At 45.6% G+C, this 288358-nt stretch overlaps 4 protein-coding genes across 10 annotated transcripts; 2 read left to right on the forward strand and 2 right to left on the reverse strand.

Annotated features, from left to right (window-relative positions):
* Nucleotides 1-3061: 3061 nt before the first annotated feature.
* On the forward strand, nt 3062-88828 carry MAP2K1 (mitogen-activated protein kinase kinase 1). Of its 2 annotated transcripts, XM_083371589.1 has the most exons (11): nt 3062-3374; nt 48521-48731; nt 49657-49803; nt 68372-68449; nt 69878-69929; nt 76795-76919; nt 79265-79472; nt 80324-80388; nt 81402-81463; nt 85997-86042; nt 87893-88828. In XM_083371589.1, exons 1-11 carry the CDS (start codon nt 3295-3297, stop codon nt 88004-88006), a joined length of 1188 nt encoding a protein of 395 aa, XP_083227715.1. In that variant the 5' UTR covers nt 3062-3294; the 3' UTR covers nt 88007-88828. The 2 variants fall into 2 exon arrangements, with proteins under 2 accessions (XP_083227715.1, XP_083227716.1); XM_083371590.1 differs by lacking the exon at nt 49657-49803.
* Nucleotides 88829-93032: 4204 nt separating this feature from the next.
* Nucleotides 93033-123697, reverse strand: SNAPC5 (small nuclear RNA activating complex polypeptide 5). Of its 5 annotated transcripts, XM_083371595.1 has the most exons (4): nt 113049-113179; nt 111814-111981; nt 95580-95669; nt 93033-93614 (listed from the first exon to the last, which is right to left on the reverse strand). In XM_083371595.1, the coding sequence occupies exons 2-4, from the start codon at nt 111931-111933 to the stop codon at nt 93522-93524; spliced, it is 303 nt and encodes a 100-aa protein (XP_083227721.1). In that variant the 5' UTR covers nt 111934-111981; nt 113049-113179; the 3' UTR covers nt 93033-93521. The 5 variants fall into 5 exon arrangements, with proteins under 5 accessions (XP_083227721.1, XP_083227722.1, XP_083227720.1 ...); XM_083371596.1 differs by lacking the exons at nt 111814-111981; nt 113049-113179 and adding an exon at nt 123597-123697; XM_083371594.1 differs by lacking the exon at nt 111814-111981 and having other exon boundaries at nt 113049-113441.
* Nucleotides 123698-124913: 1216 nt separating this feature from the next.
* RPL4 (ribosomal protein L4) lies at nt 124914-131989 on the reverse strand. The gene is made up of 10 exons (XM_083371096.1): nt 131735-131989; nt 130548-130719; nt 129871-129977; nt 128355-128493; nt 127223-127347; nt 126761-126890; nt 126353-126509; nt 125447-125530; nt 125163-125283; nt 124914-125073 (listed from the first exon to the last, which is right to left on the reverse strand). Exons 1-10 carry the CDS (start codon nt 131735-131737, stop codon nt 124990-124992), a joined length of 1122 nt encoding a protein of 373 aa, XP_083227222.1. The 5' UTR covers nt 131738-131989; the 3' UTR covers nt 124914-124989.
* Nucleotides 131990-132175: 186 nt separating this feature from the next.
* Nucleotides 132176-216425, forward strand: ZWILCH (zwilch kinetochore protein). 2 transcript variants are annotated; one of them, XM_083371574.1, is made up of 18 exons: nt 132176-132248; nt 148781-148832; nt 149662-149757; nt 149843-149958; nt 176815-177011; nt 185125-185201; nt 185359-185529; nt 186627-186698; nt 187104-187197; nt 187496-187548; nt 187814-187910; nt 188394-188473; nt 198093-198249; nt 198725-198753; nt 199308-199444; nt 200430-200525; nt 215050-215168; nt 216078-216425. In XM_083371574.1, the coding sequence occupies exons 1-18, from the start codon at nt 132193-132195 to the stop codon at nt 216161-216163; spliced, it is 1785 nt and encodes a 594-aa protein (XP_083227700.1). In that variant the 5' UTR covers nt 132176-132192; the 3' UTR covers nt 216164-216425. The 2 variants fall into 2 exon arrangements, with proteins under 2 accessions (XP_083227700.1, XP_083227701.1); XM_083371575.1 differs by lacking the exons at nt 148781-148832; nt 149662-149757 and having other exon boundaries at nt 132182-132248.
* The last annotated feature ends 71933 nt before the right edge of the window (nt 216426-288358 follow it).

Here is a 288358-nt window from a genome sequence, read left to right on the forward strand (position 1 = left end):
GCTTCTCGAACCGGTACCGCCAGGCGATCTCGGACGTCTTGGGCTTGAAGTGTTCGGTCAGCTTCGCCAGCAACTCGTTGAATCCGACAGAGTGGATGTCATCGGGAGTGCAGAGACTGACCACCAGCTGGTATGTTTCCGTGCCGCAGCTGCAGAGTAGGACCGCCGCTTTCTGCCGGTCTTCCTTCACCCCGTTTGCTCGTAGGTAGCACTCAAGCTGCCCCACGAACGCTTCCCACTCCTCTGGGCAGCCGCTATTGAAAAGGGGATACTGACCCAGTTGTGCCATTCCGTCTCGGTCGTCCTGCGTCTTGATCCGGGGCTGCCGATTGGATTCTGTCCGCGGCTAGCGTTGTCCGGTGCAGGATCCCATCCTCGTCGCCTGTGCAAAGTCGCGTGGTCGCACAGAGAGACGGACACTTGAGCTGGGTAGTAGTTCTTTATTTGGATCCGGAATGAAGCTGGACAAAAGGGGTTTACCTGGCGTTTCTTATACCTGCCTAGAAAGGAATGTATGGCAATTAAAGCCATATAATATTTTAAAAGAAGAAAAGATTGTACAAACTTGGTTTCAGTATGGGCAATTACAGGCAAGATGGAAAGAGGACCAGAAAGCTGGCTTTTCGGTGACTGATGAAAATTTGGTAAAACAAATTAGAGATCAAGGTCAAGCACATATTAAAAGGATATATAATGTAGTGATAGAAATTGACTCAGAAACGGAACTTGTTAAAGATTGTATGATAAAGTGGGCCCAGAACTTTCAAGAAGTTATAACAATGGACACTTGGGAAAAGATCTGGGTTAGAAACGTAAAATTTACACAGGCCCAAAACTTAAGAGAGAATTTTTATAAAATGCTTTATAGGTGGCACTTAGACCCTAAAAAATTAGCAAGTATGTATCCAAACTGCCAGCCGAAATGTTGGAGGTGTGGTTGTGAAGATGCAACATATTTTCATATATGGTGGACTTGTAAAAAGGTTAAAGCTTTTTGGATTAAAATTTGGTGGAATATCCAAAAGATATTTAAGAAAAGGATAAAGTTTTCCCCGCAATTGTTTTTATTGGGTATTATTACAGATACTACTGTAATAGACACTAAGTTGATGTTGAATCTAATTACGGCGGCAAGACTTTTAGTTGTGCAATACTGGAAGAAGGAGGAATTGCCGACTATAGAACAGTGGACTTTGAAAGTTTCCAATTTTGGCAAAGATTTCGGCCTACTTGAAAGATCACTCGCAAGAACGTTATATTATGGAATGGAGAAAATGGATTGAGTATACCCAGAACAAATATAGGGTTAAGAAGTTTCATGTAGCATTTGAATAAGTCTTCCTTCTTTTTTTCTTTTTTTATTTCTTTTTTTTCTTTCTTCTCTCTATATATTTAATATTACTAAGGTTTGTATTATCCTATACAAGCTAGAGAGTGATGGATTTTAGAGTTTATGGTTGTTAGTATATGGTTGTTTATGATTGTTTTTTTTCTATACCTTGTATTTAGCTCTGGGAAGTGGGGGGGGAGGGGTAGGGGGGGGAGGGGTAGGGGGGGAGGGAGAGGGGAGGGGGAGGGGGACTGTTAAAGATAAACTGTTTGTTAAAACTTTTCAATAAAAAAAAAAAGAAAGTTTCCAATTTGGCGGAAATGGCAAAGATTTCGGCATATTTGAAAGATCAATCGCAACAGAGATATATTGTGGAATGGAGAAGATGGATTGAATATATTCAGAATAAATATGGGACTAAAAAGTTTCATTTAGCATTTGAATAAGTAGTGGATTTTTATGATGTATGATTAGTCATTTGTTACTTTATTAATATTATGACTATGGAGAGTTAAAGTCCGATAGAACTTAATGTTATTTTTGTTATTAGCATATTTTAGGTTATGTTTGTATTATTATACCCTGTATTCAGCTCTGGGAAGTCGGGGAGGAGGGAGGGGAGGGGAGGGGAGGGTTGGGGGAGGAGGGATTTTTTTGTATTTAAAAATGTATTGTAAAACTTTTCAATTTAAAAAAAAGAAATGAGATATAGATGGATTCTGACAGGCCCTAACCCCTAGCCCTAACATGTCCCCATTCGCATATACAGGTGGTCCTCGACTTATGACCACAACTGAGCCCAAAATTTTTGATGCTAAGTGAGACATTTGTTAAGTGAGCTTTTTCTCCTTTTTAGGATATTTTCTGTCACAGTTGTTAAGTGAATCACTGTAGTAAATAAGTTAGTCACACAGTTGTTAAGGGAATCTGGCTTCTCCATTGACTTTGTCAGGCCGGAAAAGGGGATCCCAGGACACTGCAACTGTCCCTGTACACTGCCCTGAGTCCTTCGGGAGAAGGGCGGTATAAAAATATAATAAATAAATAAATAAATAAATAAATAAATAAATAAATAAATAAATACATACATACATACATACATACATACATACATACATACAAGCCAGTTGCCAAGTGTATGAATTTTGATCATGTTACTCTGGGGTTGTCATAAAGGTTGTAAGTGTGAAAAATGTTCTTCAGTTACTTTTTTCAGTGCAGTTGTAATTTTGAATGGTCACTAAAAGAACTGTTACCTGTACTGGATATGCCTTCCTATCCGATGTGGGGCTTACAAAGACTTGGTCTGGTTCCCCTCACCAAGCAATCCGGCAAGTTCCAATCTGGGAAGCCCCCCCCCAACGAAAAAGGGAGAGTCCAGCAAGAGCCCAAAGCCCCGGAGCAGTGCGGGACCCCCTAGCTGGGAGGGGGGAGCAGAGAGAAGGGGAGCAACACACGCAGCCGCGTGCGCTCGCCAGCCCAATCGGGGTCTGGAGGGCGCCAGGTTGGAGAGCGGCGTCACTGGGCTTTTCGGCCCGGCGGCGGTTCCGCTCGCCTCCCACCGACAAGGGAACCGCCCGGAAAGAGGCGGCGCAGCGGAAACAGCGCCCGAACCCCCCCTCGCCCCCTCTCTCCTCCTCCTCGGCAGCGGCGCTGCTCGCCCGCATTCCGTACAGGAGGGCCGGAAGCGCCGCCGCCGCGTCTTGGCGCTGCCAGCCGAGCCAGAAGCACATGCGCCTTGCGCGCCGCCCGGCCCGAGGGTGGGGGAGCGCCCCTTCCCCTCGCCCGCCTCCCGCGCTTTAAGGCGCCCCCCCCCAGCGCAGCCGCCCCGCCGGGCTCGCCGTGGCGCACCGACAGCCAGCGCAGCCAGCCCCGCGCCCGCCCGCCCGCCAACCGCCCGGTCCGGGCTCGCCCGGCGGAGGAAGCCTCGCCCTGCCCACTTCCCGTCGCCCGCCGCCGTCGCCATGCCCAAGAAGAAGCCGGGGCCCATCCAGCTGAGCCCTGCGCCCGACGGCTCGGCCATCAACGGCACCAGCGCGGCCGAGTGAGTGGGACGCCTCTCTGGGCAGGGAGGAGGGAGGGAGGAAGAAGTGAATGAAGGAGAGAAGAGAAGGAAGAAGGAAACGGAGGTTCTCCGGCCAGCGGCACGTGCACTTCTCGGGGCTGCCTGGTCCTGGAGGGCCGCGGGCGGAGCCTTCCTTGCAGGCGATCCTTGCCGGCCAGGCGCGGAGGTATCGCTCGGGTTGAAGTTCTCGCGTGCAAAAGGAGTCGCCTGGCCGCCCGATGCCTACCCGCCGGCTGCGCGCCCCGGGGCCGCCGCGTCCCACCCCGCCGCGGCGACCAGCGGGGCTCGTGGCCGCCCTGGATGGAGTGCGCTTCAGCCAGCCTAGTTGGAGCTTCGCGCGGGCAGCTCAGGTCGTTTCTGCTTGTGCAGGGCTTTGGGCGGCTGCCTGGGAGTGAGGGTCTGCCCCTTCCAAAGCAGGATTCTTGGGAAACCTCCCCCCCTTTTTTTTTGGTTGCAGTCCGGACCCCCCTGCTCTCCCCTCTTTGGCTTGATTGTCTGGAGGAAGCTGAATCCTTGTTTGATCCTGGCTTTCGTTATTTTGTGTATGCATCACTTGGGTCAAAACAGGATGTGTTATGTCCGGCGCAGCGAGAGATCACGCAGAGGCAGGTTAGGGTTAATCCGTTTATTTCTGGTACACGTGGCCGAACTGCCCTTACCTGCCCGGTTGCCAATATATGTATGTCCGGAACGCCTGACGCTAGTCAACCCGCTGGCTCTAATCTCCCACGCTTGCCCTGGTCACCCAACCCGGTGTCCAGGAATTCCCGCCGGACGGGTTAGCCAATCAGGTGGCCGGACAGGTGTATACCTAACACCCCTTTCCCCCCAATTGAGTCTGCTCTCTACCTTGTGGTCCATGCTCTACTGCTTCACCCCCTTATATAATCCTTTAGGTATGCCGGGGGCCTGTGTGCCCTGGCAGGATATCTCCCTGGTGGACTATCAGGTCCCGGCCCCCTCCCCTGAATTGGCCTTGTTGGCACTGGCTGTTCACTCATCTGCCGGTGCTCCGCTGGCTGTGAGGATCCGGTGGGTTCGCTTTGCACTGTGTCTGTGGTTGGCTCTGGTGACCCAGGTTCGGTTAAGGCGTCCCTGGGTCCCCCAGTCTCTGTTGGTCTGGCCAAAGTCCTGGTGTTGGGTTGCGGTGGGGTGTCTGGGAGGGTGAGTGGTTCAATGTGTGTGTTATTTGGTGGCTGCTGGGTCTGTTTTTGTATGGTATTCTCTGGGGCCCTTTTCCTGAGTTGGTCAATGTGTCTCCTGACCTGGCGTTCCCCTTCCCCCTCTATAATGTACGATAGCGGGCCCAGCTTGTCCACCACCACTCCCTGTATCCACTTGTCCCCCTGGCCGTAGTTCCTGGCCCACACTAAGTCCCCAATGTTCAATGTCCTGGCCGTGCAGTCCTGTTCCGTTTCCACCGTTGCCCTAACTGGGTGGAGCCTATCTAATTTGGTCGTGAGTCTCCTGCCCCACCTCATTTCTGCTGGGCTTTTCCCGGTTGCTGTGCACGGTGTAGTGTATTGTGCCAGCAAGAACTGCGCCAGTCTTTGGGGCCAATCACCAACAATAATCCGGCGTAGTGCATCTTTGGTGGTCCTCACATTCCTCTCTGCCAATCCGTTGCTGGAGGGATGGAAGGGAGCCGATGTTGCTTGCCTAATCCAATTGGCCTTGAGGAAGTCCTGAAATTCATTAGATGTGAATTGAGGGCCATTGTCAGACACAATCACGTCAGGTAACCCGTGAGTGGCAAAGAAGAACCTGTATCATCTTATTTTTATTTTTATTTTATTTTAATTCCATTTATATCCCGCCCTTCTCCGAAGACTCAGGGCGGCTTTACAAACTTAGCAGTAGCCTTCATTCTATGTATATGCCTGCTTATTAGGGCTTTTGCCCCCCCCCAAGTGGCATTATTACAAAGTCAGCTTATTGCCCCCAACAATCTGGGTCCTCATTTTACCTACCTCGGAAGGATGGAAGGCTGAGTCAACCTTGAGCCTGGTGGGATGCGAACCTGCACTAATTGCAGGCAGCTGGTGTTACTTAAGGTGTTACTTAAGGAGGCATTAGCCCACTGCTCCACCAAGGCTCTTAGTTGATCTTAGTTGACGTCGTGTTCTTGACAGGCACCACCTCTAACCACCGGGAATAGCTATCGACCACAATTAAGAACGTTTGACCCTGGAATGGCCCTGCATAGTCAATGTGTATGCAGGACCAGGGGTTGTGTGTTGCCTCCCACCTGTGGACTGGTGCGTGGGCCTGTTCGGGTCTGGACCTCTGGCATTGGTAGCACCCCGGTACTCTCTCCTCGATGGCCTTGTCCAACCCTGGCCACCATAGGTGACTTCTGGCCAGGGCTTTCATGCGCACTATCCCCTGGTGTCCTTCATGTAGTTCACTGATGACCCTCTCCCTTAATTTTTCTGGCACTATCACCCTGTTTCCCTGTAATAGGCAGCCTAAGTGTGATGATATCTCGTCCCTTCTCCTTAGATAAGCCTGGAATTGTGGTTCCAGGTTCCCGCGTTTCCACCCCCCTAGGATCCAGGTCGCCACTCTGCTTAGCACTGGGTCTTTGCAGTTGGCGTTGGCGATGTCCTTAGCTGTCAAGGGGCATTCTGGGAGTTCTTCTATTGTTAGGATTTGTCCCGCAGGGGCTGGGTCTGTGTCAGTGTCTGGGAGGGGTAATCTGCTTAATGCATCCGCATGACCCATTTCTTTTCCCGGTCTGTATTGGATGGAGAATGTGTAGGCTGATAGGAATATTGACCATCTCAACATCCTTGGCGACATTATTTGTGGGGTCTGTCTGTCCGTGGTGAACAGGCCTAGCAGGGGTTTGTGGTCAGTAAATATTGTGAAATTCCTCCCGTATAAATAATCATGGAATTTCTTTACTCCTGCCACGATTGCTAATGCCTCTTTGTCTATTTGTGCGTAGTTGCGCTCTGCCTTGGTCAGGGTTCTGGAATAATATGCTATGGGTCTTTGTTCCCCGTTACTGTCCCAGTGGCTGATCACTGCTCCCACCCCATATGACGATGCATCGCATGCTAAACAAATTGGCTTTCCCTCGATGAAGTGGGTGACCGTGGGCCTCCTGGATAGTATGTCCTTTAAAGTTTGAAAACTTTTTTTGTGTTGTTCCAGCCACTGCCACGTGGTTTTTTTGTCTGATAGCCTGTGCAGTGGTTCTGCTATGGCAGCTTTGTGTGGTAGGAATGCATGGTAGAAATTTATGAGACCCAAGAATGCTTGTAACTCTGCCTTATTTTTGGGTTCTGGGGCTGCTTTGATTGCCTTTATTTTTTCCTCTGTTGGATGTATGCCCTGGGCATCAATCCTGTATCCCAAAAATTCAGTGGATGCTACTCCAATGGAGCACTTCCCCTTTTTTAATTTGAGTTCTGCAGCTCTAAATCTCTCCAGTACCCTTTCCAATCTTTCAGCTAAAACTCCCTCATTTTCCCCTGCTATTAATACGTCGTCAAAATAGGGACACACCTTAGGTATACCTTTCAAGGACCTCTCCATCATTTCTTGGAAAATACCTGGGGCTGTTGCTATGCCAAATTGCAGTCTGTTGACTCGGAACGCCCCCTTGTGGGTAACTATCGTTTGAGCATCTGCTGCCTCCCTGGTGACTGTTAGTTGCAAATACGCCTGCGCTAAATCGAGTTTAGCAAAGATGGCGCCGTTCTGGATGGTCACGAGGACCTGCTTCACTGTCGGGACCGGGTAAGCATGCTGATTTAAAGCTTGGTTTAATGTGGCTTTATAATCGGCGCAAATCCTCACGTCCCCGTTGGGTTTTAGAGGGGTGACGATAGGCGTTTCCCAGGGTTCCCCTTCTACCGGTTCCAGCACTCCCTGGCCCACTAATTGTCTAGTTCGGTTTCTATTTTTTGTTTGAGTGCGAAGGGCACCCTCCTAGCCTTAATTCTTATGGGAGGTACTGTGGGGTCTAGTTTTAAACTGATAGGTGGCCCCTTGTATTTGCTCAGTGTGCCATCGAAGACATCTGCGTAGTTATCGCAGATGGACTGTAAGGATCGGTGCTGTATTGTGTTAATTCCCCCGACCCAAATACCTAGTGGCCCGAACCAGTTGAGGCCGATTAAGCTGGTTCTCCGCCCCTTGGTGACTAATAGTTCGAGTGGCCCCTTAAAACTCTTAAAGCTGACTTCAAGGGTGACTATTCCCCGCACTTTTATGGGTGTCTTTTGGAAGTCTGCCAGCTGGATGTGTGTATGTTTGATGGGGACCCGGCGGCCACTTCTAGCCTCAATGCGCGCCAGTGTTTCTCTTGAGATTATGGACACCGCAGCCCCCGAATCCACCTCCATTCTGCAGGGGATGCCCTGCAAACGGACCTCAATTTGTAGTTTGGGGCTAAGCACTTGATTGACGGCCTCAACCGTCCCCTAGTTAGGGGTTCGTGCCTGTGGCCTGTGGGTCTCTTTGCCACTATCACCGGGGGTTACCTTACCTGTGGCCCAGGCGTGGAGGTTTTCCCGCGGTTTGCTTCTGCAGATGCTCTGGATGTGGCCGGTTTTGCCGCAATTCCTGCATTTTGCGTTTCAGAATCGGCAGCCCGCGCGGGGGTGATTTCCCCCACAGCTTCCGCATTTGGATTCTGAGTCCCTGTGCCTGTTCAGGCCTTCCCTTGGTGGTCTTGTTTGTTGGGATGATGGTGATCTTCTGGTTCGGTCGGTGTCGTCCGCATGGGATGTTCTCACGGTGGCCTTTCCGAATCGCCGGGTGACCTCGTTGATGTCCGTCTCCCATTGGTAGTCCTCCACCCCACCATCCACAAGGCACTCTTGGTGGATGGATCCAGCCACGCCGTTGCTGTTGTGGGGGGGGTCGCGTTGTCCGGTGGCTTCGTAAGTCAGCAGTTCATCAAGGACTTCTTGTAAGTTCCCTGTGGGTTTGGCTGTTATTCTGTTTTGTAGTTGTTCATCGCGTAGGCCTAGGACCACTCTGTCTGATGCGCACCTCTAGGTTATCGTACTTACAATGGAGTGCGGCTTCCCTCACTGCGGCCACGAACTCTGTTATCAATTCCCCTGGTTTCTGGTTTCGCCTTTCGAAAATTCTCCTCCAGAAGAGTTCGGATCGTTTGGGGGTGAAATGTTCTCGCAGCTTCCCCAAGAGGTCGGCATACGAGACGCTGGCGACTGTTGCTGGCTGGCATAATCCCATGGCGACCCGGTAAACCGGCATTCCGCTGATCGTCAGCAACGCAGTGGCCTTCTTCCAATCGTCCATAATGCCATTCACCAGCATGTATCCCTCGACTTGGCCTACGTACTCTTCCCAATCTTCTGGGTGTCTAGGGTTGAATTCTCTTATTGAGCTGACTTGTACCATTCTCGCTTGTCCGTTCGTGGGGTTGGTGCTGCTGTCGGCTCTTTGAATTTCCCGCTCCGTGCACTGCCTGTTCTCGCGTCTTTTTTCTCCGCTGTTCTGCCGATCCCACCTTCGTCGCCACTGTTATGTCCAGCGCAGCGAGAGATCACGTGGAGGCAGGTTAGGGTTAATCCGTTTATTTCTGGTACACGTGGCCGAACTGGCCTTACCTGCCTGGTTGCCAATATATGTATGCCCGGAACGCCTGACGCTAGCCAACCCGCTGGCTCTAATCAACCCGCTTGCCCTGGTCACCCAACCCGGTGTCCAGGAATTCCCGCCGGACGGGTTAGCCAATCAGGTGGCCGGACAGGTGTATACCTAACAGGATGTATTCTTGGAATGAAATAATTTAGGTGGAAATTAATAGGATTTCAGCGCTGATATCAGACAGGATGAGAAAACAAAACCAAGCAGACTTCACGTTAATGCTAACACTTGGTTTTTGATTCCACTTGGTGCCCAGGAATGAGGGATCCAAACTATGAACCAGGTGCTTTTATGGTTTTCTTTATGCATTTGCTTGATTTGCTCTGAAAATGTTGACTGGTAATTGCCAGTATTTGTAGACTGTGGCCAATAAAATAAAATAATAGTCTTTAGAATTTGCAGGGCAGCTGGTTAGGACAGATTGTTTTAGTAGAACTGCTGGGTTGGAGAGAATGTAGATTCTGGGCAGAAATTTTGGTAGTAATAAACTTTGTTTTTAAAAAAACCCATAAGCACCAGGTTTTATTTCTCCTTTGTTTAGCTTTTGTGGAGGCTAAATTCTTTCAGTATTTTTTATTTATTTCACTGTATTTTTTTTGTTTGCTTTGTACTCAGAGTTCATGAGAGTTGGGCAGCCTGCATGTTTAATAAATTATTATTATTTGCAGGAAAGTTGAAGAAGCAACAGAACTGTCTTTTGGAAATGCCACTGAGATCTGAATATTGGTTCTTGATCTCTCTCCCTCCCACCCTCCCTCCCTCCTCTCTCTCCATATATATCTGCTTAGGTAATGGCAAACTAGGAGCAAAGGGGTCGTGTCTGCAATGGAAGAAGTCAGCACTTGACTTTTTCAAGAACTGCAGTTGGAATTGGTGGTAATAAATAATCTGGAATTTAAAGTGAAGATAGTGTTCATTCTAGTTTGATGCGTGGTCCAGGTATGGCACCAAGTTGCTGACAGGTTTTGTATCCCATCTGATTTTAAAAAGTTGGTTTATTTTAGAAATGGAAGCTCACACCCTGCAAAGCAAACTTGAGCCCAGCGGGTGACTTAACTGTGAAAAAAGCAAATGCCATTTTATGCTGCTGCAGGGTGAGCACAGCAAGCACATCTGAGAAGCAGTGATTCTTTGCTAATTGATGGTTGCCCCTGGATTATTGTGTCCCCTTCCAGGCTCTGAGTGTTAATTATATTGGACGAACTGGAGCAGCCAAACTGGAGAGGGATCCAGAAAGACAGTCCGGAGCAAATGACGCAGATCTTCCAGGAACCAGGAAATATTCCCACCTGCCACACAGTTTAGGGTGTTCAGTTTAATTGTTTTGGCACTCTGGCTATTGCGGAGGCTGTGATGGTGGTGTCAAGCTACAAAAAGTTGTGATTGTCTGCAGTTCTGGCTCCTGCCTTCCTGAGATGGCATCCAGCAGGAGGTTGAACTGGAGGATGGATCCCTTCCAAAATGGAATTCCAGAACCTGGTGCCCTAATCAGACCACACTTCAGAATGAACACAATCCTCACTTTAATCTCCAGATTATTTATCACCACCAATACCAATGGCAATTTTTGAAAAAGTCAATGCTGACTTCCTCCATTGCAGAAATGACCAGTTTACACTCCTAGTATCTTCCTTCCTTCCTTCCTTCCTTCCTTCCTTCCTTCCTTCCTTCCTTCCTTCCTTCCTTCTCTCCCTCCCTCCCTCCCTCTAGGAGGGAGAGCAATAGATAAACTATCAAATATCTCTCTCCCCCCCTATAAATATGGAATAATGGGAGAGTCATCCTTCCTTTCTTTTGGGTTAGAATTGGATCCCTGATGCAGTTTAAAAAGGAAATGCAAATGTTCATCCAGCTTATTTGCCCGATCTGCTCCTCCCTCCCCCTCAAAAAAGTCTTCAAGAATGAGAGAGCAGAGAAGAACTAACTCATGGCATGAATTTTTAAAAAAGAGATTGCTTTTTTACCTCTATAATTTGTCACCATTTGTTAAGACCTGGAAATGCAGAAATATAGACAGCTTGCAGAGCAAAGTGCCACCATAATCCATAGGTATTCCTAGAAAATAAATTTGAACTACATTCCAAGATTTTGTCTAAAAGCACCCTGGTTGGTCCCAAAGAAAAGACCAAGGGAATGATCATTATAATTCAAGCTTTGCCTTTATGCACAGTAAAATGGAGATGAGGTGAGCAGAATCTAGGGCCATATTTCTTGCTCTTGACAACTTAAAGATGTGTGGACTTCAGCTCCATGCTGGCTGGGGAATTCTAGGAGTTGAAGTCCACATGTTTTCAAGTTGCCAAGATTGAAAAACTCTACTAGATTCAATTCCACTAAAAGGCTGAAGACATTTGAACATTTACTGCTTTTTCCAAACCAAACTTGCGAGACCACCTGCTGCCATTATCAACCTCCCATCGCCCGGTTCGCTCCCACAGAGTCAGCCTCCTCAGGGTGCCGTCAGCTAAGCAATGCCGGCTGGCGACCCCCAGGGGGAGAGCCTTCTCTGTGGGCGCACCGACCCTCTGGAATGAACTGCCCCCGGAGCTGAGGATGGCCCCTGACCTTCGGTCCTTCTGCCGTGACCTGAAGACATGGATGTTCCAACAGTCGGGCCTGGACTGACTGTAGTTTTAAATTTGGTTTTACTGGGTCTATTGTTATGTATTTACTTCATTGTTTAATTCTTTTTTAAATTTTGTATTTTATGTTTTTAACTTTTTATTGTTGTGAGCCGCCCTGAGTCCTTAGGGAGAAGGGTGGCATATAAATTTAATAAATTCAATTCAATTCAAATTCAATGTTATCCAGCTATGCTGGTTAAGTAGATGACAGAAATTGTTATTTTGTGCATTTCAGAGATGCAAGTCCGGTGTGAGTCCCTCCCCCCAAGCAAACTTTCTTTGCAACTTTTCAGATTATCCAGGGGTACTGAATTTTGTAATACTGTGTCAATTATAGTCTAACCTATTGCAGAATAAAACATGCAAGTTAAAATGTTCTTTTAAAGAAATTGCTAAGAGTTGAAGAGGGATGTGGGTGTTTTATGTGTAATTTGACAAATGTGGCTGCTTTCATAAGTGACAGATGGGACAGAATTAATGCTCCCACTGTTCCAAAGCACATCTGTAAACAGCTGCAGGAAATGAGTCACTGACAGATGCTGAGTTTGTGGTGTCTTGCTTTTCAAAATATCTGTCACAAATTGATTCTAAAGAATTGCACAATCCTAGAATGACATTCAAGTAACACACCTAGCCGAGATTAGAGTAGAAGAAATTGAATTAAAAACCTGAGAAAATACAAAGCTTTTAGTGTCAAAATAATATCAGAATATGTGCTGCCTTAGAGATGAGATGCCCCCTAAGAAAACATCCTGGTGGTGGCCTCAGATATAGGAATAAGGAAAAGATCTTTGAACTGGTGAACACACACAACACTTTAAGTGGTGTTCATGCCGGCCACATGACCACGGAGCACTGGCTCTTCGGCTTTGAAACGGAGATGAGCACCGGCCCCTAGAGTCAGAAATGACTAGCACGCACCTTTACCTTTACCTATGAAAAGCTGTAAAGATCAAAACGAGGTCTGTGAACTAAAATAGGATGCACAGGGCAGCTGAAGTATTTTTTATTAGATTTGATTTATAGCCTGCCATTCCTGATATAATAGGATCAGAGTCTGGTCTCATATGAGCCATCTGGCAGCTGTATTGATGAATTGTTAGGAAACCATCTTAAGGCCAAACCCATGTGTTGTTGTTGTTTAGCTACGAAGTCGTGTCCAACCCATCGCAACCCCATGGGCAATGTTCCTCCAGGCCTTCCTGTCCTCTACCATCTTCTGGAGTCCATTTAAGCTGACGCCTACTGCTTCAGTGACTCCATCCAGCCACCTCATTCTCTGTCGTCCCCTTCTTTTGCCCTCAACCTTTCCCAGCATTAGGCTCTTCTCCAGTGAGTTCTTCCTTCTCATTAGGTGCCCAAAGTATTTGAGTTTCAACTTCAGGATCTGGCCTTCTAAAGAGGGTTGATCTCCTCTAGGACTGACCGGTTTGATCACCTTGCAGTCCAAGGGACTCGCAGGAGTCTTCTCCAGCACCATAGTTCAAAGGCCTCAATTCTTTGGCACTCAGCCTTTCTTATGGTCCAACTTTCGCTGCCATACATTGCAACTGGGAAGACCATAGCCTTGACTATACGCAGTTTTGTTGATAGGGTGATGTCTCTGCTTTTTAGTCTGCTGTCTAGATTTGCCATGGCTTTCCTCCCCAGGAGCAAGCGTCTTTTAATTTCTTGGCTACAGTCCCCATCTGCAGTGATCTTGGAGCCCAGGAAAATAAAATCTGTCACTACCTCCATTTCTTCCCCATCTATTTGCCAGGAATTGAGAGGGCCGGATGCCATGATCTTGGTTTTCTTAATGTTAAGTTTCAACCCAACTTTTGCATTCTTCTTCTTCACCCGCAACTAGAGGCTCTTTAGTTCTTCACTTTCTGCCATTAGAGTGGTATCATCTGCATATCTTAGGTTGTTGATACTTCTCCTGGCAATCTTAATTCCCACTTTTAATTCATCTAGCCCTGCCTTTCTCATGATGTGCTCTGCATATAAGTTAAATAGGCAGGGCGACAGTATACAACAGGGCTTTTCAACCAGTGGTACGGGTACCACCTGTGGTACATTGGCACCTGGCAAGTGGTACACGACCATCCTAGAAAAGGTGGTGGGGCAGGGGAATGAGCTGATCTGGTGGCAGCACCGCACAAGCCTGAGTGAGAGATGGCTGGAGCTGCAGGGCTGTCAAGGCTCAGTGGAAGTGCCAGGATCAGCGCCAGGCTCCAGCTGGAGCTCGGTGCTGATCCTGGCACTTCTGCTGAGCCCAGAAGAAATGCCGATCAGCTGGAGTGTTGCAGTATCTCCAGGGTCTTGTGATTTACATTCAGATGCTTGGCAACTGATTCATATTTATGATGGTCACAGTGTCCCAGGGTCACGTGAAGTGACCAAAACCTGCTGCAACCACCCAGCAGATGGGGGGGAGAATAAAAATTAAACACCCCCCCCCGCTGCCAATCCTCAATAGAAATGCTCACAACAATGAAAACCTTAGACAGGAGGAACAGTACCACCAGGCAGGCAGGCAGGTGTCTTGCTCGGCTGTGGCTCGGGGGGCACTTTTTTCAATGCCATTGTAACTTCGAACAGTCACTAAGCAAACTGTTGTAAGTTGAGGACTACCTGTACTTGATCATTTTTTTCCTTTTTTTGTCATCAAGTTTTTGACACCTTGCTAGGCAACTGGTGGTACTCGGATGTTGCCATATCCTAAAAGTGGTACAATGGGTGAAAAGGTTGAAAAGTTCTGGTATACAGCCTTGCTGGACTCCTTTCCCAATTTTGAACCAATCAGTGGTTCCGTGTCCAGTTCTCACTGTTGCTTCTTGACCCACATATAGGTTTCTCAAGAGACAAATAAGATGGTCTGGTACTCACATTTCTTTACCAGAACATGGTGGATCGTGGAAAATACCCTGTTTCTTTTATTTGCTAAATGCTAAAAATGTTGGCTCTGCTGGGATGGGGAGCTAAGGTCCCCGTCCTGCAAAGTAGATAGTTTTAAAGATTTTTTTATTGTGCATGCCATTGGTTGTCAAGATAGTTAGTTAGTTAGTTTAGTTTATTAAATTTTTATACCGCCCTTCTCCCGAGGGACTCAGGGCGGTGAACAGGGCATATAATAAAAATACAGAATACAAAAGTTAAGAACAAATTAAATTATAGCCCAAATAAAACAGTAAAAAATACAAATATTAAAACCCAAGTTAACTCCCCATCAGGCCAGGCCAGCTTGTTCAAATAAATGGGTCTTTGGGCCGCGCCGGAAGGAGCGGAGATCCGGTGCCATCCGGAGCTCAACCGGCAGTTGATTCCACAAAGCCGGGGCGCCCACAGAGAAGGCCCTCCCCCTGGGGGCCACCAGCCGGCATTCCCTGACTGGAGGCACCCTGAGGAGGCCCTCTCTGTGGGAACGCACAGGGCGGAGGGGAGTCGACGCCGGCAGCAGGTGGTCCCCAAGGTATTCCGGACCCATGCCATGTAAGGACTTAAAAACCATCACCAAGACCTTGAACCTCACCCGGAAGACAACTGGTAACCAATGCAGCTCGCGGAGCAAAGGTGTAACATGGGAGTACCGGGAAACTCCCAAGACAACTCTCGCGGCCGCATTCTGTACCAGTTGGAGCCTCTGAGTGGTCTTCAAGGGAAGCCCCATGTAGAGAGCATTGCAATAGTCAAGACGAGAGGTCACGAGCGCATGAGTGACCGTACACAGGGCATCCCGGTCCAGATAGGGCCGCAACTGACGCACCAAGCGAACCTGAGCGAAAGCCCCCCTAATCACGGCTACTATATGGTCTTCTAAGGTAAGCCGTGAATCTAGGAGGACTCCCAAGTTGCGAGCCCTATCCACGGGGGGTAAAAACTCACCCCCCACAGAAAGCGATGGAACATTTTGAATGTCCCGGGATGCCGGAATGTACAGCCACTCAGTCTTGTCAGGGTTGAGTTGAAGTCTGTTCCTCCCCATCCAGACCCGAACCGCCTCCAGGCAATGGGACATCACAGCGAGGGCATCACTGGGGTGGTTTGGGGTCGAAATGAAAAGTTGGGTATCATCGGCATATTGATGATACCCAACTCCAAAACCACGAATGATCTCACCCAGCGGTTTCATATAGATGTTGAACAGGAGAGGCGAGAGAACCGACCCCTGAGGAACTCCACAAACGAGAGACCTAGGGGTCGATCTCTGCCCCCCTGCCAACACCGACTGCGAATGTCCCAGGAGATAGGAGGAGAACCACCGAAGAACCGTGCCTCCCACTCCCAATCCCCTGAGACGACGCAGCAGGATACCATGGTCGATGGTATCGAAAGCCGCCGAGAGGTCTAATAGGACTAGGACAGAGGAATATCCCCTATCCCGAGCCCTCCAGAGATCATTCACCAGAGCGACCAATGCCGTCTCCGTGCTGTACCCGGGCCTGAAACCCGATTGGCACGGGTCCAAATAATCCGCTTCATCCAGGACCAGAGGGAGCTGATGCGCCACCACACTCTCAACAACCTTCGCAAGAAAGCGGAGGTTGGAGACTGGACGAAAGTTGTTCAACACAGCTGGGTCCAAGGCAGGCTTCTTGAGGAGAGGTCTCACCACCGCCTCCTTCAAGACGGTGGGGAAATTACCCTCACTCAAAGAAGCAGATATAACCGCCTGGAACCAGCCTCGTGTCCTCTCCCTAGCTGCATAAACCAGCCAAGAAGGGCACGGGTCCAATAAACATGTGGTGGAGCTCAATCTCCCCATAATCCTGTCCACTTCATCAGGGGTCACAGAGTCAAACTCCTCCCAGATAACATTGACAAGACCGCCCGTGTCCTGCTCGTCAGACTCTGCCCAGCTGGAGTCCAAACCGGTCCGAATCTGAGCGATTTTATCCGACAGATGTTGACCAAACTCCTCGGCACGACCCTGCAAGGGATCCTCTCTCACCTCCTGATTAAGGAGGGAGCGAGTCACCCTAACCAGGGCGGCCGGGCGATTATCTGCGGACGCGATGAGGGAAGAGAAGTAATTACACCTCGCCGCCCTCATCGCGAGATAAGACCTAATATAGGTTCTTAACCGCAACCGGTCAGATTCGGATCGGCTGGACCTCCAACAGCTCTTTAGGCCCCGTTTCTGACGCTTCATCTCCCGGAGCTCCGCGGAGAACCATGGAGCTCGTTGGGATCTGCACCGGGTCAGGGGCCGCAAGGGTACAACTCGGTCCAGTGCCTCAGTGGCTGCCCTTTCCCAGGCTTCCACTAAGGCATCCGCCGAGCTGTGAGCGACGGAGGCAGGTGGGGATCCCAGCGCTGCCTGGAACCCATCAGGGTCCATTAAGCGCCTGGGGCGGTACCATCTAGTTGGTTCCGCATCCCCACGGCGGGGGGTGGTAAAATGGAAGACCAGCCGCAGGAGATGATGATCGGTCCATGACAGGGGCATAATAAATGGAGAGCCCCCACCTAGATCATCGAACCACCGTCCAGATAAGAAAACCAAGTCAAGGGTGTGGCCTCTCTCATGAGTTGGTTCAGAAATTACCTGCGTCAGGTCCATGGCCGTCATGGAAGCCATGAACTCCCGAGCTAACTCAGATAGCCTCACCTATGACCTTATGGCAAGCAAGGTGTCCAGTTGAGACATGTTCTCCACACCCTTTCCTCCAGATGGACAGTCATGATGCTCTCTAGCCATCTGGCAGAGTTTCGGTGGATTGAAAGAAATCTCCCATCCCAAAAGGGCTGTCTTCAATGTGAGAAGGGTCTGCATAGTCTACTGAGATCAGGCTCCAAAAATTAAGAAAGATATACTGGTAGTCCTCAATTTACAACAGCTCATTTAGTGACTGTTTAAAGTTACAATGGCACTGAAAAAAGTGACTTGTGACTGTTTTTCCCACTTAGGATCATTGCAGCATCCCCACAGCCATGTGATCAAAGTTCAGAGCTTGGCAACTAACTCATCTTTATGACGGTTGCAATGTCCCGGAGACATGTATTCCCTTTTTGTGACCTTCTTACGAGCAAAAACAATGGGGAAGCCAGATTTCCTTAACAACTGTGTTAATTAACTTAACAGCTGCAGTGATTTACTTAACAGCTATGGCACTAAAGGTTATAAAATGGGGCAAAATTCACTTAACCAATGTTTCACTTAGCAACAAAATTTTGGGCTCAATGATGGTTGTAAGTCAAGGACTACCTATATTGTAAATTTTCAAGCAGATTCCTTTATTCACCTGTGGCCAGAATCGTGCCAAACTAAAGCAAACTACCAGCCCCATTACCCAAAGAAAGTTCTTTTAAAAGGCAGATGGACTTTCCTCCTTTGCTTAAAGACATTTCGCTTCTCATCCAAGAAGCATTTTCAGTTCCACAGCATTCAGTCAGAATTGAAGAAGCTTCTTGGATGAGAAGCAAAACATCTTCAAGCAAAACAAGAAAGTCCAGCTGCCTTCTAAAGGAAAGCCCCTTTGGGACAACCATGACCTGAATGACTGAGAATCTCCATAGACATACCAGCCCCGTTAAGCATCTACTCTGGGAACTGTTAGGGAGGAGTCATCTGCACCCTCTTTCTCTCACACAAGTTATCTGCTCTGAGTTGCCTCTTGCTTCTCTGGGAATGCAACCAATCCCTCCTGGAAATCCGGGTTGCATTCCATTATATCTGGGCATGAAGTCATAGGATTGGAAAAGGCCTTTCCAGGTGATCCTGTCCTTTCTTGGAGTGAATAGATCTAATCCAATACAGCCCCGTCCTGGGAGTGGGACTCCAGTCTAGTGTCTCCAAAGGTCTTGTCCCCCAACCTCTTGCAGCTTGTACAAGCCAAAGGAACTAAGGTGTTCTAGAAGCACAGGAAATGGATTTCTCCACTCCTCCAGGCCACCACTTCCCCCAGCAGCAAACAGCTGAACAGCCTTGGGTGCAATATATTAGCCGTTTATTTCTTGCTTTCATTCTAGTCATTATTATAGGTAGCCCTTAACGTACAGAAACTCATTGTGAAGCTGTGCAATTGTTCAGTGAGGCATCACGTGACCACACCCAATTTTATGACTTTCTTGCCATGGTCATTGAGTGAGACATCACATGACACTATAATCTTTCCTGCAGGTTTCCCCACTGACTTTTTGGAAGCTGGCTGGGAAAGCTGCAAATTGGGATCATGTGAACACAGGATGCTTTTGTAACCGCGAGCCAGTTTGCGGGTGCCTGAATCACAATTACGCAACTGTGGGGGTGGTGCAAGTGTAACTTCGAGGGTGGGTCATAAGTCACTTTGTCTGGCCCATTCAAAATACCATTAAACAAAGGGTCATAAATTGATATGCTCCTCTGATATTATTAGGGTTGTTTGCCTTATACCGTGTTTCCCTGAAAATAACACCCCACCAGAAAATAAACCCTAGCCTGATTTTTTAGCTTGCTACTAATATAACCCCTACCCCAAAAATAAGCCCCAGTTAAGATCGCCATCAGCCCTGTGGAGTGGGGTGGGCATGGCCAGCATAGGAAGCAGTGAGTGCACAGGGGCTGATGGTGTCCAGCAGCAGCAGCCTGCCGGCCCCTTGGCCGACATATTTTGGGGCTGCATTGCCCGTGCAATGCGGGTGAGTTGTTGCTGCAGGCAAGCTGAGAGATGGGACACAGGAGATTTGTCCTTGTGGCAGCAGGCAAACGCAGAGGTACAGGGGGGAGGCAGGCAATCCCAACATGCCACACAGCCGCCAGCCCACTTCGTCCCACCATCTCTCAGCTTGCCCATAGCCGCAACGGACACTGTTGGCCCCCACGCAGTCATTGACTGTTGTGTGCACGCCGGAGGTGGTGTGCCTGCCTGGGCTGAGCACCCTGATACTGTGTTTCCCTGAAAATAAGCCCTAATGGATCTTTTGGAGCAAATATATATATAAAAGTAGGCCTTATTTTGGGGGATACACAGTAAGACAGGGAAGGGAGCAGTTTTGCCTGTGTTTCTTTTTTTTGTAGAAGAGGAAAACGAGCCCTTCACTTTGGGCCAAAGATGGTTCTCATCCGACATTCTTTTAGCTTCTTAGCCAGATGCTTCTGGTAGCTTCATAAGTAAGCATGAAAGCAGCAGCTGACCTCTTCAGTTGGTCTCCAACACTGCATCTGCTCCTCTGTGGTTTGTACTGTGGCGGGTTGCCTTGCATGCAAAACGTTCCTTGGCCCAAATCCAGTTTCTTTTGGGGGATTCCTCCCACCCAGCCAGTTAGTTTCTTCTGCATTCTCCAGTTATTCCAGGAAGGTCTTCTCCATAAGCAGGGGCAGCCTTCCCTAGGCTAATGTGATGAGTATTGCAGGTTGGCACATCTGGAAGGCAGGTTGGGGAAGAGTCCAGGAAACTTTTATCACTGTGAATGTCAGTTTGATAAAGTCTTGAGATACAGAAGCCTTTGACTATGGAGAACATCTTGATGAGCTTCATTAGGAGCTTGGGCAAAGTGTCTTTAATCTCAGTTGAGTCTCCTTCACCTCCTCTTCTCCCATTGGACAAAGAGGGCATCTTGGTGGGTGAAATGATGCAATTGGTTGCTGTGGTCTTCATAGAGTCGGGCTGCTTGGAGAGGAAGAAGCCATTCTTGACCAACATGTCTGCTCTCTGATTGAGGCCTTCTCCACCATGAATTCCTATGGAACATTGCTGGCTGGCTTTCCTTCCCGGCTAGGACAGGGAGGCAGCCTCTACTCATGAATTCAGTACTACTGGAATATTCTCTCAGGAGCATATAAGGGCTAAGCAAATTGGTGGTAGCTCTGTCTAGGAAGTAAAACTTAATGAGTTCTTCCAGGGTCTACCAGGAATGGTTGCCACCCAGTCAGTGTCAAGATGGCAGTCTCAACTGACCCCTTTTTAGATGAATCACATCAGATCAAATATTAGTTTCAAACCCATCTCTCTACTACCATATCTCAGTCCTCCAAAATGGCTCTTCTTGTTAGGCAGACTTACAGCCTTTGGGGAAAATTGTCTTCTAAGTAAATCTGAGAAAACATTTTCTATTCCTGGAAGTCATCTAATAATCTAATTACTTCTTAGCAATCCCAAGTAACAGCCTGAATTTCTCCAAAATTCTTTATTGCCGAAGGACATGGAGCATTTGAAGTTCCTTGAACTTGACCAAATATAATAATGCTTATTTTAAAACGTGAAACTTGCCCTGTTATGGGTTTAAACTGTTGTGTCCAGTTTAAATAATGTGGATTTTAAACAACCTCTCCTAGCTCTTCAAACAGAAATAAATAGTTGGTTACTTTGCCAACTGCTGTGGAGGTTATGAGATTTATTTATTATAGGAAGTGACAAGATGGCAGATTATAGGACAGATGGCACAGATTGGGGAGGCTTGTTCTGAAAGCAACAATAACCTTCAGTTTAACATGAAATTGACATGGGTTTAATTTCAGTGGAGTGGAATAAAGGTAGTCCTCGAGTAACGAATGTAATGGAGCCTGCCCATTCCATTTGTAACTCAAAAATTCGTGGGAATGAATCTCATACCTCAAATGAGATCACTCCTTGCTCATTAAGATTCATGTGGCTCCTTAAGTGCACATGAGGTATCTTGGTGGGGAAGGCCATGGTGGGCCTAGTGATGGAACAGGCCTGCAAGGCCTCCCCGACCCAGTAAGATACCTCATGCTTTCCCCTCCCTTCCTGCTGCACCGGACTCACCTTGAAAAGATCCTCTCTGCTGCGGTTTGACAATGGAAGCTCCTGGGTGCTGTAATATTGCACGACTTCCAAAGAGATCATGGTCCTCCGAAGCTTCCATTCTGCCGGGTGGGGGGGAGTGTTTGCTTCAATTGCTTGCCTATGGGGCAAAACGTGGAATTGGAGTCAGCCGGGCACAATACCCAATGCCGTCTGTGGCCAGGGTGCGCTGCTCACTCGCATGCGGTGGCCTTAGTTTGAGGGAAGGAACAAAGCCTTCAGCTGAGCAGGGAGGCATCGTGGGGTGAATCCCCTTGCGCCTGCGTCCAAGCTGCTGCTGGTGACAGCAGCCACCTGAGTGGCCACAATCTCCCCTCCCCAGCCACCCAGCCCACCTGACCTACTCCTTGCCTGACTGGCTGGTAGCCCAAATCCTGACCGCTCTTTTCTTTGTCATCTTGCCAACTCAAGTGACGGCAGCGGCTTGAGTTTCTCCACTCCACCCGAAAGGAAGAAACCGGAGGTGCAGAGCAGGATTACTCTCAAGAAGACATGCTTGGGTGCATGCTTGGGTGCATGCTCACTCATGTGCACCGGCCTTATTGAGAGCAATCTGTTGTGATTCAGGGTCAGCCTGTGGGTTCGGCAGTTGGGTCGGACGACGACTCAGAGGAGGAGGGGGGTGTTGAAGATCTTGCTGATGATAGCCCTCAGGCAGGCCCCTCCCACTTGGTCACCATGGAGACTCAGCTGTGTGAGCCTGACAGTGTGGATGAAGATGATCCACAGCTGGCCCTGTTCAAGGACGCCCGACGCAGGAGGCAGTCAAGTAGGAGCAAACAGAGGAAGGCTGTGGGGCTTCTCGGAAGGAGGCAAAGAGAGGCCACGCCCTGAACTCTTTATAAAGGGAATGTTTGGGGAGGGCTGGTTTGCTGAAAGCAACCGCTCAGATAGTGTTACAAAGCTCCTGTATCTTGGTACGTGTCTTGTTTGTTTTTTGTAGTAATAAATTTGGCAGACGTCATTCCAGCCTCTTGCCGTTTATAAAGGGGTTGCCTTTCTGCAGGGCCGGTAGCAGGCTGGTACAGAACACAATCCTGCTCTGCACCTCCATTTCCTTCCACTGGGATGGAGCACAGAAATCAAGTTGCTGCCGCTCAAACACTTTTTATCCAAATTGAGACCTTGGGGAGATGGGGAGCTCCTGCTGTGAGGAAATGGGATGGTTGAAAATGCAGCAGTTTCTGACACAAGGTCTCTGTTCGAATAAAAAGTATTCCGATGGTGGTGGAAAGGAGTTGGGGGAGACAGGCACAGAGTTTGCACTGAAAATGAAAGTTTCTGGGGTCCGTGATCTCGCAGGAGTTCAGGCACCCATTCTCTGCGAAAGATGATGGGTGCCTGAACTCGCACGATATTACGGCATCCAAGAGCTTCCATTAACTCTCCTCTCCCTCAAAGGCAGAAACCATGGCAGAGAGGAGACAGATCTTCTCAAGGTGAGTCTGGGGCGGCAGAAAGGGAGGGGGAAGCAGTTGTGGGGAACAGGGTGGGTGGGATAGAGTTAATGTTGCAGAGCCTCTGCAGTCGTTTGTAAGGGCGAACAACTGTTGTGCTGCTGCAACATTTGTAATTTTGGGATTTTCTTGTAAACACTAGGGCAGGGGTAGGCAACCTTGGCTCTTTTATGACTCGTGGACTTCAACTCCCAGAATCAACTCCCTGCACTAGGGGATACTTATCGCGTAACTTCAAACCACCGTTAAGTGAAAGCTCATAACTCAGGGATCACTTGTAGAACAGAATAGAATAGAACAGAACGGAGAGGAGAGGAGAATATTCTTTATTGGCCAAGAATTTGTTTCTGGTGCATAAGCTGAGTACATGCAAACAATAAAATAATATAATCATAATAGTGATACCGGAGGGACGCGGTGGCTCAGTGGGTTAGGACGCTGAGCTTGTTGATCAGAAGGTCGGCAGTTTGGCGGGTCAAATCCCGAGTGCCGTGTAGCAGAGTGAGCGCCTGTTACTCGTCCCAGCTTCTGCCAACCTAGCAGTTCAAAAGCACGTAAAAATGCAAGTAGAAAAATAGGGACCACTACAGTGGGAAGGTAACAGCGTTCCGTGTGCCTGTGGCGTCTAGTCATGCCGGCCACATGACCACGGAGACTTCCTTGGACAAGCACTGGCTCTTCGGCTTTGAAACGGAGATGAGCAACGGCCCCTAGAGTTGGAAATTACTAGCACGCATGTGCGGGGGAACCTTTACCTTTACTTTAATGGTGATACCAGTAAGAGAAGATAGTAGAAAAGATGAGAAGGATGTTATGACTCAGGGCCAGCCTGTGGGTCCGACAGCCGGCTCCGATGTATCGGATGACTCAGATGAGGGGGAGGAGGGAGACGAACCGGCTGATGATGGTTTGGAGGCTTTGCAGAGCCCTCAGCCGGGGACCTCTTCTCAGCTGCGTGAGCCCGATAGTGCGGAGGATGATGACCCACAGCTGGCCCTGTTCAAGGACGCCCGACGCAGGAGGCAGTCGAGCAGGAACAAACAAAGAAAGGCTGTGGGACTCCTCGGGAGGAGGCTCAGGGAGACCACGCCCTGAGCTCTCAATAAAAGGAGTGTTTGGGGAGGGGCTGGTTGCTGAAAGCAACTCTTCCGCTTGAGGAGTCAAGCTCTAGTGTTTTTGTTTCTTGTTATGTTAATTGTGTAATAAATCTTGGCAGACGCCTTTTAGCCTTGGACGCTCTCCAGTCTCTTCTATCTGAATAGGGGTTTGCCTTACTACAAGGCCAGAAGAGGGCTGGTTCAGAACAAAGGATAATAGTAATACAGCCCTACTACATGGGTAAGTATCCTTAGACATTAGACAGCTCTTGGGTGTTCAACAGAGTGATGCCATGAGGGAAAAAACTCTTTGTATCTGGTTATTTTGGTTGTGGTTTGCCGCTGATCAGCTGGTGCCGGAATCAGCTGTTGGGCGCCGTTACCAGCCTGAATTGATCCCCGCCGACTTACATATGGGACTAGAACAACTTCAGCAGCCTGAAATTAACTAAAAGCTACCTGTGGACCCTTAAATTTACCATCTGACCTGATGACTTGTGGTCTTCCGCTGATCAGCAAGCGCCCGAAGTCAGCTGTTGGGCGCCATTACCGGCCTGAATCGATCCCCGCTGACCTACGTATGAACTGGAACAGCTTCGTCAGCCCTGAAATTAGCTAAAGTTACCTGTGGACCCTTAGATTTACCATCTGGCCAGGTGACTTATGATCTATCGCTGATCAGCTGGCACCCTGAATCAGCTGTTGGGCGCCGTTACTGGCCTGAATCGATCCCCGCTGACTTGCTTATGAAACTGGAACAGCTTCAGCAGCCTTGAAATAAGTTAAAGTTAGCTGTGGACCCTTAGATTTATCATCTGAACACTTAACATCTATGATTGAGTCCCTGCTGCCCTAGAGATGGGTTCAACATATATGATTTGATTATCTCTGCTGCGTTACTGCCCAGGATGAGTTTACACTTGATGCTGGTTGATGCTGGTTAGAGACTAGAACAGGATTTAGGATATTTTGACTTTTTCCCATTCCTGTGACCCCCTGTAATATTATCCTGAAATGAGCCTAACTACTAACTGGCTACTAACCCTCTGCTGGTGTGAGAGACTAGCAGAGGAGATTTACCCAGCAATGCTGCCCTGATCCATCCCAGGCTGGATCTCATGACTAAGTGAGAGGACAGTCATTGACTCTTGTCTGGACCGGCTCAGGTGAGAGCTGAGCCGGATCGGCAGATTACTGGACGAAGACATGTTCTGAATCAAATATTTTACCATCTTAAATAATACTTTAACATCCTACTAACATCTATCCCCATTGGTAAATAACGGCTTACACGGACATGATTATTGTTTAGCAAACGGGACACCTCTGGCGAACTTACTTCTTTAATATCAATGACTCATCTCAACTACTCCAGCATAGCCTTATACGCCCTCAGGGGTACCCCCCCCCTTCCTGGGTCCAACCCGCCTCACTTTCCAGTCTGCCTCTTGATGAAGGGCCCAATTGTTGGGACCCTGAGAGATGGCTGGTCAGGGATAGGGGCCTCGATTACAAACCTAATAAGAGGCCCCTGGTTAATTTTTTAGCTAAATTTTTTATAAGGTTAGGGAGGGGGGAGGGTTTTCATGATTGGAGGGAAACAGGGGAAATTCCATCAACTATTATTCAGACCAGATCTGTGATTGATCACACGGAGGGGGAGCTAGGGCTGGTTGCCTCCGGAGCTCCAGAACAGATCGTAGGATTACCTATTCCTAAGACATTAGGGAATGGCAGCAGGTGTAAAGACAGAGGACCCTATCGACATCTGGGATTATGTCCCTGCTATCTACAAGCGGTGAGGCGCTCCAACCCTCTGGTTTCTTCCCAAGGCTCCGGGAGCAAGGATAATCAGCCACCTGAGCTCCGGTTGGTATACTTGAATGCCAGGTCCATAATCAACAAGGCCCCTCTCATTCGCGATCTGATTGAAAGTGAGCATACGGACCTGGCTTGCATTACGGAGACATGGTTGGGCCCAGAGGGTGGCGTGCCTCTGGTTGATCTCTGCCCACCAGACTTCCGAATGCTTCACCGACCTCAGGCTCAGGGTAGGGGCGGGGGAGTGGCAGTAGTTATAAGAAAGACTCTTTGTCCTCAGGAGACCACCATCGTCCAAATAGCTGGATGTGAATACCTCCTCCTAAAATGTGGCCCTAGGTCACAGCTAGGCTTACTGCTGATATACATTCCGCCTAGTCGCACAGCAACGGCCCTGCCTGAGCTTCTCGATATCCTCTCGGGGCTGGTGGTTGAATTCCCCAAGTTTATAGTTTTGGGTGATTTCAATCTACCATCCCTAGGAGGATCATCTGAGTTAGCCCGAGAGTTCATGGCTTCCATGACGGCCATGGACCTGATACAAGTAATTCGGGGCCCGACTCATGTAGGAGGCCACACGCTTGATTTGGTTTTTCTATCTAGACGGTGGTTAGATGATCTTGGTGGGGGTTCCCCAATTATTACACCCCTGTCATGGACCGATCATCATCTCCTGAGACTGGTCTTCTACTATGCCACCCCTCATTGTGGAATTGTGGAACCATCAAGATGGTTCTGTCCCAGGCGCTTACTGGACCCTGAGAAGTTCCAGGCAGCACTGGGGTCTCCACCTGCCTCCTTTGCTCACAGCTCGGTTGATGCCTTAGTGGAAGCCTGGGAAAAGACTGCCACGGATGCACTTAACCGAGTTGTTCCCTTGCGGCCTCTGACCCGATGCAGATCCCAGTTCGCTCCATGGTTTTCCATGGAGCTCCGGAAGATGAAGTGTCGGAGACGGGGCCTAGAGAGCCGTTGGAGATCCACCCGATCTGAATCCGACCGATCACGACTAAGATCCTTTACTAGATCTTATCTCGCAGCAATGAGGATGACGAGGTCCAAATACTTCGCTACACTCATTGCATCGGCAGATAACCGCCCGGCCACCTTGTTTAGGATAACTCGCTCCCTCCTTAATCTCTTGATGAGGGAGGATCCCTTACAGGGTCGTGCCGAGGAGTTTTGCCAACATCTGTCGGACAAAATCACTCGGATTCGGACTGGCTTGGACTCCGACTGGGCAGAGTCTGACGATCAGGACATGGGTGGTCTTGTCGATGTTATATGGGACGAGTTCGACCCTGTGACCCCAAAGGAAGCGGATAGAATTATGAGGAAGCTGAGCTCCACCACTTGTTTATTAGATCCTGTTGTGACTCAGGGCCAGCCTGTGGGTCCGACAGCCGGCTCCGATGTATCGGATGACTCAGATGAGGGGGAGGAGGGAGACGAACCGGCTGATGATGGTTTGGAGGCTTTGCAGAGCCCTCAGCCGGGGACCTCTTCTCAGCTGCGTGAGCCCGATAGTGCGGAGGATGATGACCCACAGCTGGCCCTGTTCAAGGACGCCCGACGCAGGAGGCAGTCGAGCAGGAACAAACAAAGAAAGGCTGTGGGACTCCTCGGGAGGAGGCTCAGGGAGACCACGCCCTGAGCTCTCAATAAAAGGAGTGTTTGGGGAGGGGCTGGTTGCTGAAAGCAACTCTTCCGCTTGAGGAGTCAAGCTCTAGTGTTTTTGTTTCTTGTTAATTGAGTAATAAATCTTGGCAGACGCCTTTTAGCCTTGGACGCTCTCCAGTCTCTTCTATCTGAATAGGGGTTTGCCTTACTACAAGGCCAGAAGAGGGCTGGTTCAGAACAGTTTGCTTTCAGCCTCCCACCCCTTACTACTGCGATGGAGCAGCTTCTTGCCGAGAATGCCCAGCTCACCCAGCAACTCACTTTGCTGGCAGCTCAGGTGGCTCAACTGCAAGCTCAGGTACATGCTGCACCCCCACCCAGGAGGAAATGTCAGATAGCTATGCCGGATAAATTTGCTGGCAATCCAGAACTGTTTCCTGCCTTCCTGGGACAATGCCAGCTTTTTATCAGCGTGAGAGCAGCTGATTTCCCCACTGACCGGGATAAGGTGGGGTTCGTGTTGAGTCTTCTGTCGGGGGATGCAGCTTGTTGGGGCACGCCTTTGCTGGCACAGCCTAGCCCTTTGTTGGATAACTTTGGGGGGTTTTGTGACCATATGCGCCTCATGTACGAGGACCCAATTAAGGCGCAGACCGCCACCCGATGCCTGAAAGCTTTGAGGCAGGGTCAGCGCCCCCTACAGGCCTATATCAGTGATTTCCGGCTGCTTAGCCAGGATTCCGCCTGGAATGAGGCTGCGCTCGTGGATGCCTTCCAGGATGGCTTGTCGGAGGATGTGTTGGATGAGCTGGCCCGTGTGGACATTCCCTCAGACCTGAATGGGCTGATCCATCTTTGTCTGCGGATCGATGCCCGGCTGCAGCAGCGAAAGAGTCGCCGTGCCACCCCACAGACCCCTGCCACTCCTGTTGTGCGTGAGCCCCCAGTCCAGAGGGAGGAGCCAATGGAGCTGGGTGCCGCCAGGTCCCGTCTCTCGGTGACGGAAATGGACAGACGACGATCGGGGGGGGTTGTGTTTTTACTGTGGGGACCCTGGACATTTGGCTGCTTCTTGCCCGAAGAAGCGTCAGCGGGCACCAGTGACCAAGCCTGCCCCGAGAAAGTCTTCTACTTTGCTGTCGGGAAACGGCCCGAGCCCGATCTAGACGGTGTGATAGATCGGGCGACCCACAACGACCACGCCGAGCGACGCCGTTCTGACGGTGCCTGTGAACCTCCACGGCATTTGATTTTGGAGGCACGTCTGATCCTTCCTGGCAAGCCAGAGGGGATTCCGGTCCATGCCTTAATTGACTCTGGGGCTACCACTAACTTGGACTCGGCCTTCGTGGCCAAATGGGCTGTTCCCCAGTGTCCGGTGGATCCGCCCATGCTTGTGGAGACCATCGATGGTCGAGTGCTCCTGTCCGGGCCTATTACGGCCGCCACGCAACCCGTGTGTATGGCCATCAGTTCTCATGTGGAGGCCATCCAGTTCTACATCACTTCAGAACTGCACTTCCCCGTGGTCTTGGGACTGGCGTGGCTCCGGGCGCATGATCCACAGATCTATTGGTCTCAGAACTTGGTCACCTTCCCAAGTTTGCAGTGCGTGGATCACACCCGCCATATCTGTGCCGGCCAGGTGGAGGGTACCCCAGGGGTTTCCTTGCCTCCCGAACTGTCCGACTTTGCTGATGTGTTCAGCGAGTCAGAGGCGGACCAATTACCCCCGCACAGGCCCTATGACTGTTCCATTGATCTAGTCCCTGATGCGCCTCTCCCAGTGGGGCGTTTGTACTCCATGTCGGAGCCCGAGTTGGCTGCATTGCGGGACTTCCTGACAAAGAATTTGGCTCGTGGTTTCATCCGGCCCTCGTCCTCGCCAGTGTCTGCGCCCGTGCTCTTCGTCAAAAAGAAGTCGGGCGAGTTACGGCTTTGCTGTGACTACCGGAAACTCAACGCCATCACGGTGCGTAACCGCTACCCGCTGCCCCTCATCCCCGAGCTCTTGGACCGACTCCGGGAGGCTAAGATCTTCACGAAACTGGACCTGCGTGGAGCTTACAACCTCGTCAGGGTTCGGCCGGGTGATGAGTGGAAGACGGCGTTTGGTACTCGCTATGGACATTTCGAGTACACGGTGATGCCGTTTGGCCTGACCAACGCCCCCGCTGTGTTTCAGCATTTTATGAACGACATCTTTCGGGATCTGTTGGACCAGTTTGTCGTGATTTACCTGGACGACATCCTGATTTACTCCCCGTCGCGTGAAGCGCATCATCAGCATCTCCGTCAGGTCCTGCAGCGCCTCCGGAAACATCGGCTGTTTGCCAAGTTGGAGAAGTGCCAGTTCTACCAGGTGACCATCGATTTCCTGGGTCATCGCATTTCTCCTGAGGGCATCGCCATGGAACCGAGTAAAGTTGAGTCGTTGCAGAGTTGGCAACCCCCGCGTCGCGTGAAGGACGTTCAGCGACTTCTTGGATTTGCCAACTACTATCGGACATTCATCCCTGGCTTTGCCGCCTTGACAGCCCCCCTCACCCGGCTCCTGCAGAAGAAGACTCGGTTCCAGTGGAACGCCCCCGAACAACAGGCGTTCCAAGCTTTGAAGGACGCCTTCATGAAGGAGCCCATCTTGAAGCATCCTGACCCACAACGGCCGTTTGTCGTGGAGGCGGACGCCTCCGACATTGCCATTGGGGCCGTGTTACTCCAGGCAGCGACGCCCAACGGTACCCTTTTCCCTTGCGCGTATCACTCTCGGAAATTGAATCCCTCGGAGCGCAACTATACCATCTGGGAGAAGGAGCTGCTGGCCATCAAGGCGGCGTTCGAGGCTTGGAGGCATCATCTGGAGGGGGCGCGGCATCAAATCGAGGTCCGGACGGACCACAAGAATCTGGAAAGCCTGCAGACCGCTCGGAATTTGAACCAACGCCAGATCCGGTGGTCCCTCTTCTTTGCGAGGTTTGACTTCCGGGTGCGGTACATACCAAGCGGGCACAACCAGAGAGCGGATGCTCTGTCCAGGAAGCCCGAGTACACCCGAGTGGAAGACAAGCTTCCGCCCAGGACAGTGATCCCCGTCGAGTCTTTTGCTGCGGTGCGGGAGCCGGTGGATATACGGGCTCGGATCCGGGAGGCGCAGCAGCAGGAGGCGTGGGTGGCTCAGCGGAAGGAAGAGGTGGGGCCAGATTCGCCTTGGTCGGTCACGGATGGACTCCTGTATTATCGTGACCGGCTCTATGTTCCAGGAGGGCCACTCAGGGGACTCGTCCTCAGCCAGTGTCATGATAACCCGGCTGCGGGGCATTTTGGCCTGTTCAAGACTCTGAACCTGGTCTCCCGTACCTTCTGGTGGCCCCGAGTCCGACACGATGTCCAGTCTTATGTCACCTCCTGCGTCCCATGCAGGCAGGCCAAGTCAGCGACAGGGGCCCCGCCTGGTTTACTGCAGCCTTTGCCAACACCCAAGAGACCCTGGGGGGCTGTGTCCATGGACTTTCTGACGGATCTACCCCCATCCTCCGGCTTCACGACAGTGTTTGTGGTGGTGGACATGTTGACCAAGATGGCGCACTTCATCCCCTGTCGCGGCTTACCGTCAGCTCGCGCCACTAGTCGCATGTTCATCCAACAGGTGTTCCGGCTGCACGGCCTTCCCGATAGAGTCGTCTCCGATAGGGGGGCCCAGTTTACAGCCCGCTTCTGGCAGGAGTTGATGCGGGCGTTGGACATTAAGGTTTGCCTCTCGTCCGCGCATCATCCTCAGACCGACGGGGGTACCGAGAAGGTCATCGGCATCTTAGAGCAGTATCTGCGCTGCTACGTTAACCTGCAGCAGGACAATTGGGTGGACTATTTGGCCATAGCCGAGTTTGCCTTTAACAACTCGCAGCACACCTCCACGCAGATGACACCGTTCTTGGCCAACGTGGGTTATCACCCCCGGTTTTTCCCCCTTTCTCCCGTGGACTCACCGGAGCCGGCAGCGAACAAATTCATGGCGGAGTTACAGGCGATCCATCGGTTGGTGCGACGGCAGCTGGAGAAGGCCAAGGCCGACTACAAGAGGTTCGCCGATCGGTCGAGAAGGGATACGCCTCCATTATCGGTGGGGGATCGGGTCTGGCTGTCCACCAGGAACCTACCATCCACTCGGCCGGCGAGGAAGCTGGACCACCGTTACCTTGGACCGTTCCCAGTCGAGGCCGTCATCAACCCGGTCGCCTATCGTTTAACTCTGCCACGTTCCCTGCGCGTGCACCCCGTCTTCCATCGGTCCTTGTTGGTCCCCGAACAACCGGCTTGTCCACTTCGCCAAGCGGAACCTCCCCCATCAGGACCTCGTGATGGCGACAGCACCCCCGAGTACGAGGTCGCCAGCATCAGGGATTCCCGCTGGCTGAAAGGTCGCTTCCAGTACCTGATCGAGTGGAAAGGGTACGGGCCGGAGGACTTCACATGGGAAGACGCGACCGCCGTTCATGCCCCTGCGTTGGTGACTGCTTTTCACGAACAGTTCCCATCCCGACCGCATCCGGATCGGCAGACCCGGGGGAAGGGCCCTGCGGTGCGGGATAGTGTTGTGACTCAGGGCCAGCCTGTGGGTCCGACAGCCGGCTCCGATGTATCGGATGACTCAGATGAGGGGGAGGAGGGAGACGAACCGGCTGATGATGGTTTGGAGGCTTTGCAGAGCCCTCAGCCGGGGACCTCTTCTCAGCTGCGTGAGCCCGATAGTGCGGAGGATGATGACCCACAGCTGGCCCTGTTCAAGGACGCCCGACGCAGGAGGCAGTCGAGCAGGAACAAACAAAGAAAGGCTGTGGGACTCCTCGGGAGGAGGCACAGGGAGACCACGCCCAGAGCTCTCAATAAAAGGAGTGTTTGGGGAGGGGCTGGTTGCTGAAAGCAACTCTTTCGCTTGAGGAGTCAAGCTCTAGTGTTTTTGTTTCTTGTTAATTGAGTAATAAATCTTGGCAGACGCCTTTTAGCCTTGGACGCTCTCCAGTCTCTTCTATCTGAATAGGGGTTTGCCTTACTACAAGGCCAGAAGAGGGCTGGTTCAGAACAGATCCATGCCCTTCTTGGCTGGTTTATTCAGCATGAGAGGGAACACGAATCTGGCTCCAGGCGGTGATATCCGCCTCCCTGAGTGAGGGTTGTTTCCCCTCTGTCTTGAAAGAAGCGGTGGTGAGACCCCTCCTCAAGAAACCTACCTTGGACCCAACTATATTAAACAACTTTCGTCTGGTTTCCAACCTTCGCTTTCTTGCTATGGTTGTTGAGAGTGTGGTGGCGCGTCAGCTCCCTTCGGTTCTGGAGGAAACTGACTATTTGGACCCGTACCAATCGGGTTTCAGGCCCGGACACAGCACAGAGACGGCATTGGTCGCACTAATAAATGATCTCTGGAGAGCTCGGGACAGAGGCTGTTCCTCTGTCCTAGTTCTTCTAGATCTCTCAGCAGCTTTTGATACCATCGACCATGGTATCTTGCTGCAGCGTCTCAGGGGATTGGGAGTGGGAGGCACGGTTCTCCAGTGGTTCTCCTCCTATCTCATGGGACGTTCGCAGTCGGTATTAACAGGAGGGCAGAGATCGAGCTCGAGGCCTCTCACTTGTGGAGTCCCTCAAGGATCGGTCCTCTCGCCTCTCCTATTCAACATCTACATGAAACCGCTAGGTGAGATCATTCGTGGTTTTGGAGTCGGGTATCACCAGTATGCTGATGATACCCAGCTTTTTATTTCGACCCCAAACCACCTCAGTGATGCCCGTGATGTGATGTCCCATTGCCTGGAAGCAGTTCGGGTCTGGATGGGGAAGAACAGGCTTCAACTCAACCCTGACAAGACTGAGTGGCTGTTCGTACCGGCATCTCGGGATTTTCAGAACATAGGGGGTGAGTTATTACCCCCCCACAGATAGGGCTCGCAACTTGGGAGTCCTCCTAGATTCACAGCTTTCCTTGGAAGATCACATAACAGCTGTGACTAGGGGAGCCTTTGGCCAGGTTCGCCTGGTGCGCCAATTACGGCCCTATCTAGACCGAGATGCCCTACGTACGGTCACTCATGCACTCGTGACCTCTCGTTTAGACTACTGCAATGCTCTTTACATAGGGCTGCCCTTGAGGACCACTCGGAGGCTCCAACTGGTACAGAATGCAGCCGCGAGAGTTGTGTTGGGAGTCTCCCGATACTCCCATGTTACACCTCTACTCCGTGAGCTGCATTGGCTCCCAGTTGCCCTCCGGGTAAGATTCAAGGTGCTGGTAATGGTTTTCAAAGCCCTACATGGCATGGGTCCGGAGTACCTTAGGAATCACCTGCTGCCAGCGTCAACGTCCCTCCGTCCAGTGCACTCCCACAGAGAGGGCCTCCTAAGGGTTCCGCCGTTCGGAGAATGTTGTCCGGTGGCTCCCAGAGGGAGGGTGTTCTCTGTGGGCGCGCCTGACCTATGGAACCGTTTACCGGTTGAGCTCCGGATGGCTCCTGAACTTCGCTCCTTCCGACGCGACCTAAAAACATATCTGTTTGAGCAATCCGGTCTGGTCTGACGGGTTCTGTTGTAATTATTGTTTTAAGGTAAACTATCTTCTGCATTTGGGCAAAATTAGGGTTTAATTTGTTTTCAATATCTGTATTGTCCATTCTGTTATTTATGTCACTGTTCACCGCCCTGAGTCCTTAGGGAGAAGGGTGGTATACAAATCAAATAAATAAAATAAATAAATAAATAAATATTTTGCAGTGTTTCTCAAGCTTGGCAACTTTAAGAAGTTTTTAGCCTCAGTTCTAGTCTGGAGGAATGACTAATCCCACCTCTCCCCCTGAACCTATGTTGCATTGTTTAAAAAAATATATTGTGAAGTCAGTTTGCAAAAGGGTGCTTGTTTCTACTTATTATTTTCATTAATTTCTAAGGACACTTTTTTAAAAAGCTGTTTTTAAAATCATCCTCCTGGTCAATTTTTACATAAGTTTGTTGTAGAGAACTCTCATTGTAGACTGATGCCCAGCTATTTTTGTGGCCATGGAACATATAAAACAAGGGCTTCTGTCAAGTTCTTGTTCCATATGGTGGAATATTGAGACAAAATGCCCTGTCCTGTCCCAAGAGCAGGTTAAACTTTAGGACATGGAGTGTATTTTCCCAAATTTTGAATATTTGAAACAACTGTACCAAATTTGGAATCTTTTAAGATATGGAAATTTATACACCCTATTGTCTTATTTTAAACATTAACCAAATAGTTGTGAGGACTAACACATACAATCAGACATGAGATTATATGCGGGTGGTCCTCATCTTACAACCTTTCTTTTAGTGACTGATGTTACAATGCCACTGAAAAAAGTGACTTATGACTGTTTTTCATACTTACGATCCTTGCAGCATCCCCATGGTCACATGATCAAAATTTGGAGGCTTGGCAACTGGCATGTATTTATGACAGTTGCAGCATCCTGGGGTCATGGAATCACCTGTTGCAACCTTCTGACAAGCAAAGTCAATGGGGAAGCCTGATTCACTTAAGAACCCTGTTACTAACTTATTGAATGCAGTGATTTACTTAACAGTTCTGGCAAGAAAGGTCCTAAAATGGGGCAAACCAGGGGTCTCCAAACTTGACAATTTTAAGACTTGTGGACTTCAACTCCTAGAATTCCTCAACTCCCAGAATTCTGGGAGTAGAAGACCACAAGTCTTAAAGCTGCCAAGTTTGGAGATCCCTGTTCTAACACATCTGGCTGGGGAACAGTTTAAGGAAACAGAAACAAGAGAGATTATAATTGGGTTTGCATACTGTGCTAAATCAGAGTTCATTGACTTAATGGGCTGGATTTCCATAACATGGTAAGCCTCAAAGCTATAGTTTCCAACTAGAATTGTAGTAGCACCATCATCACCCCTTCCATCAGGGCCAAATTATGATATGGCTTAAGGCAAGATGTGAGTTCAGCCTGTCAAGGTAATGATTTAGAAGTTAACCAGCTTGTATAATGTGAGATGAATGATGCAATGTTAGGAATGACTCAGCAGGAGTCTGTGTCCCTTTAAGACACACATGTCAAACTTGTGACATCATGTGACATTGCGCAACGTATCGAGAAAGTTTTGCCATTGCCGGCAATGGGGTGGGCGTGGCTTCCGGATGATGTGCTCGGCCCGTGGGCTGGGAGTTTGACAGCCCTGCTGTAAGAGCTTGAGTGTAAAAGGGAAGGCCTTGTTGGAGTCTCTCTCTTGTGTGTTTGGCTGCTGTAATTGCTGTGTATTGGAGTTCGCTGTTTCACCACGTGTATGTATCTTGTGTCAGGACCCACCCCAATCCACGTCTTAGGAAAACAAAAACTCTTGGAGTCAGTTCTAGTCCAAAAGGAATTTTTACTAGGACATGCTTGGTTGTGGAAATACAAGATAGGACTTGGTATTGTTTTACAGATTGAAACTTTATAAAGAGTTCCCGGTTCAACCCCCCTTCCCTCAACCCCATTTGGTCAGCCCCCCATCATTTTACTTCGTGTCATCCCTTTTGTGGGAAAAAGGGAACTTAGAATCCTTATGGTTATTGCCTTCTTCCTTTACAGATTCAAATGGAGACACAGGCCAGATGCCTTCTTCCTTAACCCTCCCCTTTGTTCCCCCAGTTCAAAAGGTTTCCCTTGGTCTTTGAAATAACCTAAGGCAGGCTTAATCCACATGCGCTCCTCCTTCCTCGGGAGATGGCAAAATCCATGGGGGGATAATGTTTTAAACATACATTTATGAATGTGATATAAATGGATTCTGACAGTCCGCTTTCCTTAAAAGAAAGATATGTCTATCTGTAGGGAAAGAAAAGAAAAAGAAACATATAAATGTTAACCCAGTTTGTTCAGATATTCTGTATGAAATCTCTTATGCAGCTTTGGTGCTTTAACATGGCGTTTGTTGACCCATTCATTTTCTGAGGAGGGGAGGTGTTTCCAAGCCACTAAATATTGGGTCGTTCCATGATGTTTTCTGGAATCCAAAATTTCTTTCACCTCAAAATGTTGTTCTCCTTCCACCATGATGGGAGGTGGTGGTGGTGGGATTTTTGTTCGTAGGGGAGATTGTTGTTCTCTCTTTATTAGGCTGCAGTGAAAGATTGGGTGTATTTGTCTAAGATTTTTAGGTACTCCTAATTCAACTGTTATTGGGTTTATGATTCTTTTAATTGGAAAAGGTCCAATATATTTTGGTCCTAGTTTTTTACAGGGTTGGAGTGATTTAAGGTATTTTGTGGACAGATATACCATCTCTCCCACTTTGACCGGTGTGGGATCGGCTCTTTTCCTGTCTGCCTATGTTTTGTATGCTAGTCTAGCATCTGTTAACACTCTTCTGACAATAGGCCAGGTGTATTGTAATTGAGCAATCCATTCCTTTAGTTCTGGACTTACCGGTTCTTTTGGGGTTAGTTCAGGTATGGGGTTGAAGCTTTGGCCTGTAGCTACTTGAAAAGGAATGTAACCTGTGCTGGAGTGGACTGCATTATTATATGCCACTTCTGCGAAAGGCAGTAGGTCCGTCCAATTTGCCTGCTGAAAATTTACACAACATCTTAAATATTGCTCAAGTACTGCGTTAGATCTTTCACATTGCCCGTTAGCTTGAGGATGATGACTAGATGTCAATCCTTGGATAGTTCCTAGCAGGGATAAAAATTCCTTCTAAAATGTCGAGGTAAATTGCACCCCTCTGTCAGATATGATGCGTTGTGGTGCCCCATGCAATCTGTAAATATGCTATACAAAAAGTTTTGCTAATGCTTTTGCAGTTGGAATTTTTTGGCAAGGTATGAAATGTACTTGCTTAGAGAACATATCTGTGACACTCCAGACAACAGTGTTTCCGTTGTTTTCTGGTAGTTCTACGATAAAGTCCATGGCTATTTCTTTCCATGGGGTTGAGGGATTCGCCACCAGTTGTAACAGTCCTGGCGATTTCCCTTGCAGCCTCTTAGCCATCGCGCAAATTTGACAACTGCTCACATAGCTTTCTATGTCTTTTTTCATAGATGGCCACCAAAATTGCCTTTTAGTTAAGTGTAATGTTTTTACAAGGGACGCGGTGGCTCAGTGGGTTAGGACGCTGAGCTTGTCGATCAGAAGGTCGGCAGTTTGCCGGGTCGAATCCCGTGTGCCTATTACTCATTACAGAGTGAGTGCCTATTACTCCTCCCAGCTTCTGTCAATCTAGCAGTTCGAAAGCACGTAAAAATGCAAGTAGAAAAATAGGGACCACTACGGTGGGAAGGTAACAGTGTTCCGTGCGCCTTTGGCGTCTAGTCATGCCGGCCACATGACCACGGAGACGTCCTTGGACAAGCGCTGGCTCTTCAGCTTTGAAACGGAGATGAGCACCGGCCGCTAGAGTCGGAAACTACTAGCACGCATGTGTGGGGGAACCTTTACCCTTTACCTTTAATGTTTTTACAAACCCGAAATGTCCTGCTGATTTTGTATCATGGCACAGTTGCATGAAATTGATCCTCTGGGTGGTAGGTATGTATAACTTCTCACCCACCCAAGGTAGCCCATCTTTAATTGTGCACACATGCCTATTTTTCTGGAACCATTCATTGCTTTCCAAGGACTTTCAGAATTCTATTCCGGTTTGGCTATCCACTTCCGGCTTCATTTTTGCTTGTGCCCTGGTGGTGACTGGTGCTGCCAGTTGTTGTTCTGGTACAAGTGGTTTAAAGTCAGTTACTCGTGTGCTGTTATATTGGGGCATGCAAGATAATGTGTCTGACAGGAAGTTCTTCCCCCCCCGGCAAGTGTTTGAGAGTGAAATTGAATCGGTGAAAGTGTTGGGACCAGCGGGCTTGCTTAGGAGTGAGTTTCCTGGGCGTTTTTAGTGCTTCTAAATTTTTGTGGTCTGTCCAGACCTGGAAAGGTATTTTATTCCCTTCCAAAAATTGGCGCCATGTTAATAACAACCACCTTAATGAGAATGCTTCCTTCTCCCATATTGGCCACCGTTGTTCTGTTTCCGTGAGTTTTCTGGATGTATATGCGCAAGGTTGCAATGTCCCCTCATCATTTTCCTGTAATAATATGGTTCCGACTGCTACATCACTCGCATTTGCCTGTATTACAAAAGGTTTGTCGGGATCTGGGTGTTTTAGTACAGGTTCAGCAGAAAAGAGTCTCTTTAGCCTCTCAAATGCTGCTTGACATTCCATTGTCCATTTTAGAGGCTGGCTGGATTTCACGGGGGGGTGGCCCTTCATTTTCAACAAGTTTGTCAGGGGCATGGCTATTTGGCCAAATCCGGGGATGAATTGGCGGTAGAAATTTGCAAACCCCAGGAAACTTTGCAATTGCTTTCGTGTGCGGGGGGGTGCCCACTCTAATACTGCCCTGACCTTCTCAGGGTCCATTTCGATGCCCTCTGGAGATATGCGATATCCCAGGTAGTCGATTTTTTCCTGATGAAATTCACACTTCGATAATTTAGCATATAAGTGGGCAGCTCGCAACTTTTTCAGGACTGCTCTGACTAGTTTGATATGTTCCTCTTTGGTCTCCGTGAAGATAAGAATGTCATCCAGGTAAAACAGGACCCCCTTATATAGGTGCTCTCTTAGCACATTATTAATTAATTGCATAAAGACTGCAGGGGCCCCTTGCAGTCCGAATGGCAATACTTTGAATTGGTAGCACCCCATTGGACAGTTGAATGCAGTCTTCCATTCATCTGCTTCCTTAATCCTAATACGGTAATATGTTTGGTAGACTCTTTCTAAGTTTTTCTTAATGAATCTTTTCATTTCTGCCATTTCCCTTGGGTCATGGCATACATCCTGGGTTTTGGGAGTTTTGCCCCGGGTTTGAATTCTATGGTGCAGTCTGTGGGGCGGTGGGGGGGAAGCTCATCTGCCCGCTCCTCACTGAAGACCTCAGCAAGGTCCCTGTATTCCGCCGGTATCTCTGGTAACCCCTTCTCTTTCCCCACTGCTGCTGTCTCCCTTCGGGTTGGGGGGTGCTTTGGGGGGTTACGTTTTCCTGCTCCCCCTTTGGGAAGTTGAGTTCTGCTGTCCTCCAGTTTATCCCGGGGTTCCATTTCTTCAGCCATTCCAGTCCTAAAATCATTGGGCATTCCATGCCTGGGGCCACTATAAACGTTATGTCTTCCTCATGAGACCCCAGGGACAGGTGAATTGGTAAAGTGGCTAGGGTAGCTGGTCCCCCCCCTGCTATTGATCCATCTAATTGACTAAAGGAGATTGGTTGTTTTAGTCTCCTCACTGGGATGCTCAATCTCTCCACCAGCGTTGGGCTGATGAGGCAGCGGATGCAGCCAGAGTCTATCAGAGCATTTATTTCGAAGGCTTTAGGCATAGAGGAAGCTAATATAGTCACTGTCTTAAGTATGGGTGGAAGGGATCCACTTACCAATGGTTCTCCCTCTAAGCTGTCTTCTGAGGTGTCCACCGCCCCTGCGGTGTAGGCCGGAGTCCAATCCCAGTTCCTGGCAGGAATTGTGGACTCTATAGCCCCTGTCCCCTTAATGGAAGATTCTTTTGGGTTGCCTTCGGGTTTCCCTAGTTTCTTGGAGGGTGATGACTCTGTTTTATGCTGGGGGGGGTTGAGCGGCATTCTGCGGCGCTGTGACCCTCTATCCCGCATTTGAAACAGCCTGTTGATTTTTTAGCTGTGGGCGGTGGGTTCTCCCTCTCGCGTGTTTGCTCAGTTGGCGGGCAGCCCCATGGTTTCCCCCGATGGTGTCTCTTCAGTAGGTCTATCTCCCCCTCCTCTGCCAGGACATACCAGTCGTCGAGATGGTGTGGGTCTCCTCGAGGCAGGCAAGCATCATACAGGTCATAGTTTAGCCTGTCTTTGAAATGGCTAAGGAGGATGTCTTCTGGCCAGTTCAGCTTGCTGGCAATGGCTCAGAATTCTTGGGTGTATTCAGCCACCGGCCGTCTGCCCTGCCTGACTGTTTTGATTCTGGTCCAGGCTTTATGATCAGCTAAGGGATCTTCGAAACGCCGCCTCAAGGATGCCATGAACCAGTTGAAATCATTGAGTTCTGGGGCGTTGGAATCATGTAGGTTCACCACCCAGTTTGCAGCCGGTCCGTCCAGGGCGGATTGCACAATTTGGATACGGGTTTTGTCACTGGGGATGTCCCCTCTGTATTCTTCCATATAGCTAAGGACTTGGGTTAAGAAAAACCCCAATTGTGATGGCTCCCCCTTGAATTTTGTTTCCAGGGGCAGGAGTCTTTGAAGCATTGTCTGCGTCGTGGACGCAGTATCGCTGCTCATCCTGCTCCCCGTCTGTGGTTCTGGGGGGGGGATACTGCTGAGGCAGCGACTCTCCTGTTCTGTTGGATGGCCCCGGGGTTTCAGGTGCTGGATCCCCTCCGTTACCTCTCCAGTTGCAGCCCCAGGTGCTGCCTCAGTTGCGGTTTTCAGCTCTCTCCTCCCTTATTGAGCTCAGGGTTGCTTTCATCAGGTCAATAGCTTTTTCCAGGATCCGCTCCTCCTCACAGGCGTGCAGGGAGCTCTCCATCTCTTGCCTCCATTCCGGTTGGTGGTCGCTCAGTCTCAGGGTCACTTCTCCCGATGCCTTTTCCCACTCACTTTTCCTTCCAATGCCCATCAACCACCGGGGTTTTCAGTTGTGCTGCTCCACTGCTTCTTCCCTGGGGAAATATGCTGCTTCAGCTTCCCATCGTCTCTGGGATTCCATTCGGGGGGAAGACTCCCTGTCTGTGGGGCTTCCCTCCTCTCTTGCTTCGTCGCCAGACATAGTATTTATTGCAAAGTCCCCCGGTAAGGTTTCTCCCTTCCAGGTTGACTTTCAGTGCAAGTCCTGTCTACTGTCAGGACCCACCCCAATCCACGTCTTAGGAAAACAAAAACTCTTGGAGTCAGTTCTAGTCCAAAAGGAATTTTTACTAGGACATGCTTGGTTGTGGAAATACAAGACAGGACTTGGTATTGTTTTACAGATTGAAACTTTATAAAGAGTTCCCGGTTCAACCCCCCTTCCCTCAACCCCATTTGGTCAGCCCCCCATCATTTTACTTCGTGTCATCCCTTTCATGGGAAAAAGGGAACTTAGAATCTTTATAGTTATTGCCTTCTTCCTTTACAGATTCAAATGGAGACACAGGCCAGATGCCTTCTTCCCTAACCCTCCCCTTTGTTCCCCCAGTTCAAAAGGTTTCCCTTAGTCTTTGAAATAACCTAAGGCAGGCTGAATCCACATGCGCTCCTCCTTCCTCAGGAGATGGCAGAATCCATGGGGGGATAATGTTTTAAACATACATTTATGAATGTGATATAAATGGATTCTGACATCCTTTTTTTAGTGTATGTTGTAGATAGTGTAATACAGGGGTGTCAAACTCAATTTCATTGAGGGCCGAATCAGCATTGCGGTTGCCCTCAGGGGGCCGGGTGGGTATGGCCAGGGTGGGCGTGGCCTACTGGGTGGGTGTGGCTAGAGTGCGTATGGCCTACTGGGTGGGCGTGGCCAGCTCTACATCGTTCGCATCAAGGGTGCCTCTGGGGGCCTGGGCAGGGGTGGGACAGATCTGAGGGTCTCTGGTAAAAGGAGGGTCTCTGGGCCAGGGCCAAGGCAGTGGGGGCCGTTCCCTCACTGTTTCCAGGATGGCTTCGCGGGCCACATGAAACCACTTCGCGGGCCGGATCCGGCCCCCGGGCCTTGTGTTTGACATGTCTGGTGTAATATAAACCAACATTGATTACAAACCACTATTTACTGTATTTACTCCTGGGTTACCTTAGCGCAATAAGACTGCATGCTCTGGCACAGCCTGTTCCTCCATCTAACCCAGCCTGTTGAATTGTCTCCTTGGGCAGAGAACCAACTCTGCCATTATCTGCTACCTGATCCCTTTGAGAGAAGAAATTGATGGTGCTCTTGATTCAGAAATGCCAATGTAGATGACAACTGAGTTGAACGGAGGCAAGAGGCTTTGTTTTTCCTGCTGTCTCCCTGCTTCTGAGTCTGTCCAATTGTTGAATTAAAGAATTATCTGTTTGGCAAGAATGAGAGCCAAAACAGCAGTCTGTTTAATTACTCTGAAATTCTCTTCTTGCACTTCTTGATTGTTGGAGAAGAAGCAAGTTAGTTTAGGTGGCCAAAAATCAGAAGCCTGGAGCACTTTTTCAGACTCAAAAAAAGACAGAAGCTCATGAAAGCTTATTCATTTCCATTGTTAGTTACTAAAGTGCTATCAGAGAACCTAGAAATAAGAAGAAATATCTGAACAGTGAGAACAATTAACCAGTGGAACTGTTTGCCTTCAGAAGTCATGGGCAGCCCATTATTGGAGGTGTTCAAGAAGAGATTGGACAGTCACTTGTCTGGAATGGTACCGGGTCTCCTACTTGAGCAGGAAATTGCACTAGAACAAGGGTCCCCAACCCCTGGTCTGTGGATTGGTACCGGGCTGCAGCATGCCAGCAACCGGTCTGCACAAACAACCAAAGCCCCATCCGCGAGATGCAGGCAGCACACAAAACCACACATCCTCTGGTCCACGGAAAGACCTCTCTCTCCATGGAACTGGTCCCTGGTGCCCAAAAGGTTGGGGACCTCTGCACTAGAAGACCTCCAAGGTCCCTTCCAACTCTGTTACTCTGTTGTTCCTCCTGATGTCTGGCTCCTGTTAAGTTGTGTGTTTTACCCTATTTCTGATCAAAGGTGCAACCGATTTTAAGCAATGTGCTGCAGCTGCCAAAAAAGCCAATGCAATCCTGTGTTGCATCAACAGAGGTATAGCTTCAAGATCACAGGAAGTAATAGTAGTGAGACCACATTTGGAATACTGCATTCGGTTCTGGACACCAGAATACAAAAAAGATGCTGACATCCTAGACCAGACATGTCAAACACAAGGCCCGGGGGCCGGATCCGGCCCGTGAAGTGGTTTCATGTGGCCTGCGAAGCCATCCTGGAAACAGTGAGGGAACGGCCCCCACTGCCTTGGCCCTGGCCCAGAGACCCTCCTTCTGCCAGAGACCCTCAGATCTGTCCCACTCCTGCCCAGGCCCCCATAGGCACCCTTGATGCGAACGATGTAGAGATGGCCACGCCCACCCAGCAGGCCATACGCACTCTAGACACGCCCACACAGTAGGCCACGCCCACCCTGGTCACAGCCACCTGGCCCCCTGAGGGCAACCACAATGCTGATGCGGCCCTCAATGAAATTGAGTTTGACACCCCTGTCCTAGACAGTGCAGAGAACAGCAACTAAGACGATAAGGGATCTGGAGGCTAAATTGTATGACAAATGGTTGAGAGAGAGCTAGGTATGTCTTGCCTATCAAAGAGAAAGATTAAGGGGGATTTGATAACCATTTTCCAGTTCTTGAAGAGCTATCACAGAGAAGAGGGGGTGGATCTATTCTCCAAAGGGCAGGACAAGAAGTGATGGGTGGAAACTTATCAAAGAGAAAAGCAACCTAGAAGTAAGGAGAAATTTTCTGACTGAAGAATTAATTGGTGAAACAACTTGCGTACTGGGGTTGTGGATGCTCCATCATTGGAGGTTTCCAAAAATAGACTGGACAACCATTTGATCGGGATGGTATAAGATCTCCTGCCTTGAATAGGGGATTGGACTAGAAGACCTCTGAGGTCTCTTCAAGCCCTATGATTCTATGTACTAAGCTTGACGTATGTGTAGACTTTGCCATTATATGTAATTTTGTGTATCTCAGATTGTGGTGAAGTCCAGCATACAAGCAAACCTGGACTTCCATTAATTGGGTTTCTTTCACTGGATAAATTTCCAGGTTTTGGGGTGTTCAGCACAAGCAGTTGGCTGGAAAGGGGGCAAATTGCCAGCAGATGTCCTTTTGAAACACGAGCTGCGTTCTGCTCCTCTGTTAAGGGAAAAGCATCTTTCCCAGAGCAGGAAGTACACAATCCAGTTGCAGTGGCAGTTGAAAATTTACTGTGGCATACTAATGCAAGATCTCTGTGGCTTCTAATGATAGCTTATTCACATTTTGGTTTGGGATTGTCAACCTAAAGACAAAAGAGAATAAAAACTGTTTTGTTTTTGTTTTTATTTTTAACAGCTTTTACTTTCAGCTGATGGAAAGGAAAATTTAAACCATTCATTTTGTGACAATTGCAATGTTCCATAGCTGTGTTCTAACCAAAACCCATATTGTTGTGAGCATGAAAAGTGATTGCTTGCTGTTTTAAAAATTACCTGTTCACAAATCTGTTGCTCATGGTGTGCAACTTTGAGTTGCAAACCATTTTCCTGCTGGATTTCTCGTAAGCAATTTGCCATCTCCAGGAGCCTTGCTTAATGCTGAGAATTGGTCAAGCCTAATCTTATACCATCTCTGCAAAATTCAAGGTGGAAAGTGTTAGGCTAACATTTATGTCAACTCATTTTTCTGTTTCTTGATTAGCAAGGTTTAAAAGTGGTAGTTGGTTTTCCTGAATTCATTATACAAAATACACTAGCAGCTGCAGGATCTGCTGTAAGGGAAGTTTTAAAAGAACAGAATGGATTTTACACCTCTCAGCTTAAAAACAGAGTCAGTTCACATTGAGAAACCATTTGCATCAACCTGAAAGAAGCCTAAGACAGTGCTTGTTAGCCTTAGCAACTTTAAGATGTTCCTCTGTATGGAATTCTGGGAAATGAATGAAAAATCACCATTTTTTACCTTGAAAAAATGGTCTAAGAGATGATGGATCTTTAGAACGAGGGGCAGCATCTCATGTCCTCTTCTTTTGTACCTGTTTATTGTATTTTTGTTGAGAGAAGAGAAATGAAGAAGTGGGGAGCATCCATGCAAAGTGTCAGTGGTTGTGTAACAGTGTGCAAATTAGTTCCATTGAGTGCCTAAAACATTTCCACAGGATGAAAAGTACTATCTGTCTGCTGCAAATGGAATCTGAGAATATTTTTATAGGGTAAATGATTGCCCACTGGGAACAAGACAGCTGTGTTGAATCAATAAACGCCAGAGGATGGAAAATGTTATCTTCACTTTGAAAGTTAATTAACTATGCTTATGTGGTTGATATTATTTCTGCTGGATGGGTGTCCCATTAAGGTGTTCCATCTGTGCAGCGAGGAAGAACAGACACAGAAAAAATACACATGTGTGGATAGGGACATATCTGGAACATTGAGAACAGAAGTGGAGCACTCTCACAAAATGGTTGTCACTCATTAAACATCCATTTAATAGAAAGTCAAATTGGTCCTTCCCTTCCCAACAAAATCTCAGGAGATGTGTTATGGGATCTGAAGAACGTGCAGCTTCCACCTCTTCTTTATAGGCTGTAGAGCTCCCTAGGGTGCATAGGGGCACTGCTGTCTTGTGGCCCAATTTACTCACAGGGTGTTTGGACGATAAAATTAGGAGAGATCTCTTTGTAGGGGGATGTCAAGACAAAAAGATCAGGTCTACCTGTGAAGCTCCAATTAAACTGATTTATTGCTCAACAGCCCATGCACAAGAATCTTCTTATCTCATGGGTAGCACCTGGTTGGAATTGGCTACGTTGGGATTCTAGGCTTATTCCTTTTTTGACTCAACCCCCAGGTTGTGCCGTTCCTTCTCTTACAGGGGAGCCTTCAGACAAAAGGCAAGACACAAACCATAAAAATTAGTAAGGTTAGTGGGTGACAGCAGAAACAACAAGGCAGCTTTAATAATAATAATAATAGTAGTAGTAGTAGTAGTAGTAGTAGTAATAATAATAATAATAATAATAATAATAATAGTAATAATAATAATAATAATAAAGTTGGAAGGGACCTTGGAGGTCATCTAGTCCAACCCCCTGCTCAGGCAGGAAACCTTATACCATTTCAGGCAAATGGCTGTCCAGTCTCTTCTTAAAAACCTCCAGTGTTGGAGCATTCACCACCTCTGGAGGCAGGTTGTTCCACTGGTTAATTGTTCTAACTGTCAGGAAGTTTCTCCTTAGTTCTAGGTTGCTTCTCTCCTTGACTAGTTTCCATACGTTGTTTCTTGTCCTGCTTTCAGGTGCTTTGGAGAATAGCTTGACTCCCTCTTCTTTGTGGTAGCCCCTGAGATATTGGAACACTGCTATCATGTCACCCCTCACCCTTCTCTTCATTAAACTACACATACTCAATTCCAGCAACCGTTCCCTATATGTTTTAGCCTCCAGCCCCCTAATCATCTTTGTTGCTCTTCTCTGTACCCTTTCTAGAGTCTCGACATCTTTTTTACATCGTGGTGAACAAAACTGGATGCAGTATTCCAGGTGTGGCCTTACCAAAGCATTGTAAAGTGATATTAGTACTTCACTTGATCTTGATTCTATCCCTCTGTTAATGCAGCCTAGCACTGTGTTGGCTTTTTTGGCAGCTGCAGCACACTGCTGGCTCATATTTAAGTGATTGTCTACTAAGACTCCGAGATCCCTCTCACAGTTACTACTATTGAGCAAGGTACCACCTATAATATACCTATGCATTTGATTTTTCCTGCCTAAATGTAGAACCTTACTTTTTTCACCATTGAATTTCATTTTGTTAGATAGTGCCCAGTGTTCGAGTCTGTCCAGATCCTTCTGTATCTTAAGCCTATCTTCTGGAGTACTGTATTGGCTATTCCTGCCAGCTTGGTGTCGTCTGCAAATTTGATGAGTTCCCCATCTATCCCCTCATCCAAATCATTAATGAAGATATTGAAGAGCACTGGGCCCAGAACAGAGCCCTGGGGCACCCCACTACACACTTCCTTCCATGTAGATGCGGTTCCATTGAGGACCACACGCTGAGTACGGCCTGTCAGCCAGCTACGAATCCATCTGGTGGTAATGCTATCTTACCCTCATTTTTCTATCTTATCAAGTAGTAGGTTGTGATCTACTTTATCAAATGCCTTACTGAAGTCCAAGTAAATTATATCTACAGCATTCCTCTGGTCCACTAGTTTTGTCACTTGGTCAAAGAATGTAATAAGATTTGTCTGGCATGATCTGTTTTTGACAAACCCATGTTGACTTTTAGTGATGACTTTGTTGGCATCAAGGTGTTCGCTGATTTGTTGTTTGATTATCTTTTCCAGAATCTTCCCAGGTATTGAGGTCAGGCTGATAGGTCTGTAGTTTCCTGGATCTATTTTTTTCCCTTTTTTGAAGATGGGAACTACTATCAGCTCTCTTCCAGTCCTCTGGTAGTTCCCTAGTGCTCCAGGATCTTTGAAAAATATAGTTCAGTGGTTCTGAGATCACGTCTGCCAGTTCCTTGAGAACCTTGGGGTGTAATCCATCTGGTCCTGGTGACTTGAACTCGTCTAGGCTGGACAGGTGCTCACTTACCATTTTCTTGCCTATCTTAACTTGCGTTTCTATTCTGTTTTTTATGGCACTGGTTTTGGTAAGTTGGACTGTTTTTTCCCTTTGTGTAAAGACAGATGCAAAAAACGAATTAAATAGTTCTGCTTTCTCCCTATTGCTTGTCACCTTCTTGCCACTTTCCCCCACTAATGGACCAATCATTTCCTTAACTTTTTTCTTGTTTTTTATATGTTGAAAGAAGCATTTTTTGTTATTTTTGACTTTGGTCGCAAGCCTTAGTTCATTTTGAGCCTTAGCTTCCCTCACTTCATCTTTGCAGGCATGGGCTATTTGCTGATATTCTGACTTAGTTATGTGCCCCTCTTTCCAATTCTTATACTTGTCCTTTTTATCTTTCAATTTATCAGAGAGTTCTTTATGCAGCCATGCTGGTTTCTTTTGAGAGCTGTTATTTTTCTTCTTTGTTGGTATTGTACTAGACTGGGCCTTTATTATCTCACTTTTCAAAATTTCCCAAGCTTCTTGAGTTGTTTTCCCCTTTAGGATTCTCATCCATGGAATTCTTCCCGTGGTCTCTCTAAGTTTATTGAAATTAGCTCTTTTAAAGTCCAAGACTCTAGTTTGGCTGTGTTCTATTGCTTGTGCCTCCAGAATGTTGAATTCCAATATTTACTCTAATGTGCATCAAAACTCTTCATTTTTTTCTTATGTGCCAGTTTCCTGTATCTTGAGGGAGAAAAGCGTGCGTGGGGTCTCAGCTCCTCTATCATTAATAGGAGTTTCTCCCTTCTCTCACCTGGGCCCACAGGACCAATCTGGAAGCCCTGCAGAAAAAATTGGAGGAGTTGGAACTGGATGAGCAGCAGCGGAAACGGCTGGAGGCCTTTTTAACCCAGAAGCAAAAAGTGGGGGAACTAAAGGATGATGATTTCGAAAAGATCAGTGAACTGGGCGCGGGCAACGGGGGTGTGGTCTTCAAAGTCTCACACAAGCCTTCAGGACTCATTATGGCTAGGAAGGTGAGTTTTGTAATTGGTTAAGTTCACATGTCTCGCTAAGCCATGGTTTATTCAATCAGCTGCCATTTGCAGAAGCCATTCATCAGAGGTGGACAATGTGATGTCCTCAGCACCGATATACCTCCAGATACCAGCCGGCTTCTCTGCTCACCTATTTTTCTTTTTAAAATGCTTAATCAAAAGGTGAAGCTGCAGAAAAAACTGCTGGGCTGGAGTCTGCCCTCAGCCTTGGAAAGTCATGTGCCCAGTCACTTTCATAAAGCTTGTGTCCCTGGCATAAGAAACTCTTAATGGCATAATTGGCAATTGTGTTACCTGCTAGCTTGTTGTTGCTGTATCAAAATCTTACTTTTTCCTGTTCTTCCATAGAGCTCAGATAGCTAGAGATTCAAATGGGATAGAGGTAGTCCTTGACTTACAACTCTTCATTTAACGCTGGCTCAAAGTTATACCAGCCTTCAAAGTGACTTACAACCTGTCCTTGAAGTTAATGACTGTGGCACCCCCCCACAGTCACCTGATTGCAAATTCAAGTACTTGCAACCCAGATCTACAGTTACGAGAGTTGCAGTGTCTTTGGTCATATGAGTGTGATTTGGGAACCTTCCCAGATGACTTCTGAAATTCCGGTCCCAATTATGATCGTAAGTCAATGACTGCCAGTATTCAGCCTTAGAATTTTGCTTGCCTCACTTAGGCAGGCCAGGAAGGATGAAAGGCTTTCTTCCTCGGTAAATGAAGGCTGCCACAGGCACATCTGGGCTTCGTGGGTACAGCTGAGTAAAGATCGGAAGGGTGTTCCGGTCAGAGGCCTTGCCCTCTGCTCCGGCCCCCTTGGGCCCTCTATGGGCAGCACGGTGGGCTGGGCGTGGAAGTGGTGGGAAGAACTGAGGAGCAACCCACACTGTGACTGATTCTTTGGCAGTTGATTCATCTCGAAATCAAGCCGGCAATTCGCAACCAGATCATTCGGGAGCTCCAGGTCCTGCACGAATGCAACTCCCCCTACATAGTGGGGTTTTATGGAGCTTTTTACAGTGACGGCGAGATCAGCATCTGCATGGAGCACATGGTAAACCATCCTTCTGCTTGTGGGGCTGCGTGGGGACTGGAGGTGTTGGAGCCATTAAGGGCTAGGGGAGGTTGGAGAGTCAGAAGTTCCTATTTTCCCTCCCCACCATCCTTCTATTTTCTTTTTCCCCCTCCTTCCGTCCATCCATTCATCCACCCATCCATCCTTCTATTTTCCTTCCTCCATCCATCCTTCTATTTTCCTTCCTTTTTTCCTCCCTCCCTCCCTCCCTGTATCTGTTTTACTTCCTTTCTCCATCCATCCTTCTATTTTCCTTCCTTCCTTCCTTCCTTCCTTCCTTCCTTCCTTCCTTCCTTCCTTCCTTCCTTCCTTCCTTCCTTCCTTCCTTCCATTTAAAACCTGCAACTCTGCAGCATTTTGTTCATTGCATGATTATACATTGCCCAAACAAAAAAATCAACTATGGATACCAACTAAACACAAAAATAATATAATTGTGATCGGAGACTCAAACTTATGATGGTCCTCCAGACAGAATCGTCCTAGCCTAGTTGCCCAAGGAAATTGTACAGCTCTAATTTTTAGAGTGTTCATCTCAATGTGTTGGGAAAGCCAACAAAAGGCTGTCAAGACTAAACTCTAAAAAAGAAAAAAGAAAATCTAAAATCTAAAAAAAAGGTTTCTGACCTCGAGAATTAGGATTCAAGTTCATTTTGTTTGATTAACACATGATTCTGAATGTAGTTTTAGGCTTTGCTGGCTCAGTTGCTCTTTTCAAGTCACTGGAGACCATCTGTTGGGGGCTTTGCCAGCCAGAAATTTTGCTTTTGCTCATAATGGCATATTAACAACAAAAAAAGCAGGTGTTGGCTGGGCTTGTTTGCCTCTGATATCCTGCACTGAGTCAGGGCTCAAACATGGCCATCTATCCGGACCCCAAAATGCACCCTTTCTGTAGCAGCATCTTCCCTCTGGACTGGTGTTGCCATAAGATTTAAAGAGTTCCCACCTTAATAGTAATTACAAACACTTTTGAACTTTTTTTTATTCCTACCTGGGTTTCCTCTCTTTGCCATTTTATTTCTTTTGTTTTTATATTTGCTGTGTTGTCTCTTTGTTTTTAAAAGTTTTTAACAATTTGTAAACCATCCAAAACCCTTCATGGATTACTGCCTTGTCGTGGCGAAGGGGCTTGCATAATTCAATGAAGCTATGAGCTATGCCAAGACGGACAAGTCATAGCAGAGTTCTGACAAAACGTGATCCACTGGAGAAGGAAATGGCAACCCACTCCAGTATCTTTGCCATGAAAACCCTATGGACAGTACCAAAAGGCAAAACAATATGACGCTGGAAGATGAGCCCCTCAGGTCGGAAGGCGTCCAATATGCTACTGGGGAAGAGCAGAGGGCTAGTACTAGTAGCGCCAGAAAGAATGAAGCAACTGGGCCAAAGCCGAAAGGACGCTCAGCTGTGGATGTGTCTGGTGGTGAAAGGAAAGTCCGATGCTGTAAAGATTTTTTCTCCATAGGAACCTGGAATGTAAGATCCATGAATAAAGGAAAGCTGGACGTGGTCAAACAAGGGGTGACAAGACTGAACATTGACATCTTAGGTATCAGCGAACTAAAATGGACAGGAATGGGTGAATTTAATTCAGATGACCATCAGGTATACTACTGCGGGCAAGAATCCCGCAGAAGAAATGGAGTAGCCTTCATAGTCAACAAAAGAGTAGGAAAAGCAATACTGGGATACAATCCTCAAAATGACAGAATGATCTCAGTTCGAATCCAAGGCAAACCATTCAATATCACAGTAGTCCAAGTCTATGCCCCAACCACCGGTGCTGAAGAGGATGAAATTGACCGGTTCTATGAATCCCTACAGCACCTTATAGAACTAACACCAAAAAATGATGTCCTTATCATCATGGGGGATTGGAATGCTAAAGTAGGAAGCCAAAAGATAACCGGAATAACAGGCAAGTTTGACCTTGGAGTACAAAATGAAGCAGGGCACAGGCTGATAGAATTTTGTCAAGAGAATACGATGGTCATAGCAAACTTTTCCAACAACCCAAGAGACGGCTCTACACATGGACATCACCAGACGATCAACACAGAAATCAGATTGACTATATGCTCTGCAGCCAAAGATGGAGAAGCTCTATACAGTCAGTAAAAACAAGACCAGGAGCTGACTGTGGCTCAGACCATGAGCTTCTCGTTGCAAAGTTTAGGCTTAAACTGAAGAAAGTAGGGAAAAGCGCTAGGCCAGTCAGGTATGAATTAAATCATATCCCTGTTGAATATACAGTAGAGGTGACAAATAGATTTAAGGAATTATATCTGATAGACAGTGCCTGAAGAACTATGGACAGAGGTTCGCAACATTTTTTTTAATTTTTTTTTATTGAAAAGTTTTATCATACATTTTATCTTTAACAAACCCCCCTACCCCTCCCCTATCCCTCCCTCCTTACCCCTCCCCCCCTCCCCCCCCCGACTTCCCAGAGCTAAGTACAAGGTATAAAAAACAAAAAGAATCATAAACAACCATATGTTAACAACCGTAAACTCTAAAATCTATCACTCTCTAGCTCATATAGGATAACTACAAACACTATTAATATAAAATATATAAAAATATATATAAAAAAGAAAGGGGGAAAAAAGGAAGACTTATTCAAATGCTACATGAAACTTCTTAGTCCCGTATTTGTTCTGGATATACTCAATCCATTTTCTCCACTCCATAATATAGCGTTCTTGCGAATGATCTTTCAAATAGGCCGATATCTTTGCCATCTCTGCCAGGTCAGAAACCTTTAAAGTCCATTCTTCTATAGTCGGCAGTTCCTCCTTCTTCCAATACTGACCTATTAAGAGTCTTGCTGCCGTAATTAAATTCAACATCAACTTAGTGTCCACAACTGTAGCATCTGTAATTATTCCCAACAAAAAAAGTTGCGGACAAAACTTTATCCTCTGTTTAAAAATCTTCTGCATGTTCCACCAGACTTTTATCCAAAAAGCCTTAACCTTTTTACAAGTCCACCATATGTGAAAATATGTTGCGTCTTCGTCACCGCACCTCCAACATTTAGGCTGATAATTCGGATACATACTTGCAAGCTTTTTAGGATCTAAATGCCATCTATAAAACATTTTGTAAAAATTCTCTCTTAGATTTTGAGCTTGTGTAAATTTTACGTTCCTCACCCAAATCCTTTCCCACGTATCCATTGTAATAACTTCTTGGATATTTTGGGCCCATTTAATCATACAATCTTTAACAAGCTCTGTTTCTGAGTCAATTTCTATCAATGCAAGATATATCCGTTTGATATGTGCTGGACCCTGATTTCTAATTTGCTTTATCAAATTTTCATCAGTCATTGTAAAACCAATTTTCTGATCTTCTTTCCACCTGGCCCGTAGCTGAGTATATTGAAACCAAGTTTGAACAACCTTCTCTTCTCGCAAGAGGCTATATGATTTCAAACACCAGACATTTCTTTCCAAGCTCAAAATCTCCTTGTACGTAGTCACATCATGTTTGAAACCAGCATGTATATTTTCTATTGCGTGTTTTGGAATTGCCCACAGTGGTATCTTGCAATCTAGCTTATGTCTATACTTCTTCCAAACTCTCAACAATGCCTGTCTTAGAATATGCACTCTAAACACATTGTCTACCTTCTTGTCATACAACAAATATGCATGCCAGCCAAACAACAAATCGTGGCCCTCAAGATTTAATAATCTCTCTTGTGTCAAATTAATCCAATCACTTATTCCTACTAATGCAGCAGCTTCATAATATAGTTTAAGATTGGGCATTTTAAGACCACCTCTCTCACGAGTATCCTGCATAATCTTAAGTTTAACTCGTGGCCTTTTCCCTGCCCAAACAAATTTATTGATACCTCGCTGCCATTCCTCCAAATTAGAATCTTTCTTAAGAATCGGTATCATTTGAAATAAAAATAAAAATTTAGGCAGGACATTCATTTTCACTGCTGCGATCCGTCCCAACAAAGACAATTGCAATTTTTCCCAACTCTCCAATTCTTTTTGAATTTTCCCCCATAGTTTTTCATAATTATTTTTATATAACTTTGTATTAGAGGGCGACAAAAGCACCCCCAAATATTTAACCCTTTTAACAATCTCAAATCCAGTTAATCCTTCTAAGAGAGCCTTTTGCGAAACTGTCATATTTTTGGCCAGAATTTTGGTTTTCTGTATATTAACTTTAAATCCAGAAACCTTCCCGTATTGTATTATTATCTCCATCAGGTCCACAACAGAGTTCTCTGGCTGGGTCACTGTAACAACCAGATCATCTGCGAATGCTCTCAATCTATAATCCTGATCTCTAATTTGTATACCCTTAATTTTTTCCGAATTCCGTATTTTAACCAATAATATCTCTAATGTTAACACAAATAACAAGGGCGATAACGGACAACCTTGCCTTGTGCCCTTCTCAATATTACATGCTTCTGTCAGACTATTATTAACTATAATTCGGGCAGTTTGTTTTTGATATAATGCCCTAATCGGTTGTAAAAATTTCCCCCCAAAATCCATTTTATCTAAAACTTTCATCAAAAATTGCCAATTCAATTGATCAAAAGCTTTTTCAGCATCTAGAAAAATTAGCGCCGCAGGGATCTGGTTGTTCCTTTCCAAAAACTCTAACACATCAACTATATGCCTCACATTATTTTTCATTTGCCTACCACTAATAAACCCCGTTTGGTCCCCATGAATCACCTGTTGCAGAACCCTCATCAGTCTATTAGCCAACACCTTAGCAAATATCTTGTAATCTGTATTTAAAAGCGATATCGGTCTATAATTTTTAACTTGAGTAGCATCTTGGTCTTCCTTCGGAATCAAGGAAATAAAAGCTGTTCTCCAAGACGGTGGCACCTTTCCCCCCCTCTGGATTGTCTGGAACAGTTCCTTTAACGGTTTCATCATCTCTAATTGTAAATTTTTGTAATAAGCCGCAGACAAACCATCCGTACCTGGTGCTTTATCCACCTTCAATTCCTTAATTGCTGTAAAAATTTCTTCTTCTGTAATTAATTGATTAATCCCCTCTTTTTGTACTTGCGTAAGAACCGGGATGCTAGCATTCTCCAAATATATATCAATGTCTTTTTCATTAATCTTCTCCTTAGCATATAATTTAGAATAAAAATCCACAAAAGCATCCTTGATAAGGTCCTGTTGAAACACAACCCTTCCTTTATGCTCAATTTTGTCTATATTAAAAGCCCTTTGCTTTTTCCTCAATCTATAAGCTAACCATCTACCTGGTTTGTTAGCGTTGCAAAAGGTATTATGCCTGGCAAACCGCAAATTGGTTGCCACTTGGTCAGCCATTAATTTATCAAATTGTCCTCTTAACAGTTTAATAGCCTCCTTAGTCTTCACATCCTCTGAATTCAAAATCAAAGCCTTTTCTTTTTCCTTTATTTCATTCTCCAGTTCTTTCCTCCTAGCTTCCACAGCACGTCTATGTTTATTATTCATATATATCAACACCCCTCTCATATAGGCCTTACTAGCATCCCAAACCATGTCCATAGAGGTGCCCTTATTCATATTAATTTCAAAAAAATCCTTCATCCGCTGTTTGCATTCTTCCACATTTCTCTGATTTCTAAACAAATTCTCATTTACGCGCCATGAGCGCCTATCTCTATTCTCCTTATCAATCTCTAGCCAAACTGGGCTATGATCAGAAATAGTTCTTGCACAAATCTTCACCTTCTTAGTCCTTAAAAAAATCATTAGTCAACAAAATAAAATCGATCCTGGAAAAAGATTGATGTCTGTCAGAAAAAAAAGTATAATCCTTTTCCTGCAAATGTCTCTCGCGCCAAATATCTCACAGTTCCAAGTCATCCTTCATTTCAAAAAAGGATTTAGGCAGTCTAGCATGACTTGGGACGCGCTTAAAAGCTCCAGCCTTGTCCATCTGTACATCCAAAACACCATTCCAATCCCCCATAAAAATAAAAGATTTATAATCCAACTGGGTAAGCTTTGTATGAAGTAAACTAAAAAAGTCAGCTTGTTGTTGATTAGGAGCATATAATCCAACTAAAAGCGTCATTGTACAAGAGGTAGCAACCAAAACCATCCCAAAGAAAAAGAAATGCAAGAAAGCAAAATGGCTTTCTGAGGAAGCTTTGCAAATAGCTGAGGAAAGGAGGGAAGCGAAAGGCAAGGGAGAAAAAGAAAGATACGCCCAATTGAATGCAGAATTCCAGAGAATAGCTAGAAGAGATAAGAATGCCTTCTTAAATGAACAGTGCAAAGAAATAGAAGAAAACAATAGAATAGGGAGGACCAGAGATCTTTTCAAGAAAATTGGAGAGATGAAGGGAACGTTCAATGCAAAAATGGGCATGATAAAGGACCAAAATGGCAGGGACCTAACAGAGGCAGAAGAGATTAAGAAGAGATGGCAAAATTACACAGAAGAACTATACAAGAATGAGCTTAACGTCCCTGATAATCACAATGAGGTGGTCACTGACCTCGAGCCAGACATCCTAGAATGTGAAGTGAAGTGGGCCTTAGAAAAGCTGAGCAACAACAAAGCTAGTGGAGGTGACAGTATTCCAGCTGAGCTATTGAAAATCTTAAAAGACGATGCAGTAAAAGTGCTACACTCAATTTGCCAGCAAATTTGGAAAACTCCAGTGGCCACAGGATTGGAAAAGATCAGTTTACATTCCAATTCCAAAGAAAGGCAGTGCCAAAGAATGTTCAAACTATTGCACCATTGCACTCATTTCTCATGCTAGTAAAGTTATGCTTAAAATCCTACAAGCTAGACTTCAGCAGTATGTGGATTGAGAACTACCAGAAGTACAGGCAGGATTTCAAAGAGGCAGAGGAACTAGAGATCAAATTGCCAACATACGCTGGATCATGGAGAAAGCTAGAGAGTTCCAGAAAAACATCTACTTCTGCTTCATTGACTATGCTAAAGCCTTTGATGGTGTGGATCATAACAAACTGTGGCAAGTCCTTAAAGAGATGGGTGTACCAGACCATCTTATTTGTCTCTTGAGAAACCTATATGCGGGCCAAGAAGCAACAGTGAGAACTGGACACGGAACCACTGATTGGTTCAAAATTGGGAAAGGAGTCCGGCAAGGCAGTATACTGTCTCCTTGCCTATTTAACTTACAGTGGGGCAAAAAAGTATTTAGTCAGCCACCAATTGTGCAAGTTCTCCCACTTAAAAAGATGAGAGAGGCCTGTAATTTTCATCATAGGTATACCTCAACTATGAGAGACAAAATGGGGGGAAAGAATCCAGGAAATCACATTGTAGGATTTCTAACGAATTTATTTGCAAAATATGGTGGAAAATAAATATTTGGTCAATAACAAAAGTTCATCTCAATACTTTGTTATATACCCTTTGTTGGCAATGACAGAGGTCAAACGTTTTCTGTAAGTCTTCACAAGGTTTGCACACACTGTTGCTGGTATTTTGGCCCATTCCTCCATGCAGATCTCCTCTAGAGCAGTGATGTTTTGGGGCTGTCGCTGGGCAACACGGACTTTCAACACCCTCCAAAGGTTTTCTATGGGGTTGAGATCTGGAGACTGACTAGGCCACTCCAGGACCTTGAAATGCTTCTTACGAAGCCACTCCTTCATTGCCCAGGCAGTGTGTTTGGGATCATTGTCATGCTGAAAGACCCAGCCACGTTTCATCTTCAATGCCCTTGCTGATGGAAGGAGGTTTTCACTCAAAACCTCACAATACATGGCCCCATTCATTCTTTCCTTTACACGGATCAGTCGTCCTGGTCCCTTTGCAGAAAAACAGCCCCAAAGCATGATGTTTCCACCCCTATGCTTCACAGTAGGTATGGTGTTCTTTGGATGCAACTCAGCATTCTTTCTCCTCCAAACACGATGAGTTGAGTTTTTACCAAAAAGTTCTACTTTGGTTTCATCTGACCATATGACATTCTCCCAGCTCTTTGATCTTGGCCATAGTGGAGTTTGGAGTGTGACTGAGGTTGTGGACTGGTTTCTTTTATACTGATAAGAAGTTCAATCAGGTGCCATTCATACAGGTAATGAGTGGAGGACAGAGGAGCCTCTTAACGAAGAAGTTACAGGTCTGTGAGAGCCAGAAATCTTGCTTGTTTGTAGGTGACCAAATACTTATTTTACCGAGGAATGTACGAATTAATTCATTAGAAATCCTACAATGTGATTTCCTGGATTCTTTCCCCGCATTTTGTCTCTCATAGTTGAGGTATACCTATGATGAAAATTACAGGCCTCTCTCATCTTTTTATGTGGGAGAACTTGCACAATTGGTGGCTGACTAAATACTTTTTTGCCCCACTGTATATGCAGAGCACATCATGAGAAAGGCAGGGCTAGATGAATCAAAAGTTGGAATTAAGATTGCCGGAAGAAACATCAACAACCTAAGATATGCAGATGATACCACTCTAATGGCAGAAAGTGAAGAGGAACTGAAGAGTCTCTTGTTGCGAGTGAAGAAGGAGAGTGCAAAAGTTGGGTTGAAACTAAACATTAAGAAAACCAAGATCATGGCATCCGGCCCTCTCAATTCCTGGCAAATAGATGGGGAAAAAATGGAGGTAGTGACAGATTTTATTTTCCTGTGCTCCAAGATCACTGCAGATGGGGACTGTAGCCAAGAAATTAAAAGATGCTTGCTCCTGGGGAGGAAAGCCATGGCAAATCTAGACAGCAGACTAAAAAGCAGTGACATCACCCTGCCAACAAAAGTGTGTATAGTCAAGGCTATGGTCTTCCCAGTTGCAATGTATGGCAGTGAAAGTTGGACCATAAGAAAGGCTGAGTGCCAAAGAATTGAGGCCTTTGAACTGTGGTGCTGGAGAAGACTCCTGTGAGTCCCTTGGACTGCAAGGCGATCAAACCGGTCAGTCCTAGAGGAGATCAACCCTGACTGCTCTTTAGAAGGCCAGATCCTGAATCTAAAACTCAAATACTTTGGCCACCTAATGAGAAGGAAGGACTCACTGGAGAAGAGCCTAATGCTGGGAAAGATTGAGGGCAATAGAAGAAGGGGACGACAGAGAATGAGGTGGCTGGATGGAGTTACTGAAGCAGTAGGCGTGAGCTTAAATGGACTCCAGAAGATGGTAGAGGACAGGAAAGCCTGGAGGAATGTTGTCCATAGGGTCGCGATGGGTCGGACACGACTTCGCAACTTAACAACAACAACAACAACAACAACAACAAAACCATCCAAAATTGCAGGGAACCAGGCAGCATACAAATTTAATAAATTATTACTGTTATTACATCAAAAGTGGCTTTTATTTCCGAAAAGGCAACTGGACTGATTTTTTGAGGAAAAGAAGATGTTTCAGTTCCTATCCTGGAAGCTTCATCAGTTGTATTGGATGCTGGCTGGGGAATTCTGGGAGTTGACGTCCACATATTTTAAAGTTGCTAAGGTTGAGAAACAGTGAATTGGGGAGCTGACTGAGTTTGGCCCTATTTTATTGCAGGCAATATTTCTTGTTCCCATCTACTTACACCTTCCTGTTTATTTTTCAAAAATCGTTGCATTCCTGCTCATAGAAACAAAAATCTCACTTTATTTTGGACATCTGTGAGCCTTGGTCTGGCCAGATGGAGCCCCCACACTCTTTTTCTGTGCTTGGGGGTCAGTTGTGTCCCCCCTCTTGAAGAGAGACTGAACAATTCCATGTATGGGGAAGAAATTGCTTTGGGGCTCTGCAAAAACAAAACAAAAAATCAACAAAAAATATCTTTGGGTTTCTGCTTTTTTATTTGAGCCAGGTTTGCTGTGGAGGTTCTTTCATGCCCAAACACAGCTTTAATTGATCTCCCCCATTGGGCTGCTAATATTTATTTTATTTTATTTATTTTTATTCCATTTATATCCCGCCCTTCTCCGAAGACTCAGGGCGGCTTACAAACTTAGCAGTAATATTCCTTATGAGGTGGAAATTTAGTTTTGAATTCACAGAAAATTGAAACTTTGAGGAAAGAACCATCAAGAGATGAAGAGAGGGTGTGATAGTCCAGATGGGGTGTAGTTTGTGTGATGAGAGGAGAAAGACAACACGTCTACAACTGTTCTCTTGAAAACCTTTTAAGTGGACTAGCACTGATGATGTTACCAAGTTGGGTAATGAAATGTCTGCAAGAAAACAGCCAAGCTCAGAGAGCACCAAGGAGCCCTCCTCTTCCCTCTTCTCCACCACTTCCTCCACTCTGCAAACCCTGCCAGCACTGATAAGGTTACCTAGTAATGAAATGTCTGCAAGAAAACTGCCAAGCTCAGAGAGCACCAAGGAGCCCTTGTATTGGAAGAGTGATAGCATATGTCCTCTTAACATTCTGGCCGCACATACCCAGTTCCCTCATGCGATCTAGTCTCCAAATTCTTTACCATCTTTATTGCTGTTCTCTTAACTCTTTCCAGTTGCTCAGCTTGTATGGTGGCAACCAAAACTGGACTCAGTATCTCTGTAGGAAATGACCAGGCTGAGCCCCGGGAGAAATCAAATACATTATCAGTCATGAGTTCCTTCTCACCCACAAGAGATCAAAGTCCAGCCCACTTTGAATTCCTTCTACTCTTATTTCCTGCTAATTTACCTTGTCTCTTATTAGTTCAGATTCTGGTAGAGAGCTCAAGTTTACAATAAGCCTTTATACACATTTGAACTGTCTGGATCACCTGATCCACTTGACACTTTCACACTTGTGTAGCACGGAAGAGTTCTAGCCCTTCCTATCATCTAAAACTATATCTGTCATTGGAACCCAAAACTGCATTGGTGCTTTGGGCAGCTGCAGCACATTGCTAGCTCATGATTAATCTGACACTCAGACCTTTCTCATGAATACAATTTCTGAACCAAATACCACTTATCTTGTAATTGGGCATCTCATTTTCCTTATTGAAGAACCTTACTTTTTTTTGCCACTGAACAGAACTTTGTTAGAATGAGCTCCATGATCAAAGTCTATTAAGATTCTTTTGAATCTTGACCTTGCTTTCTGAGATGTTGGCACAGACATATCAAACACAAGGCCTGGGGGTGGGCCAACCTGTGAAGTGGTTTCATGTGGCCCTGAACCCATCCTGGAAACAGTGAGGGAACGGCCCCTGCTGCCTTGGCCTGGCCCAGGCCGGCCAGGAGCTAACGTACAATTTTGTGGTGGCCATCTATGCTGAAACGCATTCAGTCTTACCTTCACAAGGCTGTCTAGAAACAGCAAGGGACCAGCCCCTGCCGCGTCGGCCCTGTCCACTGGCCGCCAGCTGGGGAGGTATCACCCTTTGTGAGAACTGAAGAAATGCACCATTGCCTGGAAGTGGCCAGCACATGGCCCTGCCTATTTCGGGCAGGCTAGGGACTGGGCAGCGTTGCGCTTCTCTTCAGATTCATGCCACCCGGCTCAGCCTCTCGGCACTGTGAGGAGAGGACCCCGCTGCCTGCCAAAACCGGGCAGGCTGGGGGCTGGGCAGCATTGCACAGGTAACATCGACTCTCATGCTGCTCATGGCATCCCCTCCCCCAGTGCCGACCAAGCCAGATATTTGAAGTAGGTGAGGGCCATGTGCTGGCCACTTCCAGGTGATGGTGCATTTGTTCATTCCTCACAAAGGATGACACTACCCCAGCTGCGTTTCTTGCCTGTTTTTCTCCCTCCCTCATCTTAAATATTTTCCCACCATTCTAAGGAAGGAAGGAAGGAAGGAAGGAAGGAAGGAAGGAGAGGGATGGTCTGTGGGAAGTACTGCCTTAGTCCTGCTCTGCTGCTCTTTCACCATCCCCTTGCCCCCTGCTCTTGGCCTATCCTGGGGGGTCTCCCATCCTATTGCTAAGGAAACTTGGGATACAAAGCCAGGTCTCCTCACATGGAGATGGAGTGGGCCTCCCTCTTGACTTTGCCCTCGTACCCATCATGAGCAACCTGGCTAAGGAGAGCAAACACAGCAGCAGCAGCCTTGAGGAGGTAAGTGCAGCTGGGCACCCCCTTGGGGAAATGGGGCTGAGCTTAGTGCCACGGGTGCTTGAGGGCTGGGCTGGGCATTTGACCTCCACGCCACCGTCCAGCCCCCCCCCTGCATGGCCTGAGAGGAACAGTGAGGTTCCTCCAGTGGACCATGCCTTAGCACTTGCCCTGGTCCCATCTCCTGCCAGAGACCCTCAGATCTGTCCCACTCCTGCCCAGGCCCCCATAGGTACCCTTGACGCGAATGATGTAGAGCTGGCCATCCCCAACCAGTAGGCCACACACACTCCAGCCATGCCCACCCAGTAGGCCACATCCACCCTGGTCACACACACCCCGAGGGCAACCGCAATGCTGATGCAGCCCTCAATGAAATTGAGTTTGACACCCCTGTGTTAGCAAGTTCTCCCAATTGTGTGTTGTCTGCAGATTTGCAAAGCATCCCTTTACACAAAAGCTGAATATGAGTCAAGCTGAAGCTCCCCCTGTAGACAAATTTCCAGGACCCTGCACCGAGTACAATTGTTCGATCCACTGCAAATCCATCCCAGTTTTTTCCGTTTTATCAAAAATGAGGCTGGAGTCAACTTTATGAAATGCCTTTCTGAGTTCATCCAAAAAATGCAGAGAAAAGTGACAAAGATTATAGGGGTCCAAACTGTATGCTGAATAATTGAGAGAACTAGGTATGTTTAGTCTAATGAAGAGAAGGACAAGGGGTGATTTGATAACTGTCTTCCAGTACTTGACGGGCTGTCACAGAGAGGAGGGATTGAGTCTTCAAAGAGGCAGGACAAGAAGTAACAGGTTGAAGATAATAAAAGGAAATCCAACCTAAGGAGAAATTTCCTATTAGTGCAATTAATCAGTGGAACAGTTTGTCTCTGGAAATTGTGGATGCTCCATCCCTGGAGGTTTTCAAGAAAACAGGGTTTTTTTTTGACAAAGTAGACCACAACCTACTAATTGACAAGCTAGAAAAAAGTGGAATAGACATTACCACCAGATGGATCTGTAGCTGGCTGACAAACTGTACTCAACGAGTAATCCCCAATGGCACTACATCCATGTGGAGAGACGTAAGTAGTGGGGTACCACAAGGTTTCGTCTTAGGCCCAGTACTCTTCAATATCTTCATAAATGTCTTAGATGAGGGAATTGAAAGGGAACTCATCAAATTTGCAGAGATGACACCAAATTGTCAAATAAATAAATAAATAGCCAACACCCCAGAAGACAAACTCAGGATCCAAAAAGATCTTGACAAACTGGAACAATGGGCCCTATCCAACAAAATGAGTTTCAATGTGGAGAAAAGCAAAGTCCTACACTTGGCAGGAAAAACCAAAGGCACAAATACAGATTGGGCGAGACCCAGCTTAAAAACAGTAACTGTGAGAGGGACCTTGGAGTCCTAGTGGATGATCACTTGATTATGAGCCAGCAGTGTGCAGCAGCAACCAAAAAAGCTAATACAATCCTGGGTTGCATAAACAGAGGCATAGAATCAAGATCACGTGAAATACTAGTACCACTTTACAAAGCCCTAGTAAGACTGGAATACTGCAGCCAGTTTTGGTCACCCTAACACAAAAAAGATGTTGAGAGTTTAGAAAAAAATCAGAGAAGAGCAACTAAGATGATCAAAAGCCTGGAGGCTAAAACTTGAAGAACAGCTATGGGACTTGGGTTTGACTAGTCTAAAGAAAAGAAGAAATAGGGGAGACATGATAGCTGTGTTTCAGTATCTGAGGGGCTGCCACAAGGCGGAGGAGGGCAGGTTGTTCACCAAATCACCAGAGGGAAGGACGAGAAACAATGGTTGGAAGCTGATCAAAGAGAGAAGCAACCTGGAATTAAGGAGAAACTTCCTGACAGTGTGGACAATCAACCAGTGGAACAGCTTACCCCCAGAAATCGTGGACGCTCCATCAGTGGAGATTTTAAGAAGAGACTAGACAATCATCTGTATGACATGGTGTAGGTTCTTCTGCTTAAGCAGGGGTCTCTCCAAGGTCCCTTCCAGTTCTATTCTAATACTGGATAGCCATTTATGTTGGGACTGCCCCAGCTTGCTCTTCTAGGAAAGAAAGAATCCCAACTCCATTTTAGTGAAAGGAATTCTTTCATTAAAAGCCAAGTGATTACAATAAGGGAAAGCTGGAATTGGCATTTTCCATGTAAAAGCTCCTAGATAACTTTCCTTTCTCCTCTTTCCCCCAAGTTACCTCCCCCTGTCCAATTATTTTAAAATAAATTGTTTAGATAATAGTCCCTGTCTTGGCAGATTGGATGATGTTGCATTCCATGCCTTGACCTTGAAGCAGTGACAGCTCTCAGGATGGCACTATGAGTAGTTTTGATTCTCCCTTCTTAGCCCCCTTTCTATCCTGCAGCTCCCTCCCCTCGTTACCTATGGCAGACTGGCATCTGGCAACACATGGCTTGTGTGGCAGAATGATAGTCTTGACAATTTGTCTGTGGGTTGGACTAGAAGACTTCCAAGGTGCCTTCCAGTTGTCATGGTTCCGATAGATGAAACTAATTAAAAGAACTTCAAGGCAAGGATTTCTTACTTAAAGAACATTTTATTCAGGGTACTTACATAGTGAAACCCAAGACTGAAATCCCCCTCCCAGATACAAAGTAACAAGTTACAGATCCCACCCCATAAAAGCTGTCATAAATCACATTCCCCAATTAGCACAAAGTGCAGGCTTCCTCTCCGACTCCTCAGCCTGCCAAACCCTTGCCAAACCCTTATCAGACAACGTCCTTGAGTTCCCAGGATCAGCACTGTTATGACTAACTAAACCCTCAAGCATTCACCCCGTCCCCCTTTCTACATCTAATTCTAACCAGTAGAGAAAGGCATGTTAAAAGTAAAGTCCTGTTGACTTTCACTTGTCAGAGAGGCCAGAGTGGTCGTGGATGCAGCTGGAGTCTTGGCTCCCCCCTGTGTAGGCAACGCAACCTGGGCGACTGGCTCTTGTGCAATCCAACTTGACTTTTCTTTTGCCAGCTACCGAGCGGGTTTCTGCCCTTCTGGCAGTCCTGATCTATCTCTCTGCTGGGGATATGAGATCAGACAATTCACCACTTGATGCCTCTGTTGGCCACACCTGAAGCACTTAATTGGCGGACCTGTAGGTGGTTTAGGAGATTCCGCTGCCATGATTGATGGGCTTCTCTGCGGTGGCGGCCAACTGGTTTGGCTTGTCTTCAGTCCGGTTCCTGGGGAAGTTAGCTTCTTGTAGTGAGTGAGTTCAATGTCTGACTTTACTGCCACTCGGTACCACTCTTGTAGCTGATCAGGGAACACCCCCCCCCCCCCGAATATATGCAGGCTTGGGATAGGTGGTCATCTAGCCCTTCTTTGAAATGATGAACCAGGGAGTGTTCTGGCTGCCTCTCAATCCTGCCTGCCACCTTCCGAAATTCTCGCAATATTCCAATGCGGGTCTGCCGGCTTGTTTCATCTTGTGAATATATTTCTCGGCCTGTAGGGTTATGGACTCATCCTCAAACCTGGTTCTCAATCCTAGGATGAAGAGATGGAAGTCTCCCAGTTCAGGTGCTTGTTCATTGTACAAATTCAGATGCTTCTCCTAGATCGACCATGGCAGCTGGATCTGGGTAAAAATTGGCATTTTGGTTCATGGTTGAGGAAGAAAATCAACTTCTTCGGATCGGACCCAGATTGTTGGGGGCAATAAGCTGACTTTGTAATAATGCCGCTTGGGGGGTGTATGAAAGCCCTAATAAGCAGGCATATACATAGAATGAATGCTACTGCTAAGCTTGTAAGCCGCCCTGAGTCTTCGGAGAAGGGCGGGATATAAATGGAATTTAAAAAAAAAATTGCTGCTGTCCTCCCAGCTGTGGCCCCAATGCTGCTGCTGTGCACCTGGTGGTTGTTCTCTGTCCCAACAGATCACGCAGTCTCCCCAGCTGTTGAATCAGGTTGCATTGAACATCCATGTTTCGGTCAGCTCTTCGCGCAGGACCTGGGCTCGGGATGGCGGTGCTGATAATCAAGGCTGTGTGACCGATAGTAGTAATGGTCAGGGCTCTCTTGGTACCCGTAGTGATCAGGGCTTCAATGGTATCGGCGACGGTCTGGGCTTCGGCGTTGGTGTCTCTGGGCTGTCATAATGATCCCACTGTCCAGGGCTTTCATAACAATGATGCCTCTCAGGCAATCGCGATGAAGGATGCTGATCAGGGCTTCTCCGACGGCCAGGACTGTCATGAGGGCTATCGTAACGATCCCGTCATCCGGGGCTTTCACGTTGATGTTTGTCAGGAGATCGTGAAGAGTGACGTCGATAGAGCTTCTCTTATGGTCAGAGCTGCCATGTTGCGAGCGGCGTTCTCAACTCCTTGACAATTGATGGTGACCTGAACTGTCGCGACATGGGTGACGGTAAGGACTCTTCTTCCTCGCTGGACTTGAGGTCACTACTGTCGGCTCCAAGCGTGGAGTAGCTGCCCACGCCCCATCGGGGGCGCTAGGGTTTCTGGGCACAGATTAGCGCTGGCTCTCTGATCATCATGCTCACTAGTAAGTAAGGAGCGGGTTGGCTGTCCCTTGCTTCCTACCTCTAGCTCCTTGAACTTCTCCACCAGCTTCTCTACTGGTTGGCTGTGGACTGCTGTCAGGTATTTCCACTCACCCGAATATTCTGCTGTTGCCAGTCTTTTTGTCCCTCTATGGTCTGGGCTGTGCGATTCTCGTGAGGCACCTGCTTGCGACTCCGACTCGGCAGCCTTTGAAGATTTTTTTTTTTAGCTGGGTAGTCTCGGGAAGCTCAGAGTTTCTACTGGGCAGGGTCCACTCCGAAGACCACGGTACCTTCCGTGTTTTCAGCCTCGCCTCTGCTGCCAGAACTTCCAAACTCACTTTTTCCAGTGATGCAAGGGCTTGCGCTCCCTCCACCAAGGCAGCTGCTGTGGTCGGGGTGCTGGTCATGGGTGCATCTTTTTTCTCCATGCTGAGAACTTCCCTGAATCTTTGTCAGTCTTCCCTCTGGTGTGGGAAGGTGACTGGAACTCAGGACCCCAAGGATGTCAGAATAGAAGTGGGTCTTGGGTTAATGTCATGGTTCTGATAGATGAAACCAATTAAATAAACTTCAAGGCAAGGATTTCTTCCTTAAAGAACATTTTATTCTGGAAACAAAGGTATCGGCACTTACATACAGTAGTTGAACCCAAGACTGAAATCCCCCGTCCCAGATACAAAGTAACGTTACAGATCCCACCTCATAAAAGCTGTCATAAATCACATTCCCCAATTAAAAGCCCGGGCCAAACCCTTATCAGACAAGTCCTTGAGTTCCCAGGATCAGCATTGTTATGACTAACTTAACCCTCAAGCATTCACCCCATCCCCCTTTCTACATCTAACTCTAAACAGCAGAGAAAGGCCGTTAAAAGTAAAGGGAAAAATGCCTGTTGACTTGCACTTGTCAGACCCTCCACATTCAGTGTCATAGCATTGACACCAGTATTCTGTCATACTGCTTGTCTTGCCCTCAGAAATTGCCAGTAGAGTTCACCTCAACACCAATCTCTCATCTGTGTGAACTCTGGGAAATTAAATATTCAGAAATACTCACACTTGGAAAAGAAACATCAGACACCTCTTGTTAGACAATGCCAGCAGTCTCCCACTAGGTGTGCTTCTGGATGTTGGGATTACAGTATGTGTAATTCTCGGCCAGGATCACCACAGTTGATGAACGCATTATGAGAAGGCCAGAGAAACCCAAGTAAATTTTGCTGAATGTTACAGTTGATCTGAGGATTTGAAACCAGATTTCTTATTGCACCGTATTGCTTCTTTTTGGAGAAACCTAATATCAGTGGGATAAGATTAGAGTCTATTAGCAGCTTTTGGCTTGCTCTTCAAATTATCTACACAGTGTGGGAATGTGTTTGTATCCTTTGTTTTAGTTGGAAAACTTGAAGACTAGAAGAGTCTTGTCATTATGAAAGGAGTGTCATGGTTCCGACAGATGAGACCAGTAGAAATAAGAACTCTGAACAATTGCTTTCCTCAAAGAGCAATTTTAATGGCTACATAATATCAACACAAACATAGGTGAAACCAAGACTGGAAGTCCCGCCCCCAAAGGTTACAAAGTAAAAGTTAAACTTCCCACCCACTAAATATGTAAGAAATCACATTCTCCAATTAACAGCTTTGGCAGGATCTCTAACAGTAGTTCTAGCCTGCCAAACATTTGAGCAATTTGAACTTGGTTCCCAGAAGAAAGTTATATTATGGCTGGACTAGAAGAATGCATCTTCCCTCCCCCCTTAGCTGTGGCAAGTCAAAAAAACGAAGAAAGATAGCTGTAACCAAAGTAGTTTTGTATGTATGACAGTTTGGGAAAAGTTTATTTTTCCAGCCACGTGGCATTATTTCATGCTAATATTTATCTTTTTTTTCAGTTGAGTTTTATCAAGTGCTTACTTTTGTCGTATCCTCACCTCTGACGATAAACTCAATTAAAGGCTCTGTTTGTTTGAACATTTCTTAATAGGATGGTGGATCCTTGGATCAAGTGTTGAAGAAGGCTGGCAGAATTCCGGAGCAGATTCTTGGCAAAGTCAGCATTGCTGTAAGTAGGTAGTTTGGGCATGCAAAAAGCCAGATTCCAGTGCGGTTGGTGTCACTGGGTAAAGGTCCAGAAGGGAGAGAGTGCTGAGAACAACTTTAAGGCAAAGAGAAGTGGGATTCCTCCTCCTCCCTTCTTCCTTCCTCTTTTTTTCTTCTTCCTTTTCCTCCACCTCTTTTTCCTTCTTCTTTCCTTCCTCCTCCTCCTCCTCCTCCGTCCTCTTCCTTTGTTCCCTCTTCCTTCCACCTCCTGTCTTCTACCTTCCTCTTCCTCCTCCCTTCTTTCTTCCTTCCTTCTCCACCTCTTATTCTTTCTCCTCCCCCTCTTCCTCCCTCTTCCTTTCTTCTCTTCCCTTCTTCCTCCTCCTCCTCTCTTCTTCCTTTCTTCTTCCCTCTTCCTCTTCCTCCTTCCTTCTTCCTCCCTCCCTCCCTCTTTTTCTTTTTCTTTCTTTTCCTTTCAAAATGAAAGTCTCCAATAAGGCTGCTATACAATAGGCAAAGCCAGGGATGCCCCCCCCTTGGGAACACATTTGCTGGGCCCTGCATCTCTCACAAAGAAGTGACTCACATGTCTTTGGAAGAGCTCTGAATTATTACAAAAGACCTATCCAGATGGGTGAACATTTGTGGGTGCTGTTGCCAGAAGTTGAACCCAATGGCTCTCCATTCCTTGGCACACAATATGGACTGGGGTCACATAGAGAAAAAAGCAGAAAAAATAAGTGGAAAAGACATTCCTTGTCTGTGTGCCTCTTTCTCTGCTTTCCATCTCTCATCATCAGCTGAAACAAAAAAAAATAGCTTCCCAATTTTCTTAAATGTTCAATGTAGACAACCTGCCTCAGTGTTCCTCAACCTTGTCAAGCTTTAAAATGTGTGAACTTCAACTCCCAGAATTCTGGGAGTGGAAATCTATGCATCTTAAAGTTGACAAGATTGAGAAACGTTGACCTGCCTCATGGAAATTGCTTGAGCTGCAAACAATTTTTCTTTTTTTCATAAAAATAGTGGGCTTGCAGAAAATGATAAGCGATACCTGGGTGTGCGGGTGTCAAACTGGAAGATTCTACCAAGAAAAAGTTAATTTTGATAGGTTTGTCCTGGGATTCCAGAGTCCATAATCCAACATTAGAATCCACAGCTGTGCGGTGCTTTAGCTTTAGTTGCAATAAGCCACTTCCAGGTTTGTGGAGGGCAACTGTGTCGTCTGCAGGAAAAAGGTGGCTGCTTTAAAGAAACCCATATCTGAAATTGTTTTTGAAGCACAAAAAAATAATAATTCTGAGGAGCGGTAAAGTGGAGCAGGATACCTGTTAGGTTGGGGTATTCCCCTCTCCTTTCTGCTAAGGAGAAATATTGTTACGTTCCTTTGAAGGTTATCCAGTTGCATTGTTGTTTGCTTGTTGTAATGAGCGCATTGTTTGATCCACAGGTCATAAAGGGTCTAACGTATTTGCGAGAAAAGCATAAGATCATGCACAGAGGTAGGGGATTTATATTTCCTTTGAGCTGGTCCTCAATGCAGCCAGTTTTTCTTCACTAGACATGTTTTGCTAGAATTGCAAGCAGGGGCATAGGTGGGGGATAGAAATGTCAAGAAAATGAAGATTGCAGCTGTGACTACAAACTCAAACTCTACCCCAAAGGGCTTGACCCCACCTATGCTCCCTTGGCAAACCACCTGGGGATTGGTCCATCAAGGCTACTGCATTCCCCTGGCTTGAAACCTGGGGAAATAAAGCAGTCCTTGACTTATGACCACAATGAATCCAGTTATTGGCATAATCTGAGTTTTCATGTGACCAGACTCAGTATTATGATTGTCTATACCAGGGGTGTCAAACTCAATTTCATTGAGGGTCGCATCAGCATTGCGGTTGCCCTCAAGGAGCCGGGTGGGTATGGCCAGGGTGGGCGTGGCCTACTGGTTGGGCGTGGCTGGAGTGGGTGTGGCCTACTGGGTGGGCATGGCCAGCTCTACATCGTTGGCATCAAGGGTGCCCATGGGGGGACCTGGGCAGGAGTGCGGCAGATCTGAGGGTCTCTGGCAGAAGGAGGGTCTCTGGGCCAGGGCCAAGGCAGTGGGGGCCATTCCCTCACTGTTTCCAGGATGGCTTCGCGGGCCGCATGAAACCACTTCGCGGGCCGGATCCGGCCCCCGGGCCTTGTGTTTGACACGTCTGGTCTATACAGTTGTTGCAAAGCAAGTCACTGGGGTTGTTAAGGAAATTGCATGGTCATTGAGTGAAGCATTTGGTCATTAAATGAATTCAGCATACTTTTTTTGCTGGAAAAATGGCAATAAACATTGCAAATCGTGGTCAGATCACCGCAGGACACTGCAACTAGTTGTAAATGTGAACCACTTGTCATGTGCCCAAAAGGCAATCACGTGACTTTGGGAGCTGTGCAGCAGTCGTAATGGGTTGTAAGTACAAGGGTAATTTGGAAGTAAATCTCCATTTGGTTATCAGTGACAGACATTTGCAGATACAGAAATTTTATTATACACATTAAAAAACTACATTACTTTTTGACATAATCGCCATTCAAACTGAGGCACTTGTCATAACGTCTTACAAGGTTTGAAATTCCTTAGTAGTAGTCACTTGGTGCCAAATCTGGGCTATGGGGGAAGTGATCAAAACCAAAATGGAACTGCTTCAAAACTTCTTGGGTGTGTCTAGTGGTGTGCAGGCGAGCATTATCATGAATCAACACCACACCGGAAATGGTCATAGAAAATCCCGCCAAATGTGAAGATGCCAAAGGAGTACAGCTAGTGAAATTCATGGAGCGTGGTTCGACCATCAATTCAGAAATCTACTGTGAAATGTTACAAAAACTCAGATGAGACATCCATAGCAAGTGTCGGGGCATGCTGACTTCCCGTGTGGTGTTAGTTCACAATAATGCTTGCCCTCACACAGCTAGATGCACCCAAGAACTTTTGAAGCAGTTCTTTTGGGATGTTTTTGATCTCACACACACACACACACAAACAGAGACACACACACAGACAGCCCAGATTTGGCGCCAAGTAACTACTACTAAGGAATTTGTTTTTTAATTCCATTTATATCCCGCCCTTCTCCGAAGACTCAGGGCGGCTTACAAGCTTAGCAGTAGCCTTCATTCTATGTATATGCCTGCTTATTAGGGCTTTCACACACACTCCAAACGGCATTATTACAAAGTCAGCTTAATTGCCCCCAACAATCTTGTAAGACATTATGACAAGTGCCTCAATTTGAATGGCGATTATGTCGAAAAGTGATGTAATGTTGTAGTTTTCTAATGTGTATAATAAAAAGTTCTGTATCTGTGAATGTGTGTCATTGATAACCAAATGGAGGTTTATTTCCGAATTGCCCTCGTAGTTTTAAAAAAAATTGGCATAACTTCGAATGGTTGTTAAGCAGCCAGTCGTAAGTCAAGAACTATCTGTATTTTGAGAGGATTGAAAGCTTCATCTTAGGCACAGATTTTCAGACCACTTTCTACCTAGGATGTGTGTCGGGTGTGAAGTTGGCCATTTATGTTGGCTCCCCTCCAATGCTTTCTACAGAGCGGGGGTGGGGGGGGTGGGAGCTGTACCCCAACACGAATAAGTCATGGCTCCCCAGGGGCAAATAATGCCATTTACACAAGTCAATATTCTCACATCCAGCAGCTTGTTCCTGCTGGTCATTATTGGATGCTCAGGTGGTAGAAATCAATATGAGTTCAGAAAAATACAAGATGGAAATGGCTGTGAAAAATGAGACTTACGAAGCTGTGAGAAGCAGTTTGCCAGAGCCGGATGTCACTTTGTGCCAAGAGTATGAAAATATCAAAGCTCTTTCCACTTGGTGACATGTCCATCTCCTGGTTTGAGGCATCTCCTGAAATTACAACAGCTAAATGTGTCCTCCAAAAAGACCAGATGAGTCTGGAATTGCTGTCCAACAGTCCTCTTCAAAAGCCCTCTGGGCTCCTGATAGGCCCCCTACCTGGAGCTCCTGGTAAAGGGCCTCCTTGGGAAGGTGTGGTCCAAAATAGCGCACCACACCCACCTTCACAATGCTCTGCTAGGGGTGCTTGTGAAGGGTGAGAAAGCGAAGCAGAATTGGACTCTCCAGCCCGCCTGAATAGGCACTAAGCAACCAGTCATAAGTTGAGTAACATGTATTCCTATGCTTCACTAAGCAACCAGTCATAAGTTGAGTAACATGTATTCCTATGCTTTCGTGTGTTTCGTTTCATTGAAATGACCTCCATTCTTGTGGTTTTTTAAGGCGCTTTGCTTATTCAAGTAGAAGCAGCAAGCAGCTCTTTTTCCAAACTGCTTGAGACCTGATTTCCTCAAACTCGGCCCCCTCCTCCTTTTTCTCTGCTTGGGTGGGAGGAATTGCAGATGCGCCTGCTTTCTCCAGGAGCCTTAATGCATGGCTATTTGCTATTTGCTCTGCTCTGCTGAGTGGTGTCCTACGCCCAGAGGAGGAAGGAGGAGGGGGCAAGAAATTGCTTCCAAGGCTTCTGTCTCCGTGGTGAAGCAGTTGCCAGGTTACCAGCAGCCTTCCCACAGGGAAGAGGTGCATTCCAGCATGTCCTAATCCGCCAGATAATCCTGCGTTCAGAAAGAAGACACTTGCTCTTGATTTACTTCTGGTGGAAGAAGCCCATTCAGATGAGCAGGAGATGTAGCAAAAGGTGTATCCTGGCTTGTTCCAAAAGATTGGCTTGTTAGAGACTCTTGAAATATTCCTGCAAGTTGGTACTGGGGGTTGCTTTCTGGATACCAACAACAATTGGGTTTTAGCATACAGCAAATCCTTGACTTATGATCACAATTGAGCCCAAAATTGATATTGCTAAACGAGACAGTTGTTAAGTGAAATTTGCTCCATTTTATGGCCTGCCTTGCCACGTTAAGTGAATCGCTGCAATTGTTAAGGTAGTAACAGGGTTGTTAAGTGAATCTAGGTTCCCCCTTGACTTTGCTGGTCAGAAGGTTGTAAAAGGGGATCACATGACCCTGGGACACTGCAACAGTCATAAATATGAGCCAGTGGCCAAGCGTCTGAATTTTGATCACATGATTATGGGGACGTGAAAAACTGCCATAAGTCACCTTTTTCAGTGCTGTTGTTAACTCTGAATGGTCTCTACACAAATGGTTGTAAACTGAGAACTGTCTGTACTGCACCTTACATCTGTGCAGCAAACAAAAATTTGGGCTTGTCTGGTGCTACTCCCACATTCTCCAAATCTGCTGAGTGTTTCCTTTTTCCCACCTTCCGTATGCTAGAGTGGAGGGGTCCAACCTTGGCAACTTTAAGACTTGTGTACTTCAATTCCCAGAATTTTCCAGCCGCCTTCAACTTGCCAAGGTTGAACTACATCGGCCTAGAGGGCTGTTGCATGACTGCTTCATCTTAATTAAACTGAAATGTAAGAGAAATGAAACTGAATGATTTTCTGACCTGGCCTCAGCGAGTCTATCAGCCATCTCTAGAACCCAGCTTAGGACACCCTTTAAATTTCTTTGCAAAGTTATAGTAGGCTAGAGTTGTTTTCGGTTTGTAGTGGAAACACAAGCCCAGCCCTGAGGCTTCCTTATCAAAGGCCTTTCTTCAAGCCAATCAAGTTTTTCAAGATATTTATTTATTTATTATTCACCGCCTGACTGTCATGGGCAGCTTACAGTCTGATAAAATGGTGTTATAAAAGTTTTAAAACAGTATGATGATAAATACACTATAATTAACAAAGAAAATAGCTAAGAAAAGTAATGGGTGGAAGAGATCCGACCTAGAACTAAGGAGAAACTTCCTGATAGTGGGAACAATCAGCCAGTGGAACAGCTTTTGCCTCCAGAAGGTGCCATCAGTCGAGGCTTTTAAGAAGAGACTGGACAACCACTTGGCTGAAATGGTATAGGGCAGTGATGGCGAACCTTTTAGAGACTGAGTGCCCAAACTGCAACCCAAACCCCACTTATTTATCATTGGGTGGGCGTGGCCCACTGGGTAGGCATGACCACTGGGTGTGCATGGCTGCAGTGGTCATGGCAGACTGGGTGGACGTGGCCACCTCTATGTTGCTCGTGTGGGCTGGGCAGGGTTGGGGGAGATCCAGGGGGGGGTCTCTGGTGGGTGGGAAGGTGGGCAGGGGTGCCCAGGCAGGGGGTAGGGCAGGGGTGCCATTGCCGCAAGGCAAGGCAGGGACGGGGGTGGCTGTTGCCTGACACCATCGGCCCCTGCACACAGCAAGCACATGGGGGCCAACTGTGTCTGTCAGCAGCCACAGCCTGCTGGTCCCTCAACCAGCGCACTCTGAGGCTCCGCAGCCCACTGCAAATACCAGGCCAGCCCTCTAACAGCAGGTGGAGTAAGGGAGGGGGGATCCGGTATACCAGTTCCTTACCTCCACCCGGCTTGTTCTGCGGCCTTATATGGCAGCAGCATTGGGCGGGATGCACAAGGTGGCAAATGGCTGGTTTTGGCGCGACGTGGCTGTTTGCTGCCGGCCACAGCCATTTTCCACCTCGTGCGTCGCACCCATGCCACTGCCATGAGGCCGTGGAACAAGCCGGGTGGAGGTAAGGAACCCGTATACCGGTTTCTTACCACCGCTCAGCTTGTTCCGCGGCCTTATTGCAGCGGCAATAAGGAAGGAGGTGGCAAACAGCTGGTTTCGGCATGGCGTGGCTGTTCGGCACCTCGCGTATTGCTACCAGTGCTGCTGTAATGCAGCTTGGCTGAAAGCGGCCGTGGAACAAGTGGGCAGGTTCCCCCCTCACGTGCCCATTCAGCTACAGCTTTGCTAGCTCTGTACAGAGCCACCAAAACAGCAGGTGGATCAGGGAGAGAGGTTGCTGAAGTTGGGCCATTGGCAAGAGCAGCGCGGTTGAGCGGAAAGCGGCCTCAGAACAAGTGGGGCAGGTAAGGAAAGAAATCCTCGCTTCCCCCAGAAATTGCCTTTCTTTCCTTACCTGACTCCCAGCCCCGTGCGGTTTCTCCTTTGCAATTACACCACCATTGCTGGCAAGGACAAAGGATGTTTTTTTGGGAGGGGGGAAAGGTCAGTCAATCAATTCCACCTCTCTATCCAACTGGCTATCTTGCGAAACTAGGCCAGCGGGCTTGTTTTATCTTATGGATTTGTTCTTCTGATTTGAGGTCAATGGATGGGTCCTCAAATCTTTTTTTTAGTCCTAGGAGGAAGAGCCAGAAGACCTGACAGATGCAGTTCTTCAAAGAACCTCGAGGCATTTTTTACCTTAAGGAGTCTTTAATCAAAAGAACATAGCTTCCACAGTACATGGTCAAGCTGAAATCTGGATTCCCCTCCCCTAAGCACACAGTATCAAAGTGCAGTTCCTCCCTCTAATTAACTGTCATAAATCACATTCTCCAGTTAGTTTGAATTGTAAGCTTTCCCTCCTGTTAAACAACCCACCAAATTCTTATCTTATTTCAAAACAGTCTTGAGACATTCTTCCTACTCCGCCCCCAGCATCAACTAATTCTAACTTTAAAAGTAACACACAAGTTTTAAAGAGGCAAAGTTGCCTCTCCACATATTGTCAAAGCAAGAACATCTGATTTTAGCAGTGTTGAAACTTCCTTTGTTTCCTTGCACGCTTCAGCACCCTCCCTCCCTCACCTGCTGCTTCAGTTGGCCTGCCAGCCCCCACCTCAACGCCCTGCCCACCGCCACCTAGCGCGACCGCCCTGGGGTTGCGCCCCACCCTCCTGCCACTATGCAGGGTAAGGTTGCCGGGCCCGTCCCCATCCAGATGCCCTCGCCTCCCCCAGGTAGTTTTTTTTTTTTTTTACTAACCTGCTTTCAGGTGCATTCCGTTTCTCCCGTTGGTTTCTCAGCCTTCGCAGCATGTTTGTGGGTTAAAAAAAAAAGTTCCATCAGACTTCATTTAGTGGCTGTTTGAAGTTACAATGGTACTGAAAAAGTGATTTATCACCATTTTTCACACTTAGGACTGTTGCAGCATCTCTATGGTCACGCGATCAAAATTCAGACGCTTGGTAATTGACTCATATTTATGAGGGTTGCAGTATCCCGGGGTCATGTGATCCCCTTTTATGATCTTCTGTCAAGCAAAGTCAATGGAGAAGCCAAATTCACTTACCAATTCTGTTACCTGTATATTGATTTTATTTTTTATTAAATCATTATTATTTTTATTTAATGATTTGAATATTGATCTGTGACTACAATAAACAACACTTGGGTGGATTTTATATCTTGTCATGTTGCCCAAAGGAATAGCTGCCCCATAAGTAAAATAGTTGAAGGTATTCTCCATTTTCTGCCCCTCTCCCACTTCCTCCTCTCTCCCTCCAGATGTGAAGCCCTCCAATATCTTGGTAAACTCAAGAGGAGAAATCAAACTCTGTGATTTTGGGGTCAGCGGACAACTGATTGACTCCATGGCCAACTCCTTTGTCGGGACACGATCTTACATGTCGGTGAGTGAAGGCCATAATGTAGCTGCTGTCCAATTCAGACATGATAAGAGCTGATCAATGTAGCGATCAATCTTTGGTGATGCTCTTTTTGCCTGGGAAGTGCACAAGTGTTTTGCACAGGAATGTACAACAGAAGGGGGCCCTGCCTAGGGCTGCCCCTTTGAGGCAGAGGATTAGAGAGGTAGCCAAGAATGGCCTTTAGCCTAACAAAGAGAAGATTTAGGGGTGACATGATAGTCATCTTTCATTACTTGAGGGGCTGTCACAGGGAACCTGTTCTCCAAAGCAACTGAGGGCAGGACTGAAAGCAACAGGTGAAAATTGTCAGATCCAAAGAGAGAAATCTCCTGACAGTGAGAACAATTAACTAGTCGAACAGCTTCCCCCCAGAAGTTGTAGGTGCTGCGTCCCTGGAGGTTTTCAAGAAGAGCCTGGGCATCCATTTCCCCTGGGTTGGTATAAGATATACTGCCTTGGGCAGGTGGTTGGACTAGAAGACCTCCAGCGTCCCTTCCAGTGCTAGTATTCTATGATATTGTCTTTTGGAGAATTTCATCATGTTGAAGGACAATTGGGGCTGAAGTCCAGAGCGTCTTGGGCTGGTAGCACATCTGGCGCTCAGAGACCTTGTGGCTCTCACAAGGTGATTTTTATGGCCAGAGATTATGGCCTTCTCACAAATCAGCTGCCACGGTGGGCATGGCTAGCCAAAAGAAACACTGAGTATGTGTTCTGTTCCCCTACAAATACCTTTTGGGCAGGCAGGAATCTGAGCATATTTCTAATCAAAGAAATAGGCAGCCACCATTTTCCTCCATTGAATGATCCTGGGAGAGTCTCCAAAGGGGCCAAAGATTCTCAAGAGTGCTGAAAGATCCCCCCTGGTTTTGCAATGGATGGGCTTCCCATTGAGGAATTTAAAAAAGCTTAATAGGAAATTTCAGTCTGGTGGATTAAGAAGTCCTGGATAGCTAAGAAAAGCAACCAGTGGATTATAGCAGGGCTTTTCAACCTTTTCACCCATTGTACCACTTTTAGGATATGGAAACATCCAAGTACCACCAGTCGCCTAGCAAGGTGTCAAAAACTTGACCCCCCCCAAAAGGAAACAAGTGAAGTACAGTTAGTCCTCAACTTACAACAATTTGCTTAGTGACTGTTCGAAGTTACAATGTCATTGAAAAAAGTGCCCCCCAAGCCACAGCCGAGCAAGACACCTGCCTGCCCGCCCAGTGGTGCTCTTCCTCCTGTCTGAGGTTTTCATTGTTGTGAGCATTTCTGTTGAAGATGGCAGCGGGGGTGGTGGGTGGTGGAAGGTGTTTGGTTTTTATTTCCCCCGTCTGCTGGGTGGTTGTAGCAGGTTTTGGTAACTTCACATAGCCCTGGGACACTGACCATCATAAATATGAATCAGTTGCCAAGCATCGGAATGTAAATCACAAGACCCTGGAGATGCTGCAACATTCCAGATGATCGGCGCTTCTTCTGCACTCAGCAAAAGCGCCAGGATCAGCGCCGAGCTCCAGTTGGAGTCTGACACTGATCCTGGCGCTTCCGCTGAGCCCTGACAGCCCTGCAGCTCCAGCCATCTCTCGCTCAGGCTTGTGCAGGGCTGCCACCGGTTCAGCTCATTCCCCTCCCCTGCTACCACTTTTCTAGGATGGTCGCGTACCACCTGCCAGGTGCCAATGTACCACAGGTGGTACCCGTACCACTGGTTGAAAAGCCCTGGATTATAGAACAAAATCAACCCAGAGTTCTCATTCAAGGTGCAAGTGACCAGGGTCAAATGATCTTAGTTTGGACACCTTATGGAGAGGGCTATAATTCTGGGAAAGGTGGAAGGAAAGAGAAAAAGAGAACAACCAGCAACAAGGTGGATGGACTTAATTACAGTGATGATGGCCTGAGGAACCAAGATGGAGACAGATCAGTTTTGAGCAGGTCTACCTCTGTGGTGGCCCAGAGTTGACACCTACGTGATTGGCACTGTATCCAACAAAGGTCCATCTGAGCAGTTTCTTAAAGGCTGCAGGTGTTACAACCAAATATCCCCAGATGTTTTGTGCCACAAAGGAACTAATCAAAACTAAAATGTTATGTGGGCCATTCTGCTTGGTATTTATAGAAACCCCAGCCCCACTGTTGAGTTTGATAAGTTTTCAAACTCTCAAATCCACATCCTGGCCAAAAAATGTAAAGCTTGAAGAAGTGGAATCCACTTTCCCATGGTCAATTTTTCTTCCTCCATCACCCTTCCCAGGCTGTGACTGGACAGGCTTTCACTGTGGCACCCTGTGTGTTTCTCCACCTTTGTGATTTGTTCTGTCTTTATGTTCCTCCAGCCAGAGAGACTGCAAGGGACTCACTACTCAGTGCAGTCAGACATCTGGAGCATGGGGCTCTCCCTGGTCGAGATGGCCATTGGCAGGTACCCCATCCCTCCGCCCGATGCCAAGGAGCTGGAGCTGATGTTTGGCTGTCCCGTTGGGGCCGATTATCCTGTCTCGGAGACGTCTCCTCGGCAGAGAACACCAGGCCGGCCCACGAGCAGTAAGAGGGCACGAACTGGCAGTGCCACCTTGGGGGCTGAAAACGGATCAGTCCTTTGAGAAGGGAATCCAATTGGGTGTGAATGTGTTATGGCAGTTGTGTTGGGATGGGTGGGCCAGGCCAGAGCGTTGGCTGGGGCTGCTAGGAGCTTAGCTTGCAGATGCAGAGAAATGTTTTTAGAAGAAGGGGCCACTTCTTCTTGCTGCCCACACCTGCTCCTACAAAGACTTTGCTTTCATTCAGGCAGTCCTTGCTTGGTTACGGTGCCAAGATTTGCTGACAGTGTAAGCCAGGGATTTTTAAATTTGATTGGTTGAAGATGTGTGGATTTCAGTTCCCAAAATTCTCCAGTCATCATTCATTCACTGACTGACTGACTCACTCTATTATTTTTATAAATAGTTCAAAGTGGCAAACATATCCAACACACCTTCCCCCTCTTTATTTTGCCCACAACAACAGTCCTGTGAGGTGGGTTGGGCTAAGAGAGGGACTGGCCCAAAGTCACCCAACTGGCTTTTATGCCTAAGGGTGGACTAGAATTCAGAGTCTCCTGGTTTCTAGGCCAGCACCTTAATCATTACACCAAAGGTGGTTTATGTATGCTGGCTGGGGAATTCTGGGGATTGAAGTCCACATATCTTAAAGTTGTTGAGTTTAAAAAATATTTTGTTTTTAGCAAACATTCATTGACAAAACCTATGCTATCAACATCAGCATTTCTTAAACAAATTTCAAGACATGCCGCTAAATGAATTTTGGAGACAAATAAGTCTCATCAGAAAAGAATGAAAAAATAAGCTAAACACCAAAGAGTGAAATTAATTTTGCTGACTGTTATCATTTTTCAGCCTATGGTTCTGATAGCCGACCACCTATGGCCATCTTTGAGCTTCTTGACTACATCGTCAATGAGGTGAGTGGAATAGTTAGTTGTCTTCTGCTTTTTTGTCTTCTGCAAGCAGAGAAGTTTGTGCTTTCATAAGAAGCATCTCTGAATCATGCTGTTATGATGGATTCCTGCCCTAGATAGATGACATCCAGGGCTCTTTCCGTTCTGCAGTGCTCAGCATCCCCCACCCACCCCGAGGAGCTTCACGAATGGCTGGGATGCTCTCCCAAAAGGCTTTGTAGATAGGTGAAATCTCATATGTGATAGCCAGTCTCACCCAAGATCTTAGCAAGGCTAGATTTGCAAAAAAGGCATTTTAGGGGTGTATCTGAGAGCGAAGCAGCCTTTCCCAGTCTGGCTGAAAGTCTTACTCTTCTGACAAGCGCCTGATCTGCAAAGCCGGTTTCTGTGGCAACGTTAGGAGCAGGTAATTGCAGGCAGCTGATGCTGGGATGTAAAAGGAGTTTTAAACCAAGTTAATTTGTTGGCCCCTCTGTGCTGAATAGAGGCAGATTTAACTGTTTCCCTCTTGTTGGTTGCACTTGCAAATCTCTTGAATCTTTCCTCAAGGAAATGCTTCAAGTTGACTTAATTTAATTCTCACTTTCCTGCTAATTTTAACCCTGTGGCGTTTGGGAAACTGCTGAGTCTTTGAAAATGCAGCAGCAGATCAACATTCATGAAAGATGGACATAATTGTGAATCCTGCAACTACAGGTATAGAATATAGATAGAAAGACAGACAGTTTGACCTAGTGGTTAAGGTGCTGGCCTAGAAACTAGGCGATTGTAAGTTCCAGTCCCGCTTTAGGCATGAAAGTTGTCTGGGTGACTTTGGGCAAGTCCCTCTTACTCAGCCCAGCCTACCTCACAGGGTTGTTGTTGGGAAAATTGGAGAAAGAAGGAATGTTAGGTACATTGGCTGTCTTGAGTTACTTATAGAGTAATAAAGGTGGGATAAAAATGCAACGGATGAATGAATGCCTCGAATTGCAAGATTGTTTCCCTTTTCATCTTTGATCCCTGGTTGCTTTCAGCCGCCTCCCAAGCTGCCAAGCAGAGTGTTCACTCCAGAATTCCAAGACTTTGTGAACAAATGGTGAGTTTGGCCTCCAGTCTGTTTCCTTTGCGTGTGTGTGTGTGTGTGTGTGTGTGTGTGTGTGTGTGTCTTTGAAAAGGCATGTTAAATGTTAAATTTAATTGACCACTTTTTCTTTTTTGAACACTTATCTTTTTTTGTTGTTAGGGTTGAATGTATGCTTTTGTTTTGCTTCATTTTTTTCATTTGTTTTATTGTTTTGTATTTTATTCTCTGATAAAACAATAAATATTAAAAAAAGAAAAGGCACTTTGGTAACTAATAAAATGAGACTCATTTCTGCCCTTTTGGACTACACTTGCTCACAATTTAACATGATGGTATGATTTTCAGTTTATTATTTTTTGTCCAATGGCCACACATAGTTTTTGAGCAATGCACTGGGATGCCCACTCCAGCAACGTGGATAAAGCCAGGGCAGAATCTAAAACTGATGCTATGTCATTCAAATAAAATGTGGGAATTATTGACTATGCCTTGAACTGAGATTGTACCCCTGTGAACAGGGGTCCATTGCAACCACAGCTCATGTCCTGTTATATTGCACAGGATATAATATCCTATGTATGTATGCATATATATATGTGTCTGTGTACACACAGACACACAGACACATATACATACATACATACATACATACATACATACATACATACAGTGAGGGAAAAAATATTTGATCCCCTGCTGATTTTGTACATTTGCCCACTGACAAAGAAATGATTAGTCTATAATTTGAATGGTAGGTTTATTTTAACAGTGAGAGACAGAATAAAAACAAAAAAAATCCAGAAAAACACATTTCAAAAAAGTTATAGATTGATTTGCATTTTAATAAGATAAATAATTGATCCCCTATCATTCAGCAAGATTTCTGGCTCCCAGATGTTTTTTATACAGGTAACGATCTGAGATTAGGAGCGCTCTTTTAAAGGGAGTGCTCCTAATCTCAGCTTGTTACCTGTATAAAAGACACCTGTCCACAGAAGCAGTCAATCAATCAGATCCCAAATTCTCCACCATGGTGAAGACCAAATAGCTGTCCAAGGATGTCAGGGACAAGATTATAGAGCTACACAAAGCTGGAATGGGCTACAAGACTATTGTCAAACAACTTGGTGAGAAGGTGACAACAGTTGGTGCGATTATTCACAAATGGAAGAAACACAAAATAACTGTCAATCTCCTTCGGTCTGGGGCTCCATGCAAGATCTCACCTCGTGGAGTTGCAATGATCATGGGAACGGTGAGGAATCAGCCCAGAACTACACGGGAGGATCTTGTCAATGATGTCAAGGCAGCTGGGACCATAGTCACCAAGATAACAATTGGTAACACACTACGCCGTGAAGGACTGAAATCCTGCAGCGCCCACAAGGTCCCCCTGCTCAAGAAAGCACATGTACAGGCCCGTCTGAAGTTTGCCAGTGAACATTTGAATGATTTAGAGGAGAACTGGGTGAAAGTGTTGAAGTCAGATGAGACCAAAATCAAGCTCTTTGGCATCAACTTGCCAAAGTTGGCAAGGAGGAATGCTGCCTATGACCTCAAGAACACCCCCACCATCAAACATTATGCTTTGGGGGGGGGGGTTTCTGCTAAGGGGACAGGACAATTTCCTCGCATCAAAGGGATGATGAACGGGGCCATGTACTGTCAAATCTTGGGTGAGGATCTCCTTCCCTCAGCCAGGGCATTGAAAATGGGGTTTGGATGAGTATTCCAGCATGGCAATGACCCAAAACACACAGCCAAGGCAACAAAGGAGAGGCTGAAGAAGAAGCACATTAAGGTCCTGGAGTGGCCTAGCCAGTCTCCAGACCTTAATCCCATAGAAAATCTGTGGAGGGAGCTGAAGGTTCGAGCTGCCAAACGTCAGCCTCGAAACCTTAATGACTTGGAGAGGATCTGCAAAGAGGAGTGGGACAAAATCCCTCCTGAGACCTGTGCAAACCTGGTGGCCAACTCTAAGAAACGTCTGACCTCTGATTGGCAACAAGGGTTTTGCCCCCAAGTACTAAGCCATGTTTTGCAAAGGGGTCAAATACTTATTTCACTCATTAAAATGCAAATTTATAACTTTTTTGAAATGCATTTTTCTGGATTTTTATTTGTTATTCTGTCTCTCACTGTTAAACCTACCATTAAAATTATAGACTGATCATTTCTTTGTCACTGGGCAAACGTACAAAATCAGCAGGGAGTCAAATATGTACAGTTGCAAGAAAAAGTATGTGAACCCTTTGGGATTACGTGGAGTTTTGCATGAATTGGCCATAAAATGCGCTCTAAACGTCATGTAAGTCACAACAATAGAAAAACACAGTCTGCTTAAAATAATACTACACAAACATTAGCTGTTGTCATGTTTTAATTGAACATAAGATGGAAACATTCACAGTGCAGGGTGGAAAAAGTATGTGAACCTTTGGACTTAATAACTGGTTGACCCTCCTTTGGCAGCAATAACCTCAACCAAACGTTTCCTGTAGTTGCAGATCAGACCTGCACAACAATCTGGAGTAATTTTGGACCACTCCTCTTCACAAAACTGTTTCAGTGTAGCAATATTCTTGGGATGTCTGGTGTGAATCGCTCTCTTAAGGTCATGCCACAGCATTTCAATCGGGTTGAGGTCAGGACTCTGACTGGGCCACTCCAGAAGGCGTATTCTGTTCTGTTGAAGCCATTGTTTTGTCGAATTACTTGTATGCTTTGGGTCATTGTCCTGTTGCATCACCCATCCTCTGCGGAGCTTCAGTTGGCAGACAGATGGTCGTACGTTTTCCTGCAAAATGTCCTGATAAACACTGGAATTCATTTTCCCATCAATGACAACAATCCGTCCAGGCCCTAAGGCAGCAAAGCAGCCCCAAACCATGATGCTCCCTCCGCCATGTTTTACAGTGGGGATGAGGTTTTGATGTTGGTGTGCTGTGCCTTTTTTTCTCCACACATAGTGTTGTGTGTTTTTCCCAAACAACTCAATTTTGGTTTCATCTGTCCACAGTATATTTTGCCAGTAGTGCTGTGGAACATCCAGGTGCTCTTTCGCAAACTTCAAACGTGCTGCAGTATTTTTTTAGACAGCAATGGCTTCCTCCGTGGTGTCCTCCCATGTACTCCATTCTTGTTTAATGTTTTCCTTATTGTAGATGTGTCAACAAAAATGTTAGCATGTGCCAGAGATTTCTGTAGGTCTTTAGCTGACACTCTAGGATTCTTCTTTACCTCATTAAGCATTATGCACTATGCTCTTGCAGTCATTTTTACAGGACGACCACGCCTAGGGAGAGTAGCAACAGTGCTAAACTTTCTCCATTTGTAGACAGTCTGTCTTACCGTGGATACATGAACATCAAGGCTTTTGGAGATACTGTTGTAACCCTTTCCAGCTTCATGCAAGTCAACAATTCTTGATCGTAGGTCTTCTGAGAGTTCTTTTCTGCGAGGCATGGTTCACATCAGACCAGGTCTTGAGACCAGTAAACCCAAAACAGGTGTGTGTTTTTAAAGGGCAGCTGTCAGCAACACATCCAATATCATCACACTGATTGGAGTCAAGGTTGGCTCACTCCTGGCTCCAATTAGCTCTTGGAGAAGTCATTAGGCTAGGGGTTCACATACTTTTTCCACCCTGCACTGTGAATGTTTCCATCTTATGTTCAATTAAAACATGACAACAGCTAATGTTTGTGTAGTATTATTTTAAGCAGACTGTGTTTTTCTATTGTTGTGACTTACATGACATTTAGAGCGCATTTTATGGCCAATTCATGCAAAACTCCACGTAATCCCAAAGGGTTCACATACTTTTTCTTGCAACTGTATGTATGCATGTATATATATAATTCTAGCTATTGTCTGTCCATTACAATGTGTGTCTGGTGTGTGTGTGTGTGTGTGTGTGTAAAATCAAGAATCTTGTGTTTTTTGTTTTATTTTAATGTTTTAATTTTTATTTTGGTCGGTGACTGTAATGAAAGATGGACCATGCATTTAAGCTTAGTATTAGTATAGTATAGCTTAGTAGTATAGTATAGTATAGTATAGTATAGTATAGTATAGTATAGTATAGTATAGTATAGTATAGCTTAGTATAGCTTAGAGCCTTGGTGGAGCAGTGGGCTAATGCCTCCTTAAGTAACACCAGCTGCCTGCAATTAGTGCAGGTTCGCATCCCACCAGGCTCAAGGTTGACTCAGCCTTCCATCCTTCCGAGGTAGGTAAAATGAGGACCCAGATTGTTGGGGGCAATTAAGCTGACTTTGTAATAATGCCGCTTGGGGTGTGTGTGAAAGCCCTAATAAGCAGGCATATACATAGAATGAAGGCTACTGCTAAGCTTGTAAGCCGCCCTGAGTCTTCGGAGAAGGGCGGGATATAAATGGGATTAAAATAAAATAAAAATAAATTTAGGCTTGTCACTCAGCCTTTGCATGAATCCAGAACTACAGACCTCCAATTTACGATTGGTGTGTTTCTGTGTTGGCCTCTCATACATCAGCTGCAATATATAACTTTTCTTTTTGACAGCTTGATCAAGAATCCGGCTGAGAGAGCAGATCTAAAACAGCTTATGGTGAGTGAATTCTTCCTGGTTTTTTGAAAGATGCATATTGCAAGATTCTTTCCTGTAAGGACCCACCTCAATCAGTCCTGCCAAGAAAGTAGAACTCTTGAAACGGCATCATTTCAAAAGAACTCTTATTGGGAGATGTTGACAGCAGGAATAGAAAGCAGGATCTGAGGGTTTCCCACACGAATCAAGTAATCAAAAGTGTCCATAGTAACCCCACCCTAACTGTCCATCCAGACGGTTCAAACAGGCCAATCCGCAGGTGTGAAAGTGCCACTTCTAAGGCTGTTAGGTGTCTGTTGTTTCTTCCGTGGCCGGAGATAATGCAGATGCCCAGAGGCACATTCCATTCTCACCCCGTTAGAGAAACATCAGAGAGAAAATAAAGTAAAGGAAATACACATCAGCACCCCAAGCTTCCCCCTCCCTCCCCGGGATATGGCAGAACCCGAAAAGGATAAGAGAACCATGCCCATAGAAAGATAGGGTTCTGACACTACCCTTAGAATCTACTGGTTTTATCAACATGCTAAAATGGGTTCATTAAAGACTTAGATCTTAGAAAGTCAACATGCATGACTTCCAAATTGGGTTGCTTTTAATCCTGATTTAATTGGGGTGGACTTAGCATGTTCTATAAATGGTGTCCATTTATCTAGGCCCGAGTTAATTGTGAAGCTGCTGATAATGGCTTAACTGCTAACCAGGTTAAACAAATTGTGTGGAACTCATCCTTGGAAGAAGTTCCAGATTGCTTTCTTGGTGGCTGCAATAGACAAAGGCCCTGGGGCGGCTCCTTGTGAATGGTGACGACCTTTTACTATTGGCTAAGTGCAGTGTTTCTCAACCCTGGCAAATCTAAAGTTTGAGGACTTCCAACTCTCAGAATTTCCCAGACAGCAAAGGAGTTGAAGTCTAAAGAGTTCCTAAGATTGAGAAACACTGCTGAAGAATATAATCTAGCTAAATTAAGCAGCAACCATTTAGGGAAAATAAGACAACTCACAGATGAGAAGGAAGGAGAAAGAAAAAAATCCACTCCCTGTTTTGTTCAATATAAGAGGAATCAAATTTATGTTATTATATCCTTAGACAATAAAGTAGCATTTCTTGAATCCTTGCTTTATCTCCTTGGCAGAGCCAATAGCCCCAATACTTCCTTGACCATGATTACAGATAGTCCTTGACTTGTGACCACAATTGAGCACAAAATTTCTGTTGCTAAGCGACAGTTAACTGAGATTTGCCCCTTTTACGACCTTTCTTGCCACAGTTGTCAAGTGAATCACTGCAGTTGTTAAATTAGTAACCCAGTTAAGTGAATCTGGCTTCCCCATTGACTTGGCTTGTGGGAAGGTCGCAGAAGGGCATCATCCGGAATACGGCAACCATCATAAATATGAGCGCAGGACACTACAGCCGTCATAAATATGTGCCAGTTACTAAGCATCCAAATTTTCATTATGTGATCGTGATCACAGGGATGCTGCAAAGGTTGTAAGTGTGGAAAATGGTCATAAGTCACTCTTTTCAGTGCCTTTGTAACTTCTAGTGGTCACTAAATGAACTTTTGTAAGTTAAGGACTACCTGTATAACCGTCTTGCGTTTTTGCAATTTGGCGCTGCGGTGGACCAGTGGTTGGAATGCAGTATTGCAGGCTGGCTAGGCCAGTTCGATCCTGACCGGCTCAAGGTTGACTCAGTCTTCCATCCTTCTGAGGTTGGTAAAATGAGGACCCAGATTGTTGGGGGGGAATATGCTGATTCTGTAAATTGCTTAGAGAAGGCTGTAAAGCACTATGAAGCGGTATATAAGTCTAAGTGCTATTGCTATTGTCTTTTCTCTCTGCCAGGTCCACATTTTCATTAAAAGATCGGAAATGGAAGAGGTGGACTTTGCGGGCTGGCTGTGCTCCACCATTGGCCTTAACCAGCCCAGCACCCCAACCCATGTTGGCGGACTCTGAGCCGCTCACTTGTCATGGTGAAAAGACTCCGCCGGCTGCTGCTGCTATGCAACTTCCATTCCACGGGGGAGGCTGACTTGGAAACCGCTCACTCCAGACCCATCGACGTGCATCGGGGTTGGGGAGCACAGCATGTGGCACATTGGTGTTCCCAGCCACCTCCCACTGTTTAAAGCCATGCTGTTCTGGTTGCCCCCCTCCCTTTTTTCCCGTCTACTCAAAAGTATTTTGCTGTTCCACCATCATCACCATGTTTCCGTGCTGCGCCTTCTCAGCTTGTCGTACCAAATTCTTTTCCAGGTTGAGTCCCTTTCGTGGCTTTGTGAAAACAGCTGTTGTGTTTGATTCTTAATGACCAAATGTGACACTTTGAGTCGACAACCTGCAAAGTTGACATGAATGGTGGATGCCCTTCCCTTTGGGGGAAAGCCTTGCCGGACCTGTTGCTGTCCTGGCCTTTGCAGAGTTGTCCCGTGAGCCTTGTGTAGCTCGGTGGTCCTTTTTCGGCTTTGCTTAGCCAGTCCTGGTCAGAACAGTTAGCGGGTGCCTTGAATGAGATGGTCCCCATCATGGATTTGATGCCACTAAGTTGAGGTGGAAGTCATGAAGAACCCCTGAGTCCTGAAGTGGTGGGAAACCATTGGTGGGCTTCAGCCTGAGTAGAGGGTATTTTTTTCCTTCCTCCTTCTGGGTCAATATGGACACACCTGGTTGATGCTTTTATTTATTTGCCTTGTTGGATACTTTGGGATTGCTTAGTGCAGTGTTTCTCAACCTTGGCCACTTGAAGATGGGTGGACTTCAACTCCCAGAATTCCCCACCCATCTTTAAGTGGCCAAGGTTGAGAAACACTGGCTTAGTGGCATCCATCTCCTCCATCTGTTTATTTGGTGATTTGGTTGAGCATGGGTGATAGAAAACTGTCTGCCAGAATCAGTGCATTTCTTTCTATCTTTTCCTCTTTTAAAGGGATTATTTCCCTTCTAGGACAGCTGAGGTTAGATATCATGAAATTTGTAAATCCTTTGTGTTGGAAACTTATTTTAATCATTTTACTCTTTCAGATGTTGAGCAACTGCATCTTACATTAATAAATGTCACAAAATCCTTTGGAGAGTTGTGGGTTTTTAAACACGGTTGTTAGCTTGGTTGGCTTTAAAGTGGACTTTAAAGTGGCATTTGGAGGTATGCGGGAGGAGGTAACTTCTGGACTTAGCTCTGCCTCTGTCCCAGGTGTGATCTTGGGAAAAGGAACTGCAAACACTCCATTACCCATCGGCAAACTCTCCATAACTCATCTTCCAGAGATTTTTCTTCTCCAGATGGGAAGACAATTGTGAACTGTATTGCGTGGGACATAAAGATACTATAATGTCCTGGTAGATGATGACCATAAAGGATAGCTCCTCTCTTCCCCCTCCCCCGCCCCCTGCAATCCAGTCCCCAATTAGATACAACAGCAAGTATGGCAACTTTACAACCTGTGGATTTCAACTCTGGCTCAGGAATTCTGGGGTTGAAGTCCACAAGTTGTAAAGTTGCCATAGTTGCCCACACTTGCTCTTGTGTGCCTCCCTTTAAGTTAGCAACTTTCCCCATTCCATTCCATTTGTGCTGCAGCTGGTTTGCTTCTCCCTGAAAATCAGTACTAATATATGGGATGCAACCTCCTGAAGAGCTGCTAATTCACTACAGTACCTTACAGCAGGGCTTTTCAACTTTTTCACCGATTGTACCACTTTTAGAATATGGCAATATTGGAGTACCACCAGTCGCCTAGCAAGGTGTCAGAAACTTTTTTTTTAAGAGGGAATGTTTCTGTTTATTATTTTAAAAAAAGACAATAAAAGACCAAAGCTTTTTTTTAGTATCAAAACACTTGATATAATTTCCCAATTTCTCCCTCCTCCCTCCCCCCCCCTCAAATACACACACTGGCTCTGAAAAGCCACGGCAGCATAGTGTTCCTTCTATGATACCCCAAAGGTCTGTACAAAGATGCATTTAAAAAATTAACACAACCTTTAGGGGATCAAATTTCAAGAGTACCGAGGTGTCCCATACATCCAGTTTCTCTTTTAAGACAGAACAATCTCCTGGTTTAGAAACAGGAGAGGAGGGGGGGAAACCCCCCACACATTCAGGAGCACCCAAAAAAATTAAAGCCCCCCCACCTCACAAAAACCCCTATGCACAGAACACCAAGCACCAAGAAACTTAAACCTAAGTGGGAAGAAAACGTGGATTATTCAGATATAGTGTTTTCCCCAAAGTGTCAGAAATTAAGTGCAAAGGAGCTTAAGAACGATTTACATGGGTTTAAAGAAAAAGAAACTTTTTTTAAAAAAAAAGCCATACATGCATCCCGATTACGCTTTTTTAAAAAAAAAAAAACGTTCCTTTTCCCCCAGCTGGAAAAAGTTATAAAACCACGGGTTAAAACAGCACCTCAGCCCAACTTATTCCTAAAAAAAGCCAAGCCTAAATATTCAAAAACTGGAAGGGAGAGAAGAGGAAAGGATTGACTGTTCCTTGTGGAGGCTAACCCCTCTCTGCTAGTGGACACCACAAAGCTTGGCTGGTTGTTCGGATAAATGATGGGATTTGCAGTTATTCTATCAATCAATTTTGGGGGAGTTTGCGATTACTCGACCGACCGACCAAATTGGCCCTGTCCGATTCAGAGGCAAACAAATGAGCACATCACCTAAAAGTGATAAAGTTCCGGTAGTCCTTGACTTACAACAGTTCGCTTAATGACTGTTCAAAGTTACAACGGCACTGAAAAAAGTGACTTATGACCATTTTTCACACTTAATGATGATTGCAGCATCCCCAGGGTCATGTGATTTACATTTGGGTGCTTGGCAACTGATTCATATTTATGATGGTTACAGTGTCCCAACCTTCTGACAAGCAAAGGCAGTGGGGAAACCAGATTCACTTAATGACGTTATTAATTTAACAACTGCAGTGATTCACTTAACGTAGCAAGAAAAGTCATAAAATGGGGCGAAGTTCATTTAACAAATTTCTCTCCCTTTTATATCCTCTCTTCTCTCCCCTCTTTATATCTTTTCCCTTTTGTATCTTCTCCCCTTTATATCTTCCTCTCCCCCCTTTATATCCTCTCCTCTCCCCTTTATATCTCCTCTCCCCTTTATATACTCCTGCCCTTTATATCCTCTCCTCTCCCCTTATATCCTCTTCTCTCCCCTTTTCCCCTTTATATCCTTCCTTCTCTCCCCTTTATATCCTTTCCCTTTATAGCCTCTCCCTTTTATATCCTCTACCCTTCTCATATCTTCTTCTTTCCCTTCTTTTATATCCTCTCTTCTCTCCCCTTTTTATATCCTCTCTTCCCTTCTTTTATAGCCTCTCCTCTTCCCCCCCCTTTTCTCTTCCATGTGCACCAGAAGCGCCGATCCTGGGGCTTCTGTCTCAACCCTGCAGAAGTGCACGGCAATCCTGGGCTTCTGCCCAGCCCCCATAGCCCTGCAGAAGCAATGATCAGCTGTAACTGCTGGCGGTGATCCTGGGCCTTGCTCAACCCTAACAGCCCTCCTTCGAACTGGGGCATTTCCAACCAAGTTCCCTGACTCCTTCCTTCTTTCCTTCCTTCACACGTGCGTGGGTCTGGGAGAGGTGAGCTGAGAGCCACGCAGAGGCCCTTCAGGCTGAGGCAACGATGGGGGGGGGGGAAGGGGTCAAAATGGGAAGCCTCCTGCACAGAGCCTCTGGCATCTTAAAAATACAAACCTGGGAAGTGCTCAGAAGGCAGTCTCTTTCCCAGCTCGCTCCTTCCTTTCTCCCCTGCTTCTCTTTCCTTCCTCCATGCTCAAGAAGGGGTGATGGGAGGGGGAGAGATTGCCAGCGTTGCCGAAGGCCATGCTGCCGCCGGCCATAGCCATTACACGCAGGCCATCCCATCGGCAGTCCTGATGAAAGGGAAGCCTGGTGGCTTTGAGGCAAGGTCAGTGAACAGACGTGCTGATCTACCAGTGGGGGCCATCAAAGCTGGAACGCACTCAGATCTGCGGGGAGCCCTGGAGCCAGCAAGCCCCCCTCTCGTGTCTGCCCCGCCCCTGGGGGTGCACGGAGAAGGTGGCAAACGTGAGCGCTGGCGTCCAGGGAAAAAGGAAGCATTTCTACCTTTTTCCTTTCTCAGCAGTCAGCAGGGATGGTCAGCAGCGATGCTGGGCACTTGCCACCTCCCCTTCGCGCATCCAGGGGTGGGGCAGGGCAGCCCCTCACTGGCCCTTTCCCGCCAAAGCCAACTCCTTTTATATCCTCTCCTCTCCTGGAAGCGCCGATCAGCTGAAGCCCAGTGGTGATCCTGGCACCTCTGCAGAGCCCCACAGCCCTGCAGCTCCAGCTGTCTCTCTCTTAGGCTTGTGTGGCGCTGCCGCCGCTTCAACTCATTCCTCTCTGCCCCACTACCACTTTGCTTACCACTTGCCAGGTGGCAAAATACCATAGGTGGTATGCGTACCACCGTTTGAAAAGCCCTGCCTTACAGAGTCAAACTTGACGGAATAATATGTATTCTTCCTGCCAAAAAAAAAAAATCTGCTTTGGAGTGATTTGCAATTCCTGAAGATAGAAATTTAGCCCCAACAATGCAAGGCAAGCAGAGTCATTTTGGCATCTATTAGAAGGACTGAATGCCACTCAGAAAGTATTTTTAAAGGGACACGGTGGCTCAGTGGGTTAGGACGCTAAGCTTGTTGATCAGAAGGTCGGCAGTTTGGCGGGTCGAATCCCAAGTGCCGCATAACAGAGTGAGTACCTAGCAGTTCAAAAGCACGTAAAAATGCAAGTAGAAAAATAGGGACCACTACGGTGGGAAGGTAACAGCGTTCCGTGCGCCTTTGGCGTCTAGTCATGCTGGCCACATGACCACAGAGACGTCCTCGGACAAGCGCTGGCTCTTCGGCTTTGAAACGGAGATGAGCACCGGCCCCTAGAGTCGGAAACGACTAGCACGCACGTGCGGGGGAACCTTTACCTTACCTTACCTTTACCTATTGTAAACAAAACATATTTTTATTCCATAAAAGTTTCATAAAATGGGCCCAAACCAACAATAACGGAGTCATGTACAGCCATACAGAACCCCCCCACACACACATTTTTCACTACTTTTGTGCAATTTATCCATAGGAGGTTCAGGAAAACCAACTGGCACAGAATAAGGGCAACTTTCCAGCTTTTTATAACCGGGCAGAAGATGTTTCATGGACAGATTATTGCTTCAAAAGTTGCATTTCCTGAATTGCTACTTATTTTGAAACATGTCTGCTCTATAAAATGACTCATGCTACATAGTTAGGCTTTAATACTATCTTTTTCCAACCCACCCCATAATTTATTACCACCTTTGGAAGTTTGTGAGATGCTCAGCAGCACTTCTGATTATATTTTAGTCTCTGTAGAACCACACAAAGTTTCATTAAAGCTAGGGAGGCTTGGGAGTCTGTTGCAGAACACTGGCCTGACAGCAACATTTGCGCATTAGGAATCCGACTCTTCCTCCTCCTCTTCCTCCTCATCAGCATGCACTTGTAGCTGCAGTTTAGTCTGGTTAATGGCCACTTCATTGTCCATCTGTTCAAAGAAAGAAGAAATTGGTCACTTCCTGCTGAGAAATATAAGTCAGGAGAGCTCCTCCTTGAGGGGGGGTGTCCGGAAACATCCCGAATGCCGTTTGCAGCAGGTAAGCAAATGTTGAGCTTTGTGGATGTGTAGAGATAGTCCTTGCAGTGGCGTAGCGTGGGGGGTGCAGGGGGGGCCGGCTGCACCGGGCGCAACATCTGGGGGGGCGCGCTTGCACGGAGCTGCTCAGGGAGCCCCAAGGGCTGCACAGAGTTGGCTTGGCTCCGCTCTCGAGCTGCTCTTTCTTGCAAAGCGAAATGAGTCCGGCAGGTGAGATGGGCGGCCACATAAACTGAATAAAATAAATAGAAGCGGCCAACTCTCCACCCAGGCTCAGGCCAACCGCAAGCGCCCCGCAGGCGCCCTGGCAGGTTTGGCCGAGCGAAGACGGACCCGCTGGCCGGCCGGCCTAGCTTCGTGGGCATGCGTGGCTTTATTTAGTGGGGCTCACGTGCGAGCTTGAATGCAGCGGCTCTTGCAGGTCGGAGCCCCGCCCAGCCGCCCTCGAGAGGGACCTGGAAGCATCCCGCATGCGCGCGACTCTTCTTGGAAAGTCTACGCCGCTGCGGGGCGCGTCTTTTCAGCAGTGCCGTGACGTCACCGCCTGCCCGCCCCTCTATTTCCGCTTCCGGTTGCCTTGCCCCGGGTGCTGACAACCCACGCTACGCCACTGAGTCCTTGACCTATGACCATAATGGAGCCTACCCATTATAGTTGTATGTCGCCATGGTTGTAAAATAGGTTGGCCAGGTGACCTGATTTTATGATCTTTTGTTATGGCTATCATTAAATGTTGTAAAATGAGTGCTATAATCTTCAAATGAATCCAGTGTTCGTTAAAGCACAGTTTTACCCAAAAGGGGAAGAAACTGCTGGTTTTCAGCAAAACCATCGTAAAGCCATCCACCCTCCTGTATATAAGTTATAAATTCAACACACCAAGATGTTACCTATATTATAAAACATGTTCATCCCCAAACAAAATGTAAAAAGAAATACTCTAATATTGTCATCCTGAATCCCAATGAATCACATTATCCACACCAATTTAAAGATTCCTGGGCCAAAACATGTAAGGAAAACGTTTCTAAAGCCCTCCTTCTCTTGTCTATGCAATTGATGCGTTTTCCTCCCCATTCAACAATGACAGTGTTTGTAAATCATTGCTGTCATGCCTCTGTCCAGCATATCTTCCATGAGTGTTTATGGAGACTCTCTGTCATCCAGGTCATGGTTTTCCCAAAGATGTTTTTTTCTAAAAGCAACTGTACTTTCTTTGTTTTTCCTTGAGGAAGTTTGGCTTCTTATCCAAGAAGCTTCTTTAGTTCTGACTGAATGGTGGAGAATGGAGGGATTCATATTCCTTGCAGTCATCTGGTCACTAGCCATCTTTCAAAGTTTGAAAGAGGGATCAAAGAGGCTGAATTAGACTGAAAAGCCCTCAACAGAGGGGGAGATACAGGACACCACCCATGTTTACAGCACCGTCCTGTGAGCAGTTCCAAGAGGGTGTCCAGTTGCACTACTCAGGTGACCCTGGGGCACAGATAAACTTCCAAGTGGCCTCAATGACTGTCAGAAAGAAAGCCCAGTTGGATAAGAGATGAAATGTCCTTAAGGAAAAACAAAGAAAGTCCAGCTGCCTTTAGAAAAAAAGCATCTTTGGGACATCTTCCATGAGTGTTTTTAAAACAAAGGGAGTTGCAGAAACCTGACTGCTTGGAAATGTTCCCCTGCTTGGACAGAAACTGGAGAGAATCTCCCTCAGTCTGCATTCTGGTAAATGAGGGACCAGTTACAACCAGGGTGGTTTTAGATCATTAGCCCAGAGCTGCAAAGCTTTCTTCTTGTGAAGAGGACCTGGTTTTTGAGGACTCTAAACAGGAGAGCTACTTCAGCGGAAGAAAAGGGCCTTACGTTTACGTGCTCCTCCATCACAACAGCTGAGGGAGTGAACATAGCCCCTTCCCGGGTATTGATCATGGACCGAAGAGCCAACTCTTCTACCTGGAAATAGAAAGTAATGGTCAGTCTTAAAAGAAGTGTTAAACAACGTCCCTGGAATCACCAATCCTTCTTTAGCAAAATCTTGTGGCTTAAGAGTGTGAACATGTAATTTGCCACGCCAAGGGATGTGGATCCTAGTGCTAAACCCAAATAATCTCCAAGGAGGGAAAATGGCAGTTCCTCTCTTGCAATACAGGCAGTCCTCAATTTATGATGATAACTGAGACCAGAATTTCCACTGCTGAGCAAGGTGGTTGTTAAGCACCTGCTTTGACAACCTTTTGCTACAGTTATTTAGGAAATTGCTGCAGTTGTTAAGTGAATCACACAATTGTTAAGTGAATCCAGCTTCCTCCATTGACCATATTTGTCAGAAGCCAGCTGGGACGGTCACAAATGGCAATCACATGACTGTGGGACACTGCAACCATCAATAAATAAATGCCAGTGAGGACTTCCCGAAGGCTCTTCAGCGGCGAGGACGGCCGGGATCGACCACCAGCCTTTCGATTTCGTTAAAGCTGCAGAGCAGCGACAATCAGCTGTTCTGCAGCTTGAAAACCCTTCCCCTTGGGTGAAGAGGGGAGGGGGAGTGTTCTGGGTAGGGGTAGAGCTCCCCTAGAGCCCCAGAATATTTATTCTGGGGCTTGAAGGGTGAGAGCTCCCCTGAAGCCCGGAGATACTCCGGATCGGAGGACTTCTCTGCTGAATCCACTTCTGCTGGATTTGATTGTTATCTTGAGCAACTGAAGCAGGCAGAGCGGATGCGGGAGCTGTATAATTAGCAAGTATAAGACTTTAACTCTGGAATCTCAATCTTTTTTCTTGTTTCAACGATTGTTTTAAAAAGAAGGGGAAGATGGCGCCAGAGTGATTCTTTGTAACAAGATTCAGAAAAAAGTGGGAAGAACAAAGGATTAAGGAAAATAAAATTAAGAGGAAGGAGGAAGATTGGATGTGGATTTTCAAAGTTGCAAAAGACTTTGTTAACATTGGAAGGTGCCTAAGTGATTTAAAAGACTTGGATACTTAATAGTTAAGCAACAAAGTTGCAATTGGGGTGGAAAAGTGAAAGTGTGAAACGAAAGTTAACTGTTAAAAATGGCTTCTAAGAGATTTCCCGTTCCTAAAAGTGCGGGGGCATCGCCAGTTCAACAATCTGGACTTCAGTCTTTGATGCCGCCCCCACCCCCGCAGCCGCTGCTGAGAATAAAATGGATAAAATTGATGATGAGGTGGTTGTGATACAATATAGAGACATGGAGTTTGCCTTGCGGATAAGAGGTTTGAAAGAAAATCCATGTTGTGATTCAGGGTCAGCCTGTGGGTTCGGCAGTTGGGTCAGACGATTCAGAGGAGGAGGAGGGGGGTGTTGGAGAGCTTGCTGATGAGAGCCCTCAGCCAGGCCCCTCCCACCTGGTTACGACGGAGACCCAGCTGTGTGAGCCTGACAGCGTGGATGAAGATGACCCACAGCTGGCCCTGTTCAAGGACACCCGACGCAGGAGGCAGTCAATCAGGAGTAAACAGAGGAAGGCAATGGGGCACCTCGGAAGGAGGCAGAGAGAAGCCATGCCCTGAACTGTTTAAAAGGGGAATGCGTGGGAGGGCTAGTTTGCTGAAGGCAACCGTTTGAATAGCTCCTGTTTCATGGTTCGTGTCTTGTTTTTGCTCTGTTTGCTTTTGTGTCCATAAATTTGGCAGGCTTAGTTCCAGCCTCTTGCCTTCTTGTAAAGGGGTTGTCCCTGCCTTATCTGCAGGGCCGGTAGTAGGCTGGTACAGAACAATCCACAAGAAAATTTGGAAGAGATAGTGGTGGATACTCTGGCGCCTATTTTGGGAGTTCAACCAGAAGATTTTATAATGGAGATAGACAAAATATTTCGTGTTAATTCTTGGATTGCTAGGCAAAGGAAACTGCCAAGAGATGTGGTTGTGTATTTCACAAAGAGAAAGATCAGAAATGCGATCATTCAAGCTTTTTACAGTAATAGATTTAAAGTGGCTGATCAAGAGGTTTTGATTCTAAAGAAATTCCCCCAAGAATTTTAAGAAAAAGAAAAGATTTTGTTTTTTTGGCAGATGAATTAAAAAGACAACAGCTTCAGTTCAGATGGGAGATACCAACTGGGATATTGGTGAATTATGCTGGTACCATCTTAATACAGTTCTGAAGGGACGAGATTTTTATTCTAATGTATTGAAAGCAGGTTCACCGCCATCTCCAGAAGTTAAAGGAGGAAAGGAAGAAGGAATGCGACAGTCACAGGCAGAAGGCATACGATGAGGTGAAGAAATCACCTCGCTGGTTCCAAAGAAAACACAGCAAAATTTGGAAACTGCGCACGCCTTGGTTTTATTAGAAGAATCAAAGACCCAACGAGTGACACGGGCTGCATCTAGACGGAAGGAACAACAACAACAACAGCAACAGAAACAACATCTTACAACTATAACTCAAGAATCTACTCTTAGTGAAGCAGTGGGAGGAGCGAGACCCAAGAGGCAAATGCTTGTGGATCTGCAAGATAAGCTCCGAAAGCTTCAAGTTGCAAAAGATGGCGACAAAGTTTCTAACCTGGAATGTTAATGGCTTAAATTAGAGAAAGAGAAAGGAAAGGAGAGAAAAAAGAGAAAGGAAATATTTCAGTATCTGAAACAATTTTAAAATGATGTTATATGTTTGCAAGAAACACATATTCGTGTATCTGATCAAAAATATTTGACAAATTCTAGACTGGGCATACAATTTATTGCATCTGCTCCAGAGAAGAAAAATGGTGTAGTTATTTATGTGAAGAAGAATTTAACAGCCAACTTAATTGAAGCAGGTAAACAAGGAAGATATATTATAATTGAACTTTTAATAGAAGGGAAGAAAATACTTTTAATTGGAATATATGCAACTAATCAACAGCAAGGAGAATTTTACAAATTTTTACATAATAAAATAACTCAATGGGATTATAAATCGTGTATTTTAATGGGAGATTGGAACGGAGTGATCGATACACAGAGAGATAAAAAAGGACTTTTTAAAAGTAGTCCAAATCATGCTAGATTGCCTAAATCCTTTTTTGACTTGAAAGATGATTTGGAGTTGAGAGATGTTTGGAGATATTGCAATCTGGATGAAAAGGATTTTACTTTTTTCTCTGATAGACATCAATCTTTTTCTAGGATTGATTTTATATTAACCACTAATGATTTTTTTTCTAGGGTTAAGAAGATTAAGATATGCCCAAGAATTTTATCAGACCACAGTCCAGTATGGATGAAATTGGAGAAGGGGAAGGGGGATAGAAGGTCATGGAGGTTAAATGAAAATTTATTTAGATATGAAGAGAATGTGGAAGAATGTAAAAAGCAGATGAATTTTTTATTATGAATATGTATAAGGGTACTCCCATTGAAATGGTTTGGGTAATGGTAAATGGTAAATCTTATGAGAAGAGTGTTAATATATTTGAATAATAAACATAGACATAGAATGGAACATAAGTGTAAAGAAATAGAAGAGGAAATAAAGATGAAAGAGAAAGCTTTTATTTTGAACCCATCTGATAAGAGGCTGAGAGAAGCAATTAATTTGTTAAGAGGACAGTTTGATATGTTGATGGCAGATCAAGTGGCAACTAATTTACGATATGTTAAACACAATACTTTTAACAATGCTAATAAACCAGGTAGGTGGTTAGCTTATTTATTAAGGAAAAAACAAAGATCTCGTAATATAGATAAGATAGAATATAAGGGTAAAGAAGTATTTCAGCAAAATTTTATTAAAAAAGCTTTTGTAGAATTTTACTCTAAATTGTATGCTAGGGATATAATTCAAGGCTTAGATATAGATAGTTATTTACAAGGAGTGAATATCCTGGTACTTACACAAGAGCAACGGGAAGGGTTGAATCAGTTGATAACTGCTGAAGAAATTATTTTAGCAATTAAACAACTAAAAGTGGGTAAGGCACCTCGTACGGATGGTTTAACAGCTATTTATTATAAAAATATACAGTTAGAAATGGTGGAAACTTTAAAAGAACTTTTTAGAACAATTCAATCTGGTGGAGAAGTGCATTGTGGAAAACAGCATTTATAACGTTGATTCCAAAGGAAGATCAAGACCTTAATCAAAAAATTATAGACCTATATCGCTTTTAAATAATAATTATAAGATATTTGCAAAGATTTTAGCAAATAGATTAATGAAGGTTATGCAACAAATGATTTATACTGATCAAACAGGATTTATAAGTGGTAGGCAAATGAAAAATAATGTGAGACATATTGTAAACTTATTGGAATATTTGGAAAGAAATAATCAAGTCCCGGCAGCTTTGATCTTTTTGGACGCTGAAAAAGCGTTCGATCAATTGAATTGGCAATTTTTATTTAAAGTTTTAGAGAAGATGGAGTTTGGTGATAAGTTTCTACAATCTATTAGATCAATTTATCAAAAACAAACAGCTCAAATAATAATTAATGGTAGCTTAACAGAAGCTTGTAAAATTGAAAAGGGTACGAGACAGGGATGTCCGTTGTTGCCATTGCTGTTTGTTTTAACACTGGAAATATTATTGAGATACGTGATTCAAAGAAAATAAAGGGAATTAAAATAAAAGATCAAGATTATAGATTGAGAGCATTTGCGGATGACTTGGTTATTACATTAAGTCAACCGACTCAATCGGTTGTAGATTTAATGGAAATAATTTTGCACCTCCTGCGGCTAGACTTCCCCTTTGCCACCCCCCGCCGTGGGTGCGCGGTGCCAACCAGATGGTACCGCCCTAGGCGCCTAATGGACCCTGATAGGTTCCAGGCAGCGCTTGGGGACGCACATGCACTCCCTGCTCACAGCTCGGCGGATGCCTTAGTGGAAGCCTGGGAAAAGGCAGCCACGGAGGCTCTGGACCGAGTTGTACCCTTGCGGCCTCTGACCCGGCGCAGATCCCAGCGAGCCCCATGGTTCACCGCGGAGCTCCGGGAGATGAAGCGTCGGAGACGGGGCCAAAAGAGCCGTTGGAGATCCAGTCGATCCGAATCCGACCGATTGCGATTAAGAACCCTCACCAGGTCTTATCTCGCTGCGATAAGGGTGGCAAAATCCAACTACTTTTCCACCCTCATCGCGTCCGCAGATAATCGCCCGGCTGCCTTGTTCAGGGTGACTCGCTCCCTACTGAACCAAGAGGTGAGGGAGGAACCCTTGCAGGGTCAAGCCGAGGAATTCGGTCAATATCTGCTGGATAAAATTGCTCGGATTCGAACCGGCCTGGACTCCAACTGGGCTGAGTTGGAAGAACAAGACATGGACAGTCTTGTCGACGGCATCTGGGAGGAATTTGATCCTGTGACTCCTAAGGAAGTGGACAGGATTATGAGGAGGTTGAGCTCCTCCACATGCTTACTGGACCCGTGCCCTTCCTGGCTGGCTTATGCAGCTCGAGAGGGGACACGAGGCTGGTTCCTGGCGGTCATCTCTGCTTCTCTGAGTGAGGGTCACTTCCACACCGCCTTGAATGAGGCGGCGGTGAGACCTCTCCTCAAGAAGCCCACCTTGGACCCATCCTCATTGAATAACTTTCGTCCAGTCTCCAATCTTCGCTTCCTTGCGAAGGTTGTTGAGAGCGTGGTGGCGCACCAACTTCCTCAGATCCTGGATGAAGCGGTTTATCTAGACCCGTACCAATCGAGCCTCAGGCCGGGCTACAGCACGGAGACGGCATTGGTCGCTCTGATGAATGATCTCTGGAGAGCCCGGGACAGGGGCCATTCTTCTGTCCTAGTCTTATTAGACCTCTCGGCGGCTTTCGATACCATCGACCATGGTATCTTGCTGCGACGCCTCAGGGGACTGGGAGTGGGAGGCACGGTTCTGCGTTGGTTCTCCTCCTTTCTCCAGGGTCGCTCGCAGTCGGTGCTGGCAGGGGGACAGAGGTCGACCCCGAGGCCTCTCGTTTGCGGAGTCCCTCAGGGGTCGGTCCTCTCGCCTCTCCTGTTCAACATCTACATGAAACCGCTGGGTGAGATCATTCGCAGCATTGGAGTAGGGTACCATCAGTATGCTGATGACACCCAGCTTTTCATCTCAACTCCAAACAACATCAGTGATGCCCTCGACGTGATGTCCCGCTGCCTGAAAGCGGTCCGGGAATGGATGGGGAGGAACAGGCTTCAACTGAACCCGGACAAGACTGAATGGCTGTATGTACCGGTAAGCCAGGATACTCAGAACATCCCATCCCTCAACATCGGGGACAAGTTACTACCCCCTGTTGATAGGGCCCGCAACCTGGGTGTCCTCCTAGACTCGCAGCTCTCCCTGGAAGATCACATAGGAGCTGTGACCAAGGGGGCCTTCTCCCGGGTTCGACTAGTTCGCCAACTACGGCCTTATCTGGACCTGGATGCCTTACGTACAGTCACCCATGCCCTTGTGACCTCTCGCCTAGACTACTGTAACGCTCTCTACATGGGGCTGCCCTTGAGATCCACTCGGAAGCTTCAACTGGTGCAAAGCGCAGTGGCACGGACACTCTTGGGAGCCTCCCGATACTCCCATATCACACCTCTCCTCCGTGCGCTGCACTGGCTTCCAGTTGCCTTCCGTGTGAAGTTCAAGGTGCTAACAATGACATACAAAGCCCTACATGGCATGGATCCGGACTACCTACGGGAGCACCTTCTGCCAATGTCAACACCCCACCGCCCTGTGCGCTCCCACAGAGAGGGCCTCCTCAGGGTTCCACCGCTCAAGGAATGTCGACTGGTGGCGCCCAGGGGGAGGGCATTCTCAGTGGGTGCGCCAGCCCTCTGGAACTGCTTACCAACTGAAATCCGGATGGCCCCCGACCTCCGCACCTTCCGGCGCGACTTAAAGACTTACCTATTCCAGCAGTCCGGCCTGGCCTGATAGCTCTGACAGCTCTAATTGGGGTCCCAGTTTGTTTTGCTTTGACTATTGTTTTTCAATACTGTTTCATTTTGTTGCCTGTCCTACTCTGTACACCGCCCCAAGTCCCTCGGAAGAAGGGCGGTTTATAAAAACAAACAAACAAACAAACAAACAAATAAATAAATAAATAAATATGGTCAAGTTTCTGGATTTAAGGTGAATAGGCAAAAAACTAAAATATTGTCTAAAAATATGACTACAGAACAAAAGGAGGTTTTAGGAGAATTAACTGGATTTGAAATAGTTAAAAAGATTAAATATTTGGGGGTATATCTTTCAGCTTCAAATGTGAAATTGTATAAAAATAATTATGAATTGTTATAGTTAAAAATACAAAAAGAATTAGATAGCTGGAGAAAATTACAATTGAATTTATTGGGAAGAATTGCAGCAGTAAAAATGAATGTTTTGCCAAAAATTTTATTTTTGTTTCAAATGATTCCTATACTTAAAAAAGACTCAAATCTGGAGGAATGGCAGACAGGTGTTAATAAATTTATTTGGGCAGGGAAAAGACAGAGTTAAATTTAAGATAATGCAAGATATACGTGAAAGAGGTGGTCTTAAAGTGCCCAATCTTAAATTATATTATGAGGCTGCGGCTTTATCATCAATTAGTAATTGGTTTAATTTAACAGAAGGGAGATTATTGAATATTGAGGGGTGTGATTTGTTATATGGCTGGCATGCTTATTTATTGTATGATAAAAAGGTGGATAATGTTTTTAAGACACATATATTAAGGTATGCCCTGTTGCGAGTTTGGAAAAAATATCGATATAAGTTAAGTTATAAAATACCAATTTGGGCAATACCCAAACATGTGATAGAAAATATAAATGTGGGATTTAAACATGACGTGATAAAGAAATCCTTAGACTGGAAAGGAATGTATGGCAATTAAAGCCATTTAATATTTTAAAAGAGGAAAAAATAGTACAAACTTGGTTTCAGTATGGCCAGATACAAGAAGATCAGAAAATTGGCATCTCGATATCAGATGTAAATTTGGTAAAACAAATTAGAGATCATAAAAAGGATATATAATGCATTGATAGAAATAGATTCTGAAACTGAACTTGTTAAAGATTGTATGATAAAATGGGCCCAGAATATTCAAGAGCCAATTACGATGGATACTTGAGAAAAAATCTGGGTCAGAAATGTAAAATTTACACAGGCACAAAACTTAAGAGAGAACTTTTATAAAATGTTTTATAGATGGCATTTAGATCCTAAAAAATAGCATGTACAGTCATGGCCAAAATTGTTGGCACCCCAGAAATTTTTCCAGAAAATCAAGTATTTCTCACAGAAAAGTATTGCAGGAACACATGTTTTGCTATACACAGGTTTATTCCCTTTGTGTGTATTGGAACACAACAAAAAAAGGGAGGGAAAAAAAGCAAATTGGACATAATGTCAAACAGAACTCCAAAAATGGGCCGGACAAAATTATTGGCACCCTTAACTTAATATTTGATTGCACACCCTTTGGAAAAAATAACTGAAATCAGTTGCTTCCTATAACCATCAATAAGCTTCTTACACCTCTCACCCAGAATTTTGGACCACTCTTCCTTTGCAAACTGCTCAGGTCTCTCTTATTGGAAGGGCGCCTTTTCCCAACAGCAATTTTAAGATCTCTCCACAGGTGTTCAATGGGATTCAGATCTGGACTCATTGCTGGCCACTTCAGAACTCTCCAGTGCTTTCTTGCCATCCATTTCTGGGTGCTTTTTGATGTATGTTTGGGGTCATTGTCCTGCTGGAAGACCCAGGATCTCGGACGCAAACCCAGCTTTCTGACACTGGGCTCTACAGTGCGACCCAAAATCCTTTGGTAATCCTCAGATTTCATGATGCCTTGCACACATTCAAGGCACCCAGTGCCAGAGGCAGCAAAACAACCCCAAAACATCATTGAACCTCCACCATATTTCACTGTAGGTACTGTGTTCTTTTCTTTGTACACCTCATTTCATTTTCGGTAAACAGTAGAATGATGTTCTTTACCAAAAAGCTCTATCTTGGTCTCATCTGTCCACAAGACATTTTCCCAGAAGGATTTTGGCTTACTCGAGTACATTTTGGCAAACTGTAATCTTGCTTTTTTATGTCTCTGTGTCAGCAGTGGGGTCCTCCTGGGTCTCCTGCCATAGCGTTTCATTTCATTTAAATGTCGACGGATAGTTCACGCTGACACTGATGCTCCCTGAGCCTGAAGGACAGCTTGCATTCCTTTGGAACTTGTTTAGGGCCGCTTATCCACCATCCGGACTATCCTGCGTTGCAAACTTTCATCAATTTTTCTCTTCCGTCCATGACCAGGGAGATTCGCTACAGTGCAATGGGTTGCAAACTTCTTGATAATGTTGCGCACTGTGGACAAAGGCAAATCTAGATCTCTGGAGATGGACTTGTAACCTTGAGATTGGTGATATTTGTCCACAGTTTTGGTTCTCAAGTCCTCAGACAGTTCTCTTCTCGGTCTGTTGTCCATGCTTAGTGTGGCACACACAGACACACAATGCAAAGACTAAGTGAACTTCTCTCCTTTTTATCTGCTTTCAGGTGTGATTTTTATATTGCCCACACCTGTTACTTGCCCCAGGTGAGTTTCAAGGAGCATCACATGCTTGAAACAATCTTGTTTATCCATAATTTTGAAAGGGTGCCAATAATTTTGTCCGGCCCAGTTTTGGAGTTTTGTTTGACATTATGTCCAATTTGCTTTTTTTCCTCCCTTTTTTGTTGTGTTCCAATACACACAAAGGGAATAAACCTTTTGTATAGCAAAACATGTGTTCCTGCAATAATTTTCTGTGAGAAATACTTGATTTTCTGGAAAAATTTCTGGGGTGCCAACAATTTCGGCCATGACTGTATGTATCCAAATTATCAGCCTAAATGTTGGAGGTGTGGTTGTGATGATGCAACGTATTATCATATATGGTGGACTTGTAAAAAGGTTAAAGGTTTTTGGATTAAAATTTGGTGGAATATGCAGAAGATACTTAAGAAAAAGATAAGGTTTTCTCCACAGTTATTTTTGTTGGGTATTATTACAGATTGTACTGTGATAGAGACTAAATTGATGTTGCATTTAATAACGGCAGCAAGACTTTTGGTATCGCAATATTGGAAGAAGGAGGAACTGCCTACTATAGAAGTATGGACTTTGAAAGTTTCAAACTTGGCAGAAATGGCAAAAATCTCAACATATTTGAAAGAACAATCGCAACAGAGGTATACTGGAGTGGAGAAGATGGATTTATACAGAATAAATATGGGACTAAAAAGTTTCATTTAGCATATGAATGAGTATTAGTATAATTATTATACTGTTGGAGGTCGAGCCGATCCGAACCCGACCGGTTGCGGTTAAGAGGTCTTATTAGGTCTTATCTCGCTGCGATGAGGGTGGCGAGGTGTAATTACTTCTCTACCCTCATTGCGTCCGCAGATAATCGCCCGGCCGCCCTGTTTAGGGTGACTCGCTCACTTCTTAATCAGGAGGTGAGGGAGGATCCCTTGCAGGGTCGTGCCGAGGAATTTAGTCAACATCTGTCGGATAAAATCGCTCGGATTCGGACCGGTTTGGACTCCAGCTGGGCAGAGTCAGGCGATCAGGACACGGACGGTCTTGTCAATGTTATCTGGGAAGAGTTTGATTCTGTGACCCCTGATGAAGTGGACAGGATTATGGGGAGGCTGAGCTCCTCCACATGTTTGTTGGACCCGTGCCCTTCCTGGCTGGTTTATGCAGCCAGGGAGAGGACACGAGGCTGGCTCCAGGCGGTTATATCTGCTTCTTTGAGTGAGGGTTATTTCCCCACCGTCTTGAAGGAGGCGGTGGTGAGACCTCTCCTCAAGAAGCCTGCCTTGGACCCAGCTGTATTGAACAACTTTCGTCCAGTCTCCAACCTTCGCTTTCTTGCGAAGGTTGTTGAGAGTGTGGTGGCGCATCAGCTCCCTCTGGTCCTGGATGAAGCGGATTATCTGGACCCCTACCAATCGGGTTTCAGGCCCGGGTACAGCACGGAGACGGCATTGGTCGCTCTGGTGAATGATCTCTGGAGGGCTCGGGACAGGGGATATTCCTCTGTCCTAGTCCTATTAGACCTCTCGGCGGCTTTCGATACCATCGACCATGGTATCTTGCTGCGGCGTCTCAGGGGATTGGGAGTGGGAGGCACGGTTCTTCGGTGGTTCTCCTCCTATCTCCTGGGACGTTCGCAGTCGGTGTTGGCAGGGGGGCAGAGATCGACCCAGAGGTCTCTCGTTTGTGGAGTTCCTCAGGGGTCGGTTCTCTCGCCTCTCCTGTTCAACATCTACATGAAACCGCTGGGTGAGATCATTCGTGGTTTTGGAGTTGGGTATCATCAATATGCCGATGATACCCAACTTTTCTTTTCGACCCCAAACCACCCCAGTGATGCCCTCGCTGTGATGTCCCGTTGCCTGGAGGCGGTTCGGGTCTGGATGGGGAGGAACAGACTTCAGCTCAACTGAGTGGCTGTGCATTCCGGCATCCCGGGACATTCAAAATGTTCCATCTCTTTCTATGGGGGGTGAGCTCTTACCCCCCGTGGATAGGGCTCGCAACTTGGGAGTCCTCCTAGATTCACGGCTTACCCTAGAAGATCATGTAGTGGCCGTGACTAGGGGGGCTTTTGCCCAGGTTCGCCTGGTGCGCCAGTTGCGGCCCTATCTGGACCGGGATGCCCTGTGCACGGTCACTCATGCGCTCGTGACCTCTCGCCTTGACTACTGTAATGCTCTCTACATGGGGCTTCCCTTGAAGACCACTCGGAGGCTCCAACTGGTACAGAATGCGGCCGCGAGAGTTGTCTTGGGAGTTTCCCGGTACTCCCATGTTACACCTTTGCTCCGCGAGCTGCATTGGTTACCAGTTGTCTTCCGGGTGAGGTTCAAGGTTTTAGTTATGATCTTTAAGTCCCTACATGGCATGGGTCCGGGGTACCTCGGGGACCACCTGCTGCCGGCTTCAACTCCCCTCCGCCCTGTGCGTTCCCACAGAGAGGGCCTCCTCAGGGTGCCTCCGGTCAGGGAATGCCGACTGGCGGCCCCCAGGGGGAGAGCCTTCTCTGTGGGTGGCCCGGCTTTGTGGAACCAACTGCCGGTGGAGCTCCGGACGGCATCGGACCTCCGAACTTTCCGTCGGGGTCTGAAGACCCATTTGTTTGAATTGGCCGGTCTGGCCTGATGGGGAGCTGGGTTTTAAATTGTCATTTTAGATTGTATTATTGTTTTTTAATTGGGCACTGATTTAATCTTTGTTTTAACTTTTGTATAGTATTGTATTTTATTTATATGCCCTGTGAACCGCCCTGAGTCCCCAGGGAGAAGGGTGGTATATAAATTAAATAAAACATAAAATATAAGACGTGTTATTATTTAGTTATGTTTAAGGGAGTTAAAGTGCGATAGGATTTGAAGTTTAATTATAGTTATTTAGCATATTTTAGTTTAAGTTTGTTAAAGGCTGTATTCAGCTCTGGGAAGTCGGGGGGAGGGGGAGGGAGGGGAATTGGGGTTATGTTTTAAAGGTATTGGATAATGTATGTTATGTTTGTTTAAAAATGTATTGTAAAACTTTAAAACTCCTTAATAAATAAATAAATACATGCCAGTGTCAACGCTGCTAACATCGGATGTTCTTGCTTTGACAACAGATGAAAATGCAGCCATTTTCCTTATGCTTTTAGAATTAGTTGGTGCTGGGAGGGTGGATTGGGATGAGAGTCAGTTAGTCAAAATAATAATAACTCTGCCGTGGGAACCCAAAGACAAACTGGGTCCAGAGCTGATGATGTTTTGGGCTGGAGAGCTGTGGAGAAAGCCCATGCTTCAAGCTAATTGTGGTATATGTTTTATGACTGTTCATTGGGGGGTGGGAATTGTACTTTGTTACTTTGTATCCAGGGGAGGGGAATTTAGGTTTTGGGTTCAATTATGTAGTGCTGATACTTTGTTTTCCGAATAAAAGATTCTTTAAGGAAAACAATGCCTCAAAGTTCTTTTGAAGGGTTTCATCTGGCGGAACCATGACATTAACCCCAAAACTACAATTGTTACATCCTGGGGTCCCGAGCTTCAGTTGCTGTCCCTAAAGTTAAGGGATAGACCAACAAAGATTCGGGGAAGATCTCAGCATGGAAAAGGAAGGGGTGTCTGAGACCAGCACCCAAGCTGTGGCTGCCGTCTCAGAGGAGGGAATGCAAGCCAGTGAGCCGGCAAAGGAATCTTTTCAGGTCTCCCAGATGGGGGCAAGACCCAAGCCGTGAGGACAACTGATCTGGTCGTTGGACTGGACCCTGCCTCTGCCCCTGTCTGGACTCCAGACACCTCGAGACGTCTCAAGTGCAAGTGCTTCAAAGGCAGACGAGGTCGAGCTGCAAGGTGCCTTTTAAAGTATGGACTAATCACAAAAATCTAGAAGCAGTGAAAACTCCCTGCAAATTGTCCCCGAAACAAGTGCGATGGACATAGTACTTTAACCGTTTCAACTTCACTCTAAAGTACATACCGGGAAGGAAAAACCTCCTAGCTGATGCTCTAACCAGATGTTCTGTACCAGCCTGCTACCGGCCCTGCAGAAAAGGCAGGGACAACCCCTTTACAAACAGCAAGAGGCTGGAATTACGCCTGCCAAATTTATAGCTACAAAAACAAACAAGACACGAACCAAGAAACAGGAGCTTTAAGAAACACGAACTATCCAAGCGGTTGCCTTCAGCAAACCAGCCCTCCCCACACATTCTCCTTATATAGAGTTCAGGGCGTGGCTTCTCTGTGCCTCCTTCCGAGAAGCCCCATTGTCTTCCTCTGTTTACTCCTAATTGACTGCCTCCTGTGTCGGGCGTCCTTGAACAGGGCCAGCTGTGGGTCATCTTCATCCACGCTGTCAGGCTCACACAGCTGGGTCTCCGTGGTGACCAAGTGGGAGGGGCCTGGCTGAGGGCTCTCATCAGCAAGATCTTCAACCCCCTCAGCAAGGTCTTCAACACCCCCCTCCTCCTCCTCTGAGTCGTCCGACCCAACTGCCGAACCCACAGGCTGACCCTGAATCACAACACCAGACTGCCCCAGTACAAAAGCCAGCGTGAAGAGGTTAACAAGGCAATTATCTGCAATCCACAAACTGTTGCTCAACTCACACCTCGCAGAGCCCCTAAACCTGATGACCCTGGGCAAAGAAGATAAAAGAAAAGCTCCTTACTGATCAATGGTTCAAGGACAATCAAACCTCCCTCACATGCAGGGATGGTTTGGCTTACAAGGGGGGGAAATTATACTTGCCAGAAACCTTCCATCTTAATGCTCTCTGACACGGCCATGATGTAAAACAGGCTGGACACTTTGGGTATTTAAAAACTTCACATCTCATCCACCAGCAATTTTGGTGGCCAGGATTAAAACGGGATGTGGAAAATTATGTCTGGAGTTGTACTGTATGTGCAACCATGAAAAGAATTCCAGGAAAAACTCCTGGGTTATTGCAGCCAGTGGCAGACCCTTCTCAACCATGGGAAGAAATTGCTATGGATTTTATGGCAGACCTACCTAAAAGTAGAGGAAATACTGTCATCTGGACTGTGATAGACCTGTTTTCAAAGCAGGCTCACTTCATTGCCTGCAAAGGGCTCCCGTCTGCCCAACAACTGACTAAAATGTTCTTGAAGCACAATTTAAATGAATAATTTCAGACGGGGGTACAATTCATAGGTAAGTTTTGGAGAAGCTTTCTTAAACTAATTGGATCATCTCAAGGTCTATCATCTGCTTTTCACCCTTCCACCAATGGAGCCGCAGAATCTGCTAACTCAATGGTGGAGCAATATCTCAGATACTGTCAGAATCCATTTACATTTCATTTCTAACTATCTCCTCTGAGCTAAAACCAAATCTCACCTTCCCCTGGATTCTGCCATATTCCCAAGGGGGAGAGGGGATAGGCATGCGGGCTTTATTGTTTTCACTTCCTCCATTAAATGTAACCTTTTGTTTATTCGCCTGTCTGCTATCCATTACAATGTAACAAATTGCTTTCTATACTATGCATCTCTCTGAACATTTTCTCCCTTATCGGGCAACTAGGAAAAGCGGTGGCGGAAGAGAAACAAACCTCCAGGATCTGGTTTATTTCTACAAAGGGTGTGTGAAGAGCTGTGGAATGATCATGCTGCAAACGGAACCAGAGTAATGTTATCTTTCCTTTACCACAATGGACTTACCACCTGGAGATTGGCTGGTCTGAAACTGCCCAGATGAAATGTGGGATGGGGTTTGCTTGGGGGCACTTTAAAAATATCGAGCTGTAAAGGAATCCCTCAGATCCTGTCTATTATGCCTGCTATCTCCTATTTCTTAGTAAAAGTTTCTGCTTAGAAGAAACTGTCTTCAAGAGTTCTATTTTCTTAAGATGTGGGTTTGAGGTGGGTCCTGACATTAGACAGGATCTGCATTAATAGTCAACCTGAAAGGAAGAACCTTACTGGGGGATTTTGCAAAAAATACAATGTCGAACAATGAAGCAGGGAAGGTAGAATGCCCTATGAAAAGGGAGCCTTCCCCCCAACTGAGATTCCACCAGCTATCGGGATCTGAAGTGTCATACTCCTCAGGGGAAGAGGTGGTGGAGACGCGCAACCACAAACCTTGGTGGTTGATGGGCGTTGGGGAAAAAAGTGAGTGGGAAAAGGTATTGAGAAAAGTGGCCCTGAGACGGGGCAGCCACCAACCCAAATGGAAGCAAGAGATGGAGAAATCCCTGCACATTAGCAAAGAGGAAGGGAGTTATGCATCACACTCAGACTGGATCCTAGAGAAAGCTACTGACCTGATGAAAAAAACCCTTGGCTCCCTAAGGGAGGAGAAACCTGAGCCCCGCGGCCTCACCAGCGCCTGCAGCTGCAGCTGGAGAGACACTGGGGGGGATTCGGAACCTGTAGTCCTGGGACGTCCGCTGAACCACCTCAACAGCCCCCACTCCCCGCCAACCCACAGATGGCAATCAGGATGGGAGGCAATACCGCCAGCGGTGAAGGCACCGATCCATTCAAAGACTCCCACCGCTGGAAGCGAAAATCAGGGGGGAGCCGCCACGCTTGGGGTTTTTCCTAACCCAAGTCCTCAGTTACATGGAACAAAACTGACATCCCCAGCGACAAAGCCCACATCCGTATCATGGAATCTGCCCTGGATGGACCGGCCACAGACTGGGTGGTGAACCTGCATGACTCCAACACCCGAGCAAAACGACTTCAACCGTTTCATGTCTTCTTTGAGAAGGAGATTCAAAGACTACCTGGCTGATCGCAAGGCCTGTGAGAGAATCAAAATGGTGAGGCAGGGCAGATGCTGGTGGCTGAATATACAGAAGAATTCCGGGCCATTGCCAACAAGCTGAACTGGCTGGAAGACATCCTACTTAGCCATTTCAAAGATGGTCTAAACCACAACATGTATGATGCTTGCCTGCCTCGAGGGGACACCACCACACCACCTCGATGACTGGTACATCCTGGCAGAGGAGGCGGAGATAAGACTTACTGAAGAAGCACCGCCGAGGAAAACCATGGGCCCGCCCGCCTCCTGAGCCAGCGAAACCACCGGGTACAGCTAAGAAGTCAAAGGGCTGTTTCAAATGCAGGAGAGAGGGCCACTGCACTGTACAATGCCGCTCCAAAGCCCCTGTGAACAACACAGGGGCTCCCACAGTAGACGTGGCCCATTCGATGAATCCCCTTGCTAGGTTTGTATCCACATAACGCTGCATCTCCTCCATTTCAAGGGGGGACATAGCGTACATTCTTGGTAGGGGAAGTTTGGCCTCTGGTAACAGTTCAATGGAACAATCATTGGGACGGTGAGGAGGCAAGGTATCGCATTCTTTCTTACTAAACGCAGCTCACCAGGTGGCCGTAAGGCAGCCATGTGCGCTTGCTCCTTGGGTGGGCTAAAATCTCTTGTAACATCTGTTGAATCAATAGGCAGATCGGGCCCTATGGGTAATCTCACAGTTCTCATTCCTTTTTCCCACCAGATAAATGGCTTCCATTTGTCTAGCCAGGCTAGTCCTAGGATCACAGTCTCAGACATCTTTGGAGCTACCAGGAAGCGAATAAACTCCCAGTGCTCGCCTATTTCCAGGCGTAAGGGCTCTGTAATTGCGTGACTAAAGTCCCTCCCATTAGGGAGCCATCGGCTTGCTCGAACCTCACAGGTTTGGAGAGCGGCTTGGCCCGTATGCCCAGTCTCAAGGCACATGACAGGCTAATGATGCATTGGGAGCAGTCAGTATCGACTAGCACTTTCAGGTCTACTTGTGCACCTGATTTAGGGATTATGAGTTTGGCAGGCAATAAAAAGGTTAGGATGCATCAACTCACCATCAGGTCGTTTTCCCCTTCGTTGTCGCTGTCGAAAGAAGGTAGAACTGGGGTGGATCCAGTCTGAGTTCCGGTGTCCTCCCATGTGCGGGATGTGACACAGGTTCCTGTGTCATCTGGTTGGATTTCTCTCCCTTTAGCTGCTGTGCAGGTTTCTTTCTCACTGCTGGCCCTGGTCTGTTCTGCTGTTGGGGAAAGGGGACTGGGCATTTTGCTGCTCGATGTCCCTGCTGTCCACATCGAGAACACTTAATTGCCGGGTCTACAGGTGGCTTGGGTCTTTCAGCCCTCACAGTAGTTGGAGATCTTCGTGGGGGTGAGTGCCATTCAGGTTGTTCTGACCTTGGCTCGGGTTCAGGTAGGAGAGGCTTCTTATAGCGGGTGAGCTGAACATCTAATTTCACTGCTGCCTGGTACCATTCATGCAGCTGGTCAGGCACAGCTCAGTAGAGCTGAGAAAGGTAGTCATCTAATCCTTCTCTAAAAAGGTAGTCATCTAATCCTTCTCTAAAAAGATGAATTATGGATTGCTCAGGCCATCTCTCTATCTGACCGGCCAGCTTTCAAAACTCCCACACGTACTCCAGGGCAGGCCGGCCAGCTTGCTTTATCTTATGGATTTGCTCTTCCGCTCTGAGGGCCATAGATGGGTCCTCAAATCTTTCCCTCAGCCCTAGGAGGAAAAGGAGGGGTCCTCCAAGTCAGGGGCTTGCTTGTTATATAAATTGTTGAGCCATTCGGATGCTTCTCCCTCTAGGCTGGATGCAATCACATCGACCATAGCACCTGGGTCTGGGTACAGATGGGCCCAGCTATTCAAATGAGAGCATATGTTGTTGAGGAAGAAAATCAGTTTCTCTGGGTCCCCATTGAAGGTTGCTCTGAAGGGTGGGCTCATCATTGCTTGCCGGGGTCCCCATTGCTGCTGGCCCCACCCTGGTTGTTGGTTAAATGGTTGCTGGGGCCCCCATTGGTGCTGGCCCCACCTTTGTTGTTGGTTAAATGGTTACTGGGACCCCCACTGCTGTTGTGTCTCCAGTTGCTGCTGGCCCCACTCTGGCTGCTGATTTAATGGCTGCCAGGGCCCCCACTGCTGCTGGCCCCACTGGTCCTGCTGTACGTTCAGGGGTTGCACATTGGGGTCCTGCTGCTGCCATCCTTGCTGTTGTCCTCTCATCAGCTCCTGATCTCCAGGCTTCTGCACCACCCCCAGCCGTTGCAAGGCTTCTATTAGCTGGGGCAAGCTCAGAGGTTGTTGGCCTTTCACTTGTGGGGGCTTCCCAATCTCCCATTGCTGCAGAGGCCCCAGGCTGGGGTCTTCTGTCTTTATGGGTCTGGAGGCTTGGCAGACGACTCCTGGGTCTGGCAGGCAGTCTGATCTGCAGACAGGATTTTCCACTCACCCAGATTCTCAGAGGCTGAAGGGCTGACACCTCCTCCCCATTCTGCTCCTGGGGCCTCTTGCCGCACGTATTCTCTACTGGAGTGGTTCCAGCTTGACGAGATAAGCCCAGTTCTCTGCTGAAGTTTGGAGATCGGCTCAAATTCATCTTCCCACAGAAAACTATACTGCTCAAAAAAATAAAGGGAACAGAAAATAGGACATCCTACTATTAAATACAGTACATTGTGTTGTTTAAGTGTTCCCTTTATTTTTTTGAGCAGTATATTTATTATTTCCTCTTCAGAAGTTTCGCCAGCAATCAGGCCTTCTCTTTCCATCTTGAGGATTCTTCCCTGAATCTTTGCCAGCTTATCTCTCCTACCAGAGACAGCGGCGGGGGTTCAGGACCCCCCTTTGAAAGAAAGGAGATTCTGGCATGACGTCATGGTTCTGATGAATAAGACAAATCAAACAAACTGCAGGCATACTATTTATCTAAAAAGTCTTAGTAATGAAATGAAACATCGGCACTCATGGAGGGATGCCAGAATCTGAAATCTCCTCCCCCCCAAACCCATCGTCACACACACACAATCCATGCCCTTATTTACACGTCATAAATCACATTATCCAATTAGTTTCACATATGAGGTCTCTCCTCCCATTCTGTATGCAGGCATCTTATCTTCTCAAAATAGACGTTAGAAAAAGTTCCCTCCCTTCAAGATTCAAAGTGAAGCAGTTTAAACAAAAGGCTGTCTCTTACATTGTCAGTGCAAAAACATGTCAATGTTTGCAGCATTGATAGCCGTTTTCATAGTTCTCCAAACTTCTTCCCATCCCCTCACCCATTGATCAAGTGTTTGGGAAGTGGACGGCGCCTGAGGGTATTCAGGTATTGGGCTGAACTCTTTTCCTGTGGCTACTCTGAAAGGTGTGTAACCAGTGCTGCTGTGAACAGAATTATTATAGGCCACCTCGGCAAAAGGGAGGAGGTCAGTCCAGTTTATCTGTTGGTAGGAAACATAGCATCTGAAATATTGCTCCACCATTTTGTTAGCGGATTCTGCAGCCCCATTGGTAGCTGGATGAAAAGCAGATGATAAGCCTTGAGATGATCCAATTAATTTAAGGAAACTCCTCCAAAATTTCGCTGTGAACTGCACTCCTTTATCCAAAATTATTCGCTTAGGGGCGCCATGCAGTCGGTAGATATGTTTCAGGAACAATTTAGTCAGTCGTTGGGCAGATGGGAGTCCTTTGCAGGCAATAAAATGAGCCTGCTTCGAAAACAGGTCTATCACAGTCCAGATGACAGTATTTCCTCTACTTTCGGGTAGGTCTACAATAAAGTCCATAGCTGTTTCTTCCCATGGTTGAGAAGGGTCGGCTACCGGCTGCAGTAACCCAGGGGTTTTTCCTGGAATTTTTTTCATGGTGGCACATACGGCACAACTCCTGGCACAGTTTTCCACATCTCGTTTTCCACATCTCGTTTTCCACATCTAACCCAACCACAAAATTGCTGGCGGATGAGGTGTAGAGTTTTTAAATATCCGAAGTGTCCAGCCTGTTTTACATCATGGCTGTGTTTGAGAACATTGAGACAGAGGGCTTCAGGCAGATACAGTTTCCCCCCCTTGTATGCCAAACCACCCCTGCATGTTAAGGATGTTTGATTATCTTTGAACTATTGATTGGTGAGGAGCTCTCGTTTTATCTTCTTCACTCCTGGATCATCAGGATTAGGGGTTCTGTGAGGTATGAGTTGTGCAACAGGTTATGAACTGGAGATAATTGCCTCATTGACCTCTTCGCATTCATTTTGTACTGGGCAATCAGGATAGCACATCAGCTAAGAAGTTTTTTCCTCCCGGTATGTACTTTAGAGTGAAGTTGAAACGATTAAAGTATTGTGCTCACCGCACTTGTTTTGGGGAAGTTTGAGGGGGACCTTCAGTGCCTCTAGGTTTTTGTGATCTGTCCATACTTCAAATGGCAACTTGCTCCCCTCTAAATAGTGTCGCCAGTTTAACAGGTTCCGCCTAATGGCGAAGGCCTCCTTCTCCCAGATTGCCCATCTCCTCTCGCTTTCAGTGAATTTTTTGGAGGTGTAGGTGCAGGGTTGTAGGACTCCACTTTTGTTCTTTTGCAGTAATACAGCTCCGACTGCAACGTTGCTGGCATCAGCTTGAACTACGAAGGGCTCCCCTGGGCATGGATGCTTTAGGATTGGTTCAGCAGCAAATAGTCTTTTTAAATTCTCAAAAGCTGTTTGACAGCTCATTGTCCAAGCAAGTGGTTGGCCCGGTCATGGCTTTCCTCCTGCTTTGCTTGTTTTCAGTAGTTCTGTAAGGGGTAGGGCAATCTTGGCAAAGGAGGGGATGAATTGGCAATAAAAGTTAGCAAAACCTAAAAAGCTCTGAAGCTGTTTGCGAGTCTTTGGGGGCTGCCATTCAATTACAGTTCTCACTTTGGCTGGGTCCATTTCTACGCCCTCGTTGGAAATTCTGAAGCCAAGATAATCTAATCGGGTCTGGTGAAATTCACATTTTGACAATTTGGCATATAGCTTGGCCTTCAATAGTTTCTTTAACACTTCTCACTAACTTTATATGGTCATATTTGTGCTGTATATCAAGATGTCATCAAGATACACCAGAACACCTTTGTATAAGTGATCATGTAGGACCTCATTAATCAGCTGGATGAATACATGGAATTGGTAGCTTCCCAAGGGACAATTAAAGGCATTTTTTCAGTCGTCTCCCTCTTTCATTCTCACCTGGTAGTATGCCTCTCTCAGGTCCAATTTTGTGAAAATACTCCCCTTAGCTAGGTGGGTTAACAAGTCTTTCAGGAGGGGGAGGGGGTATTTGTTCTCCACACTCATTGCGTTAAGCCCTTTATAGTTCATGCAGAGACAAAGAGATACATCTTTTTTTTTCTTTGAACAACACAGGGGCTTCCACAGTGGACTTGGCTCGTTCAATGAACCCCCTTGCTAGGTTTTTATCCAAGTATCATTGCATCTCCTCCATTTTGAGGGGGGACATGGCGTACATTCTCGGTTGGGGGAGTTTGGCTCCCAGCAACAGTTCGATAGAACAATCATTGGGGTCTGTAAGGGGGCAGGATCTTGCATTCTTTCTCACTAAATGCCCCCGCCAGGTCCCGGTACTCACGGGATGGTTAGTTTGTCTGGTGGCAGTGAGGCAGCCATGTGCGCTTGTTCAGTTGGTGGCCTAAATTGTCCTGCCACATCTGTTGAATCAGTGGGAGGTTTGGGCCCTATAGATCAAGACTTTTCAACCAGTGGTAAGGGTACCACCTGTGGTACATTGGCACCTGGCAGGTGGTACGCGACCATCCTAGAAAAGTGGTAGTGGGGGAGGGGAATGGCAGCACTGCACAAGCCTGAGCGAGAGACGGCTGGAGCTGCAGGGCTGTTAGGGCTCAGCGGAAGCGCCAGGATCAGCACCAGGCTCCAGCTGGAGCTCGGCGCTAATCCTGGTGCTTCTGCTGAGCCCAGAAGAAGTGCCGATCAGCTGGAATGTTGCAGCATCTCCAGGGTCTCGTAATTTATATTCAGATGCCTGGCACCGGATTCATATTTATGACGGTCACAGTATCCCAGGGTCATGTGAAGTTACCAAAACCTGCTGCAACCACCCAGCAGATGGGGGGGAATAAAAACCAAACACCCACCACCCCACCCCACTGCCAATCCCCAACAGAAATGTTCACAACAATGAAAACCTCGGACAGCAGGAAGAGCACTGCCAGGCAGGCAGGCAGGTGTCTTGCTCGGCTGTGGTTTGGGGGGCACTTTTTTCAGTGCCATTGTAACTGTTGTAAGTCGAGGACTACCTGTACTTCATCACTTTTTTCCTTTCTTTTTTGGGGGGGGTCATCACCTTGCTAGGCGACTGGTGGTACTCAGATGTTGCCATATCCTAAAAGTGGTACAATGGGTGAAAAGGTTGAAAAGCCCTGCTATAGGTAGTCTCACAGTTCTCATTTCTTTCTCCCACTAGATAAACTGCTTCCATTTGTCAAACCAGGCTAATCCTAGGATCACAGCCTCAGTCATTTTGGGGGCCACCAGGAAGCAAATAAACTCCCAGTGATCACCTATTTCTAGTCATAGGGGCTCTGTTAATTGCATGACTAAAGTCCCTCCCATCAAGGAGCCATTGGCTTCCTCGAACTTCACAGGTTTGGAGAGCATTTTTGCTCATATGCCCAATTTTATGGTAAATGGCAAGCTAATGATGGATCAGAAGCATCCAGAATCAACTAGCACTTTTAAATCTACCTGCGTACCCGACTTAGGGATTATGAGCTTGGCAGGTAGTGAGAAAAGGTGGGATGTGTCAGCTCACCATCAGGTGGTTCTCTCCTTCATCGTCGCTGTCAAAAGAGGGTAGAGCGGGGGCAGATCCAGACTGAGTCCCTGCATCTTGGGCAACAGGTTCCTGTGTGATCCGGTTGGATTTCTCTCTCATTGGCTGCTGTGCAGGTTTCTTTATTGCTGCTGGTTCCAGTCTGCTTTGCCGTTTGGGTTAGGGGACTAGGCAGTTCGCTGCTCGATGGCCCTGCTGTCTCCATCGGAAGCACTTGATTGGCGGGCCTCCACGTGGCCTGGGTCTTTCAGCAGCTGCAGCAGTTGGAGACCCTCGAAGTGGTGGTTGCTGTTTGGTTGCTCTGGCCTTGGCTCGGCTTAAGGTGAGGGAAGTTTTTTATAGTGGACAAGCTGAACGTCTAGTTTTAGCACCGCCTGGTATCATGCTTGCAGCTGATAAGGTACCGCTCAATAGATGCAGGCCTGAGAGAGGTGGTCATCCAACTTTTTCCTGAAGTGATGGACTATGGACTGCTTAGGCCACCTCTCTATACGACTGGCTATCTTGTGAAACTCTCGTACATATTCCAGGGCAGGCCAGCCGGCTTGCTTTATCTTATGGATTTGTTCTGCTTTGAGGTCAATGGATGGGTCCTCAAATCTTTCTCAGTCCTAGGCGTTGCTACTCCTGTCGTCAAAGACGCTCCAGCATCTCGGCGATCACACTAGGCCGCCTCAACAGCAGCCGCTGCCGGTGGAATGATTGCCCGCTCCTTGGGGCTCGCTGCTGCCATGGGGGCCGGCACAGGGATTTGTTTCTGCGGGGGAGGCGGAGACGGACGGAGATGCGGCAGACCTCCAGTGACTCTCTCGCCGCCGCCTCCACCGCTACTGTTGTTGGCTTCCGCTACGACCAAACCTGGGCAGCCTCCTCCACCCCCAGAAGTGGCATCCGGGGATCCTCAGATTAAATCCGAACCAAGCAGCAAGTGAAAAAGTTAGCAGTAGCAGCAGTAGCGGGAGTGGTTTTAATTGTCAAGCGTCCTCATGGAAGTCAATGGAGGCGCCGCGGCTGGCCTTTTGAGTTGGTGAGTGAATGAGAGTGAGAGAAACGTTTTTTGAGCAGTGTGAGTGAATGAAAGAGTGAAAGAGGCTTTTTAGAGCAAAAGTGAGGGAATAAGAGAGCAAGAGAGAAGCTTTTGCAAACAAAATATGAGTGAATAAGAGTGAGAGAGCTTTTCCATGCAAAGGCGAGTGAATGAGAGTGGAGGGGGCAGGGTGGCTGCATGTCTCCCCTTAGGCTCCACTGTTCTGTCAAGCCTCTTGTTTTGCATATGCGCGCGCTTGCGTGTCCTTCTTTGCGGCTCCCAGTTTTTTCTTTTGTGAGGGAACTGGTTCCGAGTGGCTCTTTCACTGTTTCAGGTTGCCGACCCCTGCCTTATGCTTTTAGAATTAGTTGGTGCTGAGAGGGGGGATTGGGATGAAAGTTAGTTAGTCAAAATAATAACTCTTGCCGTAGGAACCCAAGGACAAACTGGGTCCAGAGCTGATAACGTTTTGGCAGGCTGGAGAGCTGCGGAGAAAGCCCACGCTTCAAGCTAATTGGGGAATGTGCTTTATGACTGTTTATTGGGGTTGGGAATTGTACTTTGTTACTTTGTATCCAGGGGAGGGGAATTTAGGTTTTGGGTTCAACTATGTAGTGCCAATACTTTGTTTCCCGAATAAAAGATTATTTAAGGAAAACAATGCTTTGAAGTTCTTTCATCTGTCGGAACCATGACAGCCAGTTGCTAAGCCTTGAATTTTGGTCGCAATGGTTCTAAATGTGAGGACTGGTTGTAATTCACTTTTTTCAGTGCTGTTGTCAAATGGCTGCTAAACAAATGGTTATATGGACTACCTGTATTTCTTTAATAAAGCTGTGTAGCCTTCTGATTTCAGAAGGAGAAACCAAGCAAATACATTTGTCTTTTATATCTCACCAGTTCTTAGAATTGAAGGGGACGTGTGTAGGCCTGCCTCTAATTTTATCCCAGCAACAACCCTGGGAAATGAATTGAGCTGAATGTGATCAATTTAAAATCAAATCAGGTCAAGTGAAGCCTGCAATTTAGACTGTAGTTATGGGAACCGTTTTTAGAAATTACAAAAAAACCCTGATATTCTGTGGTAGAAATACCGTTTTGATGGAATATCAAGTCTCAGAGTGACCCCACAGAATGAATGAGAAACATGCACTGCCCCCCATACAAAGACTGCCACATCAGGAGGACTAGAAACCCTTTTAACCTGTTTCTAGGTATCCAAACAATTGTAAGCAGAAGATCTGCAGAAGAGGAAGTGAAGCTGAACACCAGACTTAAACGCTAATCCCCTCCGGAAAACACATTCTTGGATGTCTATTTATACCAGCCTTTGTGCATACAGCTGGGTCTTGCTTTCTCATTCATACCGCACCTTGCCAACAGCTGGCCAAGCACTCTCAAACTCATGTGGTATTCAAATAAACATGGAAAACACAAGGCCGGGAGGAAGACTGGTTAAGCCCTTTTATGGCTCTGAGTGCCCTGGGGAGAGAGCAAGTGTAAGTCTCAAGCTACTATATGAGGAGAGCTATATTAATCTATGGTAACCAACATTCAGGTGTACCTTTTCAGATTAATATAATTTATGAAAAGGCATATGCTTTTTCTTTGCCTCCTCCTATTTTCTGTATTAGTTTAGCCACACCGTGCATCTGACAAAAGTAACAGCATCTAAAAAGTTTATAAGGTTGGACTAGATAGAAAAACTCTGAGGTCCTTTAAGGCTGTCTTACAAGAGGTCCTTTATGAAGTCAACCGTATCCTCTTTCCAACAGAGGTCATCCAACAGAGGAGAAAACTTCCCCAAAGGATTGGCAATGTTGGTTCTTTTCCACGGCTCGGTTCCCAGGCACCTGACACAGAGAGGTGTATCGATAGTCCTTGACTTGTGACCGCAACGGAGCCCACAATTTTTGTACTCAAATGAGACCGATCTTAAGTGAGTTTTACCCTATTTCATGACCTTTCTTGCCACATTTAAGTGAATTGCTGCAGTTAGTTGTTAGGTTTGTAACATGGTTGTTAAGTGAATCTAGCTTCCCCTTTGATCAAATGATCCCAGGACACTGCAATCATCATAAACGCGGCCCAATTGTCAAGCAACTTGAATTTTGATCATATGACTAGGGGGATGCTGCAATAATAAGTCACTTTTCTCAGTGCCGTTGTAACTTCAAATAGTCACTATATGAATAATTGTAAGTTGAGGACTACCTATATTGCTCCTGACAAGGAGGGCTATGAGGGTAAGCAGGTATCTGAAGTTGGGCTCGGCTGGGTTAGGCTTCCGAGGTCAGATTTGCTCCTGTTGCTCCTGGATTTCAGCCTGCATTTTCATCCACCCACTGCTAGATTTATCCAAATAGGCAGTAGCATCCAGGAGAATCTTCTCTGGTGCAGCTGCCAGCCTCTGGAAGAGCATCTCCCCAGAGGTAAGGTCAGGACCCCCTCTTGTAAGACTTAGCCTTAAAACCTGGCTTTGGTCCCAGGTCTGGGGTTGATGTATTGCTGTATTAGAGAGGGAACCTGTTTTTCGGTGTTTGGGTCATTATTAGATCATTTTACTCCAGGCAGTACAAGTGCTTTATGTGTTATTTGTTTTTATAGATTTTTTCCTTTTGCCTGGAGATTGAAATAGGCAGAATAGCCTATCTATCGTTATGGCTCCCCTTTTTGAAACGGTCTTCCTTGGGACAATCTGCCTGAAGCCCCGATCATGTCTCCCTGCAAGCTAGACCAAGCCTTTCCTCCTTTTCAAAGCATTTTAAATCTTTATCATTATGGTTTGGTGCATTTTCGGTTTTTATTCCTCCAGAATGAATTCCTCTTCAACCTTAAATGGGTTAAAAATAACAATTCCCTGCTGCCCAGAATTGTATATTTGAGATGGGTAGCCACTTCAATTGAAATGATAGCACAACAATAGCACAACACAAAGCCAAACACGCACTGAACAAGGATCCATCCTGTAAACACAAACACAGGTGAGAAGTTGAGGGGGCAGCTTGGATAGACCAATCTGTCTTAAGCTTTTGTCTCCCAGGACCCCTCCTGACTTTTAAAAATTATGGAGAACCACAAAAGAACTTTTCTTTGCATGTTATATTTATCAATATTTACCACAATAAAATTTTAAATTGATGTATTCACTGCCCCTTGTCAAGAGTGTTTCATATTGCATTATTTTTCAACATAGGCTAGCAAATAATTTCGATTTCAAGGATCCCCATGAGACCATAACTTGAGAAACACTGGTCTACACAAAGCATTGGTGCAAGGAACAGGGGCTTTGTTACCCCTGAATCCATTTCCTAGTTTTGGATTACAATACCCATCATCCCAAGAAAACAACGATGGGAGGGGAGGCAAGCCATACAGAAGAATCTTTGGGGGGAAGCTTGAGTTGCAATCCTGCCTGTAATCCCCCTTTTTAAGGTTGCAAAAGCCCCGCTGGCCTCTGAGCTTCCAGTCTCCCAAATCTGTTGGACTATCATACCCATGATCCCGTGTCTTGTTGGGTCTTACAGGCTTAGAGATGGGGGGGGGGTCGTTGGGGGCTCCCCTGACCGCTAGGAGAAGACAGACCCCCTTCCTCCCCTCGCTCAGAGGCTGTGCCTTTGGGCTGACAGCGCTACATGCCGCCCCGGCGGGATGCGACACACGTGTGGGCGTCCACACGTACGCGGCGGCCGGGCTACCCACCCACGCGGCTGGCCCCACCCGCTCCGCACCTTGAGGCGGGTGAGCTGGTCGTGCAGCGCCTCCTTGACCCGCAGCAGCGTCTCCTCCTCTTTGCGGAGCTCCTGCAGCCGGCTCAGCATCCTGCTCCCCCTCCCCGCCTGGGGGTGCGCGCGCAGTGATGACGTGCCGGCGACAGTTCTTTTGCCGTCGAGTGAGAAGAGGCAAGCGAAGTGGGGGCCGCCATCTTGCTCCAGGGCGGAAGAGGAGAAAGGAAGCAACACGTGTTTGATCTCGAGAGGCCTCATTGGTCTTTAGATCTCAGTCCCCCCCCCATGGGAAGGGAGCAAAAGGCAACAATGGCAGGAGCGGACAGGCAACTGCTTGGGCAAGAGGCCAACAATGGAGGGGAGCGAAGCCCCCATCATTTCTGCCCACTATTCTTCAGCCCATTGTCCTCTTACTTGAGGGGGCGTGGAAGAAACAATGGGTGGTTTTCTTTGAAGGCTTGTGGTTATCTACCTATTCATGTAGATAAGTAGCTTTAAAATGTAATACAAAATCCTTGCCTATACTGCCAATATTTGTGTAGCACCATCTCTTTCATTATTTCTGTGCTCCCTCATCTAATTCAGGATTACAACCTAAAACTCTAGCCCAGTAGAGTGCAAAGATAGATAATTTTGCTTTGGCTAAGGATACACTAAGGATAACCTCCTTAGAGGTTACCCCACAATTAGGGACTGCAGTATCTGCTATATTGAGATCTAAACTGTATTCAGTTTAGCAAGCTTTTGCTATAAGGAACATAAATGCAAGGGTTGTATTAAATCTGATACAAAGAAAAGTTCCTTCATTACAGACCTTCAAATTACCAATCAAAATATTTCAAGTTCAGGGTTGAAAATGATGAGTCCTTGACGCTCTCTGAGCTTGTTTTGTTATTCTTTCATATTTATTTACATCAGTTATAGCTGGAAGGTCCCTGAGCAAGGGGAAACATTTCCCAAAACCACATTAATAGCATTTAATATATACGCGAATAGCGTATCTGCTTTTGCTATCTCTCAAGAGATTTTCTCTTTGCATAGAAATAAAAAGCCAAGAAGCAAAAGGTCCTTCCCATTTTTTTCCTCTCAGATCTTGACATTTCATTCCTGTTCTGTGGCTGTGATGGAAAGATTCCAGCTCTTTGACAAAATCCCATTTTCTCCTTCTGCCATTTCTGCAACATTTGATATATTTTTATGCTGTCGGTCAATCAGGTGATATGTTCATGCAAAGAACATCCTTTAGTCATGCTGCTCTATTTCTAATTATCTTGCAGAGTTATAAATACCACTCTTTGCAAATAAAGAATGAAATGAGGCCACTTTGGATATATTTTTTATTAAGGGTAAATTGAGACCTTTTGAGCATTGTATCATAAAAGTGCAGAAGCTCTTTTTATGCTGTACTTTCACTCTTTGCAGCACCTGCTACTTGGATCTTTGCTTTCCCTTTTGCTGCTTTCTCCTCTCTGAGTTTATGCTATCAAAGAACAGAAAATAGTTTAGTCATTTCTATTCCTTTAAAAAAGATGCTGTGAAATAATATTTCAGAAATGTCAAGCCACTCACATTTTTAGCATGGCGCAGAATAGTGTTACGTCTCATAGTTTTGGCATATGGGTTCAATTTAATCATGATTCTCAAATTCTTCAGTGGATTCTTCTTAAGGACTCTACGATGAATCTTCTTCCTGCAAAACAGATGGGGACACAGAACTATGAACACAACTCAGTGTGCATGAAGACTAATGCTGGAGAGAAGTAGCATGCAGAAAAGTACAAGTCCATGTTCATAGGAACACATACACACTTTTACCCACCAGAGGACAATGAAAGCGTACGCTTGATACATACTTGGGTGGACGTAGGGCTTTCTGGATCTCCTGGCTTTTTAGGATCCTTCCAAGATCAGTATTGGTCATCTTGTGCATTGGCAGACTGCATTGAAAGATAGATTACAACAAAGATATGATTAAGGCATTGTTCTTTTCAAGGCGGAGTGTGTTAATGGGTATGTGTAACATGATTACCATTTCATATTAAAAACGGGTGGAACAAGCATTTGGAAAAAAAAGACAGAATTACAGTGTAAACCCCTCCAGATGGGATTATTCAGAGAATGGCTCTGGCAGTTCAGATATGAAAGCCTGCAGATGTATCTATACAACTACTATGAACTGCTTTATGGCATTGCCAATTACACTAAAGGAAGCACCACTTCAAAGCTCAAGTATTGCACAGCTCGTACTATATTTCTATACACTATATATTACTAAAAGAGCCATGGTGGTGTAGTGGTTAGAATGCAGTACTGCAGATTGACTCTGCCTACTGCCAGAAATTCCATCCGAACCAAATCCAAGATTGATTTTTCAGGGGTCAATAAAATGAGGACCCAGATTGTGGGGGCAATATGCTGACAATGTGAACTATTCAGAGAGTGCTGTAAAGCGGTGTGGTATATATAAGACTAAGTGCTATTGCTATATAGCTCTTCTAGCAAGAATCTGTTCACGCGCTGGTATGTAGATCTACAAGCTAAAATGTCATTTCTGATCCCCAGATGCAAAAAAAGTCCTTCCAACTAAGAAACAGGATATTGTTCAGTTCCTTTCAAGATGCTGATTTCAGCACTGTGAAGGGAACAGCAAAAGTGAACAATGACTGGAGTCATACCCATTCAAAAGCCCCTTGAGTGATCTGTTAGGACTTTCAATACTCCATTTTGCAAAGCTAGAAATAAGGCTAAAGCAGACTTACTTGTAGCTACTTTTCAGGGTGGCAGGCTTGCGCCAAGTGCCATATAAGTCATCCAACTTGCGGAAGGCACTTTCAGTCCAAATGCAGAAACGTCCAACATGGCCACCAGGAGCAAGTCTCAAGAGATTCAGCTTGTTCACATTGAGAAGAGTAATTCCTATTAGCGGAGAGAATGCCACATTCCCTTTCACGTAAAACATACTCACAAGGGAAGAGTTATTTTCTTAAATTCATGAAATTTAGAAACTAAATACAACACAAAGGAAATCTACCATCTGATACTTGTCAGAACTTCCACCAAATCATGTGTTTTCAGAAACACGGACCAATGAAGTGGAATATCATCATTCAGGGCCCTCCTCCAGCCTACAACTTGTTGTGAATCCTGGAAGGTAACTGAAGGAGTACCTGGGATATTCCTGAATGCTTTTATGACGCCGTTGTCTTCATTATAGATGATGCAAGGTCCTTTGCGCTGGATGCGACGGCGATTCCTCATTTTACCTTTGCCTGCCCGCATGCGCTGAGAGGCATAGACCTGGACAGAAAAAGGTGTGTAAAAATCCAAACTCACTACTTCACTATTACAGGACAAACAGATCTGGTACCCAGAAATTCAGAATTTCACCATCGTCAACGTTTATCTGAAACACGGACCAGTGAAAAATTCATCATATGCAAAGGCAACGATGATTTTTATGTATGCTTAGTTTTTTGTATCTCTCTTCAAGTTAATCACACACACGCTAAGCTCTTTGAAGTTAGTGAATTCTAGTAATGAACTGGCCAGCAGATATTCAAACCAAATAAAACAATCACTCTGTCCATCACTCAGCAATGTTTCTGCTTTGTAATTAATGACCAACCCACCTTTTTGATATCATTCCAAGCTTTCAGCTTCTTAAGTAGGAGAACAGCTTCCTTGGTTTTTTTGTAGCCTTCAACTTTGTCTTCAACTACCAGAGGAAGTTCTGGAATCTCTTCAATGCGGTGACCTGACATAAGATAGCAAGAGTTGCAAGAAAGCCTAAAACCTGCTACCCCGACTTTTCTCCACACATAATATTCACTGTGACACAAAACAGAGGTCCTGGATGATGGTGGGCACACTTCCACGGAAGGCATTCCTTTGTTTCTGGGTACATCTAAAGACTTAATGGAGTGATCTAGTTGTCTCCAGGATAATGACCTCACTGTTGAAGTAACTTGTGCAATGACCTCATCCAGGGTGAGCATGCTTTCTATCACTCCCTCTATTCTAGTTGAAAGGGATAAAGACATGGAAGCAAGCCACATTTTTATGGTGCTCACTGCCTTGTCGAATAACTTCTCCCCAAAGATTTATTTGGCATCTACCACGGAAACTACCATGGAAACTACTACCACGGAAACTAGTCAAGGAGAGAAGCAACCTAGAACTAAGGAGAAACTTCCTGACAGTTAGAACAACTAACTGTTGTTCTAGAACAACCTGCCTCCAGAAGTGGTGAATGCTCCAACAATGGAAGTTTTTAAGAAGAGACTGGCCAGCCATTTGTCTGAAATGGTATAGGGTTTCCTGCCTTAGCAGGGGGTTGGACTAGATGACCTCCAAGGTCCCTTCCAACTTCTTCTTCTTCTTCTATTATTATTGTTATTATTACCATACAACTCAAGTAATGCTCCTGAAGCATTTTTGTAGTGTTATTATACTGGAGTTTGTATCTGTTTTTGTTATGTTTACTTTTAAATTATTTTTGATTTTATAATTTCAGCATATTTTTTAATCCCATTTATATCCCGCCCTTCTCCGAAGACTCAGGGCGGCTTACAATTCATTACTGTGTTGCAGTATTATTTTACGTTTTATGGTTTTATCTGTTGAGAATTTGTTCTGGTTAGAAGAACATTTATACAAATACAATATGTGAAATATTTGATACCCTTTCCGAGATATTATTTTATAGGCTCAGTTCAGTTATATTTACTGTTTATACCAATGCCACTGCAGGAAGATACTTGCCTTTAGACATGACTAGAGCTGGAAGGGCAGAAGCTGCCAGAGCAGAGCAGATGGCATAGCGCTTCTGAGTGATGTTCACTCTGCGGTGCCAGCGTCGCCAAGTTTTGGTTGGGGCAAACATGCGACCACCACGACACATCTATGTATGAGGCGTTAAGGATGGAACTTTTTATTGTAGGAAATCCGTGGTTTCGGGGTGAGGTATCATCAATATGCTGATGATACCCAGCTTTTTATCTCCACCCCGAACAAACCCAGCGATGCCCTCGATGTGATGTCCCGTTGCCTGGAAGCGGTACGGATTTGGATGTGGAAGAACAGGCTCCAGCTCAACCCGGCCAAGACTGAGTGGCTTTACGTACCGGCATCTCGACTTGTCCAAGAGGTTCCATCTTTGGTTATGGGAGGAGAGGTGTTACCTCCCGTTGATAGGGCACGCAATTTAGGCGTCCTCCTGGACTCACGACTCAGTTTTGGAGTTCATATTGGAGTCGTGGCCAGGGGGGCATTTGCCCAAGTTCGCCTGGTGCGCCAGTTGCGCCCCTATCTGGACCGAGATGCCCTACGTACGGTCACTCATGCACTCGTTATCTCCCGGATAGACTACTGCAATGCTCTCTACATGGGGCTGCCTTTGAAGACCACCCGGAGGCTCCAGCTGGTGCAGAATGCGGCCGCGCGGGTAGTGATGGGAGCATCCCGATACTCCCATATTACACCCCTCCTGCGTGAGCTGCATTGGTTACCGGTTGTCTTCCAGGTGAGATTTAAGGTGCTGGTACTTACCTTTAAAGCCCTACATGGCTTAGGCCCGGGATATTTGCAGGACCGTCTGCTGCCGGGGACGACTTCCCATCGCCCAGAGCGCTCACAGAGAGGGCCTCCTCAGGGTGCCGTCGGCTAGCGACCCCCAGGGGGAGGGCCTTCTCTGTGGGAGCGCCAGCCCTGTGGAACCAACTCCCCCTTGAGCTCCGGATGGCCCCGGATTTCCGGTCCTTTCGCCGTGACCTCAAAACTTTCCTTTTTCATCAGGCTGACCTGGACTGACGAGAGTTTTTAAAATGTTTTAATTTTTAATTGTTTAATTAATTTATTTTGGGGCTGTTTATTTAATTTCTCTTAACCTTTGTATTGTTGTTTTTATTGTTGTTAGCCGCCCTGAGTCCTTCGGGAGATAGGGCGGCATATAAGTCCCAAAAATAAATAAATAAATAAATAAAATCCCTCTTCCACCTTGCTCAGAGTTAAAGGATCATCAATCACCTGTACCAGCATGACAGCAGGCAACTGTCACTGAATACAGAGTAAGGCGCAAATTACAACATCATTGCAAGGACCTCTCTTCCTGTAACCAAAACAAGGTAAAGCAATTGCTGTTAGGTTTTCTATGCTACAAGTGCTTTAAGTGAATCGCCCATCAAACAAAACACATTTTAAATCATAATATTGCAGTTCAAAAGTCATCTACATTACATAGTTGCTACACATATCAAGTAATTTGTTTAATGAAGGATACATTGCCAAAAGCACCCTGACCAGATCGATGAGTTCCACCCCCACGAACCCTTGGAATACGAGCAACTGCCCTTCCAGTACCCCAGGATTCAGCACTGGTCTGGTGCCCTGAGGAAAAGAAATATATATATTCAACCACAGATTACAGATTTTAGGTAATTTTCCTGAAGATTTAAACACCAACATCAGAACATCTAGTAAAGGCAAACTTTTTTCAACAGACCTCTGGAAGCAAACATTTTCTTGTTTCCTAATGAATATATAAATAATGAGCTATTCTAAAGGTTATTGATTTTCTGAAAGTGGTTATAACTGATTTTTATTTTTTGCAATTTTGTGTATAATCTAAAGACGTATTATTGCAGTGGTATTGAAATATGGGAAATTCAGTCCAAGAGTAAAATTTCACTGTTCTTTGAATACTAAAATAGTTTCTGTTGCAGAATCTCATTTTCAAACAGTATCTTCAATCCCTAACTAAATCAACACCACCAGATGTTTGGGGTTTTTTAAGGTAATATCTGAAGAAAGTATTGTTTCTTAGTGGATTGCTGCATATTTCAAATCAAGTACTATCATCATTGCTTGGGATGTGATAAGTATCATCAATTTTAATATTGAAAAGCACTGAATGTCCATCTTTCAAACTTTACAAAACATAACTCTTCTGCAACTTACCTGCAAGTTCACTGACGGCATAGGGCTGCCTGCTGTTCTTCCTCAAATTAGTGTGAACAAAATTCACAATATCTGGGCGAATCGGTGCCTTGAAAACAGCAGGCATAGTGACATTTTTACCCGATACCTCTCCCTTTTCGGAGTACACCGATACTAATGGTCGAGTACAAGCCTGGAGAGTGAAATGGAGCATTAGACATGCAATTCAACTTATTCTGCTGATGCTCAATAATATGGAACTATCGCTGAGTTTTGAAAAGTCCTCAGTTCAATGGCAACAGTTTATGGACAGCAGGCAACTGTCCCTTAATACCAAATAGGACGCAAATTATAACATCATAGCAATACATGTGTATTGAGCAGTTGAAAAATGAAGATAATAATGGAAGAACTGTTGTGTTGAACCTCATTTCTATCACAAGTAATCATTCCTCCTCAGTTTTTGGGCAAGTCACGCAGCTTGTACTTTGCTGATTTACTTCACAAAACCCATACTTGAATTTCAGCCATTTACAATCATTTCCTGGAATAATGTTCCCATTATTTATTACTATTCAGATTTTAATGGGGTCTGTGCACTCCATTAATAAACCTCAGTAATAGTTTAGATCATAGCAATACTTATGCAGTCACATAAGGTACCACAAAGCCACACTCATCTTGCAACTACGAAGAACTTAAATGAAGGCATGTGGCTAATTTTTGGCTTTAATGCTAGATTTGAGACATAACATGGGAGATTCCGTTGAGTTTAACAATTCGATGTAAGGGGGAGTCATCTAACACTAAGTGAATGCTCCTTGAGCAGCTGAAGAGTTATCACTCCGATTTGCTGGCTTCCTTCATGAGACCCCCATAGACTCCAGTTGCATTGTTGCTTAGTACAGCAGTCGCTAACTACTCTCCATGAGAGACCAACCGTCTTTCCTCTTCGACCTAAAAGCGGGTGAGGAGGGTTCCTGCGAGGAGAGAGTCGGGCCTCTGCCTTGGCTCGCTGGGTCTCCACGCGGCAGCGACTCCTCCATTACTCCAAGATGGCGCCTGCCCGGCCGGTCCCCTGTCTGGCCGCCTCTCTCCCCGCGATGCCCAGTAGACGCCCCTTCACTCCCCGCTTGTCAGCCGAGGCGTTCCCACCCGCCCGCGCCGCCTCCCGCGGCTTCCGCCACCGGGACCGCTTCTGTCCTCACCATGGTGGGCGCCTTCAAGACCGCTGAGGAGCCCCCTCGCGCGGCGCCCGTCTCCGCCTCAGCCCCGACCGGAAAAGGAAGGGTGCCTCGCAGCTCTAGACTTTTGACGCTTTCGCGCACGATCCCGCCCCCTTGAGCCGGGTAAGCTCCCCTCAGCCGGCAGCTCGCCCACGTCTTCTTCCTTTCCCGTTCTGATGTCCTCGTCCGGCGAAGGTGAAGAAATAAAATCTTTTCCAGCCGTATTCTCCGTTTAAAGTTGCCTCAGGAGATGTCGGGATTTTCTTCTTGGAAGAGAGGAAGTTCCGACAGGCGTCTCTTTTCGGCGGAGGGATTCCTCGGGGGGGGTGTCCATGGGCGATGGAAAGTAATTCTGGCGCGCAAGTTTGAGCTACAAGAAGCGGCTGCGCATGCGTGCGGCTCCCGAATTGCTGACCGTATCTGGGGCGGCGAGGCTCGGAATGGCTTCCCGGCTGCAGCAGGAGGAGATTCTCCGCTTCCACAGCTTCCTCCTGCAGTAAGTGGGCCCGTCATACTCTAATCTTGGAACTGTTAAAAAAAAGGGTTTTAGCTCCCTTCTTTATCTTCACAACAACCCAGCGGGGTAGGCTGAACGGTAGAGCTGAAGTTCACGGAGCTCCAGCTTAACGGATGATTATAAAAATAGGGGAAAAAGTGAAACACCAGGAGTGAGCCTTGCTAACCTTGTAAAAATAGGGCTATTATTATGATTTAATTTTATTTTTATTCTCTTCCTAACAAAGTCTCCCATTCAAATAATTGCATTCAGGTTTCTGCTGGGGCTCCTTTGCTTCATAAAAAAACACCTAGTAAACTTAAATTACCCAGATTTTGATGTACTTACGTTATTTTATAATTTTTACAACCCATTCGATTCCTGGACAGGGACATTCATGGCTTAATTCTGAGTGGAGATTTGAACCCAGGTTCTGTCCGGTGGCTCAAAAGGGACGCGGTGGCTCAGTGGGTTAGGACGCTGAGCTTGTTGATCAGATGGTTGGCAGTTTGGTGGGTCGAATCCCGAGTGCCGCGTAACAGAGTGAGCACCTGTTACTCGTCCCAGCTCCTGCCAACCTAGCACTTCGAAAGCACGTAAAAATGCAAGTAGAAAAATAGGGGCCACTACGGTGGGAAGGTAACAGCGTTCCATGCGCCTTTGACATCTAGTCATGCCGGCCACATGACCGGAGACGTCCTCGGACAAACATAAATAATACTGATGATACCCAACTCCAAAACCACGAATGATCTCACCCAGCGGTTTCATATAGATGTTGAACAGGAGAGGCGAGAGGACTGACCCCTGAGGGACTCCACAAATGAGAGACCTCGCGGTCGGCCTCTGCCCTCCTGCCAACACCGACTGCGAGCGTCCCTGGAGATAGGAGGAGAACCACTGTAAAACCGTGCATCCCACTCCCAATCCCCTGAGACGCCGCAGCAGGATACCATGGTCGATGGTATCGAAAGCCGCTGAGAGGTCTAATAGGACCAGAACAGAGGAATGCCCCCTGTCCCGAGCCCTCCAGAGATCATTCACCAGCGCGACCAATGCCGTCTCCGTGCTGTACCCGGGCCTGAAACCCGATTGGTACGGGTCTAGATAATCCTCTTCATCCAGGACCAGAGGGAGCTGATGTGCCACCACACTCTCAACAACCTTCGCAAGAAAGCGAAGGTTGGAGACAGGACGAAAGTTGTTCAATACAGCTGGGTCCAAGGCAGGCTTCTTGAGGAGAGGCCTCACCACCGCCTCTTTCAAGACGGCGGGGAAGCTGCCCTCACTCAAAGAAGCCGATATAACTGCCTGGAACCAGCTGCGTGTCCTCTCCCGGGCTGCATAGACCAGCCAGGAAGGGCACGGGTCCAATAAACATGTGGTGGTACTCAGCCTCCCCATGATCCTGTCCACTTCCTCCGGAGTCACAGAATCAAACTCCTCCCAGGTGATATCGACAAGACCACCCGTGTCCTGCTCGACAGACTCTGCCCAGTCAGAGTCCAGACCGGTCCGAATCCGAGCGATTTTGTCTGACAGATGCTGGTTAAACTCCTCGGCACGACCCTGCAAGGGATCCTCCCTCACCTCCTGATTCAGGAGGGAGCGAGTCACCCTAAACAGGGCGGCCGGGCGATTATCTGTGGACGCGATAAGGGTGGCGAAGTGGTTAGACCTCACCTCCCTTATCGCAGCGAGATAAGACCTAGTATAGGTTCTTAGTCGCAATCGATCGGATTCGGATCGGCTGGATCTCCAACCGCTCTCTAGGCCCCGTCTCCGACGCTTCATCTCCCGGAGCTCCACGGAGAACCATGGAGCTCGACGGGATCTGCACCGGGTCAGGGGCCGCAGGGGTACAACTCGGTCAAGAGCCTCAGTGGCTGCCCTTTCCCAGGCTTCCACTAAGGCGTCTGCCGAGCTGTGAGCAAGGGAGGCAGGTGGGGACCCCAGCGCCGCCTGGAACCTCTAGGGATCCATTAAGCGTCTGGGGCGGTACCATTTGATAGGTTCCACACACCCACGGCGGGGGGTGGCAAAACGGAAGACCAGCCGCAGGAGATGATGATCGGTCCATGACAGGGGCATAACAATTGGGGAGCCCCCACCAAGATCATCTAACCACCATCCAGATAAGAAAACTAGGTCAAGGGTGTGGCCTCCCTCATGAGTCGGTCCCGAAATTACTTGCGTCAGGTCCATGGCCGTCATGGAAGCCATGAACTCCCGAGCCAACTTAGATGATCCTCCCAGAGATGGTAGATTGAAGTCCCCCAAAACTATAAGTTTCGGGAACTCAATCACCAACCCAGAGAGGACATCGAGAAGCTCAGGCAGGGCTGCTGCTGCGTGACTAGGCGAAAGGTACACCAGCAGCAAGCCCAACTGCGCACCAGGGCCGCATGTCAAAAAGGGAGACTCACACCCGACTCTGGGGAACGGTGGCCTCCCGTGGGCACAAGGTCTCCCTCATAACAACAGCCACTCCCCCACCCCTACCCTGAGCCCGAGGCCGGTGTAGCACCCGGAAACCTGGTGGGCAAAGATCAACCAGAGGAATACCGCCCTCTGGGCCCAACCAAGTTTCCGTGATGCAAGCCAGGTCCGCCTGCTCACCCTCGACCAAGTCACGGACGAGAAGAGCTTTGTTAACGACAGACCTGGCATTCAAGTACACCAGCCGGAGCTCAGGAGGCTGCACATCCTCACTCCCGGGACCTCGGGGCGGAGCCAGAGGGTCGGAGTGCCTCACCGCTTGTAAGCAGCGGAGAGACCTTCCCTGAGATCGATACGGCCCTCTGTTCCTACACCTGCTGCCATTCCCTAACGTGGGAATAGGTAATCCCACGACTGGCCCTGGAGCCCCAGAAGCAACCGACCCCCGCTCATCCCCCCCGCGATCCGCCTCAGCACTGGCCTGAACAGAGGTTGTTGGACTGCCCCCCTCGTCCAAACAACCAAAAGAAGTACCCTCCCTCCTCCCTAACCCCTGAAAAAATTTCGACAAAAAACAAACCAGGGGCCTCTTGTTAGGTTTACGTCGGAGGCCCCTACCCGTGCCCAGCCATCTCTCAGGGTCCCAATAAGTGGGCCCTTCCTCGAGATTGTACTCGGCTGGAAAGGCGGGTCGCCCCCAGGAAGGGGGAGCACCCCTGAGGGCGAGCAAGTCCGTAGAGGAATACCTAAGACAAGGCATAAGAGCAGTCCAGATACAGGCAGTCCATAGTCAATAAGGAGGGTCTAAGCAGAAGACAAATAGGTGTCCCGACCCTCCACCCAGCCACTGCCACTCAGCTGGGTGCACCCCCAGGACAGGCCAACCACGGTCCTCTCACGACAGTCGCAAGGCCTATTCCTGGGGGGGTGGTCCGAAACACCCATCCTGGGTATAGCATGTCCCCTAGAGCTCTCACCTCTAGGGACAGCAGATGTAAGTTCAAGCCACCCTCTCACGGTGGCTAATACCCAGGGAACTCTGAATCCTTTGGGGATGATATGTGGGTGACAATAAGCAACAGTCCGAAGGCAGAAGTATAATAGTATAATAATCCATCGTAGTACGCCATCAAAGTCTGCACTGTATCTGTAAGTAAGCCCACCATTCCAATTTTATCCCTTGTTGCTCTAGTTCCTGTCTTGATTTCAATTCTCTCACATCATTCATCTTTATACCTAGTGCTATTCTCCAAATTGAACAAATTTGGGTAAACTATAGCCTCCAGGGTGGACAACCAGACTGGTACTTTAATATAATTTTGTTTTCTAATTTTATTCCAAATTTTGAGTAGCGCTTGTCTAATTCGATGGCTTTGGAAATGTTGATATAGCTTTTGTTTATCATTCCATAGGAATGTGTGCCAGCCTAATTGCAAATCATGGCCTTCTAAAATTAATAGTCTTTTATTCCTTAAAATTATCCACTCTCTAATCCAGGTTAGCGCCGCTGCATGATAATATATTTCCCAGTCTGGTAGTCCAAACCCTCCATTTTCTTTAGCATCCTGCAAGAGTTTCATTTTAATCCTCTGTTTTTTCCCTTGCCATATAAAATTTAGTGTCAGTTTGTTCAGGTTCCCGAAAAACCTTTGATCTAGTTGTATAGGAATATTTTGGAACAGGAATAGAATTTTAGGTAGTACATTCATTTTTATGACAGCAATTCTCCCTAACAATGAAAGGCTAAAGTTTTCCCATCTTTCCAGGTCTTCTTTTATTTGTTTCACTATTTTGTTGTAATTGTCTTCTTTGATTGAGGTGCTTCTGGCCGTAATAGTAATTCCTAGGTATTTTATCTTCTTAACTATTTGTATGTTCATAATCCTAGCCAGACGCTGTGGCTCAGTGGGTTAGGACGCTGAGCTTGTCAATCAGAAGGTCGGCAGTTTGGCGGGTTGAATCCCGAGTGCCGCCTAACAGAGTGAGCGCCTGTTACTCGTCCCAGCTTCTGCCAACCTAGCAGTTCGAAAGCATGTAAAAATGCAAGTAGAAAAATAGGGACCACTACGGTGGGAAGGTAACAGCGTTCTGTGCGCCTTTGACGTCTAGTCATGCCAGCCACATGACCACGGAGACGTCCTCGGACAAGCGCTGGCTCTTCAGCTTTGAAACGAAGATGAGCACCGGCCCCTAGAGTTGGAAACGAATAGCATGCATGTGCGGGGGAACCTTTACCTTTAATCCTAGCCAAGTTTTCTTTCTGTTTATTCATCATATTTTTAACAATCATTTTAGTTTTATTCTCATTTATTTTCAGCCCAGCGGCTTCTCCATATTTATCTAGTTCTTCCAACAGTTTTGGTCCCAATTGTTGTGGTTTCTCCATAATAAAGACCAAATCATCCGCGAATGCTTGGAGTTTAAATATTTCTTTTTAAGTTTCCAATCCTTTTATATGCGGTTTGTTTCTAATTATCCTCGTTAGGACCTCTAGCATCAGTATAAATAGTAATGGGGATAAAGGGCATCCTTGTCATGTTCCTTTTTGTTTTTGAAATTTCCTGGTTGCTTCCCCATTTATTATTATTTTAGCTTCCTGATTAGTATATATTGCCCTTATTATATTTATAAATTTTTCACCCATAGTACAATGTATGTATTTCGTAGTATTCTAAAGTATCCAATATTATCCTAATGTTATGTTTAGTTTGTCTTTTGGCCAGAAATCCATTCTGATCCATGTGTATAAAGTCATTTAAAAACCTTTTTAATTGCTCAGCTATAATTGTTCTAAATATCTTACAATCAGACTTAAGTAAAGATATTGGTCTATAGTTTTGGATTGATGTATGATCCGTATTGTCTTTTGGGATCAGAACAATATTCGCCTCTGACCATGACTTTGGGATTTTTGCTTCATCCAGGACCGCGTTAAACACATCCAATAAAGGTTGTTCTAAAATGTTTTGTTGTTCCTTATAGATTTCTATCAGAAGGCCATCAGGACCCGATGGTTTATTATATTTTTGTTTGTTAATGGCTGTAATCACCTCTGTCATCCTAATTTCTTCGTTCAACATATTTTTAATTTCACCTGTAACTTTTGGTAGTGTAGCTTTTTTGAAACATTCCTCTGCTTTCTCCTCAATTTCCTGGTTATCTTCCGTGTATAATTTCTCATAGAATTCCTGGGCTATAATTTTTTTCTCCTCTTCTTGATAATGTATTCTCCCTTTGTCATCTCGTAATCTACTAATCCAACTTTTCTCCTTTTGTTTTTTCAATTTATGTGCAAGCCATCGACCAGGTTTATTTGCATTTAATTCTGTTTTATACGTCTTATCTGTTGTGCTAAATTTTGTTTTTCTAAGATGTTAAGTTTGTGTTTAAGTCCATTTGTTGTTTTACATTCTTTTTTATGGTTGTAAGGTTTTACACTTAACCTCACAATTGCCCCAGCATTACTCAGGAATTTAAGAGAGCCAAAAGAAACTCCTGAGCCGAGGTTTCAGCAAGCAAACATCTTTTATTTTGATCAAAATAGAGTTGGATGGCCACATCTCTCTTCGTGGCTGGTAGAAAGATGAAGGCAACAACCAGGAAAGATGTCTTCCACCTTTTATACCCCTTCAGAACAAAGAGATCTGGTCTTGGTACTAGGAACCAAAAGGTACAGAAAAATAATTCCTAGATGATGACTCATACACAAACAACCCAGGCTCCACCACAGCTGCTTTCCCCCCTCCCCTTACCATGCTCTTTTCATGTAAGCAATCACCTGTACCTAAAGCATGAAACGTTTGCTTTTATATAACTAATTTCCCAATATAAAGCACCTACAAAACTGCTTGCATATAAAGACGATTACAAAGTATTTATTTATTTATTTATTTTTATATACCGCCCTTCTCCCGAAGGACTCAGGGCGGTGAACAGGGCAGATATATAAAAAATACAAAAATACAAAAGTTAAAAGAAAATTAAACATATGCCCAGCTAAAAACAGTAAGTACAGATATTAAAAATGACCATAAAAACCCAACCCATCCCCCTTCAGGCCAGGCTGGCTTGTTCAAATAAGAATGTCTTCAGATTGCGACGGAAGGAGCGAAGGTCGGGCGCCATCCGGAGCTCAACCGGCAACCGATTCCATAGCTCCGGGGCGCCCACAGAGAAGGACCTCCCCCTGGGGGCCACCAATCGACATTCTCTGATCGGTGGCACCCTGAGGAGGCCCTCTCTGTGGGAGCGCACAGGGCGGAGGGAAGTTGATGCTGGCAGCAGGTGCTCCCTAAGGTACTCCGGACCCATGCCATGTAGGGCCTTAACCACCATTACCAGTACCTTGAATCTCACCCGGAAGACAACTGGTAACCAATGCAGCTCACGGAGCAGAGGTGTAACATGGGAGTATCGGGAGACTCCCAACACAACTCTCGCGGCTGTATTCTGTACCAGTTGGAGCCTCCGAGTGGTCCTCAAGGGCAGCCCCATGTAGAGAGCGTTGCAGTAGTCCAGACGAGAGGTCACGAGCGCGTGAGTGACCGTACATAAAGCATCCCGGTCTAGATAGGGCCGCAACTGGCGCACCAGGCGAACCTGGGCAAAGGCCCCCCTAGTCACAGCTACTATATGGTCTTCCAGAGTGAGCCGTGAATCTAGAAGGACTCCCAAGTTGCGAGCCCTATCTACGGGGGGTAATAGTTCACCCCCCATGGAAAGAGATGGGATGTTCTGAATATCCCGGGATGCCGGTATGCACAGCCACTCAGTCTTGTCGGGGTTGAGTTGAAGTATCACTACTAATATCAATATTACTAACATCATCCTTAAGCATAATAAAATCCCTTCAGAGTATTGTTTCTAATCTTTTGTATTCCCCTTCTAACATTTTCTGTTGTTTTTTCTCCTTATTCTTTTTCGCCATATATGCTATAGCTACTCTCATAACTGCCTTAGCTGTGTCCCAAAGGTTTTGGACAGTGGTGTCTTCATTTTTATTTTCTTTGAAGAAGTCCAGTTCACTCTCCATCTTTAGTCTGAAGTCATCTTCTTTTAATATTGACCTTTGCATAGTCCATCTAGATGGTTTTTTGGACCCTTTCCAGCTAAATTTCACAGGATTGTGGTCTGCCCAGGTGCTTGTCTCTATACACACTTCAACTTCAGAGTTAATTTCCCTTGACATCCACACCATGTTGATCCTAGACCATGAGCTGTGCCGATTTGAGTAATATATGTATTGTCTTGCCTCACGGTTCCTTTCGCTCCATATGTCCTGAATGTTTAGGTCTTTGGCCATATTAAAGAAGGATCTTGGTAGTATTCTTCTTTTCCTTTTCCTGGTCTTGTTACCCTTGTAATCCAAATTATTATCGATAATAGCATTGAAGTCTCCTAACACAGAGATCTCGTCATAATCTATATCATGTATCTTGTTATATAAAGTTTTAAAAAACTTCTTAGTTTCCATTCGGGGCATATATTTTTACTATCACAACTTTCCTATGATTTATTTCTACCTCTACCATCAATATTCTACCTTCTCTATCTTTATAACTTTGTTCAGCTACCAGTTTCTTATTCACGTATAATACCACCCCCCTCTTTTTTTGTTGGTCTAATGATACAAATATATTTCCTAATTTTGGCTGGTCTAACAGGTATTTTTGTTCTTTTATATGAACTTCCTGAATTGCTATTATATCTAATTTTTGACGAAAAAGTTTATTGAAGATTTTCTGTCTTTTCATTGGCGAGTTTAAACCATTAATATTCAATGACAAAATCCTACATTCTTCTTCCTTTATTTTACTTATATCTGGGTCTTGTGCTTCTCATTGTGCGGATCTCTTTTGTTTCTTTATCTCTGCCTTCATACTTCTCTGTAGTCTCTCCAGAATTATTTCTTCTATCCTCTGTTCCTAGTACCTTCCCTTCTATAGCCATCTGTCTTACATCCCTTTCTCTTATGACCCCTCCATCTTGGTCTTCTACTTCATCTTCATTGTTAAAATGGAGCTTATAAAAATCTTCTGCCTTGTCTATCGAGTCTAAGCTATACCTTCTGTCTTGTCATGTGACTTCTGGAGTCAGCCATCTGGAGTCAGCCTTCTGGAGTCAGCCATCTAAAGTTCACATTGTATCTACTCAGTTTCGATGTCAAAAATTGGTAGCCTCGTCTGAAGTCTCTCATTCTTTTAGGTATTTGTTTGAGGATTGTTATTTGTTGTCCTCCATAATCTAGCAGCTCCTCTCTTGATCTATGTAATAATTCATCCCGGGTCAATTTTTTAACCAATCTCACATGTACTACTTTCGGGAGGTTATGCTTCCTCGCATAATTAGTTTGGACCCTATATATCTCATCTATTTCTGCCAACATTTCATCTTTTCCTATGCCTAGTGTTTTCACCATTAAGTCTGCCAACATATCCGGCAGGTCCTCACCTTTTTTTCCCTTAACATTTTGAAAGAGCAGGTAGTGGGCGGCTTTCTCCGCTTCCAGGAAAATCACTGTTGTTTTGAGCTCTCTGTTCACCCGGATTAGTGTTTCACTTAATTCCTCTACTTTCTTCTCCATTCTTACTTCCATTTCCTGTAGTCTTTGCTCATTTTTTATTAATTGTTGAATCACCTCAAATTTACCATCAATTGCTTGTATTTTTTCCTTGAGCTCACCAGTATGATTTCTCACTTGGCCTATCTCTTTCTTCATCTCTTTTTTCATCTTTTCATGGTTCAAAAATTATATTGCTTCTTGCATATTTTTCAGAAGGGCTTGTAGATCTTTAAAAGAATTTGACCTTTCTCTTTGTAGCATATCATCAATGGACTTCTGACTAGAAGGGCTTGAAGACATCCCTAACCCCTGTGGCGCTGCCCTCTTTCCTGCACTGATCTTTGTTAAGTTCGGTATGCTTGTCATATTTAACCAGATTTTTATAAAGATACTCTTTATGGGATATTTCCACCTTCTTTCCCCCCCCCTCTATCTCCCTCCACCACTACCTCCTTTTCAGTTTCCTAATTCGGGGGAGATATATCGAGGTCAACAGCCACTCTACCCTCTATCTTTAATCTCTTGTAACTCTTATGATAGTAATAAATTCAAACAAACCCCCAAGATGTTACTCAGTTGATACCACACTTTACAAATACTTAATTCCTTTAACCTTAAGTAATCCTTTATCAATATGTCAATTAAATTATATATCTATCAATCAACTAGTTAATTAATTAGCTATTTAATTATTTCAATTCTATTAATTTATCCAATTATAGCAATCAACAATCGCAGCAATATAATTATTTCACGAATACAGCAGTCAGTCAGTTTATATATCTATATTTATATGTGTCTTTATATCTATATTTATATATCACCTTTATCTTCCTGTCCCATCAAAGTCACTTTCCTTTTTAATTTAATTTTAAATATCAACTCCGGATTTGTAGCTCCTTTTCTATCTTTCTATCATACCAATGGCCAGTAGGTATCTCACTATCCAAACTGCAGTCCTAAAGTTGCTGTGTCACTTTCTCCATCTTGGATCCACTATACTCCTGTGACTTTTAGATCAAAAGTTCAATGTCTGGCTTCCGGTTCGCCCGCACGGCGCTTCCAGACGCACAAGAACAGTCCGCTTCCTGCCGTCCGTTTCTTTGTTTTTTGGAGAACCCTGAAAAGGGTCAAAAATCGCCCTGGAGGGGTGATTACCGAGGGGCGATTGCGGAAGAGCAGCAGCTTGAATCCGGAACAGTCTCCTTTGGCCTGAAGAAGAGACCAGCCATAAAGATGGCCGATCACTAAACCACTCCCTGCTGAAAGCCAAAAGCACTAAGAAGCAATCTGGAGGACCGGGGTGAGCCTTTACCTTTCCTATTCCCTTAACCATCTTCCTGTGGGACTTTCCTGAAAATCTCCTTCTCCATTTTTTGAGAAAACGGCGAATATCTACTCTGGGAACAAATCTTAAAGCCTTAGAGCTTTAAAAGAAATTTAATTAATTCAGCAAAGAAATTAAGCAATTTCATCTGTATTTACTAAAAAGCTATTTTTTGCTGGGGGTCCACTATCCTATTTTCTCTCTAAGCTGTGAATTAAGGAAAAAAAATTGGACTAATGTTACAAAAGTTCTATATTAATTTGGGGGGAAAAACAAAGAAAAGAAAGTTTTTACATTGCATTTTATATGTTATTGATGACATCTTGTGGCGAAACTTGGTACAGTAAGTAAATTTATTTTTTCTGTTGTGAGAGCTGACTGAATAACAGAGCTGTCCTTGACATTATTCTTAAAGATAAGTGTGGGAACACCTGGCACTGAAAACAACACTTTTGGAGGTGGATAATCCTTGATTCTTATTAAAATAGCCTCCATGGAAGACTTAGCTACAAACAATAATGAAATGGATGAATATATCCCACCACTTGACTATAAATTGATACTGGACACGATTTTGGCAATGACAGAGCAAATTAAAGCCAAACTGCAAGAAAAATCTGACAACTCAAAGCCACCAAATCAAATTCTGACTTTAAATGAGGAAAAGATAACCCAAAAGAAGAAGTGGAAACACACTAAAATAGGAGATTTCAAAGAACAACAAAAGCAACCTATAGAAAACCTTAAAGTCCAAACTTTAATGGCAACTACAAAACTTACAACTCAAAAAGCAACAGCACCTGAAGAAAGCAATACTAAGAGTGAAGACACTAAAGGCCTTCATATACATTATATTGAGAATTCAACTAATCAAATGACAACCATAATACCAGCTACTACTCTTCCTAACCTAGATAGAATTGGAAGAACAAAAAGACTTGACTGATTTAATGACAACTTGTATTACATCAATCATCAAAAAGTGAACTATCAAAGCAAAAATACAATGGCTACAAAGGGGACATTTTTCTTGCAAAATTGACATTTGGATACGTTCCCTGGATTCAAATAAGGGCTATAGGAAGAAAGGAAGATAAGATGCCAAGTGGGAAGCCTGGTTGGCACAAAAGGAAGGCAAGAGTTAGATTTAAAAAACTGAACTTGTTTCTTTTTTGGAATTCCTAAACATAGAGTATAAAAATACCTTTCAATGGATTAAGGGGAATCTCTAAAAATATAACTGATTCTATATTTAGTTTTTGATCTGTAAGGGAAAATAAAAGTAAGATCTTAGAATATAATTTTGAACTATATAATAGAAATTGGAATGATATATCAAAGGAGTATTTTAACAATTGATGTACGGTTAAGATGACATAGGAGATATTAGTTGTTATTTTTGAACTATATTATAGAAACTAGAATTTTATATATAAAAGACAGTATTTTAATAATTGTTGAATGGTTGAGATAAAAAATATACTTCTAATGCAGACATGTCAAACACAAGGCCCGGGGGCCAGATCCGGCCCGCGAAGTGGTTTCATGCGGCCCGCGAAGCCATCCTGGAAACAGTGAGGGAACAGCCCCCACTGCCTTGGCCCTGGCCCAGAGACCCTCCTCCTGCCAGAGACCCTCAGATCTGTCCCACTCCTGCCCAGGCCCCCATAGGCACCCTTGATGCGAACGATGTAGAGCTGGCCATGCCCATCCAGTAGGCCATACACACTCTAGCCACACCCACCCAGTAGGCCATGCCCACCCAGGCCATGCCCACCCGGCCCCCTGAGGGCAACCGCAATGCTGATGCGGCCCTCAATGAAATTGAGTTTGACACCCCTGTTCTAATTGCTGATTTGTTAAGATGAAAACTAGACTTTAATGGTAAAGCATAAGAATGTTTTGTAACGAACAATGTAAGTTTTGTAGACAAGAGAATTATTCTTTATTGAAATAGGGAATTGTGGGTTACCCAAAAATTAAGCTTTCTTTTGTATACTATAGGCTATTCTAGAATATTTTATTGCAATTAGATAAAATTTAAAAACAGGATATTGATATGTATTAGTGAAAATATATTGAAAATATAGGTACAACTAGAAGTGTATTAACTTGATTATTTTGACCATGTGATAACTAAGGGAATCAGAGAGGGAATCCCTGTTGATGTAACCTGAACTATTTACAACTTGTTATTTGTTATTTTGACTACCGAACAACCATATTGCTTCACAAATACATGTATATGTAAATATTTAAAAAATTAATAAAACTTGTATAAAAGAAAAGTTCAAAGTCTGCCCAAACTATTCACTTTCCTTCTACTTATAATCCACACTCATTTTCTCTAAAGTTCAGTCTCCAAGGCTCAAAATCTTTTCTTTTCCCGTTACCTTTCTGTCCGTTCGCCTGATCCCACAACTAGTTTACGATCTAACTTCCTGGCTTCCTCATCTTGTCGCTCTCGTCTGTCGCCTTATCTCTTGTCGTTTCTCTTACCACTCACTCCCTCTCGGTAAGGCACCCTCTTCTAGCCAGAGTCTCTTTTGCTTCCTCTCACTTTTGAAATGTAATATTTTGGGTTTACTTTCCGTCAGATCCGATTCACCGTTGTTCCACTAGGTCGATGCTAGTTCTGTCCCTCTGTCAGATCTTCGTGTCGGCCATTACCGGCTTCCTTCTCCCCAGTCTGCTTGCATCGGGTTTTTCTCCGGATCCCCAATACGGGACGCCGCTCATGCAGGTTTTCCGGGATGCCCGCAACTTTGGCTGTCCTTCCAGGACCTCCTATGGCTCCGGAGAGCCCCCACAGACTGGGTGAGAGGCTGTGCGATGCAGAGAAGCCCATTCACACAGCCGCTTGCTTTGACAGCTGGCCCTACCCCCCCAAAATTTTTGTAATTTTTTTTTTATTGTACCACTGAACCGTCACTAAAGTGTAATCTTTGTTTTAGTCATTAAGAACAAAATCAACTTCCAAATGAACACATGCACGGAAACTATATCATGCTGCATATGATCAAAAATTATGCAACAGTTGACAATTTGCAGCGCACCATTTTTATCAACATAATAAGTGATGAACGGATACCCTGTGGCTTGTGAATTTTCCCAACAGCATCTTGGACAACAAACAAGTAATTCTCCGCAAAATCCATCAGTACAATCAGTTTGGTTTCTTTTAGGCCGGCTTTCAACGACTTCAAATATTCGCTTTGATGTTTTGAAACAAAGTGATAGCCAGTCAGTTTCCATGTTTTGCTAGCGAGTTTTTCGATGAAACCATCAACAGTGAGAACATTTGTTTCCAGTGTTTCACAGTCAGTATGAACCCATTGTTTGAATTTTGTTGATTCTTCCGAATCCCATCCTCGAATATTTCGTCCAAATGTGCTATCAGTGCCTCTTCATCAGGGCAGTTTTGGCATTGCTGCAAGATACAATCTTTGGTGTTCAAATTGCAAACTGCCTTTCTCAAGAGCAGCTGGTAGTCCTCTTCAGTGTTGGCATCTTGTAGAATAAGCTTAACATTTTGATGAATGGTGCAAAAGCAGATGGAATATGTGCCTGAGGCACAGATGGTGACACACGACTTTGGTGTGAGTTCACAAAATTTGGAGAAACCAATTTCAGCACTATATTTGTTTCGATATGCCACATACAGTTCTTTCAGATTGCACAGTAGCAACCACTTCTGTTTGTGAACCTTGATGCCATCAAGCCGAATGGAAATGCAATCTTTTTTGCCGGGCACATCCTGCTAAATTTGTCATCCTTGTAGAAATCTCGACCTCTGTCGGTGATTTCCTTTGGCAACAGTTTGCCAACTTTTGCATCTGGTAGTGCACAAATGCCTCTTCGCTTTTTAACCATACGTTCTGAAACGCCAAACATTTTTGCTGTCACTGGTATCAACCAACTCTTTGGAGCCAAAGTCAATAATTGAACTTTCGTCGATCTATCAGATATTTTAATTTCTGTTTTCAAATTCTTTGATTAAGTCAGCATAATCCTGGCATTTCTGGCATTCTTTAGCAGCAGACTTGCTAGTTTGCCCAATATCTTCAGCTGCTACTACAGTGGCTAAAGTTATTTTGTCTACTACCACTTTCTGCACGCATTCAATTTTTCGTTTCACATAGTTTATCCCTACTGCTCAACTTCCGAATTTTTAACAAAGTCCCTAAATCGGTCAAACTTTGATTAACAGTGTCCGAAATGTCCATATCGTAATTATCTGATGATGAAGAGTGCCGTGCTTTGGACCATGGAAACGTATTTGGCTTTACACTTGGAACAAATTTTTTGACCCGGCTTCACATTTGTTTTTGCCACTTGTTAAATCATTAGACATGGTTAGATCAACTTTCAACAGCCCACGTTTAGCTATGGGATTTTGTTTGTCAAATGGGTTGCAGCACGACTTTGCTTCATATCGTACTTTTTCAGATACATCGCTTTGTGATGCAAGCAGATTTGGTCATCGTCTGTGAGCTCAACCTCCGATCACCGAGTAATGAATATTTTTTCTTCAGCGGACAACTGTGCACATAATGCAGCCCAATTTCGTTAGAATGAAATGAACCATGGTGGCAAATTGACGACAGTTTTTCTCCAACAGCACATTTGGGCAAAGTAGGATTGCCAGTTGAATTTTGCATATTACGGAAATTCACAATAATATAAAGTGTATTACTGCAAAATCAGAAACACAGAAGTTATATAAGGTTCTAATGTTATGACAGAAATATGACTACAGAATCCTATAGCCGCAACATGCTAATGTGTGGCGTCACTAAAGTACTTACAGCAGATTTAATGCTGTCATTAGTGTAGATTCATATAGCATGCAAGAAAGGAATTACACACTTTAAATTCCAGCATAAATAAAATGACAACGGCACAATATAAAAGAATGCATGTTGACGTACATGACGTTGCCATAGCAATGTCCTCAACTTGTCCCTATTTTTAGGGCTTTATACGTCAGCAATGAAAAACCATTTAGGGGGTTTGAAACATGCTCTTTCTAATGAGAATGATTTAACAGAGTTTCCAGAAGGTTTTTTTTTTTTTTGTAAAAGCGGGCTGAAAATACTCTATTTTTGGCATTTTTACAAAACATCAGCTTTACACTCAATTTGTAAACTATTGGAAAGCAGTAGGAGAATGAAATGTTATGTTCTAAAACCTTGTGTTGCTAAGTTATTACACGCAGTTTCACGTTTATCATATCTTTCCTTCCAGAGATATAAAAAGGCAAACTTTAACCTTTTTTCCGAGCTGCAATATTTTCGGCCAAATTTGCTCCAGATTATCTAGATGGAGATCACTCATGAGAATGTTTTTATTATTTTGTTTAATAGAGCACAAAAAGTTGTGCAAGATGGCCAAGTTTTGTTTCTCTCAACAAAATATTGCCGGAGATATTATGTCTCAAAGTTGCTGGAACCTCATACTGTAAAAGGCTGCGGTATGGGGTCAAACAAATGACTATATCTCCGCAAGTATTGCATTGGCAAACAACACTTTACCAATGTTCATTGGGAACATGTGTGCATGTTCACACAAAATTTCATTGAAATCCATGATGGTTGAGTGGGGCACTTTTCTGAAATCAGACCACTTGACATGGAATGACTCAAAACTAACCCCCTCCAGTCTGTGGAAAAATCTCTCTCCATGGAACGGGCAGCAGGAAGGAGATGGATAACATTTTTAAATTTTGTTCTAGGTTGCTTCATGGTAGATTGATGTAACATTAGTATATGTATATAGGCACATCTAATGGCAAACAGCACTTCAGCAATGTTTTGTTGTTAGTTGCGAAGTTGTGTCCGACCCATCGCGACCCCATGGACAACGTTCCTCCAGGCCTTCCTGTCCTTTACCATCTTCATTTAAGCTCACGCCTACTGCTTCAGTGAGCTTAAATGCACTTAAATGCTATCTCATTCTCCGTCGTCCCCTTCTTCTATTGCCCTCAATCTTTCCCAGCATTAGGTTCTTCTCCAGTGAGTCCTTCCTTCTCATTAGATGGCCAAAGTATTTGAGTTTCAACTTCAGAATCTGGCCTTCTAAAGAGCAGTCAGTGTTTAATCAATGTTTACATTTTAACAATTCTACCAGGATTAATTTTATTTTGGTCTTCAGATTTGTTTCCAGCATTCGGAAAAAATAAGTAAATTGTTATTTATATTTCAGAGTACATAAGGAAGGAAAGCAGAATAATAGAACTGGTCCCTCTACTTTTGAGGTATGTTTATTAACTGTTTCAAACGTAGTATTAGTTTACACGAAATGGAGAGTGAAGTTAAAGATAGTGAAGGTTAGAAATGCTAAAATTTTAAAAAGTTTAACATTAGATATAGATTCTAGGAGGAGAAAAATACATAATGCTGAATGAAATTTAATTTATTTTTATTTTTTAAATCTGAGAATTGTTCCTTCTTGTTGTAAGGATAAATTTGGAGAGGTAATGTTATGTATGTACTCCAGAAGGAAAGATAGGATATAAGTATAATAAAAATGACAAGTCATTTTTTACAGATATGTTGTATAATTCAAATTGCAAATTTGGACTGTTGATACAATTAATTTGAATAAATTCTATAAAAGGAAATATATATTTGTTTTCTCTTTACTCTATAGCTTGGTTTATATTATTTTTATACAGCTTTATGGTTGTTTTCTTTAAATGCATTTTATTTTGCTAGAGAAAAACTATTCATAAGTCCTGGAATCTGCTATAAAGCATGATTGCAAAGTTATGCATGTATCAACATTAAAACTCTTAATATAATTTTGTGGAAAAGTATCTTCATTCTTAATACTGTCTTTATCCTCTGTCATCACTTAAGGGATCCCAGACCATAGAAAGTTACTGGAAAAATCAGGTCTAAAATTCTGATGTCTGCTACTTTGAAATAAGATTATGCTGCAAAGAAAAGGATGTGCATGAATGCAAATTGCTATACATATGCCTTCCTTACTTTCAGTGCATAAATGTATGGTTCTGTAAGTCAAATTATTTTTAAATTTAGACTGAGAAAAATACTATGGAAACAACTTGTTTCTTTTATTAGACTGACCTGCAAGTCCATTTGATCGATGAAGGCTGTACAAATCCCTTAGAAAAGCTTTGGGACCAAAATGGAAGGTTTTTTATTGTAGAGAAAATGGTAAGTTACTACTACTATTTGGATATGTTCCACCTTTCTGGAACTTAGCAAATTTTCTAGCACAGCTGCTTTTTTTTTTTTGCAGAGACCATATGAAGAAACCAGCAGACTGGAAGAATGGCAGAATGGTAAGCCTTCAGTTTCTGCGGCTTTCCCAAAAGAGAATTTATCAGCATCTCCTCTGGCCCTTTCAAGAGCAAGGTATTCATGCTTTTGTGATTATTTTAAACTTTATCCTTTAGAACAGGAGTGTCAAACTCAATTTCATTGAGAGCTGCATCAGCATTGTGGTTGCCCTGGGGGTGGGGTATGGCCTACTGAGTGGGTGTGACCTACTGGATGGGCGTGGCCAGCTCAACGTCACTCATGTCGGGGGTCCCTGGGCAGGACTGGGGCGGATCTGAGGGTCTCCAGCGGAGGAGGGTGGGATAGGGGTTAGCGCCGGGACATGGTCCACTGGAGGAGCCTCACTGTCTCTCTCAGGCCATGCAGGGGGGCCCCCAGGATGGTGGCACGGGCTGCCCAGAGCCTTGGGCAGCAGAGGTCAAGCGCCCAGTCCTCAGGTTCAGGGACCCCGCAGCCCAGTCTAGCTTAACCCCACTTCCCCAAGGAAGCGCCCAGCTGCGCTTACCTCCTCGAGGCTGCTGCTGCTGTGCTCGCTGTCCTTGGCCAAGTTGTTTATGGTATGTGCAGGAGGGCAAAATGTGTGTAACCAAAGCATCCTCAGCAATAGGATGGGTGAACACCAGGAGAAGTCAGGAGGAGGGAACAAGGGATGGTGAAAGGGCAGCAGGGCTGCTCGTGGCCAAGTGCTAAGGCAGGACTTCCCGCAGACCCCTCCTCCTTCTCATTATAATCTATTTACCTTCCTTCCTTTCCTTTTTACCTCCCTCCCACCCTCCCTTCCTGTGTTCCTTCCTTCCTCCCACCCTCGTTCCTTCCTTCCTGTTCCTTCCTTCCTCTGTTCCTTCCTCCCTTCCTTCCTCCCTCCCTTTTTCCCTCCCTCCCTTCTTTCACTCTCCGTTCCTTTCTTCCTCCCACCCTCCCTTCCTCTGTTCCTTCCTCCCACCTTCCATTCCTTCCTTCCTTCCTCTCACCCTCCATTCTTTCCTTCCCTCCCACCTTCCATTCCTTCCTTCCTTCCTCTCACCCTCTGTTCCTTCCTTCCTCCCACCCTCCCTCCCTTCCTTTGTTCCTTCCTTCTTCCCTTTTTCCCTCTCTCCTTCCTCTGTTCCTTCCTTCCTTCCTCCCACCCTTCCTTCCTCTGTTCCTTCTTTCCTCTCTCCCTTTTTTCCTTCCCTCCCACCCTCTGTTCCTTCCTCCCTCCGTTCCTCCATTCCTCCCTCCGTTGCTGCATTCCTTCCTTCCTCCCTCCGTTCCTTCTTTCACCTTTCCATCTCTTTCCTTCCACCAAGCTTAGGAAGGGGTGATGGGAGGGTGAGAGATTGCCGCCGGCCATTGCTATACTTCGTGGGCTGGCGGGGGCGGTCCTGTTGAAAGGGATGCCTCATGGCTGCAAGGCTGGAGGTGCTGGGGGAGTGGCGCTGATCTACAACCTGGTTGCATCCATCAAAGCCAGAATGTGCTCAGTCTTAGCCCTGGAACCAGCAAGGAGCTGCCTTGCCACCTCTGTCCTGCCCCCAGGTACACACAGGAGATGCCAGTGCCAGTGTACTGGGTGAAGTCAGCCTACGGGGCAAGACAGCCATCAGAGACGCCGGACTCCACTTGTGCATGGACCCAGGGTATGGGGCAGGGCTGCCCTGTGGATTTAAGACTGAGCGCATTCTGGCTTTGTAGATCAATGCTGCCCCACCCTCCCACCAGCATCTCCAGCCTTGCAGCTACGAGGCTTTCCTTTCACTGGGACAGCCCCCCTGCTCATATGGGATAGCAAGACTAGCGGCAACATGGCATGGACAATTGAATGTAGTTTTCCACTCATCCTCCTTAATTCTAATTCGATAGTATGCTTCCCTTAGGTCTAGCTTGGTGAAAATCTTTCCCTTTGAAAGGTGGGATAGCATGTCCTTCATGAGGAGAAGAGGGTATAGGTTGCTTTCGCTTATGGTGTTCAAAGCTCTATAATCCACGCAGAGGCGAAAAGTTCCGTCTTTCTTTTCTCGGAACAATACAGGGGCAGCCGTCTTGGGCTTTGCTGGTTGAATGAATCCCCTTTCTGAATTCTTGTCTATAAACTTCTGCATTTCTTCCAATTCCTGTGGGCTCAAAGAGTACAATCTAGGTTTTGCACCTGGTCTGATCTCTATTGCACAGTCTGTGGGCCGATGTGGTGGTAATTCATCGGACCTCTCTTCACTGAATACTTTGGCTAGATCTCTATAGTCCTCTAATATTTTGGGTAATTCCTTTTCTCCCCCTATAGCGGCTGTTTCGGTTGGGATTTCCTCTGAGTGGGGCTGGGCTGTTGCCTTGATTGATTCCCCTTTTGGGAACCTAAGTTCGGCCATTCTCCAGTCCACCCGCGGGTTCCATTAGGCTAGCCATGCCATGCCTAAGATTATTGGGCACTCCATGCCAGGGGTTACCATGAACGTTATAGTCTCTACGTGGTCCCCCAGACTGAGTCGAAGCGTTAGCATTGCTAGGGTGGTGGGCATCCCCCCTGCTATGGACTCATTTAATTGACCGAACGAAAATGGTTTCTTCAGCCTCCTCACCGGTATGCCTAAATTCCCCACTAGTGTCGGGCTGATAAGACAGTGGGTGCATCTGGAGTCAATTAATGCCCTACCCTCTACAGCTTCGGGCATGGTAGGGGCTAGCACACTTACTGTCCTGGTGAGGGGCGCAGTGGGTCCACTTACCAGGGGTTTATCCTCGGAGTTGTCATCGGATGAGTTGGACACTCCCGCTGTGTAGGCCGGAGTTCCCTTTCCTCGCTGAGCAGAGGCAAGGAATTCGACGGTCTCTGTGCCTATTATGGTTCCTTCGGCTTTGCTGGTGGTTTTCCGGACTTCCCAGCCGGGGTCTGGTCTGATTTTCCAGTTGGGGTGCGGGAGCGGCATTCGGCAGCGCAGAGTCCTTCCTTGCCACACTTGAAATGCCCGGTGGTTCTCTTGAGGTCAATGGCTGCTTTGCTGGCTTGCGAGTCAGCTCGGGTGGTGATTTTCCCCACGGTCTTCCTCCTCTGCGCTGTCTCTTGGCTAGGTCGATCTCGGCTTCCTATGCTAGGATGCACCAATTCTGTAGCTGATGAGGTTCCCCCCGGGGAGGCAGGCATCGTAGAGGTCGTAGTTTAAGCCATTTTTAAAGTGGCTCAGCAAAATGTCCTCTGGCCACTTCAGCTTGCTGGCCAGAGTTTGGAATTCTTGGGTGTACTCTGCCACTGGTCGTCTGCCTTGCTTCACCGTTTTTATCCGCTCTCGGTCCTTCCGATCTGCCAATGGGTCCTCGAACTTGTGCCTGAGGGAGAACATGAATTGGTTGAAATTCAGTAGCTCTGGGGTGTCAGTGTTGTAGAGGTCCGATGACCCAGTCCGCTGCAGTGCCATCCAAGGCAGCTTGCACGATGCAAATTCTGACATGGTCGGTGGGAATGTCCCGGCTGTACTCCTCCATGTAGTTTAACACCTGGGTCATGAAAAATCCCAGGTGCCACGGCTCCCCACAGAACTTCACATCTAGTGGAGGGCATTTCTGGATGGAGCGTTTCCTTTTCTTCTGTTTGTGTCATCTCCCCTCTCTGTCCACGGCTTCCATGCGACGGGGGGTGGTGGCAGCAGCGGCGACTGCAACAGTTTCAGTGGTTCCGTTGGATGACCCCGGGGCCTCAGCTCGGACTCCTCCTTGGTCTTGTTCTTTCTGCAACTCATGCGGATGGTGCCTCGGTAGAGCTCGGGCTTCTCCAGGGCTATCTTCATCATGCCGACTGCCTGTTCCAGTAGCTGGCTGGAATGCTCCGAGCGATCTTCCTCGTCCTTGCTGAGATGGAGATCTTTCCATCTCTTCCTTCTAGCCTGGTTGAGACTTCCTTGTCTGAGTGTCACCTTTTCGCTGCCGTTTCCCAGTCGTCCTTCTTTCCAACATCCATTGACCACCGAGGCTTGTGGCAATGTACTTCTACTACCTCTTCTTCCGATGAGCTGGAGGAACCAGAACTGAATTGCTTGCAGGGATCTGCTCGGCAGGAGAGATCCCCCTCTGCGGCAGATTCCTCTCTCCCTGTTCTGTTATCTGACATGGTTTGCGAAGTTCCCCGGTAAGGGCTTTCCTTCCAGGCTGACTATTACTGCAGATCCTGTCTAATGTCAGGGCCCACTTCAAAACCTCATCCTAAGAAAGTAGAACTCATGGAAGCAGTTACTTCCAAAAGGAACTTTTATTAGGAGAAGCTGATTGCAGGCTTAATAGACAGGATCTGAGGGTTTCCCGCTCATATCAATAGGTTAAAAGTGTCCCAAGCTAACCCCACCGCATAGTTCATCTGGTCAGTTCAAATGGGCCAATCCCCAGGTGTTAAGTCCATTGTGGGAAAAAGGAGGTAACGCCAGCCTGTCTCAGGTTTGCAGCGATTTTTTTGTCGACTCTTCACACCTTCCCTTGTGAACGCGGAGATAAGCCAGTTGCTGGAGGCACATTCCTTTCTTCTCCCCCTCCCTTACTAGCTGACATCAAGGGGAGAGACAGTTCATAGAGGAAGTATACAGAAACAGCAAAGTGTTACAACGTAGCAATAGAGGAAACCAGAGCAATAACCGCAATGCTTTTCCCCCCTCCCCTCCAGGAGTATGGCAGGACCCAGGAGTATAGAGAGAATAGAGTGAGTTAAAGAAAGAAAAGAGCCCCCTTAGAATATGGGTTCTGACAAGCACTGGCAATCTTTCCCGCTCCCATCACCCCTTCCTAAGCGTGGAGAAAGGAAAGAGATGAGAAGGAAGGAAGGAAGTGTAGCGGAGAGGGGAGTTAGGGGGGATTGGTGCTGGCTGGGATCAATGCTGGCTGGGAGGCTTTGGTCGAGTTCTGTGGATTCGGCTTTGGTGGTCTCCACGGTGGCTGGCGGCAGGGTGGGGCTCTTGGGGAGGGATTTTTAAAGGAGAAGTGGAGATGGACTGGGGGAAGAAGATTTTATTTTCTCTTTTCCAGAGAGCAAAGCCAAGAGGAGGGAGAGTGAGGTAGGAAGTTGGCGAAAAGGCTGTTTTGGGATACAAAAAAGGGAAACTTAAAAAATGCAGCAAATACTTTGTAATTAGTAATCTTCCATTTCTCCAGCATGATAGATGGAGAATCCACGAATGGGTTAACTTTATCTTCCTGCCCAATTAGACTAAGTCAAACTTGCCACGCCTCTCCTGGGCCAGGACATCTCCCAGTCATGACTTAGTCTGTGCCCAGAATAGACATGGTAATTTTGGCTCCCAGAATCTTGCTGAGTCATCACTTCTGAGTAATTAAGCAGGTCGTATATATTTTTCCCCCCTTGTGGATTCTTCAGTTAGATAGCATTTGCTGTAGTTCCTTTCAGGATCGAGTTTGCCTTCTGGAGGTCTCAACTGTTTTCACTGTTGCAAGTCTGAAGGTTTCTCAATTAGATAGCTTTTGCTGTAGTTCTTTTCAGGATCTTATCTCTCTCACAAGCCCCAGGCTGTTCTTTTGCAGCTGCCATTTTGAATTCCAGCTTAACAGCAGCTGGCCACAAGGAGGCTCTTTGTCAGAAAGTCTTTTTTAAGCTGCCTTTTTTAAAAATTTTATTTTTATTGAAAAGTTTTATAAAAATTACAATATAATCCCCAAAACCAACCCACCCTAACCCCCCCTCTCCCTCCCCCACTTCCCAGAGCTGAGTACAGGGTTACAAATATAATAAACATAATCTAACTAACATTAACCAACTATATATAGAGCCTTGGTGGAGCAGTGGGCTAATGCCTCCTTAAGTAACACCAGCTGCCTGCAATTAGTGCAGGTTCGCGTCCCACCAGGCTCAAGGTTGACTCAGCCTTCCATCCTTCCGAGGTAGGTAAAATGACCCAGATTGTTGGGGGCAATAAGCGGACTTTGTAATAATGCCGCTTGGGGTGTGTGTGAAAGCCCTAACAAGCAGGCATATACATAGAATGAAGGCTGCTGCTAAGGTTGTAAGCTGCCCTGAGTCTTCGGAGAAGGGCGGGATATAAATGGAATTAAAATAAAAAAAATAAAAAAATATAAATAACCAAGTTCATAATGCGCTTTAACTCCCTTTTAACATAAATACAAGCAAATTAAAAGTAAACGTAATAGTAATAAAAACATAAACAAATTAATATCCTAGTTATTAAACAATACAATATCCAAGTTATTAAACAATACTAATACTAAAAATAATAATACCATATAATTAAAACAAATAAAAATTCCCCTATATTAAACTATTAATAATAATAATCTAAAATTTACTCATAGGCTAAATGGAATTTTTTAGTCCCATATTTATTCTGAATATAATCTATCCATCTTCTCCAGATCGAAATGTATCTTTCTTGTGAATGATCCTTCAAATAAGCAGAAATCTTAGCCATTTCTGCTAAATTTGACACTTTAAGTGTCCATTCTTCTATAGTAGGCAAGCAATCCTTCTTCCAATATTGCCCTACCAATAACCTTGCAGCTGTTATCAAATTCAACATCAAGTTAGTTTCTTTAGTATCACAATCTATAATAACACCCAATAAAAATAATTGTGGAGTAAACTTTATCTTTCTCTTACAAATCTTTTAAATGTTCCACCAAATTTTAATCCAAAAAGCTTTTATATTTCTACAAGTCCACCAAATATGAAAATAAGTAGCATCCAAACTGCCACATCTCCAACACTTGGGCTGTAAATTAGGATACATACAAGACAACTTTTTAGGATCCAGATGCCATCTATAAAACATTTATAAAAATTTTCTCTTAAATTTTGGGCCTGGGTAAATTTTACATTTCTAACCCAAATTACCTCCCATATATCCAATGGGATCGGTTCTTGAATATTTTGGGCCCACTTTACCATACAATCTTTAACTAATTCCGTTTCCAAATCCAATTCTATTAAAGCATTATAAATCCTCTTTATATGCGCTCAATTTTTATCTTTAATCTGTTTTACCAAATTTTCATCCATTAATGTAATACCAACCTTTTGACCTAACTTCCACCTAGCTTGCAATTGAGTATACTGAAACCAGGACTGTACAATATTTTCTTGTTTTAACTCAGCTAACGACTTTAATTGCCAATCATTCCCTACCAATCTAAGTAATTTCTTATAAGAAATCATATCCAAATTCACACCCACTCTATTGCGTGTCCAGGAATCCCCCAAATTGGTATTTTATAATTTAACTTATAATAATACTTTTTCCAGACACGCAATAAAGCACTTCTTAAAATATGAGATTTAAAAACCTTGTCAACTTTTTAATCATAAATCAAATATGCATGCCACCTATATAAGTCCCAACCCTCAAGATGAAGTATACTTTTATTTGTTAAATTAAGCCAATCTCTAACCAGTGTTAAAACCACCGTATCATAATATAATTTCAAATTAGGCGCCTTAAGTCCTCCTCTTTCCCTTGCGTCTTGTAAAATCTTAAGTTTAACTCTTGGTTTTTCCCCCGCTCAAATAAATTTATTAATACCCTTCTGCCAATCGTCCAAATTAGCATCTTTTTTCAAAATAGGTATCATTTGAAACAAGAGAAACTTTGGTAGAACATTCATTTTAACAGCTGCAATTTTCCCCAACAAAGATAATTGTAATTTTTTCCAATTATTTAAATCCTTTTGTACTTTTAACCATAATGTCTCATAACTATTCTTATATAATTTTACATTAGAGGCTGTAATATATACTCCCAGATATTTAACCTTTTTCACTATTTCAAAACCTGTCAATTTGGGGGCTTTCAGTAGCGCTGCCGCGCCGAATGGCGGCGTTCTGAAGCCGCCCGATCCTGGGAAGCGTCAAAACGCCCGGAGGTAGCGAAAATCAGCTATTCCGCGGCACCGGAGCTTCTCCCTCGGGAGAAGAGGGAGAGGCGAGCCTGCCTGGATAGAGGTACAGCTCCTCTGCGATTCTCCCAAGTAGTTTGGGGGATAACAGGGTGAGCCCCCTCGGAGCCCAGGCTTTCTCCGCTCCCAGGACGTCTTCGCTCCAAAAGGAGTGGAACAAGACGCGACAACTACACCTGCTGCTTAGAGGGGACTGTGAGTATTTTGTTCCTTTGGAAAGCAGGCAGAGCAAAGCAGGAAGATCTGAATTTATAAATTGGATTTCAACTTTAACTCAGTTTCATTATCTTCTTCAAGTTTCAAGTTTGAAATGGAGTAAAAATGGCGCTGGAATGTTTCTCTCCTGTGTGAAGTGACTGTGTTTGAAAATTGTTATATTTTGCTATAAAGCAAGAGATACAATTTGCAACTGACTTTATCCAGTATCGGATTTTGTGTATTTGAAAGCCTGTTCCCTATTCTTCTTATTGAAGGCTAAGAACTTTGAGAGAATTGTTATTTCTTCTTCCCATTTTTTTTCTTTTGAACTTTGATTCTGCTGGGTGAAAGAGGAAATTGAAACTTAAGAGATGGCTGCGAGACGTGGGGGAGGGCCCCCGCTTTCTAAGAATGTTATCTCCTCACCTATACCACAAGCTGCAGGGCAGACTTCGATGAAACCTACAGTACAACCACCCTCTCCCCCACCTCCTGCATTTACACTGACAGACATCCAGCAAGTTGTGATGCAGTCAATGCAAGTTTTGCAACAAGAAATAAAGAATCAAAACAACCAGATGAGGGAAGATATAGTGCTTGCACTCCAGGGCTTAGCTGCACATATAGAACGCCTGGATGTTTGTGTGGATTCAGTTATGGAGTATGTGGAGAACTTGGAAAATAAAATTATTGATGCTGAACAGAAGGTTATCAATCTTCTGCAGAGGCCAAGATTGACAGAACAGAAGACGAGGTTACTATATCAGAATATAAGAACATGGACTTTGCTTTGCGTATCAGAGGCCTCAAAGAGAATCCTAAAGAAAATCTGGAATGGGAAATAGTACAAGCAGTGGTTCCTGTTTTGAAATGGGAACCTGAAGAACTACTTAAGGAAATGGATAAGATATTTAGGGTTAACTCCTGGATTGCTAGGCAAAAAAGTCTACCTAGAGATGTAGTGATTTATTTTTCCAGGAGATCAACCAGAAATTCTATTATCCAGGCTTTTTATCGGGAAAAATTTCAGATTGCAGGCCAAGATATTATGATTTTAAAGGAGATACCTTCAAAAATTCTTAGAAAGAGGAAAGACTTTGCCTTTTTGTCTGATGAGCTTAAGAAGCGACAAATCCAGTTCAGATGGGAAATACCTATTGGAATTGTGGTAAATTATGCAGGGACCAGATATAGACTGGATACAATCTTAAAAGCAAAAGATTTCTACACTAAGGTCCTGAAAGCAGGTTTACCACCATCTCCCCGAATTAAAAGAACAGAAGCTAGACAAGATGATAAACAATTGAGTGAAGGGGCAATGTTACTGCGTCTCCTTGAGGAGACGCAGAAGCCGGAGGCCATGGAGCAGAGTTTGGCATTAAAGGAAGATCTAAAAGAACAGAGGATGACAAGAGCTGCACATAAGCGTATGGAAAAAGAGCAAAAACAAAAGCCTGTAACTGGTCCAGCTACGCAAGATGTGGCCGTTTTAGAGCCCATGGGAGGAGCACGTCCAAAGAGAGCAACAGCTGATCTTCAGGCCATGTTCCAAAGGCTCATAGTCACCAGAGATGGTGAAGTTCCTGACATGGAATGTTAATGGGTTAAATTCACCACAGAAAAGAAAGAAAGTATTTTTTTATCTGAAACAACATAAAAATGACATTGTTTGCTTACAAGAGACACATATTGCATTAAAAGATCAAAAATATTTGATTAATTCCCGATTGGGAACACATTTTGCATCTTTTGCTCCGGACAAGAAGGCTGGAGTGGTTATTTACTTAAGAAAAGACTTTTCAGCAAGATTGATTGAATCAGATAAACAAGGGAGATATATTACTATTGAATTAACATTACAAGGAAAGAAAGTTCTTCTTATTGGATTATATGCTCCAAATCAACAACAGCAAAAAATTTTTAAATTTTTACATCAGAGACTAATTGAACTGGATTACAAATCTGTTATGATGGGGGACTGGAATGGGGTTTTGGTGCCATCTGAAGATAAGAAGGGATCTTCTAAAAACTTTTTAAATTCAAAATTGCCTAAAGCTTTTTTTGATTTGAAGGAAGATTTGGAATTAAGAGATGTATGGCAGGAAAGGAATATGAGAGACAGAGATTTTACTTTTTTTCCGGATAGACATAAATCTTTTTCCAGGATTGACTTCATTTTGATTACTACTGATCTTTCTGCTTCGGTTAAGAACGTTAAGATTTTTCCTAGGACAATGTCTGACCATAGTCCTGTTTGGTTGGAGTTCTTTGCTGAAGACACTACTAGGAGATCCTGGAGGCTGAATGAGAATTTATTTACAAATGACTTGTTCTTGCAGAAATGTATAGAACATATGAAAGAATTTTTTGTCATGAATATGCATAAAGGTACCTCGATGGAAATGGTTTGGGATGCTAGTAAAGCCTATATGAGAGGGGTTTTGATTTATATGAATAATGCTTATAGGCGTAAGCAAGTGCAAAAATGTTTAGATATTGAGGAAGAGATTAAAACTAAGGAGAAGTTCATTTTGAATCCATTGGATAATAATTTAAAGATCTCAATACATTTATTGAAAGAACAATTTAATATGCTATTGGCTGATCAAGTAGCAACTAATTTGCGTTATGCCAAACACAATACTTTTTGTAACGCCAATAAGCCTGGTAGATGGTTTATTTATTTATTTATTTATTTATTTATTTATTTATTTATTTATTTAATTTGTATACCGCCCTTCTCCCGAAGGACTCAGGGCGGTGAACAGGGCAATACATAAAAACAAGATACAAAAATTAAAAATTATTAAAAAGTAATTAAACAGTGCCCATAATAAATTAATACAGATTAAAAATTGAAATCCATTTATAAAATCCCACCCCGTCCCATCAGGCCAGGCCAGCTTGTTTAAAGAGATGGGTTTTAAGATCGCGCCGGAAGGAGCGGAGATCGGGCACCATCCGGAGCTCAACCGGAAGATGGTTCCATAAATCCGGTGCACCCACAGAGAACGCCCTCCCCCTGGGGGCCACCAGTCGGCATTCTTTGACCGGTGGCACCCTGAGGAGGCCCTCTCTGTGGGAGCGTACTGGGTAGAGGGAAGTTGACGCCGGCCGCAGGTGGTCCCCAAGGTATTCCGGACCCATGCCATGTAGGGCTTTGTAGGTCATTACTAACACCTTGAACCTCACTCGGAAGACAACTGGAAGCCAATGCAGCTCGCGGAGCAAAGGTGTGACATGGGAGTGTCGGGAAACTCCCAATACAAATCTCGCGGCTGCATTCTGTACCAGTTGGAGCCTCCGAGTGGTCTTCAAAGGTAGCCCCATGTAGAGAGCGTTGCAGTAGTCAAGACGAGAGGTCACGAGCGCATGAGTGACCGTACGTAAGGCATCCCAGTCTAGATAGGGCCGCAACTGGCGCACCAGGCGAACCTGGGCGAAGGCCCCCCTAGTCACAGCTACTATATGGTCTTGTAGGGAAAGCTGTGAATCTAGGAGGACTCCCAAGTTGCGAGCCCTATCTACAGGAGGTAATAACTCACCCCCCATAGTGAGGGGTTGGATATCCTGAATATCCCGAGATGCCGGTACGCACAGCCACTCAGTCTTGTTAGGGTTGAGTCGAAGCCTGTTCCTCCCCATCCAGACCCGGACCGCCTCCAGGCATCGGGACATCACGTTGAGGGCATCACTGGGGTGGTTTGGGGTCGAAATGAAAAGTTGGGTATCATCAGCATACTGATGATACCCAACTCCAAAACCACGAATGATCTCACCCAGCGGTTTCATGTAGATGTTGAACAGGAGAGGCGAGAGGACCGACCCCTGAGGGACTCCACAAACGAGAGGCCTCGCGGTCGACCTCTGCCCCCCTGCCAACACCGACTGCGAGTGTCCCAGGAGATAGGAGGAGAACCACTGAAGAATCGTGCCTCCCACTCCCAATCCCCTGAGACGCCGCAGCAGGATACCATGGTCGATGGTATCGAAAGCCGCTGAGAGGTCTAATAGGACTAGGACAGAGGAATATCCCCTGTCCCGAGCCCTCCAAAGATCATTCACCAGCGCGACCAATGCCGTCTCCGTGCTGTACCTGGGCCTGAAGCCCGATTGGTACGGGTCTAGATAATCCGCTTCATCCAGGACCAGAGGGAGCTGATGTGCCACCACACTCTCAACAACCTTCGCAAGAAAGCGAAGGTTGGAGACCGGACGAAAGTTATTTAACACAGCCGGGTCCAAGGCAGGCTTCTTGAGGAGAGATCTTACCACCGCCTCTTTCAATGCGGCGGGAAAACTACCCTCACTCAGAGAGGCAGATATAACCGCCTGGAACCAGCCTCGTGTCCCCTCCCGGGCTGCATAAACCAGCCAGGAAGGGCACGGGTCCAATAAACATGTGGTGGAGCTCAGCCTCCCCATAATCCTGTCCACTTCCTCCGGAGTTACAGGATCGAACTCCTCCCAGGTAACATTGACAAGACCGCTCGTGTCCTGATCGTCTGACGCTGCCCAGTCGGAGTCCAGACCGGTCCGAATCCAAGCGATTTTGTCCGACAGATGTTGACTAAACTCTTTGGCACGCCCCTGCAAGGGTTCCTCACTCACCGCCTGATTAAGGAGGGAGCGGGTCACCCTAAACAGGGCGGCCGGGCGATTATCTGCGTACGCGATGAGGGCAGCGAAGTAGTTAGACCTCGCCACCCTCATCACTGCGAGATAAGACCTAATATGGGTTCTTAGTCGCAATCGGTCGGATTCAGATCGGCTGGACCTCCAAATGCTCTCTAGGCCCCGTCTCTGACGCTTCATCTCCCGGAGCTCCGTGGAGAACCATGGAACCCATTGGGATCTACGCCGGGTGAGGGGCCACAAGGGTACAACTCGGTCAAGTGCCTCCGTGGCCATCCTTTCCCAGGCTTCCACTAAAGCATCTGCCGAGTTGTGAGCAGAGGAGGCAGGTGGGGACCCCAGTGCTGCCTGGAACCTCTCAGGGTCCATTAAGCGCCTGGGGCGGAACCATCTGGTTGGCTCAACAGCCCCACGGTGGGGAGTGGCAAAACGGAAGACCAGCCGCAGGAGATGATGATCGGTCCATGACAGGGGCATAACAATTGGGGAGCCCCCACTAAGATCATCTAACCACCGACCAGATAAGAAAACCAAGTCAAGGGTGTGGCCTCCCTCATGAGTCGGTCCCTGAATTACTTGCGTCAGGTCCATGGCCGTCATGGAAGCCATGAACTCCCAAGCTAACTCAGATGCTCCTTCCAGGGATGGTAGATTGAAGTCTCCCAAAACCATAAGTTTGGGGAACTGAATCACCAGCCCTGAGAGGATATCGAGAAGCTCAGGCAGGGCTGCTGCTGCGCGACTAGGCGAAAGGTACACCAGCAGCAAGCCCAACTGCGCCCTAGGACCAAACCTCAATAAGAGAGATTCGCACCCGACTATCTGAAGAACGGTGGCCTCCTGCGGACATAAGGTCTCCCTCATAACCACAGCCACTCTCCCACCCCTACCCTGAGTCCGAGGCCGGTGTAGCACCCAGAAGCCTGGTGGGCAAAGATCAGCCAGGGGGATACCGCCCTCTGGGCCCAACCAGGTCTCCGTGATGCAGGCCAGGTCCGCATGCTCACCCTCGACCAGATCCCGGACGAGAGGAGCCTTGTTAGCAATGGACCTGGCATTCAGGTACACCAGCCGGAGCTCAGGTGGCTGCACATCCCCGCTCCCGGAACCTCGGGTCGAAGACAGAGGGTCGGAGCGCCTCACCACTTGTAAATAGCGGAGATGCCCTCCCGGAGGTCGGTACGGCCCTCTGATCTTACACCTGCTGCCATTCCCTATCGTCGTGGGAATAGGCAATCCCACGACCCGCTCAGGAGCTCCGGAGATGGCCGACCCCGGCTCCCTCTCTACGCGATCTATCCTGGACCTGGCCTGAACAACAGTTGGTGGATTACCCCCCGTCTCCAACCAACCACAACCCTCCCCCCTCCCTAACCCTCCAAAAAATTTGGCTAAAAAAGTAACCAGGGGCCTCTTATTAAATTTATATCTTAGGCCCCTGTTCCTGCCCAGCCATCTCTCAGGGTCCCGACAATCGGGCCCGTCATCAAGAGGCAGAGTAGAAGATAAGGCGGGTCGCACCCAGGATGGGGGAGCACCCCTGAGGGCGAACAAAACCGTGCTGGGGTAACTCAGGCCCATGATAATAATTGGATAATCCAGCAAAAACAGACCCAGTTCAAAATAAATAAAATGGGAGGATCTTAAAGTGGAAGGAGAATATCCAGACTGCAAACCCAGCTCCGCTGCCACTTGAGCTGGGTAACCCCGGAACAATCCGCATCCTCTCACAACGGTCAGGACCGGGGAGCAGCCTGGAATATATAGCCGGGGAAAGAGATACCGCCTAGAGCTCTCACCTCTAGGACGGTAACAGGTGGAAACTCTTAACTCTTAACCACTCTCCCACTGTGGTTATACACCCGGAACCTTCCAAAACCCAAGGGGAAAGGAAAAAAGGGAGGACAATAGGGCAAACCAGTCAGCAAGATGAATTAGGGCTAAAAACCCATAAAGTCACAGAGTGGTAAGAGAAGCTCCGGTTTCAGGTTTCTTTTCGCGTCATGGAAGGGACCAGGTGATAGTCGACCGATAGGGAGGGAACCAGGGCCCCATAGTACTTCAGTGGGGCCCAAAAGACATGGTCCAGTCAGCTACAGTAGTCCATGCCTCCAAATGTCCAGGCATAGAAGTCCACACTCCACCACCCGGCCATAGTCACCATACCAAAGCGGTCGCGGCACTCCAACTCCCTCACCGCCAACCAGGACCATCTCCACCACTCCACCACTTTAAACGCTGACGCTGCTCCAAGCCGTAGTTCATAGTAATAGTCGTAAATCGGCCAGCATCCGGCTCCTCAAGCAACTGGAAAGTTCTCCCCAGAGTCGCCAAGCTCCGTCGAGTTATCCCGGGCTCCGCAAGACTCCACCAGACTCCCGTAACAGCATAGCAGCAACCACGGTCAGCAGGTTGGCGGTGCGCGGGTCTCCCAAGATCTTCCAAGACCTCCACCACACTCCTCCAGGCTTCACTGGGTTCCCGCAGCTCCGACAACCAGCCGGTCGGTGCTGCACAAAGCAGGGTTCTTCCGGGTTCTTCCAGAGCCTCCGGAGGACTCCATTAGGCTTCGCTGAGCTCCCGCGGCCCGACAATCAGCTGGTTGGTGCCGCAGAGCACAGCACGGAGCTCAGCTAGTTCTTCCGGGCCTGCACGGCCCTCCCAAACTCCTCCGAAACTCCGGACTTACAGAGCCAACGACAAGCAGCACAGCTGCTCCCTCTGGCTTCGCTGAGCTCCTGCGGCCCCGACAATCAGCTGGTCGGCGCCGCAGAGCACAGTCAGCTGGTCGGCGCCGCAGAGCACAGCACGGGCTCAACCAATTCTTCCGGGCCTGCACGGCTCTCCCAAACTCCTCCGAACAGCCGGGGCCCTCCGAAGATCCGGGCTTACAGAGCCAGACAAGCAGCACAGCAGCTGCAGAAGTAACTACCAGAAGCTTTTCCTCGACCCTAATCCAAACCCCCGACACAGAGAGAATGACATTCCTGTGGGGCTCCCAGGGTCGCTAAAATTGCCAGAGCTCCTCGCGGAGCTCAGCCAAGCACGTCCGCCATCTTGGGCATGCGCAGAATACCTAGGATGCTGGCAGCAACCTGGTTGGCTTATCAATTAAGGAAGAAACAGAAATTACATACTATAGGCAAAATAGAATATAAAGGAAAAGAAGTTTACCAACAAAATTTGATTAAGAGGAGTTTTCTAGATTTTTAGTCGAAATTATATTCTAAAGAGAATATACAAGCTTTAGATGTAGACAAGTATTTACAGGGAGCTCATTTTCCAAGACTTTCACAAGAACAACAACTTGAGATGAATTGCCCAATTACATCAGAAGAAATTTCTTTAGCTATTAAACAGTTGAAATTGGGCAAAGCTCCGGGAACAGATGGATTAACAGCAATTTATTATAAAAAGTTGTTGCCTGAAATGATTGAACCCTTAAAGATTTTGTTTAATGAAATTCAGACTGGAGGCGCAGTTCCTCCATCATGGAGGACAGCTTTTGTATCGTTGATCCCAAAGGAGGATCAAGATCTTACTCAACCTAAAAATTATAGACCTATATCACTTTTAAATACAGATTATAAGATTTTTGCTAAAGTATTGGCTAATAGATTAATGCAAGTTTTGAAACAAATGATTCATAGTGATCAATCGGGATTTATATCTGGGAGGTATATAAAATATAATGTAAGACAAATTGTTAACTTGCTTGAATATTTGGATAAGAACAACCAAGTCTCCGCAGCATTGATATTTTTGGATGCAGAGAAAGCCTTTGACCAATTGAATTGGCAATTTTTATTAAGAGTTGTTGAGGAGATGAATTTTGGAGAAGGTTTTCTACATGCTATTAAAGCTATATATCAACAACAAACTGCACAAATTATAGTTAATGGGGGATTAACAGAGACTTTTAAAATTGTAAAAGGTACAAGACAGGGTTGCCCCCTATCACCATTATTGTTTGTTTTAACATTAGAGATTTTACTAATTAAAATTTGAGAGTCCTCTTTGATAAAGGGAATTAAAATAAAACAGAATGATTATAGATTGAGAGCTTTTGCTGATGACTTGGTTGTGACAGTATCCCAACCGTTACAGTCGGTTATAGACTTGATGGAAATTATAACTCAGTATGGTAAGGTTTCTGGGTTTAAGGTGAATAGTAATAAGACTAAGATATTATCCAAGAATTTATCTATGAGTGAAAGGGATATGTTATCTAAATTAACAGGTTTTGAAATAGTGAAGAAGGTTAAATATCTAGGAGTATATATTGCAGCCTCAAATGTAAAATTGTATAAGAATAATTATGAAACACTATGGTTGAAGGTACAAAGGGACTTAAATAATTGGAAAAAATTACAATTATCATTACTGGGAAGAATTGCAGTTGTTAAAATGAATGTTCTACCAAAGTTTCTCTTTCTGTTTCAGATGATACCTATATTGAAAAAGGATGCCAACCTTGATAAATGGCAGATAACGAATTTATCTGGGCGGGGAAAAAACCAAGAGTTAAATTCAAGATTTTACAAGATGCCAGGGAAAGAGGGGGACTCAAGGCGCCGAATTTGAAATTGTACTATGATGCGGTTGCCTTGACCTGGATTAGTGATTGGCTTAATCTAACTAACAAGAGAATACTTCATCTTGAGGGATGGGATTTGGTATATGGATGGCATGCATACTTGCTTTATGATAAGAAGGTAGACAGGGCTTTTAAATTCCATATTCTTAGAAGTGCTTTATTGCGTGTCTGGAAAAAGTATTATTATAAGTTAAATTATAAAATACCGATTTGGGGAATTCCTGGACACGCGATAGAGGGCGTATCTATGGGAGTGAGTATGGATATGGTTTCTTATAAGGAACTACTTAGATTGCAAGGGAATGATTGGCAACTTAAACCAGTAGAGGAGTTAAGACAAGAAAACATAAGTTACTCTTGGTTTCACTATACCCAATTGAAAGCTAGGTGGAAGTCAGATCAAAAGGTTGGCATCACAACTACAGATCAAAATTTAGTAAAGCAAATTAGAGATTTAAATTGTGCACATATAAAGAGGATATATAATGCTTTAATTGAATTGGATTCGGAAACAGAACTGGTTAAATACTGCATGATAAAGTGGGCACAAAATATTCAGGAACCAATTTCGTTGGACACCTGAGAGATAATTTGGGTCAGAAATGTTAAATTTACCCAGGCTCAAAATTTAAGAGAAAATTTTTATAAAATGTTTTATAGATGGCATCTGGATCCCAAGAAGCTGTCCAACATGTATCCTAATTTACAGTCTAAATGTTGGAGGTGTGGTAGTTTAGAAGCTACCTATTTTCACATGTGGTGGATTTGTAGAAATATAAAAGCTTTTTGGATTAAAATTTGGTGGAACATTCAAAAGATTTTTAAGAGAAAGATAAAGTTTTCCCCGCAATTATTTTTATTGGGCATTGTTGTAGATTGTGATGTTAAAGAAACTGATGTTGAACATGATAACGGCAGCACGGTTACTGGTGGGACAATATTGGAAGAAGGATAGTTTGCCCACTGTAGAAGAATGGGTGTTTAAAGTTTCGAATCTTGCAGAAATGTCTAAGCTTTTTGGATTAAAATTTGGTGGAACATTCAAAAGATTTTTAAGAGAAAGATAAAGTTTTCCCCGCAATTATTTTTATTGGGCATTGTTGTAGATTGTGATGTTAAAGAAACTGATGTTGAACATGATAACGGCAGCACGGTTACTGGTGGGACAATATTGGAAGAAGGATAGTTTGCCCACTGTAGAAGAATGGGTGTTTAAAGTTTCGAATCTTGCAGAAATGTCTAAGATTTCTGCTTATTTGAAGGATCATTCACAGGAAAGATACCGGTATATTTCAGTTTGGAGGAGATGGATAAATTATATTCAAAACAAATATGGGACTAAAAAGTACCATTTAGCTTATGAGTAGATTTTAGTGGGATATTGTTATTGGTACGTTGTTTGTAGTTATGTTAAAAGAGAGTTAAAGCGCATTATGAATTTGGTTAATTGTATATTATGCATAATTTTTATTTAGAATATGATTATTGTAACTATAATCCTGTATTTAGCTCTGGGAAGTTGGGGGGGGGGGAAGTAGGTGGGTTTGGGGTGGGAGGGATTTGGGGATATATTGTAAAATTTTGTTTTTGTAAAACTCTTTAATAAAAAAAACAACCTGTCAATTTAACTAACATTTGCTTTTCCTTCATAGTCATGTTTTTAGATAATATTTTAGTCTTATTATTATTTACCTTAAAACCAGAAACTTTTCCATATTGAGTTATAATTTCCATCAAGTCTATAACCGGTTGAGAGTCGGTTGAGATAATGTCACAACCAAGTCATCCGCAAAGGCTCTTAACCTATAATCATTCTGGTTTACTTTTATTCCCTTTATTATAGTTGATTCGCGAATTTTGATCAGTAAAATCTCCAATGTTAAAACAAACAACAATGGTGATAGTGGACATCCCTGTCTTGTGCCTTTTTCAATTTTTTCTCGATATCCTCTCGGGGCTGGTGATTCAGTTCCCCAAACTTATGGTTTTGGGTGACTTCAATCTACCATCCCTGGGAGGATCATCTGAGTTAGCTCGGGAGTTCATGGCTTCCATGACGACCATGGACCTGACGCAAGTAATTCAGGGACCGACTCATGTGGGGGGGCCACACCCTTGACTTGGTTTTCCTATCGGAACGGTGGTTAGATGATCTTGGGGGTTTCCAATTGTTTTGCCCCTGTCATGGACCGATCATCATCTCCTGAGGCTGGTCTTCCGTTTTGCCACTGCCCGCCGTGGGCTTGTTGAACCAACTAGATGGTTCCGCTCCAGGCGCTTAATGGACCCCGAGAGGTTCCAGGCAGCGCTGGGGTCCCCACCTGCCTCCTCTGCTCACAGCTCGGCGGATGCTTTAGTGGAAGCCTGGGAAAAGGCAGCCACGGAGGCACTTGACCGATTTGTACCCTTGCGGCCCCTGACCCGGTGCAGATCCCAGTGGGCTCCATGGTTTTCTGCGGAGCTCCGGGAGATGAAGCGTCAGGGACGAGGCCTAGAGAGCTGTTGGAGATCCAGTCGGGCTGAATCCGAACAAGTGCGACTAAGACCCGGTGCAGATCCCAGTGGGCTCCATGGTTTTCTGCGGAGCTCCGGGAGATGAAGCGTCAGAGACGGGGCCTAGAGAGCTGTTGAAGATCCAGCCGGTCTGAATCCGACCGATTGCGACTAAGATCCTTTACCAGGTCTTATCTCGTGGCGATGAGGGTGGCGAGGTCTAATTTCTTCGCTACCCTCATCGCGTGCGCAGATAATTGCCCGGCCGCCCTGTTTAGGGTGACCTGCTCCCTCCTTAATCAGGAGGTGAGGGAGGATCCCTTGCAGGGTCATGCCGAGGAGTTTAGCCAACATCTGTCCGACAAAATCGCTCGGGTTCGGACCGGTTTGGACTCCGACTGGGCAGAGTCTGACGATCAGGGCATGAGTGGTCTTGTCGATGTTATCTGGGAGGAGTTCGATCCTGTGACTCCGGAGGAAGTGGACAGGATTATGAGGAAGCTGAGCTCCACCACGTGTTTATTGGACCCGTGCCCTTCTTGGCTGGTTTATGCAGCTCGGGAAGGGACACGAGGCTGGCTCCAGGCGGTGATATCTGCATCTTTGAGTGAGGGTAGTTTCCCTGCCGCCTTGAAGGAGGCAGTGGTGAGACCTCTCCTCAAGAAGCCTGCCTTGGACCCAGCTGTATTAAACAACTTTCGTCCGGTCTCCAACCTTCGTTTTCTTGCGAAGGTTGTTGAGAGCGTGGTGGCGCATCAGCTCCCTTCGGTCCTGGATGAAGCTGATTATCTAGACCCGTACCAATCGGGTTTCAGGCCCGGGTACAGCACAGAGACGGCATTGGTTGCTCTGGTGAATTATCTCTGGAGGGCTCGGGACAGGGGATGTTCTTCTGTCCTAGTCCTGTTAGACCTCTCAGCGGCTTTTGATACCATCGACCATGGTATCTTGCTGCGGCGTTTCAGGGGATTGGGAGTGGGAGGCACGGTTCTTCAGTGGTTCTCCTACCTCCTGGGACGTTCGCAGTCGGTGTTGGCAGGGGGGCAGAGGTCGACCGCGAGGCCTCTCGTTTGTGGAGTACCTCAGGGGTCGGTCCTCTCACTTCTCCTGTTCAACATCTACATGAAGCCTCTGGGTGAGATCATTCGCGGCTTTGGAGTTGGGTATCATCAGCATACTGATGATGGAGTTGGGTATCATCAGTATGCTGATGATACCCAGCTTTTTATTTCGACCCCAAACCACCGCAGTGATGCCCTCGACGTGATGTCCCGTTGCCTGGAGGCGGTTCGGGTCTGGATGGGGAGGAACAGGCTTCGGCTCAACCCTGACAAGACTGAGTTGCTGTACGTACCGACATCTCGGGAAACTCAGATTATTCCATCTCATACTATGGGGGGTGAGTCCTTACCCCCCGTAGATAGGGCTCGCAACTTGGGAGTTCTCCTAGATTCACAGCTTTCTTTAGAAGATCATATAGTAACTGTGACTAGGGGGGCCTTCGCCCAGGTTCGCCTGGTGCGCCAGTTGCGGCCCTATCTAGACCGGGATGCCTTGCGTACAGTCACTCATGCGCTCGTGACCTCTCGGTTAGACTACTGCAATGCTCTCTACATGGGGCTGCCCTTGAGGACCACTCGGAGGCTCCAACTGGTGCAGAATGCAGCCGCGAGAGTTGTGTTGGGGGTTTCCCGATACTCCCATGTTACACCTCTGCTCCGTGAGCTGCATTGGCTGCCAGTTATCTTCCGGGTGAGATTCAAGGTGCTGGTAATGACCTTTAAAGCCCTACATGGCATGGGTCCGGAGTACCTTAGGTAGCACCTGCTGCCGGCGTCAACTTCCCTCCGCCCAGTCTGCTCCCACAGAGAGGGCCTCCTCAGGGTGCCACTGGTCAGAGAGTGCCGACTGGTGGCCCCCCAGGGGGAGGGCGTTCTCTGTGGGTACGCCTGATCTGTGGAACTGTTTACCGGTAGAGCTCCGGATGGCCCCCGATCTTCGCTCCTTCCGACGTGATCTAAAGACCTATTTATTTGAACAAGCCAGCCTGGTCTGATGGGTTTTGGGATTTTATTATGTTTTTATATATTTATCTGTTTTATTGGGCATTATGGTTTAATCTCTTCTTAATTTTTGTACTTTGCATTTTAGTATTTATTGCCCTGTTCACCACCCTGAGTCCTTCGGGAGAAGGGCGGTATACAAATAAAATAAAATAAATAAATAAATAAATTTTAAATGTCCATTAATTATAATTTGTGCCGATTGTTGTTATATAGCCCTAAGAGAATATAAAAATTTGTCCCCAAAATTCATTTTATCAACAACTTTCAATAAAAATTGCCAATTCAACTGATCAAAAGCTTTTTCAACATCCAAAAATATCAATGCCGCAGGGACTTGGTTGTTCTTATCCAAATACTCAATTAAATTAATAATTTGTCTTACATTATATTTCATATATCTTCCAGTTATAAATCCAGACTGATCACTATGAATCATTTGCTTCAAAACGTGCATTAATCTACTTGCCAATATTTTTGAGAAAATCTTATAATCTGTATTCAAAAGCGATATAGGTCTATAATTCTTAGGCTGGGTAAGCTACCTTTTTAAGTGTGCTGATAGCATCAGAGGCACGTGAAGACTCAGAACTGCCTGCCTTCTCTCCTGAATTAAGGGGGAAGGACAGGTCGCTTCTCTTTTTTCACTATCAGCAATAGCGGCCGCCATTTTGGGTGCCACTATCGCATTGCTTTTCCTCTGAAAAGGCTTGTGCAGCCTTTACTAGCTTCTGAGAAGGGGGGGGAAATTTCAGCCCCCACCCCAAAAAACCCCACAGACTTCAAAAGTGCTTACCTTGCCTTCCAGCTCAGGGAAGTTGGTCCCTGAGCCTCTGGTCAGTTCGCGGGGGTCCTTTTTCAGGCTTCTCCTCTCACAATCATTGCAGAGGGTTCTGTGTTCAGATCCCTTCTGACTGTAGCACAATCATTGTTTGCCTCACCCCAAACCTTTCAAAGTGGATGGTCAAGTATAGGAGGTTTCAATTGTAGCTCTAGGCGTCAACCTAGCTGTCTCATTGTCCATTCCAACAAGATGTGTGCTGGCCGTGCCATTCTTGGCCTCGCCTTCACCAACTAGGACTAGTGAACTGGCTGTTATCACCGAGGTAATCTGTTTTCTACATGTAAGCTGGCTGTTATCACCAAGGTGATCCACCGCCACAGTAGACTTGGCCTGTGCTCCAAAGGTGCTTCAACTGGTCTTAAGTCCATCAGGAGCTTTGCAGGTGTCCCAGTTGTCCATTAAGTTGGTCCTGCAGCCACCATTGCCATAGAGTACTTATTGATCCCTGGGAGTGGCACACAGCCTCAGATCAGTACTCTGTTTCTCTGTTTGAGATCCCTCTCAGCATTCCACTGAGATATCTCCTCAGGCTTCACACGGTGCCTCCAACACTCCTGCGCAATCAAAGCATAAGTCCTCCAAACCGGGGGCTGCTGGAAAGCTCAAGGCCAATGCCAAGGCCATCTCTGGCAAAAGGTCCTCCAAGGCGGCAGAGAAAGAGGCCAGCAGGAGGCACCAGGCCTTAGAAAGGCAGTTTGCCAAGGCCCAGAAACAGGGCACGATGGGTGCTGAACAGGTCTCTTCTCCTCTGGCAGAGGAATCTGTATTTGGGCCACAGCTTGCTCCTTCTCCCTTGTCTGCCCATAGGGTCTGGTCTCCGGAGGGGGATGATGACCAACCTTATCTTCCCAGGGCTGAGGAGGAACAGATGGTTTCCTTTACTCAGGGACCAGGTATCTGACTGACGCCTCCAGTCCCAAGAGCAACGCAGTCTAGGCCCGAGGCCACCTTTACACCCACAACAGCCGGGCTTCGGCCCTCAGAGGTGCAGGGAGTGTGGTCGCCGGAGCAGTTTCAGGTTCTGATCTCCCAGGCGGTTGCCCAGGGATTGGCCTTACAACATCAACAAAGGTATGCACTCGAATTGGTGGCCTCAATGACCCTACCTTATCTCCCCCAGTTGGGAGCACCAGAATATTCTGACCCTATTTCTCCCACCCAGTTTCCTCGCAGCAGAGTACCTTTTTCTGAGGAGTACGACCCAATGGAAATGCCACTCTTACTCCGGACCCTCGTCCCTTTGTTGGTCTATTCAATCCAGTGCTTTTTAAATCTCTGCTTCATAAGGCCAGCGCTGTTGCTAAGATTGGTCCTGACCAGGTTCCTCATCCTGGTCCGTCCACCAGCCAAGACGCAAGGCTGGTATTTTCAGAGCATGTGGTCACTGAGCATCACATCCCCTGTCCCCCTTTCTTCCTCAACACGGCACAGAAGCAATGGGAAACACCTGGCACTTTTCCCTCTCAAGGGGGGATGGACAAGAAGGTCTTTAATGTTGACCCGGCCTTGTCGGAAGTGCTAGAGTTTCCTTCCGTGGATGAACCTCTGACTCCACTCTTCTCCACGGTGTCCAGTGATATGGCTGAGACCTTGAAGGCGGAGGACAGGAAATCTGAACTTTCCTTCTGCAGGACCTACCTGGCCTCAGCATGGGCGGTGAGGGTGGCCACATCCACCTCTTTCTTTGCCAGAACCTCCCTTCTCTGGCTCCGCCAACTTCAGGCCAAAGTACCCCCGGAGGAAGTCCGAATGCACCAGGACTTAGCCAAGTTAGTGGCTGCTTCAGAGTACATGGCGTGCGTATCTCTACATGCCACCAGGTTCTTTTCTAGGGCCATAGCCTCCAATGTTATCGCTCGCAGACTCCTGTGGCTCAAACACTGGCGAGCGGATGTTAAATCCAGGGGTGCTTGGCAGCTGCCCCTTACTGTGGTGGTCAGCTTTTTTGGGAGGCCTTGACACCTTATTTGGTGGAAAACAAGGACAAGTGTAAGGTGATGTCTCATCTTCTTAGACGGGCAGATACCCCGTACGTCCGCAGACAATTTTTCCAATTAGGGTCAGGATTGGAGTTTGCTCAGCCCCCCCCCCCCCCGGTTCCTTCCCTTCCAGGTCTGACCGTCAATTCGACCGGGAACCAGAGGCCGATCCAGGTTGCAATTGCAAGCAAAGCAGCCCTTTCAAGGCACGGGGAAGCCGTCCCTTCAAAAAGTCTAAATGATTTCAGGGCGGTCTCCTCAATTGGTGGCAGACTGACGTTGTTTGTTCAAAAATGGGAGACCACCATCACAGATGCTTGGGTCCTCAACACTTATCAGGAGCGGTCTGTTCCTAGAATTCATGTCCGTCCCCCCAGACTGCTTCATTCCTTGTCCGCCATCAAAAAATGCGGTCAGGAAGGCTCTCATGTCAGAGGCTATTCAACACCTCTTAGAAATAACCAGTCCTGGATGGGCAGCTAGGAAGGGGGTTCTATTCCATCCTCTTCATCGTTCCGAAGATGTCTGGAGGATGGAGGGCAATACTCGATGTAAAGGGGCTGAACGCTCATCTCGTATACAAGAAGTTCAAGTTGCAAACACTACAGTCCATCGTGTCCAGCATCAGGAGGGGAGACTTCCTGACGTCCATCGACCTCACAAAAGCATACCTTCACATTCCCATCCTTCCTGCCTACCGGAGGTTCCTAAGGTTTTGCTACAAGTCTCACCATTACCACTACAGAGCCTTACCGTTCGGCCTTTAGTAGGCCCCAAGAGTGTTTACTAAGATCTTGGTGGTGCTGACCGCGCATTGACCGTCTGGCACTTGAATGGCGGCTCCTGACACATGTGTCTTATTTATTGGAGGTAATTACGGTGATTCAGGCCTCCAGATGGCCTACAACAAACAGGATCTATGACTCCACTTGGAAGAGTTTCTGTAGTTGGTGTGATAAGAACCAGTTAGATCTTTCGGCTATTACTATCCTGAGGATCTTGGACTATTTATTGGAGGGGCTTAATGAGGGCTTTGCGCCCAATACCATCTGCTGACAAATGGCAGCTCTCTCCACTGTATTGGGACAATTCGGAGGCATTGGCTCAACATCCTATGGTACGCTCATTTCTCAAAGGAGCGACCAACACCACACCTCCAGTGGTTCACTGGTATCCCTCTTGGGATTTGTCACGGGTCTTGCAGGCCCTTACCTCTCCTCCATTTGAACCCATCAGGACCTGTACTCTGCAGTTCTTGACAAGGTGGCCTTGACAGCCGTCACATCGGCTAGACACATTTCTGAACTGGCAGCTCTCTCTGTCAGACAGGACCTATGCGTTTTTCATCCTGACAGGGTGGTCCTTCGATTGGATCCCTCCTTCATTCCTAAGGTCAATACCTTGTTTCATACAGCGCAGGAAGTCATTTTGCTGGATTTTTGTCCTCATCCATCTCTTGCCTTGGAACGACAATGGCACAATCTGGACGTCCGCAGGGCTTTGCACCACTATATTAAGCAGACAGCGTCTTTTCGCAAGTCGGAAGCTCTCTTTGTTTCCTTTCAACCCTCTACTATGGGGCGGAAGGTTTCTGCCTCCACTATAGGCAGGGGGATCAGGGTTTGTATTGCAGGGGCGTGCCAATCTCATTCCCTGTCAGTTCCCAGGCATATCACTGCTCACTCCACTCTCAGTGCTGCAACTTCTGCGGCTTGGGTGACACAGGCGTCCATTGAGGACATTTGTAGGGCGGCGACATGGTCCTTGCCTTCCCCTTTCATGAGGCATTATAAACTGGATAGGTTTGCCTCCACAGACACCTCATTTGGCTGGAGAGTGCTGCAACAGGTAGTGCCACAGGGTGGGACACAGGCCCCGACTGATTCCCTCCCATAGGGCAGGGCAGCTTTGGTATGTCCCATTTGTGGATTCTCCAGCTATCATGCTGGAGAAGGGGCGTTGTCTTACCTGAATGCCTTTTCTCAGCATAATGATGGAGAATCCACACCCACCCCTTAGTGTCCGTCAGGTCCTGTGTCAGGGGTATGGGAGCCAACACGTCGGACTGTCATCATTTGCTTCGCCTTTGTCGTGACTGGGAGGTGTCCTGGCAAGTTTGACTGACTTAGTCTAATTGGGCAGGAAGACAGAGTTAACCCATTCGTGGATTCTCCATCATCATGCTGAGAAAAGGCGTTCAGGTAAGACAACACCCCTTCTGATATAATGTCTTTTCACCATTGATAGGCAGTTGATTTCTTTCTACACAATGTCTCAAAATCCAAACATGAAACATTTACAAATAAACCATGCAGCACAACTTCTTCCGCTCTGGATACGATGTGAACCTTCTGACCCAAAACAGACTATTTGGCTTGGAGCAGAATCTTTGAGGAATGGAAATAACCTTTCGGGAATCAGGCTTCACACTGTTACTTCCAATGGTAAGTGTCTGTGGAGATTCTTAGTCATCCAGGTCATGGTTGTTCGAAAGGTGCTTTTTCAAAAGGCGACTGGGTTTTGTTTTCCCTTGAAGACGGAAAGAAAGGAGACTGAAGAAGCTTCTGGGATGAGGACAAAGTCTGTTTGCCTTTTGAAAAAGCACTTTGGGATTGCAATCGCCTGTGGTGGGCAATGAGTAAAAGAAATGGAAAAATCCACTAATGTTTCTTTAAAAATTCAGAATCTAGGGCAGTGATGGCGAACCTTTTAGAGACCGAGTGCCCAAACTGCAAGCCAAACCCCACTTATTTATTGTTGAGTGCCGGATGGGCATGGCCCACTGGGTGGGCATGGCCTACTGGGTGGGCGTGGCCAGCTTGACGTCATTCATGTCAGAGGCTCTTGTGCAGGACTGGGCAAGACAGGCGGATCTGAAGGTCTCCGGTCGAAGCACTCTAGGAGCCTCACTGAGCCTCAGGCCATGCAGGGGACCCTGGATAGTGGTACGGACTGCCTGGAGCCCTGGGTAGTGGAGGTCAAGCGCCCAGCCTGACCCTTGAGCTCCCACGGCACCAGGACCCCACAGCACTATCTACCCTAACCGTACTTCCTCAAGGGGATGCCCAGCTGTGTTTACCTCCTCCTCAAGGTTACTGCTTCTGTGCTCACTCTCCTTGGCCAGGTTGTTCATGGTGGGTGCAGGAGGGAAAAGTGTGTGGATCACAGGGAGACCCACTCCCTCTCCATGAGAGGAGACCTGGCTTTGTAACCAAAGCATCCTCAGCAATAGGATGGGAATAGGGTGGGAGACCACCAGGGGATGGCGAAAGGACAACAGGGCTGCTGATGGCCAAGTGCTAAGGCAGGACTTCCCTCAGACCTTCTCTCCTTCCTATTCCAATCTCCTCCCTCCCTCCCTCCCTCCCCTCCTTCCTTGCCTCCTTTTCATTCCCATCTCCTTCCTTCTTTCCTTCCCTTTCTTCCTGTTTCCCTCACCTCCTTCCTTCCCTCCCCCACTCTCTCTGTGCCCAGGAAGGGATGAGGGGAGGGGGAGAGGTTGGCAGCTCTTCTCTCAAAGAGTAAGAGAGTTGGAAGAGACCTTTTGAGACCTTTCCATCCATTTAGACCAGATGGTCCCCCTGGTTTGGTTTATAGAACAGTGGCCGTGAGCAGAGCCTTCTCAGAGACAGCACCCCAATTATAGAACTTTCTTCCAAGGAAAATATGAACAATGCATCCCTCACCTGTTTAGAGGCAACACCAAACAATGTTCAGCCAAGCATATGTAGAATAACAACACATTTTATGGTCAAACAGCACTAAGTAAATTGCTACTAATATTTTTCTTTCTCAAAATACACACTTAATATTGTTTTAAGCAGTGCTGGTGATGCTTTACAATAGCTGTCTTTGAGAGTTTTTTTGTAAACCACTCTGGATTTCTCAGAAACATTTAATTTCGAATTAGATGTTGATTTAATAAATTAGGTAGAAGAAACAAATGTTTAAATACATTTAAATCCCACAGACCTATTGCCTCCTAGGCGTATATTGCAGAGAAAATAAGGCATTGCATTTCTAGCCAGCATAGCCACAGGATTATGGGAACTGTGGTCCATGACACCCAAAACACATTAGTTTGGGTAAGGCTGGATTAAATTATAAAGGAGCAGATGAGAGGAAGTAGAAGCAAGAAACACTTTCCATGTCTCCGACAAAATAATTGGGGTGGGGGATTTGACTTGGTCTTTTAATTTCAACTCATGCCAATTCCTCTTAACTTCCCATTCAGTCCAAAGAGTACTATGATTTTAGGGAGGGGAGGTGGCAAGAATAGACCAGAAAGCCAATCTGTGAGTTTACGCTCGCCTCCCCGATGCAGCATGTGTGTGTGTGTGTGTGAGAGAGAGAGAGAGAGAGAGAAAGATCCCCTTTTTGTAAGTTTGCTTACTCTGCAACACTTTACTTACTTTCCCCACACTTTCGCTTCCCTGCTGGCTCAATCTCTCTCTCTTTCTCTCCCTCACACACAAAAACTCTCCCTGCTTTCTCCCCCTTCTCCCCCTTTTCCTCCAACTTCACTTGAATGGAGTGGGAGGAGGTTAAAAAGAGAAAGGGGGAAGCTCCCCCTTTTTGTAACACTTCGGCTTCCTCCTCCTTTTCCCCTCCTGGCGCTCTTCCTCCCCCCCCCCTCTCTCTCTCACACACACACACGGGGGGGGGGGGGAGAGAAAACCTTCCTGCTTTCTCCTCACCCTTTCTCTCCAGCCACCACATGTTGCCGGCTGCCAGCAGTTCCAGGCTGCAGCTCTGCATAACCACTGCATTGCCCTCTCCGGCCCTACAACGTGTCGGAAAGGGTGAATGAGAGCCGCCCAATGTTCGGCTTGTGCCACTACACGCTCCCATCTCCACGCCTTTCATCGCACAGGCCAACAGTGCAAGGAAAGGCATGGTACAGCAAAGCAGAGCCGGAGGAGAAGAGGCCCAGCAAACTGGGGAATGGCTGGGCATGACGGGAGGCTGGAAGGGGAGGGGCAGGGTGAGGCAAATGAGCTGCAACTGTTGCTGCAAACCAGCCCCTGAGCGCTCGCCGTTTCCTGAGTGTGTGCCGTTTCCTGAGTGTGTGCCCAGCCAGTTTGGGTTGGGGCAGGAAGGCCGGTCCCTTGCCATTTCTGTGACAGCCCCAGGGGGCCAAATTTGGGCCCTCCCTGGCCCGTGGGCCTTGTGTTTTACATGTCTGAGCTACAGCTTTGGTGGCTCTCTAGGCACCTGCTGCTTTGGTGGCTCTGTAGGCAGAGCTGCAAAGTTCTCTGTCAGAGACGAGAGCTTCGCAGCTCTGCCTACAGAGCCACCAAAACAGCAGCTGAAGCGCCGAAGGCTCAGGGAGGCGCTGAAGTGGGCGGTTGGGCCATTGGCAAGAGCAACTCGTCTGAGCGGAAAGCAGCCTCGGAACAAGTGGGGCAGTTAAGGAATGAAATCCTTGCTTCCCCCAGAAACTGCCTTTCTTTCCTTACCTGACTCAGCCCCATGCTGCTTCTTCGCAATCCGCCCCCGCCGTGTACAAGGAAATGAAGGTTTCTTGGGGGAAAAAAGGTCAATCAAAATTTCAACTTCCTGATCTTTCACAAGGTTGGAATTGATTGATTGATTGATTGGCCCTTTTTTCACCCCAAAAAACTTCCTTCTGAGGCCGCTTTCTGCTCATATGCATTGCTTTCACCAATGGCCTGATCACCCTGCCTCCACGCTCCACTTGCTGCTTTGGTTGGCCTGCCAGCCCCCACCTCAACGCCCTGCCCACCGCTGCCCAGCACGGCTGCCCCGGGGCTGCAAGGGATGGCCTGTCATGGGAAACACATGTGCCCCACCTTCCCGCCACCATGCAGGGTAAGGTTGCTGCCCCCGCCCAGATGCCCTCGCCTCCCTGAAGCGTTTTTTAACTAACCTGCCTATCGGCTGCATTCCATTTCTCCACTTCTCGGCCTTCGCCTTGTGTTTGTGGGACTATCGGTAAAAAAAAAAAAAGTTCCATCAGACTTTCTAACTTCTCATGAGATCTCATGAGAAGTTAGAAAGTTTGATGGAACTTTTTGTTTTTTTACCCAGTCCCACAAACACGCGGCGAAGGCTGAGAAGTGAATGGAGAAACGGAATGCAGCTGAAAGGCAGGTTAGTAAAAAAAAAACAACGCTTGGGAGAGCCACCGTGCCCACAGAGAGGGCTCTGTGTGCCGCCTGTGGCACATGTGCCATAGGCTTGCCACCACAGATCTAGGGTTTACAGTTCTAAAATGAAACCTGTTTTAGCGAATTGAAGTTGTGGGCTAAAACAGTATGTACCAGGATTGGTTATTTAGAGCAGGGCTTTTCAACCTTTTCAGAGATTGTACCACTTTTAGGATATGGCAATATTCGAGTACCACCAGTTGCCTAGCAATTGGGCATGGCCTGCTTGATGCCACTCTCAGCTGACTCAAGACAGCTGGGTTGGAATGGAACAAGTCGCATGGCTAACTCGGTGCCCCACAAACTCCTCACCTCCCCAAACTACTAGCAGCCAAGCAAATGCGAGCACACAGACACACACCACATTCCAGGTTTGGGGACTTTTATCCACAGAGGAAGGAGAGGGCCTTCTCCCTAAGCCCAGGCCTTCTCCCTAAACCCTTTGCCCAATCGGCAATTTGCTAGCTCAGAGGTAGATCCAAGTTTCCAAGTTTGGAGTGTGTGTGTATAGCACGCTAAAGAGATGTTCTTTTCTCAATCCCAGACATCGTTGATGTTTCCCTGTCCAGTGCCTCCTCCCGGCAAAGCAGGCTGTGGAGGACGTTTGCAGGAAGCAGTTTCCTCTGAGTCCAACTTCTGTCTTGACAGATCTCTGAGAGCTAGAGGAGGCAGCAGGGGAACAGTGCTCCCAGGTCCTGCACAAGGGAGGCTGGCCCTTCTCGAAAGGGTTTCCCCTTTCCAATCATGCATGGTAAGGATGCTGGCTTGTTGGGGCAGCCTTCCCTCGCACAGTTCCCCTGCCACCCTGTCCTCCTCTCCAGAGATCTGCAGGGGAGACAGATCTGGAGGGCAAGGTGCAGTCTCCATACTGGCCACTTTTACCTCTCCAAGCCCTCCTTGATTTAACATACATTTTATATAAATTAAAACACAGCTAAAAAGAAAACATAGTTAAATCACTAATTACAGCTCTTCACATATTTTCTGAAAAAAAACACCTTTATTGATGTTAGGAAGGAAGGGCAAACCCTATTAAAGAACTCAACAGGAATTGAAGACCACAAAAGGTCTCATTCTTTCTAATCTGCCTTCCCTTTGAGCCTTTAGTTCTCATTATTTTATTATTATGTATTTAAGAAGATCAAAGGCCTCCGTACCTCAGGATACTCACCTTAAAATCAGAACCGAGAAAAATTTAGTTAATCCACAATACCACCCTATGAAGAATGAAGATAATCTTTGGGCCCTGAGAGCATGCAGGTATCAAGTCAGAATATTAGTGGCATGTCTGTCAGTAATTGGAAGTGCATAAGTCCATGTACTCCCCTTTCCTATCTCACAACTCAGTCGATAACATCCTTTAATTTTCAGACATATCTTTTTCTCATAAGCTCCTTAGAAAACCAACAAGGTATACTGTAATTAGCAGGAAAAATAAATCTAGCATTTCTGAATTCTTTCCCCAAGAGGAAAGGAAAGTTCACAGCCTGCAGGTGAAGTCATCAAAGAACGTAGTTATTGCTGCTAAAGAGAAGAATAAATAACGAATCAGTTTTGCAGCTCTCTCCTGTTACTACATCCTCCTAACTCCAGAATGTGGCCTGGGATTGCACAGGGGGCTAGGCTAAAATCCGGCTGAGTAGTTTGCAGCCAGGTGTTCAGTACACCTTGCCAATGTGATTTTAATAGCCCAGGAAGGAATAGGAAAACGCAAGGAAAACTTTGCAATCAATAAACCATGGTGGTGTCAGGAATAAATATATTCCATTCCTAAATCCCTATCTGTGCAACCCTAAATCTCCCCCCTTTACTGGATTCTGCCATTCCCAAGGAGGAGGAGAGAAGATGTTAATTGGCCATCCCTATCCATTAGATGCAAGGTTGTTTATTCAGCCTGCCTGGAGGCCATCATCAAAGACCAGGGAAAAGAACCTTTGAACTGAGAAGAACAAAGGAAGGGGGGTGGGGAGAGAATCTGGTTTGTATTTCCGATTGGAATTTGAAGGGGAGGAAGCAACTGTTGTAAAGGCATGGAAGATCCCTTTTCCCATGGAAGGTTTTGACACCTGAAACTTAATTGATCCGGGGACTGACCAAATGGACTGAGGGGAGGGGTTTTTACTTGGGGACACTTTAAAAGTATCAATCTGCAACACAGTTTCCAGTTCCTGTCTAGATTTTCCACTGTCAATCATGTTTTAGTAAAAGTTCCTGCTTGGCCAACCCTGTCTTCAAGAGTTCTTCTTTCCTAAGATGTGGATTGGGGTGGGTCCTGACAGGTGGACTATACTTGTTTTGCTCTATTTTGATTGTCCTCCCCAGCAGCAGCCCCATGCCAGCAGCCCTGACGAAAGGCTGAGTGCTCCAGCCTCGCCCAGCCAAAAAAGGGGGCAGCAGCCAAGACTACAAGAAGAATTGCAGCTTGTCAGCGGCGTTTAAAGGCTGCCCAACTTTACTTTGGAATTTTGGGGTTGGAAAGCAGAGGGCAGTACCATGTTTGCAGGCCGGGTAGCATTTGCTGGAAAGCCTCCTGCTTCTCCCCGCCCCCCGGCTACCTCCTTCGGACCCTTCCAGATGCTGACGGGCCTACAGGCATGGTCCGCCTGCTTCATTCTGCAAAGGGCAGCTCACCTGGCACTTCCCATTCACACACACACACGTTCCTGCAATATCCTTCCCCATTTACAAACACACACAAACGTTCCTTCAATTTCCTCCCCATTCACACACACACACACACACACTCCTCCAGTATCCTCCCCATTCACACACCAATATCCTTCCCAGTCTCACACACACATTCCTCTCAATACCCTCCCCATTCACACACACGTTTCTCCAATATCCTCTCCACACACACGCACACACGTTCCTCCACTACCCTCCCCATTCTCTCTCTCAGTATTCATCTATATTTTAGCTGCTGATAGGAATAATAGAATTACCGTATTTTTCGGACTGTAAGATGCACCTGACCATAAGACGCACCCAGTTTTTAGAGCAGGAAAATAAGAAAAAAAATATTCTGAACCAAATAGTATCAGTATACTAAAACAGGGCTTTTCAACCTTTTCACCCATTGTACCACTTTTAGGACAAGGCAATGTCCGAGTACCACCAGTCGCCCTGCAAGGTGTCAAAAACTTGACACCCCCCCAAAAAGGAAAAAAAATGATAAAGTACAGGTAGTCCTTGACTTACAACGATTTACTTAGTGATTGTTCAAAGTTACGATGGCACTGAAAAAAGAGACTTATGACCATTTTTCACACTTATGACCATTGCTGCATCCCCAGGGTCATGTGATTTACATTCGGATGCTTGGCAATCGATTCATACTTATGGTCGTCACATTGTTCCAGGGTCATGTGATCGCCTTTTGCAACCTTCTGACAAGCAAAGTTAGTGGGGAAACCAGATTCACTTAACAATCATGTTACTAATTTAATTTCTCTCTCTCCTTCTCTTTCTCTCCCTCTCTCCCCCTCCCTCTTTCTTTCTCTCTCCCTTTCTCTCCCTCTCCTCCTTTCTCTATTTTTCTCTTTCCCTCTATTTCTCCCTCTTTCTCTCCCTCTATTTCCCTCCCTTTTTTCTCCTTTCTCTCTCCCTCTTTCTCTCCCTCTATTTTTCTCTTTCCCTCCATTTCTCCCTCTCTCCCTTTCTTTCTCTCCCTCTCTCTTCCCCTCTCCCTCTTTCTCTCTCCATTTCTTTCCCTTTCTCCTCTCTCTCCCTCTTTCTCTCCCTCCCTATTTCTTTTTCCTTCTCTCTCTCCCTTTCTCTCTCTCTTTCTCTCCCTCCCTGTCCCATTGTCCCTTCTTTCTTTCCTTCCTTTCTTCTCTCCCTCTTTGTCCTTCCCTCTCTGTGTTAGAGAAGTACCCAGGGAAGCGGCCCTGCAGCCCGGCTTTCTCTTGCAGAAAGCAAGCTGAAATGGAGCGAGGGAGATAGTCAGGAATGCGATCTCGCGTGGTTTCAGTTTACCTTGCTACAAGAGAAAGCAGGCTGAAACAGAGCGAGGAAGATTGCAGCAGCACGAGATCACGTTCCTGGCAATCTCCCCCACTCTGTTTCAGCCTGCTTTCTCTTGTAGCAAGGGAAGCTGAAACCGAGCGATGGAGATTTCAGGAGCGCGAGATCGGCATTTCTCAGCACGTGCCGATTCATGCTCCTGGCAATCTCCCTTGCTTTTCACTTGCGGAGATTGGGGCTGGCCATACGGATCACCTTCGGACCATAAGACGCACCCTCGTTTTCCCCCTCACTTTTGGGGGGGGGAAAGTGCATCTTATGGTCCGAAAAATACGGTAATATTAGAAGATTTAAAAAATGAAAGCTTTTTATCAATTTTTGATAATTAGGTAGCCCTCATTTAATTCATTTTTTTCCTTAGGTCCCCTGTCTAATAATTATTCTATTGGCTTGGAGGAACTGAAAGAAAGTCATAGAATGAGACATCATGCTTCAGATGTATGTTTATCTTGATTTTTATTCACAACCAAATGTATACTAAAAATTTTAAAAATGAAACAAACCTCAACTGAAAATTTTCTAAGTTTAATATATAGTGTTTTATTATATAGTATAATAACTTTGAGTTTAATATGTGCTGGATGTTGTGTCTTAGCTGACAGTAACAGGCTTTGCCCGTTATGGATTTCTTGAATCCACTTCACTGGACTCCTTGACTCAAGAGGATTCCCTTATTCCATTGGAGAGAAATATATATGCAGATTTTGCTTGGGAGGGTGTGAAAATGAAGCTGCAAACACCTCCCCTCTCATCTGCTGCTCTGCTGGTAAGGAAATCAACAGTTTTAATACTGTGATAACATGCTGAAATGTTGCTGCTAATTTAGCAACTATTTAATTGTGAACAGTATAAAGGAGGAAGTGTGCAAAACATTTTAGTGTAATACATTCTAAACTCAAAACAGGCAATTCAAGAAATAATATAGCAATAGCACTTTAGAATAGAGCTGGAAGGGACCTTGGATGTCTTCTAGTCCAGCCCCCTGCTCGAGCAGGAGAACCTATATTATCTCAGACAGTTGGATATCCAGTCTCTTCTTAAAAATCTCCTGTGATGTTGAATTTAATTATGGCAGCAAGACTTTTAGTAGGGCAATATTGGAAGAAGGAAGAACTGCCGACTATAGAAGAATGGACTTTAAAAGTTTCCAACCTGGCGGAAATGGCAAAGATTTCAGCGTACTTGAAAGACCATTCGCAACAGAGATATATTGTGGAGTGGAAAAAATGGATTGATTATATCCAGAATAAATATGGGACTAAAAAGTTTCACCTAGCATTTGAATAAGTATTGATGTGATATTTATATTGCTTGTAGTTATTTTATAAGAGTTAAAGTGCGATAGATTTAATAGTTTATTGTTGTTTGCATAAGGTAGATTATGATTGTTTGTATTTTTATACCTTGTATTTAGCTCTGGGAAGTCGGGGAGGGGGGAGGGGGAAGGGAGGGAGGGGTTGGGGAGGGTTGGGGAGGGGGGAGGGGGTTGGGAGGGGTTTTGTTTTGTTATAAAAAATGTAAAACTTTTCAATAAAAAAAAATCTCCTGTGATGGAGCACCCACTTGGATTTATATACTGCTTAACAGTGCTTTACAGCCCTCTCTAGGCAGTTTACAGAGTCAGCATATTGCCCTCAACAATCTGGGTCCTCATTTTACTGACCATGAAAGGCTGAGTCAACCTTGAGCTGGTGAAAATCGAACTGCCATACTGCAGGTGGCTGGCAATTAGCAGAAGTAACCTGCAGTACTACATTCTAACCACTGTGCCACCATGGCTCTTGTATATATAAAAGTAAATGATTCATTTTTTCTAGGTCTACACCCCATATATATGAATCATTTTATCTTTGAAAATTTCAGACACTTCAGATAGCCTCTGGGAGCCCCTTGAGTTCTGTATATGAGACAAACAGAGAATTGCAATTTCTTTTGGTGAGTATTGCAACATTATTTTCCAGTCAGAAAATAATGGTTAGCTGAGTAATAGCAAGGATGATTGCAAGGTTTTACTCAGCGGTCCTCTTTGAAGTGGAATCAAGGTAAAATCGTTAAATATGCTTTAAACAAATGCTTTTAACATGTTAACACTTGAATGTCTTGGTAATTTCAGTAGCATTTTTTATTGTGTGTGTGTGTGTGTGTGTGTGTGGTGTGTGTGTACATCTGGGCACATAAGTATATGTAATATATTCTACTCAAGAGCAAACCCCCTTAGTTGGATCAGTGTACTTCTGAGGCAGCAGCCTGTATTAAATAGCCATGTATGACATTGTGTGTTGTACTCTGCTGTATTAAGCCATGACGTTAGACTTGTTTGTTTTTTATTGATGGTGTTAGAGTTTGGCTGAAATCTTGAAGAATGGACTAATAAAATGGCCAAAGGCCCCAGGAAGAAAATCTGCTGTTGAATTAGTACAGAAACTTTTGAAAGGTAATGCTAAGTATTTTGGAAATAATTCCCTTGAAGTCATAACTGAGTGTGGCTGAGTTTGCATTGCACACTTAGTTTGCAGAGTAAATTAGAGTGGCTGAATTCACACAGCACATTAATCCCAAATGGAAAACCCCACATGTGAGCCAGTATGTGGCATGGAGACAAGTGTGCCATGTCATCACAAATTGATGTGTTCAGGAAATGTTCCTTCCAGCCAATGTTTCATGAGAGCAAAGTATGTTCTATTACATTAAAGCTGATGGCCATAGTACGTAGCTTTCTTTTTTTCTTTTAGATTTAAAAGATGAAGTAGATGGACTGAAGTCACAAAATGATGATGATACTGAGGTATTTTGTAAAATAGTGAATGGGAAAAATATTCCCATACAACTCTAGTTTGACATAATAGTTTAGTGTGTATATTTCCTGCCACCTTAATAGCTTATTTTAAATGCACTTTATTATTTTCAACCATTTAAAATTCTATTTCTTGTTTACTTATTAATGTAAATAATGTGGTTATAAATTTCTTTGAATTGTGACATTTAAATAACTAAAATGGTAGTAAATCCAGTTTCATTTTGAAATACTTTTCCTTTTGCTGAATCTCCAGGATAACACTGCTGCAGTCATTGGTTCTATGAATACACTTTTTAGTCAGCGTGGAGACCTTGATTTCCTTGAACTGCTGTGGTGTAATATATGGAGAAGTATGTATGTTTCTAGATTCTGCATCTCAAAACATTTTGAGATGCTCAGTCTTTAAGGGAACCAGTGAAGGAATTTTATGAATTCACCTGGTCTACATTAATTTAAGGGACGCGGTGGCTCAGTGGGTTAGGATGCTGAGATTGTCAGAAGGTCGGCAGTTTGGCGGGTCGAATCCCGAGTGCCGCGTAACAGAGTGAGCACCTGTTACTCGTCCCAGCTTCTGCCAACCTAGCAGTTCGAAAGCACGTAAAAATGCAAGTAGAAAAATAGGGACCACTACTGTGGGAAGGTAACAGCGTTCCGTGCGCCTTTGGCATCTAGTCATGCCGGCCACATGACCACGGAGACGTTCTCGGACAAGTGCTGGCTCTTCGGCTTTGAAACGGAGATGAGCACCGGCCTCTAGAGTCGGAAACGACTAGCACGCACCTTACATTAATTTAGCTTACTGCTTTATTTAATACTTGACTTTTCCTCCAAAGATGTGGCTTCGCATGAGGAACTGGTGAATTGTTTTTCATTGGTAATAAGAGCCCTTCACCATGGAGCATTGCAGACGTGGGTGAGTAGGAGTAATGAACCTGGAATGCCAAGGTAGAGCCACCCTGTACGATTCAGATCTGACTCAGATCAAGAATTACAGACCGATTTCACTACTTAATGTGGATTATAAAATTTTCACTTCAATAATGGTAGAGAGATTGAAGAAATATTTGGTTGAATTTATACACCTGGACCAAAATGGCTTTTTACCAAAGAGACAAATTAAAAACAACTTAAGAATGATAATAGATATACTGGAATACTATGAATTACATCCAGGGAAACAAATGGCATTAATATTTTTAGATGCTCAGAAGGCTTTTGATAATCTTTCATGGCAGTTTCTAATTTATCAACTGCAAGCAATGGATTTCGGACAGAACTTCATAAATATGGTAAAAACAATATATAGTAAACAAACTGCCAAAGTAATGGTGAACGGAGATTGTACTGAAAATTTTGAAATAAGGAAAGGCACAAGGCAAGGATGTCCTCTGTCCCCTCTGCTATTCATTTTTACTTTCGAAATTTTAAATCGAAATATAAGACAAGATACAGAAATTAGAGGTTTGGAGTTGAAAGGTGAAACATATAAATTACAAGCATTTGCTGATGATTTGGTATTCATTTTGGAAGATCCTTTGAAGATGATTCCAAAATTGTGGAAGAAATTGGAACAAGGTGAAGTAGTGGGATTAAAAATTAATAAGGAAAAACTAAAATAGTGAAAAATGTTACGGATAAGCAAAAAAAATTGAATATCAGAGGTGACAGAAGTACAGATAGTGAAAAAGGTAAAATATTTGTGCATATATCAGCCAAATGTTCAACATTAAAAGGAGACAACTATATAAGACTTGAAACAAATAAAGTTAGACCTGGAAAAATGGAGGAATTTAAAATTGTCCTTACTAGGAAGGATAGCTACAATTAAAATAAATATATTGCCTAAGATTTTATTTTTGTTTCAGACAATTCCGATAAAACTTGGGGGACTTATTTTTAAAGATTTGGACTCTTTAGTTTTGAAGTTTATTTGGCAGGGAAAAAAACTAGAATAAAAAAGAAAACTTTGCAAGATACTAAAGAAAATGGGGTTTTTGGTTTACCTGAGTGGACTTTGTATTATCAAGCATCAGTATTGACATGGGTGAAAGAATGGATAATGCTTAGGAATAAAAGGTTGTTATGCTTGGAGGGACATGACTTACAGTTGGGATGGCACATGTTTTTATGGTATGGGAAAAACAAAATTCATAGGTATTTTCAAAACCACTGTATTGGAAATGCTTTGATAACTGTATGGGAAAAAATCAAAATGAAAATATTTGTAAAAATTCTAGGGTGGTTATCAATAATTGAAGCTTTTTCACATGTAAACTTGTTAGATTTTGAAAAAACGTGGACATATAAAGATATTTTAAATATTGATGGGACATTAAAATCAAAGCAAGAACTGGAACATCAGGGTATCAACATGTCATGGTGGGTACGTTTACAAATACAAAATAGATATGAAAAAGATATGAAAATGTATGGATTTTATAAAGAACAAAACGTGTTTGACTTCTGATGAGAAATTAATTAAAAAATTGTATACCGTATTTTCCGGCGTATAAGACAACCCCCTACATTTCCTATTAAATTATAGGGTTTGGGCTATACTCGGCGTAAAAGACTACCCCTCTTCCAACGGACACCAAATAAAAATTAAAAAAACATCAGATTTGATTTTAATATGGTAATTTTAATTCAAATGCTTATGACATGCAGGTACTTAGTAGGAAAACTGTCACTTATAAACATAAGGCTGTTTGTCAACAAACATGTAAACATAAAACAGTGCAAATGGATTAAACTTCCTAATTCACTCTAAAGCTTTCCCTGCACAGACCAAATGGGAGATCTGCTCCAGGTTTTCCAGCCAGCCCGCCTAGTTCCTGAGTCAAATGTGTCCTTAAAGCTAAGCCGCTGCTCTGGCTGCTGCATTCCCCACCTGCCTTTCAAGTTGGGATAGACTGCAGCTGCTCTTCAACTTTAGAAGGAAAGACGCCCAGACCCCAGCCTGTAAAAAATCACAGACTGCAGCTTCTTCTCCAATTGGTCCTGCTTTCCCTGCGCAGACCAAATGGGAGATCCGCTCCAGGTTTTCCAGCCGGCCCTGTCCCTAAAGTTTCAGCACCCGGCGTATAAGACGACCCCTGACTTTTGAGAAGATTTTCATGGGTTAAAAAGTCGTCTTATACGCCAGAAAATATGGTAATTTTTTCTTAACTTTAGAGATGGAAAGTGAACAAATTAAGGGGACAATGACAAGATGGGCGGAGAATTTTGGTTATACTATAGAGTTAGAAGAATGGCAAAAATTATGGGAGAGAAATTACAAATTGACAATGTCAACTGCATATAAAGAAAATCTGTATAAAATGTTTTATAGATGGCATTTACCTCCAGCCAGATTAGCAAAAATGTTTAAAAATGTATCAGGCAAATGTTGGAAATGTAAACATAATATAGGTACATATTATCATATTTGGTGGACATGTGATAAAGTAAAAGCTTATTGGAGAAAAATACATGCTTGGCTAGAAAATATATTAGGAGAACATGTAGCATTTAATCCCAAATTATTTTTATAAGGTATATTACCAGAAAAGACTGATAAACAAAATACATACTTGGTTCTGCATATCATAACTGCAGCAAGAATAAGCTATGTACAATGCTGGAAAAATGAACAAGTACCATCAGAAGAAGAGCTAATAAAGAAGATATTGGAATGCGCAGAGATGGACAGATTAACTATGAGACTAAAAAACAAAGAAGAAACAATATTGTGAAAGCTGGAATTTATTTTATAAATGGTTGGAAAAAAGAACGAAAGAGTGAAATTTGTATATGTATTAATGAATTTTGAACTCAACCTGCTACCACGAGGGGTCCAGGTGCTTTCTTAGGGGGAGGTCTTAAAGTGGAGGTTCAAAAAGGTTTCAGCAAGCTACAATGGAACACTGGGTGAATTTTCCCCAAAAGTCTGGGTAGTTTCAATTTTACTGTGCCCAGGTTGATGATTTTCACAATGGGGAAAGGCCCCAAAAATTTCGGTCCCAATTTCTTATTGGGTAGTTTAAGGCGTAAGTATTTGGTTGACAAGTATACCTTTTCCCCAAATTGGAATGTTCTTTGTGGAGCTCTCTTTTTTCAGCTTGCTTTTTGTAGGTCTCAAAAGTCTTTTTTAAGGCCACCTTTGTATTTTTCCAAACTTCTTCCCAACCCCTCACTCAATGATCAAGAGTCTGGGAAGCGGAGGGTAACTTGAGGGTATTCTGGTATGGGGTTGAATTCTTTCCCTATGGCTACATGGAAAGGAGTGTAGCCGGTGCTGCTATGTACTGAATTATTGTAAGCCACCTCTGCGAAAGGGAGGAGATCGGTCCAGTTTGTTTGTTGGTAAGAGACGTAGCATCTAAGGTATTGTTTCACCATTTTGTTGGCGGATACTGCGGCTCCATTAGTAGCTGGGTGAAAAGCAATTGATAGGCCTTGAGATGATTCAATTAATTTAAGAACGTTTCTCCAAAATTTCGCTGTGAACTGCACCCCTCTGTCCGAAATTATTTGCTTAGGGGCGCCATGTAGTCAACAGATACGTTTTAGCAACAACCTAGTCAGTCATTGAGCCGATGGAAGTCCTTTGCAGGCGATAAAGTGAGCCTATTTTGAAAATAGGTCTATCGCACTCTAAATGACAGTATTTCCTCTACTGGTAGGTCTATTATAAAGTCCATAGCTATTTCTTCCCGTGGTTGAGAAGGTTCGGCCACCGGTTGCAGTAACCCAGGGGTCTTTCTTGGGATTCTTTTCATGGTGGCACATACAGTACAGCTCTTGACATAGTTTTTTACATCTTGTTTTAGTCCCGGCCACCAAAATTGCCGGCGAGTGAGATGTAGAGTTTTTATATATCCAAAATGTCCAGCCTGTTTGACATCATGGCTGTGTTTGAGGGCATTAAGACGAAGAGCTTCAGGCAAGTACAATTTTCCCCCCTTGTAAGCCAGACCATCCCTGCATGTTAGGGATGTCTGACTGTCTTTAAACCATTGATCAGTGAGGAGTTCTCATTTTATTTTCTTTACCCCGGGGTCATCAGGATTAGGGGTCCTGCGAGGTGTGAGTTGGGCTGCAATTTGTGGACCGGGGATAATTGCCTCATGAACTTCTTTGTGTTCACTTTTGTACTGTGGCAATCGGGAAAGTGCATCAGCTAAGAAGTTTTTTCTTCCTAGTATGTACTTTAGAGTAAAGTTAAAATGGTTGAAGTACTGTGCCCATCGTACTTGTTTTGGGGACAGTTTGCTGGGAGTTTTTAGTGCCTCTAAATTTTTGTCATCTGTCCATACTTCAAAAGGCACCTTGCTCCCTTCTAAGTAGTGCCGCCAGTTTAATAGCCCCCACCTAATAGCGAAGGCCTCCTTCTCCCAGACTGTCCATCTCCTCTCGCTTTCAGTAAATTTCTGAAGAGGTGTAAGCACAAGGTTGCAGGACCCCACTTTTATTCTTTTGCAATAACACCGCTCCGACTGCCACGTTGCTGATGTATGCCTGAATTACAAAGGGCTCCCCTAGGACCGGCTCAGCCGCAAATAGTCTTTTTAAATTCTCAAAAGCTGTCTGAAAACTCATAGTCCATGCTAGCGGCTGGCCAGGTTGCGGTTTTCCCCCTCACTTGCCTGTTTTGAGTAGTTCTGTAAGGTAGAGCAATCTCGGGAAAAGAGGGAATAAATTGACAGTAGAAGTTGGTTTTTACTTTGGCTGGCTCCATTTCAATACCCTCATTGGAAATTCTATAGCCAAGATAATCTAATCGGGTTTGGTGAAATTCACATTTTGACAATTTGACATAAAGTTTGGCATTCAGTAGTTTCTTTAACACTTCTCTGACCAGTTTTATATGATCAGTCATATTCGTGCTGTATATCAGGATGTCATACACTCCTTTGTATAGGTGTTCATGTAGGACCTCATTAATCAACTGCATAAATACGGCTGGGACCCCCTGCAGTCCAAATGGCATGACTTTGAATTGGTAGCTCCCCAAGGGGCAGTTGAAGGCTGTCTTCCACTCATCCCCCTCCTTTATTCTTACCCGGTAATATGCTTCTCTCAGGTCTAACTTGGTGAAGACGCTCCCCTTCGCCAGGTGGGTTAGCAAGTCTTTCAGGAGGGGGAGAGGGTATTTATTTTCCACACTCACAGCGTTTAAGCCTTTATAGTCCATGCAGAGACGTAGAGACCCATCTTTTTTCTCTTTGGACAACACAGGGGCTCCCACAGTAGCCTTGGCCCGTTCGATGAATCCCCTCGCTAGGTTTGTATCCACATATCGCTGCATCTCCTCCATTTCAAAGGGGGACATAGCATACATTCTTGGTCAGGGGAGTTTGGCCCCTGGTAACAGTTCAATGGAACAATCATTGGGATGGTGAGGAGGCAAGGTACCACATTCTTTCTCACTAAACACCTCTGCTAGGTCCTGGTAGTCGCTGGGGATGAGCGGCTCTCCAGGTAAGGCCGTAAGGCAGCCATGTGCACTTGTTCATTGGGTGGGCTAAAATCCCCTATAACATTTGTTGAATCAGTGGGGGGATCGGGCCCTGTGGGTAATCTCACAGTTCTCATTCCTTTTTCCCACCAGATAATATAATAATAATAATAATAATAATAATAATAATAATAATAATAATAATAATAATAATAATAAAGTTGGAAGGGACCTTGGAGGTCATCTAGTCCAACCCCCTGCTCAGGCAGGAAACCTTATACCATTTCAGGCAAATGGCTGTCCAGTCTCTTCTTAAAAACCTCCAGTGTTGGAGCATTCACCACCTCTGGAGGCAGGTTGGCTTCCATTTTTCTAGCCAGGCTAGTCCTAGGATCACAGTCTCAGACATCTTTGGAGCTACCAGGAAGTGAATAAACTCTCAGTGCTTGCCTCTTTCCAGGCGTAAGGGCTCCGTTAATTGTGTGACTAACGTCCCTTCCATTAGGGAGCCATTGGCTTGCTCGAACCTCATAGGTTTGGAGAGCAGCTTAGCCTGTATGCCCAGTCTCAAGGCACATGACAGGGTAATAATGCATCGGGAGCAGCTGGTATCAAGTAGCACTTTCAGGTCTACTTGTGCCTCTGACTTAGGGATTATGAGTTTAACAGGCAATTAAAAAAGGTAGGATGTGTCGACTCACCTTCGGGTCATTCTCCCGTTCATTGTCGCTGTCAAAACCGGGTAAAGTGGCGGTGGGTCCGGTCGGTGGACCAGCGTCCTCCTGGGTGGAGGATGTAACCTGGGTAACGGGCTCCTGGGTGGACCAGTTGGACTTTTCTCTCGATGGCTGCTATGCGGGTTTATTCCTTGTTGGATCTGGTCTACTCTGCTGTTGTGGGTAAGGAACTGGGCAGTTCGCTGCTTGATGTCCCTGCTGTCCACATCGAAAGCACTTGATTGACGGACCTGTAGGTGGTTTAGGTCTTTCGGCAGTAGCAGTCGTTGTGGGTTTTCTGGGTGGTGGTAGCCATCTGGATCCTGGTTTTGGCGCAGTTTCAGGTGGGGGAGGCTTTTTATAGTGGGTGAGCTGGACATCTAATTTCACCACTGCCTGATACCATTCATGCAGCTGGTCGGGTACAGCTCGGTAGATACATGCCTGAGAAAGGTGGTTGTCTAAGCCTTCTCTAAAAAGATGAATTATTGATTGCTCAGGCCATCTCTCTATCCAACCTGCCATCTTTCGAAACTCCCGCACGTACTCTAGGACAGGCCGGCCGGCTTGCTTTATCTTGTGGATTTGTTCTTCTGCTTTGAGGGCAATGGATGGGTCCTCAAATCTTTCCCTCAGCCCCAGGAGGAAAAGGTGAGGGTCCTCCAATTCAGGGGCCTGCTTGTTATATAAATTGTTCAACGATTCAGATGCTTCTCCCTCTAAGTTGGATGCAATCACATTGACCATCGTACCCGGGTCCGGGTAAGAGTGACCCCAGCGATTCAAGTGAGAGCGTATTTGGTTGAGGAAAAAAATCAGTTTCTCTGGGTCCCCATCGAAGGTTGCTCATTGCTTGCTCATTGCTTGCTGGGGCCCCTATTGCTGGCCCCACCCTGGTTGTTGGTTCAACAGCTGCTGGGGCCCCCACTGCTGTTGTGCCACCAGTTGCTGCTGGCCCTCTCCTGGTTGTTGATTCACCGGCTGCCAGGGCCCCCACTGCTGTTGTTGAGTCTCCATTTGCTGCTGGCCCCACTCCGGTTGCTGATTTAATGGCTGCCAGGGCCCCCACTGCTGCTGGCCCCACTGGTCCTGCTGTACGTTCAGGGGTTGCACGTTGGGGTCCTGCTGCTGCCACCCTTGCTGTTGTCCTCCCACCAGCTCCTGATCTCCAGGCTTCTGCACCACCCCCAACTGTTGCAAGGCTTCTATTAGCTGGGGCAAGCTCAGAGGTAGTTGGCCTTTCACTTGTGGGGGCTTCCCAACCTCCCATTGCTGCAGAGGCCCCAGGCTGGGGTCATCTGTCTCTATGTGTCTGGAAGGCTTGGCAGTGGACTCCTGGGTCTGGCAGGCAGTCTGATCTGCCGACAGGATTTTCCACTCACCCGAGTATTCAATCTCAGCTGGCCTGGCTGCTCCCCACTGGTCTGGGGAATATGATGTGCAGGATTCTCTTTGTTGTCATCCCACCTCCTCTGCCTTTGAAGCCCTTGGGGATGGCAAGGCTGCTCAGAGGCACTTGGAGTCTCCGTTGAGCTTAATCCACTCCAACGACTAGACCAATTCTCCTGGTTGTTTGGGTCTAGATCCTAGCTGGGAGGATTGCTGAAACTCTTTCCCTGCCGGCTTCTTTGCTGGCCCTTCCCCCACTGGGGTGGCTGCTGGTGCTGGGGAGCTGACTTCAGGCAATTTTACTCCCTCCATTATGGGGTCTTCCCCAACTCTTTGCCAGACTGCCTCCCAAACTTGGAGACAACAACTGGAGGTCAGGACTCCCTAATTAGTTTAAAAAGTAGTGTGGATTCCAGCTTGATGTCAAGTTTCTGATGTATGGGCTTTTCAACTGACTCTGAGGCATTGTTTACCTTAAAAGTCCTTTACCTTTAAAAGTCCTTCAATATCTTCATTAATGATTTGGATGAGGGGATAGATGGGGAGCTCATCAAATTTGCAGACGACACCAAGCTGGCAGGAATAGCCAATACTCCAGAAGATAGGCTTAAGATACAGAAGGATCTGGACAGACTCGAATACTGGGCACTATCTAACAAAATGAAATTCAATGGTGAAAAAAGTAAGGTTCTACATTTAGGCAGGAAAAATCAAATGCATAGGTATAGTATAGGTGGTACCTTGCTCAATAGTAGTAACTGTGAGGGATGTCGGAGTCTTAGTAGACAATCACTTCAATATGAGCCAGCAGTGTGCTGCAGCTGCCAAAAAAGCCAACACAGTGCTAGGCTGTATTAACAGAGGGATAGAATCAAGATCAAGTGAAGTACTAATACCACTTTACAATGCTTTGGTAAGGCCACACCTGGAATACTGCATCGTTTTGGTCACCACGATGTAAAAAAGATGTCGAGACTCTAGAAAGGGTACAGAGAAGAGCAACAAAGATGATTAGGGGGCTGGAGGCTAAAACATACAGGGAACGGTTGCTGGAATTGGGTATGTGTAGTTTAATGAAGAGAAGGGTGAGGGGGTGACATGATAGCAGTGTTCCAATATCTCAGGGGCTACCACAAAGAAGAGGGAGTCAAGCTATTCTCCAAAGCACCTGAAAGCAGGACAAGAAGCAACAGATATTATTATTATTATTATTATTATTATTATTATTATTATTATTATTATTACTACTACTACTACTACTACTACTACTACTACTACTACTACTATCCTAATACACTGGCAAATGCTTGCTCGAAGGAAGCTGGAATCTGATATCTCTGCCCCTTGCACAATATATTAAAACACAATTCTCCACCTTTCTAATTTTGTCATTAATCATATTCTCCAATTAATTTAAAGAATCAGTTTCCCTTCCGTTAGAAAATCCACCAAGGTCTTCTCTAGTTAGAGATGGCCTTGAAGGTACAATCCTACTCGTCCCCCCCTCCCAACCTTAAACTCAGTCTCTTAAAGCAATACACAAGTTTAACATATGAAATGGCTACTTCTTCATCTCTTGTCAAGCAATAACATTCGATGTTAGCAGCGTTGACACCACAACCATGTGATTAAAGCCCTGTTTTATAATCTGATGTCTTGCATTTCCCCACACAATAATCTTCCCTCTTTCAGGGGATTTGCTATTTGAGGCTTGGGCAGAATAATTCACTCCTTCCCTGTGGTCTCACTTTCTGATTTTCTTCCAAAGTGAGTTTAACATGAGACTTTGCAATTCCTGGGGATGATTATTGGCAACTATATTTTGGTTGAATGGTGGGAGCAGGAAGCTTATTTTGCAATTTAAAATGTGTAATTTATGTAGTCTTTGGAATTAGATTTATTTAAAATGGTTATTTTGAGACATTTCAGGCTATATACTGGATTTATAGAACAGGAGTATCTAAGTAAAATATATGCTGTCTCTGTAGATTCATCAAGAAAGTAACAGCTTACTGAGCAAATTGATCAAGCAATCTTACCATGGAAAGATGGAAACAGTTTCTCTTGATGGAGATTCTCCCATGCAAATGCTTCTAGAAATAGGCGTGGATAAAATGAAGAGAGACTATATCAGCTATTTTGTGGGTATGTTGTGGGCCATCCATCCTGATTTTGGGTAGTTGTGTCTCAATGATTTATCTTTTTCTGTGTAAAAAACATACTAGCATCTTGTCAACTAATACAAGTTGCTAATATCTGTTTTGGTGGGCAAATGGTGAGCAAATTACTTATCAGACATCAAACTATTGATTTAATTTACAAACTAACAAATAGAGACTTTCTGAACAAATTTGATGATCTGACATTGCCAAATCCCTCCCCACAGCCACTTTCAACTTGCCAACCTCTGAACTATGGAAGGTAAAACTTTAGCTTTCTCCTAGTTCCAGTTTTTCTTTCATTTTTTCAGATGGTCCCAATAATGCAAACATGGAGGCAAATGTCATTCTCTCTAGCTTCTGGTTTTCTAATTTTGTAGTAAATAAATCAAGGCTTTCCTTGCAGCTTTTAATATTTATTTTGTATGAAATTGTGATACAAATTATGTTTTGTGTTTCAGGCAAAGAACTTGCTATGTGCACTCACTTGGTAAGTCATACTCCCCACTTTCCAAATAATATATAAATAGTCCTTGAGTTAGGACCACAACTGGGACCAAAATTTCCATTGTTAAACAAAGTGATTGTTAAATGAGTCACATCCGATTTTATGACCTCTTTTGCCACAGTCATTAAGTGAATCACATGATTTTAATTCAATCCAGGCTCCCCCATTGACTGCTTGTTGGAAGCTAATTAGGAAGGGTGCAAATAACAGACTCTGGAACTCTGCAAATGTCAATAAACACCTGCTAGTGCCTGGATTTAGGTCACATGACCGTGGAGATGATGCAAAAAACAGTCATAAGTCACTTTTTTCCATTGTAACCTTGAACGGTCACTAAACAAATCACGGACTACCTGTACTGGAGAGTTGAATAGCAACAGATGTCTGGTGTGGAGGGCATTGGGGAGATACTTTCTGGATTTTTGCAGCTGACATAACATTATTTACTCAATGCTTAAGGAAAGTCAGTGTTTGGTTCCGGATTAGGGATGCTGTCAATAGCTCCTGATGCTTGTTCTGTGTTATCTCTTTCAAAGGATTACTTCATGTCCACTTCAGTAGATCTTCAGGAACAGGTTCATCGTATTCAGAAACTACATCACATGTTGGAAATTGTGGACAACTGCTTGGATCTCATTAAATTAGAACATGAGAACCTCATCTTTCTGACACAGTAATTGCTTGCCAGCAACTTTTTCTTAAGGAGCAAGAATAAGAGGGTTCCTCGAATAAATGTGATGTTTGGGGTGGTTTTGCTTTACAAAGTTGTGGAAAAAGTGCAGCTTCTACGCTTCTTTCTGCATTGGGAGAAGAAAGGCTAAAGGAATATTTCAGCAGTATGGGAAACACCCATAAATTGATAGCTACTAAATTATTTTGATCTTTTAGGAGTGGCATTTCATTGTTATCTTCATTTTCAATTTCTATCTTTGTATTAAATCAAGAGGCAAGGGAAAAAAACATTTGTCATGGTTCCGATAGATGAAACCTATTAAAGAACTTCAAGGCAAGAATTCTTCCTTAAAGAACATTTATTCAAGAAACAAAGTATCGGCACTACATAGTTGAACCCAAAACTAAGCTCCCTCCTCCCAGATACAAAGTAACAAGTTACAATTCCCACCCCTACAAAGCAGTCATAAATCACATTCTCCAATTAACTTGAAACCTGGCTCACTTCCCAGCTTCTCAGCCCGCCAAATGTTATCGTTTTGTGCCTTTGAGTTCCCACGGTGGAGCATATTATTATGGCTAACTGAGCCCAGGCACTTTTCCCATCTCTCCTGCATCTGGCTTCTAAAAGGCAAGAAAGCAAATTAAAAGCGAGGTAAAAATGGCTGCAAGTTCCATCAATTGTCAGAGTGGGGGCATCCATTGTCACAGCATTGACAACTTTATGCTTCCCATTATGTCCCTAAAGTCACAACACAATTTATTTTTGAAGAGAGTTCTCCCTGATGTGTGCTACTTAAAGACCATCTCCAAGAAACATTGAGTGGGGAATATACTTTGAAATTAAAAGTCTGAATGTGAGATCCATTTTCTGCAAGGGTTTAAAGCTCAGAATAATCCCTGAAAATGACCATCTCAAACTTAAAAGACTTCTGAATTTTTTTTTTCTGAGAATTGATGGTATGGAAATATTTTTGTTTTTGTAGGTCTTGCATCAATTACTATAAAGAAAACCCTCTGAATGAAAAGCAGGCATTTCAGCTACCAGTCAGGACAAGTTTGGTGAAGGAATTTTACCAAAAGTAAGTTAAGTCCCCAGCAAGTTAAAAGCCATCTATCAATGGCAAACGTGGTGTCATGGTTCCTATAGATGAAACCCATTGAAAGAACTTCAAGGTGTGATTTTTCTTAAAGAACTTTTTATTCAGGAAACAAAGTATCAGCACTACATAACTGAACCCCAAAACTAAATTCCCTTCTCCTAAATACAAAGTAACAAAGTACAGTTCCCACCCCCAATAAACTGTCATAAAGCACATTCCCCAATTAGCTTAAAGAGTGGGTTTCTCCCCAGCTCCTCAGTCCGTGAAAACGTCATCAGCTCTGAACCCAATTTGTCCTTGGGTTCCCACGGCAGTGTTATTATGGCAAGCTGAGTTCACATCCCAACCTCCCCCCTCCCGTTGCACCTAAATTCTAAAAGCAAGAATGCATGTTAAAGGAGAAGAGAAAATGGCTGCATTTTCATCAATTGTCAAAGCAGAAACATCCAATGTTAGCAGCATTGACACGTGGGCAGTAGTTGAAACTTTGACTTTGAGGAAAGATAATGATGTTGGAAGGGACCTTGGAGGTCATCTATGTCAGGGCTTTTCAACCTTTTCACCCATTGTACCACTTTTAGCATATGGCAACATCTGAGTACCACCAGTCACCTAGCAAGTTGTTAAAAACCTGATGACCCCCACCCAAAAGGAAAAAAGTGATGAAGTACAGGTAGTCCTCGACTTACAACAGTTCACTTAGTGACTTTTCGAAGTTACAATGTCACTGAAAAAAGTGCCCCCAAGCCACAGCTGAGCAAGACACCTGCCTGCCCACCTGGTGGTGTTCTTCCTCCTGTCCGAGGTTTTCATTGTTGTGAGCATTTCTGTTGAGGATTGGCAGCGGGGGTGGGGTAGGGGTGGTGTTTGGTTTTTATTCCCCCCCATCTGCTGGGTGGTTGCAGTAGGTTTTGATCACTTCAGATGCCAAGCATCTGAATGTAAATCACAAGACCCTGGGATGCTGCAACATTCCAGCTGATCGGCGCTTTCTTCTGGGCTCAGCAGAAGCACCAGGATCAGCGCTGAGCTCCAGCTGGAGCCTGGCACTGATCCTGGCACTTCTGCTGAGCCCTGCAGCTCCAGCCTGCTGTGATTCAGTGTCAGCCTGTGCTCCCAGCAGCTGCATCTGAGGAGGAGGAGGAGGGGTTTGGAGAGCCTTTGGTGTCGGAGGGAGGCTCTGATGCACTGCAGGACTCTCACCCTCTCCCCTTCAGTCGTGTTCCTCATGAGGCTCAGCTGTGTGAGGAGGAGGTGTCGGACTCAGAGGAGTCACAGCTGAATCTGTTCAGAGTCGCTAGAAGCAGAAGGCAATCCAGCAGAGCAGACCAGAGAAAATCAATGAGACAACTCAGTGAAAAGAGGAGAAGGCATTGAGAAGCCACGCCTTGGGACTGATAATAAAAGGGGAAGGTGTGGGCGGTGCTAGTTGCTGAAGGCAACTGTTGGTAGACATTTAAAGAGAATCCTGGTCTGTTCTTGCTAATCTGTTTGACTCTTGTTGGATGTTTTGAATCATGTATTTTTGGTTGAAGAAAATATTCTGCTGCTTTTTTGTTTGAAAGACTTTATTATTTGGAACTGTAAATAAATTTGGGTTGGGTTTTTCCAGCCTATTGATTGCCATTCCCCTCCCCTGCTACTTTTCTAGGATGGTCGTGTACCACTTGCCAGGTGGTACCCGTACCTGTCAGGACCCACCTCAATCCACATCTTAGGAAATAAGAACTCTTGGATGCAAGTTTGTCCAAAAGGAAAATGTTTACTAGGATGGAATCGATTGTGGCAATACAAGACGGAATCTAACAAAGTTACATTTCAATCCTATATAAAGCATTCCCATTTCAGCCCCTCCCCTCATCCATTTGGTCAGGCTCCCATCATTTGCTTAGGTGTCAGGCCCTTCCGTGGGAAAGGGAACTCTCCTTGTTTTTATTGTTATTGCTTCTTCCTTTTTCAGTTGTAAATGAAGATGCGATCCAGATCTGTGTCTCCCCCTCCCTCCCCCAGTTCAACCATTTCCCTGTTGTTTGAAGAATGCCTTAAGTAACCATCCTCTCCCCCCCCTCGGAGAGATGGCAGAATCCCCAGAATAAGCACATTGTTCTACCTATACATTTATGAAATGTGATATAAATGGATTCTGACAGTACCACTGGTTGAAAAGCCCTGAACTATTCATTTCCAATGTCATGTAGGGCTCTAGAGGTGAAAACTAGCACCCTGAATTGCATTCAGAAGTTAACAGGCTGCCAGTGCTACTCCCATTGGGGTGGATGGGCATACCATAATGTGCCCATGATTTAATATGCAGTTTGTTCCAGCCAACTCGTTCCTTTGCTCTTATCTTTTTACCTTTTGATGGCTTACACCAGAAATGAGCTGCTTGCCCTGAGAGCTTCCTCCCTCTCTCAGATGTGGCCATCCAACTTGTGCCGCCGTTTCCTTAATGACGGGTCTTGGGACCCCGAGAGGTGGCATGGCGCAAAAAAGAGGCTTTTGGGTTTTCTTTTAAAAAAATTTAAAGGGTTAGGGAGGGGGGAGGGTCAGGCCGGACAGAATGAAGGGAGGATTCTACCGGACCTTTCTCAGTCTAGGTTGGCTGATGGCCGTGGCAATATGGGGACCGGAGAGAGTCTTGGGACCGAGGGGGACGGGGTAGGGATAGTGATCCCCACGGTGATTGGGAATGGCGGCAGATGGATGAACAGATGGCCATATCGTAATCTGGGATCACGCCCCTGCTATTTTTGAGCTGTGGCGCGCTCCGACCCTCTGGCTCTTACCTGCTCTCCCAGGGAAGGGGGAGGGCAGACACCTGAGCTCAGGCTGATCTATTTGAATGCCAGGTCTGTTGTGAATAAAGCTCCCCTCATCCGTGATTTGATCGAGGAGGAAGACGCAGACCTGGCATGCATCACGGAAACTTGGTTGGGCCAGGAGGGAGGGGTCCCTCTGATTGATTTATGCCCTCCAGGTTTCCCTGTGCTGCATCAACCTCGGGTTCAGGGTAGGGGAGGTGGCGTGGCGGTCGTTATTAGAGAGACCCTCCGTCCACAGGAGGCCACTGCCCCTCAGATAGACGGATGTGAGTCCCTCCTCTTAAGGTGAGGTCCTGGTGGTCAGTTGGGCCTGTTGCTTGCGTACCTTTCTCCAAGCTGCGTAGCAATGGCTCTGCCCGGGCTACTTGACGCCCTCTCGGGATTGGCGGTTGAATTTCCCAGACTTATGGTTCTGGGAGATTTTAATTTGCCTTTCCTGGGCGGTGCGTTGGAGGTGGCCCGAGAGTTCATGGCTTCCATGATGGCCATGGACCTGACCCAAATTATTCAGGACCCGACTCACGAGGGGGGAAACACGCCTGATCTTATTTTTATCTCTGGGCAGTGGCTTAATGGTCTGGGGGGGGGGTTACTGCAACATCTCAACCCCTTTCATGGACAGACCATTATCTCCTGCGGTTGGGCCTCCGTCACGTCGCCCTCCGCTGCCGGGAGGTGGAACCGACCAGATGGTTCCACCCCAGGCACCTGATTGACCCAGATAGGTTCCAGACGGCACTTGGATTGATTCCTACCTCCCTCTCCCACAGCCCGGTTGAGTCCTTAGTTAATGCCTGGCAACAGGCTGCTTTGGAGGCTCCCGACCGCGTTGTGCCTTTGCGGCCTCTGACCCGGCGCAAGTCTCGGCTTGCTCCTTGGTTTTCCATGGACCTGTGGGAGATGAAACGCCGGAGAAGAGGCCTAGAGAGCATTTGGAGAACCAGTCGGTCCGAGTCTGACCGAACACAGTTAAGATCCTTTTCTAGATCTTATCTTGTGGCAATGGAGGTGGCAAAGCGTGCTTACTTCGCCACCCTCATTACATCCACAGATTACCGCCTGGCCGCCCTGTTTAGGGTGACCGGCTCCCTTTTAAATCAAGGGACGGGAGAGGACCCCTTACGAGGACGGGCCGAGGAATTTAGTAAATATCTGGTGGACAAAATTGCTCAGATTCGGGCTGGTCTGGACTCTGACTGGGCAGTATCTGATGAGGGGAAAACGATGAGTTTAGCTGAGAACATTTGAGAAGAGTTTGACCCTGTGACTCTGGATGAAGTGGACAGGATCATGGGGAAATTAAGTGCCGCCACATGTCTGTTGGACCCGTGTCCCTCCTGGCTGGTCTATGCGTCTCGGGAGGTTACACGAGGCTGGCTCCTAGCAGTTATCAATGCCTCACTGAGTGAGGGGTACTTCCCTGCCGCCTTGAAAGAGGCGGTGGTAAGGCCCCTCCTCAAGAAACCTGCATTGGATCCAGCTATTTTAAATAACTTTCGTCCTGTCTCCAACTTTCGCTTTCTTGCGAAGGTCGTTGAGACCGTGGTGGCATGGCAGCTCCCTTTGGTCCTGGAGGAAACTGAGTATCTGGATCCATACCAATCGGGTTTCAGGCCCGGGTATTGCACGGAGACGGCATTGGTCGTGCTGGTGAATGATCTCTGGTGGGCCCGAGATAGGGGTTATTCCTCTGTCCTGGTCCTATTAGATCTCTCAGCAGCTTTTGATACCATCGACCACGGTATCTTGCTGCGACGTCTTGAGGGGTTAGGAGTGGGAGGCACCATTTTACGGTGGTTCTCCTCCTACCTCTCGGGCCGTTCGCAGACGGTGTTGGCAGGGGAGCAGAGAGTTGTGGGGTGCCTCAGGGGTCGGTACTCTCACCTCTCCTGTTCAACATCTATATGAGGCTGCTGGGTGAGATCATCTGTGGCTTCGGGGTGATGTATCATCAATATGCTGATGATACCCAGCTTTTCATCTCCACCCCGAACCAACCCAGTGATGCCCTCGATGTGATGTCCCGTTGCCTGGAAGCAGTACAGATTTGGATGGGGAAGAACAGGCTCCGGCTCAACCCGGCCAAGACTGAGTGGCTTTACGTACCGGCATCTCGTTTAGTCCAAGAGGTTCCATCTTTGGTTATGGGAGGAGAGATGTTACCTCCCGTTGATAGAGCACGCAATCTAGGTGTCCTCCTGGATTCACGACTCAGTTTTGGAGATCATATTGGAGTCGTGGCTAGGGGGACATTTGCCCAGGTTCGCCTGGTACGCCAGTTGCGCCCCTTTCTGGACCGAGATGCCCTACATACAGTCACCCACACACTCGTTACCTCCCGTATAGATTACTGCAATGCTCCCTACATGGGGCTGCCTTTAAAGACCCCCCGGAGGCTTCAGCTGGTGCAGAGTGCGGCCGCGCAGGTAGTGATGGGAGCACCCCGATACTCCCATATTACGCCCCTCCTGCGTGAGCTGCATTGGTTACTGGTTGTCTTCCGGGTGAGATTTAAGGTGCTGGTACTTACCTTTAAAGCCCTACATGGCTTAGGCCCGGGATACTTGCAGGACCATCTGCTGCTGGGAACGACTTCTGGAACTGACCTGGACTGACAGGGATTTTAGTTATGTTTTTAATTTTTAACTTTAATTTTTTTTGTTGAAAAGTTTTACAATACATTTTTTAAAAAGACAAAACCCCTCCCAACCCCCTCCCCTCTCCCCAACCCTCCCCAACACCTCCCTCCCTCCCCCTCCCCCCTCCCTGACTTTCCAGAGCTCAATACAGGGTATAAATATACAAACAATCATAGTCTATGTCAGGACCCACCTCAATCCACATCTTAGGAAATAAGAACTCTTGGATGCAAGTTTAGTCCAAAAGGAAAATGTTTACTAGGATGGAATCGATTGTGGGAATACAAGACGGAATCTGACAAAAGTTACATTTCAATCCTATATAAAGCATTCCCATTTCAGCCCCTCCCCTCATCCATTTGTTCAGGCTCTCATCAGTTGCTAGGTGTCAGGTCCTTCCATGGGAAAGGGAACTCTCCTTGGTTTTATGGTTATTGCTTTCCTTTTCAGTTGTAAATGAAGATGCAATCCAGACCTGTCTGTCCCCCTCCCTCCCCCAGTTAAAACATTCCCTGTTGTTTGAAAATCGCTTTAGTAACCTCTCCCCCCCCCCCTCGGAGAGATGGCAGAATCCCCAGAAATAGCACGTTGTTCTACCTATACAATTATGAAATGTGATATAAATGGATTCTGACATTCGGCTCTCCTTTCAGAAAAAAGATGAGTCCATCTGTGGGGAAAGAAAACATATAAATGTTAGCCTGGTTTGTTTGGATATTCTGTATGAAACCTCTTAAGCAACTTTAACATGGAGTTTGGAGCTTTAACATGGAGCTTTAACATGGAGTTTGTTAACCCACTCATTTTCTGAGGAGGGGAGGTGTTTCCATGCCACTAAATATTGTATCGTTCCATGGTGTTTTCTGGAATCTAAGATTTCTTTCACTTCAAAATGTTGTTCTCCTTCCACCATGATGGGGGGTGGTGGTGGTGGGATTTTTGCTCGTAGTGGTGATTGTTGTTCTCTCTTTAATAGACTGCAGTGGAAGGTTGGGTGTATTCGTCTAAGATTTTTGGGTAGTTCTAATTCAACTGTTACTGGGTTTATGATTCTTTTAATTGGAAAGGGTCCAATATATTTTGGTCCTAGTTTTTTACAGGGTTGGAGTGATTTCAGGTATTTTGTGGATAAATATACCATCTCTCCTACCCTAAATGGTGTGGGATCGGTTCTTTTTTTGTCTGCCTGTGTCTTGTATGCTTTTCTGGCATCTTCCAACGCTTTCCTAACGATTGGCCATGTATTTTGTAATTGAGCAATCCATTCCTTCAGATCAGGGATAACCGGTTCTTTTGGGGTTAGTTCTGGTATTGGGTTGAAACTCTGGCCTGTAGCTACTTGAAAAGGAGTGTAACCTGTGCTTGAGTGGACTGCATTATTATATGCTACTTCTGCAAAAGGCAGTAGGTCCGTCCAGTCGGACTGCTGAAAATTAATAAAGCATCTCAGATATTGTTCAAGTATATTATTAAGTCTTTCAGAAGCTCCGTCTGTCTGAGGATGGTGACTAGATGACAGTCCTTGGGTGGTTCCTAAGAGGGATAAAAATTCTTTCCAAAATGCCGTCGTAAATTGCACCCCTCTGTCAGATATGATGCGTTGTGGTACCCCGTGCAATCTGTAAATATGGTATACAAAAAGTTTTGCTAATGCTTTTGCGGTTGGGATTTTTTGGCAAGGTATGAAATGTACTTGCTTAGAGAACAGATCTGTGACAGTCCAGACTACGGTGTTTCCATTACTTTCTGGCAGTTCTACGATAAAATCCATGGCTATTTCTTTCCATGGGGCTGAGGGGTTTGCTACCGGTTGTAACAGACCTGGCGGTTTCCCTTGCAGTCTTTTGGCCATCACGCAAATTTGACAGCTACCCACATAGCTTTCTTTGTCCTTTTTCATAGATGGCCATCAAAATTGCCTTTTAGTTCAGTGTAAGGTTTTTACAAAGCCAAAGTGTCCTGCTGATTTTGTATCATGGCACAGTTGCATGAAATTGATTCTCTGTGTGGCAGGTATATATAGCTTCTCCCCCACCCATGGCAGTCCATCTTTAATTGTGCACACATGTTTATTTTTCTGGAACCATTCATCACTTTCCAAAGATTTCCTGAATTCTATTCCAGTTTGGCTATCTACCTTCGGCTTCATTTTTTCTTGTGCCCTGGTGGTGACTGGTGCTGCCAGTTGTTGTTCCGGTACAAGTGGTTTAAAGTCAGTAACTCTTGTGCTGTTATATTGGGGCATGCGGGATAATGCATCTGCCAGGAAGTTCTTTCCCCCCGGTAAGTGTTTGAGAGTGAAATTGAATCGGTGAAAATGTTGGGACCAGCGGGCTTGCTTAGGAGTGAGCTTCCTGGGCGTTTTTAGTGCTTCCAAATTTTTGTGGTCTGTCCAGACCTGGAAAGGTATTTTATTTCCTTCTAAAAATTGGAGCCATGTTAGTAATGCCCACCTCAACGAGAATGCCTCTTTTTCCCATATTGGCCAGCGTTGTTCTGTTTCTGTGAGTTTTCTGGATGTGTATGCGCATGGTTGCAATGTCCCCCCATCATTTTCTTGTAATAGTACAGCTCCTACCGCTACATCACTCGCATCTGCCTGTATTACAAAAGGTTTGTCGGGATCTGGGTGTTTTAGGACAGGTTCAGCAGAAAAAAGTCTCTTTAGCCTCTCAAATGCTGCTTGACATTCCATTGACCATTTCAGAGGCTGGCTGGGTTTCACGGGTGACCCCCCCTTCATTTTCAACAAATTTGTGAGGGGCATGGCTATTTGGCCAAATGCGGGGATGAATTGGCGGTAGAAGTTTGCAAACCCCAGGAAACTTTGCAATTGCTTCCGTGTGCGGGGGGGTGCCCACTCTAGTACTGCCCTGACCTTCTCAGGGTCCATTTCGATGCCCTCTGGAGATATGCGATATCCCAGGTAGTCGATTTTTTCCTGATGGAATTCACACTTCGATAATTTAGCATATAAGTGGGCAGCTCGCAACTTGTTCAGGACTGCTCTGACTAGTTTGATATGTTCCTCTTTGGTTTCTGTGAAGATAAGGATGTCATCGAGGTAAACCAGGACCCCCTTATATAGGTGCTCTCTCAGCACATCATTAATTAATTGCATAAAGACTGTGGGGGCCCCTTGCAGTCCGAATGGCAATACTTTGAATTGATAGCACCCCATTGGGCAGTTGAATGCAGTCTTCCATTCGTCTCCTTCCTTAATCCTAATACGGTAGTATGCTTCCCTCAGGTCTAGTTTGGTAAAAATCTTTCCTTTCGATAGGTGGGATAGCATATCCTTCATTAGGGGAAGGGGGTACAGATTACATTCACTAATTGTGTTCAAATTTCTATAATCCACAACCAAGCGAAAAGACCCATCCTTCTTCTCCCTGAACAGAACCGGGGCGGCCACTTTGGGTTTGGCAGGCTCAATAAATCCTCTTTCTAAGTTTTTCTTTATGAATCTCTCCATTTCTGCCATTTCCCTTGGGCTCATGGCATACATCCTGGGTTTTGGGAGTTTTGCCCCGGGTTTGAATTCTATGGTGCAGTCTGTGGGGCGGTGGGGGGGAAGCTCATCTGCTCTTTCCTCACTGAAAACCTCAGCCAGGTCCCTGTATTCCTCCGGTATCTCTGGTAATCCCTTCTCTTTCCCCACTGCTGCTGTCTCCTCCCTCTGGGTTGGGGGGGTGCTTTTGGAGTCTAAGTTCTTCTGCCCCCCTTTGGGAAATTGAGTTCTGCTGTCCTCCAGTTTATCCCGGGGTTCCATTTCTTCAGCCATTCCAGTCCTAGGATCATTGGACATTCCATGCCTGGGGCCACTATAAACGTTATGTCCTCCTCATGGGGCCCCAGTGATAGGTGGATTGGTAAAGTGGTTAGGGTGGCTGGTCCTCCCCCTGCTATTGTCCCATCTAATTGACTAAAAGAGATTGGTTGTTTTAGCCTCCTCACTGGGATGCTCAATCTCTCCACCAGCGTTGGGCTGATAAGGCAGCGGATGCACCCAGAGTCTATCAGAGCTTTTATTTTGGCTGCTTCAGGCATAGGGGAAGCTAATATAGTCACTGTCTTAAGTATGGGTGGAAGGGATCCACTTACCAATGGTTCTCCCTCTGAGCTGTCTTCCGAGTTGTCCACCGTCCCTGCGGTGCAGGCCGGAGTCCAGTCCCAGTTCCTGGCAGGAATTGTGGACTCTACAGCCTCTGTCCCCTTCATGGAAGATTCTTTTGTGTTGCCTTGGGGCTTCCCCGGCTTCTTGGAGGATGATGCCTCTGGTTTTCGTGGGGGGGCTTTTGAACGACATTCTGCAGCACGGTGGCCCTCTCTCCCGCAGTTGAAGCAACCTGTTGATTTTTTGGCTGTGGCTGGTGGTTTTTCCCCCTCGCGTGTTTGCTCGGGTGGCAGGCGGCCTCATGGTTTTCCTCTGCGGTGTCTCTTCAGTAGGTCTATTTCCACTTCCTCCGCCAGGATGTACCAGTCGTCGAGGTGGGGTGGGTCTCCTCGAGGCAGGCAAGCGTCATACAGGTCGTAGTTTAGACCATCTTTGAAGTGGCTAAGGAGGATGTCTTCTGGCCAGTTCAGCTTGCTGGCAATGGCTCGGAATTCTTGGGTATAATCAGCCACTGCTCGCCTGCCCTGCCTCACCGTTTTGATTCTCTCCCGGGCCTTACGGTCAGTCAAAGGATCCTCGAACCACTGCCTCAAAGATGACATGAATCGGTTGAAGTCGTTGAGTTCTGGGGCGTTGGAGTCATGCAAGTTCACCACCCAGTCTGCAGCCGTCCTGTCCAAGGCAGATTGCACAATTCGGATGCGTGTTTTGTCACTGGGGATGTCCCGTCCGTACTCTTCCATGTAGCTGAGGACTTGGGTTAGGAAAAATCCCAGTCGTGATGGTTCCCCCTTGAATTTGACTTCCAGGGGCGGGAGTCTTTGGCTGGAGCGTTGTCTGCGCCGTGGCCGGTATCGCTCCTCATCCTGGTCCCCATCTGTGGTTCTGGGGGGGGGTACTGCTGAGGCAGCAATTCCTGTTCCATTGGACGGCCCCGGGGTTTCAGGTGTTGGATCCCCTCCGTTACCTTTCCAGTTGCGTCCCCAGGTGCTGCCTCGGTTACGATTCTCAGCTCTCTCCTCCCTCAGTGAGCTCAGGGTTGCTTTCATCAGATCAATGGCCTTTTCCAGGATCCGCTCCTCCTCGCTGGCGTGCAGGGAACTCTCCATCTCTTGCCTCCATTCCGGTTGGTGGTTACTACACCTCAGGGTCGTTTCTCCCGAAGCCTTTTCCCACTCACTTTTCCTTCCAACGCCCATCGACCACCGGGGTTTTTGGTCGTACTGCTCCACCGCTTCTGTTCTGTACCAGCCTGCTACCGGCCTTGCAGAAAGGCAACCCCTGTACAAACGGCAGAGGCTGGAAAACGTCTGAGGCTGGAAAGCGTCTGCCAAGTTTAATACACAAACAAACAACAGAACATGAAACAAGATACCGGAACTTTGATCCTCAAACGGAGCGGTTGCTTTCAGCAACCAGCCCATCCCCAAACACTCCCTTTATTAGAGTTCAGGGCGTGGCCTCCCTGTGCCTTCTCCCGAGGAGTCCCACAGCCTTTCTCTGCTTGCTCCTGCTTGACTGCCTCCTGCGTCGGGCGTCCTTGAACAGGGCCAACTGTGGGTCATCATCATCTGCACTGTCGGGCTCGCGCAGTTGAGTCTCCACCAAGCAAGAGGGGCCTGGCTGGGGGCTCTGCGAAGCCTCCAAGCCATCATCAGCAAGTTCGTCTTCAACACCCTCCTCCTCCCCCTCGTCTGAGTCATCCAAGTCATCCGACCCGGCTGCCGGACCCACAGGCTGACCCTGAATCACAACAGCTTCTTCCCCGGGGGAATATGCTGCTTCAGCTTCCCATCGTCTCTGGGATTCCATTTGGGGGGAAGACTCCCCCTCCATGGGGCTTCCCTCCTCTCTTGCTTCGTCGCCAGACATTGTATGTGTTGCAAAGTCCCCCGGTAAGGTTTTCCCTTCCAGGTTGACTCTTAAAGCAGATTCTGTCTACTGTCAGGACCCACCTCAATCCACATCTTAGGAAATAAGAACTCTTGGATGCAAGTTTAGTCCAAAAGGAAAATGTTTACTAGGATGGAATCGATTGTGGGAATACAAGACGGAATCTGACAAAAGTTACATTTCAATCCTATATAAAGCATTCCCATTTCAGCCCCTCCCCTCATCCATTTGGTCAGGCTCTCATCAGTTGCTAGGTGTCAGGTCCTTCCATGGGAAAGGGAACTCTCCTTGGTTTTATGGTTATTGCTTTCCTTTTCAGTTGTAAATGAAGATGCAATCCAGACCTGTCTGTCCCCCTCCCTCCCCCAGTTAAAACATTCCCTGTTGTTTGAAATTATAACATATCTTCCTTGTTTATCTGCTTCAATTAACGCCGCTGTCAAGGTATTCTTAACATAAACAACCACTCCATTTTTCTTATCCGTTGCGGAAGCAATAAATTATGTACCCAGTCTTGAGTTTAACAAATACTTTTGATCCGTAACTCTAATATGTGTTTCTTGTAAACAAATAACATCATTCTTAAATTGTTTTAAATATTGAAAAACTTTCTCTCTTCTGTGGTGAATTTAAGCCATTAACATTCCAGGTTAGAAACTTTGTCGCCATCTTTCGCGACCTGAAGCTTTTGGAGCGCTTCTTCCAAAATCACCTGCACTCTCTTAGGTCGCGCTCCTCCCACAGCTTCACTATAAGTAAGTTTTGGAGGTGCCATCATTACTTTCTGCTGTTCCTGTTCTTGCTCTTGTCTCATTCGTCTCGAAGCAGCAAGTGTCATTCTCTGATCTTTAACCTCCTCCGATGATACTGAAATTTGATCCACTCCTGTAGCTTTCTCTTTCATCTGCGTTGTTCCTTCAGCACCTTGTAAATTCTCACTGCATGATTGAGACTCTCCCTCACCATTCTTGTTTGTAGATTCCAAAAGTGGTATGGGGACTGCTTTTAAAACATTACTATAAAAATCACGTGCCTGCAGCACTGTAATAAGACGATGTCTCGTGCCTTCATGCATCACCACCATACCCACTGGTATCTCCCATCTGAACTTAATATCACGTTGTGTTAATTCTTGTGCCAAAAAGGCAAATTCCTTCCTTCTCCTTAGGATTCTTGGAGGGATCTCTTTTAAAATCAAAACTTCTTGTTCAGCAATTGCAAATTTATTATTGTAAAAGGCTTGAATAACCTCATTTCTAATTGCTCTCTTTGTAAAATAAACCACCACATCTCTGGGTAATTTCCTTTGTCTTGCAATCCACGAGTTAACACAGAAATCACCCACTATTGCCTGCTACGCACTTTCACTTTCATCAAACTCCACAAAATCCACCGAGTTAAAGATCATAAATTCACTTTCACCTGATTCTCTTGTATCGCTCTGCCTGCATCCAAGTTCTCTAAAGTTCTCTCTTGCTGGCAGGGATGATTGCTGACGCCCTGCTCTGCTCCAAAAGCCCGGAGCAGAGGCGCCCTGCAGTCCGGCACAAACTCAGGCTTGGGGGGGGGGCTCAATCCTTCAGCCGCCAGAATTTTAGCTCTGGCATCCCCGGAGAGCTCTACCCCTACCTGGGCGCTCACCCCCTCCTCTTCTCCCAAGGAGCGGGCTTCCGAGCCATCAAAACAGCTGATTGGCGCTGTTTTCGGCGGCTCTACGGAGACAACAGGGCTGACGGCCAGAATGGCTGCCTCCGGCGAAGCCTTGCCACCCGGAAGTCAATTTTTAACTTTAATTTTTAACTTATCTTAATTTTAATTTATTCTACAGGGGCCATTAATTTAATTTTCTTTTAACTTCTGTATTATTGTATGTTATTGTTGTTAGCCGCCCTGAGTCCTTCGGGAGATAGGGCAGCATATAAATCCCAATAATAAATAAATAAATAATAAATGATTGTCTGGGCTGTTGCACTAACTGAAGTTTCCAGTTGGTCTTCCAGGACAGTCCCACTTAGAACATACTACAGTATTCCATCTGTGACAAGATTGTGCGTAAAGTCAAGGAAGGGCCGCCGTTGCTGTACCAAACAGTTATTCACATGCCCTCATGGCTACAGCTTCCATGTGCTGTTCAAGTGGGATTCAAGTTGAATCCCAGGATTCCCCAAGGGGTGACCAGTTCCGATTGTCAAAGCACTCCCCTCTTCAGAGTCAAAGATGAACTATTATGGGGGAACCACCTGCTAAGGGAGAGGGAGGGAGTAAAAAGACATTCCAGCATGGAATCGCTCAAGGGCAGGAAACAACAGAGGCCAGACTATGAAAGCCTTTATCTCCAGATTCCCAGGGGTATGCAGTCAGTTTGGCAAGATTCTGATAAACAGGCAATCAGCAATAACCAAACAGTTTTGGCTTATTCACAGAGTTGTTCTGATTCTTTGTGCTTGGCAGCTATTTCTGGACTTAAGCTGACATCCAGATCCAAGCTACTTTGTCTTGGTAGGATCCAGTCTTTCTCCCTGTTCAAACTTTAACAGTCTCCAGGTAGCAAGTGAGGATTTCTACTTGTCTCCTGTCAATCTACTTTGGAGATATTATTAGTATATTGGTGATGCCTCACTCCATCCTAACGAATTATCTGTCCCAGTCATTTCATCTGGGTGTTAAATAGTAATGTGGAAAAGACTGTCAGGTGGCCCACAGCTTGACTTCGCCTCACTGTCACAGCTGATTGGAAGCAGCCATTGGGGAAGGAGGAGAACCACTGAAGAACAGTGCTACTTATTCCCAGCCTTCACTGTCAGAACAGAAAAATATCAAAATGAATTTTCATGCAATTCCTATTTAGTCTTTTCAGGCAAGTGAATTCAGATGCTAAGTGAGAGAGTCTTTTGAGTTCCAAACTATAATTCTAGAGAATTGCTGTAAGGCATCACACTCTCTGGTTATGGCTCAAGTCTGTCAGCTTTTCTTTGTAGCTACAATATTTAAAGATTGTCTTGAGATCTGACAATTCTTTTTTTTTTTTACAGTGCTCATCCTCAAATATGGAGAGTGGAAATCAGCAGCGGTCAAGGACCAAAAAGGGTGAAAACAATATGGCAGCTGAGCAGCACCCCTCCAGCTGAACACATGCAGCCAACCAATGGAGGTGAGGAACTTTTGCTGTCTGAAATCTAGAATGACATTAGTGTTTACATTTTATTTCTTACAGTTGCTATTGTAAAATCAAAGCCCTGTGTCAGGACCCACCCCAAACCACGTCTTAGGAAGACAAAATTCTTGGAGTCAAATCTATTCCAAAAAGAATCTTTACTATGACATGCTTGGTTGTAGGAACGAGACAGGACTTAATATTATTCCACGAAGTAAACCCTTATAAAGAGTTCCCGGTTTAACCCCCCTTAACCCCCATTTGGTCAGTCCCCCATCCTTTCTCTCGTATCCTCCATCTCGTGGGAAAAAGGAACTTAGGACCCTTCATGTTTATTGCTGTCTTCCGTGACAAAAGCCAGATGCTAGCCCCCCCTTTTGTTTCCCCAGTTCAAAAGGCTTCTCCTTTCGGGAATTTATTGGCAGATCATTTGATGGCATGTAGCATATAATCTTTTGTGGCACTGTTTTTATTCTCTGGCTTCTTTTCTACGAATCTTATCTATTTGTTTTGGGTGTTCTATTCTAACGGGTTATACATAGATCTAGATAAAATTGCATTTTCTGTCTATGAGAAGAATGATGCCCTTGTTTTGATTTCCTTTTGGATAAAATAACTAGAACCCATAGTTGATCTTCTGTACTTTCACGTTTGGGAAAGTTAATTTCCTGAGTGAGTAGATTCTGACTTCCTTGTTTTGCATGATTTTAATTGGGTTTGTAGCTGGGAGACTGTCCAAATCTGAGTCTAATGGGTGTGTTTCCCCAGTAGAAATTATGTCAGTAAAGTCCCCCCCCCAAGCATGAAAGAGCCCTCATAAATAAGCCTCCAATCCAAGGCGGTTAAATGTGTTGTGAGTCTTCCCCCCCCCCCCTGTGTTTGTTACCATTTCCTTTTGTTCTGCAGATTCACTGGATGACACCGAGATCTGTGGCAACAAAGAGAAGCATTTCGTCATTCTTTCTGGGTGCTCTCAAGTGGACTTCATCTAAACATAGGCAATCCGTGATTCTTTTATTCACCCAGAAAAAGTTTCATTGTGATGCTTGCTGCATGCGTTGAACTTCTCTAGCTGAGGACAGGTTGAAGGCAAAAGTGTATTTTAGTGGAGAGCAGAATCTTGAGCTGGAGGATTATGTCTTCTGTTAATACGATGTAGCAACCGCAGCAAACGTCCCAGTCCTGTGCCATCCAGGAACTTGTACTGACTATGCTGCATATTATTTCTGACCAATAAATGCTTTGTCCCCACTGGCATGGGCTGTAAGAGGTTGTCCTTCTCTGGAGGGAAGCCATCAGAACTGTTTTTATCCATAGTATATCAGAATGGGGGAAGCCAGGGAGTATCTGTAAGAAAGTAGGAATAGATTAAAAGATGATCATCAGCTGGCTGTAAAAATGAAATAATCAGGCATACCTGGTTTCTAAAAATCTCAGTACTTTGTTTTTGTAACCTTATTTTAAAAAGTCAGTTTTTGAAATCACCTGAGATCAACTAGCTCAGGGGTCTCCAAACTTGGAAACTTTAAGACTTCTCCATGCTGGCTGGGGAATTCTGGGAATTAAAGCCCAGAAGTCTTAAAGTTGCCAAATTTAGAGACCCCCTGATTACTAGCTTCTAATCCAGTACCTTTGAAAGGTCTTTCTTCTTAATAAATGGCCCAGAAGAAGGTGAGCTTCCTGCCAAATTACTCAGTTATTCCTGCCAATTATTCAGTTCAAAATTCCGACCGATGGAGTTCTACAAATTTGTGGAACTTTGCAACATAGAAATAATTTCAGAAGCCTGTCACAGAGTTGGAATGAAAACCTCTTTATCCCTTCTCTTGAGAAAGGAAATTTGAAAGACATGATCCCAACAGCTCCAATACCATCAAACTAACTAACTTTGTTGTAGGCTGAAGAATTGGGTTAGGATGAAGCTTTCACCTCTACTGTTGGCTTCTTTTCAGTTATTACTTTTTAATATTTCATAAAAAGGTAAAGGTTCCCCCGCACATGTGTGATAGTCGTTTCCGACTCTAGGGGCCGGTGCTCATCTCCGTTTCAAAGCCGAAGAGCCAGCGCTTGTCCGAGGATGTCTCCGTGGTCATGTGGCCGGCATGACTAGACGCCAAAGGCGCACGGAACACTGTTACCTTCCCACCGTAGTGGTCCCTATTCTTCTACTTGCATTTTTACGTGCTTTCGAACTGCTAGGTTGGCAGAAGCTGGGACGAGTAACAGGCACTCACTCTGTTATGCGGCACTCGGGATTCGACCCGTCAAACTGCCGACCTTCCGATCGACAAGCTCAGCGTTCTAACCCACTGAGCCACCGCGTCCCTTAATATTTCATAAAGGTCATTTTTATTTATTTATTTATTTATTTGATTTGATTTGTATACCGCCCTTCTCCCGAAGGACTCAGGGCGGTGAACAGGGACATAAATATCAAAATGACCAAATACAGAAATTGAAAACAAATTAAATCCTAGTGCCTAAATGCAGAGATAAATTACACTAAAATAATAATTAAAACACGTCAGAAGGAGTGAAGGTCGGGAGCCATCCGGAGCTCAACCGGTAAACGGTTCCACAGTTCAGGCGCACCCACAGAGAACGCCCTCCCCCTGGGGGTCACCAGACGGCATTCTCCTAACGGCGGCACCCTAAGGAGGCCCTCTCTGTGGGAGCGCACTGGGCGGAGGGAAGTTGATGCTGGTCGCAGGTGCTCCCTAAGGTACTCCGGACCCCTGCCATGTAGGGCTTTGTAGGTCATAACCAGTACCTTGAATCTCACCCGGAAGGCAACCGGAAGCCAATGCAGCTCACGGAGCAGAGGTATAATATGGGAGTATCGGGAGACTCCCCAACACAACTCGCGTGGCTGCATTCTGCACCAGTTGGAGCCTCCAAGTGGTTCTCAAGGGCAGCCCCATGTAGAGAGCGTTGCAGTAGTCTAATCGAGAGGTCACGAGCGCATGAGTGACTGTACGTAAGGCATCTCGGTCTAGATAGGGCCGCAACTGGCGCACCAGGCGTAACTGGGCGAAGGCTCCCCTAGTCACAGTTAATATATGATCTTCTAAAGAGAGCTGCGAATCTAGGAGAACTCCCAAGTTGCGAGCTCTATCTACGGGAGGTAATAACTCACCTCCCATGGTGAGAGATAGAATGATCTGAGTTTCCTGAGATGCTGGCACGTACAGCCACTCCGTCTTGTCAGGTTTGAGCCGAAGCCTGTTCCTCCCCATCCAGACCCAGACCGCCTCCAGGCAACGGGACATCACGTCGAGGGCATCACTGGGGTGGTTTGGGGTTGAAATGAAAAGCTGGGTATCATCAGCATACTGATGATACCCAACTCCAAAGCCGCGAATGATCTCACCCAGAGGTTTCATATAGATGTTGAACAGGAGAGGCGAGAGGACCGACCCCTGAGGAACTCCACAAACGAGAGGCCTCGAGGTCGGTCTCTGTCCCCCTGCCAACACCGACTGCGAACGTCCCAGGAGGTAGGAGGAGAACAACTGAAGAACCGTGCCTCCCACTCCCAATCCTCTGAGACGCTGCAGCAAGATACCATGGTCGATGGTATCAAAAGCCGCTGAGAGATCTAGTAGGACTAGGACAGAGGAACAACCTCTGTCCGAGCCCTCCAGAGATCATTCACCAGGGCGACCAATGCCGTCTCCGTGCTGTGCCCGGGCCTGAAACCCGATTGGTACGGGTCCAAATAGTCAGTTTCCTCCAGGACCGAAGGGAGCTGATGCGCCACCCCACTCAACAACCTTAGCAAGAAAACGAAGGTTGGAGACCGGACGAAAGTTGTTTAATACAGCTGGGTCCAACGTAGGTTTCTTGAGGAGAGGTCTCACCACCGCTTCTTTCAAGACGGAGGGGAAACCTTCACTTAAGGAAGCAGATATCACCGCCTGGAGCCAGCTTCGTGTTCCCTCCCGAGCCGAATAAACCAGCCATGAAGGGCACGGATCTAATAAACAAGTGGTGGAGCTCAGCTTCCTCATAATTCTGTCCACTTCCTTTGGAGTCACAGGGTCGAACTCGTCCCATATAACATCGACAAGACCACCCATGTCCTGATCGGCAGACTGCCCAGTCGGAGTCCAAACTGGTCCGAATCCGAGCGATTTGGATGTTGGCAAAACTCCTCGGCACGACCCTGTAAGGGATCCTCCTTCACCTCCTGATTAAGGAGGGAGCGAGTTATCCTAAACAGGGCGGCCGGGCGGTTATCTGCGGACGCAATGAGTGTAGCGAAGTAATTAGACCTTGCCATCCTCATTGCCGCGAGATAAGTTATAGTAAAGGATCTTAGTCTCGATTGGTCGGATTCAGATCGGGTGGATCTCCAACAGCTCTCTAGGCCCCATCTCCGACGCTTCATCTCCCGGAGCTCTGCGGAAAACCATGGAGCGAACTGGGATCTGCACTGGGTCAGGGGCCGCAAGGGAACAACTCGGTCAAGTGCATCCGTGGCAGCCTTTTCCCAGGCTTCCACTAAGGCATCAACCGAGCTGTGAGCAAAGGAGGCAGGTGGAGACCCCAGCGCTGCCTGGAACTTCTCAGGGTCCATTAAGCGCCTGGGGCGGAACCATCTTGATGGTTCAACAACTCCACAACGGGGGGTGGCAAAACAGAAGACCAGCCTCAGGAGATGATGATCGGTCCATGACAGGGGTGTAATAATTGGGGAACCCCCACCAAGATCATCTAAGCACCGTCCAGATAGAAAAACCAAATCGAGCATGAGTCGGGCCCTGAATTACTTGCATCAGGTCCATGGCCGTCATGGAAGCCATGAACTGTCGGGCCAACTCAGATGATCCTCCCAGGGATGGTAGATTGAAATCACCCAAAACCATAAATTTGGGGAACTCAACCACCAGCCCCGAGAGGATATCGAGAAGCTCAGACAGGGCTGCTGCTGTGCGACTAGGCAGAAGGTATACCAGCAGCAAGCCCAACTGCGCCCTAGGGCCACATCTCGGGAGGAGGGACTCACACCCGGCTATTTGGACGACGGTGGACTCCTGAGGACAGAGTCTCCCTCATAACTACTGCCACTCCCCCGCCCCTACCCTGAGCCCGAGGTCGGTGAAGCACCCAGAAACCTGGTGGGCAAAGATCAACCAGAGGGACACCACCCTCTGGGCCCAACCAGGTCTCCGTAATGCAAGCCAGGTCCGCATGCTCACTCTCAATCAGATCCCAAATGAGAGGAGCCTTATTGATTACGGACCTGGCATTCAAGTACACCAGCTGGAGCTCAGGTGGCTGCTTATCCTCGCTCCCAGAGCCTCGGGAAGAAACCAGAGGGTCGGAGCGCTTCACCGCTTGGAGATAGCAGAGACGCAATCCCAGATGTCGATAGGGTCCTCTGTCTTTACACCTGCTGCCATTCCCTAACGTGGGAATAGGTAATCCCACGACCCGCTCCGGAGCCCCGGAGGCAACCAGCCCCAGCTCCCCCCCCATGTGATCAATCCCAGACCTGGTCTGAAAAACAGTTGGTGGAATCCCCCCCCCCCGTTTCCATCCAACCATGAAAACCCTCCCCTCTCCCTAACCCCACAAAAAAATTAACTAAAAAATTAACCAGGGGCCTCTTATTAGGTTTGTAACAAAGGCCCCTATCCCTGCCCAACCATCTCTCAGGGTCCCAACAATTGGGCCCTTCATCAAGAGGAAGAGTGGAAAGTGAGGCGGGTCGCACCCAGGGGGGGGCACCCCTGAGGGCGCACAAGGTCGTGCTGGAGTAGCTGAGTCGAGTCATAGTTATTAAAATAAGTTCGGCAAAAAGGCAATCCCTAGATCGATCGGGAGGATCTTAAATCAGCAGGAAGTGTCCCGTCTGCCAACCAAGCTCAACTGCCACTTGAGCTGGGTGTACCCTGGAACAGATCAACCCCCGTCCTCTCACGACGGTCAGAACCGGGGAGCAGATTGAAACACATAACCGGGATGAGGCATACCACCTAAAGCTCTCACCTCTAGGGAGGTAGCAGATGGTAAGACTAGGCCACTCTCTCACAGTGGCTATTTGCCCGGGTCCTCCTCCCCCGGGGAGAGGGGGAGGAGAAAGGTAAAGGAGTCAGCGGATTAATATAAGGAGTAATAGCCTGCGGAGTCACAAAGTGGTGAAAAGTACTGGTTTCAATGATCTTCTCCGCATCAGGAGAGGGTTAGGCGATGGTAAGCCAGTAGAGGAGGAAACCAGGAACCCAGAGTGCTTCTACTGGGCCATAAACTCTTTGCTGACCTTGAGAATAGTTTTGGGCTGCACAAGACAAGATAGAGATCGGCCAAAGAAAGGTTGATGGTCATACAAAGTCCTAGTTCAGAAAAAGAACTTATAAACTTTTTTCTCTAATTCTATCATTGGGGAGTGCTCTTCCACTCATCCCTTCTCTGTCTAGTTGTTGAATTCCATGTAGACCAGCATATTAGCATAAAATAAATATAAGGTCTATGTAAACCAGGGTTTTTCAACCTTAGCAATTCTAAGATATGTAGACTACAACTCCCAGAATTCCCCAGCCAGCCATACTGGCTGGGGAATTCTGGAAGTTAGAGTGCACATTAAATTGCCAAGATTGTGAAGCCACAGGTATAAACTCTTGGAACTGAATTAATGGATCCAATATTGATTGAAAAGCTGATTTGAGTTAGCTAGCCATGAAATGCCTGGTGAAGGAAAGGTGGCCACCCCTGTAAAGGGGAGTATTTTGGTAGTGGTGTCTTCCATTGTTTCAGTGGGTCTTATTGATAATTACTTTCATGTTCCCTGTTCAGAACACTGAACTTTTATTATTAGTGCTTTGAAGAAGCAGTCTGATTTTATTTCATCTAATATGAAATGATTTATTCTTTTTGCACTCCAAGGTATTCTTAACCATTTTCTACAACACTACATTTGCACATATACAACTATATGTGCAAGTTGCAAGTTGATCTTTGGAGCAAAATAAGTGTGCTAGGCTGAAGGTTTTAGGGTGAGAGGGAGAGGGGCAAGAAAGGCAAGGACACAAGCAGTGATGGTCACTAAGGAAAGGAGGGGAAGATTAATGAGCAGGCTGGTCTACAGGCCAAAAGAGAGCCGAATGATGGAAAGGCCACTATCTTTGACTAAGAGACCTTCCAGATTTTGTTTGAGCCAAATCCTGGGGCCAAGAAAATGTTCCATGTTCTGATTCTATCAAGCTGGAGGAATATGATTTTGGTGGTATTCCTGAGACCCCGTACCTTTGAATTTGGTAGGAAACTGCATTTCCATAATGGTGAAGTTGGCTTTTAATAGCTTTGGAAATGTTGAGAATTTTAGTATTGCCTCATTGAAATGTATTTTATGAGCCATGAAGGATTGGGCGGCATATATTTGCTAAATAAACATATATAGCTTCTCTCTTCTTTGGCGTTCCATGTTGTGTATAATTAAGTGTGTCCTCACAGGACTTTGCTCAGCAGTCTTCACTAACATGTATAGGTATGGGGAATTCTCTGAAAGTGGTGCAGGGCTGTAGGTCACTTAATAATAAGCGGTGTCTCAAAATGAGAGAACACTTTTGTTCTGCCTCTAGGAGCATCACTAATGGAACCTTCATTAAACCAAGTTTTTGGAGGCTAATTTTTCATAGAATTGGAACTATCATTGAAGCTCTGGCACTGAGTACAACTGCTGACCTTTGAAGATTATGTGGTAGTGGGGGAGGGGAATGAGCTGAACCAGAGGCAGCACCGCACAAACCTGAGCAAGAGATGGCTGGAGCTGCAGGGCTCAGGATCAGTGCTTCTTCAGGGCTGCCAGGGCTCAGCAGAAGCGCCAGGATCAGCGCCTGGTTCCAGCTGGAGCTCGGTGCTGATCCTGGCACTTCTGAACCCAGAAGAAGTGCCGATCAGCTGGAATGTTGCAGCATCTCCAGGGTCTTCTGATTTACAGTTAAAGATCTGCCAGAACATGGAATTCCTGTGTTTGATTTCAGATGCCTGAGTGAAAGATTTGCATTTGCTTCTGTAAACATTATCTTTGGTCTCTTTTTGTCTAACCTGCGCAGATTGTTTCAAATTTTACTTCGGTCCTCTAAAATATTAGCTGTCCCTCCTAATTTTGCAACCTCTGCACCTTTCCTGAAATTTATGGTGACTGTTATGGGAGTGGTATGAGCTGAAGGTTTTTGACTACAGAAAACCCCCATCACCACCACCCTATTACATGGTTTTATTTTAGTTAATCCATCAGTTTTTGATAAATAAAGAGCAGAGGTCCTGCTTTCCAGCTCCTGTTAACAGATGCTGTGTTTGTGCCTATTGAAAAACAGCTCCTGGGGGCAACCATAACTGCCCTTCCTTCCCCATTGAAGGAAAGCTGTCAAAACTCAGAAGCTCTTCACTGCTACGAGTAACAAAAAAGCAGATTAGAGATGCAGCAAAAATGGCCTCTCTTTTATCAGTGAAGTTAAGGTAATTCAAGGAAAACCTGAGCATTTCTGATTCCTATTGGGATTTGATTTCTATAGAGATTCCTTTTACTGTGATGGTGATCCAGCCAAATCTTGGAGTTGGGAACAATCAGCTTTTGGGAAGTACCCCTTAACCAAAAATATCAAGCAATTTCAAGCTGTTGCTTGCAAAAGTAATATATGTTATTTTGGAACCTCCACAGATTTTTTTTCTCTATTTTACATTTTATGCTTACCTTGCCATTAATTCAAAAAGCATTGGGAGCCTACGTATATGCTGACTGGGGAATTCTGGGAGTAGAAGTCCAAAGGTCTTAAAGTTGCCAAGGTTGGACACCCCTGATATACATATTTAAAATTTAAGCTGTTTCTCTTATGCTCAAGCAGGCTTGAATATAAAGTATATTTTAGAAAAATCCTGTGTAGACTTCGGCAACAATTTGCAGCATACTCAATCCTGACCAAATCTACAACATCCTCTTGTTGCTGCTGTGCCATCCACTTTTCTACTCTAGAAAAACCAATTACTTCTCCCTGTGAGAGGAAATTTATATATGCCTATAGTATATGTGTGAATGCTCACACATAAATAAACCTGAAAATAAATCCATGAAAAGTAATGTTAGGGATATCAGTGGTGGGATTCAAATATGTGAACAATCAGTTCTCTGTGTGGATGCCACTTCTGGAAGTCCATTCTGGGCCTGGACAACAAAAAATTAGCTACCGGTTCTGCTGAATTGGTACAAACTGGCAGAATCCCACCACTGGTTGATATATACAAATTTATTTTTATATAGTTAATAAATTAAAATGCAAAGAGGTTGCTGTTTTGACATCTATCAGAAACTTGCAGAAATAGTTATTTTCATTCAAGTGACTAGAGAAATAAATGCTGGAACCTTGCATTCTCTCCTTGAAAAAAATCCCTCAAATAGCTAGGAAAAGAGAAGGGAGGGAAGGAGAGAGGAAGGAAGGGAAAGAGGCAGGAGAGAAGAGAGAGGGAGGAAGGAAGGAAAGAAAGGGAGATGGGGAAGAAGAAGGGAAACTTTTCCACTGAGATTTGAACCAGCATCCTGTTTACTAGCCAAGCAAAACTTTTAGCCACTGTGTTAATTTAATATTGCCAGTAGGTTAGCATCATAGAAATTCTTGAATCAGAGCAACTCTTGTTTCAGATGACAGATATGATATCTTGTCCTCTGCAAAGCAACCAAGCACACGATAACATAAAATAAATTTGCAATGGTGTGTGTGTGAATCAGCCAACATTCATTCTATCCTCCCAAATGGGCTACTGCCTTATCCTGATGCCAAAACAACTAACCGCCCTGAGTCCTTCTGGAAAGGGCGGTATATAAATCTAATAAAATAAAATAAAAATTAAATTAAATTATTCTGTGTACAATTCTACATATAGCAGAGAAGCCAACTATGGTCCTTTTATGACCTGTAAACTTCAGCTATGGCTGGCTCAGGAATTTTTTATAGAGGCCACAGTTGCCCAGTCCTGACACAGACTATAGTGCTTTGATTTTCCTGTGTGCAGATTTCTGGAAATGGGAGTGGGCCCCAAACCCTGTTCTTTTTATGCACTTTTGATCACAACTGCCATCTTGGCTTTTTTGAGTCCCCCTGAAGATGCTCTTGGAAACAGCTCTGGTTGTAGGATAGAGTAACAAGAGTTGGAAGTCCCGTGGAGGTCTTGTAGTTTTGAAAGTGGAATGTTTGACGGGCCACAAGATGGCAGCACCAGAACATTTATCAGGGTGCGCCCTGTTGAGTCTCTGCAGCCAAAAATAACTGTTTTATGGTCACTTAGATATTTATTCCATGCATTTTGGGTGGATGGCAGTCTATTTGATGGAGGCAAGGACTCTAGTCCTGAAAATGGAATGTACACAAGCTGCCTGTAGTTGGTGAACATTCACATAGCGCTTAATGTGACCCAAATGTTCTTCCTTGGTTAACCCGTGAGGTAAGAAACGTTAGATCCTGCATAATCAAGAAACAATGTTAAGGCTCATTAATTGTGGAGCTGTTGCATCCCCTGAAAACAATCTTTGTGATTTGTTGTGTCAGCGATAGGCAGCTTAAAGATGGCTGTAATCCAGAGTCGTTGAAAATCCCAAAGCTGATATTTTAAATTTCTGCAGTTAGGCTTGCCTTCAATTACTCTTTTTAAAAAAAAAGAAAAAGGGAGAGTAGCACCATCAAGAGAAATTAGTTGACAGCTTCATTTGGCATCCTTCCCTTTATCCTTTTGGAGCTTCTGAGGCTTCAGTTTCACATTTGTAAACAGCAAGTGTAAAAGCCGCTGGTTTTAAAAATAAAAAGTCCTTGGAAGTGAACAATAATTTATTAACTTGAAGCCTGGAAGAGGGCTTAAGGCAAGATACCAGTGGGCTACCAGCACCAATTAACCAGAGCTGTATATTTAGTCTGTAATCAAGCTATTAACTGGTTAATCACACTTGGTAATCAACAGATACTTTCAGGCTTAGTTGGTATCACTGACATCGACACAACGCCTCAGGCAACGATTCAGCACTCAGCCAGCCCCCTCCTCCTCTATTTTCTCCAGCAAAGTAGACTTTAAAACATGAGCATCCGGTGCAGCGATAGCAAAATTGGACACAAATTCACAACCCTGTATTTTTTCCCCTTGGATTTCAATGTTGAGCTTTTGGTCTTAATTATTTTCTGCACCTGATAGAATCATACAGGCGTTGATATCACACAGACATCTCTAAGTTGCTTGCCCACAGTTAAAATACAACTAAATAAAATAATCCTTCCCCCACCCCATAGGAAATAATAAAACAGGCTGTTTGAAGAATAAAGCCAAAGAGTTGGGGGTATAAGAGAAGGTATGTTTGAATCACTGATACAAAAAAGATGTTGAGATTCTGGAAAGAGTGCAGAGAAGAGCAACCATAATGATTAGAGGGCTGGAGGCTAAAATGTACAAACAACAGTTGCAGGAATAGGATATGTCTAGCAGATGACTCCCAAGGTCCCTTCCAACATTATTATTATTATTATTATTATTATTATTATTATTATTATTATTATTATTATTATTATTATTATTAGAGCCTTGGTGGAGCAGTGGGCTAATGCCTCCTTAAGTAACACCAGCTGCCTGCAATTAGTGCAGGTTCGCATCCCACCAGGCTCAAGGTTGACTCAGCCTTCCATCCTTCCGAGGTAGGTAAAATGAGGACCCAGATTGTTGGGGGCAATTAAGCTGACTTTGTAATAATGCCGTTTGGGGTGTGTGTGAAAGCCCTAATAAGCAGGCATATACATAGAATGAAGGCTACTGCTAAGTTTGTGAGCCGCCCTGAGTCTTCAGAGAAGGGCGGGATATAAATGGAATTAAAATAAATAAATAAAAATTATTATTATTATTATTATTATTATTATTATTATTATTATTATTATTATTATTATTATTATCATTATTATTATCATTATTATTATCATTATTATTATTATTAAATACTAGAATACTTCTATTATGTCTCCCCTATTTCTTCTTTTCTTTATACTAGGCCAGGGGTCATGAGATTGGATTAGTCATGTGAATGATCCAATTTACAACCATCACGAGTTACGACCTACCTGTATGATATCGTTCGGCATCATGCTAAGCCAAGTCAATTTCTTAGCACGGAATTTAGTACTGTTCATAAAGATAATCCCCAAACCCAATTAGCTTGCCCGAAAACAGGGACCAGGAAATAATTTTTGTCCCGAAGTCTCGATAGGCACTCTCAATCTTCAGTTGTGCCCCACCTTATTCTTTGTCTTTGTGACTGGGAGAGGAGGCATCAAGGCAGCCATTTTTGAACTGGGCAAGGCCCCTATCCTTGCAACAGTGGCCAAAGTTGTACTCTTAAGCAAGGAAGTGGATTGTAGTAGAGGTAACGTGGTTTAGCTAGCACCTTACATTTGTTGGAGCCCCAGTTTTAATTAGCAACAGTGATTTCCTAGTTGAACAGCACAGAAACCTATGCAAGGGAATAAGATCTTGGCTACGTTATTAGCCTAGCTTAAATACCAATGGGGTGGGATAGGATAGGATAGGATAGGATAGGATAGTGCTTTGGTTGGAGGATAGGTTGACCCTTCTTTGAGACAGTCACCCCTAGTCTTTCTCTTCATTAAACTAGGGTCAAATACCCTTGATTGATTCTTAATAATGAAACTTTTCCTTAAAATTTTAACTTCCCATAAGAGTACAGGTAATCCTCGACTTACAACCACAACTTAGCCCAAAATTTCTGTTGCTCAGTGAGACATTTGTTATAGGGTCTCCTGCTTGAGCAGGGGGTTGGACTAAAAGACCTCCAAGATCTCTTCTAACTGTTATTCTAATAACGTGTGTGTGTGTGTGTGAGAGAGAGAGAGAGAGAGAGAGTGATCGGCATGCAACATTTTGGGATCCTGTCTTTATGTACACCAAGCCATCTCCAACTGTGAGAGGGACCTTGGAATCCTACACCACAATGAAATGAAAAACAACTTTGATGACATAAATGGACATATCTCTACGTTAACCTCACACCTTAAGAATTTTCAGAAAATGAAAGAATCAACCAATGGAAGGGATTGTGATTTAATGGAGATGGAGGAAAACATACAAGACGTGACTGAAGCACCGGAACTGGAAGAGATAGTCCACACGCCAGAATCACAAAACATAGCTGAAAATAAGAAGAAAAGCCTGACAAAATAGATCACAGAGATACTAAAAAAACCTACAACTTGAGAGACAAAACTAAATAAAAGAAATCAACATCTTACCTGATCTGCCTTTACACCATTCTTAACAACATCCATAAGAAAATGGCAAGACTTTTTAACTAAGTGGAATAGATGGATGAGAAAAGCCGTTTGGTGAAAGAAAAGGACTAAAATCAGATCCGAGGGATCAGACCTTTTTTAAAGATTAAGCATTTGTTTGAATATGATTAAAATACAATATGGACTGCTCAACCAGTAATTGAATGGAATAGAGTTAAAAGATATTTTTTATGATATGAGAAATGTAACTGTCTTATCAGATGCAATTTTTAAAGATTAAGTGTCTCTTTGAATATGTTAAAATATGACATGGATTACTTAATTAGTAAATATTGAATGGAATTGATTTAAAAATGAAAAAGGGGATATAAATAAATTTTAGTTTGAGAGAGATATATTTTTCTTTTCTTTCTTATTCTGAGTAGTATTGTATTTTTTTTTATAATATGAGAAATGTAATTGTTGGGAGGATTATTGTGAGGGAAACAGCTTAGATATTTAACCGTAAATCAATTTTGAGAAAATCTTAACAGATAAAAATGATTTCAATTTTGTGGGGAAAAGGTTTAAACAAGAATGTTGAAAACAGGACATATAACACAACCAAGAGGGCTAATTAGAAAAGAAGTTCTATATTGATGCTATTACCAATTGGATAATTGTTAGAAAAAGTTTATATTTAATCTCTTTGTTACTAAAATATTAACAACTGTATTAACCTAATGTTTGCAAAAGAGAACAATATTGGAAGAAGAGAAAATCAAGGAAAGCTGTTATGTAGAATACGATATGATAGAAATCGACTATTATTGATTGAAATGTGAACCCAGACGACATGTTGTTTACTAAGCACTAAGATTGTTAGTTTTTTTTAAAAAAAAAATCAATTAGAAAGAAAGAAAGAAAGAAAGAAAGAAAGAAAGAAAGAAAGAAAGAAAGAAAGAAAGAAAGAAAGAAAGACAGCTGCTTTCAGCAACCACACTGCTGGTGCCATGCTCTCTCCGTGTTCTTCCTGGGCAAGGAGGGAAAGAAGAAAGGAGCAAAATCTTGCCCAGGAACTTGGGATCACACAGAATGTGCCAGGAGGCATCTCCAATGGCATAGGAGGCAGCCTCACCTGCATCTGCCTTGCAAAAGATGCCCCAGATTTCAACCCCTATAGATACTCCTTGACTTATGACCACAGCTGAGCCCTAAATTTCTGTTGCTAAATGAGACAGTTGTTAAGTGAACTTTGCCACTTTTTGCGACCTTTCTTGCCACAGTTGTTAAGTGAATCACTGTGTAACGGTTCCAATAGATAGAGCCAAATAAATCAGAACTCCGAGGCTAGAATTTTCCTCAAAGAACATGTTTATTTGGATACAAAATATCTGCGATCAAAAGTGAAACCAAGTCTGAAATTCCCTCCAAAGCGTTACACTATTACAAAATCAAACCTCCCACCGCAGTGCTATGCAATCATCCATGTTCCTCAATAGAATAGTTTGACGGGCTTTCTAACAAAACGCCCAACCCTCTAACATAACCGATAGAATCATCTTGGTTCCCATGGGACACAGAGTTGTTTAGACTAGCAAAGATACTGTGCACCCCCTCCCATTCATGTGGCAACCTAGAACAAGCAAGATGGCTGCAGCCAGGTTCGTTGTAGAGTTGACACACTGCAGTGGTTAAGTTACATGGTTGTTAAGTGAATCTGGCTTCCCCTTGACTTTGTTTTTCAGAAGGTCACAAAAGGGGATCACATGATCCCAAGGACACTGCAAAACTAGGTACATGCTAGCTGCCATGTATTTAAGACTGTACTGTTTGCCATGTACTTATGACTGTTTTTCACACTTAGACTGTTGCAGCATCCCTGCGGTTGTGTGATTAAGAGTCTGAATTTTGATCACATGACCATGGGGATGCAACAATCATTGTAAGTGTTAAAAAAATCATAAGTCACTTTTTTTCAATACCTCTGTAACTTCACATGGTCACTAAAAAACTTGTAAGTTGTGGATCACCTGTAGTTTACTCCGTGGGACTAAGGAGTCCCTCTAGGGAAGTTTGTGGTGATATGCAAACTATAAATCCCTTTTCACTTAAATAGTGGTGTTCTCAAGGAAGGTTGGTTCAAAAGTCTTCAAGCATATTTTTCCTGTTTCAGTGTTCTGTCTGAAAGTATGATTTATCTGGTCAGTGACATTAACACATCATCATCAACAACAATAACAACTCGGACTTCCGGTGGCGACGTGACGTCGAAAGACAGCCGTTTTCGGGCTGCCCGCTCCGCAGCTGTGTTTTTCCATCGTAAACAGCGTCTATCAGCTGTTTAGATGGATTTGAAGCCCCCTCCTCGGGAGAAGAGGAGGGGGTGAGGCCCCAGGTAGGGGTTGAGCTCTCTGGGGCCGCCTGAGCTGAGAGCTTGGGCGGCTGAAGGATGAGCCCCCCCCGAAGCCTGGGTTGCTCCGAGCTGCGCAGCGCCTCTGCTCTGGGATTCTTGGAGCAGAGCCAGGCGTTAGCAACCACCCCTGCCAAAAGGAAATACTTTTGATTATCAAGATGCAGGCAGAGCGGTACAGGAGGTCAAGGTGAAGTGGACTCTTTATTTTTACTCTCTAGCTCAATGGATTTTATAGCTTTAAAGTGAAAGTGCGTAATAAGTGAAAGTGGGGGAAGATGGCGGCTAAAACTTCTAAAGCTCTTCGGAATGCGGGGTCTTCCCTGGTGCAAGAGACCTCACTGCAAGCTTTGCTTCCTCCTGCATCTCCTCCGGTATTGACGCTTAAGGATTTACAAGACGCTCTTGGAAAGCACGCACAACTGATGTCTGATATGATGGATGAAAAGTTGAAAAAGCTGGAGGAGAAATTGGAGGAGAAAATGGAGGAGAAAATGGAGAAATTGGAGAAGAAGATGGAAGAGAAGCTGAGAGCAATGAGGGTGGACATCTTGTCTAAGGTTGTATCCGTAGCTGAATGTGTGCAACAGCTGGATGTAAAAGTGGAGGATCTCAGTCAAAAGAACTCTATATTAGAAGCAAAGGTATTAGAAAATGAAAATATAAGGGATAAAATGGATGAAGAATTGAGCCGTGCTCAGTATAATCAGATGCAGAATGCTATTAGAATTAGGGGTTTAAAGGAGAATGGTAAAGAAGATTTAAAGCAGCTGATTTCTGAGGCTCTGGAAGGGGTACTGGGCCAGTCAGCATCTGAAATTGAGGGAAATATGGACAAAGTTTTTCGTGTAAATTCATGGATTGCAAGACAGAGGAAGTTACCCAGAGATGTGGTGGTCTATTTTACAAAGAGAGTAATTAGAGATGAAGTCATTCAAGCTGCTTATGATACTAATTTGGTAGTGGCTGAGCAAGAAGTTTTGGTTTTAAAAGAGATTCCTCCGAAGATCCTAAGGAGAAGGAAAGATTTCGCATTTCTATTACAGGAACTTAAGAAACGTGATATTAAGTTCAGATGGGAGATCCCAGTTGGGTTGGTGACAACGCACGAAGGTAAAAGACATCGTTTGGTTACTGTGGCTCAGGCACGTGATTTTTATAGTAATGTGTTAAAAGCAACCCCCCTATCATTTTTGGAAGCTGCAAAAGGACACGGAGTGGGAAAGTTTCAAGATGTTGCAGACAGACAGACAGAGGACAATGGTGGTGGAGGGGATCAAGCTACAGTCTCATCGGTTGCTGCAGGAGGCCAGAAGATGACGCGTGCCGCCCTAAGAAGAGCGAGACGAGAGCAAGAGCAAGACCAGCGGAAAGTTATGGAATCTTCAAAGTGTGCTTACAATGAAGATGTAGGAGGAGAGCGGTCTAAAGAAGTTTTGGGGGTCATGACAGAGGTGCTCCAAAAGTTTTGGGGCGTTAAGATTGTTGATTAAATTTTTAGATTAGAATGTCAATGGAGTAAAATTATTATAGAGGAGAAAGAAAGTTTTTTTTCTTTTTTTAATATTTTATATAATTTAAGATTGATGTTATTTGTTTGTTAGAAAAGTATATTAGGGTTACAGACTTAAAGTATGTGTTGAACTAAGAGTGGGTATGTAAGCACCTAATTAATAACAAGTTGTCTTAGAGATTGCTTAAAAATTTTTTTTATATATATACTCTTTTTATTTGAACTTTTATTTGAACTTAAGGATGATTTGGAACTGTGAGACATTTGGCGTGATACACGCAAGAACTATTTTAGATTATAGTTTAGTTTGGTTGGAGATTATTAAGATTAACAGAGATAAGCGCTTTTGGTGCGTAATTGAGAATTTGTTTGGAAATTAGAGAAAGGTGGGAGAATGCAAATAGCAGGTGAAAGTTTTTTTTTCTTTTCCCTTTTTTTTTGAAATTAATATGAATAAGGACTGGGATTAAGAAAATTTATTTTGAGTAAAGATCTTTTTTTGTTTTCCTCTTTTTCTTCTCTACTTTATTTGTAATATTAATATTGTTTGTATTCATTTTATATGAGCTAGAGAGAGATAGAATTTATACTTTATTGTTGATAATATAGGGGTGTTTATGTTTGTTTTTTTGATTTTATGCCCTGTATTTAGCTCTGGGAAGTCGGGGGGGGGAGGAGGGAGTGGGGGAGAGGGATAGGGGTGGGGGAGGGGGGGATTAAAGTCAAAATGTATTGTAAAACTTTTTAAATAAAAAAAACAACAATAACAACTCTTCTGGTATCTTGAGGTCAATTCATGGAGCCCCTTTGTATTATTTGGATGGAGAAACTCTTGTCTCAATGCGATCTGATCTGAGTCACCTTCCCAGGAGACATAAATTTCTTACATCATTTTTGTGATAACATGATCCCTCAACCTTTCCCCCCTGCCTGTATTCAGAATTCATCTACAAGAATCACTTGCTTTGCACCTATTCAAAGGCATTTTTGGCAGATTGAATTTGATCAAGTTTTAAATCCTGGATCAAACATTCATTGAAACCCACCAGAATGGCTGGGTATGTGTCAACTTCTCACAATGATGCATCCCTAAATAGGACCTCAGAGGACTTTCCTCAGATTACCTACCTTGAATCAGCAGAAATCTACCACAGACATGATGCTAAAATCCACCTACCAGTCCCCCGTCTGCCTCTACAGCCTCTGCTCCAAATCATGACCAGATATGTTGTCTTGGTTTAGTATCTGAGGTGTGTGGCAGGCAAAAAAAATAGAATCCACCAGCTTTGTTCTTCAAAAAAAGTTAATATCTCGACCATAATCGTTCAGTCAAAGCCCTGTCCTTTTTATGACAGACTTCAAAAAGGAGCAGGATTTAGATGACCTGGTCACAAGTGCCATCTTGACTTTTCTGACCCCTCCTTGAATGGTCTCCTTTCCCAGCTGGCATATACAGTAAAACATCTGCCACTCGAGCACTGCAGCAGAAGTGGGGCAGGTCCCACCACAAAGTTTGGACTATCTCTTCAAAGCTTCTTGGAAGCTCCTCCTATCCCACCTCCTTTGCCATTACTTGGGTTTGATAAACCCAAAGTGCTTTTTCTTTGTTTTTCCTTGAAGATGTTTCGCTTCTCATCTAAGAATCTTCTTCAGTTCTGATTGAATAGGGGAAAATGGAAGTATTTGTGTGAAATGGAGGGAAAGGCTGTGTTGTCTTTTCAGCAGTTCCAAGAAGGTTCCACCCCCATTTGCACTCTGATTCAGTGGGCCTGAGGGCACCAATAAACCTCCAAGTGGCCTCGACGACTCTCAGAGTGCTAACGACCAGATGACTGCAAGGAATATAAATCCTTCCATTCTCCATTCAATCAGAACCGAAGAAACTTCTAGGGTGAGAAGTGAAACATCTTCAAGGAAAACAAAGTCTAGTTGTATCAGGTTCCTGTCAGAACACTGCCATTCCGAGAGGAGGGGGACTGATATTAAGGGATTGACAAATTTGCTGCTTTCGCTTTGATGTATCTGTATGGGAAATAGGGGAGAATAGGCCATCAGGGCTGTCTGCATGGACTCCTTCCCGGCTGGTTCCAGCCTGTTACCAAGGTTGCGGCACCAAGAAGACAACTTGTTATCACCTTATCTCGGAGTTCTCAAAACACCTTCATGCCAGCAGATTGGCTCCTGATGGACTGGGGCATTGGGGTGGGGTTTGAACAATGGGAAATTAGCTTAACTATTTGTACTGGAAGCTCAGATTCTGCCTGGCTTCTCTGCAATTACTTTATCTCAGCAAAAGTTCCTTTTGAAATAACACGTTTCAAGAGTCATGCTTTCCTGAGAAGATAGCTGAGGCAGGACCTTACAAGTTGCCTTTTGAAAAAGCACCTTTGGGACAACCATCACCTGGATGACTGAGAATCTCCATAGACAAGTTAGATAAAGTTTTTTTTAAAAAAAGACTTTGCAGCATGACAGGCGCAGGAAGATGGGGCTCTGTCTTCTGCATTCGATTACGCCCTGCTGGGGACCCTAAAAAGGGTCAAAAGTTGCCACAGAGAGGCAATGAAGGAGGGGACAGTGATCATGGAGGGGCAGTGGCCCTTCCGTTTGATCCAAGGAAGCCCTCCAAACCGGCGGGTTAAAGACTGGTTACATTTTTGTAGCCAGTCAGAAGCTGCTGACAACCGAAGGAAATAAGCACTAATGAACAACTTTTGAGCAACGTGGATGAAACTGGGTGAGTTTCTATCCTCTCTTTATAACTTTAAGACTCTTTCTTGGAAAAAACTGCCCAAAGCATCCTCCCCGATGAGAGATGGAAAAGGAATTTCCACCCCATTCCCCCAGGGGAAAAAAGCTTGGGGGAAAACGGAGAAAATTATAAGATTAATTTGGAATCAATATAGATATATAGTGTCAGGGCCTACTTCAAAACCTCATCCTAAGAAAGCAGGACTCTTGGAACACTTTCTTTCCAAAAGGAACTTTTATTAGGAGAAGCTGATAGTAGGCGTAATAGACAGGATCTGAGGATTTCCCACTCAGATCAATAGGTTAAAAGAGTCCCAAGTAAACCCCACCCCAATAGTTCATCTGGTCAAATTGAATGGACCAATCCTCAGGTGTTAAGTCCGCTGTGGGAAAGGAGCTGATAACGGGGTCTGTTCCCATGCTTGTGATGATGTTGTTGGGTCTTCACACCTTCTCTTCCGCAGCAAGAGATAAGCCAGATGTCCGGAGGCACATTCCCTTCTCACCACAAGGTAACATCAAGGGCGAGACAGTTCAAAGAGTAAGTTTATAGAAATAACGGAAGGGACACATTGTAGCAAAGCAGAGAAACATACCACAGAGCTTTTCCCCCTTCCCCTCAGGAGAATGGCAGAACACTCAGTAATAAATATAAAGAAATGAAATAGATTTTGACATCCTGTCCCCCTTAAAAGAAAGAGAGATCCACCTGTAGAAAATAAAACAGAAAAAATGGAAACAAGGATTAGTCTGGTATATTTGGATATGCAGCGTGAAATTTGCTAAGGAGTCGAGGCAGGCTGATGTGACGTTTCTGGACACACTCGTTTTGGGAAGGCAGTAGGTGTTTCCACACTACCTGGTATTGGGTGGAACCATGATCTTTTCTGGAGTCTAGGATTTCTTTTAATTTCAAAATGTTGTTCATGATTGGAGGAGGGGGAGGAGCTGCAGCTGGCCTTAAGAGCAACTGCAGTTCACATTTTAAAAGACTGCAGTGGAAAATTGGGTGAACTTGTCTGAGTGTCTTTTAGAGTTCTAATTCCACTATGACAGGATTCATTATTCTTTTAATGGGAAATGGTCCCACAAATTTTGGTCCTAGCTTTTTTGAAGGCTGTAGGGATTTTAGATATTTTGTTGACAGATAAACTTTCTCTCCTATAAACTGTTTGGGTTTGCTCCATTTTTTATCTGCTTGAATTTTATATGCTTCCCTAGCTTTGTCTAATGCCTTCCTCACAACTGGCCAGGTATTTTGTAATTGTGCAATCCATTCCTTCAGAAAAGGGATGGTGGGATCACTTGATGGAAGTTCAGGCATCGGGTTAAAACTTTGCCCTGTTGCTACTTGGAAAGGAGTGTAACCTGTGCTGGAATGTACTATATTGTTATAAGCGACTTCTGTGAATGGAAGCAGGTCGGTCCAGTTGTCCTGTTGGTAATTAATGAAACATCTTAAGTACTACTCCACTACTGAGTTTTACCGTTCAGTCCCACCATTCATCTGTGGATGATGACTAGATGACAATCCCTGGGTGGTCCCCAACAATCCTAGGAATGCTTTCTGGTGTGAACTGTACTCCTCTATTTGATATGATTTGTTGTGGGCCCCATGAAGTCAATATATATGTTGGACGAAGAGCTTTGCAAGTGTCTTTGCATTGGGGATATTTTGGCATGGGATAAAATGTACTTGTTTAGAGAACAAGTCTATAACGACCCAAATGACTGTGTTTCCCGCACTTTCCAGTAACTCCGCAATAAAGTCCAAAGAAATTTCCCTCCAGACATGATTTACAGTTGGGATGGCACGCTTTTTTGTGGTATGGGAAAAATAAAATTCATAAGTATTTCCAAAATCACTATATAACAAATGCTTTGTATGGGAAAAAAAAAAAACTAAAATATATGTAAAAATTCCAGGGTGGCTATCAATGATGGAATCTTTTCTACATCCAAACTTGGTAGATTTTGAAAAAAAAATGGACATATAGAGATATTCTAAATACTGATGGGAATTTAAAATCAAGACAAGAATTGGAAAATCAGGGTATCAACCTGTCGTGGGCACATCTACAGATGCAAAATAAATATGAAAAAGACGTGAAACTATGGGTTTTATAAAGAACAAACTATTTGATAAGATATTGTTAACTTCTGATGAGAAATTAAGAAAATATATAATTTTTTGTTAATTTTGGAGATGGAAAGTGAACGAGTTAAAGAAACAATGATAAGGTGGGTGACAAATTTTGGTTATAATATATAATAGAAAAATGGCAAAAAATATGGGAGAGAAATTATAAATTGATAATGTCAACTTAGTATAAAGGAAATCTATATAAAATGTTTTATAGATGGCACTTGCCACCAGCAAGATTAGCAAAAATGTTTAAAAATATGTCAGATAGATGTTGGAAATGTAAACATAATCCAGGCACGTATTATCATATCTGGTGGACATGTGGTAAAGCAAAGGCTTATTGGAAAAAGACATGCTTGGTTAGAAAAAATGTTGAGAGAACATGTGCAATTTTTTTTATTAGGTATAATGCCAGAAAAGATTAATAAACAAAGTTTCTATTTGATTCTACACGTCACAACAGCGGGAAGAATAGTCTTTGCGCAATACTGGAAAAATGAAGGAGTACCACCAGAGGAAGAAATAATTTTAAAAATTGGAATGTGCAGAGATGGACAGATTAATTATGAGATTGAAAGATGAAGAAACAGAATACTACTAAATCTGGGAGTCATTCTACCAATGGCTAGAGGAAAGAACCAAGGATTAGGAATTGACTATATATTAGCACTTTTGAATCCAGACAGCACGCTGGTTGAAAAATTAATATATGTATGTAAGAGAAAAACTAATAAAATCTTCCTTTAAAAAAAATTCCCTCCAAGGAATTTCCCTCCCTCTCTACATGGGGCTGCCCTTGAGGACCACTCGGAGGCTTCAACTGGTGCAGAATGTGGCCGCGCGAGTTGTGATGGGGGCTTCCCGATACTCCCATGTAACACCTCTGCTCCGCGAGCTGCATTGGATTCCGGTTGCCCTCCGGGTGAGATTCAAGGTGCTGGTGATGACCTATAAAGCCCTAAATGGCTTGGGTCCGGGATATTTGAGGGAACACCTGCTGCCAGCATCAAGCTCCCTTCATCCAGTGCGCTCACACAGGGAGGGTCTCCTCAGGGTGCCAGCGGTAAAAGACTGCCGGCAGATAACACCCAGGGGGAGGGCCTTCTCTGTGGGTGCGCCTGCCCTTTGGAACCAGCTGCCCTCTTTATAATATATATTTAGTTTTTATATTTTTGTAATTAAAAGGTATTTAGTAAGATTATGCGTCGTGTTTTATTTCCTTCCTTCATGCACATCATGTATCCTCTGAAGCACGATCCTTCGCCCTCTACTAAAGTGATTTATACCTTAACATTTGGTGTCAAGGATGGTTTGATTTATGTTTTTAGAGATGCATGTTTCTGCGGCTGTTATCAGTTAGTGCTAGCAAGGCAGCGGTGATTAACTGCTGAAACATGTCAGGAAGGATGAAAAGCCACGGATGAAAAGGGAGGTGAGGAGCCTGTCTGTGGGGCATCTCCCTTCAACTTTATAAACTCCGATCACTTCAGCCACACGCCTTGGAGAAGACGCACCTGCTCCTGTGGACGATGCAAGGTCAATCACTCCTTTTTCTACTTTTCCAAGCTCCCTGGCAGCTGCTTTTGAAAATGTTCACACTCCAGAGGCTCAAGATGAGTTTCAAAGGCTTGGAGCAAAACCTAAAGTTCAGCCGAAGTTCAGTCCTTCTGCTCCTTCAAGCCCCAAGCAAACTATGCGACATAGGGCTATGCAAGGCTACTGTGAACAAATTCGGGTTTTTGAAAAGCGTTTGCAGCAGGCAAAGGAATATGTGTCAATGGTTCAGCAATATGAGAGGTGTTATGAGCAAGAACCGGCCATATTGCCACACCCACAAGAAGAAGCCATATTGCCTCCTTCTTCCCCAAGCCAAAGTCACGCCCATCATTGAGTGTCATGCCAGACGAATGGGGACCGGAGGCTCCTATGTCACATGATTATGGGCTGTCCCAAAGGCCATACAGAGCCACAGTCATGCCTGAAGCAAATGTTATAGCACCATCTACTGGTGAAGCTGCATTAAGACATGAATTGGAGCTCTCACTCTCGCAACTGTCCATGCAGGAATCTTTGCTCAGAGATACAAGATTTCTGCCGTTATCTGAGGCTCCAGCCCCTGATGGTGCTAGGATTCCTGTTACTATTGCTTCTCCTGTTAATATTGCTTCTATGCAAGTCCCTCTACCTGGCAGAGCACAGCCATATTTAGCCCACATGCAATTTAATTTAATTTAATTTAATAATTTAATTTGTATACCGCCCTTCTCCCGAAGGACTCAGGGCGGTGAACAGGGCAATACACAATAAAAATAGAATACAAAAATTAAACATTATGCCCATAAAATTAATACATATTAAAATTAAAACTATTTATAAAAACCCAACCCCATCCCGTCAGACCAGGCCAGCTTGTTCGAAAAAGAAAGTTTTGAGATCGCGCTGGAAGGAGCGAAGGTTGGGGGCCATCCAGAGCTCCACCGGTAAGCAGTTCCAAAGGTCTGGCACGCCCACAGAGAACGCTCTCCCCCTGGGGGCCACCAATCGGCATTCTTTGATTGGAGGCACCCTGAGGAGGCCCTCTCTGTGGGAGCGCACTGGACGGAGGGAAGTTGACGCCGGCCGCAGGTGTTGCCGTAGGTAATCTGGACCCATGCCATGAAGGGCTTTGTAAGTCATCACTAACACCTTGAACCTCACCCGGAGAGCAACCGGTAGCCAATGCAGCTTGCGGAGCAAAGGTGTAACATGGGAGTATCGGGAAACTCTCAAGACAACTCGCGCGGCTGCATTCTGCACCAGTTAGAGTCTCCGGGTGTACCTCAAGGGTATCCCCATGTAGAGAGCATTACAGTAGTCTAGACGAGAGGTCACAAGCGCATGAGTGACTGTGCGCAAGGCATCCCGGTCTAGATAGGGCCGTAACTGGCGCACCAGGCGAACCTGGGCAAAGCCCCCCCTAGTCACAGCTCCAATATGCTCTTCCAAAGAGAGCTGTGAATCTAGAAGGACCCCCAAGTTGCGGGCCCTATCTACGGGGGGTAATAGCTCACCCCCCATGGCCAATGATGGAATAATCGGAATTTCCCGGGATGCCGGCACGAACAGCCACTCAGTCTTGTCAGGGTTGAGTCGAAGCCTATTCCTCCCCATCCAGACCTGGACCGCCTCCAGGCAATGGGACATCACGTCGAGGGCATCACTGGGGTGGTTTGGGGTCAAAATAAAAGGCTGGGTGTCATCAGCATATTGGTGATACCCAACTCCAAAACCACGAATGATCTCACCCAGCGGCTTCATGTAGATGTTGAACAGGAGAGGCGAGAGAACCGATCCTTGAGGAACTCCACAAACGAGAGGCCTCGAGGTCGGTCTCTGTCCCCCTGCCAACACCGACTGCGAACGTCCCAGGAGGTAGGAGGAGAACAACTGAAGAACCGTGCCTCCCACTCCCAATCCTCTGAGACGCTGCAGCAAGATACCATGGTCGATGGTATCAAAAGCCGCTGAGAGATCTAGTAGAACTAGGACAGAGGAGCAACCTCTGTCCCGAGCCCGCCAGAGATAATTCACCAGCACGACCAATGCCGTCTCCGTGCTGTACCCGGGCCTGAAACCCGATTGGTACGGGTCTAGGTAGTCAGCTTCATCCAAGAACAAAGGGAGCTGCTGCGCCACCATGCTCTCAACAACCTTCGCTAAAAAGCGAAGGTTGGAGACCGGACGATAGTTGTTTAAAATTGCTGGGTCCAAGGCAGGCTTCTTGAGGAGGGGTCATGCCAGTTTCCGTGTTCTGAAGAAGATGCCAGAGTTCGCAAGAGGTTTGGATCTAAAGGGGTGTAAGGTGTTCTTGGACTGTGCTGACTGTAAGAAAGCTAAATCCAAAGCAGCAGCAATTCCAAAACGCGCTACACGCCTGTCAACATGCATTTTTGATTTGGTACACACTGACATAGTGGGTCCTTTTGCACCAACACTTGGTGTTAAAAGATATTTCTTGACAATCGTTGATAATTATTCTAGATATGGATACGTATATGAAAGAAAAATCTGAGACTTTTCAGATCTTTAAAGACTTTGCTAGTCTTGTCTATACCCAATTCGAGGTCAACATTGCCAGAATCCAGAGTGATTGCGGTGCTGAATTCATGTCTCAGCGTTTCCAGGACTGGATGCGTGAGAATGGGATAGTTCATCAGACATCTGCTCCTTATACTCCAGCTGAAAATGGAGTAGCAGAACGCAGAAATGGGGTTTTGCAAACCATGATGCGTTGCCTACTTGAAGATGCCAACCTTGGTCTTCCATACTGGGGTGAAGCTATCAAATATGCTAACCATATCATCAACTGTACTTGGAGTAGTGTGATAAATGCAGACACCTTATTTCATGTTATATGGACACAAGCCTGATCTCTCACATCTCCATATTTTTGGTTCATATGCTATGGTGAATATTCCCTTAGCCCAAAGAAAGAAAGGGGGTCCTGCAGCAAAAAGGATGAGATTTATGGGTATTGACGATAATTCGAAATGGAGCAAATACATTGACTCTCATCATGTTATTGTGGTTTCACAATCTGCTACTTTTGAGGAAGATGCTGACTGGTCCAGGATTCATTCTAATGATCCTGGAGTTTATTTTCCTAGAGATGATGTTGCTGATGCCACGCAACCTGATTCACAGGATAATGTTCCTTCCACGAGTTCTTCTCAACCTACTGTTCCGCCTTCGCAAGCCGTCGATGCTGCCGCTAGCGACAATGATGAAGACGAGGATGACATGGAAGAAGAATGGACGGTTGTTCCGAGACGTTCCAAGAGGTCCACAAAGGGAATCCCTCCAAAACGCTATTCGTGGCAAGTAACAAAAACACCTGTACCTTTGATTTGTAATGTTCCACCTGAGAAGTTCACACAGATCAAACATCTTCCTGAATCAGAGCAAGATAAATGGTTTGAGGCAATGCAGGCTGAAATGGACAGTCTAAAGAAACTCCAAGCCCTCCAGCAAACAAGAAAGTTATTGGTACTCGATGGGTCTACAGGATCAAAAAGAAGCCGAATGGTGAGTCGTTGTACAAGGCCAGGAAGGGCACGGGTCCAATAAACATGTGGTGGAGCTCTACTTCCTCCAGAGTTACAGGATCGAACTCCTCCCAGATAACATTGACAAGACCACCCGTGTCCTGATCGTCGGACTCTGCCCAGTCGGAGTCCAAACCGGTCCGAATCCGAGCGATTTTGTCCAACAGATGTTGACTAAACTCCTCAGCACACCCCTGCAAGGGTTCCTCACTCACCTCCTGATTAAGGAGGGAGCGGGTCACCCTAAACAGGGAGGCCGGGCGATTATCTGCGGACGCGATAAGGGTAGCGAAGTAATTAGACCTTGCCACCCTTATCGCCGCGAGATAAGACCTAATATGGGTTCTTAGTCGCAATCGGTCGGATTCAGATTGGCTGGATCTCCAACCGCTCTCTAGGCCCCGTCTCTGACGCTTCATCTCCTGGAGCTCCGCAGAGAACCATGGAGCTCACTGGGATCTGCGCCGGGTCAGGGGCCGCAAGGGTACAACTCGGTCAAGTGCCTCCATGGCCGTCCTTTCCCAGGCTTCCACTATGGCATCTGCCGAGCTGTGAGCAGAGGAGGCAGGTGGGGACCCCAGCGCTGCCTGGAACCTCTCAGGGTCCATTAAGTGCCTGGAGCGGAACCATCTAATTGGTTCAACACACCCACGGCGAGGAGCAGCAAAGCGGAAGACCAGCCGCAGGAGATGATGATCGGTCCTGAGTTCGAAGATCAAACACTATATCGCTCAGTCATTGGGTCGCTGCTGTATATTAGTAGTTGGACTAGACCCGACATTGCACTTAGTGTTAATCTTTTATCACGACACGTAGGCAAGGCAAAACAGTTTCATTGGACATGTGTTAAGAAGTTATTGAGGTATCTAAAACACACCAAAGACATGAAGTTGTTGTTGGAACCAACACATACTGATTATGCAGAGTTATGTTGTTATGCAGATTCAGATTGGGCGAGTGATAAGAAGTCACGGAAAAGTACTTCAGGTTACATGATGTTCTTAAATGGTGTTTTTTTTTGATCGTCAGAAAAGTTCATTTCTAACTGTACATTTCCCCTGCTCTCTGCACCTGTTGTGATAACTTATCTGGTAACCATATTGACCCTCATATGACTAGGTATGTTATGGTTTCAGACTGTTTAGTGCGCATGTCTAGAAAAAGTTCTCACAGTTATTTTTTTTGTCTTTCACTTTGCTGTTACTGTCTGTTACGTTAGGATGTAGTCAGCTAGCTCTCTTTATAATATATATTTAGTTTTTATATTTTTGTAATTAAAAGGTATTTAGTAAGATTATGCGTCGTGTTTTATTTCCTTCCTTCATGCACATCATGCATCCTCTGAAGCACGATCCTTTGCCCTCTACTAAGGTTTTTTATACCTTAACAAGATGTTACCTCCCGTTGATAAAGCACGCAATCTGGGCGTCCTCCTGGATTCACGACTCAGTTTTGAAGATCATATTGGAGTCGTGGCTAGGGGGGCATTTGCCCACATTCACCTGGTACGCCAGTTACACCACTTTCTGGACCGAGATGCCCTACGCATAGTCACCCATGCACTCGTTACCTTCCATATAGATTACTGCAATGCTCTCTACATGGGGCTGCCCTTAAAGACCACCCGGAGGCTTCAGCCGGTGCAGAATGCACGGGTAGTGATGGGAGCACCCCGATACTCCCATATTACACCCCTCCTGTGTGAGCTGCATTGGTTACCAGTTGCCCTCTGGGTGAGATTTAAGATGCTGGTACTTACCTTTAAAGCCCTACATGGCTTAGGACTGGGATACTTGCAGGACCATCTGCTGCCAGGAACGAATTCCCATCGCCCAGTACGCTCACACAGAGAAGGCCTCCTCAGGGTACCGTCGGCTAGACAATGTCGGCTGGTGACCCCCAGGGGGAGGGCCTTCTCTGTGGGAGCGCCAGCCCTGTGGAACCAGCTCCCCCTTGAGCTTTGGATGGCCCAAGATCTCCAGTCCTTTCGCCGTGGCCTCAAAACACTCCTTTTCCACCTGGCTGACCTGGACTGACAGGGATTTTAATTATGTTTTTAATTTTTAACTCTAATTTTAAATTTATTTTAATTTTAATTTTAATTTATTGTACAGAGGCCTTTAATTTTAATTTTATCTTAACTTCTGTATTTATTATATGTTATTGTTGTTAGCCTCCCTGAGTCCTTCGGGAGATAGGGCGGCATATAAGTCCCAATAATAAATAAATAAATAAATAATAAATACATATCCATATCTGGAGTAATTATCAACAATTGTCAAGAAATATCTTTTACCACCAATTGTTGGTGTAAAAGGACGCACTATGTCAGTGTGTACCAAGTCAAAAATGCATGTTGACAGGCGTGTAGTGCGTTTTGGAATTGCTGCTGCTTTAGATTTAGCTTTCTTGCAGACAGCACAGTCCAAGAACACCTTACACCCCTTTAGATCCAAACCTCTTGCGAACTCTGGCATCTTCTTCAGAACATGGAAACTGGCATGACCCAATCTTCTATGCCACTTATGGATACACCTGGAATGCAAAGGTTTACCTGTTAGTGAATTCTTAACATTAGCATGTTTATTAGGAACTCCAGGCTTGCCATGAGCAACCTGTGTCTTATTTGTTCTCCTGTTAGCTTTAGGAGCCTTTGAAGTAGCAACAGGATCTTTCTCTGGGACATCTCTCACTGGGCCTGTGCTGTCCCTTTTTGGGGCTTGTATACTTGCCTGCTCTTGCGGCTTAGACTTTGGCTTTATATAATAAACACCACCAATCAACATGGTTTCAGCAACAATATCTCCATCTTTAATTACATAACTTGCTTTTTCAAGGTGATGGACCTGAAGTTTAGAAACCCTAGACAAATGACTAAGCAAATTACTATTGGCAGATGGAACATAGTAAATGTCGGGAATGGATGCACCGAGCTCTTCAATATAAACAGTTCCTTTTCCCATGACCTGAACAGGATGATTTGAAAAAGAGTAATAAAGTTCACGAAATTCAGGTTCAGGCTCGTGCATCTCTGTGTACAGCTCTTTTCTGTAGGTAACATGTAATGCTGCTCCACTGTCCAAAGTCCAAAGAAGTCGTCTGTCGTACTCTGGTTGAGGCTGTGGATCGTTGGTTACAACCAATGTGGCAAGTGGAGCTTGCGGATCACACCTGGAACCATGACCACGACCTTGTCGTCCGCCTCTACCTCTGCCTCCTCTGGAATCTGTTCCTCTGGGCTGGTACGTGACAGGCGCTGGAAATCATTGGGGACAATCCCAGGTGGCATGTCCCACACGATTGCAGATGCTAATCTTAGCATCCTTGGAACGTAGGCCCTTCCACAGAAGGGACGCCTTGCTGGAGCTTTTAATGCAGGTGGTTCCCTTAAATGTGGTGCGGCTTGCATAAGTGCCTCTTCTTCAGTTAAAATCCTGCATACAGGATCCACTGTGCATTGAGCAATAGGCACTTGATTAATCTTAGTAATAGCATCTTTCCACTCATGATTCAAAGAGTTAATGATAATGCTGATCATTTGAAAATCATCAATAGGATAGCCTTGTTCACCCAGTTCTTTTCTAATACCTTTCATTTTAGTCAAATGTGCTCCAATATGTTCACCAGGTTTTAATCTGGAACCATGGAACTCAGACAAAAGTAAACATGTAGACTCAATTGATGTAGGCTGATAACATGTCTCTAACTGAGTCCAAATTTGTTGGGCAGTTGCATCTTGTGAAAATGTGAGCTGCAGCTCAGTGTCCATTGACATCAATAATGTTGTACATGCTTTATTATCCAAGTCCCATATGTCAGGAGTCCATGGCTGGACAGGAGGATTAAACACCATCATGTGAGTACCTTCTCTGCGTAGCAATAGGCCAACTTCACTGACCCATGTCCTGACCGCTTTAATTTTAGGTCACCAGCCAGTGGTACAATAGAGGGTGTCTGTTGAGGAACATGCAGTTGAGGTACATGCTGTGCAGTTTGTGCAATCCGACCATAACCTGCAAGGGACATCAGTGTCGTCTGTGCCTGTGCCCGGACATGCAGCAGTTGCATTGGAGCTGTCGGTGGTACAGGTGCTGGCTGTGACTGTATTTGAGCCGCCAGTCCACCCTGGCCAGCAGGAGGCGCTGGTGCTGGGGCTGGTGCATTAGCATGACCTGTAGAAGGCACTGGCGTTCGCAATTGAAAACCCAGTGGGAATTGCGTGTGGGCTAAATATGGATGTGCTCTGCCAGGTAGAGGGACTTGCATAGAAGCAATATTAACAGGAATACTAGCCCCATCAGGGGCTGGAGCCTCAGGTAACTGTAGAAACTTTGCGTCTCTGCATGGATATTTACGAGAGTGAGAGCTCCAGGCTTTGCAATTCATGTCTTAATGCAGCTTCACCAGCAGATGGTGCTCTAATTTTAGATTCAGGTATCATTGTGACTCTATGTGTAGACATTCAAGACTGCCCATAGTCATGTGACTCTAATATAGGAGCTTCCTGTTCCCATTCGTCTGACATGACACTCAATGGTGGGTGTGACTTTGGCTTTGGAGAAGAAGGAGGAGGTGAAGGTAACATGGCCGATACTGGCCTTTGAATCACTGCTGAGCCCCCCTCATGCTGCTGAATCATTGATACATGTTCTTTTGCCTGCTGCAATCACTTTTCAAAAATACCAATTTGTTCACAGTAGCCTTGCACAGCCCTCTCTCGCATAGTTGGCTCAGGGCTTGGAGGAGCATGAGGAATACTCTCCAGCCTGACTTTAAGTTTCACTCCAAGCCTTTCGAATTCATCATGAGCCCCTGGAGTATGAACATTTTCAAGGGTAGCTGCCAGAGAGCTTGGAAAAGCAGAAAAAAGAGTGACTGACCTTGCATTGTCGACAGGAGCAGGTGCGTCTTCTCCAAGGTGTTTGGCTGAAGCGAGCGGAGTCTGTAAACTCAAAGGAAGATGCCCCAGAGACAGGCTCCGAGCCTCCCTTTTTATCCATGCCTTCCTTCCCGACATGTTTCAGCAGTTAATCACAGCTTCCTCAGTCGCCAGAACTAACTAACTGATAACAGTCTCAGAAACATGCATCATCTAAAAACATAAATCAAACCATCCTCGGCAACCAATGTCAAGAAATAATTCTTCCTATCAGAGGGCAATGGACCGTGCTTCAGACGATGCATAATGCGTGTGGGTGAAGGAAAATAAAGCCCGACGCATATTCTATTAAAAACCTTTAATCACAAAAGAAAAATATATATAAACAAAGAAAGATAACCGACTACATCCTCTCTCATCAGACAGTAAAAGAAAAAAAAAGTAAAGACAAAACCTAGAAAACTTTTTACACTTGCGCACACAGCAAAACTAACTCATAACATAGCTAGACCACATGACATTCACTATGGTTACCAGATAGGTTATCAGCACAGGTGCAGAACAGAAGGAAATGTACAATTAGAATTGAGCTTTTCGGACGAACTAAAAAAAAACGTGCAGTGACAGTTTCAAGAACCAGTGTAAATATTGGGGAATTCTGGAAGTTGAAGTTCACCTATTTAAAGTTCACTTAACTGCAGTGGTTCACTTAGCAATCATGGCAAAAAAGGTTATAAAATTGAACACAACTCATTTAAGAACCAGCTTGCTTGACGTCTATGGAGATTCTCAGTCCGAACTGGAGAGGCTTCTTAGATGAGAAGCGAAACATCTTCAAGGAAAAACAAACTCCAGTTGCCTTTTGAAAAAGCACCTGTCAGAACCCATATTTCTAAGAGGGATGTCATGGTTCCGATTAAAGAGACACATCAAAGAGCACTGCATGATTATTTATTCTAAAAAAGTCTATAATGAACAGAACGGAGTATCGGCACTCATGGATGGATGCCAGAATCTGAATTCTCCTCTCCTTGACACATCATATCCTACAGAATCTCCCTCCCTTAATTACACGTCATGAATCACATTCACCAATTAGTTTAACACACGGATGTTTCACTTCCTTTGAAGCGCGCTATTTCTTATCTTCTTAAAACATCTGGGTTGAATCCCTCCCGTTAAAGCAAAAGGCTGCCTCTTATATTGTCAGTGCAAAAACATGTCAATGTTTGCAGCATTGATATCTGGCCCCCCTTACAAAAAGGACAGATCCTGTAATGTAAACAGAACACAAGTTAGGAGCTGGCTTTTGGTTTGCTGGGGTGTTTCTCATAAAACCTTTTGATAAGTCTGTCAGCTTTCACATCGCTAGATTTCACCCAAATGGCTTCAGACAATGGGTATCCTTTCCATTGTACTAGGTCCTGGTACTCGCTGGGGATGGGCGGCTTGCCTGACCGGCCATCTTTCGAAACTCCCACACATACTCCAGGGCAGGCCAGCCAGCTTGTTTTATCTTCTGGATTTGTTCTTTCGCTTTGAGGGCAATGGATGGATCCTCAAATCTTTCCCTCAGCCCTAGGAGGAAAAGGTGGGGGTCCTCCAATTCAGGGCCTTGCTCATTATATGAATTGTTCAACCATTCGGATGTTTCTCCCTCTAGGCTGGACGAAATCACATCGGCCATAGCATTTGGGTCTGGGTAGAGATGGGCCCAGTGATTCAAGTGAGAACATACTTGGTTGAGGAAGAAAATCAGTTTCTCTGGGTCCCCATCAAAGGTTGCTCTGAAGGGTGGGTTCATGATTGGTTGCTGGAGCCCCCATTGCTGCTGGCCCCACCCTGGTTGTTGGTTCAATGGATGCTGGGACCCCCACTGCTGTTGTGTCTCCTGTTGCTGCTGGCCCCATCCTGGTTGTTGATTCAATGGCTGCCAGGGTTTCCACTGCTGCTGGCCCCACTGGTCCTGCTGTATGTTCAGGGGCTGCACATTCGGGCCCTGCTGCTACCACCCTTGCTGTTGTCCTCCCACCAGCTTCTGATCTGCACCACCCCCAGCTGTTGCAATGCCTCTATTAGCTGTGGCAAGCTTGGAGGTTGTTGGCCTTTCACTTGTGGGGGTTCCCCAACCTCCCATTGCTGCAGAGGCCCCAGGCTGGGGTCCTCTGTCTCTGTGGGTCTGGAGGGCCTGGCAGGGGACTCCTGGGGCTGGCAGGCTGTCTGGTCTGCAGACAGGATTTTCCACTCACCCAAATTCTCAGTGGCAGATGGTCTGGTAGCTCTCCACCATTCTGATTTGAAGACTGGCAGTGCAGTTTCAAGGCATCTGTAGTCTCCACTGGAGTGGTTCCAGCCTGACAAACAGATATGCTCACTTAGCTGCTGAGGGTTGGAGAACTGCCCAAACTCATCTTCCCACAGCAAGCTGTCCATTAGTCCCTCCTCTGAGGTTTCTTCAGCTGCCAGGCTTCCTCTTCCCATGATGAAGATTCTTCCCTGAATCTTTGCCAGCTTCTGTCCCTTGCTAGAGACAGCGGTGGGGGCTCAGGACTCCCCAGGATGCTTGAAAGAAAGTAGATTCTGGCATGATGTCATGGTTCCAATTAAAGAGACACATCAAAGAGCACTGCATGATTATTTATTCTAAAAAAGTCTATAATAAGCAGAACAGAGCATCGGCACTCATGGATGGATGCCAGAATCTGAATTCTCCTCCCCTTGACACATCATATCCTACAGAATCTCCCTCCCTTAATTACACATCATAAATCACATTAAGTTTCACTTCCTTTGAAGCGCACTATTTCTTATCTTCTTAAAATGTCCAGGTTGAATCCCTCCCACGCTTTTGTGATTCAAAGCCAAACAGTTAAAGCAAAAGGCTGCCTCAATGTTTGCAGCATTGACAGGTGTTCTTTCTAACTCTAATTCTAACTCTATTCTTTCTACTCTTCTGGGTTCTGCCATACTCCTGGAAGAGAGAGGGGAAATGCTGCGGGCTGTTTCTTTCTCTATCACTACACTGTAACACTTTTGCCTTCCCCACATACACGCTCTTTGAACTATCTTTCCCCTTTATGTCAGCTCAACGCGGGGAGGAGAAAGGAATGCGCCTCCAGCAACTGGTTTATCTCTACTTTCGGAAGGGAAGGTGCGAAGACCCAACAAAACATCACTGCAAACCTGAGACAGCTTGGCATTATCAGTTCTTTTCCACAATGGATGTAACACCTGGGGATTGGCCCATTTGAACTGACTGGATGAACTATTGGGGTGGGGTTTGCTTGGGACACTTTTAACCTATTATTCTGAGTGGGAAACCCCTCAGATCCTGTCTATCAGCTTCTCCTAATATAAGTTCCTTTTGGAAGAAACTGCTTCTACAAGTTCTACTTTCTTAGGATGAGGTTTTGAAGTAGGTCCTGACATTAGACAGGATCTGAGTAACAGTCAGCCCAGAAGGAAAGCCGTTACTGAGGAACTTCGCAAACCATGTCAGGCAATGGAATAGAGCGAGAGGAGCCTGCTATGGGTGGAGGAGCCTCCCACCGAGCAGACCCCTGCAAATACTCAAGTTCTGGGTCCTCAAGCTCTTTGGAAGAGGAGGTGGTGACAGAACGCTGCCACAAGCCTAAGTGGTCAATGGGTGTCAGAAGGAAGGAAGACTGGGAAAAGAAGGCCAGAAAGGTGATGCTCAGGAGGGGCAGTCATCAACCTGGCTGGAAATGGAAATAGAAAGGTCTCTCCATGTCAGCAAGGACGAAGAGGATTGTTCGGGGCACTCCAGCTGGTTGCTGGAACAGGCAATTGGCATGATGAAAGTAGCTCTTGACTCCATGAAGGAGGAGAAAGCTGAAAGGTAGCATCCGCCTGGGATTCGGCAGGAGAGTCAATGAGGGGGAAACTGAACTCGAGGTTCCAGATCCATTCGAAGGAACCATTGAAACTGCCATAGTCACCGCGGCTGCAGCCACCCTCTGTCGCATGGAAACTACAGACGAGAAGGGAGACGACCCAAGTGGAAAAAGTGGCACCGGTCCATCCAGAAGTTGCCATCATTAGATGTGAAATTCTGTGGGGAGTCATGATGCCTGGGATCCTTCTTAACCCAGGTGCTAAACTATATGGAGGAGTACAGCCAGGACATCCCAACCAACTGAGCCAAAATTCGCATCATGCAAGCCACCCTGGATGGCATCACAGCTGACTGGGTCATAGACCTCCATGATTCCAACCCCCTGGAGTTGCTGAAATTCAATCAATTTATGGTCTTCCTCAGGCACCGTTTCGAAGCCTGGGAGTAGATAAAGATGGTGAAACAGGGCAGACAGCCTATGGAGGAATACACCCAGGAATTCCAAACCCTGACTTCCAGTTTGCCAAGCCAGCCAACATGGACGTCTGGAGGATGGCTCTCGTCTTCCTTGTCCAGTTTTCGCATTGCTGGGGACTCTCAGCCGGGACTCTCCTTTCTCGCAGGGTTGGAGGTCAATGCTGGTTTCTTTGAGGACGGGGAAGCTGCCTGCACTCCATCGGTGGGGCTGGGGCTTTTCTTAGGTACAGATTGGTGTCAGCCCCGCTGATCATTGTGTTCACTGGCATACAAAGAGTGAGAAAGTTGTTCGCTGCTCCTCATCTCCAGCCCTTTGAATCTCCACCAATTTCTCCACCGATTGGCTACGGACTGTGGACAGGTACTTCCATTCTCCAGAGTATTCAGCAGTTGCCAGTCTTTTGGCTCCCCTACGGTCCGGGGAGCAAGATCCTCGAGAGGCTCCTGCCTGCAAGTCAGCTTTGGACGCTTTTGAAGAACTTGCCTTTGGCCGGGTTGCTTCGAGGTTTTTGGAGTCTCCACTGGGCAGGGTCCACTCCAATGACCAGATCAGGTGTTATGTCTTTGGCCTTGCCCCCGTTGTAAGGCATCAAATGTTTCTTTCTCCTCCAGTGTGCTGGCTTGCTCTCCCTCTGGTTACGGGTGCTTCTCCCTTCTCCATGCTGAGATCTTCCCCGAATCTTTGTCAGCCTATCCCCTGACTTAGGGAAGGTGATTGGAGCTCAGGACCCCAAGGTGGTTAAGGTAGAAAGGAGTTTTTGGGTTAATGTCATGGTTCTGATAGATGAAACCCATCAAAAGAACTTCAAGGCAAGAATTCTTCCTTGAAGGATTTATTAAATTAGGATTTATTAAATTTATATGCTGCCCTTCTCCCTAAGGACTCAGGGCAGCTCACAACAATAAAAATTAAGAGACATAAAATACAAAAATTAAAAAAGAATTAAACAATGAATATAAGAAATATGGGACAATTTAACACAATAAAAACCAAATTAAAAACCATGGTGACTTCCGGATGGCAAGGCGTCGCCGGAGGCAGCCATTCTTAGGCTGTCAGCCCCGCGGCTCCGTAGAGCCGCTGAAAACAGCGCTGATGCTGATCAGCTGTGTTTCGGCGGCTCGGAAGCCCCGTCCTCGGGAGAAGAGGAGGGGGTGAGCGCCCAGGTAGGGGTAGAGCTCTCCGGGGCCGCCAGAACTTAAAGTTTTGGCGGCTGAAGGATTGAGCCCCCCCAAAGCCTGGGTATGCTCTGGACTGCGAGGCACTTCTGCTCCGGGCATTTTGGAGCAGAACAGGGCGTCTGCAACCATCCCTGCCAGCAAGAAAGAACTTTGGAGAACTAGGATGCAGGCAGAGCGATACAGGAGATTCAGGTGAAAGTGGACTTTTGATCTTTAACTCAATGGATTTTGCTGAGTTTGAAAGTGAAAGTGCGTAGCAGACAATAGTGGGTGAAAATGGCGGCTACATCTTTTAAAGTTCTTAGAAGTGCGGGGGCTTTTCCGGTGCAGCAGTCTTCGTTGCAACCTTTATTGCCCCCTGCACCCGCACCTGCACCAGCCCTTACAGTTAAAGATTTGCAGATTGTGATGCAAGAGGTTATGGAAAAGCAATTGCAACAATTAGCTGAGATAATGGATGAAAAGCTGGATGAGGTTAACAGAAAAACTAGCTGAGGTTATGGATGAAAAGATCACAGAGAAACTAACAGAAATAAGGGCAGACATCTTATCTGCATTTCAAGGCATGGCTATATGTATTGAGCATTTGGACGAAAGAGTGGAAGATCTCAGCCAAAATAATACTAGACTAGAAGTAAAAATGACAGAAACTGAAAATGTGGTGGAGAAAATTGATTGTGATTTGACCTTGGTACAGTATCATCAGATGGAGTTTGCTGTGAGAATCAGAGGCTTAAAAGAGGATCCTAAAGAAAATTTGAAGAAAATAGTTTCTGAGGCTCTGGAAGGAGTGCTGGGGCGATCAGCAGATGAAATTATTGGAAGATATAGATAAAATTTTCCGTGTTAATTCGTGGATTGCAAGGAAATTACCCAGAGATGTGGTGGTTTATTTTACAAAGAGAGCGATTAGAAATGAGGTTATTCAAGCCTCCTACAATACTGAATTTGCAATTGCTGAGCAAGAAGTCTTGATTTTAAAAGAGATCCCTCCAAGAATTTTAAGTAGAAGGAAGGAATTTGCTTTTTTGGCACAAGAATTGAAAATGTGATATCAAGTTCAGATGGGAGATACCAGTGGGTATGGTGGTGACGTATGAAGGTATGAGGCATCGTTTTACTACGGTGATTCAGGCACGTGATTTTTATAGTAGTGTTTTAAAAGCAGCCCCCATACCACTTTTGGAATCTACAAAGAAGAAAGGTGAGGGAGAGTCTCAACGACACAGAGAGAATTTACAAGGTGCTGAAGGAACAATGCAGACAGATGAGAAAGTTACAGGAGTGGATCAAATTTCAGCATCATTGGAGGAGGCCAGAAATCAGAGGAGGAGGCGTGCTGTTTCTAGACGAATGAGACGAGCCTGAAGATTTAGTTGAACTGAAGGAGATAATAATGCAATAAGGGAAAGTTTTTGGATTTAAGCTTAACATACAAAAATTAAAATGTTGTTTAAGAATATGATAGTATCATAAAAGGTGGTTTTAGAAGAGTAAACGGGAGTTGAAATTGTTAAAAGGGTTAAATATTTGGGGATATATTTTTCACCCTCAAATGTAGAGTTATATAAAATAATTATGTTTTGTAATATTTTATGTTGTTTTAATTTTAAAATAATTATGAAAACTTAATTGGGAAGAATTGTAGTAGTGCTTACCGAAATTTTGAAGGTCATGATTTGTTAATTGGTTGGTATGTATATTTATTGTGTGATAAGAAGGTGGATAATGTGTTTAAGGTATATATTTTAAGACATGCTCTGTTGCGAGTTTGGGAAAAAGTATAGATGCAAGTTAATTTGTAAGTTACTTATATGGGCAATAATCAAACATGTAATAGAAAATATAAAAATGATGTGATTATATATAAGGAAATTTTAAGTTTGGAAAGGAAGGTATGGTACCTGAAGTTGTATAATATCTTAAGAGAAGGAAAGATTGCATAAATTTGGTCTTAGTATGGAAAATTACAGGCCAGGTGGAAAGAAGTTTAGAAAATTGGTTTTTTAATGATTGATGTAAATTTGTTTTGTCTGTAATTGTTCTTATTGGGTATTTTTATTGACACTGCTGTTATGGATATCAAGCGGATGCTGAATTTAATTACGGCAGCAAGTCTTTTAGTAGGGCAATATTGGAAGAAGGAAGAACTGCCGATTATAGAAGAATGGACTGTAAAAGTTTCCAACTTGGAGGATATGGCAAAGATTTTAGTGACTTGAAAGACTATTTGCAACAGAGAAATACTGTGGAGTAAATATGGGACTAAAAAGTATTATCCAGCATTTGAATAATTTTTGATGTGATATTTATACTGCTTGGAGTTAATTCATAAGAGTTAAAGTGCGATAGTTTTAATAGTTTATGATTGTTTGCATAAGGTAGATTATGATTGTTCGTATTCTTATACCCTGTACTTAGCTCTGGGAAGTCGGGGAGGGGGAAGGGGGAAGGGAGGGAGGGGTTGGGGAGGGTTGGGGAGTGGGAAGGGGGTGGGGAGGGGTTGTGTTTTGTTTGTTAAAAATAAAATGTATTGTAAAACTTTTTAATAAAAAAAACCATGGTCAGTCCAGGCCCACTTGTTGGAACAACCATGTCTTTAGGTCACGGCGGAAGGATTGAAGGTCAGGAGCCATCCGCAGCTCCAGAGGCAATTCATTCCAGAGGGTCAGTGTGCCCACAGAGAAGGCTCTCCCCCTAGGGGTCGCCAGCTGGCATTGTCTGGCTGATGGAACCCTGAGGAGGCCGACTTTGTGGGAGCGAACTGGGCGATGGGAGGTTGACATTGGCAGCAGGTGGTCTTGCAAATACCCTGGGCCTAAGCCATGTAGGGCTTTAAAGGCAATTACCAGCACCTTGAATCGCACCCAGAGGGCAACCGGAAGCCAATGCAGCTCATGCAGGAGAGGTATAACATGGGAGTATCGAGATACTCCCATAAGCACCCACACGGCCGCATTTTGCACCAGCTAAAGCCTCCGGGTGCACTTCAAGGGCAGCCCCATGTAGAGAGCATTGCAGTAATCCAGGGGAGAAGTGACAAGGGTGTGGGTGACCGTGCATAGGGCATCTCGGTCCAAAAAGGGGCGCAACTGGCGCACCAGGTGAACCTGTGCAAAGGTGCCCCTGGTCACGGCGGTTAGATGATCTTCCAGGTTAAGCCATGAATCCAGGAGGACACCCAAGTTGCGGGCCCTCTCTGAGGGGGGCAATAGCTCTCCCCCCATCAAAAGAGATGGAACATGTTGGACAATGCGAGATGCTGGTATCCACAGCCACTCGGTCTTGGAGGGGTTCAGCCTGAGCCTGTTTCTTCCCATCCAAACCTGCACCGCCTCCAGGCACCAGGACATCATGTCAAGGGCATCACTGGGTTGGCTCGGGGTGGAGATAAACAACTGGGTATCATCCGCATATTGGTGATAAAGTAAAGGTAAAGGTTCCCCCGCACATGCGTGCTAGTCGTTTCCGACTCTAGGGGCCGGTGCTCATCTCCGTTTCAAAGCCGAAGAGCCAGCGCTTGTCCAAGGACGTCTCCGTGGTCATGTGGCCGGCATGACTAGACGCCAAAGGCACACGGAGCGCTGTTACCTTCCCACCGTAGCGTTTCCTATTTTTCTACTTGCATTTTTACGTGCTTTCGAACTGCTAGGTTGGCAGAAGCTGGGACGAGTAACAGGCGCTCACTCTGTTACGCGGCACTCGGGATTCGACCCGCCAAACTGCCGACCTTCTGATTGACAAGCTCAGTGTCCTAACCCACTGAGCCACCGCGTGGCTTTGGGGTGATACCTCACCCCAAAGCCACGGATGATCTTACCCAGCGGCTGTTCTGTACCAGCCTGCTACCGGCCCTGCAGAAAAGGCAGGGACAACCCCTTTACAAATGGCAAGAGGCTGGAATTAAGCCTGCCAAATTTATTAACATAAAACAGAGCAAAACAAGACACCAACCATGAAACAGGAGCTATGAAACAGGAACTAATCAAGCGGTTGCCTTCAGCAAACCAGCCCTCCCACGCATTCCCTTTTTATACAGTTCAGGGCATGGCTTCTCTCTGCCTCCTTCCGAGGTGCCCCATTGCCTTCCTCTGTTTACTCCTGATTGACTGCCTCCTGCGTCGGGCGTCCTTGAACAGGGCCAGCTGTGGGTCATCTTCATCCATGCTGTCAGGCTCACACAGCTGGGTCTCCGTCGTGACCAGGTGGGAGGGGCCTGGCTGAGGGCTCTCATCAGCAAGATCTTCAACCCCTCAGCAAGCTCTTCAACACCCCCCTCCTCCTCTGAGTCGTCCGACCCAACTGCCGAACCCACAGGCTGACCCTGAATCACAACAGCCGCTTCATATAGATGTTAAACAGGAGGGGGGAGAGAACCGACCCCTGAGGTACCCCACAGGAAAGGGGCCTCGGGGTAGATCTCTGCCGCCCTGCCACTACAAACTGTGAATGGCCTGAGAGGTAGGAGGAGAACCACCATAAAATAGTGCCTCCCACTCCCAACCCCTCAAGCCATCGCAGCAGGATACCATGGTTGATGGTATCAAAAGCTGCTGAGAGGTCAAGTAGGACCAGGACAGAGGAGCAACCCCTGTCCCGGGCCCGCCAGAGATCATCTACCAGTGTGACCAATGCCATTTCCGTGCTGTAACCAGGTCTGAAACCGGACTGGTATGGGTCCAGATAGTCCGCTTCATCCAGGAAATGCGGAAGCTGACGCGCCACAACACTCTCAACAACCTTCACCAATAAGATGAGGTTTTGAAGTGGGCCCTGATAGCACCTTTAGGACAAACAGCTTGCTTGGTAACCAAAATTCTGGTCCTAGCTATGATCATCAGTCGCGGATTACCCGTATTCCATGTTTTAATTTATTTTTGTCCATGTCTATCACCCTTCCGGTCCCAGCCTCCTTTTTTGTCTCCATGGAAAGGAAGAAGTCAATTTTCATCTGGACACAAGGCCCCTCTCCTTCTGGTATTGTTTCAGGCAGTCCCTCACCTTCCACAGGTCACCAGCATGTCTTCTTGTAACCTGGTGTGACCACAGGCAGCCAGGTCAAATCCTGGCTGAGATTGCAGCCCCAGAGCTAACTTGACCTGGATCATTCCCTTTCTCTGCTTGTAATTTCTCTTATGGCTCAGAGGGGTGACTGTTCTCCAACTGTGGTGCCAGTGTCTGACCTCTGATGCACTCTGCACCAAGGCTGGTGCAACCTGGGAGATAAGGACTGGCATTGCTCCCATCTGAAGGTGGTTTGACAGGCTGGGCATACCCAAAGGCAGGCAGTACATACCAGCGGACATGCCAGATTTTAAGGAATCCTTCGAATGTTCTCTCTTGACCTTCACCTTGCTGCTCTAGCCTGGCCAACTCTTGCCGTTTCCTGCAGGCACCCAGCTTTCCTACCCATAAGGAGACTTTTAGAATAACAGACTTGGAAGGGACCTTGTAAGTCATCTAGTCCAAGCCCACACCCAAGCAGGACACCCTACACCATTTCTGACAGATGGCAGTCCAGTCTCTTCTTGAAAGCTTGCAGTGATGAAGCTCCCACAACTTCTGAAGGCCAGCAGTTTCATTGGTTGATAGTTCACACTATCAGGAAATTTCTCCTTATCTCTAGTTTGAATCTCTCCTTGCTCAGTTTCCATCCTTTATTGCTTGTCTGGCCTATTTTCCAAAGCACCTGAAGGCCAGGCAAGCAACAATGGATGGAAACTGATCAAGGAGAGATTCAAGCTAGAAATAAGGAGACATTTCCTGACAGTGAGAACAATCAACCAGTAGAACAGTAGTTGCCTTCAGAAGTTGTGGGTGCTCCATCACCGGAAGCTTTCAAGAAGAGACTGGACTGTCATCTGTCAGAAATGGGGCAGGGTCTCCTACTTGGGCAGGACTCCTGAGACAAGAGAATTTGGAGCAGATTTCCCTCCTTTGGAGGGGAAAAGGATCATATTGGATGTGAGAGAAAAATATCCAGAGTGAATTTCACAGAAAGCTGGGTGCCAATGAACAGAGCTGGAAGGAAATTTTTTATGCACTTCCCCAGGAAAAGAAGAAATTTTCCTATCCGGTCTTGAGGACAAGAATTCTCCTTTCAGGTAGTCCTCAATTTATGACCACAGCTGGGACAGAATTTCTGTTGCTATGCAAGATGGTTGTGGAGTTGCTCCCAATTTTATGACCTTTTTTGCTATGGTTGTTGAGCAAATCACTACAGTTATTAAGTGAATCATGCAGTCATTAAGTGAATCTGGCTTCCACATTGCCTTTGTTGGAAGCCAGCTGGGAAAGTTGTGAATCACATTAGCCAAGGATGTTGTAAATACATGCCGGTTGCATGTGCCCAGATTCTGATCATGTGCATCAATCAGCTGCCTGCTGGTTGCCAAGTGCCCAAATTCTGATCATGTGACAAGGGGGATGCTGCAATGTTCATAAGTATGAGGACCAGTTGTAAGTTATATTTTCAGTGCTGTTGCAACTTTGTTCACTAAACAAATGGTTTTAAATTAAGAACTACCTGTAGTCCTATGCTTTTATTTTGAGTTCAGACCAGGAAAAGATTGTTAAGATGAATGTTTAAAAACACCATACATGGAAGTTTATTCCATGAAGTCATTCAAACACCTCTTAGCACCCACTTAACACTTGAGAACAATTAACCAGTGGAACGGGTTGCCTTGAGAAGTTGTGGATGCTCCATTCATGACTAGAGGCTTTTCAAAGGGACTGAACAACCATCTGTCTGAAATGATATAAAATCTCCTGCTTGAGAACTAGAAGACCTCCAAGGTCCCTTCCAATTTTGTTATTCTGTTAAATAGAAAGGAAGAATAATAGACAAACCCTGAGTCTTCTTACATTTAATCCATTTTAATCCTATAAACTGCTCTGACTTGAGGCCATCGATAATGCTGCAAATTTGGCATAAAGAAGAATGAGGATGGGTAAGGGAGTCCTCAAAAGATATGCAAGCTTTGGAGTTCACCAGAATTCTTCATCGGGCAAGAAGCTTTAAAGAAGTGGTGATAAGGAAGCAGCAAAGTCCAAAAACTAGGCGAGATGTAAACAATTTCTTTTTAAGTTCAAGAATGACGTCTGGGAGAGAATGAAATGTCAACGTTGGCATCAGACGATGCCTACTTTCCAAGGACAGAGGAAATGGTGTCTCCTTCCCATCTCTGAAAACAGGAAGTCCATAATCCCTGCACTGAGACGGATTAGCCAGCAAATATCTCACAGAAAGAAGCCAAGAACTGTTTTCTCCTGATTCCAGTGTTCAGGACACAAAACTATGGATTTAAATGACAGGAAGATAGATTCCAATGCAATGTTAGAAAAAAACTTCTTAGGATGACAATCAGTTGCCCAAATGAAGTCCTTCATTAGAGAGCTCTCTGTGCAGGATAATTAATTTTCTATTTCAGAATGGAGCTGGAAGGGACCTTGGAGGTCTTCTAGTCCAACCCCCTGCTCAAGCAGGAGGCCCTATACCAATTCAGACAGCTGGCTGTCCAGCCTCCGGTGTTGGGCCACCCACAACTTCTGGAGGGAAGTCATTCCATTGGTTAATTGTTCTCACTGGTTTTCCTTATTTCCAGGTTGCTTCTCTTCAGTGCTTTTTTTGTAAAAGAAAAAGGTGCTGGAACTCACACATGTTATACAACCCGCCTTGCCTGCACTACAAGGTTCCATCCAAAAAAGGTGCCGGAACTCCTTTCTGAGCGTTCAATGAGGAAAAAAAGCCCTGCTTCTCTTCTTGATTAGTTTCCATCAGTTGTTTCTTGTCCTGCCTTCAGGTGTTTTGGAAAATTTAATCTGGATTCCTACATTGAGCAAGTCTTAGTAGGCTCAATAGTGTAACTAACTCTTGGATTTTATGAAGGACTTATACCATGAATTTGGGATAATTCCTGCATATTAAACAGATCATTGCAAAATAGGTGCAGGTAATCCTCATTTATCAACCACAATTGAGTTCAGCAACTTGGTCATGAAGTGAAGTGGTCAGTAAGTGAAATTATGCCTGTGCTTATTGTCTGATTTCAGCTTGACTTTACAGACCTGCAAAGCTCATAAATGCCAGAATTGTTTATAAAGTTGTTTTTTCATCATTGTTTTAACCGCAAACAGTCACTGTCCAAGGTAGTCACTAAACAAAAACTACTGGTTATGTCTCAAAATAAGTGACACCAAATAACATTTCTCTCCTACTCAGCAGTGTGTCCTATACACTTTATTTATATTTTATTTAATTATTACATTCTTATACCACCTTTATTATTTTATAAGTAACTTGCCAAAGACAGTAGCCTTCCAAAATGCATATTAAAAATAAGGACTGGGGGTGAAATGATAGCAGTGTTCCAACAAAGAAGTGGGGGTCAACTTATTTTCCAAAGCACCAGAGGGTAGGACAAGAAACAATGGGTGAAAACTAACCAAGAAGAGAAGCAACCTAGAATTAAGGAGAAATTTCTTGATGGTGAGAACAATTAACCAGTGGAACAGCTTACCTTCAGAAGCTGTGGGTGCTCCATCACTGGAGGCTTTCAAGAACAGACTGGACAATCATCTGTCTGAAATTGTATAGGGTCTTCTGCCTGAGCAGAAGAAATGATTAGAAAACCTCCATGGTCCCTTCCAATTCTGAAGATATTGTATGTTCAATGTGGCAAATGTATCCAACGTACCTCCTCCTATTTTCCAAACAACAACAATCCTGTGAGGTGGATTGGGCTGAGATAGAGACAATGCCCCAAAATCATCCAGCCAGCTTTCATGCTTTCATGCCTAAGAACTAGAACTCACTATCTCCTGGTGATTGGCCCAAAGTCACCCAACCGGCTTTTGTGCCTAAGGCAGGACTAGAACTCACTGTCAACTGGTTTCTAGGCCAGCATCTTAACTTATACACCAACAGGCTCTACTTTAAATATATATATCAACATATCTAACCACATCAGCTCCAAGGTGTTGGTGGGGAAGGGTAATTACCGACAGGAAAAAAAATTGGCGTAAAGAGGTTTAGGCTGCTGATGTATGGAATGAGGAACTGGAGAAGTACCAGGGCTTGAAGGAGGAACTGGAGAGGATGTGGAAAGTCAAAACCAAAGTGGTGACAGGAACACAGGGCCATGTCTCCTAATCTGGGAGAATGGCTCTTGCAGATACCAGGAATGGTGTCAGAGCTCTCTGTGCAGAAGAATTCAGTAGTAGGAACAGCTAAGCTCCTGTGCAACTCCCAGCTCTTTTTAAAAGACCTGAGATGAGGAAGACAGAGACCTTCCAAGGGATGAGGAGGGAATTTCTATATAAAGCTGGATATGCATGTCAGCCTAGGAGTGGTGAAGACATGGCCAAATTTCAGACAACTTATAAATGACCCACAAAGCTATGGAGAAGAATTTAATGGTCCATACTTCTAGATCTAACCTCTATATCCAACATTTCTCTACAGTGGTATTCAAGAATAAGGACCCAACCTTTGCCCTAAACAAACCTCCTGTGTCTTCTTTAACCAGAAGAAGTTTCTTTCCTCCCTTTCTGGTCCTGGAAATATAGTTATTGCTTCCTGGAATCCTCCATTTCCTTCCTGAATGAAGGATGGGGTGGAATAGATCCCGCCCTCATGCAGCAATCAAGTGAGTGGCAACATCATTTCAATTTCATGTGCAATGAGAACATGGCCATTCCAATGGGTCTACTCAGGTGAAGAAAAACTGTCAGAGAAAATCCACTTTGAGCAGTCTTGAATGTAATTGGACAGAGCACCAGCACTGCATTCTTGGAGAGTTAAATAAGCAAGAGAAATAATCAAATTGATCAGGATGCCTTGTGCTTCTTCTCCCTTTTTGGAACCCTTTGCAATTCCAGGCTTGTTGACAGTCACCAGAGGAGGTCTTGAGGAATGATGGAACATAGAACAAGCACCAGAGTTTGTATACTTTGAAATATTTTAGAGAAAACCGTTTATGGAGGAGGGATCCATCGCATCACATGCTGGCAGCATGCTTGGCAGGATGAGCGGAGAGATTTAATTTGGCCAACCTTTGGTTCCTGGTGGAGAATGTTACATTTTCTATGTGCAAGAGTGGTGAAAACCCTCTACAGTAGGCTATGGGGTGGCAATAAGCAGATCACTGTTGGTAATGTTATTATTTGTACTTGGGGGATTATGATTATGATTGGCAATATACTGTATGTTATATTTGGAATCTTCACTTCCGCATAGCTTCCAAAGGAAACTCCAGGAACACTTCCATGAAAAAACCAGGATGATGATGATGATCAGGGCACTGACTATGTTAAAATGAAGTGTATGCAAGCAAACAATCAAGCTTAGAGCACCAAAAAGTCATAGGTAAAGATTTTTTGTGCTCTAAGCGTAATTGTTTGCTTATAGACATTTGAAACTAATACAGATGGAGTAATATTTTCTGGTCATGAACTTTGATGGATACAAAACAGATCTGTGTGCATGGAAGGCAGAGAGTTAAATTAATATTCTATCCAGGGCTTCCCAAAAAATCTTAGAAAGATTCTGAACCTCTCAACAAGATGGAGAATTGTAGAATGAAGAAATGGAGGAAAGGGAATGGAAAGGGAGCTGCCCCTCCTTTAGGATGCAGGGCGGGAGGTTCTTCTCCCCGACTTCTACCGGAAGCTCACAGGGGGGATGGCTGGATCCCCTGGAAAACCAAGTTGAAACCCACCCATCTGCATGGCTGATTTTGAATTCTGTGTGTGGAACTGTTTCAGATCAGCCTGGCTTTTCCTTTTTGCATGGCACCAGGCAAAAGAGAACAGTTGTGCCTTTGTTCAGGGTATTCTCTAGACAGGATTGTCCACCTCTTTCCATTTCCAAGCTTAATGATCCTTGGACCAGATTTGGACCAAGGAAACACACCCATCGCAGTGCGCTAAATCTTTGTCAGGCAACTGTGAGCCTGCCTTTATTTCAAGGAAACGAGGCCAACTGGGAATTAATTCAGGTCAACACCAATGTGCCAGAGAAACGGTAAAATCTATTTTTGGAGCAATTACAGAGGAGAGCCGGGCTAAACTTCAGCAGCCAAACGCTCTCCCATGACCCATTCATCCGCAAAATGGTGCCTTCGCATTTCTATGCATGCTCTGCTCTATGCAGGAGCTGAGGAAGGAAGGTGTTAAATAGTTGGTTCTTTGGTGCAGGAATGAAGACACGAAGCTGAGTACAGGATAACTCATTGTTTATTTCGTGCTGGAACTGTACTGGGGAATTGTCTGCAACTAGCTGCAATATATAGCCTAGCCCCTAGGTGGCAGCCAATAGGTTTGAAACAACCATTATCCCCTGGAGATAGCCAATTGCAGCACAGGAGACTAAACGTCTGGGTTGCTGGAGAGCCGTTAGATGCTCCAGCAACCCATGTGGTGTTACACAAGAGCCCAGTACATAACACCCCTCCCCTCTTAGATCAGACTATGACAACACCAATTAGTCTCAACAATTGTCAAGACTCATTATCCAAACACACTAAAGTAAAGTGATAATAATAAAAAATAATAAAAAATAATAAAAAACAATGTAGGTTAAACAACGTCTCAATGAACAGGCTTCACCATTTGCTCTATTAGACAGTTACATCATAACTCTAGTTTCTGTAATCTAGTGGCAACAGGATTTACAACAATATTATTTTACAACGTAATTTGCAAGATATGTGCCCTAGAGGAATGTCTCGGAGTTCCCATCACTTTGTGGTCTACCAGCTTACCCAGTGGGCTGGGTAGACTTGTGTCCCTTTGTGCTGAGTCAGGGGGATTTGATGCACTGGCTGGCCTCTCCAGGTTGGCCCACCCCAGAGTCAGAGTAGGCACAGCGGTTGCTGAGGTTCGGTTGGCTTGCTCCTTTAGGGGGTCCATGTTGCACTCCAGAGCTCCCCAGTTCTCCCTCTGGTTCCACCTCAGTTAAGAAGGAAAAGTCCTGGTAGTCCATGTGAGGGCTGGCTTGGCTGCAAGTTTGAGGACCTTGGGAGGGACTTATGATGCAGTCCTCACTTAGTGGCCATTCTGGAAACCGTTTCCTGAGCTGATCAATGTGTCATCTTGTAAGCAGCTCTCACGAGAGATCGATGGATCGTTAAGGTGCTTCCAAGTAAAAGAGGCAGGATGCAGAGATGCAATTATTATGAAGCTTTATTCATCGATAGGTTATATAGAAAGAGCTACATGGCATGGAGGCATCCATGCTTGTATGATAGAGAGAGAATGCATGCAAGAGAGAGAGAAAGATGAGAAGCAGAGAGCAGCCCCTGAGCAGAGGTATTTATGGGGGGTCACGGCCCCTCCCTAACCATAAAACACTCTCTCCAATGGGGATGCAGGGGACTGGGACCCCTGACTCATCAGTGGAAGCAAAGAAGCCTCTTTGCTTCCATCTGATGACCTTTTTGGGTAACTGCCATGGCTGGCACAAAACATCTAACAATTCCCCTTCTTGCCAGCCAATGACAGGGACCAGTGAATGTGTGTGAGGGGGCGAGCAGGTGTCATAGACATGCATATACACATTCAGAAGACCAAACACAAACGCTTACACAGAAGGTTGTGCCAGTCAATGGGAACAGGTTTGGTGAACAGATCAGCTATCTGGTCAGCTGTGTTACAATGCTCAACATGTATGAAACCCTCTTTGGCAAGCTGCCTGACATTTTTATAGCGTATGTCTATGTGGCGAGACCTAGATCCTACTGCATAAGCCCCCAAGATTGCAATGGCGGCTGTGTTATCCTCTTGAATTTGGATGGGCAGAGGAGGAGATGCCCAGATGCTCGTTATCAGATCATTGAACCAAATCAAATCATTGGCCGTGTCTGACAGGCTGGCATGTTCCGCCTCGGCTGTGGAGCAAGAAACAAATTTTTGCTGCCTAACATGCCAATGGATAGGGCAGCCATTTAGCAATATGAGGAAACCAGAGGTGCTCCGTCTACTTTTGGAGTCGCCAGCCCAGTCTGCATCTGAGTAAGCGGAGAGCTGGGCCGTCTTCCCCTTCTCTGGTTCCAGCACAAGGAGAGCATCGGTCGTGCCCCTGAGGTACCTAAGTACCCTCTTAACAGCAGTCCAGTGGAATTCCTTTGTTGGACCGCTTTGACCTCCTTACCTTCTGCCACTCTTCGCCTTTTTCTTCCGCGGGTTTCTGAGGTGTCGCTGGGGAACTGGACGGCTCATCCTCCCCATCTGAACCAGGCGGGATGGCATCTTCGTCTTGTTCCACACTTTCGTCGGTGGCAGGGTATGTGGATGTCTCAGGTGATGACGTAGTCGGTGTGCCCTTGCTGGGACGGTTGATATATGGGCTCAGATCATTGGAGTGAATCTGGGCCCAATTGGAGTCCTCTTCGAAGGAGGCAGATTGGGAAGTCACAATCCTGCCCCCTTTTCCCACGAAACGGTAGGCCTTGGAGCCAGGGGCGTAGCCCAAGAACCTCAGTCTCTGGGAGACAGATCTCCCCTTCTTCCGCAGCTGCTTGGGGATGTGAACCCATGCGTAGGAACCAAACACACGTAAATGTCCAAGATTTGGTTTCCTACCGTGAACTAGGAAATATGGGGTCTGGTTCACAACACTGCTCCAGGTGCGGTTTAAGTTGTAATTGGCATATTTCACCGCTTCTGCCCAGTATGATTCTGCGACCCCAGCGTCTGCAATCAGACTACGCATCATAGTTTGTAGGATTCCATTTCTTTTCTCTGCCACGCCATTCTGAGCTGGAGTGAAAGGTGCGGTAAGAAAATGGCGGATGCCCTTACGCCTTACCCAGTCCTGGAATTTTCGGGACATGAACTCAGCCCCGTGGTCGCTCTGCAGTTGTGCGATCTTGGTCTTATACTGGGTCTCTACAAAGTTGTAGAGTGATTTTATGGCGTCAAAGGCTTCAGATTTTTCTGTGAGGATATACACGTGGCCGTATCGTGAAAAATCATCAACGGCAGTGAGAAAATACTGACTTTTCCCTAGGAAAGGTGTGAAGGGCCCAACCAAATCAACATGTACTAGTTGGTACGGGTATTGGGCCTTACGCAGTGACACTTTTGGGATGGGCGCAGCCTTCCTCTTTGACCTCTTACAGATTGCACAGTCCAGGAATACCTCACAATCTTTGAGCTGGACTCCCTCAGCAAACTCTCCCATCTTTTTAACTACAGGGAAGCTTGCATGACCTAATCTTTGGTGTAAGAGATGGGCACACTTATCGTGGAGTGGCTTCCCCACTGACACCCTCTTGGCATTGGTTGCCTTGAGTGGTGCTTCAGGTGACAGCTGAGGTTCGGATTTCTTATCCACACTGCCTGGCTGTGGGGCCCCTTCTGAGGTGGGAGGGTTCTCAGGGGAGAAATATGGCAAACCATTTATGATGGCAATATTTCCAATGACCCTCTGGTTCCGGGTGACATGACCTCCCCCTTTGCGAAATAAAACTTCCACCCTGTCATTGTCACATAATTTGATAATGCTTAATAGGTTGTTGGCAATGGAGGGCGCATGTAAGACACCTTCAACTTTTCCCAGGCCGGGTACAGAAACAGTGCCCTCCCCAACAACCAAAGCCTTATCACCGTTTGCCACCTTGACAGATGAGTTAATTTTCTTTAACCTTTTAAAACCTTGTTTCATGTTGGTAATGTGAGATGAAGCTCCAGAGTCCAATAACCATAAGTCAGTGGGGCTATCAGCCTTTGTGGTGGGGGTACAAGTAGACACAAAATTGCCTTTGGCAGTACTTTTGGCCCCGCCACGCCCCCTTCCTTGCCCCTTGCCTCTACCTTGATTGGGACCACGCTTGGGGCCTTGTTGATAATGGGGGCAGTCCTTCTTGAGGTGCCCCTCAGAGCCACAGGTGAAACACTTGAGTAGAGCATTAACCTGCTCTGAGTTGCAGTGTCGTCTGCTGGCTGGCTGGATGGTGACTCTGGTGTATTCTCCTGCATCTCTTCGTCTCCTATCTTCGTCAATGAGTCTGCCCTCAAGATAGGACAGAGGCATGGCTTCACCCCTGCCCCCTTCCAGTGAAATAATAAAATTGCTCCAATTTTTGTCCAGGGAAGCCACGATGACAGCGACCATGTTCTCTTCAGGTACACGGTAGTTTCTGGACATCAGTTGCGCCCTGAGCGATTTTAATTTTCCGAGATGTTCTGCCATGCTGGCACCAAACCTGAGTCTTGTGTTGTAAAACTCAGTTGTGAGTCTGGTGAGGGAACCAATGCTGTTGCTGTTGAATAAATTGTATAATAACCGCCAAACTGCGCTAGCTGTGAGCCCATCTGGAATGCTAGAGAACAAGTTGTCATCCATCGAACTCATCAGAGTAGTGAAAGCCTGTCTGTGACGCCACTCTTCTCGCAATCCCCACGGGAGTGGTGGTGGGTTCAGAACCATCTCAAGAGTCCCATCCTTTAATAGACATACCTGCACATTTCTATTCCAACTGTGATAGTTCTCCCCCCCAATTTTCAGTTTTTCAAAGTTGTGTGGTAATGGGGACGCAGGTACAAGTGAATTCTTGTTTGTTTTATCTTGTTTTGAGAACATCTGAGAGGTTTCCATTGAAAAGAAAGGTAAAGGGACCCCTCTAGTGGTCGTTGGTGGTATTTTTCTCTGATTTTCGGATGGCCCCTTATCAGGGTTGAAAAGCCCGTACTGGGCATGCCCGGAAAACATGTGATCCGGGGGTGGGCATTGCCCAAGATTGCCAGCCGGCATTTGGATTTGAAAAAAACTCTGGAAATCCTTCCTGGAGCCTCCCCGGCCCTGGATTGCCATGAGAAGCCCATCGCTGGTCCTGAAAGCCTTGGGGATGGCTAAAGCCGATGCTGGAGGAGGGGGCCAACCCCCCCGAAGGCCATCTGGTAAGGAGAGCATCTGGGCGGGGGCGAAAGAAAAATTGGGGGCCCCGGAGAGAGGGTCGGGGGCCTTGGAGGGTAATGAGGGAGGCTGGCTACTCCCGATGTTGGAGCTGCAGTCTTTTTGGCTTCGAGGGCCGCAACTAGGACCTGGATGGCTGTTTTAAGCGCAGCTGTATCTGTATCAGCCTCGGCTGAACAGTCCTTATTGCCATCATAGGTCTTGAGGGTTTCTGGTGGAGAGAGCCCAGGGGTTTGCATGTTGCTACGGCTGGATGCCAGGGATTGCTGGGCCTCCAGGCTTAATTGAGGCCTATCTTTATTAGAACATGTGGGCACACAGGGGGCTGCCATCTTGTTTCCGGTATCGGGCCATGTGGCCTCCCTGGGAGCAGCCATCTTGTTTCCGGTTGCCCCAGGAAGCTGTAGGTCACAGTTTGGCGGGGAATTTTCACGCCGAAAGCCCTGGGGTCCCGGGGTTACTCAGGGTGGCGGGCGCCATATTAAGAGGCCTCGTGGTCACTGAGGGGGGGCTTACCCGGCATCCAGAGTCCCTCTGCGTTGATGTCCCTCGTGGAGAGGCTTGTGGGGTCTTTTGTACTGCAAGGAATTTTAGGAGCAGTTCCTTGCATTCCTGTGTAGACATTTGGTCCACGTGTTGCCTGTGTTGGGCCCGGAGCGCTTCTGCTGCATCTGGACAGTCTTGGGCACCTTCCATGCTTCCCTCTGTGGCGTGCAGTAGTAGGGAGGCTTGTAAAGGTGTTCCTGGCGCTGAGCTTGCGTTAGGGGCTGGGAGCAGAGCTGTTGATCTTGATTGAAGACTCCTGGTCACAATCGGGGATCTCCTTCCATCTGTTTCAGTTTCAAATCTAGGCATCTTACTGCTATCTGCAAGCTTGGAAGCTTTGCCTTAAACCATCCTCTCTGCTACCAACTTGTAAGCAGCTCTCACGAGAGATCGATGGATCGTTAAGGTGCTTCCAAGTAAAGAGGCAGGATGCAGAGATGCAATCATTATGAAGCTTTATTCATCGATAGGTTATATAGAAAGAGCTACATGGCATGGAGGCATCCATGCTTGTATGATAGAGAGAGAATGCATGCAAGAGAGAGAGAGAAAGATGAGAAGCAGAGAGCAGCCCCTGAGCAGAGGTATTTATGGGGGGTCACGGCCCCTCCCTAACCATAAAACACTCTCTCCAATGGGGATGCAGGGGCCTGGGACCCCTGACTCATCAGTGGAAGCAAAGAAGCCTCTTTGCTTCCATCTTATGACCTTTTTGGGTAACTGCCATGGCTGGCACAAAACATCTAACACGTCTGACAACTCACCCTCCCTCCAACCCCACTTCATAAGATAGGGGTCCAGATGCCTTGGTAATTTGACCAGGAACCCACAGATTCCCATGACCATAGTTCCTGGCCCAAACCCAATCGCCTATGTGCAGCCCACTCGGGGGTTTTGGTTGAGAGGCTTCTGCTGCCACTCTATCTGGATGCAACCTGTCCAGTTTAGTGATCAAACGCCTCCCACAACGTAGTTCTGCAGGACTACGGCAGCCTATGGCAGTGCAGGGCGTAGAATGTTGGCAGAGTAAAAAATCTGCTAATCTGTGATGCCAGTCACCTGTGACAATGTGCTTGACTGCCTCCTTCGTTGTCCTCACCATGCATTCAGCTTGACCATTAAAAGATGGATGAAAAGGCACAGACATTGCATGTCTGATGAGATTAGCTCTAAGGAAGGCCTGAAATTCAGCAGCAGTGAATTGGGCCCCATTGTCTGAAACTAAGACATCTGGCAACCCATGTGTGGCAAAGAGTTTTCTCAGCAACTGGATGGTCCTAGCAGTAGTCATATTAGGAACTGGAATTACTTCCAGCCATTTGGAATGGCTATCCACTACTATAAGGAAGAGCTGTCCTTGAAAGGGCCCAGTGTAGTCTATGTGAACCCTAGACCAGGGAGTGTGCGTTTCCTCCCACCTGTGAACTGGAGCCTGCAGCATTTCAGGACTAGATTGCTGGTATGTATAACAACCATGGACTTGAGCCTCAATGGCCTTATCAAGGCCAGGCCACCAGAGGTAGCTTCTAGCTAAAGCCTTCATTCTGACAATGCCTGGATGGCCTTCATCTAATGATATTAAAACCCTGTCTCTTAGGGAAGTGGGAATTACAGTATGACTCTGTTCCCCCATAATATGCACCCTTTATGTGCAGATAGCTCATGCCTCCTGACAAAATAGCTTTGAAATTCTGAGCCTGGACTTTTTTCCAACCAGCCCGTGTATACCCATGACAACACTCTACTATTTTATCTGTGGCAGTTTCAGCAGCAATGTCCCCTGCATGGGGGGGAAACTCAGGTATGGGCAATATTCTAGCAGCAGGAGCCAGATCTGGATCCATTAGTGGCAGTGGTAGTCTGCTGAGGCCATCAGCATGGCACATTTCCTTGCCCAGTTTGTGAATTATTTTAAAATTGTATGCAGATAGGAAGATAGACCATCTCAACATTCTTGGAGATAGTATGTGGAGGGTTTGTTTGTCCCTTGTGAAAAGAGGTTTGTGGTCAGTGTAGACTGTGAAATCCCTGCCATATAAATAATCATGGAATTTTTTTATTCCAGCAACAATGGCCAGGGCCTCTTTGTCAATCTGAGCATACTTGCGCTCAGCAGAGGACAAGGTTCTTGAGTAAAATGCTATAGAAACCTGTTTCCCATTTTTTCCTATGTGGCTTAAAACTGCCCCCACCCCATAGGGAGAGGCATCACATGCAAGACATACAGGTTTAGACTCTTTGTAGTGAGTTATAGTGGACTTTTCTGACAATAGTGCTTTTAATTCCTGGAAACTTTTTTCATGTAAGTTAGTCCATTTCCATGGAGCTTTCTTATCCAGCAGCCTGTGGAGGGGCTCTGCTATTGCAGCCTTATGAGGTAGAAATGTGTGATAGAAGTTTAGGAGACCCAAGAATGCTTGTAGTTCTCCTTTTGATTTGGGCCTAGGAGCCATTTTAATGGCCTTCACTTTCGAATCAGCAGGGTGAATGCCATTAGCATCAATTCAGAAACCCAGGAATTCTGTTGAAGAAACCCCAATACTACTCTGCAAAACAGCCCTTAGACTACTGGCCAACACTTCTGGGGATTCCCCTGCAATAAGAACATCATCAAAATAAGGGCGTCTGCCCTGAATACCCTTGAGTGTATGCTCCATGATTCCCTGAAAAATACCCGGTGCAACACTGACTCCAAACTGTAAGTGTTTAACTTTGAAAGCCCCCCTGTGAGTCACAATCATTTGAGCCGCAACTGTGGCCTCATCAACCAGCAATTGCTGATATGCATGTGCTAAATCAAGTTTAGCAAAAATAGTACCCCCTTGCAAGGAGGCTAAAATATGGTTGACCACTGCGACCGGGTAAGCATGTTGCTTGAGGGCCTTATTTAGCGTGCATTTATAGTCAGCACAAATGCGAACTTCCCCGTTGGTTTTAAGTGGGGTGACTATAGGAGTTTCCCACTCCCCACCATTAACAGGCTGTAACATACCCTGTTCTACCAGCTTATCAATTTCAGAATCAATTTTATGTTTTAAGGCAAAGGGGACCCTACGAGGCTTAACCCTGATTGGAACTACGCTGGGATCAAGCTTAAATGAGGTAGGTGGGCCTGTGTATGTTCCAAGGGTTGAATAAAAAACATCCGCGTATTCCTCGCACAACAACACGAGGTCTGCAGTTTGTGTCCGGTTTATGCCAGTAATCTGAATACCTAAGGCATCAAACCAAGTCCAATGAGACTCGTTCTCTGGCCCCCTACTACTATTACATCCAGGTGCCCCAAAAACCAACAAGGTGGCTTCTCCCTTAACTTTAACATGCACATTTTGAAAATCTGTTAGGATTATATCTGAGGGTCTTAGTTTGGCCCAATTGTTACAGCGCCTACACACGAAATTAAAAGTGTCTTGAGAAATGATTGAGACTGCAGAGCCAGAGTCCAATTCCATCTTACATGGAACTCCTTGTAGCTCTACCATGAGCTTAAGTTTGGGTTTGAGGGGGCATCGAGCCCCGGTGTGGCATATGCTTCTACGGCTTCTGAAGAATCCCACACTAACTGGACCCTGGGCCCCAGTACATCTCCTAGTCAGTTCTTCTGACTGGAGTTTGGGTGGCCGGTCTCTTTGTCAGGCTCTGCAAACCACTGCAATGTGGCCTGTCCTTCTGCAAGCTCTACACGTGGCTGAACGAAATCAGCAGTTGGCACGAAAATGGTTGCCGCCACACCCCTTACATCTTGGTAAGAGAACTGCCTTGTAATTGTCCTCTTGCAGCTGGCCATTGCGGTGTGGCATGTCGGGTTGCTTTTGGAGACGGTTGATCTCAGCTTCTTCCTTGGAGAGTTCTTCGGTGCATTTGGCGTCCTTACAGTGGACCATTTCTTCTAATTTTGTCGATTTGGTGGGCTGTACTGTTTGAATGGCGCCCCCGGCAGCTTCATTGGCCAACACCTCATCTTGCGCTTCGCAAAAAGTTAAATTTGGCCTAGCAAATAGTTTCTGCCGCAGACAAGCCAGTCTTGTAGTCGCTCCTCTAAATTTTAAAACTTGCATAGACGTGCGGCCTGCCTTAGGCCCGCTATGAACTCCGACGCTGACTCCCCGGGAAGCTGCACTCTTTGGTCAAACTTGAACCACCAAGCCATCTCAGACAACTTGGGCTGGAAGTACCCGGTTAGCCTCTTTTTGAGATCTGCGTAAGAGACCGCTTCGATTGGTGTCAGCACGAAAAGGTTCTCGGCTAAATCATGACCACGCCTCCAGAAAAGATGGCCGGTCGCAGCTGATCGTGGAGATTGAGGGGAGCGGGTTTGGCATGGGATCCTGCATGGGGCTGTTGTTCTCTAGCCCGGATGGGTGACAGGACCCTCCGAGGCTTCGGTGGATCCCGTATGAGCGCTGGAGATGACGACGGGGCGGCGCTAGAGGGGGCGGCGAGGCGGCGTGGCGGAAAGGCTCCCGGACATTAAATAGCCGAACGGGACGGCTCGGTCGGGCAGGCAAGCGACTTACAAAAGCCAGCAGCAGCCGGCGGCATCCCACAGCAGCCTGTAAAGCGGCCGACAATGGGCCGGCTGTGGCGTGCGGCCTGCGGCTTATCCTGGCGCGTTTGGGCCGGCAGAAGACATACAATGGCCGGCAGCAGCTGGTGGCTTCTTGCAGCAGCCTGCAAATCAGCCGGTAAACGGCCTACTATGGTGCGCGGCTTGCGGTGGCCTGCAATGAACCTGCAATGGCCTGAAGAGACGGTCCGGTCCTGCAGCCGCCTGTGGTGGAGCTGTAACGACCTGGGACAGCCTAAAAAGGCAGTCCGGATGGCGAAGCTCCTGGACTTATGGCTGCTGAGCTCATCTGCCCATCTGCCAGATCTGCTAGATAGGCGAGTTTCCCCACCGACGGAGGTTTTTTGGATGGTGAAGGCCGCTGTCCGATGGTTTGAGCGCCTTTTGGAACCCTCCTGGACTGGTTTGGAGGGTGGGAACATCTGGGACCACTTGAAGCTAAAAATGGGGCATGCCGGATGGCGCCCGAGATGGTGGTTATCTCCTCGGGGGTCATACTTGAAATCTGAGACAACCCTCCTCCATTTTCTTTATCCGGAGACTTACTTGGTCGCATTGATATCTAGGACATGGAGATGGATGAATTATCACCATTCATCACCGGAGCTGTGAAGTTCACCACCAATAGACTATTCTACCAGCCATCAGACTTTCTCTCCTCCTGTGACCTACCCAGGGCTGGATAGTGGTTTCCTGAGATCTTGGTCACTGTGAGAGGGTGACCATGTTTTCAGGAACCACTGTTTCAGCTCTGTGGATTTAATATGCAGTTTGTTCCAGCCAACTTGTTCTTTGCTCCTATTTCTACCTTCTGATGGCTTACACCAGAAATGAGCTACTTGCCCTGAGAGCTTCCCCCCTCTCTCAGATGTGGTCTTCCAACCTGCGCCGCCGTTTCCTTAATGACAGGTCTTGGGACCCCGAGAGGTGGCATGGCGCTAAGAAGAGGCTTTTGGGTTTTCTTTTAAAAATTTTTGAAGGGTTAGCGAGGGGGGAGGGTCAGGCCCGGCAAAATGAGAGGAAGATTCTACCGGACCTTTCTCAGTCTAGGTTGGCCGATGGCTGCGGAAATATGGGGACCGGAGAGAGTCTTGGGACCCAGGGGGACGGGGTAGGGATAGCGATCCCCACGGTGATTGGGAATGGCGGCAGATGGATGAACAGATGGCCATATCGTAATCTGGGATCACACCCCTGCTATTTGCGAGCTGTGGCGTGCTCCGACCCTCTGGCTCTCACCTGCTCTCCCAGGGAAGGGGGAGGGCAGACACCTGAGCTCAGGCTGATCTATTTAAATGCCAGGTCTGTTGTGAATAAAGCTCCCCTCATCCATGATTTGATCGAGGAGGAAGATGCAGACCTGGCGTGCATCACGGAAACTTGGTTGGGCCCGGAGGGAGGGGTCCCTCTGATTGATCTATGCCCTCCAGGTTTCCGTGTGCTACATCAACCTCGAGCTCAGGGTAGGGGAGGTGGCATGGCGATAGTTATTAGAGAGACCCTCCGTCCACGGGAGGCCACTGCCCCTTAGATAGACGGATGTGAGTCCCTCCTCTTAAGGTGGGGTCCTAGTGGTCAGTTGGTCCTGCTACTTGCATACCTCTCTCCAAGCTGCGTAGCAACGGCTCTGCCCAGGCTACTTGACGCCCTCTCGAGATTGGTGGTTGAATTTCCCAGACTTATGGTTCTGGGATTTTAATCTGCCTTCCCTGGGCGGCACATCGGAGGCGGCCCAAGAGTTCATGGCTTCCATGATGGCCATGGACCTGACCCAAATTATTCAAGACCCGATGCACGAGGGGGGAAACACACCTGATCTTATTTTTATCTCTGGGCAGTGGCTTAATGGTCTGGGAGGGGTTACTCCAACATCTCAACCCGGGAGAGGGAGGTAGGAATCATTCCAAGCGACATCTGGAACTTATCTGGGTCCATCAGGCGCCTGGGACGGAACCATCTGGTCTGTTCCGCCTCCTGACAGCGGGGGGTGATGTGACGGAGGCCCAACCGCAGGAGATAATGGTCTGTCCAAGAAAGGGGTTGAGATGTTGGAGTAACCCCTCCCAGGCTTCAGCTGGTGCAGAATGCGACTGCACGGGTAGTGATGGGAGCACCCCGATACTCCCATATTACACCCCTCCTGCATGAGCTGCATTGGTTACCGGTTGCCCTCCGGGTGAGATTTAAGGTGCTGGTACTTACCTTTAAAGCCCTACATGGCTTAGGACCGGGATACTTGCAGGAATTCCCATCGCCCAGTACACTCACACAGAGAAGGCCTCCTCAGGGTACCGTCGGCTAAACAATGTCGGCTGGCGACCCCCAGGGTGAGGGCCTTCTCTGTGGGAGCGCCAGCCCTATGGAACCAGCTCCCCCATGAGCTTTGGATGGCCCAAGATCTCCGGTCCTTTCGCTGCGGCCTCAAAACACTCCTTTTCCACCTGGCTGACCTGGACTGACAGGGATTTTAATTATGTTTTTAATTTTTAACTCTAACTTTTAATTTATTTTAATTTTAATTTTAATTTATTGTACAGAGGCCTTTAATTTTAATTTTTATCTTAACTTCTCTATTTATTATATGTTACTGTTGTTAGCAGCCCTGAGTCCTTCGGGAGATAGGGCGGCATATAAGTCCCAATAATAAATAAATAAATAAATAAATAAATAAATAAATAAATAAATAAATAAATAAATCAAAGGTAGCAGGGCCGCACACGCAGACTAGCGTTGCGTTGCGTTCTTCTGCGATCTGATTGGCTGTGAGGTAGTTTTCTACTTGCAATAAATATGATGGCCATTCCTCTGGGTGTTTCACGTTGAATTCTCGCAGTTTGCCAACCTTCGGCATTCTTTCTTGCTGGTTCCTGCATTCTTCCAGATCCTGCTTCAGGCTCAGGGAATGAGTCTACTGAGCACGAGGTCGCTAGCGTAGTTTGCTAGCCGACCTTGAGAGGGGGGGGAAATGCCTCTTCCCTCCGGCGTGTGCTGCCTTTCCCTCGTAGACTTCAGCTCTTTATTCGGTGAAGCAGGATCCCACCTTCATCGCCACTGTTAAATAGCGGGTTCTTTGGCGCAGGAATGAAGACGTGGAACGGAGTACAGGGTAACTCATCGTTTATTTTGTGCAATGACTGTACTAGGGAAATGGCTGCAGCTAGCCGCAATATATAGTCTAGCCTCTAGGTGGCAGCCAATAGGTTTGAATCAACCACTGCCGCCTGGAGATAGCCAATTGCAGTACAGGAGACTTGTAGTCTGGGTTGCTGGAGAGCCATTAGCTGCTCCAGCAACCCACGTGGTATTTCACAAGAGCCCAGTACATAACACAGAGGCCCTTGCCAACCTCAAGGGTGGCCTTGCATTTAAACCTGGGCCTTTCCCCAAAGTGTGTCCCTGGTTTGATTCAGTCTGCTTTGTTGAATGGACCAAGATGGGGTGGGTTTCCATCACAAGCTCTTTCGGGATCATAATTTGTAAACCACAAAGGCAGAGGTTAAAAAGCATCACAGTGGCAATGTTGATACAACACTGAACTGAGCCCAAAATTTCTGTTGCTAAGCAAGACAGTTGTTAAGTGAATTTTGCCCCATTTTATGATATTTCTTGCCACAGTTGTTAAGTGAATCATTGCAGTTATTAAGTTAGTAATTTGAAACTTAACATTAAGAAAACCAAGATCATGGCATCCGGCCCTCTCAACTCCTGGCAAATAGATGGGGAAGAAATGGAGGTAGTGACAGATTTTATTTTCCTGGGCTCCAAGATCACTGCAGATGGAGTCTGTAGCCAAGAAATTAAAAGATGCTTGCTCCAGTATGACAGTGAAAGTTGGACCATAAGAAAGGCTGAGCGCCAAAGAATTGAGGCCTTTGAACTGTGGTGCTGGAGAAGACTCCTGTGAGGGAGGGACAACCTGTCAGTCCTAGAGGAGATCAACCCTGACTGCTCTTTAGAAGGCCAGATCCTGAAGTTGAAACTCAAATACTTTGGCCACCTAATGAGAAGGAAGGACTCACTGGAGAAGAGCCTCATGCTGGGAAAGGTTGAGGGCAAGAGAAGAAGGGGACGACAGAGAATGAGGTGGCTGGATGGAGTCACTGAAACAGTAGGAGTGAGCTTAAATGGACTCCAGAAGATGGTAGAGGACAGGAAGGCCTGGAGGAACGTTGTCCATGGGGTCGCGATGGGTCGGACACGACTTCGCAGCTAACAACAACAATGTGGTTCTTAAGTGAATCTGGCTTCCCCATTGATTTTGCTTGTCAAAAACTCGCAAAAGGGGATCACATGACCCTGAGACACTCTGACTGTCATAAATATGAGTCAGTTGTCAAGTATCCAAATGTAAAGCATGTGATCGTAAGGATGGTGCAATGGTCATAAGTGTGAAAAATGCTAAGTTCTGTTGTAACTTTGAGTAATCACTAAACAAACTGTAGTAAATTTAGGACTACAGTATTGCCACTGGCTGTTTGAGTGTGTTTGTGTGTGTGTGTGTGTTTCTGTGTGTGTGTGCCTGAACCCTTTTCTGAGGCTGGGCGAGTGCATTCCAGGCTGCATTTGATGCTTTGCCTTGGCTGTCTCTTTTCTAAACAATTCTGCTTTGAAAGGGAAAAAGCTGCAGCCAGCGTGTCTGATTCCTTCGTCTGTACAACATCCGATCAGCCACATTATCAGGTCTTACTGGGACTTATCAACAGACGGAGTTAAACAAGTTCGTGTTTATCTGGGAGAAGTGGTTTTAATTGCACTGGGGACAAAGAACTCGCTGGCACCAAGCAAATCTCCCGCTGGCATGGGAAAGGGACGGGAGGGCCCCAAAGTGGTACCGTGCAGAGAAGGTCACCAAGAAGCAGGGCTGCATTTCCACCACACACCTCTGTCTCAGGGGCAGGCAGATCTGAGAAAGCGGGGTGCAGAGGCCTCTTGCAAGAACCAAGAACCCAAAGGCAGGTGGTCCCAGAAGCACTTTTTCAAAAGGCACCTGGACTTGTTTTTTTATTTGAAGATGTTTCACTTTTCATCCAAGAAGCATCTTCAGTTCTGATTTAAATCTTCCATTCTCCACCATTCAGTCAGAACTGAAGAAGCTTTTTGGATGAGAAGTGAAACATCTTCAAGGAAAAGTCCAGTTGCCTTTTGAAAAAGCACCTTTGGGACAACCCTGACCTGGATGACTGAAAATCTCCAAAGACAGAAGGCCTGGAAGATTGGGTTATCATCAGCCCAAGGGTCTTAGTGAGGCCCTGGAGGTTCCTCCCTTGAAGGGCAGGTGGCTTTCTTCCAGCTGCACAGGACCTATGAAATTTCAGTAGGCTCTCTAACAGGGAGAGTTCACCTATCCAAAGTGGTCGCTGGTGTCATTTTTATGTCGCAGGGAGCAAAAGGGGTAAACACACAGGGTGGGAATCACATTACCTGTGTTGAATTAAGATGAATTAAATAACAGGTCTGGTCCATGAAAGGAGGCACAGGAAAAGCAGCTGCTTTGGGACAGCCTGAAGCTGGAGGAGGCAGTGGGGGGGGGAGGCGGAAGGCCATATTGGCTTGATCCTGCAGTGCTGTAAGGAGGGCACACAGAAATGACACAAGCATTGGGCACCATGTATGGATTTTTCAGGTAGCAGAGATTAGCAGCTTAAATCGTCCCCTTCTCTTTCCCTCCCTCCTTCCTTCCTTCCTAATTTATATATATTATATATATATATATATATACTCAGGGCTTTTTTTCTCATAGAACGCTCAGAACGGAGTTCCGGCACCTTTTTTGGATGGAACCTTGTAGGGTAGGCAAGGCGGGTTGTATGACATGTGAGTTCCGGCACCTTTTTCTTTTACAAAAAAAGCACTGTATATACTGTATTTGAGGGTGTATTTGCTATTTCTAAGGCAGCAACACATCTTGGTCTATCCTTGCAGATTTCTTTCTTCCCAAATGGTTTGGTTTAGACTTCCCATTGTTACGGTAGGTATTTTGCAAATCAAAGTTTATGTTTCAGTATTATGCATCAACCCAAACAAAAATGGTTCAACGAATCATTGTTGAAGCAAACCACAGCTTACTCTGAAGTATGAGCCCAGGGAAACCCCTAATCCTCTTGCTCACTTTTTTTGTCTGAGCTCCAGAGAAAAGGAGAAAAATTCCTGGTTCAGCTGCACCACCTGAGACTTCAGAGATATTTATTCCTTTAACGATGCAACGCAACTTGATCTAGCCCAGGGCTTTTCAACTTCAACAATTTTAAGATGCATGGACTTCAACTCCCAGAATTCCCCAGCCTGCATGGAGAGGATAGGGCAGGCTGAAGAGAGGGAGAGAGGAAGGAAAGAGGGAGGGAGGGAGGGAGAGGAAGGAAGGAAGGAAGGAAGGAAGGAAGGAAGGAAGGAAGGAAGGAAGGAAGGAAGGAAGGAAGGAAGGAAGGAAGGAAAGGGACCAACAGATCTGTGGGCTTCCCTAAGGCCTGATTCTGCCACCTTCCAGATTCTCCAAAGGCATCCAAGAGGCTGCTGCAAATCCTGATTCTGGCATGGCTCTTGCACTGCCTGTCTGCTTTTTTCACTTTCTCTCTCGTTCCCTATGGTGGAACACACCCCCCCCCAACACACACCGCAATTCCAAGTCTGGCTTGAAGATGCTTTTTCTCATAGGAAGAGCTTGGTAATTGCAGAGGGGAACTGAACGAAACAAATCCCATCCCTTGCTAATCTTATTTCCTCTGGCACTGGATAGATGGGGGGGGGGGGGGCAGGCCTGGCCCTTGTCCAAAGCCTCAGATTAATTCGGTGCAGAAGGAGGTGGCTCCAGAGATCCCAGGGGGAGGGGCTCGAGAAGGAGGGGAAGAGGCTTCTCTGCTGGGCGCCTTTTCCTTTCCTTGCAGGGAAGCCAGTGGGAGCACAGTGTAGATAAGGCTTCTTCCCTACATGGGCAGAAGAAGGGAAGGGGGGTTTCACACGTGCTCTGGAGGGTTTCTGGCTGAGGCAGTTGGAAGGGGCCCACCCTTCAGAGCTTCCTGAACTCCTGGTTTTTGGAGATGGGACAGGAAAAACCCTCTTCATATCTTGTTCTGGCTGGGTTGTTTGCACAGCCTGAGGCTGGAGACAGGACATTGACCTTAGGGGAGGGGGCTGAAGTCAAGGTGGGAGAGGGCAGCATCATGCACACACATGGCTGGCCGGCGGAAGCTTGTACACGGAGAAGGAGGAGGACCTCCAAGGGTCATGCAGAAGGTTCTCTATGGCTACAACACTGAATTCATACTGTATGAGAAGGGCCAGGATGCTGGTTAGCCTAATACAGATTAGTCCTCAATTTACAACCACAATTGACCCAAGTGAGATAGTTGTTAAGTGATTTTTGCTCCATTTTACGACCTTTCTTGCCACAGTTGTTAAGTGACTCATTACAGTTATTAAGTTAGCAACATAACCATGTTGTGATTCATTAAGTGAATCTGGCTTTCCCCATTGACTTTGCTTGTCAGAAAGTCAAAAAAGGAGATCACATGACGCCCAGAACACTGCAACTGTCATAAATGTGAGTCAGTTGCCAAGCATCCAAATGTAAATCATGTGACCCTTCAACGGTCAAAAGTGAAAAATGGTCATGTCACATTTTTAGTGCTGCTGTGACTTTGAATGGTTACTAAGTGAACTGTTGTAAGTCGAGGACTATAGTAAAGGTAAATGTCTGTGGAGAGTCTCCATCCTCCGGGTCTCATGGTTGTCCCAAAGGTGCTTTTTCCAAAAGGCCACTGGACTTTCTTGGGGGTTTTTTTCTGTGAAAACATTGTGCTTCTCCTGCAAGAAGCTTCTTCAGTTCATAAATTTCAGAACTGAAGAAGCTTCTTGGATGAGTAGCAAAACATTTTCAAGGAAACAACCAAGACAGTCTAGCGGCCTTTTGGGAAAAAGACCTTTGGCTTTACAGATAGTTCTCTACTTATAACCACAATTGGAACTGAAACTTTTGCTGTAAGCAATGTGGTTGTTAAGCGAGCCATGTCCCACTGTGCAACCTTTTTATGTGCAAAAAAAGTGATTCAATTAACACATTTGTTAATCGAATCACCATGGTCACAAAGCAAATCATGCAGTTGTTAAGTGAATCTGGTTCTCTCCATTGACCTTGTTTGTCAGAAGCCTCTGGGAAGGTGGCAAATGGGGATCATGTGACCCTGGGAGGCTGCAGCCCTTGAAAATGCATGCCCTTGCGTCCACATTTCATTCACATGACCATCAAGGTGCTGCAACAGTTGTAAGTGCGAGGACCAGTCATAAGTCACTTTTTTCAGTGCCGTCATAACTTCAAATTTCATAAGTTGAAGATTATCCATGTAGTCTTGCAGCAAAGTCCTTTTTTGAAAATTAATTTGTAAGAATAGAATGTTCCATGTTCCCAGTTAGTTTTTTATTGGCATTGCAGTCTGGGGGCATTTCTCAGGAAGGATATCCGAAATTTGGGGTGCCATGGCTGCCACTGTGAGGTGACAGTTTTGACAGCCATCTTGACTTTTTTGACCCCCTTCTGCTACAGGCAGCCCTATTACACTCAATCCCAGTCTAAATGCTGAATGTTAATATGCAAACCTGTGAAATTTAGAGCATTTTTGTATGTGTTGGAGGGTTATTGTTTCAGTTGCAAGGGATAAAACAGAAATGGTCATAATAACCATCTTGGTAAGTTCTTTAGCTTTAGGGTAGAACTTTCATTCTTAATGTTGTCTAATAATGCAATTCCTGATCTGAAAGTGGGGAGGAATTTATATCATTGGAATTGAATTGGTATCCTCTCCAATCCTCACTTCTCCTTTTCAGACCCAAAATTTATCACTCAGAATCCACAATAAAGCATTTTCATTGGTTAAAGCTGGGTTTTCAATCTCAGCAATTGAGAGATGTATGGATTTCAACCTGGCTGCCTGGGGAAATCAGGGAGTTCACACAGTTGCTAAGATTGAGAAACACTGAATAAAAATCCTGTTATTCATAAAAGTAATATATCCAGGTGCATTTTACCAGGGAATGTTATTTGCAAAAATCATACTGGCTTGGCTTGGCTTGGCAATTAGAATAGAATAGAATAGAATAGAATAGAATAGAATAGAATAGAATAGAATAGAATAGAATAGAATAGAACTGGAAGGGACCTTGGAGGTCTTCTAGTCCAGCCCCCTGCTCAAGCAGGAGAACCTATAACATTTCAGACAAATGACTGTCCAGTCTCTTCTTAAAAATCTCCAGTGATGGAGCGCCCACCATTTCTGAAGGCCAGCTGTTCCACTGGTTGATTGTCCTCACTGTCAGGAAGTTTCTCCTTAATTCCAGGTTGCTTCTCTCTTTGATCATTGTTTCTCATCCTGCCCTCTGGTGCTTTGGAGAATAATTTGACCCCTTCCTCTTCTTTGTGGCAGCCCCTCAAATACTGGAATACTGCTATCATGTCACCCCTATTTCTTCTTTTCTTTAGACTACTAGCAAAACCCAAGTCCTGCAGCCGTTCTTCATATGTTTTACTCTCCAGGCCTTGGATCATCTTAGTTGCTCTTCTCTGAAACTTTTCTTTCTGGGTTATGAAACAGTGTTTACTCCACGTCTTCCTGATCTGGATGCCCACAGCCCCCCAATCTGCAGACCCCAACTCCCAGAATTCCATAGCCAGGGCTGAGGACTTGGGTGGCCAAGCAGCTTTATTCCTTTCACTGACCAACTCAGCAAAACATGAAAACAGAAAAGAGAAAAAAACCAGGGCTCCATCAAGTCTGCTTTTGAGTGTTTTGTTTGTTTCTGGTTTTTTTTAATTTATTAATCTTTATTTATATATTATTGTTATTATTATTATTATTATTTTTGTTGGATGATGGACATTTCTGGGAGTTATTTCAATCAAGGTCTGTTTCAAGCTTGGAATTTAACTTAAGTGCAAAGCATGCACATTTCTGAAGCTGTGTTTTGCATGCTAATTGTAATTGTGTTTTGCATGCTAATTGTAACTGCTAAGCTTGTAAGCCACCCTGAGTCTTTGGAGAAGGGCGGGATATAAATGGAATTAAAATAAAAAATAAATAAAATAAATAATTGACTTGTGCTGAGAACGTTTAATTAAGCACACATGGGATGGATCCATTTTCCGGTGCAAGTGAAAGCAATGTTCCCCATTTTTTATATAATTAATTAATATATAAATCGGTAATCACAGCCCTTAACAACTTCCTAGGAATATGCCAAGGGACAAATTTGTGTGAGGAAATAAACCATCTTGTTCATTGGGGCTGGATTGAAACCAAATACTTGATGGTCTAAGTAAAAAAATGCTTTCCTTCAGGCTGAGAACAAGGCAACTTCATGGCCATAGAGATGCAAAAATTTTCTCTTTTTATAATGTTAGTGTTTTAAAAAAAAAGGCTGGCATCCGAGGTGACCATTCAGATCTTGGTGCCAGAGAGCTATTTTTCTGTAATTTTTCCCTGGTGGTTCTCATTCAAGGAAAGGATATTTCTTTTGAAATGTATTTCAAAGAAGAGAATTTCAACGTAATTCTTTTTTTAAATTTTATTAGTTTATCAAAATATAAAACACACAAAAAAATGAAAATACATATAGTCCTCAACTTACAACAGTTCATTTAGTGACTGTTCAAAGTTGCAACAGCACTGGAAAAAGTGTCTTATGACCATTTTTCACACAACCTTTGTAGCAGCCCCATAGTCATGTGATCAAAATTCAGACACCTGGAAACTGACACACTTATGATAGTTGCAGTGTGCCCAGGTCATGTGATCACCTTTTGTGACCTTTTGACACGCAAAATCAATGGAAAAGTCAGATTCACTGAAGAATTGTGTTATTAACTTAACAACTGCAGTGATTCACTAAACAACTGTGGCAAGGAAGGTCATAAAATGGGGCAAAACTCATTTAACAAATGTCTTGTTTAGCAATGGAAATTTTGGGCTCAATTGTGGTCGTAAGTTGAGCACTACCTGTAATGGGAAAGTAGGGGAAGAAAAAGGAAAGAGGAAAAAGTATAGGGTAAAAGTGAAAAAAGAAAGAAAAGCATTGGCTCTCAACTTTTTTTAGCGGAGTAGAGTAAGTCGAATACAACCTGGCTGGCTGGGGAATTCTGGGAACTGATGCCCACACATCCTAAAGTTGAGAAGCAGCGATCCAGACCATCCTTTGCTGACACCAGGCCTTCTCGGCACGCTTGACATGAAACCTGCAGAATTCCCAAAGCATGTTAAACGCAGCACATCTGGAGGATGGGTTGCCAACCCGCCTCTCTTTTAGTTGCTACAGGATGGGGGGGGGGGAAACCAAGTGTGAATCTTAAAAAGTTGGATGCATAAAATTTGGGACAACATTGCAGTCCTTTTGCACATAACCTAAGCACAATTTTCACTTTGCAGGTAGGGTTTCATTTACTCTCACAATAGGGACCAGAACTTACTTTCTTTCTCTCTTTCTTTCTTTCTTTCTTTCTTTCTTTCTTTCTTTCTTTCTTTCTTTCTTTCTTTTTTCTTTCTTTCTTCATTTGCTGTCCATTTCACCACAAGGCAACTCATTGTTAAGTGGTGTGGTCGTTAAACAAATCATCATGCACTGCACCCAATTTTATGACCCTTGCTAAGCTAATCACACCGTTCTGTATTGACTTTGGTTGTTAGGAATCAGCTCACTTGCAACCTCAAGGTCACAAATGGTGATCATACAACCCTGGGATGCTGCAACTGTCATAAATAAATGTCGGTTGCCAAATAACTACATTTCAGTCACGTGACCATGGGAACACTCCAACGGTTGTAAGTAGGAGAACCTGTCGTAAATCACTTTTTCCAGTGTCATCGTAACTTCAAATATTCACTATGTGAATGGACATAAATTGAGGACTACCTGCATTCAGGATTCCATGGAGGGTCAAATGTAAAAGGCTTCTCACTGGCTATGGAAGGCAAAAAAACTTCTTTGACTCTTCATCTTCGATATTAGCCATCCCCCACAGTCCTTTTGCAGCTTTCCCCTCAACTCAACCCCCACCCCCCCAATCTCCCAGGCTTGCTATTCTTGGCTCAGGCAGTCCCTGACTTATTTATTTATTTATTTTTAATTTTTATTTTTATTTTATTTTAATTCCATTTATATCCCGCCCTTCTCCGAAGACTCAGGGCAGCTTACAACCAGAATCAAGAACAGAATTTCTGTTGTTAAGCAAAGCAGTGTGTCATGGTTCTGATAAATGAAACTGTTTAAAAGAATCTCAAGGCAAAGTTTTTTTTCCTTAAAGAACATTTTATTTAGGAAACAAGATATCGGCACATGCAAAGGTGAACCCAAGACTAACCCTCAGGCTACAAAGTTACAAGTTGCAATTCCCACCCCAAATTACTGTCATAAATCACATTCACCAATTGTTTCAAAATGTGGGCTCTCCTCCCAGCACTTTTGCGGGCCAAAATGTTATCAGCATTGACCTTGATTCTCACACACAGAAGTTGTTTTGGCTAGCCTTCCCCCACTTCTTCCTTTAGCTAAAATCTCTAAACTAATATGTGGCAACAAAGACAGAAACAAAAATGGCTTCAGTTCTGTTTCTCACAGCATTGACATTGTGGTTAAGTGAGCCATGCCCAGTTTTCACGACCTTTTTTGCCAGAGTTGTTAAGCGAAGCACTGCAGCTTTAAATGAGTCGCATGGCTGCCAAACCCATCCAGCTCCCCCACCCACCCACCCACCCTGCATTGATTTGGCTGCCCAGAAGGTCCTGGAGGTCAGTCCCAGGAGGCTGAGACTCTGCGACCATCGCAACCCAATTTTGATCATGTGGCCATGGAGATGCTGCAGTGGTCGTGAATGCGAAGGCCGGTGGCAAGTCATTTTTTTCATGCTGTTGTAACTTTGAATTGTCACTAAATGGAGTGTTATAAGTAGAGGATTACCTGTACAAGTAGTTATAACCTTCCATTTAGCAACCATTCACGAGCAACCAAAACTGAGCCCCAAATTTCTGTTGCTAAGTGAGAAATTTGTTATATGAGTTTTGCCGTATTTTACGACCATTCTTGCCACAGTCATTAAGTGAATCACTGCAGTTGTTAAATTAGTAACAAGGTTGTTAAGCTAATCTGGCTTTGCTTCTCAGAAGGCTGCAAAAGGGGAAATCACATGACCCTGGGATGGTGTGACCACCATAAATATGAGTCAAGGGTCAGTGTCTGAATTTTGACCATGTGACCACAGGGTTGCTACAACGGTCGTAAGTGTGAAAAACGGTCGTAAGTCAATTTTTGCAGTGCCATTGTAACTTTGAATGGTCACTAAATGAATTTGTTGTAAGTCGAGGACTGCCTGTACTTAAACATAACATGTAGCTCTGCCCTAACACCAACATAACAACTTACTTTACAGGCTCTCCCCCACCCCCCCCACCCCCCCAGCTATTACTTCACTTCCCATGACAGGCTCCCCTGGGTCCTTTCCACTCACGGATGGGATAAAAGCCTTCTCTGATGTGGTTTGGGGAGAGGATGAGCAAATGGGGTTTGTTGATTTGGTGTAAATTATAAGCAGGATATTTTTAGATGACTTGGTGAAGTTGGACACTTCTTGTTGGCTTGGCAAAACAGATTAAATATCTCAAAAATTTACTTTTGTTTACAGCATGGATTATGACAGCGATATACAGGCCATGAAACAAGGAAACTTTCCATCCTCTTTTTCCCATTTTAGCCAGAAAATAAAGTCTTCCGTCTCCATTTAACCACCTCATTGATGCTTTAAAAGCAAACTAAGGTGAACATTAGTCCTATGTCAGAGCTGGTGACATTAAATTCCACCTGGTAGCAAAACTTGCCAAATTGTTTTTCAGTCTGGGTTGTGAAGGTGGGAGTAAAGAGGCTGAAAGAAGAGGTTGGAGGGCCCGCAGGTCAAAAAATTCAAGATGGCAGCCGGTCCTTTTGACATGGTTTGTAATGCAGGTTTAAAAAGGGGGCAGGGCTTTGATCAGGGAGTGGCAGCTGCCATTTTGAATTTTTTGACACAAACACACACACAAGCCACAGATCACCCTGTGCAAGAACTGGATAGCATTACCATTGATTGAAAGTCACCCAGAGTGTGAGTGTGATTGCAAACGCTTCCCTTCGGCTGCAGAGCAACCCAATCCTTTGAAACGGATTAAGAAGCCCCTAATATGTTTTTAGCCAGTTGTTTTAGGGGGTTGGGGAGGGGGGTGAAGGGCAGGGTTGGGAGGGATAAGGGGTTTTTATCAACCGGTGGTCAGTCCAGGCCGGAGATGGTTTCCGGCGAGACGGGGATGGTTCTTCCGGCAGTGGGGTGGGGTTTCAAATCCCCACGACGATTGGGAACGGCAGCAGCTGGTTACACGGAGGGCCATATCAACATATGGGATCACGCCCCCGCTGTCTTCAAGCGGTGGCGTGCTCCGACCCTCCGGTTGACACCCGTCTATCCAGGGATGAGGGAGATCAGGCCCCTGAGCTCAGGATGGTGTATTTTAATGCCAGATCCGTTGTGAATAAAGCTCCCCTCGTCCGAGATTTGATCGAGGAGGAACACGCGGATCTGGCATGCATTATGGAAAC

Source organism: Vipera ursinii, assembly GCF_947247035.1.
Source record: "Vipera ursinii genome assembly, chromosome: 11".
Classification (NCBI taxonomy): domain Eukaryota; kingdom Metazoa; phylum Chordata; class Lepidosauria; order Squamata; family Viperidae; genus Vipera; species Vipera ursinii.

What these genes read in the sequence shown, in the direction of transcription:
- MAP2K1 (XM_083371589.1), top strand. Translation starts at nt 3,295, where the DNA reads ATGCCCAAGAAGAAGCCGGGGCCCATCCAGCTGAGCCCTGCGCCCGAC. An exon ending in GCATCTGCATGGAGCACATG is followed by an intron (nt 49,804 to 68,371) that starts GTAAACCATCCT and finishes ATTTCTTAATAG; the next exon opens with GATGGTGGATCCTTGGATCA. An exon ending in GGACACGATCTTACATGTCG is followed by an intron (nt 76,920 to 79,264) that starts GTGAGTGAAGGC and finishes ATGTTCCTCCAG; the next exon opens with CCAGAGAGACTGCAAGGGAC.
- SNAPC5 (XM_083371594.1), bottom strand. Translation starts at nt 113,288, where the DNA reads ATGTGGACAGCAGGGACATCGAGCAGCAAAATGCCCAGTCCCCTTTCC. An exon ending in AAGGGGAAAACGACCTGATG is followed by an intron (nt 95,670 to 113,048) that starts GTGAGTTGATGC and finishes TTCTATTTCCAG; the next exon opens with GTAGAAGAGTTGGCTCTTCG. An exon ending in TGATGGAGGAGCACGTAAAC is followed by an intron (nt 93,615 to 95,579) that starts GTAAGGCCCTTT and finishes TTCTTTGAACAG; the next exon opens with ATGGACAATGAAGTGGCCAT.
- RPL4 (XM_083371096.1), bottom strand. An exon ending in ACCCTGAAAAGTAGCTACAA is followed by an intron (nt 125,531 to 126,352) that starts GTAAGTCTGCTT and finishes CTTTCAATGCAG; the next exon opens with TCTGCCAATGCACAAGATGA. An exon ending in AAAGCCCTACGTCCACCCAA is followed by an intron (nt 125,284 to 125,446) that starts GTATGTATCAAG and finishes TCTGTTTTGCAG; the next exon opens with GAAGAAGATTCATCGTAGAG.
- ZWILCH (XM_083371574.1), top strand. Translation starts at nt 132,193, where the DNA reads ATGGCTTCCCGGCTGCAGCAGGAGGAGATTCTCCGCTTCCACAGCTTC. An exon ending in TTTTTATTGTAGAGAAAATG is followed by an intron (nt 149,758 to 149,842) that starts GTAAGTTACTAC and finishes TTTTTTTTGCAG; the next exon opens with AGACCATATGAAGAAACCAG. An exon ending in ATGGAGCATTGCAGACGTGG is followed by an intron (nt 188,474 to 198,092) that starts GTGAGTAGGAGT and finishes CTGTCTCTGTAG; the next exon opens with ATTCATCAAGAAAGTAACAG.